At 37.7% G+C, this 288,358-nt stretch overlaps 1 protein-coding gene, 1 non-coding gene and 1 pseudogene across 4 annotated transcripts; 1 reads left to right on the top strand and 2 right to left on the bottom strand.

The window, feature by feature from the left end:
• LOC132345592 (histone-lysine N-methyltransferase SETMAR-like) overlaps positions 1 to 10,008 on the bottom strand; it is an 11,606-nt pseudogene extending 1,598 nt beyond the window's left edge.
• A 67,753-nt stretch (positions 10,009 to 77,761) lies between these two features.
• Positions 77,762 to 77,833, bottom strand: TRNAW-CCA (transfer RNA tryptophan (anticodon CCA)). The gene has a single exon. It is a non-coding gene; the product is annotated as a tRNA-Trp (tRNA).
• A 35,013-nt stretch (positions 77,834 to 112,846) lies between these two features.
• GABRA2 (gamma-aminobutyric acid type A receptor subunit alpha2) lies at positions 112,847 to 260,009 on the top strand. 3 transcript variants are annotated; one of them, XM_024993020.2, is made up of 11 exons: positions 112,847 to 113,072; positions 114,049 to 114,126; positions 116,670 to 116,785; positions 169,209 to 169,276; positions 190,136 to 190,356; positions 192,733 to 192,815; positions 197,399 to 197,542; positions 198,555 to 198,707; positions 238,908 to 239,110; positions 245,548 to 245,727; positions 253,280 to 260,009. In XM_024993020.2, exons 2-11 carry the CDS (start codon positions 114,056 to 114,058, stop codon positions 253,574 to 253,576), a joined length of 1,536 nt encoding a protein of 511 aa, XP_024848788.1. In that variant the 5' UTR covers positions 112,847 to 113,072; positions 114,049 to 114,055; the 3' UTR covers positions 253,577 to 260,009.
• Positions 260,010 to 288,358: the final 28,349 nt, after the last annotated feature.

The raw sequence follows: 288,358 nt of genomic DNA, 5'->3' as shown, positions 1-288,358 counted from the left end.
GCTGCCTAGGTTGGTCCTAACTTTTCTTCCAAGCAGTAAGTGTCTTTTAATTTCATGGCTGCAGTCACCATCTGCAGGGATTTTTGGATCCTCCCAAAAAATAAAGTCTGTCACTGTTTCCATTGTTTCCCCACCTTTTGCCATGAAGTGATGGGACTGGATGCCATGATCTTAGTTTTCTGAATGTTGAGTTTTAAGTCAACGTTTTTACTCTCCTTTTTCACTTTCATCAAGAAGCTCTTTAGTTCTTCTTCACATTCTGCCAAGAGGGTAGTGTCATCTGCATATCTGAGGTTATTGATATTTCTTTCGGCATTCTTGATTCCAGCTTGTGCTTCATCCAGCCCAGTGTTTCTCATGATGTACAATGCACATAAGTTAAATAGGCAGGGTGACAATATACAACCTTGAGATACTCCTTTCCAAATTTGGAACCAGTCTGTTGTTCCATGTCCAGTTCTAACTGTTGCTTCCTGACCTTCTTGTTTCTCAAGAAGCAGGTCAGGTGGTCTGGTATTCCCATCTCTTTCAGAATTTTCCACAGTTTGTGATACACATAGTCAAAGGCTTTGGCATAGTCAAGAAAGAGAAGTAGATGTTTTTCTGGAACTCTCTTGCTTTTTTGATGATCCAGCGGATATTGGCAATTCGATTTCTGGTTCCTCTGCCTTTTCTAAAGCCAGCTTGAACATCTGGAAGTTCATGGTTCATGTATTGCTGAAGGGATTTCTTTGGAAGTAATGATGCTAAAGCTGAAACTCCAGTACTTTGGCCACCTCATGCGAAGAGTTGACTCATTGGAAAAGACTCTGATGCTGGGAGGGATTGGGGGCAAGAGGAGAAGGGGACGACAGAGGATGAGATGGCTGGATGGCATCACTGACTCGATGGACATGAGTCTGAGTGAACTCCAGGAATTGGTGATGGACAGGGAGGCCTGGCGTGCTGCGATTCATGGGGTCACAAAGAGTCGGACACGACTGAGTGATTGATCTGATCTGATCTGAGCTTGGAGAATTATGAGCATTAACATTGCTAGCATGCGAGATGAATGCAATTGCACAGTAGTTTGAATGTTCTTTGACTTTGTCTTTCTTTGGGATTGGAATGAAAACTGACTTTTTCCAGTCCTGTGGCCACTGTTGAGTTTTCCAGATTTGCTGGCATACTGAGTGCAGCACTTTCAAAGCATCATCTTTTAGGATTTGAAATAGCTCCACTGGAATTCCATCACCTCCACTAGATTTGTTCATACTGATGCTTCCTAAGGCCCACTTGACTTCGCATTCAAGATATTTGGCTCTAGGTGAGTGATCACATCATTGTGATTATCTGGGTTGTGAAGATCTTTTTTGTATAGTTCTTCTGTGTTTCTTGCCACCTCTTAATATCTTCTGCTTCTGTTAGATCCATACCATGTCTGTTCTTTATTGTGCCCATCTTTGCATGAAATGGTCCCTTGGTATCTCTAATTTTCTTAAAGAGATCTCTAGTTTTAACCATTCTATTTTTTTCCTCTATGTCTTTGCATTGATCACTGAGGAAGGCTTTCTTATCTCTCCTTTCTAGCCTTTGGAACTCTGCATTCAAATGGGTATATCTTTCCTTTTTTCCTTTACTTTTAGCTTCTCTTCTTTTCACAGCTATTTGTAAGACCTCCTCAGACAACCATTTTGCCTTTTTTACGTTTCTTTTTCTTGGAGATGGTCTTGATCCCTGCCTCCTGTACAATGTTGCAAACCTCCTCCCATAGTTCTTTAGGCACTCTGTCTATCAGATATAATACCTTCAATCTATTTCTCATTTCCAGTGTATAATCATGAGGGATTTGATTTAGGTCATACCTGAATGGATACCCCACGTCCAAGATAAGAGAAAACCAAGTAAGATGGTAGATGTTGCAAGAGGGCATCAGAGGGCAGACACACTGAAACCATAATCACAGAAAACTAGTCAATCTAATCACACTAGGACCACAGCCTTGTCTAACTCAATGAAATTAAGCCATGCCCTGTAGGGCAACCCAAGATGGGCAGGTCATGGTGGAGAGATCTGACAGAATGTGGTCCACTGGAGAAGGGAATGGCAAACCACTTCAGTATTCTTGCCTTGAGAACCCCATGAACAGTATGAAAAGGCAAAATGATAGAATACTGAAATAGGAACTCCCCAGGTCAGAAGGTGCCCAATATGCTACCGGAGATCAGTGGAGAAATAACTCCAGAAAGAATGAAGGGATGGAGCCAAAGCAAAAACAATACCCAGCTGTGGATGTGACTGGAGATAGAAGCTAGGTGTGATGCTGTAAAGAGCAATATTGCATAGGAACCTGGAATGTTAGGTCCATGAATCAAGGCAAATTGGCAGTGGTCAAACAGGAGATGGCAAGAGTGAATGTCAACATTCTAGAATCAGCGAACTAAAATGGGCTGGAATGGGTGAATTTAACTCAGATGACCATTATATCTACTACTGTGGGCAGGAATCCCTTAGAAGAAATACAGTAGCCATCATGGTCAACAAAAGAGTCTGAAATGCAGTACTTGGATGCAGTCTCAAAAATGACAGAATGATCTCTGTTCGTTTCCAAGGCAAACCTTTCAATATCACAGTAATCCAAGTCTATGCCCCAACCAGTAATGCTGAAGAAGCTGAAGTTGAATGGTTCTATGAAAACCTAAAAGACCTTTTAGAACTAACACCCCCAAAATATGTCCTATTCATTATAGGGGACTGGAATGCAAAAGTAGGAAGTCAAGAAACACCTAGAGTAACTGGCAAATTTGGCCTTGGAATACGAAATGAAGCAGGGCAAAAACTAATAGAGTTTTGCAAGAAAATGCACTGGTCATAGCAAACACCCTCTTACAACAACACAAGAGAAGACTCTACATATGGACATCACCAGATGGTCAACACCGAAATCAGATTGATTATATTCTTTGCAGCCAAAGATGGAGAAGCTCTATACAGTCAGCAAAAACAAGACCAGGAGCTGACTGTGGCTCAGACCATGAACTCCTTATTGCCAAATTAAGACTTAAATTGAAGAAAGTAGGGAAAACCAGTAGACCATTCAGGTATGACCTAAATCAAATCCCTTATGATTATACAGTGGAAGTGAGAAATAGATTTATGGGACTAGATCCGATGAATAGAGTGCCTGATGAACTATGGACGGAGGTTCATGACATTGTACAGGAGACAGGGATCAAGACCATCCGCGTGGAAAAGAAATGCAATAAAGCAAAATGGCTGTCTGAGGAGGCCTTACAAATAGCTGTGAAAAGAAGAGAAGTGAAAAGCAAAGGAGAAAAGGAAAAATATAAGCATCTGAATGCAGAGTTCCAAAGAATAACAAGAAGAGATAAGAAAGCCTTCCTCAGCGATCAATGCAAAGAAATAGAGGAAAACAACAGAATGGGAAAGACTAGAGATCTCTTCAAGAAAATTAGAGATACCAAGGGAACATTTCATGCAAATATGGGCTCGATAAAGGACAGAAATGGTATGGACCCAACAGAAGCATAAGATATTAAGAAGAGGTGCAAGAATACACAGAACTGTACAAAAAAGATCTTCATGACCAAGATAATCACGATAGTATAATCACTCACCTAGAGCCAGACATCCTGGAATGTGAAGTCAAGTGGGCCTTAGAAAGCATCACTATGAACAAAGGTAGTGGAGGTGATGGAATTCCATTTGAACTCTTTCAAATCCTGAAAAATGACGCTGTGAAAGTGCTGTACTCAATATGCCAGCAAATTTGGAAAACTCAGCAGTGGCTATGGGACTGGAAAAGGTCAGTTTTCATTCCAATCCCAAAGAAAGGCAATGCCAAAGAGTGCTCAAACTACTTCACAGTTGCACTCATCTCACACACTAGTAAAGTAATGCTCAAAATTCTCCAAGCCAGGCTTCAGCAATACATGAACCGTGAACTTCCAGATGTTCAAGCTGGTTTTAGAAAAGGCAGAGGAACCAGAGATCAAATTGCCAACGTCCACTGGATCATGGAAAAAGCAAGAGAGTTCCAGAAAAACATCTATTTCTGCTTTATTGACTATGCCAAAGCCTTTGACTGTGTGGGTCACAATAAACTGTGGAAAATTCTGAAAGAGATGGGTGTACCAGACCACCTGACCTGCTTCTTGAGAAACCTGTATACAGGTCAGGAAGCAACAGTTAGAACTGGACATGGAACAACAGACTGTTCCCAATAGGAAAAGGAGTTCGTCAAGGCTGTATATTGTCACTCTGCTTATTTAACTTCTATGCAGAGTACATCATGAGAAACGCTGGGCTGGAAGAAGCACAAGCTGAAATCAAGATTGCCGGGAAATATCAATAAACTCAGATATGCAGATGACACCACCCTTATGGCAGAAGGTGAAGAGGAACTAAAAAGCCTCTTGATGAGATTGAAAGAGGAGAGTGAAAAAGTTGGCTTAAAGCTCAACATTCAGAAAATGAAGATCATGGCATCTGGTCCCATCATTTCATAGGAAATAGATGGGGAAACAGTGGAAATAGTATCAAACTTTAGTTTTGGGGGCTCCAAAATCACTGCAGATGGTGACTGCAGCCATGAAATTAAAAGACACCTACTCCTTGGAAGAAAATTTATGACCAACCTAGATAGCATATTGAAAAGCAGAGACATTACTTTGCCAACAAAGGTTCATCTAGTCAAGGCTATGGTTTTTCCAGTGGTCAGGTAAGGATGCGAGAGTTGGACTGTGAAGAAGGCTGAGCACTGAAGAATTGATGCTTTTGAACTGTGGTGTTGGAGAAGACTCTTGAGAGTCCCTTGGACTGCAAGGAGATCCAACCAGTCCATTCTAAAGAAGATCATCCCTGGGTGTTCTTTGGAAGGAATGGTGCTAAAGCTGAAACTCTAGTACTTTGGCCACCTCATGCAAAGTGTTGACTCATTGGAAAAGACTCTGATGCTGAGAGGGATTGGGGGCAGGAGGAGAAGGGGAAGACAGAGGATGAGATGGGTGAATGACATCACTGACTCGATGGACATGAGTTTGCCTGAAGTCTGGGAGATGGTGTTGGACAAGGAGGCCTGGCATGCTGCAATTCATGGGATTGCAAAGAGTTGGACACGACTGAGTGCCTGATCTCATCTGATCTGATCTGATACCTGAATGGTCTAGTGGTTTTTCCCTACTTTCTTCAATATAAGTCTGAATTTTTCAATGAGGAGTTCATGATCTGAGCCACAGTCAGCTCCAGGTCTTGTTTTTGCTGACTGTATAGAGCTTCTCCATATTTGGATGCAAAGAATATAATCAATCTGATTTCTGTATTGCCCATCTGGTGATGTCCATGTGTAGAGTCTTCTCTTGTGTTGTTGGAAGAGTGTGTTTGCTATGACCAGTGCCTTCTCTTGACAAAACTGTGTTAGCCTTTGACCTGCTTCATTTTGTACTCCAAGGCCAAATTTGCCTGTTACTCCAAGTATATCTTACTTCCTACTTTTGCATTCCAGTGCCCTGTAATGAAAAGGACATCTTTTTTGGGTGTTAGTCCTAGAAGGTCTTGTTCAGTTCAGTTCAGTTCAGTTCAGTTCATAATTCTCCAAGCTCAGATCAGATCAGATCAGTCGCTCAGTCATATCCGACTCTTTGCGACCCCATGAATTGCAGCATACCATGCCTCCCTGTCCATCATCAACTCCTGGAGTTCACTCAAACTCACGTCCATCGAGTCGGTGATGCCTTCCAGCCATCTCATCCTCTGTTGTCCCCTTCTCCTCCTGCCTCCAATCCCTCCCAGCATCAGAGTCTTTTCAATGAGTCAACTCTTCTCATGAGGTGGCCAAAGTACTGGAGTTTCAGCTTTAGCATCATTCCTTCCAAAGAACACACAGGACTGCTCTCCTTTAGAATGGATTGGTTGGATCTCCTTGCATTTCAAGGGACTCTCAAGAGAAGGTTTTTTAGATCTTCATAGAACCATTCAGTGTCAGCTTCTTCAGCGTTACTGGTCTGGGCATAAACTTGAATTACAGTGATATTGAATGGTTTGCCCTGGAAACGAACAGAGATCATTCTGTCATTTTTGAGATCGCAACCAAGTACTGCATTTCCGACTCTCTTGTTGACTATGAAGACTACTCCATTTCTTCTAAGGAATTCTTGCTCACGGTAGTAGATATAATGGTCATCTGAGTTAAATTCACCCATTCCAGTCCATTTTAGTTCACTGGTTCTTAAACTGTCAGTGTTCACTCTTGCCATCTTCTATTTGACCACTTCCAATTTGCCTTGATTCGTGGTTATGTATTATACAACTGGACTTATTTAGGAATATATTTCTATGTCATATGGCAAAGTTCAACAATTCAAAAACTAAAATTATGTTTGCACCAAACTAATATAAAGCTCTTATTCTCATCATATTTTATGAATCTTTTCCAGGTGTATATATAATTTTCTTTAAATTTCTAATTCCAGAGTAGTAGCACTCATGCTACATCCCACCCCCATGTCTGTCAAACTTGGAAACAATAGCATTATTATAAATATAATTAAGTATATATCACACTGAAAGTAAGACAAAGGAAATATCAAGAAACTGAAATGAATCCTCCACAAAAGAGTAAAGTACAAGGGAATAGCACCTGTATTTCTTGACTACCATTAGAAAAAGACAACCTCTACAGGTAACTGACATCACCTGGTTCTGCTACAAAAAGGTGCAGTTCAAAATTTTCCGAAGATACTACAAAATGTGTTGCAATAAACTTAATCACCATATATTTAAGAAAATCCAGGTGTATGAAAGAAGAATAAATTAAACAAGTAGAATTTGCACTTGAAGAAACAGAATAGAATAATTAGACCCTGCCTTTACAATTAGTACATTTAATGTTTTAGAGAAGCAACATGAGGACTTATACTCTTGGAAATAAAATAAAGTGTATTAAACATCAAAAAGATGAATTTGCTAAACAGATCAAGTCAATGCATGTAATTTTTAAAATTAATTCTTATTAGTTTTAAAGGAAATATCACAGGAAATGGTGGTCACTGGGCTTCATTCTCTTTCTTTTTATCCTTCTTCTTCTAAATTCCAAGTGTCTTTTTGTTGTTTTGGTTTTCATTATTATTTTTGCCTGAAATTTAAATCCTTTTTATTCATTCATTAGAGAATTCCATAAATTCAGATGATTACCTTGTCTCTGAGAGCTATACAGATATTGGCCCTGTTACTCTGAATTCTGAATGCATAAATAAGCAAAGGCTAAATATAGCAAATTAGACTCAAATGCTTTAGGTTGAACATTCTACTTCCTATGACTATAATACAATTATCTAAATCTTTGATGTGAGCCTCAATTTTAGTAGTCATTAAAGTTCTCCATTTCTTATACTTTGCTTCTGCAGTCCCCTTAAGCAGGTAAGTTACGAGAAAACAGACTCCACTTCAGACTAATTCTCACCTATGGGCTTGGGAAATCTCTATTTTCCTAGCTCAACTGCCCTGCATGCCTTCTTCTGGATAGTATTAACTCATCTTGTGGAATCCATATTCAGTACAGACTTTGGTACCTGGTCCTCTGGATCCTCCATTCCTACTGCATCTCAATGCAAATGATATCTTCTTCAGTATCACTCATCCATTTAATCCTACTCTCATACCATCACCTGTAGGCCTAGCAGTTACCCCAACTCACTCCTTTCCAAAGAAGTATTCATTGACACTTCCCCTTTTCCAGCCCCTACTGTTTGCCTTTCCAGGCTATTCATTTAATCATTTCCACAAAAACATTTTTTTCTTTGACCTTATTGGAAATTTAAACTCTGACTTCTCATTTTTGTAATTAGCCATCATTGCTTCCCTTCTTTACTTCCTTCTGTTTCATTTAGATTCGTTTAGAATGCATATTCCTCTATCTCGTTCATGCTCCTCCAAACCTGAAACTTCCTACATCCTACAACAATTCCAACCATTCTCTGCATCTCCACCTGGGCAAATGAGCATTGCCAAAGGAATTTACACATCGAGATTGAAATGATACTATTGTTGATTTTTTTCACCAATACAAACACTGCTTAAACTTCAAAGAGTAGTCTCCTATTCAGCTAATTGTCTTACACTCCACAATAACAATTTCAGATCTTTCTATTCCACCCAGACTTCCAGTCTCTTTTGCTTCACCACAATCAGCAGAGTTATAGAAGTCTCTTACTTCCTATAGAAAATAAAAGTCAGAATTTTGGAACTCCTTCAACCTCCCACCACTAAACATAAATACCTCCCTGAATCCTCAGCCATCCTCCTTTTTCCCATGTTTAAAATAGAGGAAACATTTTTTCTCAAGAGCAGCCTAGAACTTTCATTTTCTTTATATTTCCTGATTCTTTAACCCACTCCAGTCCAATGTGTTGAATTGAAAGTGATAGAGACACCTGTGTAAAACTATGCTGCCTAAGGAAACCTGTGGGATCCCAATTCACTACTCTAATTTTTCAGCAGTATGAGCCTTTGCTGTATTATATTCTAACATCTCTTTACTACTCAGCCTTGTTGCTTGGCCCGTTTTTCCTTTAAGACCTAAGTATTTCCCTCTTCTTTCCTCAGTCTGCGTGCATGCTAAGTTGCTCCAGTCATGTCTGATTCTTTGTGACGCTATGGACTGTAGCCGTCCAGGCTCCTCTGTCCATAGGTTTCTCCATACAAGAATACTGGAATGGGTTGCCATCTCCTTCTCCAAGGGATCTTCAAGACCCAGGGATCAAACATGCATATCTTGCACCTCCTGTATTGGCAGGCAGATTCTTTACCACTTGCACCACCTAACTGCCTCATGTGACCTGGTATATGTCTAAGACTTCAATCAATATCCACAAAATGAACATTTCATATCTATATCCAGCCAAGACCTTTTTATGAGTTATAGATCCATACAATTATTTGCTTATTTGACATTTACGCTTAGATTTTTCAGAAACACTTCAAGTTTAATATGGTCAAAAGTGAACTCAAAGCTTCTTACTTTCCACATTCTCCTGTTACCTCCAAACAGGTCCTCAAGTCAGAACTGTAGAAGTCTTTATTGATACTGGTTCTTAAAAGAAAATTATCATGTCCAATCTGTTTTACTTCCCTTTTCACTGGAAGTCATAATGTCTCCCCATTTCCACTTTTCTCATGTATCTTCTGAATTATCTCAACAGCCTTTCAACTAGTCTACCTTCATTCACATATTTGTTCAATTAATGAGTTAATAATTGAAAGAATGAATGAGTTCCAATTATCCCTGTTGAAACAGTTTACTCCCTACCTAGAAATTAACTCCTATTCTATGATCTGGGACCAATTTATTTTTTTTTGGATGCTTAACAGATATTATCGCCTTCAGTCCTCCTTTTCCCGATACTATGTATCTCTTGGGACTCCTTCTGGATTGATTCATGAATTTCTCTCTCATAACTTCACACAGTATTACAGTATGAGACATAGGCATTGAAACCTCTATAGTACTAGGATGGGGGCATTCAGTACTTGTCCAGGTCCACCACTCTAAGCTTTAGGATACAGTCCATAGGGTCACAAAGAGTCAGTCTCTACTGAAGCAACTTAGCACACATGCATGCCTTCTTATTTCAGAGAAATGAGTTTCAACACCAAGATTAGAGAATAGGTCCAGTGGAAACTGTTTAAGCAAATAATATCCTCTACACAAGTGTCATTTTCTCATCACTTCCAGGGATTTTCTACATAGGTATATGGAACTGATAACTTACTTGTCTTTTCTAGGGAGATAACTGATACTCTTGGCAGAACATGATTCTGCAATTTGGGGATGTGGGATTTGTGCATCTCTGACAATTTGGAATTTATAAAAAATCTTCTCCTTATCCATGCCTAGCTTCTATAACACTCTGATTTTTTTTCCATCGTGATTGGAGTATGCCGTTCTGAGGCAATTCTTGAAACAAGGGACCTGCTTACCCAGTCCTCCCCGTCTCTGACCAGTGGAGTCATCTCTGAGGCCCACTGTGGTGTTGTGTCTGTGACACCTGCTGGACATTTCGTCCACTAAACTCCTGGCAGGCTGCCTTTATATTCCACTGTCCTGCTTGAGTTGTCTGCCTTTATTTACTGCTGGAAGCTTGTTTCGGACATTTTTTCTGGACCTGGGGATGTTAGCATTATTCGTTTCATACTGAGCCTAGGTGCCAACATGAAGAGCCAATGCATTTTGCCTTTGTTTATTTCAATCTGATTAAAAAGATAGTACTTGCCCAATACAGAAAACTGTAAGATCTAGAAAAGCACTCAATCATAAGTCACACAACATGAATGTACACATAAACTCACAGTCACTTGTTAAAGGACTAGCATTGTATTGAAGTCAAAATATTAAAATCTTGAATTTAGAGAAGATTTTTGAATCACCTGGAGCTTTGCTATGCTTTGAATATACTGACAAGCAGTCTGACACATCTTTATTATAGCTGTATATTGATCAAATGAATACTATGGAAGTAATTAAATCAGCAGAGTGGAAAAAAGGGACTCACTTGGTAAACTAGTTAATAGATGGTTTATAAAATTATCACAAATATTACTCATGTTTTATCTTATTTAAATATTTTTCAACTTTGTGTTCTTTCATTTTTCACTAAATATAAAAAAAAAAAATCTATATCTTACAAAGATGGGCTTAATAGAATACATGTCAGTAGAGTTCAAAGTTTGAGATGCAGGTAAAACAGAATAATAAAATCCAGGTAAAAAAAAAAAAACGGTCCAATATATAATCAGTTCAATTCAGTTCAGTAGCTCAGTCTTGTCTGACTATTTATGAACCATGGACTTCAGTACACTAGGCTTCTTTGTCCATCACCAACTCCCTGAGCCTACTCAAACTCATGTTCACTGAGTCAGTGATACCATCCAACCATCTCATTCTCTGTTGTCCCCTTCTCCTCTTGCCTTCAACCTTTCTCAGCATCAAGGTCTTTTCCAATGAGTCAGTTCTTTACATCAGGTAGCTAAAGTATTGGAGTTTCAGCTTCAGCATCAGTCCTTCTGATGAATATTCAGGACTGATTTCCTTTAGGAATGACAGGTTGGATCTCCTTGCAGTCCAAGGGACTCTCAAGAGTCTTCTCCAACACCACAGTTCAAAACTATCAATTCTTCAGCACTCAACTTTCTTTATAGTCCAACTCTCACATCCATACATGACCACTGGAAAAACCATAGCTTTGACTAGACGGACCTTTGTTGGGAAAGTAATGTCTCTGCTTTTTAATATGCTGTCCAGGTTTGTCATAGCTTTTCTTCAAAGGAGCAAGCGTCTTTTAATTTCATGGCTGCAGTCACCATCTGTAGTGATTTTGTAGCCCCCAAAAATAAAGTCTGTCACTGTTTCGTTTCCCCATCTATTTGCCATGAAGTGATGGGAACAGATGCCATGATCTTAGTTTTCTGAATGTTGAGTTTTAAGCCAACTTTTTCACTCTTATCTTTCACTTTCATCAAGAGGCTCTTTAGTTCTTCTTTGCTTTCTTCCATAAGGGTGGTGTCATCTGCATAACTGAGGTTATTGATATTTTTCCGAGCAATCTTGATTTCAGCCTGGCGTTTCGCATGATGTACTCTGCTGCTGCTAAGCTGCTGCTGCTAAGCTGCTGCTGCTAAGTCACTTCAGTCGTGTCCGATTCTGTGTGACCCCAATAGACGGCAGCCCACCAGGCTCCCCGACCCTGGGATTCTCCAGGCAAGAACACTAGAGTGGGTTGCCATTTCCTTCTCCAGTGCATGAAAGTGAAAAGTGAAAGTGAAGTCACTCAGTCATGGCTGACTCTTAGCGACCCCATGGACTGCAGCCTTCCAGGCTCCTCAGTCCATGGGATTTTCCAGGCAAGAGTACTAGAGTGGGGTGCCATTGCTTTCTCAGAATGTACTCTGAATATAAGTTAAATAAGCAGGGTGACAATATACAGCCTCAGCATACTCCTTTCCTGATTCAGACCAGTCTGTTGTTCGATGTTCAGTTCTAACTATTGCTTCTTGACCTGCATACAGATTTCTCAGGAGGCTGGTCGGGTGGTCTGGTATTCCCATCTCTTGAAGAATTTTCCACAGTTTGTTGTGATCCACACAGTCAAAGGCTTTGGCATAGTCAATAAAGAGAGGTAGATGTTTTTCTGGAACTCTCTTGCTTTTTCAATGATTCAGCAGATGTTTGCAATTTGATCTCTGGTTTCTCTGCCTTTTCTAAATCCAGGTTGAACATCTGGAAGTTCACGGTTCACATACTATTGAAGCCTGGCTTGGAAAGTTTTGAGCATTACATTGCTAGCATGTGACATGAGTGCAATTGCACAGTAGGTTGAACATTCTTTGGCATTGCCTTTCTTTAGGACTGGAATGAAAACTGACCTTTTCCAGTCCTGTGGCCACTGCTGAGCTTTCCAGATTTGCTGGTATATTTACTCCAGTACTTTAACAGCATCATCTTTTAGGATTTGATACAGCTCAACTGAATTCTATCACCTCCACTAGCTTTGTTCGTCCTGATATTTCCTAAGGCCCACTTGACTTCGCATTCCAGATATCTGACTCTAGGTAAGTGATCACACCATCATGATTATCTGGATCATGAAAATCTTTTTTGTACAGGTCTTCTGTGTATTCTTGCTACCTCTTGTTAATATCTTCTGCTTCTGTTAGGTCCATACGATTTCTGTCCTTTATTGAGCCCATCTTTGCATGAAATGTTCCCTTGGTATCTCGAATTTTCTTGAAGAGATCTCTAGTCTTTCCCATTCAATTGTTTTCCTCTATTTCTTTGTATTGATCACTGAGGAAGGCTTTCTTATCTCTCCTTTCTAGTCTTTGGAACTCTGAATTCAAATGGGTATATCTTTCCTTTTCTCCTTTGCCTTTAGCTTCTCTTCTTTTCTCAGCTATTTGTAAGGCTCCCTCAGACTACTATTTTGTCTTTTTGCATTTCTTTTTCTTGGAAATGGTCTTGATAACTGCCTCCTGTAAAATGTTACAAACCTTCAAACATAGTTCCTCAGGCATTCTGTCTGTCATATCTAATCCCTTGAATCTTTTTCTCACTTCCACTGTATAGTCATAAGGGATTTGATTTAGGTCATATCTAAATGGTCTAGTGGTTTTCCCTACTTTCTTCAATTTAAGTATGAATTTGGCAATAAGAAGTTCATGATCTGAACTACAGTTAGGTCCAGGTCTTATTTTTGCTGACTGTATAGCATTTGCCTATATTTGGCTGCAAAGAATATAATCAATCTGATTTCAGTGTTGACCATCTGGTGATGATCACGTGTAGAGTCTTCTCTTGTGTTGTTGGAAGAAGGTGTTTGCTATGACCAGTGCATTCTCTTGGCAAAACTGTGTTAGCCTTTGACCTGCTTCATTTTGTACTCCAAGGCTAGATTTGCCTGTTACTCCAGGTGTTTCTTGACTTCCTACTTTTGCATTCCAGTCCCCTGTAATGAAGAGGACATCTTTGTTGGTTATTAGTTCTAGAATGAAAACCACAATCACAGAATACTAGCCATTATATAATATGCAAATTCAGATGATTCAAAGGTACTATATGTGAATCTAGCCAACATGTTGATATTGTATTTTTATTTAAAATACAAAAAGATGTTTTGAAGTGATTCAATGGGTATGGTATCATTTTAGGAAGAAATTTATGTGAAAATGAAATAGTATTGGAAAATTTGCTTAAGGCCAAAGTTTATTTATTGAAAGAATGTTGATTTTCTTTTCAGTGCTGTCACATTCCTTAACTAACATGGCAGAAAAATTACTGGTTTATTTCCTGCATTTTCTTATAAAGTGGGTAGCCTATCCCTTCTTCAGCACATCTTCCCGACCCAGGAATCAAACCAGGGTTCCTGCATTGAAGGCAGATTCTTACCAATTGAGCTATCAGGGTAGCACTTCTTGTAGAATAGAGAATCCAATTTTTTCCCTACAAGATTAGATCACAAGTAAGTATCAGAGTCTAAGTGATGAAAGAGGTCTGCTTCCTAATAGAAGTAGCACATATTTTATCAATCCCTCTTCTACTGTATTTTTCTTCCAAGATCCAGCTTCCTCATTACATTTTCTGGATCACTTTACTACTTATCTGCCCTGCTAAAAAATGACTCACCTATTTCTCGGGGTAAATTATATTGCCTTTCTTACTTCACTGATGAGAATAACTGAACAGTGAGTAAAATATTGCAAATGGAGCTTTCAATTTGAACACTGGTTTGGAATTATGCCAGGTCTTTCTGAGTGTTAACTGTTCTACTAATGGTTGTTTAATTCTTTAAACTGCGGTTTGAGTTCTAGCTATTTTAGACCCACAGATAGAAAAATTCAGATTTCACAGGAATTTGGAGAACTAATTTTTCATTCTAATATGATGTGCTATATCCTAGAAAAGGAAATAAGTTAATTATCATGTGTGGTTTAATAAAACTCAAAGAAGAGAAAGGGAATGATTAATGATATTTACACAGAAACTTCTTATAATAGTCATTAAAAATGTAGTTTGATCCTTAATTTCTTCAGCAGTTTAATTTGCCTTATCTTGCTTCCAGTCACCAGAAGAGTAATGTCTAATCCACTGCAGTTGTCTTTAGGACCAAGTTTAGTGATGAGAAAGAAACAAGACTTCTGTCATATTTGCTGGGAATCTCAGAACAGCTTCATTTGAATTCAGTCATGGTTCCAAGTTCATTTTATTTATTTAAGACATAGAGTAAAATATAAAATGGGGCATACTTCTCTCTCAATGGAATTTTTAACAGATAGTTTAAATACCACACTAATTTTGTGTTTTCTTTTTACCCTTGGAGGAATGACCTAAGAACAGGGAAGAATCTGTAACTTGATCTCATTAAACCCTGGAAAAGAGCTCACCATTGACCTCAGCTTTTTCCTTCTTCTTCTTTTTTTTTTTTTTTTTTTGGCTCTCTGCTGATACTCTGTGGGATCGGAGTAGAGAGGTGCCAGCACAAAATATGACTTCAGACTTCATTTTCTCTAATGGCTTAATTTCCCTATTTTAAAAAGTAACCAAATTGCTAAAATAAAATTTAAAAAATGTGCTGACCAAGATTTGTAGCATGTTCAGCAAACTTTTAATTGATGTATGATAGCATATTAAAGATGCTGAGTACAAAACCCTGCGTATTTCCTTTTTCATAACAATAATATTAAACTTTAGTCTGACAGAGCATTCACTTTCAAAAGCACTCAGTGTGAACCTCACCTCTTTCCAGCAACTCCACACAGAGAAAGCTGTTTTTCTACTTATCAGCTGATTACCTAACAGGCTACATATTTAAGTAGGGTGACCACGTGGTTTATTGCCCAAATAGAGACACTTTGGAGAGGAAAATGGGATGCTATTAATAATTAAACCAGATATAAATAATGTCTCAAGAAAGGCAAGACTTGAAACGACACTAGAAAGTGGAACAAAGATAGGACAAATAAATGACCGAACTTAGATTTTGGTAAGTGAAACTTGACTTTTAAGATTACCAGAACTCTATAGAGATTAGCAACATAAAGGTCCAATTTTACTATTCAGTACTTTCAACTAATAAAAACTGTATTCTGGTTGTCAAGGAATATACCATACTTTCACTTGACACACAAGTTTTTCCTTGCTCTTTTCCAAATATTTCTTTGTTTTGTTTGTTTTGAATCAGGATTCTGGAGGTACCATTTACATACAGGAAAATATATGCTTTTTAGGTACACAGTTGCATGGATTTTCCCACCAGCATCGTCAAGATATACAACACATCCATCACCCAGAGTTTCTTTATGCCCTTTTGTAATTACTTTCTTTTGCCTAAAGTCAGAGACTGACAACTGCTTAGCTGTATCTTTTCTAAAATGTCATAGAAACAAAATTATATAGTATGCAACTTTTTGAGTCTGGCTTTTTCTGTTTATATAATGCATTTAAGATTTATCTATATTGCATGGATCAGTAGTTTGCTGCTTTTTATTGATTTTTTTTTTTTTTTTTTGCTAAGTGGTACTCCACTGTATGGTCTTCCCTGGTGACTCAGCTGTAAAGTATCTGCCTACCATGCAAGAGGCACAGGAGATGTTGGTTCGATCTTTCATTCGGGAAGATCCTCTGGAGGAGGGCATGGCAACCCACTCCAATATTCTTCCTAGAGAATCCCATGAACAGAGGCTACAGTCCATGGAGTTGCAAAGAGTCAGACCTGACTGAGCTACTGACACTTTCACTTTCATAGACGTGTGGTAGTACTTTATCATGGTTTTACCTTGTTTTCCCTATTGGTACTAATGTTGAGCATCTTTGCATGTGCTCTTCTATCATCTACGTATTTTCTTTTGCAATGTTTCTGTCCAAACTTTTTGACTATTTTCAATTGTGACCTTGTTTTCCTATTGTTGAATTAAGAGAGTCTTCGTGTATTTTGGACACCAATCCTTTATAAGACGTGTTTTGCAAATATTTTCAGCAAATCTGTGGTTTGTCCTTTTATTTTCTTACTAGTGCCTTTTGAAGGGCAAGAAAGTTAGGTTTGATGAATCTAATTTATCCTTTTTTTTTTTTCTTTATGATTCACGCTGTGGTGTCCTATCTGGGAAATCTTTGGTTAACCCAAGATCAAAAACAATTCTCTCATTTCTCAAGAAACTTTAGATTTTATGTTTTACTTTTTTGTCTGCTGTTGCCAAGTCGCTTCAGTCGTGTCCAACTCTGTGCGACCCCATAGACAGCAGCCCACCAGGCTCCCCTGTCCCTGGGATTCTCCAGGCAAGAACACTGGAGTGGGTTGCCATTTCCTTCTCCAGTGCATGAAAGGGAAAAGTGAAAGTGAAGTCGCTCAGTCGTGTCTGACTCTTCGAGACCCCATGATCTGAAGCCTACCAGGCTCCTCCTTCCATGGGATTTTCCAGGCAAGTGTACTGGAGTGGGGTGCCATTGCCTTCTCCCTTTTTTGTCTATTTTCCAGTTTATGTTAATTTTTGTATGAGGTACACAGTATGAGTTGAAGTGAGTTGTTTATTTTGAATGCCCAATTATTCCAGCACCATTTGTTGAAAATACCATCTTTTCTCCATTTGGTTGCCTTGGAATCTTTATTAATTGTCCATGTATGTGAGTATCTATTTTTTGAACCCCTCTGTTCTTTTGATATGAGTCTATGCTTTTGCTACTCTCTTACTTATAGTCTTATCTAGTCTAAAATAATAGCCATCTTCCTCAGTATCACATCTGTTCTGCTACATAGTCGTTTGGTTTTCCTCAGAGTGTATTACAAAATGTCATTATATATATATTTCACCAAGCGATGTGAAATGTGTTTATTTTTAACATGATTTCTGTGTGTCAGAAGAAAAAGAGTAATTTTTTTCACAAATGGAACTGATTACAAAAAACAATGACAAAACAAACTGGTATTTAATGTGAATCTGTGGGAACTGAAATTTCAACTCCAGTCAAAAAGTTTGTTACAATCTCTTTTAGCTTTGCATCTGACCCTTCTGAGCTCTTTTCCTTCAGTCCAACTCCAACTGGACTGGGTGTTGTCAGACAGCATGAATCAAGAAAGCACTCTCAAATGCTGAGATCTTGCCAGACTCCAGTCTATCAAGATACATCTATACCAGTAGAGACAACAGCCACTCATTCTTGACCAGCCATGGGAAGATACTGTGCTGGTTTCAGGAACTCACGACACACTGGGACCCAAGACTTGTGAGTGACAGCATCAAAGACTGAAATGAAATGGGCAAAAGTAGCGACTTCATGATACTGATGCAATCTGTGATGTTTGCTACCTGTTTCATAGCCCTGGTTTGGGCAGCAGACTCAATATATACAACAGACAAACCAACATTAATGAAGGCATGAATACCTTTGAGGAACAATTATGTCTTACTCACAAGAATTGAATTAAAGGTTAGAAGTTTCTTGTGCATATTGATGTACTCTGATGCTGGGACAGATGCTTAAAAGGTATTTCCAGAATGAAAGAAACCAGGTACAATTCTTGGTCAAATTCACAGAATTTAAACCTTATTTTTAAAATGTATAGGAGGTTCTCTGGTGGCTCAGTGGTAAAAAGTCCGTCTGCCAGTGCTGGAGACATGGGTTCCATCCCTGGTTCAATCCCAGGAGGATCCCACATGCCACAGAACAACTAAAGCCCATGAACCACAATTATTGAGCCTGTGCTCTAGAGCGTGGGGACTGCAACTACCAAGCCCACGTACCGCAATTACTGAAGCCCGGCCATCTAGAGCCCGTGCTCCCCAACAAGAGAAGCCACTGCAACTAGAAGCCCGCAAACAGCACCTAGCGAGTGGACCCTGCTTGCTGCAACTAAAAAAAAGGCCCCAACTCCCCACAGATGAAAAGACCCAGTGCAACCAAAAATCAATCAATAATTAAATCATATTAAAAAATTAGTCTGTCTTATAAAATAAAAAAATAAACTGTATAACAGCAATAAACCATCAGCTGGCATATGAATCTAATGAGTCCCTTTTCTATACAATTAATTTCCAACATTTTAAATTTGTTCATTTTGCTCATTATTGATGAAGCTGTGTCGATTTCTTTCTTATATTCATGAAATGTTTTATGCAATATATGATAGAAAGTTTTATATAAAGCAAATTATAGAAATTGATATATATATATATATTATTTATTTGTTTGTTTTTGATCATGCTCTGTGGCATGTGGGATCTTAGTTCCCTGAGAAAGGGTTGAACCTGTGTCCCCTGCAGTGGAAGTATGAAATCTTAACCACTGGGCCACCATAAAAGTTCCAATGACTGATTTCTTACTTTAATATAGCTTTGTCCCAAGTGTTATTAAAAAAGTCACAAAAATAAATATGTTCATGCAAAAATTCTTTTTTGACATGTTATTTTCTTCTTACAAATATTTAAAAGGTAGATAGATTAAAGTTAAATACATTTTAAGGCTGGACATATTTTATCCATACTACTTTCCCAAGCAGCTGTGTTTCTGTTTTTTCATCAACAACGAGTAGGAATACCTATTTCAAGGCTCTGAATAATATCATACTTTAAAAAATCTTAAAGTGATGAGGAAAAGAAATTCCTGATAATTATTTTTACCGATACATTTCATTATCACTGAAGATGAATATTTTTTCATATGCTTATCAGCCTTTTGCAATTTTTCTCTTGTAAATAGTCTATTTATACCCATTGTGCCCCTCCCTATTTTTTCTTTCTACTGAACACTATCTCCTTAAAATGCCCCTGCCTTGGTTTCCATAAAATCACTTTTATTGATTTTTTTCCCCCCCAGTTCTTAGAAACTTACTTGTCAAGCTCTGCAAGATTGGCTTTCCTAGGGGTCAGCAGTGCTTGTGATACTCTGTATGTGTTGGATCTGAGAGAGCATACTTGAATATGAGCCAAAAATTTCTCCCATACTCACCTTCCACATTTCCCTGGAACATGATACCTCTTCAAATTTCAACATCTCAGGAAGAATTCATATTTTAATCATGGGAATGCATTTGAGTTTCAGTAATGACATTAAAAAAGCAAAGCTTTTTGATTTGAGAGAATTGGGATTTTAGAATTGAAAGTGCTTCAAATTCTAAAATTTTACTTGTTTGTCAATCATTACGACTTTAGGAATCAGAGTGCAATGTGCATGCTATGAACTGTGCTGTGCTTAGTCACTCACTCATGTCCAACTCTTTGCGACCTCATGAACTGTAGCCGTCAGGCTCCTCTGTCCATGGGAATTCTACAAGCAAGAATATGGAAGTGGGTTGCCATGCCCTCCTCTAGGAGATCTTCCCAACCCAGGGATTGAATTCAGGTCTCCCACATTGCAGACAGATTCTTTACTGTCTAGCCACTAGGGAAGTCCCTGGAATGAACAGTGAATACCAAAGGGACAAGATAACATTGGCCAGGCTGCCTGAAATGGGAAGCAGAGATATGAAGGACATGGAAAGTTGCTGGTGTATGACTCTCAGAGGGGTCCTGTACCCTTTCTCCCTCTGGTGAAGGCACAATAAAGCTGTAAATAACGTTGAAGAATCTGAGACTGAAGGAAATGTGTTCCTCACTTTCCAAGGTGTGTGTGCATGCTAAGACACTTTAATCATTTACAACTCTTTGTGACACCATGGACTGTAGCCCTCCAGGCTCCTCTGTCCATGGGATTCTCCAGGCAAGAATACTGGAGAGGTTTGCCATGCCCTCCTCCAGGAGATCTTCCCAACCCAAGGATCAAACCTGAGTCTCATGTCTGCTACATTGACAGGTGTATTCTTTACCACTAGTGCCACCTGGGAAGCCCAGGGGTTAGCTGAGAACAAAGGCAAACTTAAAATTCTTGGCTAAATAGTGCATTGTACCAGGAGAGCATCAGTGGTTACCTTAAACCCCACAGAATTCTATTCACTTCAAAATTTTGAAGGGGACAGCAAAAATATCTCTTACTCTGAAATATGGTACAGATATCAGTGGTGGGGGAGAGAGAGATTAAAAGCACATGGTAGACCATCTTGGGCTTCCCATGTGGCTCAGATAGTAAAGAATCTGCCTTTCAATGCAGGAGATATGGATTTGATTCCTTGGGTTGGGAAGATCCCCTGGAGAAGGGCATGGAAATCCACTCCAGTATTCTTGCTTGGATAATCCCATGGACAGAGGAGCCTGGCAGGCTACAGTCCATGGGGTTACAAAGAGTCAGATATGACTGAGCAACTACTAAGCAATAGGCTAGACCATCTTAATGTGGTGTTGTAGCCATCTCTCCTAGATTGCATTTTCTATCATTCCCAATCTGATTTCCTGCCCGTACTTAGATAATAGCCTTAAAATTTTATTTCAATGATTGTTCTTATTTGCAGTACCCTAAGCTCACTGAAACCAGAGCTGAATTTCACTCATTTTTTTAATTCACCATGATTTAGATAGTGTCTATAACATAAGAGTTTCCCCAATGCCTCAGTGTGTAAAGAAACATCCCGCAATGCAGGAGATACAGGAGATGCAAGTTTGATCCCTGAGTCTGGAAAATCCCCTGGAGGAGACAGGGCAACCCACTCAGTATTCTTGCCTGAAAAATCGCATGGACGAGGAGCCTGGGGTGCTACAGTCCAAAGGATGATAAAGAGTTGGACACAACTAAGCGACTGAGCACTAACACACTACAACATAGAAGGCATTTAAAGAGGTAATCTCTTAAGAGATTACCTGAGATTACTCCAGTGCAGTTTTCAGGTAAACTTCTAAGGGGAAGGGACCTCTGAGTTGACTTCTTTCTCCCTCATGAACAGCTTTCAAGGTTCTAACCTGCCTTTGTGGTAGAGACAGATTGGGAGACAAGAAGCAGAGGATGTGTTCACCCATTTTGGCTTCAGCTACTATTTAAAAGTTTTTTTTTTTTTTGATTGAAGAATTGTTGATTTACCTTATTGTATTAGTTCAGATGTTCAACGAAGTGATTCAATTATACATAGAAAAATATATTTAGATTATTTTCCATTATAGGCTATTACAAGATATAAAATATATTTCCCTTTGCTATACAGTATACCCTTGCTTTTTTATTTTATGTATAATTAATGTGCATCTGTTAATTGCAAATTCCTAATTTATCCCTCCCCCTCCTCTTTTCCATTCAGCTACTATTAATAATCCAGTGAGCATCTTAAAACTCTAACCAATCAAATTACCAACTTCTTTCCTGGAAAAGAACTGGAAAAGGAGCAGGTAGACTAGGTCTAATGGGAGAATGTTCAGAAGAATCCTTTCCTCTTTCAATGTTATTACTCATATTTGATAGTTTAGAAGGCAGAAGATAGGATATGGTTATTTTACCAAGATCATAGAGCCATAGAATAGCAAAGTCAAAATGTAGACTCTGGCTTATCTGGTCACAGACAAAATACTCTTTCCCCTACATCAGGGTTTCCTAATAAGTGGAAGAATAGATAATAAGTGTAATGTTATACTGATTCTCTCAGCCCTAGAGTCAGTCGACATGGACTGGGACAACTTGAATTTCTGGTTTACTGCCTGTAATACAAGCAGTCTTACAATATAATCCCAGAATATACAAAGATTATATTCTCCTCTGTGTATTTTGATATGAAACTGACTGAGAAGTGCATTTTAAATGAATTGTTTAAGGGAAGAAGCTGGAGAAGCAAAATCTGGCTGCAAAGTTTATCCTAATAGATAACAAGACAAGAGAAGGGTTGTAGATATAACATAATGAGAGCAGGTGTATATTTCAGAGATACAAAGAAGATGGATGTCAGGTTACCAGATAGCAACAAATATAAATTGAGTGAGCAGAGCACAGTGAGAGGTTGGCTGGATGAGTCTCAAATGAAGAAGTGAGAAGTCTAGGACAAACATTTGCTGAGGGATTAGGTGACAGTGATTATATTGGAGGGACAGGAATAAGATTTTCACCATCCTATAGCTAACATCAGGATCCTTAATTTCTATGTGCATGTGACTGTTCTAAGTATTAAATATTCACATTAAAACTTAATTTGCAGTTAATTTGCCTTGCAGAGTTTTCACCATCTAAGTATACAACGAAAAAACTAACAGGCTTCTTAGTGTTATACATTTCAGACGATGATGTCTCAGCAAATGAAATGTCAATTCATTTAATAATAAGCTACTTTTTCCAAATCAATTTGGGCCTCCGGTTTCCAGTGATAACACAAAGAAGACAATCTGGCTTACAGACCTCTGGGAAATTTTATATATCCCATGAATCCTGGAGCTCCCTGCAAACAGACTGGCCGCAGATTCAGTTCTGACATGGAGAATGAGATTTTCATTATGGTAACAACGAGCTTCAAGCCACCAATACAATACTGTATTCAGGCTCCCAGCAGTTATTCTGCTCCTATTTTTAAAGTAACTCTTATCCCTTGGAAAGTCATAATGCATAGTGGTCTATGCACAGGCTATAAAACCAAACTGCATGGGTCGAATACTGGCTGAATAACCCAGAGCAGATTACTTAATCTTTCTGTGCTTCAGTTTCTCATCTCAAAAGAATAATAACAATACACTCCTCATAGTGCTATTATAAAGATTAAATGCGTTAATGCATGCAATGTGCTGAGAATTGAGCTTGACACATAGTAAACCTTCAACTAATGTTAGCTATTATTAGTATCACTTTTATAAGAAACAGCTAGGGTTCTTAGCCAAAAGGCTGACTTTTAATGTTGAACCCTTGGGAAGTGTTATTTTTTTATTAGCATTTCAGACTCTAAAGTACTAGCAATTAACTTTCAGCCTGCAATCTTTCCAGACTGCTTGGCATCTCATAATATTTAAAGTCCATATGTGTTTTTCCAATGTGTAATATGCACACACCAAAACTCTTCAGTTACAGACCAGCTTGATAAGTTTTTCACTTTTCATATACTTTGCCCACATAAGATGGTAAACTAGAATGTCCCCAGACCATCTCTTAAAATGTAGCAATATCCAGAACATAGTAGGAGGCATCATAAACACATACATGTCTAATAAATAATATTATATATATATATATAATAGGATATATATCTATAAATATACACACACGGCATCATATATGCATATATGTATAATATACAATATTATAAATATAATAGGATATGTATCTGTAAATATATACACACCCATACATATATATAAGGGCTTCTCAGGTGACGCTAGTGGTTAAGACCCTGACTGCCAGGCAGGAGACATAAAAGAAATGAGTTCAGTCCTTCCTTGGCAGGGAAGATCCCCTGAAGGAGGGCACAGCAATCCATTCCCATATTCTTGCCTGGAGAATCTCATGGACAGAGGGGCCTGGCAGGCTACAGTCCATAGTCACAAGAAGTCAAACATGACTGAAGTGACTTAGCGTATATAAATATATAAATCGGACTAAAACTGAGGAATATCTTTAAGATATAACAAAACTAGGAGATATGAGCTTTATGAAGATACCAAATTGGAACAAAAAAGAAGAGGGAGAAAATTTAGATTCACAATCCATCTGTCTTTCAGGGAAGTTCACTCTAAATTCTACTGAATGGTGTGGCAACAACTGTTAATATTAGGTCTTTGCACTATTAATAATTCTTGACATCTATCTCATAGGATTGTGTTAGGAGATATTTTTCTTTGTTATCTAAATGTCAAGTGTTGTTGGTGGTATTCTTGAGGAAGTCATTGATGGCCCCTTGTCCAAAAACATCTCTCCTACCAATAAAACCAGCAATAATTACTTTTAGTTTCATATAAGTGCATAGGGAGACAAAATAACTCTCTTTTCTAACTTTATAAAAGTGCACAGAGAGACAAACAGGCCACAGCAAACTGTGGAAAATTCTTAAAGATAAGGGAATACCAGACTACCTTACCTGTCTCCTGAGAAATCTGTGTGCAAGTCAAGAAGCAGCAGTTAGAACTGGACATGGAACAACTGGCTCATTCCAAATTGGGAAAGGAGTATGTCAAAGATGTGTATTGTCACCCTGTTTATTTAACTTATATGCAGAGTACATCATGTGAAATGCCAGGCTAAATGAATCACAAGCTGGAATCATGACTGCTGGGAGAGATATCAACTACCTCAGATATGCAAATGATATCACTCTAATAACAGAAAGCAAAGAGGAAGAAAACAGCTCCTTGAAGAGGGTGGAACAGAAGAGTGAAAAAGCTGGCTTAAAATTCAATATTCTAAAAGCAAAGATCATGGCATCTGGTCCCACCACTTTGTGGCAAATAGAAGGCGAAAAAGTAAAAGCAGTGACAAATTTTATTTTCTTGGGCTCCAAAATCTCTCTGGGTGGTGACTGCAGCCATGAAATTAGAAGACACTTGCTCCTTGGAAAGAAAGCTATGACAAACCTTCAGAGCATATTATAAAGCAGAGGCATCAGTTCATATAGTTAAAGCTATGGTTTCTCCAGTAGTTTATGTGTGAATGTGAGAGTTGGACCATCAAGGAGGCTGAGCACAGAAGAATTGATGCTTTCGAATTGTGGTGCTGGAGAAGACTCTTGAGAGTCCCTTGGACTGCAAGGTGATCAAACCAGTCAATCTAAAAGGAAATTAATCCTGAATATTCATTGGAAAGGCTGATGATGAAGTTGAAACTCCAATACCAAAGAGCTGACTCATTGGAAAGTATCCTGATGCTGGGAAAGATTGAGAGCAAGTGGAGAAGGGGGTGACAGAGGATGAGATGGTTGGATGCATCACTGACACAATGGACATAAGTTTGAGAAAACTCTGGGAGATAGTGAAGGACAGGGAAGCCTGGTGTGCTGCAGTCCATGGGGCCATGGATTATACAACTTAGCAACTGAACAACAATAGAGCAACAAAAGAACTTCAGGGCATACTTGCTTACTTCATGGCTTTAGCTATGCATGACTTGAATAACAGGAATAAAGCTTTCTTTACTACAAACTCAAAACAGTTGACCTTATCACCTCAAGTATTCTCATGACACCCTTGAAACAATGAAGAGCAGAGTATTTTTTTTTTTCTGATCGACAGTAAGAGGCTTAGATAAAGTTATTACAGTGTCAAAGTCACATCACAGGATGTGGGCCAGGCAAAGTACTAGAACAACTGTCTGTTGGTGTTTTACTGAATTCTCTAAGAACTTCCCTGGGCCAATAATGTTTCCATAATAAATATAGAAACAAAACCTAAACCTGTAAAAGATGCGTGAAATCAAGTAAATATCCAGATGGCCATGGCTGCACTTAAGTAACTGTGAATGTCAACCTATTGGGTGAAACTTCCTGCTGTTTGTTAAATATATGTCTCATAAAGTTGTTATTGAAATCTCTTTTGTGGACCAGCTTATCCTTGTGAAGGGTTAGCTTGAGTCAGATGGTTCTTATTACTATGGTATTATAAATATCTAAATACTTATGGTATTTTTAATAATTTTTCCTAATTGCTATCACATGCAGAATAATGCATTTGTTGGAAATACTCATAAGATTCAATCTCCCTAAATCAGGGAATTTACAAATTGTTTGGAGGGATTAAATTAAATACATATAATAATATCAGAATGTTTAAAACAAATATATAAGATGTATTAGAACTCCATGAATTCTTAAAATGGTCATTTGAATTAGTTATTTCATAGAAGAGAAAGATCAGTGTGTTTTGGAGAAGATGGGAGAACAGTGGACTTGGACACTGCTTTGGAGGAGTCAACCTAGGCTCTGATTAAGAATACACTTCCTGTCCTAGGTAGCTTTCTCAGAAATCCCTGTAACAACTTTAGAGTATGACTGTCAACCCATCACTGCCATGTGCCACCTATCCTTGTTCTTTCCAAATGTGAATAATTAGTAGTATTGTCGTGTCCCTGTACTAGCATTGTCTGTTGAGTATGTGGTGGGCATATAATCTGTCATTTTAGTTTACAAATATATAACTCAAAAGGAGTTATATTTTGACCTGATATAGATATAGAATATTGTAAGATCAGTCTTTGGCCTTGTGTGTCGTGTAGGGGATGAGAGTATTTTTCAGGCAGAAAGGAGGAAAGTAAATATTTGTGACAAAGAGAGTGGACTGTAGTAGACTTCATAAATTTTCAAAATATTAGCTGTTCCTTTTTATGGAAGTGTTATACATCCTAGTTCTGTTGACATCAGGCTTAGCCATGGGATTTTCTGTGCCTCTCCATATGAGGAAAAGATTCACTCCCACCTGACTGATATCAACCTTCACCAAGTGACTTACTTTGTCTAGTGAAATGTTACAATTCTGAGCAAAAGCTCCAATAGCCTCATGTTGATATTTTTGCCCTCCACAAAGTCCCAGGGGCAACTGCTTTATCAACTTGAGTTCCAGAATAGAGATCACATTGAGAGAATCCCAGATATATTGAGATTGACACATTTTGATTGAGAAAAGAAACTTTTTTTTTTTAACTATAAGGAACTAGAATTTGTTCTTACTACAGCATGCCTTAGATAAGGTGATTGATACAGACTGGTAGGATTCTCACTGGTGGAAGGAGAGACACATGCTTAAATAACAATAGCAGACGTGAGTAGAGAAAAGATACAAGATGTTTCTGAGTAGCAATGAAGAGTCAGGCTTGAACAGAATGTAAGTGTTGCAAAGAACTGAATTATGGATATTTGTATATAGTTTTCTTTGGTGATCAGATCAGATCAGATCAGTTGCTCAGTCGTGTCCGACTCTTTGTGACCCCATGAATCACAGCACGCCAGGCCTCCCTGTCCATCACCAACTCCCGGAGTTCACTCAGACTCACGTCCATCGAGTCAGTGATGCCATCCAGCCATCTCATCCTCTGTTGTCCCCTTCTCCTCCTGCCGTCAATCCCTCCCAGCATCAGAGTCTTTTCCAATGAATCAACTCTTCGCATGAGGTGGCCAAAGTACTGGAGTTTCAGCTTTAGCATCATTCCTTCCAAAGAAATCCCAGGGCTGATCTCCTTCAAAATGGACTGGTTGGATCTCCTTGCAGTCCAAGGGACTCTCAAGAGTCTTCTCCAACACCACAGTTCAAAAGCATCAATTCTTTGGTGCTCAGCCTTCTTCAGTCCAAATCTCACATCCATGCATGACCACAGGAAAAATCATAGCCTTGACTAGACGGGCCTTTTTTGGCAAAGTATGTCTCTGCTTTTGAATATGCCTGAAAACTAATAATAGGCTTTTAGACTTGATATAGTAACATTGGTGAATATTTGGGATTTTAGGTATGAAGTCACAAGATGAAAATTCATGTGATGATAACTGATTTGGCTGTTATAGATCAGGAAAATTAATTGAGTGAGGAAGGAACATAAATCCTGGAAAAGCTAAAAAAAATGTGCTCTAATAGTAATTTAACTGTAAGTGAAATGTGGCCCATAACAATGGAGATAAGAAGAAGGTGAAGAACAAAATAATTCTTTACAAGTAATGCTGGGCTGGATGAAGCACAGGCTGGAATCAAGACTGAAGGAAAAAATATCTATAACCTCAGATATGCAGATGATACCACCCTTACGGCAGAAAGCGAAAAGGAACTGAAGAGCCTCTTAATGAAACTGAAAGTGAAAAACCTGACTTAAAACTCAACATTCAAAAAGCTAAGATTGTGGCATCCAGTCCCATCACTTCATGGCAAATAGATGGGGAACAATGGAAACAGTGACAGACTTTATTTTTTTGGGCTCCCAAATCACTGCAGATGGTGACTGCAGCCATGAAATTAAAAGACGCTTACTCCTTGGAAGAAAACCGTGACCAACCTAGACAGCATATTGAAAACCAGAGACATTACTTTCCCGACAAAGGTCTGTCTAGTCGAAGCTATGGTTTTTCCAGTGGTCATGTATGGATGTGAGAATTGGACCATAAAGAAAGCTAAGGGCCGAAGAATTGATGTTTTTGAACTGTGTCGTTGGTGAAGACTCTTGAGGGTCACTTGGACTACAAGGAGATCAAAGCAGTCCATCCTAAAGGAAATCAGTCCTGAATATTCATTGGAAGGACTGATGCTGAAGCTGAAACTCCAATACTGTGGCCACCTGATGCAAAGAACTGACTCGTTGATAAAGACCCTGATGCTGGGAAAGATTGATGGCAGGAGGAGAAGGGGACGACAGAAGATGAGATGGTTGGATGGCATCATCGATTCTATGGACATGAGTTTGAGCAAACCCCAGGAGTTGATGATGGACAAGTAGGCATGGTGTGCTGCAGTCCATGGGGTCACAAAGAGTTGGACAGAACTGAAAAATAAGGAAATCTTGGTCATCGATATAATATAGAGATTAAAAGAGAGGAATGCATCAAAGATGGCTTTGTAATCCCAAATCTAAGGATCAGGGGCAATGGAAACACCATGGACAGAGACAGGTAAATTAAAAGGAAGGGCTAATTTTGAGTGAAAACTTTATGTTTGGAGTAGTTATGTTAGCTTTTTATACTTACATGAGCCATTCAGTGAAAAGTTAGAGCTCTCCTGCCTGGGTCAGAGTTAAGGTCCCATGATAGAAATTTGTGAGTCATCTACACAGGGGTTATCTTTAAAGCCAAGAAAATGAATGAGTCCTAATATCATATAAGAAATGAATTGCCAGTCCAGGTTTGATGCAGGATACAGGAAGCTTGGGGCTGGTGCACTGGGATGACCCAGAGGGATGGTATGGGGAGGGAGGTGGGAGAGGGGTTCAGGATTGGGAACACGTGTACACCTGTGGCAGATGCATGTTGATGTATGGCAAAACCAATACAATATTATAAAGTAAAAAAAAAAAAAAACTAAAAAAAAAAAAGAAAATGAATGAGTCCTTTGAGACAAAATAAACAGTGAAAATTAAGGGAGTTTAAGAAAGAAGCCATGGTTAAGGGGTCAGAAGGATGCAGGCAGTTATAAAACCAAGAAGTTAGATATTCATATACATTAGACTTATGTATTTGCATGCTAAGTTACTTCAGTTGTCTCTGACTCTTTGGGACCCTAAGGACTGTGGCCCACTAGGCTCCTCTGTCCATGGGATTCTCCAGGCAAGAATATTGGAGTGGGTTGCCATGCCCTCCTCCAGGGAATCTTCCCAATTCAAGGATCAAACATGCATCTCTTTTGTCTCCTGGATTAGCAGGCAGGTTCTTTATCACTAGCACCATCTGGGAAACCCTTAGACTTACATATTATCACATTATTGATTACTTTCCAAAGATAGTTCCTGAGCCTCAAACCTTCCCTCTTTCATTTGATAAGTCCTCTAAGCTTCTCTTCATTCCTGAAGACAGTATAATATAGGAGTCAGAGAAATCTAACTCTCCAAGAGATATGCCTCCAATCTGGACTGGCTTCCTGACTTCCTTATTCCTGTCTAAAGTCCACCTATTGTCTTGAACACAGAAAGATTAATAGTTTGTTCACAAGGGATGCTTCAGGCTGCTTTCTGTATTACTTTTGAGAACCATTTCCCTGAGGCAGTAAAGAAACTCCTGTGTAGCCTTTTCATCATTCCACCCAAGATATAAAGTATTATTTTAGCTTTGATATTGAAGATCACTGGGACTGGAACAGCATAATTTATCCCATGTTCCTATGAGTCACATATTTTAACAAAGCCCAACTTGTAATCTTTTGTCACAATGTTGTAAAAGCTTTTCTTCAGTATTGTTCTTGCTTAAGTTATTAGGAATAAATTAAGCTATAATTAAAAATAATATTTTAGCTCCCATTCTTTGAGTAGGCATTTTACAAATTATTTTTTTGTTTACTTCAGTCCAGCACTGCAAAATTACCACCAAACGTTTGGATTTTGGTCAAAACAAGATAAATTATTTATTAGGTAACTGCTGCTGCTGCTAAGTCGCTTCAGTCGTGTCTGATTCTGTGTGACCCCATAGACGGCAACCCATCATGCTCCTCCGTCCCTGGGATTCTCCAGGCAAGAATACTGGAGTAGGTTGCCATTTCCTTCTCCAATGCATGCATGCATGCTAAGTCACTTCAGTCATGTCCGACTCTGCGTGACCCTATGGACAGCAGCCCACCAGGCTCCTCTGTCCACAGGATTCTCTAGACAAGAATACTGGAGAGGGTTGCCATTTCCTTCTCCATTATTAGGTAAAAATATCCTTAAAATGAAATTCATTGTCATTTTTATTATTTTTCTTTTCCCTTCTGCTGCTGCTAAGTTGCTTCAGTCATGTCTGACTCTGTGCGACCCCATAGATGGCAGCCCACCAGGCTCCCCCGTCCCTGGGATTCTCCAGGCAAGAACACTGGAGTGGGTTGCCATTTCCTTCTCCAATGCGTGAAAGTGAAGTTGCTCAGTCGTGTCCGACTCTTAGCGACCCCATGGACTACAGCCCACCAGGCTCCTCCATCCATGGGATTTTCCAGGCAAGAGTACTGGAATGGGGTGCCATTGCCTTCTCTGTTCTTTCCCTAAGACTTACTAAATAATTTAGTTTCAAAAATTGCCATAACTTACATTGGAAAAACAGTCTTTGGGGTTATTTAATTAAGCCTAGATGTTTAGGTTTCATAATTAATAATATATAAAAGTGAACATCTATAAGCAAACGAGTCATAGCACCTTCACAGAAGTCTGCTATGGCCACAGTCTGGTTCTCCAGACTCTAGCTGACTTCCCTGGAGATTGGATATGAAACTCTAGCATCATCCTATTGAAAGAGTTGATTGGAACCCCAAATAGTCCATGCATGCATAGCATAACTCCTGGGAGAATAAAATAATCTAGATAGAGCTGAATTTGAGAAAAGCTTAGAAAATCTGAAATTATCTCAGCCTATTTAGAACCAGTTGTGAAGAGGAGATGTGATGCATGAGGTTCTTAAGTTTCTGGATCTATTCTATCCCCAAATGTTTCCTGTTACTTAGACAGCAAATTCTCACCTACAGAAACTCCTCTTTCAGCTTCAGTTGGATTAACATATCATCTTTTAAATGCAAATATTCTGGGACAATTAAAGTATTATTGCCTTAGTGGGGAAAAATCTTTCCATCAGATTATTTTTTCCCCTAACTTTGAACAAAACTCATCTGAGGACAGTTAAAGATCAGACTTCCGAGGATCTTGAAAGGCGAGCAGCCTTTGTACTAGATGTGTTAGATAACAACCACACTTTGTTTCTTTTAACAAGGGTTAAAAATACTGTTAAAGGAAAGCTAGTCAATAAGATGTCTGGAGTATGAATTAGACCATTACAAAATAATAAACAAGCATGATCTCATACCCAAGAGTCAGTGGATTTCCCTATTCTCTGTCACAAATCTACTATGTTATCATGAACAAATCAACTTATGTTTCTTAGTTTTGGTTTTATCATTTATAAAATGAGAGTATTAAGTCAAATTGTTTTAGGTTTATATATATGTACTGATTTTTTAAGTTGAGTTAGAATTGATGTATAATGTTATATTAGTTTTAGCTGTATGACATCATGATTCCAAAAATGTTTATATTACAAAATGATTTCTCACAATAAGCCTAGTTAACATTCATCAACAAACATAATAGCAATTTTGTTCTTGTAATAAGAACTTTTAACATCTACTCTTTTAGCAACTTTTCAATATACAGTGCAGTTTTATTAACTACAGTCACCCGTACTGCCCACAAAAAGATGTTGCTTCACACCTGTTAGAATGGCTATTATAAAAAAGGCAAGCTATAAGTGTTGTCAAGGATGTGGACTAAAGTTTTATTGCTTTAAGTTTCCTTGAATCTCAGATTATTTAAAAATCAAAATAATCTTCAGAGTAGAATCATAAAACCACAGACACTTAAAGTTAAAAGAGACTTCAGCAGTCGCTTCACCTTCTATCCAATTCTGGAATACTTTACTATCATTGATTAAATGACCTGTAGCTGAAGATTAACCCTGAGAAGAAACTCTCCATCTTATAAAGTAGCTTCTTCTATAAACAGGTGGAAGAGTGCCTTGGTTTATATCTGAGTTTGAATTCCTGCTCACTAGCTGAGTGATCTTGTAAGTTACTTCGTTTCATTATTAGTTACAAAAATTATATTACCACTATGATGTTACTATTATTGAGAGACTCTCTCCTTGACTAAATTTTTGTTAGGCTCCTTTGAGACCTCTTCTCAACTAGGTCTCTGTAATCCCAGTTTTTGCCAATCCCAGGCTTACCAAGAATTCTGCTAAGTCAGTTTAGTGAGAATCTCTCATTCTTAATACCTGATCAGACTCAATGGCTGATCAAATTCCTCATCCCCATCCATAATGTATAATCACTCTGGTCAATATTCAGTAAAAGTTCTGTTAGGTAAGTTTAGTAAGAATCCCTTTATTCCTGATATCTTGCCCCTTCTTAGAAATTTTCTATCTACTGATGTCCATCATTCTACTTATCGGCTATAAATTCTCAGCTTTTTTTGCTGTATTTGGATTTGAGCTCAGTCTCTCTCCCCTACTGGAATAGTCTTGAATAAAATCTTCCCTGCCATTTAAACAAGTGTCAGAATAACATCACTTCTAATTATTAGACATTCTTCTTCATGTGAACTGAGAACTTATATCAATTCCTCCCACTGGGCCTAGCACTTTCCTTTTGGAGACATAAATAACATTTGTATTTCCTCTTTCACTTGGAAATTTTTTAAATACATGAAAAAAGCAATCATATATCTCTTTTTTTTTTCAGGTTAAATATTCCCATTTTCATCAGTATTTCATATTATTATTATTGTGAAAGTGAAAGTCACTCAATCTTGTCCAGCTCTTTGCAACACCATGGAATATAGTCATGGAATTCTCCAGGACAGAGTACTGGAGTGAGTAGCCATTCCCTTCTCCAGGGAATCTTCCCAACTCAGGGACTGAACCCAGGTCTTCTGCATTGCAGGCAGATTCTTTATCAGCTGAGCCACCAGGGACGCTTCTAAGATTATTAGGGAGCCCCTAAAATTATTATTTTAGCCCCTCTCATATGAATGTTTAGATATATTGCCATGACAGTTATAATACTTCGAAAGTAATCATAAAATCGTAGGTCCCAATGACATCACTCTCTTTCTTGGTCTAGGCCATACAATTCTATGGAGTTGACCTAAGATGCTGCCCATAGATACATTAATTTTTGAAAGCTGCATTACTATTTTAACACACAAATACTTATCTGGATTTTCTCTAACCTGAAATTTTTACAGTTGATTCTTCTAAAATTAAGTGCAGGATTTAATAAAAGGATGTGAATACTCAGGATAATCTTCCCCCAAAGTGTCACTTCCAGTTATCTCATGAAATAATGATGGACATGTGTCTTGTGAACTGAAGCTTGAAAAATGATGGACAGTATAAAAGTGAGTACTTTCTAATGGCAGGATAGAAGAAAGAAAGGCATGGAGATAGGAATTAGAAAATGGCATGTGTGTTAGAAGGATGCAAAACACTGAGTAAAGATAAATCAGCTTTTAGCTGAGATGTTACTTCCTTTGAGAAATATTCCTTATATTCTCTCTTTCAATATTGATGGATTTATCTCCAGAGCAGCTTAGACTGCAACTATACTAGTACTAAACTGCATTTTTGACATGTAGTATTTGTAATTTTTTTCTGGAACAAAAAAATGCAATTTATTAGAAGAAATTTTAGAAGCATAGAAAAGCACATTTGGTCTGAATTATCTATAGAATACATATATATATATATATTTATGTCACAGAATTACATGTATATATATATATATATATATCACAATGCACTAAATATAAATATATATAAATAACAAAATTTTTTTTCTCTTTTCCCTGCGAATTCCATTTCCAAGATATAGCCATTGCAATTTATTTGTAAGTGCCCTTCCCTCCTTATGCTTTAAGTTCCTTGAATATGTAAAAGGATATCAGGATTTTAAAACCTTTTTATATCAGGGTTATAAAAACCTGTGATAAAAGATGAAGTCTGGGAAGATAAGATCCTCTCAGTATTAAGCCATACCAGGCAGCACTTCAATATGTGGTCAGTATTGCACGTTATATAAAAATCCACGAGGGTGCAAAGGAGAATTCTACCCATAGTACAATTACCAAATAAGTGGGAATATATTTTGTCTGGATAAATAGCACAAGCAATCCTGATGCCATTTAGACTTTTAAAAATTACTATGGAAAATAAACTTCAGTTGCACCCTGATAGAGAAATTTTGCTTAAAGACAGTGTTGTTAGCCTTTTGTGCATCTCAGCAGCATGCAACAGCACTAAAAATGAAAACTGGATTTAACTATAGCAACAAACATTGTCACATAGAGTAGACAGAACAAAAGTAACCAGGAGAACACACTTCAGAGATGATAAAAGCTCAGTATCTTGGCAACCTTTTGTGTTGGGTTATTTTTAAAAATGAATAATATTGTATTCTGTTTCTAATTTATTCAGCCACTTGCTGAGTGATAACAACATTGTAACTACAGAAACTGTATGTCATCTTGACATTGTGGATATTTCTTAAATACAGTAATATTTGTTTTATTTTTCTTGTTTAGTCTTGCTGCAGTGGAAAGAAATCTTTAAAGCAGCATTTAACTTGATCAGCTCAACTATGCTGTCTACCTGACAAGTTACTATTTTGTCCAGTCAACTTCTTTTTAAAATTTTGAGAATAAATGTCTTAATGTTTCTATTAAAGAAAGATTTGAAAAAAAGATGATTTCATTCTCCCCTTGTCAGCCAGAAATGTCTTTAAAAAACACCCTGGTATTTAATTCATTATTATTAATTTATTAGTCTGTGTCACGGATGTCTCCCTGGGATACTGTGGGGTGTTGGGGCCTTGCAGTTGTGGGGCGCTGCCTTTCTCATTGTGGAGACAGATTTCAATAGGCTGCTGCTGCTGCTGCTAAGTCGCTTAGTCGTGTCCAACTCTCTGCGACCCCAGAGACGGCAGCCCACCAGGCTCCGCCGTCCCTGGGATTCTCCAGGCAAGAACACTGGAGTGGGTTGCCATTTCCTTCCCCAATGCATGAAAGTGAAAAGTGAAAGGGAAGTCGCTCAGTCATGTCCGACTCTTAGCGACCCCATGGACTGCAGCCCACCAGACTTCTCCATCCATGGGATTTTCCAGGCAAGAGTACTGGAGTGGGGTGCCATTGCCTTCTCTGGTTCAATAGGCTAATAGAGTCTTAAAGGTGACTCCGACGATAAAGCATCTGCTTACAATGCGGAAGACCCAGGTTCAATCCCTGGGTCGGGAAGATCTCCTGGAGAAGGAAATGGCAACCCACTCCAGTATTCTTGCCAGAAAATCCCATGGACGGAGGAGCCTGATAGTCTACAGTCCATGGGGTTGCAAAGAGTCGGACACAGCTGAGCGACTTCACTTTACTTCATTAGCCTGTGTGTGTGTGCTAAGCTGCTTCAGTCGTGTCCGACTCTTTGTGATCCTATGGACCATAGGCCCCCTCCACCCCCACCCCCCCCACCCCCCCAGCCTCTCGTCCATAGGATTTTTCAGGCAAGAATACTGGAGTGGGTTGACATTTCCTTCTCTACGGTATCTTCCTGACCTAGGTTTTGAACCCATGGCTCTTATGTCTCTAGTGCTGCTGCTGCTGCTAAGTCGCTCAGTCGTGTCCAACTCTGTGCGACCCCAGAGACAGCAGCCCACCAGGCTCCGCCGTCCTTGGGATTCTCCAGGCAAGAACACTGGAGTGGGTTGCCATTTCCTTCTCCAGTGCATGAAAGTGAAAAGTGAAAGTGAAGTCGCTCAGTCGTGTCTGACTCTTAGCGACCCCATGGACTGCAGCCTACCAGGCTCTTCCGTCCATGGGATTTTCCAGGCAAGAGTACTGGAGTGGGGTGCCATTGCCTTATGTCTCTAGCATCTGTGAAATACACTGAAGGATGGTACTGAGGCATGAGTGAACAGGGTCACTGAAACACATACAATCATGAAAAGCTAAATTCCCTAAGTATTGAATGCCATTTCTGATCTGGGCACTGGATTGGTGGTAACTATGCATGCCCAGATAAGTATAAAAAACCCTGGCAAATAATAATCTTTTATAAGTTTTCATGATTTACATCTTTCAAAATCTTTACAAATATACTATAAAGTGAATAGTTTAATGTTTATTTACATATGATTCACAAGTATCTGGCCTCTCCAAAGCTGTTCAGAAAGAGCACTAATCTTTGCTAAATTCATGCATTTCTGTGCCTCCTCTTCTATCAGGGTGATGAATTGTGGTTGTGCAAAACAGCTCAAAGGCAGATCCAAAACACCCATGAAGCATGCCCTCCCCCCCCGCCCATTCCCCAAACACAACTTATGGGTTGAGTCAGACTCTTAAAATCCTCTCAAATTTGTGAAATTTAGACCTGGCATTTTCACACATGGCTGTGACAAATCTGTGGTGCCCTAATCCTCTGGCTATAGATTCTTATCCTTCTGCAGTCACCATCAAGCATATCATAATTTAATTTCAGCAAATGTGTGCACTATTCACCAGCCTATTTTTCTATGTATTTTTTTCCCCTGATGCTGGGAAAGATTGAAGGCAAAGGGATAAGAGGGAGGCAGAGGATGAGATAATTGGATAGCATCACCAATTCAATGGACATGAACTTGGGTGAACTCCAGGAAATGGTGAGGGACAGGGAGGCCTGGCATGCTGCAGTCCATGGGGTCACAAAGAGTCTTACATGGCTTAGTGATTGAACAACAAAAAGTGTAGTAAATATTCATCAAATCTATAAATTCATGAATAAACAAATGAATGAATAATATTTCACTCTTTATACCACCACCACCACCGCCCCCTCCGACTTGAGAACATTTCCTATGTTTGTTGGCTATTCGCTTTTAATAATGTCCCATATTAAGCCATAGTTCTGACTGGATGTCATCCCATTTCCTTTCTCCTATATAGCTGAGTGACTTCAAATGCCTATCATGTTGCTTTGTCTCCTCTTTTTCTCACATTTCTCATGCTTGGGAGGTGTTTTCTGCATCTTTGTAAAGCATTCCATATCACAATAATTTCTAGTCACTACATAGAAACATTTCTAAAACTCTCCATTACCAATTCAATTTTATTTTATTACGGCCTCCCTTGGTATTCACAGGAGATTGGTTCCAGAATTTCTGAGGGTAACAAAATCCAGGGACACTCAAGTCCTCTATATAAAATAGTGTATAACAGTCAGCCTTCATGTCCACAGCTCCGTAGCTCTGGATTCAACTAACTGCCGATTCTTGTTTGGTTGAATCTGCAAACGCAGAACCACCATGTGGAGGGCTACCATATTTCAGTGCTGTCTTTTTCCCTACTCTCTAAGCCTTTGGATCTAAAAATGCTACCACAAGGGTTTCCCAGGTGGTGCAAGTGGTAAAGAATCCATATCCCGATCCAGGAGATGTAAGAGATGGTTTGATCCCTAGGTTGGGAAGATCCCCTGGAGTAGGAAATAGCAGTCTGCTCTAGTATTCTTGCCTGGAAAATTCCATGGACCAAGGAGCCTGGCAGGCTACATCCATGGGGTCACAAAGAATCAGATACGACTGAACAACTGAGAGTGCACACACACACAACACACACACACGAAAATCTACCACAGTATTTGAGCACGTATCTATTAAGCACTTTATATAATGGCCCCATTAAATTTCCAGTCTAACCTTGGGATCCTGACATATGACTGTTTTACTCTTCTTACAGATGAAAAGAAGACAGAGACTCCACTTGGGTAACTGGCCCAGCCTTGCCGCTGATGATTGTAAAGCCTGGTGTCAAAGGAGCTCTGAGGCTGCCAAAGCTGCTGCCTTCCCACTGTGCTGTGCTTGTGCTTCATCATCTCTCCCCGGTTTCTGCCACCTTAGCCTTCATGTATTTGAAAGACAAAAACGTTGACTGATAAAATGCTTTGACATTGATCATTTCATCTTCTCCTGAGAAATACAGAGCCTCCTGTCAAGCTTTTTTTTTTTTTTTTTTTACCCTTGTTCTACGAGGATGTTAAAATGACTCATCAATGAAGGAATTGCATGCAGTTCATGGGAGCTGTAATGTGCAAATACGATTTGGCACTTGGCAAAGCTTAATTATATGTATCCCGCATCCTAATACTTTTCAAATCCCTTATGTTGATTTTTATCTTCTATGCTATTATTTTCATTGCTTTCATGTCATTTTGCATCTTCCGCCTTTCCAAAGCAAATCAAGCATCATCAGTGAACCAGCCTGCACTTTGATACCTCCAATATTAGCATATCTCTCTTGTCTCATTTTATAGCACTGTGCCTCTTGCTTCAGCTTTCCTGGAGTACCGTTTATATACTTTAAATATTCTTATCTTTGATTTGTCTGCCACTGTCAAGAGGATATCATCTGCATAAGGTACCTAGGCTTATTAACCTAGCATAACATCTCTTTGTTTTAAATCATTTTCCTTTGTCTTCTCTCCAGTTTGTTATTTGTTTTTATTATCTTTTGAGAGGCTCTACAGAGAACATATGTGGGTAGTCTTGCCTCACTCTTCCTGTCACATTAATTTATCCCCCTCCCCCCCACTTCATGGAGCATTAGTGTGTGGATCACATTGATATATAACATTCTCACTTATTCCAGCAGCTTATCTGGCAAATGCTATTTTGGATCCAGATTTAAAGAAAGAATTATAGTTAATCATCAAGGCCATATTTTTAATAAACTCATTAATAATTTTCCCACCTCTCTATTTTTGGCCTGTTTCAGATCGTTTCTGAAATTCACCATCAGCTATTTTTAGATGTCTGGCATATCATTTGCCCTGTGTGTCATGCTTTCTGCTAGGTTTGCCAACCCTTGCAGCAAGATGTCTACATAATTCTTGTGATCAGTGTTCAGTAGGTTAGTAGTCTCTAGATTTTAATGCTTTTCCTCTTTTTCTAATAATTATTATTGGTATTTTCCCTTACTGGCCTTTTCTCTTTTTACTTGTATATCTTTAATACAAAGGCTTTTAGATTTTTTTTTTTTTAGAGGTAAAAAACTCAGTAGAAAACCATCAAATATTAAACCCAAGAGAAGCATCAAATTCTACCTTAATCATTGTACAATTTTTGAGTTGAATTTTTGCTATAGAATAATTTTTAACTTCTTAGTTAATATCTTGATGTTGGCATACATTACTACTCTTTTATGTGACTTATAATTTTTTTTTAAAGGGCATTTCCTTGATTTCTATTTCCTCTTTCTGTATCATCTTATTGTTTATTTTAAATATCTTAAAAACAACCCTAACCTTCTCTTCTTTATATATTCTTTTTTCTATCCTATAGTTTATTCTTGTCTGACATTTTATTTATGCTTTTTACCTTGATGGGATAAACAAATTCTCTCAACTATATTTTGAATTTTGCTGTTTTGGCCTTAATTTAGTCTTTGTTTTATACTCTTGCTCTAGACACCAAATGTTTCTGTAGCCTTATAGAATATAGACTCTCTTCTTTGAAAGCCTCATCTTTATTCAGCCTATTTTAAAAATCATTCTTCACATCACTTTTAACTTTCCAGTCACTCTCTGAGATCTTGAAAGGGAATACGAGCTTTACTCCTTAATCAGTCCTCCTATAAGTTCTTCCTGTTTCAATATCTCACCCTTTTTTTGCCATCCTAAGTCCTTTAGCTCTAAAGTCATCCTATGTATGTTAGTTACTCAATCATGTCTGACTCTTTGTGACCCCATGGACTGTAGCCCACCAGGTTCCTCTGTCCATGGAATTCTCCAGGCAAGAATACTGGAGTGGGTTGCCATTTACTTTTCTAGAGGATCTTCCTGACCCAGGACTTGAATCCGGGTCTCCCACACTGCAGGGAGACTCTTTACTGACTGAGCCTCCAGGAAAGCCCTAAAGTCATCCTACAAAAAACCTTATAGATTCTCTTCAAAGAAAAGATTGTCTGCTATTGGTTATAAGAGAAGGCAGACAAGAAAATTTGCCAGAAGGCAAGGGGCTGAGGCAGAGAAGAAGGTTTCCTATTAAATTTGGCCGAAATGGTTCTCTCTGGCAAAGTAGTAGCCCACTCAAATATGCATGCACTTTATATTATGATCAGGGCTTTGGAAGATGAGTCAGACATCATCTCTTTGGCAAGACCTATGTGTAAAGAATGGAAACTGAAGCTCTAGCCCATCTTCACTGTTTTGTTAAATCATTGGGTTCATCCTCAACACTTCTTCCTCCAGGTCCAGTGACATTTACTTCATTTCTCCAGTGGACCAGACCTTACTCTCCTTCACCTTGGGAAAGAGAGTAAGAGCCTCCTTCCTTCATACTGCTTCCTTTTCCTGCAACATTTTGACCTCCTATCCCAAAATCCAGTTAGCCTGCTTTCTGCATCAGGCTTCAGTTTACATGAGCTCTTTCAGCATGGTGATTCAGGAGACAGAATGGAATCACGCCAGCTGTGACATTTACAAGCTGATGGACTCAGGAGAGTCGTTCAACTGTCCGTGCTGTACTTATTCATCTATAAATCACAAGTATTATTACTACTTGTTTTGTAGCTTTGCGTTTGTTCAAGTGCTCAGAACAATCCTGAGTATAATTCACAGTAAATACTCTTTAAAATTTTCTATAAAGTGTAATGTAATAATAATAATCATTATTCCTATTATAATTTTTATTAGTTACAAACACATTCACAGGATATCTAGCATAAAACTGTCATAGAAATTTTCTCAATCAATGCTTGTTGAATAAATGCTTATTGAATTAATGAAAGAATAAATGATATTGAAAATACACTTGGATGAACAATGTCACAAGAGAATAGATACATACCGAAATATGTAAGAATGGGAACTTCCCAGAGGCTGGATTACTCTCTTTTCTACCATTCTGACTGGCAGATATATTAGAAAGGAACAGACCCTTCCAAATGAAACTTCACCTAAAAATAGCTGGGCACTGATAATTAGCATGCGCTTCAGAGATATCCTTTGTTATCGCACAAAACTTCCTTTCTGGCCTCTTCCCAAATTATGCTTCTGCCAAATTTCTCAGCTTCTGAGATATTTCTGCTTTTCCATGGCATTGTAAGAAATGGGAATTTCTTTCACGTTTTACAAGCTAAATTTCTTCTTACACACAAATCCTATCAATTCTGTCACATCTTCCTTTTTATTGAATTTGCTGCAGTGTTAGCATGGGCATGCAAATAAACACCCTGCAGCCCTGTGCCATTTCAGATCACTTCTAGCTGTTTCTTGTATAGATCACTTGTTGTTGCCCTCAACCCTATCACTTTTATGGGCAGGCAGCCAAAATCCTCTCAATTGGTTTTCTGCAGGAAAAAACAGGGTGTTTGTACATTCTTCACACTTTCTTTTTCCTTTTGAAATATACATACACATTCATATGTCCAATTACATTTCAAAATTGCCATGAAATGAGTCTATATTCCAATATTAATTTTTCACAATCCATCTTTGTATTTCACATTCATTGACTTGATGGCTATTGAAAACTTACAATGTGGTATAAAGAAGGCATAGGCCAGAAACATTTTAAAGAAGTATGAAGTCTTTTTATAATATTAAGTAATTTTATAATATTTTGCAAATAATAATTATAGAAAAAAATAACATTTATTTAGCCTTTCTTGTGTGCCAGATCTTGTTCTGAGCATTTTAAAATATGTAAATAAACTCATTTATTTCTCACAATAAGCCTGTAAATGCTATTAATATCACCAATTTACACATAAGGACACTGGGATCCCAACAATTGCTTGTTATTGAACATGCATTTGTTAAATAAAATGAAAAAATTAAGCACTACATTATTTTGACAGAGAAGGCAATGGCACCCCACTCCAGTACTCTTGCCTGGAAAATCCCATGGATGGAGGAGCCTGGTAGGCTGCAGTCCATGGGGTTGCTAAAAGTCGGACATGACTGAGTGACTTCACTTTAATTTTTCACTTTCATACATTGGAGAAGGAAATGGCAACCCACTCCAGTGTTCTTGCCTGGAGAATCCCAGGGACGAGGGAGCCTGGTGGGCTGCCGTCTATGGGGTCACACAGAGTCAGACACGACTGATGTGACATAGTAGCAGCAGCATATTATTTTGAACCCAATGAGGTAAAAATATTTGATTTTTAATATAGTAGTTTATAAATGTTCCAAGGAATGAAGGAGTGTTATTGATACATGGCAGCCAGAAGTGAGATTGAATTATGGCTAGTTTGGGCATTGACAGGTAGACAAGGTTTGAAAGTGTTATGAGGATAAAAGATGACTAAATAACCAAAATTCACCATGTGGGAATTCTGCATGTGACACTATCCAAATATTTTACACTTATTATGTTCAAATCATGAGATAGTTCTTATTGTAGTCTCTGTTCTATAGAGGAGAACATTGAGGTTCAGATGGGTTCAATATATTGCTAAGGTCCTAGACTAAGTAGTAGAGGAAAATTCAAACCAGATATTCTGACTCTCGAATTCCACTTGACCACTGCAGACAGCTCCCTTCCTGGGGAAGAATATTTCAATTAATTGGGAACCATAGGTAAGACAAGAATGGGCACAACACACACACACACACACACACACACACTCACATTCTGAAACTGAAGGAAGAAATACCACATTCAAATAATTCAGAAACTTGAAAGTACAGACATCAAAACAATAACAGTAACCTCTACAACTTTCCATATTGTTATCAGATACCAAAAACAACAATAACAACAACAAAACAATAAAATTGAGTTTTGAAACATATTTCTAGAGTTCTGTTTTCAGCTAGTGTTTCCAGATTCTTTTGTAGGTCACTGTTGGTAGAAATATATAACTGGTAGTCAGAGAATCGGAGAAGGCAATGGCACCCCACTCCAGTACTTTTGCCTGGAGAATCCCATGGACGGAGGAGTCTGGTGGGTTGCAGTCCACGGGGTCGCTAGAGTCGGACACGACTGAGTGACTTCACTTTCACTTTTCACTTTCAGGCATTGGAGAAGGAAATGGCAACCCACTCCAGTGTTCTTGCCTGGAGAATCCCAGGGACAGGGAAGCCTGGTGGGCTGCCGTCTATGGGGTCGCACAGAGTCGGACACGACTGAAGCGACTTAGCAGCAGCAGCAGCAGTCAGAGAATAAAGGAAGGATTCCAGAGGGTGAAGAGTCAGCAGGTCACCGTCATAATGGCCTCAGTTGAGAGTAGAACTTCAACTGGGAACAAGTCAGGACTTGATTTACCTGGGAGAGCTCTCCTCCTAACATCTCTTTCATTATTACATATCATTGAGATTAAAGTCCCTGAACCAGTCTAAATGAGCTACAGGGTATAGATACTCCAGAACCTCCAAATTCCTATTGTATTTCTACTCAAAACATACCTTTCAGAGACATTTATAGCTCTTTAGAGAATCCTTTGTTTCTTTTATGTGTATAAGCTATTTCTGAGACACTTGGTTCTTTTTTTTCTTTTTGCCCTTAACTCTCACTTTCATATCTACAAAAATAGCTTCCAGATGGATTAAATGCTGTATTAGTTTCCTATTGCTGCTGTAACAAGTTACCACAAACTTAGTGGCTGAAAATAACACAGATTTCTTATCTTGCAGTTTTGGAGATTAGAAGTCTGAAATAGACTTTATAAGATGAAAATTGAGGTGTAAATGGAGCTGTATCCTTTTTTAGGCTCTAGGGGAGAATTTGTTCCTTGCCTTTTCCAACTTCTGCAGTCTGCCAACATTTTCTGACATAGTGATCTCATCACTATGACTTCTGTTTCCATCATTACATCTATTTCTCATACTCTGGGTCTCCTACCTCCCTCTTATGAAGACATTTGTGATTATGTTGGTCCTACCTGGATAATCCAAATGATCTCCTGATCTCAATATTCTTAACTTATTCACATCTGCAAAGTCTCTTTTGCCATCTAAGATAACATGTTTATAAGTTTGTGGATTAAGACATAGGTACATTTTGGATACTATATTCTGCCCCCTACAAATGGTAGGGTTAAAACTACAAAGGAACAAGAAAAAATACTAGCAGATATGAATTTATCTTGAGATGGGAAATAATATCATAAGCATAAGAGTGAGTTAAGAAGTCATAAAAAAGAGAATTACAGACTCAAACCAAGTTTAAAAAATTCTACTTACATGGGGAAAATATGCCACATAAAGTGAAATAACAGTCAAATGAAAATCTAGACTAGTTGCAGCACAGAGATGGCAAAGGGTACATAAAATAACATTATTGATTAAGAAATAACTATCTATCTGTGAGAAACAGATGAATACCTCAGCAGAAGAAGGGGGAAAGCACTGAACAAACTACTGATGAAAAAGGAAAGTCAAGGGACCATTAGAAATGTGGAAAAAACTCAACATTACTAGTTAAGAAGTGCAAACTAGTACAAGAAATATTTCCTTAAATAATCAAGCACGGCTTAAAAAACCCTACTGACCAATGATAATAAAATGGTTGTAGAACATAGAGGGCCAAGAATAGTTTTAAATGTCACCAACTGTATGATGGCCAATTTGTGACTATGTATCAATGGTTCTTAAAATATTCAGCACTTTATCTCAATGACTACATTTCCAGAATTTATAAATAAATAAGAATAAAACATATTTACCTACAAATATTTTTACTATAGGTGAGTTCAGATTGGACAGAAATCAGAAATTAACCTACATCTGAAAAGTAACTAAATAATTTATTATGCATATTATAGTGGACTTGTATAATGAACCATTATATTTCCATACACATGTTGTTTTCAAAGATGATTTTTCAGAGTACTTTATTAAAGGATAAAAGTCAGATGCAGACACCACTATATTAGATTAGGATCTGCTGCAATAATATATCAACACCTCAGAGGCTCAAAGCATAAAGATTCATTTCTCATTCATGCAATATCTGCTCTGCAAGTGGTGACTCAGAGACTCATCTAATTCCATGTGGTGGCCCTGCTAGCTCCATCTGCAGCATCAGGGTTCATAGCCAATTTTCGATATCTCACCCAGTAAACTAATCTTGCCATATGGTTCTGGGTAACCGAACTGTACATGGGACAATAGACTGGCTCAAAATTGGGAAAGGAGTAAGTTAAGGTTGTATATTGCCACCCTGCTTATTTAAGTTATATGCAGACTACATCATGCCAAATGCCTGGCTGGATGAAGCTAAAGGTGGAATTAAGATTGCCGGGAGAAATATCAATAGCCTTATATATGCAGATGACACCACCCTAATGGCAGAAAGGGGAGAAAAGCTAAGAATCTCTTGATGAGGGTGAAAGACGAGAGTGAAAAACTGGCTTAAAACTCAACATTCAAATAACAAAGATCATGGCATCCAATCACATCACTTCATTGCAAGTAGATGGGGAAACAATGGAAACAGTAACAGAATTTATTTTCTTGGGCTAAAAAAATCACTGTGGATTGTGACCAGGGCCATTAAATTAAAAGACACTTGCTCCTTGGAAGAAAAGCTATGACAAACATAGACAATATATTGAAAAGCAGAGACATTACTTTGCCCACAAAGGTCCGTCTAGTCAAAGCTATGATTTTTCCAGTAGTCATGTATGGATGTGAGATTTGGACCATAAAAAAGGCTGAGTGCCAAAGAATTGTTGCTTTTGAACTGTGGTGCTGAAGACTCTTGAGAGTCCCTTGGACAGCAAGGAGATCCAACCAGTCAATCCTAAAGGAAATCAGCCCTGAATATTCATTGGAAGAACTGATGCTGAAGCTGCAATAATTTGGCCACCTGATGTGAAGAGCTGACTCATTAGAAAAGACTCTGATGCTGGGAAAGATTGAAGGCAGGAGGAGAAGGGGATGACAGAGGATAAGATGGTTTGTTGGCATCACTGAGTCTATAGATATGAATTTGAGCAAACTCTGAGGGCTAGTAAAGGACAGGGAAGCCTGTCACGCTATCTTGTAGTTCATGTGGTTGCAGAGTCAGACACAACTGAACAACAATTGCTAAAGTGGTGGGAAATGTATTCCTTTTACCTGCCATAAAATGAGACAAAAATTACTAAGGATCAAAAAGTTCTAAAACAGGTAATATCTTTTGGTCTTATCTTTTTAAATTAATTACTTATGCATATATTAAAAGGATTAAATGCATATTAAAAAACATAGACATTACTTTGCCAACAAAGGTCTGTATAATCAAAGCTATGGTTTATCCAATAGTCATGTACAGATGTGAGATTTGGACCATAAAGAAGGCTGAGCACCAAATGCTTTTGAACTATTATGTTGGAGAAGACTCTTGAGAGTCCCTTGGACTGCAAGGAGATCAAACCAGTCAATGCCAATGGAAATCAATCCTAATATTCATTGGAAGGACTAATGCTGAAGCTGAAGTTCTGATGCTTTGGCCACCTGATGCAAACAGCTGACTCATTAGAAAAACCCTGATGCTGGGAAAGATCAAAAGCAGGAGAAGGGGACGACAGAGGATGAGATGGTTGGATGGTATTGCTGACTCAATGCACATGAGTTTGAGCAAGCTCTGGGAGATGGTGAAGGACTGGCATGCTGCAGTCCATGGGGTTGAAAGAGTCAGACAGGACTGGACATGCATATATGTAGAGAGATGAATAGAGCTATATCTACGTCTACATCTATGTGTCTAAACGAAGGGTTGGCTCAATATGGCTGTCATCAAATCTGTCTGGCTGGCTGTTTTGTACATCTAGCTAGCTGAGACTGCTCTTTGATATGTTTGCATGGTTGTATAATACTTGGTGACACATGAAAATTGTATGAAATTTAATTTGTGTCCATAAATAAAATTGTATCTGAAACACAGTCATGGTCTTTTCTTTGCATTTGTCTCTGGCTGATTTCAGATACAACAGCAGAGCTGAGAAGTCATGACAGGAATCACATAACCTACAAGGCCTAATATATTTACTCATTAAGTATTTATCAAAAGAATTTTTTTCTCTTTAATCTAAATAGCTAGGAAAAGTAAAAAGAAAAAGAAAACCATCATAGTAGAGCCTTAGATTTGAAATCGGAGATCATTTTCAGCTTTTATTTTCCAAAATGTCTAAAATGAATAGATATGATAGCATATTTGTGACAAATTAATAAAAATAAAAATAACTCATATGTAGAATACCTAAGAAAATTCTTACATCATTAGTTCCAGATAACTACTTTCTCTGTGGAGGCTACCAACCTAGCACAGGAGACAAAGGAATCACTGCTAAAGACAGAAAAATAGGGCCCTGGCTTCCTTTCCAACTTTTTTCCCCAGCCCTCTCCCCCTCAGTCTAGTCTGTAGTCAATATGAAAGGGAATATCCCTTTCTCTCAATCCTACAAATAAACCAAGATAATTCTGTCATCGCAGCCTCTACACTTGCTTCTCCTTGGAGAATCCTTCATCCAGATTTTCACATGGCGGACAACTTTGTCATTCAGATCTTAGCACAGATGTCACCTCATGAGAAAGCTCTGCTAAGTCCTCTGTGTGATGTTGTATACTACCACAATCAGTCTCTTACCACACTTCTCTGTCCTATTTCTCTACATACTACTTTCTGCTTTATTTTGTTTATTTATATTTTTATTGTGTGTTACTTCAGTAGAACTGAAAATCCATGAACCCATGCTCCTTATCAGTCTTTTAATGACTGCTGTATCCTACAATATTGGACATAGAATGGTGAAAGATTTGTGTGTATGTATATGTATGTGTGTGTGTGTGTGTACAATGAATGGATAAAAACCATTTCAATTATAATATTAATGTGTAATGTTATATACACACTGACATCTTACACAATCTCAATGAAAAGCAAAATCTTTTTGCTGGGGAAAGTCTCTCTAGCTCAGCAAAATGTCTGACTTTATTTTAGTCATCTAGTGATACTTTAATTTTGAGTTTATGTTTGCCGGTGACAATAAAAAAATTAGTAGTTCTTGCAACTTACATGATTTGTTTTTGATTGAAGGTAAATATACCACACTAAGCAAGTATAGAGAAAATAATTAAGAATTTCTTTGAAAAATAATTTGATTTGTGGGTCCACTTATAATGCTGCTTTTCTGTCAACATTCTGATGATAGAAAGACAAAATGTATGGATATATGCCCAATCAACATCAACCACATACATTCATTAGATATCTGATTTGTGAAAAGATAAGTAAGAAATGTTACTGTTTTCAAGAAATATTTAGAAAATGAAGGAGACATGTAAACACAACTGTTGCAAAGACAATATTTATTGTCAATATATTATACATTTAAAATATTTAAATATACAAATTTATATTATAAGAATAATGTTTCAAATTCTTAACTGATAATGGGAAAAAGTTAAATATTCTTGAAGCGAAACTAAAATTAAAATTTTGTGACTAAACGTTTGCCTATGAAATTCTAAACTTTACTTTTAAAGTGAAGTGAAGTGAAAATCATTCAGTCATGTCTGACTCTTTGTATTGTTTAGTTCATGGGATTCTCTAGGCCAGAACGCTGTAGTGGGTAGCCTTTCCCTTCTCCAGGGGATCTTTCCAACCAAGTTCTCCTGCATTGCAGATGGATTCTTTACCAACTGAGCCACAAGGGAAGCTCAAGAATACTGGAGGGGGCAGCCTATCCCTTCTCCAGGGGATCTTCCCAACCAGGAATCGAGCTGGGGTCTCCTGCATTGCATGCAGATTCTTTACCAACTGAGCTATCAGGGAAGCCCTCTTTACTTTTAGGAAGATGGCAAATAAGATTCCATGACTTAATCAGAGAGTTGGTTTCCTACAATCCATTATTCCTAAAAATAAGACCGGATTTCCTCCCTCAAGTTGTAGTCTTGGGAATATTGTCACTGATTCCTTTGTATTTTTTCTATACTATATTTTCAAATGACATTTAAAAAGATATATTAACCTAGGTACAAACAGAAATTTTTACTAGATTTGAGACATTCAGAAAAATAAAAAAATATGGAAGGAAGCAAACTCCATATTGTGGAAATCAGCTATAGAATTTTGCCCCTTTTTTGAAAGTCTTTCTGCTAAAACTAGCTTTAGGGGATTCCGTTCTCTGAAACTGAAACCTGAACCCCAAGCATTTAGCATTCCAGGAATATGTCTACAGATGTCTCAGTTTTGGACTTCAGTTTGAGAAGCATTGTATTTAATATTAAATGTTGTTCCTTTAGGGTCTCACTTGGTAAATAATATGTGATTGCAAATTTAAATTCCAAAGCAGGACCTGAAATACATTAGTATTCGATTATCAAATGAACTTTCAGATAATTCAGAAGAGGCTCATATTGTTTACTAACAAAATAACATGGGAGTTTTTTTTTAATTAGTACTGTATGAATTTAAAGAAACTCAGGATGCTTCTCTTGATCCAGGATTGATAAATTCTGTTGTAAAGCATATGCTACATAGCTCTTGGCACAGTCATAAGAAAGCACTCAATCAATTGTAATAAACATACTGCTATGGATATACTGTTAAACAACAAATGAAAATAATGTGGAGAACTTTGTAAAGTGGTAAAATGCTTTACACATTGTTGATAATGTCATTTATATATACAGCTTATATTTCCTAGTGCCATGGTGACAATGGCCCAGTGTCACAATATTGTAACTGGGGGACAATGCATCATATATTTTATCTACCAAAGATGTAATAAAACTTACTTAAAGGACCCTCTCTCTACAGAAAAGATTCAAGTTACGTAGCATTAGCGTAAAGAAAACAGGAGTCCAGTAATGAATGCCCGTAGTCATTTTCCCTGTCAAGGCAGCGGACTATGTGTAGAGCACTTTAAATTACTGCTTCTCATATTCTTTACTTCCAGAATCTCAAGCTGCCATTATAACACCTTTCATCAGACTGAACTTGAAATTGAAAATAAATCAATCTTGAAAGTGATTAAAATTACTATTGCCTGGCATGTCTTACTGTGTCATCCCAAAGGACGCCAGAATAAACAGTGGCTAGAGAATCTATTTTTTTCTTTCACTCTGTTGCTGTAAGAAAAAATAATTGTAGAGTCATTTTTTCCTGTGAGCACTAACTCATGAATTATAAATGTTAGTATATGTTTCCCATATTTATTTTATGTATATTTTTCTGTTTAAATGTCCTTTAACTCAACATTATAATTTCCTTTGAGTTCTATTCCTTACACTTCAAAATCATAAAAATATTGTTTAACACGTTATTAGTATACACACAGATGTACAATCATCTTTTTGTCTCCATGGGGAATTGGTTCCAAGACCACCCAAGTATACTAAAATTTGTGAATACTCAAGCCCCGTATATGAAATGGCATAGTATCTGTATACAACCAACTAACAGGCTCCTGTATACTTTGAATCATCTCTAGATTACTTGTAATGCTAACACAATGCAACTGATTTATAAATAGTTTAGGCCATGTGGCAGATTTAAGCTTTGCCTTTCAAAACTTTCTGGAAATTATTTCCTGAATATTTTTGATCTGTGGTGGTTGAATCTTCAGATGTAGAACACTTGATATAGAAAGTTGACTGTGTATATACATATACATATATACATATATGTAATAGATGATCCAACTTTCATGGATAATCTTCTTGATTAATTTACTATTTTTAATTATATTCCACTTTCTTTGAATGTATTAATTCTATTTTTCTTCTGCACAACATGTATATATTCATTCTTAAACTTTTATTTTTGCCCCGACTGACTTTATTCCTTTCTGTTTTTAAAGACAATGAAGAGAGAAAGCTAATATGAGTTTACTAATAAGGGCCTGTTTCTGTTCCTCTCTTGTTCATTACTTTATGTCCAAGTAATCAATGTGCTCTTTTTCTTCTGCCTCCTTTTCTCACATGTTGCACTTTTTCTCGTTTCCTGTGTGCCGTGCAAGTCTCATCCTTGATGCCTCACACCTGCATTAGGGCATTAGCCACCTGCCAGATTCCTGCCACAATTCCTTTCTCCACTCTCCACCTCCGCACTTTGCTCCACCAGGTACCAGACTCTGAAGGATGATTTTTACCATGCTGAAAACTTGTTCAAGAATCTATACTCATTCCTATCACCTTTTGCAAATCCCACCAAACCAATATATATATATATATAAATCATATGAGAAAAAGTTCAATGTCTTAAGTGAAAAAAGGTGAAGACATTTCTTTGCCTCACAACCCCATAGAAACTATAATGTGGTTATGCTATAAATTATCATGAGGGCACAGAGTAGGTAACAGTTCCCGAGTATGGAGGGAAATGGAAATAATAGTGAAGTGAAGTCGCTCAGTCGTGTCCGACTCTTTGTGACCCCCATGGACTGTAGCCTATCAGGCTCCTCCATCCATGGGATTTTCCAGGCAAGAGTGCTGGAATGGATTGCCATTTCCTTCTCCAGGGGATCTTCCCAGGAATTGAACCGGGGTCTCCTGCATTGCAGGCAGACACTTTACTGTCTGAGCCACTAGGGAAGCCCAATGGAAATAATATTAATGCATAATATCTAATAATAAGATAGATGATTTATAGAACATCTAACCTGCAGAAAATCATTTTTAAAAACCTATTGTTAGAGCTTATTAAGCAGTTCACCCAGTTTTCAAATCTCCTCCTCACCTAATGAGTCATAGTATAGGTGGTCTTGTGATATGGTCTACAGCAGCTTGTACATTTCCACTTTAGTGATTGTGTATACTGTGTTCTCAGCAAAGAATATCTCCCTTTTTCCTTTTCACCAAATTTTGCCTATGACCGCTATGATTTAGGTCAAAATCTTCCTTTCCCCAAAATCTTTTTAAAATTATCTCCATTTTAGGTTATTATACGTTTATTTTAGAACCATAATAGGTATGCAATTTAAAAAATTCTTCCATCTAAGAATTCAGTTCAGTTCAGTTCAGTCACTCAGACGTGTCCGACTCTTTGCGATCCCATGAATTGGAGCACACCAGGCCTCCCTGTCTATCACCAACTCCTGGAGTTCACTCAGACTCACATCCATCGAGTGGGTGATGCCATACAACCATCTCATCCTCTGTCGTCCCCTTCTCCTCCTGCCCCCAAACCCTCCCAGCATCAGAGTCTTTTCCAATGAGTCAACTCTTCGCATGAGGTGGCCAAAGTACTGGAGTTTCAGCTTCAGCATCAGTCCTTCCAAAGAACACCCAGGGCTGATCTCCTTCAAAATGGACTGGTTGGATCTCCTTGCAGTCCAAGGGACTCTCAAGAGTCTTCTCCAACACCACAGTTCAAAGCATCGATTTTTTGGTGCTCAGCTTTCTTCACAGTCCAACTTTCACATCCATACATGACCACTGGAGAAACCATAGCCTTGACTAGATGGACAGTTGTTGGCAAAGTAATGTCTCTGCTTTTCAATATGCTATCTAGGTTGGTCATAACTTTCCTTCCAAGGCATAAGCATCTTTTAATTTCATGGCTGCAATCACCATCTGCAATGATTTTGGCCCAAAAAAATTGTCTGACACTGTTTCCACTGTTTCCCCATCTTTTCCCATGAAGCGATGGGACCAGATGCCATGATCATCGTTTTCTGAATGTTGAGCTTTAAGCCAACTTTTTCACTCTCCTCTTTCACTTTCATCAAGAGGCTTTTTATATCCTCCTATATATCAATCTCTTTTTTTAAAATTTTACTCTTCTTTTTGGAGTGTGACATTTCCAATTCTTTTATTTGCTTAGTTCTTTATGTGCTTGGAATAACTTAATAGTTGTAATATCTTTATGTGATATTTTCCTTATGTATCATTTTTCATATCTACAAACATAAAATATCTTTCTGGCTGCTATACTGAGTATGCATGCTGTCAATATCCCTGGATACATTTTAAATGGACAGTAGCAGCATAATGAGTTAACAGCTGATAGTGACAGTATGGCAACAGACAGTTGCCATACTGTAAATGAACATTATTTCTGACAGCTTATGCATGACTCACAGTTATGCATGACTCAAGAAAAAACTTGCAATATTTTACAAAGGAGAGAAGGGACTAAAGGGTTTTTATTAGTGACTTTATAATTTTAATAAGTTAAGGGGGAATATCTGCATTTCAGTTCAGTTCAGTCGCTCAGTTGTGTCCAACTCTTTGCAACCCCATGAATCGAAGCACGCCAGGCCTCCCTGTCCATCAGCAACTCCTGGAGTTCACTCAGACTCACGTCCATTGAGTCAGTGATGCCATCCAGCAATCTCATCCTCTGTCGTCCCCTTCTCCTCCTGCCCCCAATCCCTCCTAGCATCAGAGTCTTTTCCAGTGAGTCAGCTCTTCGCATGAGGTGGCCAAAGTACTGGAGTTTCAGCTTCAGCATCATTCCCTCCAAAGAAATCCCAGGGCTGATCTCCTTCAGAATGGACTGGTTGGATCTCCTTGCAGTCCAAGGGACTCTCGGGAGTCTTCTCCAACACCACAGTTCAAAAGCATCAATTCTTCAGCGCTCAGCCTTCTTCACAGTCCAACTCTCACATCCATACATGACCACAGGAAAAACCATAGTCTTGACTATATGGACCTTTGTTGGCAAAGTAACGTCTCTGCTTTTGAATATGCTATCTAGGTTGGTCATAACTTTCCTTCCAAGGCGTAAGCGTCTTTTAATTTCATGGCTGCAGTCACCATCTGCAGTGATTTTGGAGCCCAGAAAATAAAGTCTGACACTGTTTCCACTGTTTCCCCATCTATTTCCCATGAAGTGGTGGGACCGGATGCCATGATCTTCGTTTTCTGAATGTTGAGCTTTAAGCCAACTTTTTCACTCTCCACTTTCACTTTCATCAAGAGGCTTTTGAATTCCTCTTCACTTTCTGCCATAAGGATGGTGTCATCTGCATTTAGCATATGTATAATGTTAAAAATCAAGAAATCAAACTATTTAAAAATGAAATATACTAAAATGTTAACATTTGTTAATTCTGAGTAATGGAAATGTGAAGGATTATTGTGTCCTTTGTAAGTTTCTATATTTTCATATTTTTTCATAGAAATGGAGGTGGCAATAACCATTCTGCATAATCTACAGATTTTTTTGTGAGATATTAGCAATTTATACCTTGATGTCATTTTATTTGAATCCCATAGATATTTTGAGTCTAAAGTTTCTAAGCAGTTTTCTGTTTATAATTGCCTACCTTAGTGACCTAACTGTACTGATTTGCCTGAGTTATGGTTTTCATTTTAATGAATACATTAGGATTTTGTTATATATATTGTTGTCTCTCAACTTGGGTGATATAGATCTGATCCAGGCGGATAAATCCAACTTTGCACTTACATTTTTTTCATCTTTCTGAATTTCTGCGGGTGAGTCCAATTCTACAGCAGTTTCTCAAAGTGTGGTTACCAGAATCATCTGAGTGAAGGTCCTAAATTTAGGTCTAGTGAATGGGGGTAGTCATTCATGAATTCCAAACATCTGAGCTCCATATTCATGTGTAGAAACATAGTTACTAGACTACTAAGTAAATGCCAACTTCTAAGATGTCTTACTATAGTCGACTACAAAAAGACTCACTATTCTGTGGACAAATTAATGCAGACTTTCCCACATAACTTATTATCAATATCAATTCAATTCAGTTCAGTCACTCAGTCATGTCTGACTCTTTGTAGCACCATGAACCACAGCACACCAGGCCTCCCTGTCCATCACCAACTCCAGGAATTTACCCAAACTCATGGAGAAGGAGATGGCAACCCACTCCAGTATTCTTGCCTGAAGAATTCCATGGACAGAGGAGCCTGGCGGGCTACAGTCCATGGGGTCGCAAAGAGTTGGACACGACTGAGCGACTTCACACATACACACATGTCCATTGAGTCAGTGATGCCATCCAACCATCTCATCCTCTGTCGTACACTTCTCCTCCTGCTCTCAATCTTTCCCAGCATTAGGGTCTTTTCAAATGAGTCAGCTTTTTGCATCAGGGGGCCAAAATATTGGAGTTTCAGCTTCAACAGCAGTCCTTCCAACGAACACCCAGGACTGATCTCCTTTAGAATGGACTGGTTAGATGTCTTTGCAGTCCAAGGGACTGTCAAGAGTCTTCTCCAACACCACAGTTCCAAAACATCAATTCTTCTGCCTTCAGCTTTTTTTTAAGTCCAACTCTCACATCCATACATGACTATTGGAAAAACCGTAGCCTTGACTAGATGGACCTTTGTTGACAAAGTAATGTCTCTGCTTTTTAATATACTGTCTAGGTTGGTCATAGCTTTCCTTCCAAGGAGAAAGCATCTTTTAATTTCATGGCTGCAATCACCATCTGCAGTGATTTTGGAGCCCAAAAAAATAAAGTCTGTCACTGTTTCCGCTGTTTCCCCATCTATTTGCCATGAAGTGATGGGACTGGATGTCATGATCTTAGTTTTCTGAATGTTGAGCATTTTTTTAAATTTTATTTTAATTTTAAAATTTACATAATTGTATTAGTTTTGTCAAATATCAAAATGAATCCACCACAGGTATACATGTGTTCCCCATCCTGAACCCTCCTCCCTCCTCCCTCCCCATACCATCCCTCTGGGTCGTCCCAGTGCTCTAGCCCCAAGCATCCAGTATCGTGCATCGAACCTGGACTGGCATCTCATTTCATACATGATATTTTACATGTTTCAATGCCATTCTCCCAAATCTTCCCACCCTCTCCCTCTCCCACAGAGTCCATAAGACTGTTCTATTCATCAGTGTCTCTTTTGCTGTCTCGTACACAGGGTTATTGTTACCATCTTTCTAAATTCCATATATATGCATTAGTATACTGTATTGGTGTTTTTCCTTCTGGCTTACTTCACTCTGTATAATAGGCTCCAGTTTCATCCACCTCATTAGAACTGATTCAAATGTATTCTTTTTAATGGCTGAGTAATACTCCATTGTGTATATGTACCACTGCTTTCTTATCCATTCATCTGCTGATGGACATCTAGGTTGCTTCTATGTCCTGGCTATTATAAACAGTGCTGCGATGAACATTGGGGTACACGTGTCTCTTTCCCTTCTGGTTTCCTCAGTGTGTATGCCCAGCAGTGGGATTGCTGGATCATAAGGCAGTTCTATTTCCAGTTTTTTAAGGAATCTCCACACTGTTCTCCATAGTGGCTGTACTAGTTTGCATTCCCACCAACAGTGTAAGAGGGTTCCCTTTTCTCCACACCCTCTCCAGCATTTATTATTTGTAGACTTTTGGATCGCAGCCATTCTGACTGGTGTGAAATGGTACCTTATAGTGGTTTTGATTTGCATTTCTCTGATAATGAGTGACGTTGAGCATCTTTTCATGTGTTTGTTAGCCATCTGTATGTCTTCTTTGGAGAAATGTCTATTTAGTTTTTTGGCCCATTTTTTGATTGGGTCATTTATTTTTCTGGAGTTGAGCTTTAAGCCAACTTTTTCACTCTCCTCTTTCACTTTTACCAAGAGACACTTTAGTTCTTCTTCACTTTCTGCCATAAGGGTGGTGTCATCTGCATATCTGAGGTTGTTGATACTACTCCTGGCAATCTTGATTCCAGCTTGTGCTTCCTCCAGCCCAGCGTTTCTCATGATGTACTCTGCATATAAGTTAAATAAGCAGGGTGGCAATATACAGCCTTGACGAACTCCTTTTCCTATTGGGAACCAGTCTGTTGTTCCATGTCCAGTTCTAACTGTTGCTTCCTGACCTGCATACAGGTTTCTCAAGAGGCAGGACAGGTGGTCTGGTATTCCCATCTCTTTCAGAATTTTCCAGAGTTTGTTGTGATCCACAGAGTCAAAGGCTTTGGCATAGTCAATAAAGCAGAAATAGATGTGTTTCTGGAACTCTCTTGCTTTTTCGATGATCCAGTGGATGTTGGCAATTTGATCTCTGGTTCCCCTGCCTTTTCTAAAACAAGCGTGAATATCTGGAAGTTCACAGTTCACATATTGCTGAAGCCTGGCTTGGAGAATTTTGAGCATTACTTTACTAGTGTGTGAGATGAGTGCAATTGTGCGGTAGTTTGAGCATTCTTTGGCATTGCCTTTCTTTGGGAATGGAATGAAAACTGACCTTTTCCAGTCCCATAGCCACTGCTGAGTTTTCCAAATTTGCTGGCATATTGAGTGCAGCACTTTCACAGCATCATCTTTCAGGATTTGAAATAGCTCAACTGGAATTCCATCACCTCCACTAGCTTTGTTCGTAGTGATGCTTTCTAAGGCCCATTTGACTTCACATTCCAGGATGTCTGGCTCTAGGTGAGTGATCACACCATCGTGATTATCTGGGTCATGAAGATCTTTTTTGTAGAGTTCTTCTTTGTATTCTTGCCACCTCTTCTTAATATCTTCTGCTTCTATTAGGTCCCTACCATTTCTGTCCTTTATCGAGCCCATCTTTGCATGAAATGTTCCCTTGGTATCTCTAATTTTCTTGAAGAGATCTCTAGTCTTTCCCATTCTGTTGTTTTTCGCTATTTCTTTGCATTGATCGCTAAAGAAGGCCTTCTTTTCTCTCCTTGCTATTCTTTGGAACAATGTAAAATTCTATATTTTAAAATATATTTTTATAAGAATATTATTCAGGATATGTTCTATGGACAGAGCGATCTGTTTACACTGAAAGTGGATATTTAAGATTTTATTTTGACTGACATGTGAGAACCAGTGAGCATTGCTCATTGTTTTAAGTATCTTGTCCCCTAGATGTTCTGTTCTAAGAGTGCAGCATAAAAGAAGCTATGATGGAAACTGTTCTCAGAGAAGGTCTGCCACCATGCTTCTACACAAGTACTTTTCTGCTGAAGAACATACCTTAAACTATATTTAGTAGAGTAGAAATCTAGAATTTTTTTTTTCTACAAAGGTAATAAATGAGGTAATTTTATCAATAGACAATAGGTCATGGATGCTTGGCTTTACAAATCTTTTCAAAGAGATCCAAAACAGCATCATTATTATATTTTACATAAAATGCATTGATTTTTATTCTAAATAATCTTAACTCAATTCCCACATCATCTGATTTCCATGATATCTTACTTTCTTCATGATAAATAATGGAATGCCACTAGAACATCTGACTTAAGTCCTTACAAGGAAGTATTTCCATCTTAAAGATATTGAGCTTTAAAATATTTCATGTGAGTACAAACGATCTTTTGTGAGGGAATCTATACATTTCACTCTCTAGTTTAAATTTCATGTTAGAAAACATAATTTTTTCCTCAATAAAGTTGATACATGTCATTGTTTAGAGCACACTAAAGTGAGAGTTGCAAGTCTGTCTTCTATATCTGCAGACTGGGGGAAAGTAGATGGTAAGTGCCAATGAGACCAAAATAGCTGTGCAGATTAAAGAAGACCATGATTTAAATGCACAATATTGCTCACCCTTAACACCTTATTCCTTGGAAGAAAGTTATGGCCAAACTAGATAGCATATTCAAAAGCAGACACATTACTTTGCCAACAAATGTCCGTCTAGTCAAGGTTATGGTTTTTCCAGTGGTCACGTATGGATGTGAGAGTTGGACTGTGAAGAAAGCTGAGCACTGAAGAATCGATGCTTTTGAACTGTGGTGTTGGAGAAGACTCTTAAGAGTCCCTTGGACTGCATGGAGATCCAACCAGTCCATTCTGAAGGAGATCAGTCCTGGGATTTCTTTGGAAGGAATGATGCTAAAGCTGAAACACCAGTACTTTGGCCACCTCATGCGAAGAGTTGACTCATTGGAAAAGACTCTGATGCTGGGAGGGATTGGGGGCAGGAGGAGAAGGGGACGACAGAGGATGAGATTGCTGGATGACATCACTGACTCGATGGATGTGAGTCTGAGAGAACTCTGGGAGTTGGTGATGGACAGGGAGGCCTGGCGTGCTGCGAACCATGGGATCGCAAAGAGTCGGACACAACTGAGCGACTGAACTGAACTGAACTGAACAGTAACATGAATAACCAGAAAGAGAGAGAAGAAGAAAGAGAGAATAAATGAGTATATATTCTCCATAAAAACAAGTACAGGCTTTTGTGGGGGTTGGGACACTAACCCTCCAAGCAGTCAAAATCTATGTGTAACTTAATAGCCCACTCTCCACTATTTCTTTCATATCCAAGGATTCAACCAGCCATCAATTGTATAGTACTGTAAAATTTACTATTGAGAATAATTCTCATATAAGTGAACCCATGAATTTCAAACACTTTTTGTTCTAGATTCAACTGTATTTGCTATATTTACTTACATATGAATATATACATATATTTTTTTTGATGCCTGCACACAAGATGAATGTATTTTTGTTGTTGCTTCTTTTCCCTCTCCCCTTCCAATTTCTTAAAACAGGGAGATGAAACAAGTTATAATTCTTAGTCCATGGCACTATTATCACTGGTCAGTGTGAGGTCCTACTTGTTTTATGTTCCCTCTAGCCTTGAACATCATTCATTTCCTTCTCTCCTTTTCCAAAAGTATTTTCTATGATGTATTTAATACATTTTCCTAAATATATCAAATGAGCAAAATCTATTTTCATTTTTTAAAGACCAATTTTATTAAGGAATTAGAGAAGTAAATGGCTATGTCTAAACAGAAAATTTATTTGGCCATGTTGATAAAACTAACCAGTTGTTAACATCCAAATAAGCATTTACCAAGACCTTACTCAAAGAAATACAGGAACCACCATGTGCTGAGAACCTCCCAGACCACGTCTGAGGTACTTTTCAGAAATTTCATCATTTAATTTTCAACATTATTATAATTCACTTTGTCTACAGTATAGAGGTGAGAAAACGGAAGCTCAGGGAGGTTGAGTAACTCATTCTAATTTAAAACAGGAAAAGGATGTGCTAATGGTAAATAATTTTATGATAATAAATCCTTTTGTATGAATAAAATAGTGTCTGTATGCACAAGTAAATGAATTAATATGACACATCATGCCCTTAATAAGCTTATATTTACAATCTGGGGAGTATTTACAATCTGTGGAATGAAGAGCAACTGTGAAACAACAGAGGGATTCAAATCTGACTCATAATAAAAGCTAAACTCATTATTTAGATTAACTTGGCTATGTGAAGGGACTTTCCCAGTGGTTTAGCAGTAAAGAATCCACCTGCAATGCCAGAGCTGCAGGAGACACCAGTTCCATCCCTAGGTCAGCAGATCCCCTGGAGGATAGCATGGTAACCCATTCCAGTGTTCTTGCCTGGAGAATCCCATGGTCAGAGGAACCTGGCAGGCAATAGTCTATAAGGTCGCGAAGAATCAGATAAGACTGAAGCAACTTAGCCTACAGGCACACATGTCTGTATGAAACCAGGAGAAGTAAAAGCAGTGTGAAATATTTTGCAGATCACAAACATACAGACAGCTGTGAATTTGTGAATGAAGGCTACCAGTTTAAGTTAGAAGATTACAGTATTAGAGAAAAGTCATGTTGCTTTCTTGTTTGGTTTTTGCTATATTCAACATGCACAAAGCAAATATCTGCTGATTGAAGCTCACTTATGCCCAAGTCAATACAAAGTATGGCAGAACAGCAAGCGAAGCCTTTCTGGCTCAGGATGCCAATTTCATAATCAATAGCAGTTGCAAAAGCTGCAGTGACTGGCATTGACAATAAAGATGCGCTGAAATGAACCATGGAGCCTGTTTTTATCTTTTGACCCTATTTTCTCTCCCTCACATACCCATGGCCTCCTGAAGTAGGTTCATTCACTATTGCTCTAGCTGAACTTAATCTTTAATAACCATCTAATCTTTAAAAATTTTGATGAAGCTATTTACAAAGACAAAAACCTGTGTACTGGGCTCTGTTATATATAAAATTTATTCCACTTATAAACTTTCTAACAACATACTTCCTACACAGCTTCTGTACATTGCTATGTTTGCATGCTCCTTTGTGTAAAAAATGAAATAATATTGGTTTTGCTACATTATTTTTTTTTTACAAAAAAATTACAGGAAGGGTGAAAGTGAACGTGAAAGTCTCTCAGTTGTGTACAACTCTTTGTGACCCCCTGAACTATACAGTCTAAGCAATTCTCCAGGCCAGAATACTGGAATAAGAGTCTTTCCCTTCTCCAGGGGATCTTCCCAACCCAGAGATCACCCCAGGTCTCCTGCATTGCAGGTGGATTCTTTCCCAGCTGAGCCACAAGGGAAGCCTGAAAATATAGGAGTGGGTAGCCTACCTCTTCTCCAGTAGATCTTCCAGACCCAGGAATTGAACCAGTGTCTCCTGTACTGCAGGTGGTTTATTTACCAACTGAGTATCAGGGAAGCCCAATCACCCTCACCCTCAATGCTGCTGCTGCTGCTGCTAAGTCGCTTCAGTAGTGTCCGACTCTGTGTGACCCCATAGACTGCAGCCTACCAGGCTCCTCCGTCCATGGATTTTCCAGGCAAGAGTACTGGAGTGGGGTGTTTTACTAAATCGAAGCAATCATTTTTAAAGATACTCAGTATTACACTAGTTTAGAGAAGGTATCTAGTATGCAAACCTAGGACTGAATCCTGACTATGTCATTTACTAGCTGTGTAGAATACGTTACATTGTTTATTTGTTTCTTTATCCACAAAAATAATAAAAAGTTCATATGTTTTTCTTTTAGGTTTAAAAGAGATAATGCATGTTAAGTCACTTCCCAAAGTACCTGGCATAAGGAAACTCTTACGAAAACACAAAGGGAAAACAATAGCTGTCAAGCCCATTGCTATTCTTTTTTTTTTTTTTGTCTATTAAACCTAGCTTATTTACAACTAATAATCAAGCACAATTTACAAAGAGATGTTTGAAATTGAAAACATTATTTGGACAATCTAGATCTTTCCATTTAAATATGAAATACAGTGAAATTGAAATAGTGGCAAAAAATGAATCAATTGTCTATTTTAATTTACTGGCTGAGACATGGCCTAACTTAGTTAAAATGTAGTCAGACAGACAGACCAAAGAATGTGCATTTATAGAACAGTTACCACTTTGGTTTTCTATTATTCATTCTCCCTCATTTGTTCTATAGCACTTGACATGTCTTTAATATATTTTAGGTTGGGCATTTTATTAATTAAAATTTCAATTAATCTAAAGTTACTCGGGGAGATTGGAAGCTGCCAAATTTGTTTTTTTTTTTTTTTCCCTTTGAAAACTACATTGTGCAGTAATATTCGTAGCTACACCCACTCTCTAGCAATTTTGAGTTGTGTGGAATGAGTCATACAGACATATGCATGTGTATTTTTATCTGGCTAGAAAATGTCATGCCCATCGAATTCTTGGTCTTCCAACTACATGCATTTCTGGGCTTCAGACTTCTTTCTCACATGCATGGAATGCAAGACAAGAACTGCTCTTCTGTAATGTATGTAAGTTATTTTTCAGTCTCCCAATAGAAGCTGCTTGGTGCTTTGAAAGTATTCTTGTAATTCTGTGCTTAGTCGCTCAGTCTTGTCTGACAATGAATAAAGGAAACCTTATTTAAATAAAGAAGCCCTGAAGGGGGAGCGGCCAAAGTCCTGGCCTTCATAGTAGCTAACAGATATCAGCAAGAAGAGTGATTGCTCCAAGCCAGCAACAAGCTGCCTACTGCCTGCAACCCAAGAACTACCACAACCCTCTGCAGTGTCCTCTCGCTTTATAAAAACAAGACTCTTTTCCTGGTCTCTGGACTTGTCTACAATTCCCCATAGTTTTCTTGTCCCAAATTGCAATTTCTCTGCTAGTCTCCCAAAAACTCATTTTGTGGGTATAATAGCTAGCTCTTTTGCTTTGGTAAAGTCAACAAAACCCATCATTGTGTTTGCAATATTTTAGTAGACTATTTTTATAAAACCTAAAAGAAAAATAATCCTTATTTAGAATATAAAATGTGAGGCTGCAGATTGAGATATTTTGATATTTTTGTTTGATTTCACATCTTATATAAAATAATAAAGCATGTGCAAAGATATCTTATGTTTGGATTTTTCTAAAAGAGTGAGATTTCTAAGAAAGTTGAGCAGAGATTTTGATCAAACTGATCAAAAACATTATTGATTGATAAGAAATTATTTATTTCCAAAATATTTAATGAAATTATCTACTAATTATACATAATAGGTTGACTTGGCTATCATCTTTCATTAAAGCAACTACTTCTAGGCCAATCTTTATTGCTTTTATATTTTGTAAATAATTATATTTTGCTAGCTTTTGTTTAAAGTTCTTTCGATGCTTCCCTCACCTTGATACTTTTTCAAATCTTGCAAATACTTTGGTCTTAGAGTCCACATTAACCATTGAGCTATTTGAAGCAGGATAATCTATCTGATCTTGCTATGCATTCTAATTTCCTTAATCATGCTGATGTAAACCAGAAATAAAGACAGCTTGTTTCTTCAGAGAATATTATCAAAACATTGTAAAAACAGATGCTGTGCCTTCAAGTTTATACGCCTTCCACCCACCCCCTCCTCTACCAAAAGTCAAGCTCATTTGACTCCAGGCCAAAAGTCAAACTTATTTGCATGAAACTCAAATTCCTTTTCAGTCTGGCTACTCCCATGTTTCTAGCCCAGTTCCTACTACCCTTTAGGAAAGATTTCCCCTTTCCTCAGACACTCAACACTTTCCAGCTTTTGCAGGTGCATGGTCCTCTGAGGAAAATAAATGCCATCCATACCAATTGCATAGATTTCAGTTCAGTTCAGTTCAGTCTTTCAATCGTGTCTGACTCTTTGCGACCCCATGAATCGCAGCACGCCAAGCCTCCCTGTCCATCATCAACTCCGGGAGTTCACTCAGACTCACGTCCATCAAGTCGGTGATGCCATCCAGCCATCTCATCCTCTGTTGTCCCCTTCTCCTCCTGCCCCCAAACCCTCCCAGCATCAGAGTCTTTTCCAATGAGTCAACTCTTCACATGAGGTGGCCAAAGTACTGGAGTTTCAGCTTTAGCATCATTCCTTCCAGAGAAATCCCAGGGCTGATCTCCTTCAGAATGGACTGGTTGGATCTCCGTGCAGTCCAAGGGACTCTCAAGAGTCTTCTCCAACACCACAGTTCAAAAGCATCAATTCTTCGGTGCTCAGCCTTCTTCACAGTCCAACTCTCACATCCATACATGACCACAGGAAAAACCATATCCTTGACTAGACCAACCTTTGTTGGCAAAGTAATGTCTCTGCTTTTGAATATAGATTTGGCCATCTCATTTTACTAATGAATATAACAAAGCTACTGCTTACAGATTTGTATGAAGGTGAGAATTTGATGAAACAATATATACAAAGTTTTAGCATCGAGCCTGGCTCACAGTCAGTGCTCAAGAAATATTGCTCATTTCTCTGTCATTATTATTACAAAATCAGATGAATTTGACAGCATATTCCCTATGAATGTCAAGACAAAAGAATAGGAAATCACTGTGAGATTTTTAGCTTGAATGCCGACTCTTAGCGACCCCATGGACTGTAGCCTACCAGACTCCTCTGTCCATGGGATTTTCCCGGCAGGAGTACTGGAGTGGGCTGCCATTGCCTTCTCCAAGAATGCCTGGAGTAAGAATGATATCAACAGAAGTTGTGAAAACAGGAAGCAAAAAAGCTGGAGAGGGGAAGATATTCAATGAATGTTTTTGTTATATCTTTTATTTGAAGAGTTGATGGGATGTCCAGGTAGCACTAACTCAGTAGGCAGAGCTGTGACCCTAGTGCTTAGGAGTAAGCTGCCAACTCACCATGTTGTAAATAGTTAGACTATGATAAGATCTGATCAGATAACTGTACTTTTAATTTTGCTTTTGACTTTTATCCAGTGGATAGTTTTCATCAAACTAATGATCATGATCAGACAGTACTCTAAGTGCATCTTTAATAAAATCTAATCAAAGAGATAAACCATTTCAAAACTAAGACTTTCAGTCTCATGGATACAGGCTCTGAGTCATTTCCTACACTTACATAATCATATTGTATGTTTATTCAGAAGAGAAATGCAAGCGTAACTTTGTGCAGTTTCATCTGTAGAAGAATGGTTCAGTTACCTTAGGAGCACTGAAGATGACTCAGGGAATGTCCCTGTAATCAATTCAAGGAATTTCCCCAATATTGTTGACTACCAGGACTGAACTGTGCTATTTGGCTTTAGCTGGGTCCTCAGTGAAAAGTATGAGCCTCCAAGATCATTCACATCTTGGAGATTTGTCAACACATTCACAATAATGAATATTCTAAAATGTCTTTTCTTCACCTCCCCAATTCCATTCCTTTACCCACATCTTTCAGATTGCCACATTTTCTTTTCTTTTGGAAATGGAGGTATGTTTTTCAACCTTGCCTGTTTTATGTAAGAAAATTTGTGTGATCTCTCTTGTATTCTCCAATCTCTACCTTGCTTTAAGATAACTCACTTTAGGACTTTCTCTTCTGCCCATTTATAAAGGTATGTGTTTTTAAAATATGCCATTCCAGAACAACTCCAAGACCTGGTCCCCTAGTTATCTTTTCATTCTAACATCTTCAATCTCATCTTCTGCTCTTAACATATCTGATCTGTAGTTTCTGAATCATTACACAATGAAATGTTGTATGTCTCATTATAAAAAAATAGTAAATTATTTTCCTCCAAAGATTACAATGCACAAGATAACTCAGTAATGCAGCAACACAAATAAAAAGTTATTCACATTAGCCTTCATCTCTATCCTTAGGGGAAAAAGTATTTCTTCTTTCTCTTAACATCTTTAATTTTCGTTTTTCATATTCTCGTAAAAGTATTGATCATAAGATAAGGATTAAATGAAATATATTTGAATCTGGGTTGCATCAAGATCTTGATTTTTAAAAGAATGTTTATAGCAACTCTGTAAAGAACCTCCAAACTGTCTTCCATAGTGAATGCACTCATTTGCATTCTCATCAAAAGTGTAAGAAGTTTCCCTCTTCTCCATATTCTCTCCAGCATTTGTTATTTGTAGATTTTTTTAAACAATGGCCACTCTTACTGGCATGAGGTCATAGTTCACTGAGGTTCTAGTTTGCATTTCTCTAATAATTAGCAATGTTGAGCATCTTTTCATGTGCCCATTCACCACTTGAATGTTTTAAAAAGGGGGAGGCTTATAAAAATGAAGGCTATACATAAAGGTAATAGCTGATCTTCTATATGAACAAAAAACATTGCAACTCCCATCATCATGGTATTTTCAGACATGCAAAGGGAAGAGAAACAGAATTCACTTTATTGTATTCATTATTCTTGTTGAGGCCTGCCATCTGATTATATCTACCATCTGACTTCACCATTCCATGAACACACTAAGATGGGCCTGGGAACTTGCCTCTTGTCCCTATCTCTTTCATAGATTGAATTTTTACCAATTGTAAAAACAATTTCTTTCCGAGGGGAGGGAAGATGGGGAGATTGCTATTCAATGGGTATAGAGTTTCAATCATACAAGATGGAGAAGCTCTAGAGATCTGCTGTACCACACTGGGCTTATATGTAACACTACTGTATTCAGTTGGAGAAGGCAATGGCACCCCACTCCAGTACTCTTGCCTGGAAAATCCCATGGACGGAGGAGCCTGGTGCTGCAGTCCCTGGGGTCGCTGCAAGTTGGACACGACTGAGTGGCTTCGCTTTCACTTTTCACTTTCATCATTGGAGAAGGAAATGGCAACCCACTCCAGTGTTCTTGCCTGGAGAATCCCAGGGACTGGGGAGCCTGGTGGGCTGCTGTCTATGGGGTTGCACAGAGTCAGACACGACTGAAGTGACTTAGCAGCAGCAACTGTATTCAGTACTTAAAAATGTGTTCAGAAGGTAGATCTCACGTTATGTGTTTTTTGTTATTGTTGTTGTTCAGTCACTAACAGTTGTTATCCATGTCCGTTCTTTGCAACCCCATGGACTGCAGCACTCCCAGCTTCTCTGTCCTTCACTATCTCCAGGAGTTTGTTTAAATTCATTGTTCCTTGAGTCAGTGATGCTATCTAACCATCTCATCCTCTGCTGCCCTATTCTCCTTATGTGTTTTTTACCACACACACATACACACACACACACACAAAAGCTAACTTCTCTGACACATGTGAGCCTTTCAATCTTACACAACTCCCCAATAAAACACAAATGCCCATAGAAGAGCATGCATTCTATCTCCAGGATCTTATACTATGATGCTCAAAGTGCCGTCCAAAGACTGCTTCTGATCTCTGAACTATTTTTACTTATTTCAAATAAGTATAAAAATCAAGAGTAGGCATTTAGATGTTTTTAAAAGAAATACGTTGCCACAGTTAAAAATTTTATTTTACAACAATGTACCTCTGCAACAGATCGAAGGGAAGAAGAAATAAAAAGAGGTCTTTTCTCACAAATAATTTGAGAAGCAATGCCCTACAGTGTTTCTCACTGGAGACTTGTTCCCAAGATCTTGTAATGCTAGACTTGTAGATACAGCTTGATACTTGATATTTTGGAACAAGAAAATAGAAATAATTACTTTCTATAATGGAGAGTATCCTTGTGGAATTCAGTGCCCCAGAAAATACAATAAACTTAAAAACTAAAATAGGTATAAAAGACATGTAAATAATTTTTAAGTGGCTGAAAAGCTATGCTTTATCCATAGATATATTAAAAGATGGCCCAGGATTATCATTAACTTTTATAGTAAATTTTGGGGGGTTAAAGGCTCCTTTGAAAATCTAATGAAAAATACTTTTTCTTCCTGAGAAAAAATTTTAAAAGTTGGATATAAGCAAATATTTACATATAATTTGGGATGTTTGTGGCTTGAGTTGGAGGTAGTCTGATTAAAATAATAGACAGTATGAGAGTAGATCTTAAAATTTCTCATTACAAGAAAAAATTGTAAGTGTGTGTGGAAATGGATGTTAACTAGATTTATTGTGGTGATCATTTAACAAATATACTAATGTAGCATTATGTTGGGAGAAGGCAATGGCACCCCACTCCAGTACTGTTGCCCGGAAAATCCCATGGATGGAGGAGCCTGGTAGGCTGTAGTCCATGGGGTCGCTAAGAGTCGGACATGACTGAGCGACTTCACTTTCACTTTTCACTTCAATGCATTTGAGGAGGAAATGGCAACCCACTCCAGTGTTCTTGCCTGGAGAATCCCATGGATGGAGAAGCCTGGTAGGCTGCAGTCCATGGGGTCTCACAGAGTCGGACACGACTGAAGCGACTTAGCAGCAGCAGCAGCATTATGTTGCACATCTGGAACAAATATGTGTTATTTACACTTCAGTTTTTTTTTTTTTTTTTTTAAGTAATACAGATAGCTTTGGGCATTCAGATTTCTACCCAGTGGGAGTTTGTTTTAAACTTGAACCATAATCACTTTCTTATCGTATGGTGAACACTATGAAGCATGTCTTTTGCTACTGGGACTTGGTGAGACACAGAGGTTGGTGATTGGGAAAGAGGAAACGCAAAGATAAACAGGGGAAAACAACGAGGTCTTGCAAATGGAGGGAAAATGCTACTGCAACAAAAACTCAATGATGAGAAGTTTCCTTGAAAAGAACTGTCCTCTTTCCATAGTGTCTCCTCTTAATGTCTCCCCACACATCAGTAGACTCTCTCTTACATGTTCATACAATAACTTCACTTCGTTAAGCCTCATTTTCATAGGTGAGCCTTATTCATTTTCATGACTCAGCATAATAGTGATGAAAACCATGATGATAATAACAATAATAATGACAATATTTGCTAACATTTATTGAGTATTGGTTTATCAGGTGGCAGTCTTTATAAACGTGCACTTACCAACACACACACGAATGAAATTTACTCTTTCAACAGTCCCATAAATGATGTGCCATTTTATAGATAAAGCCAGTGATGCAGATAGGTTAACTATCTTGCCCAAGATAACACAGCTGTTAAGTGGTAGAAATAGAATAGAGATATCCCCCTTGCTGTGATTTCCAGGATATGTTCATTTCCTTTCCTGTGTGCTTTCAGTGAAGCCTGTGTTGATCTCATCACAAAATTTATGACTTCAGACTACGGTCATTGTAGCTTGTAGTGCCTGGGAGCCTTCTCCAACTAGACCAGGAACTCCAAACAGGGCAGAAGCTATTTTATTTATGTTTTAAGTATCTCTAGTAATAAGCACAGAAGAGACATTCTAATAAGTATTTGTGGATAACAAGTATAAATGAATGAATAAATGCTTGGATGAATAAATGAAATTCCTAATTAAAGATGGTATAATGAAAGGCTGAACAAATCTCATAATTGAAGACTATAAGTAGTAACAAAAATCTTGTTAGGAAGAAGTGACATCCTTGTTTTCCAACATGGCTATTGAAGGTTACTGACTACTCTGGGCAGATCCCACATTCATAAATTAACAGCAACAATGGAATGAGGAGCCATATGCCATTGATCTCCATTTACCTCTTTGTATCAACTGAAAACTCATTGAACATGAAACTCTATCAAAATAATGATAGTTTCCAAAAGAGAAAAAAACATTTAACATCTTGCTATTAATCTCCATTGTATCAAATACCTTGCACCAGGTTTTCTTGAGATTGAATTGTCAATCTCATTCAAGTAAATTTAGCTCTAAGCGACAGTATTGCCTAATGATGTGTGTTATGAGTATAGCTTTTCCTCATAAGAACAGATTTTTTCAATAGCCTATTCACTAACATTCTCTTTCATTCTTTCCTTCCAGTCCTTCAACAAGATGCCAGATTTCTCCTTCAAGAAGAATGTTTTCACCATGGTATTATACTTCCCTCCTCAAAACTACCAGTAATCTTTTTACCTATGGAGTCAAGGTCAGATTTCTTAGCTTGATGTTCAAGACTTCCAGAGTCAGTCAAAATTTGTGTGTCTCTCTTATTTCTGATTCTTCTCTTACATCCTTTTTCTGCTTTATGTTCTATAGAGATACCTTGCTCTCTAGAGAGCAATATGGTTTCCAATTATGGTATCCAATAAGGTACCATGCACAAAAAATATCACTGAAAAATCTTTCCTCTTCTTTCCTGAATCTCCCTATTGTACTTGTCTAATCAGTTCAGTTCAGTCACTCGCTTGTGTCCGACTCTTTGTGACCCCATAGACTGCAGCACACCAGGCCTCCCTGTCTATCACCAACTCCCAGAGTTTACTCAAATTCATGTCCATTGAGTCGGTGATGTTATCCAACCATCTCATCCTCTGTCATCCCCTTCTCCCACCTTTAATCTTTCCCGGCATCAGGGTCTTTTCAAATGAATCAGCTCTTCACATCAGGTGGCCACAGTATTGGGGTCTCAGCTTCAACACCAATCCTTCCAATGAACATTCAGGACTGATCTCCTTCAGAATGGACTGGTTGGATCTCTTTGCAGTCCAAGGGACTCTCAAGAGTCTTCTCCAACACCACAGTTCAAAAGCATCAATTCTTCGGTGCTCAGCTTTCTTTATAGTCCAACTCTCACATCCATACATAACTACTGGAAAAACCACAGCCTTTACTAGACTGACCTTTGTTGGCAAAGTAATGTCTCTGCTTTTTAATATGCTGTCTAGGTTGGTCATAACTTTCCTTCAAGGAGTAAGTGTCTTTTAATTTCAAGGCTGCAGTCACCATCTGCAGTGATTTTGGAGTTCCCCCAAATAAAGTCTGTCACTGTTTCCATTGTTTCCCCATCTATTTGCCATGAAGTGATGGGACTGGATGCCATGATCTTAGTTTTCTGAATGTTGAGCTTTAAGCCAACTTTTTCACTCTCCTCTTTCACTTTCATCAAGAGGCTCTTTAGTTCTTCACTTTCTGCCATAAGGGTGGTGTCATCTGCATATCTGAGGTTATTGATATTTCTCCCAGCAATCTTAATTCCAGCTTCATCCAGCCCAGCGTTTCTCATGATGTACTCTGCATATAAGTTAAATAAGCAGGGTGACAATATACAGCCTTGATGTACTCCTTTTCCTATTTAGAACCAGTCTGTTGTTCCATGTCCAGTTCTACCTGTTGCTTCCTGACCTGTATACAGGTTTCTCAAGAGGCAGGACAGGTGGTCTGGTATTCCCATCTCTTTCAGAATTTTCCACAGTTTATTGTGATCTACACAGTCAAAGGCTTTAACATAGTGCATAAAGCAGGAATAGATGTTTTTTGGAACTTTTGTCTAATAGGCCTTGTCTAATCAATTAATCTTGATTAATCAATTAATCTTGTCTAATAGGCCTAATGTAAACTCCATCAACTCTACTGAGTGCTCCAAATTAGTCTACTTTTCTCTCTTTTCAGTCCGTGGGACTTATTTTTGACATCATCTATTTAGCATTTGGCTTTGTACTATCTCTGACAACCTCTTTTTTTTTTTTTTTTTTTAATCACTCTTGCTTTGTTTTTTTAGCTTGTTGGTCAGCATCGTGAGAGCAGAGACCTCGTTTTAAATTTCTGCTATATTCCATATCATCCCTAGTTTCAATAAGGAGTGTCTAATACCTGTTGAATGTACATACTTATGCTTCTGAGGTGAATATTTGATGAGAGGTACTCAAAGCAGCATACAATTCCTGACAGGCAACGTGCCAGGCTGAGTCACTCAGCAGCTGCAATATATTTGCTGGGTATTTCCTTATCTGCTTGTGAGAATTAGGAATACAGAGCTCTCAATTTGAAGCATAGTGAATAAACTTGGATTTTGTGCCTTGTAATTTAATAATGCATTTTTAGAACTATTGCTGTGCATGATTCTTCTCTTTGATTCTATACAGATAACACGATTTTGGCTGCAAATAACAAAAAAGGCTTCAATAATAAGGAAACAATCATAGCAAAACAAACAAACAAAAAACAAATAAAAAGTTCAGAGATCAAATGCTTTCAGATTTAATTAATTTTATAAATCAAAGATGTTATCTGGGGCAAAATTTCTTGTATCTTTCTGTCTTCATGCCTCCTACTATACTAGTGTAATTCCCCCAGGCTGAGTCTCCTTTTAATTGCAAAATGACTGTTAAAGATTCATCTCTTTGTTGAAGATACCACCTGTGTTTAGTGTGAGAAAAAGAATCATTTCTTCTTCGGTAACTTGGAGTGAAGACGGCTTTTCCAGAAGCCCCTAGTAGATCTCTTCTCCGGTCTTCTTAATTGAAACTAGAATACCTGTCCACCTGTAAAGCAATAAATGGAAGAAAGAGTAATACTACTACACTGATTTTTGGCTCCAAAAGAATTCTGGTCAGTTGAGATGAACAAATGGATATCAGAACAAAACTGAAGCTTGTTGGTAGTTCAAAATGAAAATGTCTACTAGCCAAACAGCCAATTGTTAGCCTTAGATCCAAACACAATATTAGCAATGACCCCTCTCAAAAAGGTAAGCAATGTGCCTCCTTCTCTTATTTGTTTTCAAAAGATCGAATAGGCTAATGCATTTTCTGACTCTGGAGAATTCTATCCAGCTCATCAGTTGTTGGAATCCTCTGCCAGAACATTTTAATAGTCTTAATGACCATAAATTATATATATTGTTTGCATTAAAATATTGACTATGACTAAGCCTTGAGGTTTCTCTAGGGCACCTTTTTAAAGTAATAAAATTTAGACTAGATGCCTTCTTTAGCCAACTTATGAAATAGAGAGATCTTAATGCTCAGTTATCCTCACCTTTTCCTTTTGTTCCTTTTTCTCACCTACCCAGTTGGCCTCAAACCTTCCAGAGGCCCAAAACCATGTCAAAACTTACCCTTACAAGAGTTTTCATGCCAATCAGTTGTACTGGGGGATGAGTTTGAATATGTGTTCATCTACCTGAAATATATGAATGAAAAATTAATTTCTAATAGTAGAAAGAAGGGTTTTTGATTTTACATGTCAAAGTTGTAGTTATCAGCTGAGAGAATGTGTACAAGAACTTTAGAGGTTTTGGGACTTTTCTGGCACACTCAACTACTCAATATAAGATTAAAGCTATTGCAAACATTTTGATTATTCAGGTAAAATGTATGTGTGTGTGTGAGTATGTGTATATATGGGCACCATGTGTGTGTAGGGGGTGGTGGAATGTAGGAAATAGTTCAAAATGCTTGTTTTATATTATAATCCTAGTTAGGTTTATTTATACTGTCTCTATCCATCAGTTTATAGAAGTTTTCCTTCAAATGCATAGACAAAGTAATTAAGGTGAGAATATACTAACAAAAACACAGAATGTTGTTCTAATGCACATGGAAATAATTTTGCTTCTGATAGACTGCGTCTTAAAAGTAGTTTCTCAAAGATTAGAAAAAGTAATGTCAGCAAAATATTTTCACTCATTTTTTCTTTCTTAAAATCTCTTTCAACCTATATCATCTGCTTAATTGATCTGAACACTACACATCCAATACCCAAAGTCACTGTTCAGATGCTTGATGAGTTTTGTGTAAACTTTAAAAAAAATTAACTCAGAATATGTCAGATTTCTTACATGTATTGTGCCTCAATGACTATATTATTCTTTTTTGACATTTCGTTTATATAGACCAACATGAAAACTATTTGTGTCTAATATGTCAAGGGGAAAGAATATTCATTAGAATAAAGTTTTCTTCAGAATAATTTATACTTTCTAAGAATAAATTATTATTCTTCATTAAGTCAATTTTTGAGAAGTTAAAAGACATACTTTATATACAGAGTTTTAGCTAACAGACTAATTTAGCACAAGAATCTTTTCTGACGTCTTCTCCAACTCAGCTGTATCTGGCTCAGTATAAGCCCTTTCCAATTTGGACCTTTATAAAATATTTATAGAGCTATTCTTCTACTATTTTACTTACCAGAGTACATTGTATTTATCTGTATATTTTCTTCATCAACAAACTTTCAGAACTCAGGAAGCATTTCTAAATAATCTCTGAGAGTTCAATATTTAGCTAAGTGTCCAGCTAGACCTGGGTTTGTTTCCTGGGTTGGGAAGATCACTTGGAGGAGGGTATGGCAACCCACTCCAGTATTCTTGCCTAGAGAATCCTCTTGGATAGAAGATCCTGGCGGGCTACAGTCCATGGTGTCCCAAAGAGCTGGACACGATTGAGCAAGAAAGCACACCAGCTCACAGTCAGGACTCAATGCCCATTAGAAATATCTCACTTATTTTTGGCTCCTTAATTTGGACCACTCTGGTTCTTGGTTAGAATTGGAGTTCTCCTGGACCCTCCATGAAAGGGAAACCAATAGGAAGTCAAGGCCATTTTGTTTAGGATTTTTCCTCTTTGTAGTCTAAATTAGGCACTCCAAGTGCTCTACATTCTGCTCTTTCTTATCTCTGGATTCATTCATTCAAAATATATTTATTTGATGTCCACTGTATGCCAGGCATTGCTTCAAAATCTGGGACTCATCTGTGAATGAAACAGATAAAATCCTGCTCTCAAGGAGTTTACACTCAATTTGGACAGAAAAATAATCAAATAAATATGTAATGTAGTGCCAGATAGTGAAAACGGCCATGAAAAAAGTACAAATGGTCAAAGGACAGAAAGTTTCAAGAGATTTCATTTTTAAAGTGGTCATTTTTTAAAAGTGGTGATTGTTGATCAGAGACAGAGGACATCTGGGGAAGGAATGTTCAAGGCAGAGAGCAGCAAATACAAGAGCTGGAGACAGAGCATTTGTGGTGTGCCTGACAAGTAGCAAGAAGAATCTTGTGGCTTTTGCAAAGTAAGCAGAAGGAAGCATGGTGAGAATAATTATGGACATCTGACACTGTAGGATCTTGAAGGCAATAATAAGGGTCCTGGATCTTACTCTGACATATACACACATGTCCATATATTAATATATTAGACATTATTTTATTTTTTTAATTTTTTTTACTTATTATTTTTATTTAAATTTATTTTAATTGGAGGCTAATTACTTTACAATATTGTATTGGTTTTGCCATACATCAACATGAATCTGCCACGGATGTACACGTGCTCCCCATCCTGAACCCCCCTCCCACCTCCTTCCCTGTACCATCCCTCTGGGTCATCCCAGTGCACCAGCCCCAAGCATCCTAATATGGGAAATCATTTATGGTTTTGTAACAGTGGAATGACCAGATACGATTTATTTTTAAAAGAATTACTCTGACTTCTCTGTAAATTGTAAACAGGATGAAGGCAAGAGTAAAAACAGGCTAATTCAAAGGCAAGTCACCTTAATCCAGGCATAGAATGATGGTAGTTTGGACTAGGAGATTAATAGTAGAATGAATGTGGATTGGTTGCTTTCTAGATATATTGTGAAGGTGAGCCAATGGGAAATATGGAGAGGTGAGCTCAAGGCTGAGAAAAAGAGAAAGTAAAGGAGGCTTCATGAGTTTTGGCCTGAACAACTGGTAGAATGTTAATAATATTTAGTGAGATATGTAGCCCTGTGGGACATGCAGGAGAAAGGCAGAGAGGAGCTGGTTTTGAAGTGGACAGAGAATCATGAATTCATTATGGGACTTTAAGTTTATGATAATTATTTGACACTGGAATAAAATGTCCTAGATTTCAGGGATATGGATAAGATTGGTGGTTTAAATTTGAGAGTTATGAGGGCTTGAAGCCATGGCATCACTTCTTCTTGCCTAGGTATTAACTATAGAAAAAGAAGGGGAGACATGAGATGGGAGGTTTTCCAATATTTACAGGTCAGGAAGAGGATGCAGCTGTTGAGGATAATTAGGAGTAAGTGAACTTCCTGATGTTCAAGCTGGTTTTAGAAAAGTCAGAGGAACCAGAGATCAAACTGCTAACATTCGCTGGATCATGGAAAAAGCAAGAGAGTTCCAGAAAAACATCTATTTCTGCTTTATTGACTATGCCAAAGCCTTTGACTGTGTGGATCACAATAAACTGTGGAAAATTCTGAAAGAGATGGGAATACCAGACCACCTGATCTGCCTCTTGAGAAATCTGTATGCAGATCAGGAAGCAACAGTTAGAACTAGACATGGAACAACAAACTGGTTCCAAGTAGGAAAAGGAGTACGTCAAGGCTGTATATTGTCACCCTGTTTATTTAACTTCTATGCAGAGTACATCATGAGAAATGCTGGACTGGAAGAAACACAATCTGGAATCAAGATTGCCAGGAGAAATATCAATAACCTCAGATAGGCAGATGACACCACCCTTATGGTAGAAAGTGAAGAGGAACTCAAAAGCCTCTTGAAAGTGAAAGTGGAGAGTGAAAAAGTTGGCTTAAAGCTTAACATTCAGAAAACGAAGATCATGGCATCCGGTCCCATCACTTCATGGGAAATAGATGGGGAAAGAGTGGAAACAGTGTCAGACTTTATTTTTCTGGGCTCCAAAATCATTGCAGATGGTGACTGCAGCCATGAAATTAAAAGACGCTTACTCCTTGGAGGAAAGTTGTGACCAACCTAGATAACATATTCAAAAGCAGAGACATTACTTTGCCAATAAAGTTTCATCTAGTCAAGGCTATGGTTTTTCCTGTAGTCATGTATGGATGTGAGAGTTAGACTGTGAAGAAGGCTGAGCGATGAAGAATTGATGCTTTTGAACTGTGGTGTTGGATAAGACTCTTGAGAGTGCCTTGGACTGCAAGGAGATCCAACCAGTCCATTCTGAAGGAGATCAGCCCTGGGATTTCTTTGGAAGGAATGATGCTAAAGCTGAAACTCCAGTACTTTGGCCACCTCATGCGAAGAGTTGACTCATTGGAAAAGACTCTGATGCTGGGAGGGATTGGGGGCAGGAGGAGAAGGGGACGACAGAGGATGAGATGGCTGGATGGCATCACTGATTTGATGGACGTGAGTCTGGGTGAACTCTGGGAGTTGGTGATGGACAGGGAGGCCTGGGGTGCTGCGATTCATGGGGTCGCAAAGAGTCGGACACGACTGAGCGATTGATCTGATCTGAATGTCAGATAAGTAGAAAAAGGAAAATAGCAACATCGGGTAATAACCATTTTTGGTTTTGGTTTGAATATTTTCTTCCCATTTTATGTAAACCTCCAAAAAAATGAGATTGATCTGGTTGTCTAAACTATACTTTAGCAGTACTGAAAGTGGAACTCACACATTCAAACTCCACAACCAATAAGGGTGCAGGTGAAGGTGAAGTCCCTCAGTCGTGTCCGACTCTTTGCAACCCCATGGACTGTAACCTACCAAGCTTCTCCGTCCATGGGATTCTCCAGGCAAAAATACTGGAGTGGGTTACCATTTCCCAGGGGATCTTCCCGACCCAGGGATCGAACCAGGGTCTCCTGCATTGGAGGCAGATGCTTTAACCTCTGAGCCACCAGGGAAGCCCCCACAACCTATAAAGTGGTGTCTAAATGGTCCATTGTGAAAAAAGCTGTTTTATGAGTTGTTAACAAACTTACCTACACTTCAGTTCAGTTCAGTTGCTCAGTAGTATCTGACCCTTTGCAACCCCATGAACTGCAGCACGCCAGGCCTCCTTGTCCATCATCACCTCCGGGAGTTTACCCAAACTCATGTCTATCAAATCGGTATTGCCATCCAATCATCTCATTCTCTGCTGTCCGCTTCTCCTCCTGCCCTCAATCTTTCCCAGCATCAGGGTCTTTTCCAATGAGTCAGCTCTTAACATCAGGTGGCCAAAGTATTGGAGTTTCAGCTTCAATATCAGTCCTTCCAATGAACACCCAGGACTGATCTCCTTTAGGATGGACTGGCTGGATGTCTTTGCAGTCCAAGGGACTCTCAAGAGTCTTCTCCAACACCACAGTTTAGAAGCATCAGTTCTTCAGTGCTCAGCTTTCTTTATAGTCCAACTCTTACATCCATACATAACTACTGGAAAAACCATAGCCTTGACTAGATGGACCTTTGCTGGCAAAGTAATGTCTCTGCTTTTTAATACGTGGTCTAGGTTGGTCATAACTTTCCTTAAGGAGTAAGCTTCTTTTAATTTCATGGCTACAATCACCATCTGCAGTGATTTTGGAGCCCAGAAAAATAAATTCTGTCATTGTTTCCACTGTTTCCCCATCTATTTGCCATGAAGTGATGGGATTGGATGCCATGATCTTAGTTTTCTGAATGTTGAGCTTTAACTCAACTTTTTCACTCTCCTCTTTCACTTTCATCAAGAGGCTCTTCAGTTCTTCTACACTTTCTGCCATAAGAGTGGTGTCATCTGCATATCTGAGGTTATTGATATTTCTCCTGGCAATCTTGATTCCAGCTTGTGCTTCCTCCAGCCCAGCGTTTCTCATGATGTACTCTGCATATAAGTTAAATAAGCAGGGTAACAACATACAGCCTTGACGTACTCCTTTTCCTATTTGGAACCAGTTTGTTGTTCCATGTCCAGTTCTAACTGTTGCTTCCTGACCTGCATACAGTTTTCTCAAGAGGCAGGTCAGGTGGTCTGGTATTCCCATCTCTTTCAGAATTTTCCACAGTTTATTGTGATCCACACATTCAAAGGTGTTGGCATAGTCAATAAAGCAGAAACAGATGTTTTTCTGGAACTCTCTTGCTTTTTCAATGATCCAGCAGATGTTGGCAATTTGATCTCTGGTTCCTCTGACTTTTCTAAAACCAGCTTGAACATCTGGAAGTTCATGGTTCATGTATTGTAATTTTAAGCATTACTTTACTTACATTTAGTTTGCCTTAAAACATAGGTATGGAGTTGTATTGTGGATGGCCCAGATGTTTGGAGTGTGCATTAGATTTATTCAAATCCAGTCTCTGAAGAATATTTTATTTATTAAGTTTATTTTTGCTAAAAAGTCTTAAATGCTTTGAAAGTAATTACAGAAAATGCTTTCTTATGTGGCCTCTTAACAATTGGCTTGAATGTTTCTCATTCTTCCCTTAAAATGTATTGACTCATGATCCTAGTCAGCAGTTGCTTCCAGCTATAGTCTTCTCTCAGAGAAGGCGATGGCACCCCACTCCAGTACTTTTGCCTAGAAAATCCCATGGACGGAGGAGCCTGGTAGGCTGCAGTCCATGGGGTCGCTAGAGTAGGACACGACTGAGCGGCTTCACTTTCACTTTTCACGTTCATGCATTGGAGAAGGAAATGGCAACCCACTCCAGTGTCCTTGCCTGGAGAATCCCAGGGATGGGGGAGCCTGGTGGGCTGCCGTCTATGGGGTCGCACAGAGTGGGACATGACTGAAGCGACTTAGCAGCAGCAGCAGCATAGTCTTCTCTCGGAGAAGGCAATGGCACCCCACTCCAGTACTTTTGCCCGGAAAATCCCATGGATGGAGGAGCCTGGTAGGCTGCAGTCCATGGGGTCGCTAAGAGTTGGATACGACTGAGCGACTTCACTTTCACTTTTCACTTTCATGCATTGGAGAAGGAAATGGCAACCCACTCCAGTGTTCTTGCCTAGAGAATCCCAGGGACAGGGAAGCCTGGTGGGCTGCCGTCTATGGGGTTGCACAGAGTTGGACATGACTGAAGCAACTTAGCAGCAGCAGCAGCAGCATAGTCTTCTGTTTGTAATGTCTGTGCCTTTCTACTCTTTTTTGGATTAAGATGCTTCTCAAGATAGCATTTGTTCCCAACCAATTATATATGGCAATTGCATTTATTAGGGTAATAGTTAACTTGAAATATTTGTAAATTGATATAATATTAAAACAGAATATACTGCATTGCTAAGTGTTGATGAATATAGGTTGCTAAAATAATTCTGAGGATTTGATGTTAAAGAGATTAAAACCAAGTCCTCCAAACTGAATTACCCTGCTGAGTTGATGATTATCTCTCTACCCAAAACTTTATTCCTTTTCTTGTCTCATCCCGTTCCCATCAGCATTTAAGAGAATTAAAAGAAAAAAATCAAAGAGGAGACTGAACAGGGCTCACTAGGGTACAAAAACCCTTCTATGTTCCTTGTTTCTTGTTATAGAAAAGGGGTTTAGTCTTCACAACTTTTCCTGAGTTCCAAAGAGCAGATTCAGGCAGTTACTAATTACGAAAGTGAGGGAACAACGAAATAAAGGAAAAACAGTCCAGCAATCAAAATAATGATAGGTTAAATAGTTCAGGGGTAAAGCAGAGTCCTAGTTTCTCCTCAGGGGAGAGGCATAATCTGACACATGTCTTTGAGTTGTCTTGCAGAAACTAAGACTCCTACCTAGTTGGAGGATGGTGACTGCATACTGAACATGAACAGGTAGACTCCAGACTGGTTGGAACCAGAAGGTTGATGATTAAGATCCCAGAACATCACTGTGTTAGTTCACCACCAACCAATCAGAAGAAAGTCTATGAACTGCAACTCTCACTCTAAATGTTGACTTTAAAAATTCTTCTTTGAAAGCCACTGGGGAGTTCAGGTCTTCTGAGCATTAGCTACCCATTCTCCATGCTTGTCACCCTGCAATAAACACTATATATTCCTTCACCACAGACAGTAGATAAGTGTCAGTAGACTGGCTTTGCTGTCTACTCAGGCAAGTAGATCTGAATTCAGTTCACTAATAAGATAGCTAAAATGTAGGGTGAAATTATAAAGATTAATGAAGGATTGGAACCAAGACGTGAATTGTAATAAGTTTTGAATTGAAATTAGTTTACTTGTCTCTTCAAGTTCTCATTATACTGGGAGGAAGGAAAAGAAGGCAGGAAGGAGGGATACAAAATGAAATCCATAAAGAAAGAAAAATAGATAAGTGGAACTAAATGGTATATTGAAGATATGATTCATGTAAGAGAGATAATATAAAACTTTAAATTCAAAGAAAATGCTTCATTGGCCTCTCTATATCAAAATATTGGCAAGTAAAAGCACATGTATTTTTTAAGTTAAAGTATTTAAGAATTGTATGTATCATTTTTATTAGATGCCACTGTAAAACTGACTTTTATATCTACTACTGATTTTCTTATGGGCTTCCCTGGTAGCTCAGCTAGTAAAGAATCCACCTACAAATCAGGAGACTCTGGTGTGATTCCTGGGTTGGAAAGATCCCCTGGAGAAGGGATAAGCTACCCACTCCAGTTTTCTTGGGCTTCCCTGGTGGCTCAGTTTATAAAGAATCTGCCTGCAGTGTGGGAGACCTGGGTTCAATCTCTGAGTTGGGAAGATCCCCTGGAGAAGGGCATGGCAACCAGCTCCAACATTCTTGCCTGGAAAATCCCCATGGACAGAGGAGCCTGGCAGGCTGCAGTCTATGGGGTTGCAAATAGTCGGACATGCAAAGAGTTGGACACAACTGAGCAACTAAGCACAGCACAGCAGTGATTTTAATTATAGTGGTGTTTATGTGAATGTATATATTTGCAGCTTAGAATTACTTTATCTTAAAAGGGCACTGTTGCTACAAAACATCCCAGACAAAAATAATTTATTATGACTTCAAATTTTACAGGAAAGAAATACAAGCTGAATTCATAATTCCTAAAGAAAATTGCTGCACAAATCATAAAACTTTTTGATGCCAAAGTAGCCCCCAGAATCTCTCTCCCCATTCTCTAGTGGGCATAACCAATACAAGGTACTTGCATAAAGGTGACCGTTTCAACATATGCTCACCTAACTCTGCATTTCTGTACAATGAATATGGTATAGTAACGAAGTTTTCTCAATTATTGTCCATGCTAAATTTATCAAGTGACTGATTGGAAAATAAATCTTTTAAAATTTCATATACTTTTTTGATTTTTAAGAGTGGTAATCTGCCTATCTGTTGTGATAGGCCGCTTTTCCCTCAGATTATAATTTCAGGGGAAAAGAGCAATTAATTATTGGCTTTAAATTAAGGGAAAAATATAATTTGAAGTCTTAAATTTATCCAGTCGGTAAATATTTGAATGCTTATTTTGTGCAAGATGGAATGAATAAAGCAATATAGTTTTTTAAAAAAAAAATTTATTATGATGAAACTTTAACAATCAGTTTACCAGTGTCTTTCTGAACTTTTCATCCTATTATTAATAAAGTTTAAAGTTAAAAATATGTATGGCACACTTTAAGAATTTGGCTTTAACAGTATAAAATCAATAATATTTATGTTTCTTATTTTAATTTTGAAAAACGTGATATAAATAATGTAATTTAAAACTCTTATTTAGAAAACAAGTGAAACAGCTAAGTGTTTTAAAAATAGACAGAAGGAGAAAATCAATTCAGAAGAAGAGAAACAGAAAAAACTACAAAGAAAAATAGATGGACCTTGTTTCATTTTCAAATTCTCAAGATAAAATGTATTTGTGTCTAGTTGTGTAGAAAAACATATTTTAATTTGAAAATCTGTGTTAGCCAAGTTTTATGTAGTTTAGTGAAGAGAGAGTAGTTCAGCTCTAATCTGAGCTTTATCTGAGTCCCCTGTAAAGTAGTATTTTTGAATATTTACTCTAAGCCTGATGCTATATTTATCCTATTTAATCCTTCTATCAATCCTTCCTGGGTGTCTCAGTGGTAAAGAATCTGTCTGCCAATGCAGGAGACACAGGAGATGCAAGTTCAATTCCTGGGCTGGAAAGATTCCCTGGAGGAGAAAATGACAACCCATTCCAGAATTCATGGCTGGAGAAGTCCATGGATAGAAGAGCCTGGCAGGCTGCAGTCCCATAGTCACAAACAGTGGACCATGACTGATGTGATTTAACACTCAGGCATCAATCCTTCCAGGTAAATATCTCAAACTATCTCACTTCATCTTTTCATGTCTCAATTTCCTCCTCTGTAAATGGGATAAATTAATCTGTCCTCTACAGAGTGAGTCAAATAAAATGAAAAATGAAAAAAATATGGTACTTTGCAAATGTCAAGTAGTACTTCTTATTATTATCATTTCTCACAGCAAGTTGGAGAACAGTTGAATAAAACTAAGTAGAGGAACTTGTCATAGAGAAGTGGAGTCATGCTCAGCCTTCAGTCCTGTCCAGTGGCTCCAGTCTCTCCTGTCTTATACCCTCTGTGCTACCAGCAAGGGAATCCATCAAGCTGAATGAGCTGCATTTTTCTGCTTCTTACCTTTGGGTCAGAGAATTATCAGATTATCTTTCCAAACAACTTTCTTTTGTAAAGGGGAAGAACTAGAGGCTATGAATACCAATTCATATTTTAACAGGTGCCAGTGACCAGCTATTAGCAAGCATGGCTGTTTTTCCTCCCTCCCAAACTCAGGAGAAATTCCTGATGAAAAGAAATGATCAGATGAACACTGCAGAGAGTCATTTTACTATTAGGTAAAAGATAGGAACACTACTTTGGAAATACATTTGAATATATGCCTGGTTTTATTTAAGTATGGCCTCCATGAGGAGATACTGATAGAATTCCTGAAAACAAACAACAAAAATAAGACAAAACAAAACCCCAAAACTTTTGGATTTCTATAGAAAAATAATCCTGAGTGAGAAATAACAAAAATTTGGTGTCTTTTCAATAATGTTGAATAAATTAATTTTTAAAATTTGTCACTGAACTCAATAGTTCTTGATTATATCAACAGCAAAAAACACCAGGGATTAGAAGTTAAAATGAACGGCTGGATAGGAGTGGCTTAGGGATAATTAAAATTGACATTTTACTGAGCAGCAGTGAAAATGATGGAGTGAGTTTTAGGGCAGCCAGTGTGTACAGCAATACTATGGAAGTGCTTCCTGAGAAGGGACTTAAGATATTTTTCCAGAGCATATCCTTTAGGAAACTCAGTAATGAAGTAAATCTTCTTAACAATTTTTTCCCAAACATAGTGTGCAAGCTTTGACTTGATACCTCAGCAATCAAAGGGGCTAGAGTAAGATAGAGGAAGAGTAAGAAATATTTTAAATAAATAATCTTAAAAAAAGAAAATGTTCAAACTCCTAATCTGTGGTGTCTGTTTTCACAATGTCAACAGATGGTGTTTCTCTTAGTTTCCCACAGTATCCTAAATGAGAAAGTTTCTCAAGATACTCAGCTGGAAAAAAATCAGAACTTTTCAATCTAGAATGCAAGTCAAATTACAGGAGAAAATAAAAACCATACTTAGAGGTGAATTTTTGTTTTATTCCTGGGTTTGATACAACAGCTAATGTATCTTAGAAAAAAATCCAAGTTTCAAATCCTGGTCTTTCTATTACAAAGACTGTGTTTTTTAAATACTATACTGCCTACCAGCCAGATATTAATCTGGGTTGGCTGGGCAATTATTGATGGAAGAGTTTTCCCTCTCTGCAGTCTTCAATTTAGAATCTTGTATTTGTGAAGCTGGTTTGATAACTTAACATGAGAATAACAACTTTAATAATGATAGTAGTAATCAGTTTAGTTTAATCACTCAGCTATGTCCGACTCTTTGGGAACCCATGGACTGCAGCACATCAGGATTCCCTGTCCATCATCAACTCCCAGAGCTTGCTCAAACTCATGTCCATCAAGTTTGTGATGCCATCCAACCATCTCATCCTCTGTCTTCCCCTTCTCTTCCTGCCTTCAATTGTTGCTAGCATCAGGGTCTTTTCCAAGGAGTCAGTTCTTCATATCAGGTGGCCAAAGAATTGGAGTTTCAGCTTCAGCATCAGTCCTAACAATGAATATTCAGGGCTGATTTCCTTTAGGATTGGAGTTGGATCTCCTTGCAGTCCAAGGGACACTCAAGAATCTTCTCCAACATCACAGTTCAAAAGCATCAATCCTTTGGCGCTCAGCTTTCTTTATAGTCCAACTCTCATATCCATACATGACTACTGGAAAAACCATAGCTTTGACTAGATGGACCTTTGTTGGGAAAGTAATGTCTCTGCTTTTTAATATGCTGTCTAGGTTGGTCATAGCTTTCCTCCCAGGGAGCAAGCGTCTTCTAATTTCATGGCTTCAGTCACTGTCTGCAGTGATTTTGGAGCCCACCAAAATAGAGTTTCTCACTGTTTCCATTGTTTCCCCATCTGTTTGCCATGAAATGATGGGACCAGTTGCCATGATCTTACTTTTCTGAATGTTGAGCTTTAAGCCAAATTTTTAATTTTCCTCTTTCATTTGTATAAAGAGGCTTTTTAGTTCTTAGTTTAGTAATAATAGTATCATGCATTTTTCACTCTTTGTAGTTGATCAAGTAATTTCTTATACAGATCATTCTTTGTTATAGGTGGTCAAATGAAACTTAGATAAATATTTTTGTTAAAAATTCTATCAACAAGAAAATAAGGACTCTAACAGGGAGGTCTTTAGGGGAACTAATTGTTAAGGGAGGAGGGATTAGAAGAAGATGGTCAAAAAGTACAAACTTCCAGTTACAAGGTAAGTAAATACCAGGGATGTAATGTACAACATGAAGACTACAGTTAACACCGCTGTATGATACATAAGAAAGTTATTAAGAGAGTAGATCCTTGGAACTCCTCACAAGGAGTTTTTATCTTTCCTTTTTATTTTGTCTATATAAAATAATGGATGTTAACTAAACTTATTGTGGTAATCATGTCACAATATATGCGAATCAACCATCATGCTGCCCACCTTAAACTTATACAGTAATGCATGTTAATTATTTCTCAATAAAACTGGAAACACCTAATTTTTTTTTAAAGAAGTAGAGAGAGAGATGACTTCAGTAGAATTTTTGACACCATGAGTGTTTAAAAAAAAAATTTCAGGATATAATCAAGAAAATGCAAGATAATTAAAACTTTAGAGAAAAAGAAAATACTGTAAAAGAAACAGAATGGAATAAGAATTACCCTACTTGGCTCTCTAGGGCAAAATATTTACCTAGCTATAATCATGCATGCACTATTTATTCATTCAAGTAGAAATAGTGATAAAATTAAATAGGACTGATGAGATAGACAGTAGGGTTGAGTTGTAAGAGACCTATACCCTCAGAGCAGGAAATCTGTAGATAACATTTGAAATAAAGTAACTGGAAAATAAGAATATGTACATTTTGCTGGAATAAGAGGGAAAACTGTTACAGAAAATAGTTAAAGGTTGAAACATTTTTGCCTCTGAGATGGAGCAACTTAGGGGTGAGAAGTAGTGTTTAACTTTCAGTACAGATCTCTTTACCATTGGAGGTTTTAATCAAATGTATATATTACTCTGTGAGGGACAGGAAACAACAATGGTGTTGTTTTAGTCCATGGGATGGCAAAGAGTTGGCCACGACTCAGCGACTGAACAACAGTGGCATATATTACTCTGGTTGGAAGCATCATTTAAGTGACTTTAGGAAATAAAAAATTCACAAAACTGGTTAGAATTATAATTCTAACCAGTGTATATGTATACAGAGAGAGAGAGATCTGGGGTCCACTCCTTATCTCCTGAGATCCAGTTGTGCAGTTAGCTTAGTTTGTGAGTGGTTGGGAGGAAAGCAGAAGCACCTCTTACACAGAAATGTGGGTGGGTAGGGAATAGATGCAGAGAGGCCAGGAGAGATGTAGAGAAAACACTTACCAGCAATTTTAATAGTCCAACTAATAGAGTTTAGTTCAGACTAAATGGTAGAGTTAGTGAGTGTGGGAAGAATTCTAGATATTTGGGGGATAAGAACAGAAGTTTTACAGATACATTGGATGAAAGAGGCGTGGCAACAAGGACTCTGCAGTTTGGATCCAAACTATGTAAAGAATGAACTTATCCATTACACAGCTGGAGAGGACCATGTGAAGAGCATATTTGGGGAATGACGACCAGGAGTTCAGTATTGGACATGATTGACTTGCTGTGCCTACTAAATACCCAAATGGAAATGTCAAGTAAACATAGATATATGAGTCTGGAATTCAGGAACTGTACTAAGATAGAGACACAGACTAGAGGGTCAGTACACAGATGGTATTTAAAGCCATAAATGGGTGAGGTTACCTACAGAGTGAGCATAGAGAGTAAGGAAATACAGTCTGAGGGCAGAGTCTTGGTTAGTCTGAAGTTTGAAGGTAGACAAGATGAGAAACATTCAGCAAAGGAGACAAAGAAGTGATGGCCAGAGAAGTAGGCACTAACTAGACGAAGTACTGTCTAGAGGTCAGGTAAAGAGAGTATCACAAGGAGGTCGTGTGAGCAAGTTTCAAATGCTGTTGAGGCAGGAAGTGAATTCTGAGAGGTAACTGATCCTTACATATACCAATGTGCAGGCCATTGTTTCACTGAGATGTGCTCTTTTTAAAAGGGCTGATACGAGTCCAATATCTATGGCCGATTCATGTTGAGGTTTGACAGAAAACAGCAAAATTATGTAAAGCAATTATCCTTCAAAAAAATCAATTAAGAAAAAAAAAACTGAAAGACAAATAATGGAAAATTTGAGGGTAGAATCTTTTCTGAAGAATATTGCTAAAAGCAATACTTTGGCCACCTGATGCAAAGAACTGATTCATTTGAAAAGACCCCACCCAATGCTGGGAAAGATTGAAGGTGGGAGGAGAAGGAGACGACAGAAGATGAGATGGTGGGATGGCATCACTGACTCAATGGACATGAGTTTGAGTAAACTCTAAAAGTTGGTGATGGACAGGGAGTCCTGGTGTGCTGCAGTCCATGGAGTCACAAAGAATCGGACATGACTGAGTGACTGAATTGAACTGAACTGATTGCTAAAAGAGAAGCAAACTGATTAGGCACCAACTATAGGAGAATATGGGCTTCCCAGGTGGCTCAATAGTAAAGCACCCGCTCGCCAATGCAGGAGACACAGGTTTGATCTTTGGGTCAGGAAGATCCCCTGGAGAAGGAAATGGCAATCATTCTTGTATGCTGGCCTGGAGAGTCCCATGGACAGAGGAGCCTGGCAGGCTATAGTCCATGGGGTCACAAAAGAGTTGGATTTGACTTAGCCACTAAACATCAAGTACATAGTAGAATAGAGAAAGATTCCCTTCTGTATTCAAGAAGAAGAGAGAGAGAAGGATTTGGGTTATTGTCTGCTTATTTTTAATGAAGTATGTTATAGTATGATTGTCTAATGGGAATGAGCCTGTATTCAGGCAAATATTCACACTCTGCAGCGCTTGGGGTAACTAACTGAAGTTGCATCCTTGAGTAGACAGGATGGAACAGAGGCCAGTGTACAGGTAGAAGATGGGAGCATGTAAAAACTCCCTCTTATCTTTTTGCTTCTATTTTCCCTGAAAAGCAACATAACAGCAGAGATGGAGGCAGACAGTGGTTGTGGGTGTCTGAGGAGAGACAAGAGTGTATGAAATATCATGGAGTAGAATGAAAGATGAAAGTTATCTAAAGAAATATAATGAAATTGCCCTGAAACAGAGTACACTTGAGGGTTTTGGGCATGACATTTTGTGTTTCTCTCCAGGCATGTGAAACTGCTCAGTTGCCAGCACTAAATATATTGAGAGTTGCATTCAAACAGGATTGGGTTTTTTTTTTTTTCCAAATTAGTTCAACAAAATAAGAGAAGGGTAAGTGAAGGGATCTAGGTAGGGCAATGGATATAAAGATACATTTTGGGATCTGAGTGAGGTAAGAAAAGTCAAGAGTGTGGTCAATGACCATTGACAGATGAATGGATAAAGATGCTGTGGTACCTATATACAATGGAGTACTACTCAGCCATAAAAATAAATGCATTTGGGTCAGTTCCAATGAGGCAGATGAACTTAGAGTGTATCATCTAGAGTGAAGTAAGTCAGAAAGAGAAAAACAAATGTATATTAATGCATGTACATGGAATCTAGAAATATGGTACTGATGAAGCTATTTACAGGGCAGAATGGAGATGCAGACATAGAGGACAGACATACGGACAAGAGCCGGGGAGAGGAAGGAGAGGGTGAGATGAATGGAGAGAGTAGCATGGAAGCATATATACTACAATACATAAAATAGATAGACAATGGAAATTTGTTGTAGGACTCAGGAACTCAAACTGAGGCTCTGTAACAACCTAGGCGGGTAGCAAAGGGTGGGAGATGGGAGGGATGTTCAAGAGGAAGGTGACATATGTATGCTGCTGCTGCTGCTAAGTCGCTTCAGTCGTGTCCCACTCTGTGTGACCTCAATGGCTAATTTGTGTTGCTGTATGGCAGAAATCAAACCAATATTGAAAAACAATTATCCTTCAATTAAAAATAAGTAAGTTTTAAAAAAGTGTAGTCATTGAAATTGTTCGAGGGTAAATTTGCTGCTTTCAGTCATGTCAGACTCTTTGTGACCCCATGGACTGCAATGTGACAGGCTTCCCTGTCCTTCACAATCTCCCAGAGTTTTCTCAAACCCATGTCCATTGAGTCAATAATGCCATCCAAGTATCTCATCCTCTATTGCCCCCTTCTCCTCCTGTCATTGCCAGCATCAGGGTTTTTCCGAGGAGTCAGTTCTTCGCATCAGGTTTCCAAAGTATTGGAGCTTCAGCTTCAGCATCAGTACTTCCAATGAATATTCAGGGTTGATTTTCTTTAGGATTGACTGGTTCCTTGCTGTTCAGCATAGTCTAAAAGCATCAGTTCTTTGGCACTCAGCCTTCTTTGTGGTCTAACTCTCACTTCCGTACATGACTACTGGAAAAACCATAGCTTTAACTATACAGACCTTTGTTGGCAAAATGATGTCTCTGCTTTTTAATACGGTGCCTAGGTTTGTTATAGCTTTTCTTCCAAGGAGCAAGTATCTTTTAATTTCACGGCTGCAGTCACCATCCACAGTGATTTTTGGAGTCCAAGTAAACAGTCTGTCATGGTTTCCATTGTTTCCCCATCTATTTGCCATGAAGTGTGGGACTGAATGCCATGATCTCAGTTTTCTGAATGTTGAGTTTTAAGCCAGCTTTTTGACTCTCCTCTTTCACCTTCATCAAGAGGCTCTTTACTTCCTATTTGCTTTCTGGGTCACTAGGTCTTCCATATCTCTGGAATGATGGGAATCGAGGTACTAAAAAAAAGGAATGAAAGGGAGGAAATATTAGTAGGAAGAGGGTATAAGAGGCTGCATACTGAAGACAGTAACTTCAAAGAAGCTGGGTTTTTTTGAACAGTAGGAAAGAGAATGGCCTGGATGTTGCAGTGATCATCAAATAGGAGTTCTATCTACCTCCAAGGTGGGATATAATAGAGAAAAATGGCCACAGTTTATAAGGGCTTTAGGCAATTTAGCCTTCTCTGTGGTGGACAGATTTCAGTCTGCCTGACAAGTAAAAGAATGCCAATGTATCCTATAATTTATTTAAAATTTTAAAGAATATGGTATAATAAACATATGTATATGTGCCTGGAAAATCCCATGGACGGAGGAGCCTGGTAGACTGCAGTCCATGGGGTCGCTAAGAGTCAGACACGACTGAGCGACTTCACTTTCACTTTTCACTTTCATGCATTGGAGAAGGAAATGGCAACCCACTCCAGTGTTCTTGCCTGGAGAATCCCAAGGACGGGGGAGCCTGGTGGGCTGCCGTCTCTGGGGTCGCACAGAGTCGGACACGACTGAAGCGACTTAGCATAGCATATGTGTGTATATGTGTTCTTTTCCATGAATAAATATTTCCAATGTTTCATAATCCTTTTCTGTAAAGTGGAAAAAGTGCAGTTTATATAATATGTGTATTTCTATGTATGCATTGTTCTCTTCTTATTCCACAAGGAAGTATTAAAAGGAAAACAGAACAGGTCCCAAGAAATATTAAGTACATTATCTCTTGATTGCAAAACATACTTTTTCTTTGAATTTCCATATTTAACTTAAATCTTCCTTTTGTCACTTGAATATTCACCACTCAGCATTTTGCAAATGACTCCGTAGTAGTTTGTTAGCAATAACTTCTTTTGGCTGCTTTGCCAAGTAGTTGATATCCAGATGCTCGTAAGCACAATAATGTGTTGGCATATTAATTATCTGCCATGTGCAACTATTTATACAACCCTACTACATTAGTAAGATAAGAAAGCGATTTACAATTCCCTTTAAATAGCCTCATGCACCTGCAGGCGGTTTTGGTTCAATAACACAGAAATGAATGATAAAGATAGGTTAGGCATCTTTGTTCTTTATGGCTTTAAGAGTTCAAGTGATTATGAAAAAAAACATTTCCTTTTACTTTTCAGCATTACAAACGCTGTGACGATTTTCTTTTTACATTCCCGATTTAATTTTGGAATGTCATATCTTGCAAGCAAAAAAAATGCAATTCTACAAACTCATAGAATTTACCCTAAGGTTGTTACATTAATACACATTTTTTTAAAGTTTGGAAGAAATGGAAAAGAAGGTAAGTTTGGTGATTTAATAGTGATCAATATGAGGAGGAAGAGTACAAGCGCAGTTTTCTAACTTACTCCGTAGATCTGAGTATAAATCTTGGATCTGTAGGGCCAACTTACTTTTTAGGCACAGTAGATGTGGTGTCTATTTTAATTTTAAACTCTTAAAAACAGAAAAAGCAAAAGCAATTTAATATTAGAATAATGAACATGTAATACTGAATTCATCCTGGATAATTGTCTTTTTATGTATGAAGTTAACAAATATTCCTTTTTAACTTATTACTATCATTTATATTTCATTTTATCTTTTTATTGAAGACAGAGCCCACAAAGGCAAAAATGCTTAGGGCTTATGAAAATCATGATGCAACTCTGGGTGGTCCTGTCACCTTGAAAGAATAACTTAGCCAGGTTGAACCTGATTCTCCTAATCTTTGAAGCAGAGCTAATATCTGAATGGGCTGTTATGAAAAACTGGTGAGATGGTCTATCTGAAGTTCTCTGAATAGTGTCATGTACAGTGCAGAGGTTTGATAAATGTGAGTTATTATTAAGTTTTACTAAAAATGGAGAACTTGGCTGCATTACTGCAGCTAAAATGAATTAAGAATCTCTGTCTCTTTCTTTCTTTAACTTTCTTTTAACACTGGTTGCTACATTGCTCTTCATGAAGTTAATTGAAGATTTGGCAAATTCAGTAAGAACAGTTCTTTACAAAGATAGCTGATAACATTATAAATTAACTGCTTATTTTAATTAGCCAATAAATGGAAATATCTTAGACTATACAGCCATGTATCTGAACTTATGCAGAGCCCATGTACTACATGGACTAAGTATGAACTTACATTATTTTTTAAATTTGAGTGACTAATAAGTGAATTAAAATTACATCTTTAACCAAATTCTTAAGACATGACTATTACTACTTGTTTTAAGTTGAAAAAAGACTTTATAAGCTCTTAGAATGTGTGTTCAGTTGTGTCCAACTCTTTTGTGAACTGTAGCCCATCAGGATCCTCTGTCCATTGGATTTTCCAGGCAAGAATACTGGAGTGGATTGCATTTTCTACTCGAGGGGATCTTCCTGACTCAGGGATTGAACCCACGTCTCTTAGTGTCTCCTGCATTGGCAGGCGGATTCTTTACCACTGCGGAAGCCCTTATAAACTCTTTACTTCTACCATGTCAAATATGATAGAATTCTTAGGTAATTGACTAATGAATATAAAGTCAGTCATAGTAGCTCCTCTTCCATGGCACCCAGGTTATTGCAGGCAGGGTTTCAGCCTGAGGGTTTCAAAAAGAGAAGATGGAGAGTGACAGAAGAGAGGAGACTGGACATTAATTTTCTCCAAATAGACTCTGATGTAAATATTGGTCTGTGAGTAGGGACAGTGCAGACTTCCCAGGGTCAGATTGTACAATGCTGTGCTTGGTTTCCTGTTCTTACAATGTTTTAGCCTTCCCAACCCTGGTTATTAACTCATTAATCATGTCCTCCTGAAAGTAGAGAATCTAATAGAATCTAATGACTTTTTTTGGCTAGTAGCTTAGACTTGCTAACTTTTCATCTTCCTCTTGAACTCTGAGCCATGGCTGTAAATCTGTACTATTTCAGTTCCCGTACTACTCATGATACCATGTGCCATGGTGAGCTTTTTCTGGGGATGGATGCTAAGACTTAAAATATCTCTGTCTTTGACTTGTATACCAACAAGTACAGTCTTCCCTGGTAGCTCAGCTGGTAAAGAATCCACCTGCAATGCAGGACACCCTGGTTTGATACCTGGGATGGGAAGATCCCCTGCAGAAGGGATAGGTTACCCACTCCTGTGTTCATGGGCTTCCCTGGTGGCTCAGATGGTAAAGAATCTGCCTGCAATGCAAGAGACCTGGGTTCGATCCCTGGGTTGGGAAGATTGCCTAGAGGAGGGCATGGCAACCCACTCCAGTATTCTTACCTGGAGAATTCCCACAGACAGAAAAACCTGGCAGGCTGCAGTCCATGGGGCTCCAAAGAGTCAGACATGACTGAACGACTAAACACAATACAGTACAGTACCAACAAGCATATTCAAGAGTTGCTTTCCATATTTTCAATACGTGTTCAAGAAATAAAGCACCTTTTCTTTCCCAAGCTCTCCTGCTGCTGCTGCTAAGTCACTTCTGTCATGCCTGACACTGTGCAACCCCAGAGATGGCAGCCCACCAGGCTCCCCCGTCCCCGGGATTCTTCAGGCAAGAACACTGGAATGGGTTGCCATTTCCTTCTTCAAAGCATGAAAGTGAAAAGTGAAAGTGAAGTTTCTCAGTCGTGTCTGACTCTTAGTGACCCCATGGATGGCAGCCTACCAGGCTCCTCCGTCCATGGGATTTGCCAGGCAAGATTACTGGAGTGGGTTGCTATTGCCTTCTCTACCCAAGCTCTCCTACCTACAGTATGAATTCCTTTTACCAGGGAGGCCTTATACAAGTTCAAGAGCTTAGGCTCAGATGTGAGTAAGCTTTCTGTACCCACTCCAGCCAACTTGTGTCACTGTTGCTTCCTTTAGCATTGCTGCTGCTGCTGCTAAGTCGCTTCAGTCGTGTGCTCCCCCGTCCCTGGGATTCTCAAGGCAAGAACACTGGAGTGGGTCGCCATTTCCTTCTCCAATGCATGAAAGTGAAGAGTGAAAGTGAAGTCACTCAGTCGTGTCCGACTCTTAGCGACCCCATGGAATGCAGCCCCTCAGGCTCCTGCGTCCATGGGATTTTCCAGGCAAGAGTATTGGAGTGGGGTGCCATTGCCTTCTTCATCCTTTAGCACTATGCCAAGTTTAAAGCCCTGGCAACATTTTCTTAAATACCGGCTGCTCACTCCTTGTATTTTTCATCTTCAAGCTCTACAGTTCCTGTGAACAGTTCCAAATTGCTTAGGCATGTCAAAAACAATTTCATCTTTAATGAAGTCAGGTTATTTTGATAAACATCAGTAACTACCCCTGGTTAGAGGCAGCTCCTGTCCTATAACTTTTCCACCAGATGTTAAGCCACAATGAAAGCAAATCTTAAGCCAAAGTCTGCCCAACAGAAGATATTCTTATTATTAATAAGCAGGCATAGTCACAGAACTTCTTTAGCTCAGTTAAGAGATTCTCTCTTTAGCTCTCCACTTCATAGACCAGCATCATCTATGAAAAATGCTGTCTGAATGGCACAGAAGAAGTTCTAATGGCAGGATCTGCAGTTTTCGTAAGTGGATCCAGTGAGAAGATGTCTCCTGGTCAAAGGCCTTAGACATGGCATGCTGGGCCATGGGCATTTGCTGGTACTGAGCATGGCCTTCCTGTGTCTTATTCATGCAAGGACATAAGTTCCTCTTAAACCCCTCTTATCTTTTGATACAGCTCAAATCCCATTGTGATCATCAACAAAAGTTATTTTTTATAACGCTTAGGCAAATTAATTAACCCAAAGGGTTTGATTCATATTGAGACATTTCTTAGGCCAATTAACTCCCTCTAGAGTGTTAGTTAGTTTGACATTCTAGGAATCAGTGAACTAAAATGGCCTGGAATGGGTGAATTTAACTCAGATGACCATTATATCTACTACTGTGGACAAGAATCCCTTAGAAGAAATGGAGTAGCCATCATGGTCAACAAAAGAGTCTGAAATGCAGTACTTGGAATCAGTCTCAAAAATGCCAATGATCTCTGTTCATTTCCAAGACAAACCATTCAATATCACAGTAATCCAAGTCTATGCCCCAACCAATAACGCTGAAGAAGCTGAAGTTGAATGGTTCTATGAAGACCTACAAGACCTTTTAGAACTAACACCCAAAAAATATGTCCTTTTCATTATAGGGGACTGGAATGCAAAAGTAGGAAATCAAGAAACACCTGGAGTAACAGGCAAATTGGCCTTGGAATATGGAATGAAGCAGGGCAAAGGCTAATAGAGTTTTGCCAAGAGAACGCACTGGTCATAGCAAACACCTTCTTCCGACAACACAAGAGAAGACTCTATACATGGACATCACCAGATGGTCAACACCGAAATCAGGTTGATTATATTCTTTGCAGCCAAAGATGGAGAAGCTCTATACAGTCAGCAAAAACAAGACTGGGAGCTGACTGTGGCTCAGATCATGAGCTCCTTATTGCCAAACTCAGACTTAAGTTGAAGAAAGTAGGGAAGACCACCAGACCATTCAGGTATGACCTAAATCAAATCCCTTATGACTATACAGTGGAAGTGAGAAACAGATTTAAGGGACTAGATCTGATAGATAGAGTGCCTGATGAACTATGGACTGAGGTTCGTGACATTGTACAGGAGACAGGGATCAAGACTATCCCCATGGAAAAGAAATGCAAAAAAGCAAAATGGCTGTCTGGGGAGGCCTTACAAATAGCTGTGAAAAGAAGAGAAGCAAAAACCAAAGAAGCAAAGGAAAGATATAAGCATCTGAATGCAGAGTTCCAAAGAATAGCAAGAAGAGATAAGAAAGCCTTCTTCAGTGATCAATGCAAAGAAATAGAGGAAAACAACAGAATGGGAAAGACTAGAGATCTGTTCAAAAATTAGAGATACCAGGGGAACATTTCATGCAAAGATGGGTTTGATAAAGGACAGAAATGGTATAGACCTAACAGAAGCAGAAGATATTAAGAAGAGGTGGCAAGAATACACAGAAGAACACTACGAAAAAGAGTTTCATGACCAAGATAACCAAGATGGTGTGATCATTCACCTAGAGCCAGACATCCTGGAATGTGAAGTCAAGTGGGCCTTAGAAAGCATCACTACAAACAAAGCTAGTGGAGGTGATAGAATTCCAGTTGAGCTATTTCAAATCCTGAAAGATGATGCTGTGAATGTGCTGCACTCAATATGCCAGCAAATTTGGAAAATTCAGCAGTGGCCACAGGACTGGAAAAGGTCAGTTTTCATTCCAATCCCAAAGAAAGGCAATGCCAAAGAATGCTCAAACTACCACACAACTGCACTCATCTCACACTCTAGTAAAGTAATGCTCAAAATTCTCCAAGCCAGGCTTCAGCAGTACGTGAACCATGAACTTCCAGATGTTCAAGCTGGTTTTAGAAAAGGCAGGGGAACCAGAGATCAAATTGCCAACATCCACTGGATCATGGAAAAAGCAAGAGAGTTCCAGAAAAACATCTATTTCTGCTTTATTGACTATGCCAAAGCCTTTGACTGTGTGGATCACAATAAACTGTGGAAAATTCTGAAAGAGATGGGAATATCAAGCCACCTGATCTGCCTCTTGAGAAAGCTATATGCAGGTCAGGAAGCAACAGTTAGAACTGGACATGGAACAACAGACTGGTTACAAATAGGAAAAGGAGTACATCAAGGCTGTATATTGTCACCCTGCTTATTAACTTATATGCAGAGTACATAATGAGAAACACTGGGCTGGAAGAAGCACAAGCTGGAATCAAGATTGCCGGGAGAAATATCAATAACCTCAGATATGCAGATGACACCACCCTTATGGCAGAAAGTGAAGAGGAACTCAAAAGCCTCTTGAGGAAAGTGAAAGTGGAGAGTGAAAAAGTTGGCTTAAAGCTCAACATTCAGAAAATGAAGATCATGGCTTCTGGTCCCATCACTTCATGGCAAATAGATAGGGAAACAGTGGAAACAGTGTCAGACTTTATTTTTCTGGGCTCCAAAATCACTGCAGATGGTGACTGCAGCCATGAAATTAAAAGACACATACTCCTTGGAAGAAAAGTTATGACCAACCTAGATAGCATATTCAAAAGCAGAGACATTAGTTTGCCAACAAAGGTCCGTTTAGTCAAGGCTATGGTTTTTCCAGTGGTCATGTACGGATGTGAGAGTTGGACTATGAAGAAAGCTGAGCGCCAAAGAATTGATGCTTTTGAACTGTAGTGTTGGGGAAGACTCCTGAGAGTCCTTTGAACTGAAAGGAGATCCAACCAGTCCATTCTATAGGAGATCAGCCCTGGGTGTTCTTTGGAAGGAGTGATGCTAAAGCTGAAACTCCAGGACTTTGGCCACCTCATGCTAAGAGTTGACTTATTGGAAAAGACTCTGATGTTGGGAGGGATTGGGGGCAGGAGGAGAAGGGGACGACAGAGGATGAGATGGCTGGATGGCATCACCGACTGGATGGAGATGAATTTGAGTGAACTCCGGGAGATGGTGATGGACAGGGAGGCCTGGCATGCTGCGATTCATGGGGTTGCAAAGAGTCGGACACGACTAAGTGAACTCACCTGAGAGTGTTAGTTAAATTTAACTTGTCCGTACACATATGCCATATCACTGATAGTGAAATATTTAAAGATAATTACAACCAGGACTTCCCTGGTGGCTCAGATGGTAAAGCATCTGCCTACAATGCGGGAGACCTGGGTTCGATCCCTGGGTCGGGATGATCCCCTGGAGAAGGAAATGGCAACCCACTCCAGTACTCTTGCCTGGAAAATCCCATGGATGTAGGAGCCTGGTAGGCTACAGTCCATGGGGTCGCAAATAGTAGGACATGACTGAGTGACGTCACTTTCACAACCAGGTAATTCAATGAACAAACCAGCTTATTGGGTGATGGTAATGAGAGGATTCTTCACTAATCTCCTAGGTCACTTCATAAATATAGTCAATGGAATCTTGAAGCTATTCAGTTTTATAGACCAGACATGGTCCTATGTAGAAGGGGGTGATGACAGGATAGGTTTAGAGGTCATTTAAGGCCCCTTGTTAATACTTGAGTCTATGATTCTCTAAAGTGAGAACACTTCTTTATCCATTAAATTTTGTCAGCCTTCTTTATTTAAGAGGCTGGGTCCTTTATCATTGTTAGATAAAACTGTAAGAAAATGTTAAGAAATAGAATAATGAGGAAATGAGAACAGAGCTGGAAGATTCTAGCAGAATTCTAGCACAGAATTTAAGACTGTGATGGAGGTCCCAAGAAGACTAGGAGAAACAAAGCAGTTACTGATTATTTAAAGAGAGGGGATATTAAAGAGGGAAGCAGAGCAGGAGTTAGGTATTAAGTACCTCCCAGTTACTGAAACCAAGAATTGATTGGAAATTAATCTCAATCAAAGGACTCTGATACTACAACTAATAATATAAAGATAGAATGGAACCTCAACAAGACTGACTTGATACCTTGTACAAATTATTTTCAGAAACCTCAACAGGATTGACTTGATATCTTGTTTGTATAAATTGGTTTCAGAAGACTACATTATTCTAGTTATTTTCAGAGCTTAGGGTGGGATCCATCCTCAGGAGCAGTTAAATAATGGATAAAAAATATTACTGAAACAAAATAGCACCCCAAAGTTTTGTTTATTCATAACTAGTGTTAAGAAGAGTTAAGTCATGGCACTGATATTTTCATGCAGTAAATCACTGTTCCTTCTGTACATTTAAAGGAACTCTCTCTCTTTCCATAGCCACCTTCATGTCTTGTTCAGTTACTCATGCATGTGTGTGTGTGTGTGCTAAGTCACTTCAATCGTGTCTGACTCTTTGAGACCCTATGGACTGTAAGCTTTCATGTTCCTCTGTCCACGGGATTCTTCAGGCAAGAATACTACAGTGGGTTGCCTTGCCCTTCTTCAGGGGATCCTCCCGAACCAGGGATGGAAAATGAATCTATTATCTCCTGCATTGGCAGGTGGCTTCTTTACCACTAGCACCACCCGGGAAGCCCCTTCAAAGACTCATAATTTTTACCAAATAATAGTGGAAAAATCAATACCCAAGAGTTCACAATCATCTGTAGAGAGACCAATACATTAGAATTTGCTTTTGTAGACAATTGCTGGATCAGGCAGGCAATGATACCTGAATAAAGAATCCAATCTGCTCTTGATTAAATTCAATTTCACTCTGTCTCCACTTTCAGGTACTTTGATAAAACCTCAATTGATATAAATTGTCATTATTGTTTAGTTCAGTACATTTTGTGTGTTAAATAGTAGAAATGTTTAGGACAATCCTGGGCCAAAAGACAAACTGTGCTGGCACACCAGGAAATTCCTCTGTTAAATAACAAAAACAGCTAACACCAACATGAGTGTTCATAGAATCATCAGTAAGAAGTTGTTTATCTCCACAAAACACATGTTTTCACCTCTCCAAGTCAACCTACTTCAGTATCTTATAACCAACCAGTCACTGGTATAATCATGCAGAATAGCAATGTTTATTTGACATAGCCTTTTATCCATAAGTCATTTTATCCTTGCTTTCCACAAATTTTTACTGAGAACTCATTACTGTGCTACACAGAGTGGGGCACAGAAATAAATCATTCACTCCAATCCTCAGGGAGTTCACATTCCACTTGGGGAGATAGGTGAACATATTTTTGTGATATAGTGTGATAATGCAAGAAGAGGTCATAAAGGAGCACAGGGGAAGGGCACTCACTTAAATGGAGGATGCACAGCAGACCTCTTATTTTAGGTCTTCAGTGCAGCTCTCCTGTTCTTTCAAGTTTCTTAAGGGTACCCTTGAGGGTGTTCACCTTATTTTTTCCTGGCTTTAATTTTAAATAGAATTTAGGGTAGTGCTTTATATTCTATAAATTGTATATAAAAGTATCTTTCAATTTTTCTTTTGAAAAAAATAAAACTGTTCAATTCACCAAGGCATTTTTTTGATGCTAATTGAAAGTTATGACCAACCTAGATAGCATATTCAAAAGCAGAGACATTACTTTGCTAACAAAGGTCCGCCTAGTCAAGGCTATGGTTTTTCCAGTGGTCATGTATGGATGTGAGAGTTGGACTGTGAAGAAAGCTGAGCGCCGAAGAATTGATGGTTTTGAACTGTGGTGTTGGATAAGACTCTTGAGAGTCCCTTGGACTGCAAGGAGATCCAACCAGTCCATTCTAAACGAGATCAGTCCTGGGCATTCTTTGAAAGGAATAATGCTAAAGCTGAAACTCCAGTACTTGGCCACGTCATGCCAAGAGTTGACTCATTGGAAAAGACTCTGATGCTGGGAGGGATTGGAGGTAGGAGGAGAAGGGGACAACAGAGAATGAGATGCCTGGATGGCATCACTGACTCGATGGACATGAGTTTGAGTGAACTCCGGGAGTCGGTGATGGACAGGGAAGCCTGGCGTGCTGCAATTCATGGGGTCGCAAAGAGTCGGACACGACTGAGAGGCTGAACTGAACTGAACTGAACCATATTCCTATAGGAGCTATAAAAGTACTTCCCAAATAGAAATTGTTTAGGGAAGGGATGTAAAAGCCATAGGGGGTGTCACCCATGGCTCTTCAGTAAAGAAACTGCCAGCAATGCAGGAGTCGCAAGAAACATGGGTTCAATCTCTAGGTTGGGAAGATCCCTTGGAGGAGGGCATGCCAACTCACTCCAGTATTCTTGCCTGAAGAATTCCATGGACAAAAGAGCCTGTAAAGCTACACTCCATACGGTTGCGAAGAGTTGGACATGACTGAAGTGACTTAGGACACAGGCATCTAAGAGGCATCCTGTTCCGGGGCTCAATTTTTCTAAAATGCTGCTCAGATCATAAGTGTAACTCTTTGACTTAAATCAGATATTGGAAAATGGTTTCTCATAAAGAGTGAGACAGAATTCTTTTAAGTTTTGTGGTCCACATAGACTCTGCTGCAACTATTCCATCTGCCACAGTAGCACAAGAGCAGCTCTTAGACAATACCTAAATAAACGGGCATGGCTATGACCCAGTAAACTTTTATATATGAAAACAGGTGGCAGGCCAGATTTCTGCAGCAGCTAATTAATTTACTGATTCTTGAGTCTTAATTGATTAGTTCATGCTAAGTTGCTTCAGTCGTGTCCAACTCTTTGCGACCGTATGGACTGTAGCCTGCTAGGCTCCTCTATTCATGGGATTCTCCAGGCATGATTACTGGAGTGGGTTGTCATTCCCTTCTCCAAACTGATTAGTTCAGATCATGCTATAAACATATGTATATAAAATGTGCAATATTAATTTCATTTTATATTTATATTATGTAAAATGCACTTCTTTGAGCATACACTTGAATTTCCAGGGATATGGGACAGATAAATAAACAGTTCATTTGATTTAAGAGCTTGAGATTTAATATACAAAAAGAAAATTTCCATTTGTAACACAATTCCTAGGGAAACTAGTCTATTAGCAGATAATGAGAATTTTCATGATATATGAATATATAAGAAATGAAAAGCATCTTCTTATCCATCCACTGCAACTACTATGTGGCAAAAATTTTTAGAATACTTATAGATCCCACATCCAGATGGTTCATATGGAGCTGCTAATTAGTCCTGCATTTAAGCTAAATAAGGATAAATCACCGCATTCTGGGCAGACGATACTAAGGTAAGATAAGGTGGGATGATGAATCCTAGAAGTCTAGATCCTAGGTATCCTACATGTGGTCCTATCCTTTGTCATCAGGAGTCCACTGGCTTCCACCACTACCAAATGCTGCTGGATGAACAGAAACAGCTTGCCTTATTTTGAACCAATACATGGTTATCTTTCTTATCATTTCATCTTTCTGGTATACCTTGATTGAATTATCTTCCTCAGCCATCCCCATTCCCTGCTCAGTCTCAACACTAAGTGTCTCCTCTTCTTGTTTTTCATAAATGCAGAGAGGCAGTGACATGATGCTGCACTGTTAGTCTCCTGTAGACTCTTTGTGAATGTGGCAACAATCCAAGTTACTAAACCACAGATTTATATTTATGGGTATGAGATGCTGATTTTGAAAACAACAGTGTACATCCAATCCTGTGTTTGTTACACACGTGTTTATCCCTTTATTTGCTGCACCAACTGTCTCCATCAGGCAGTAAACTAATTGCAGCAGGTACAAGACTAAGTGAAAATAAGCATGGTCTCTGAACTCATGGAACCCACAGCCTGGTTGGTTGATAGATTTTAACCAAATAATCATGCATAATGATATAAAAGACAAATTCTCTAAGAGAAAGCACATATAACTAAGGAAACTAACAGAGAGAAATGGGGAAGCTATGTCAGAAAAAGCTTCTTGAGGAAGTCCTTCCTGTTTATTTATTTATTTTTTTTTAATGAAGGATGAATTGGTGGGTGGAAGGGGTAGGAACTTTTCAGCAGAGGAATTATCTGTCACAACGACCAATGGCAGGAAGAAAAATGGCAGTAGGGAGCCTGGTACCTTCTCAGAATTGAAGAATGCTGAGGTTGATGAAACAGAGGAAACAATGGTTCAAGACCAGGCAGGAGTCAAGGCATCTAGGAGTAACTTTGGCCACAATAAAGATTTTGGTCTTGACCTTATGATATATATGTTACTGTCCTAGTGGCTCAGATGGCAAAGAATCAGCTTGCAAAGCAGGAGACAGAGATTCAGTCTCTGGCTTGGGAAGATCCCCTGGAGAAGGACATGGCAACCCATTCCAGCATTCTTGCCTGGAGAATTCCATGCAAAGAGGCACCTGGTGGGCTACAGTCCATGGGGTTCAAAGAGTTGGGCATGACTGAGTGAATCACACTTTCACTTTCATATGAAATATGTGAAGGATTTTAAGCTAGGCAGTGACATGACCAGATCCAGATTTTGGATAGATCATTCAGACCACTGCACGGAGACCAGGCTGGTGAGGCTCAAAAATGGATGAAGGGAGAAGAGATGAGCTTCAGTGAACAACATATATGAACTCCTTAACAGAGCCTTATATTCCTCTACTAATACTTATTATGCATTTACAGTATGAGAAGCACAGTGAGGGATAAAAAGAGAGACAAATCATAGCTTCTGGTCCTTCAAGAACTTATTCAAGATGAGTTTATTTTCTTCATAAGATTTGCATGTTAAATTGTTGCAGTGGTTTGTACTTGAATGATGTTGATTGACTAGCTAAAAGAAATTTGAACCTAGAAATGTTCGCTCTAGTGAATTCTACAATGACAACAAAAGAATTTGTATTAAGATCAGTGACTAACTTGTCTTTTCTACCTTTTTGGAAATCTCTGGAAATGGCTTTCAAATTGTCTCACTCTATGTAGGCCAGAATCAATTTCTTTTTCTTTTCTTTTCTTTTTTTATGTAGTAGATATACAGAACTAGATTCCTAACATGAATTCCTCACCAGAACCAGTTTTCTTATCTACCTCTTCTCATTCATGTTAACACCCAACTGCTGTTATCCCAGTCACTGTCCTAGTCTGCCTCTTCTTCTAACCCCTTCTCTTTTGTCATTTTTCCATCCCATTTCTGGGACCTGACAAATATTTAGTTTATCAGAGCTTTTGCTGAAACCCACTGAGTTCAGCTTCTGCTGAACACCACGTTCCATTCCCATGAACAGCACTCCTGCCTTCATGCTGCTCTGGGGCAGGACGGAGCGGAGGTTCAGAGGGACTATTTGTCAAGAACCACTTCAGACTTTATTTCACCCCATCTGGGTATTTAGGGGAAGAAAGAAAGCAAAGAACAATTAAAAGATGGAAATAACAAATATGACCAAAAACCAAAGAAATCCACTGGTTCAGACTTTGGCTCAGCAATTATTTATTCAAATTAATTAATTTTGAATTAATAATTAATTATTGATTTCAAGGGTTTAAGAAAGTGTCCCTGACAGAAAATATTTTGTCATTCAATATTGTATATTGAAAAGAAAATACAATAAAATGTCCTTTTCTCTTCATCCTTCGTTGATCAAGAGATGTCAAGTTATTCTGTGGTTAAACACCATAGCAATTTTTAGAGTCTTAAAACACAAATATTTATTTCTAGTTTACTCTGTATGTCAGCTAGGCACTCTGGTCTTTGTTGCCCCCATTAAGGACCCACTGAGTTACCATTTGGAACATCACTGGCAATAGCCAGATAATGGAGGATGAATGAACAGGTTCACCCAGCCTCCATCTGAAAACTGCCCATGTTTTTTTGCTCAACTTTCTTTGTTCAGAGAAAGTTCCACTGTCATGTCTAATTTCAAGAATAAGGACATTCGGTCTGTTCCTACATCGGCGCTGAAAACTGGCACTATTTGCTGGCCAGCACTAATGTCTGCCATAACCCTCTTTTAAAATAGCTCCTCTGAAAATGTAAGGATACATTGCTAACTCCTAACTTCTAATTCAAAAAGGTCTCTCATTTTTCTCTTCCAGCTGAGTAGCATGATAATATTAGAGATCTGTAAGTCATAAAATCAGAATAGAAACTTGTAACCATATTTTAATCTAGGGTTTGACTGGCAGGGTGGCCAGAAGCTTCTGTATTGATTAGTGTCTCTGGCTCTCTGAATGTTACACATATGGGTCTCTTTTAAACAAAAGATCCAACATGTGGCAATTTTTTTATTGCAGGAAAATCAGTAGCCTATTCAAAAAAGAATGTCACTTGACTTTTGTATTCAGTTCCTATAATGACTCACACAATACACTTGAGTGGATTTCATAGTGTGGTTTATAGAGATCTACACACAGAAACACAGATAGAGTTGCCCATACATTTGTAGCAAAGACACTCACATTTCCATTGGATGAAACAGCACTTCCTTGCCTATATGTACTCTTATAAACACACCTTCTCCATATGCTAAGACAAGTATGTGCACAAAAGCAGACTTATGCTATATATAAATATCAAGAAAGAGGGAGGAAAAGGGGACATTAGGGAACTAACAAAAGATGGAAATGCAGGCTGAGCTGGAATAAAAAGGAGGGCATGGTATACTAAAAGGAGGACAGGGAAAAAAAGAACAGAAAAAAAGAGAGATAAAATGAGGGAAACCATGTATTCATGAGAACAAAAATAAGGTGAGGTAAGAGAATGTGGGTATATGAGAAGGGCTCTCATTGAATCTTCTGTGAAGGTGGGAACCTGAATGATAGTGAGAAAGAATGGATGGAAACAAGCAGGGGAAAGCTAAGAATAAAAATATTTAGTAATTCAATGGTGAAGAGTGTCAATACATCTCACTACTAAACACTGAGGCAGTGAACTAAAAGGGCTTTCAGATACACGAGTGATATCAGCAAACACTGCACAGCGTTGTCAGTGATCCAGGTCTTATTCTGTGCCCATGTATTGACTCAGAACATTCACACAGACCCTATGGAATTGGTTCTACAATTACCTTTATTCTACAGGTAAGAAAACTAAAGCACAGTTAGCCTAAGAAATTTATCCACAATAGTACAGTGATTAAGCAGTACAAGTAGGATTTGAACCTAAGTGCTTAGCACCAGAGTCTCAGGCACTTAACCACTACGCTCTTGCATCTCATTTCCTCTGAAAAAGTACTGTGTCTCTTATATACTTATGAAGGCACAGATGCTCATGTATCTTCTCATTTATTCATTATGTTGTTCATTCATTCTCTGATTCATTCTTTCATTTATCCCTCAAGAATTTTCTGAAAGATTATATATGCTTGGTTAAAGATGATAAAGATGAGGCTCACAGGCATGTGACAGAAAAGTTAATAAGTAAGTCCAATGAGGTATTCCAGGTTTCATGTAAAATGCCTGTGTTAAGTTCAGCAGGGCCACAGAAGGATGGTTTGAATAATTGTTTCTGGACAAGTAAGAAATAGTTTTCATTTTTCAGAAATAGTTTTCATGAAGTTCTCACCAGGTAGACTGTGAAGACAGTATTCCAATTGAAGTGGGCAATGACAACCAAAGCATAAAGACACGAAACTACTGGCTGTTGGGAGAAATTGAAACATTTTCCTTTCAAGGGAGCATAGAGAATGGGATGATGGTGAAAAATGAGTGCTAATTATGGATGTGTGTGTGTGTGTTTGTGTGTGCGTGTGCTCATGTGCATGTGTGTGACAAGATGTTGGTGGAAAGACCATAGTTGAAGCTGGAGACATAAACAAGGGTCAGAAGGATCAGTTGTGATGCACAAAAGAGTTTGCACCTTATATTTTTATCAACAAAGGATTTTAAATGATTGAGAGACACTATCAAATGGGTTTTGGAAGGCCTTTCCTTGGCCTATAGAAAACAAACTGTAGAAAACTGAGATTGGAGACTGAGAAAGTGGTTAGTTGGCTACTGTATATTGGAGCTGCAGTTGTAAATGGCCACTGTATTGGCACTGCTCTTGTGAAGTACAGAACTTAGGTGATGGGATTGGTAACGGGTAGAGTGGATCAGATGATGGGGATAGATGGGAGGTATTTTCTCATCAACAGTGAATGCTTGTGTGTGGGGGAGTGTTGAGAAAAAAAGAGTTGAGAATGAATCCCAGTTTTCAGGATTTTGGTAGGAGGCTGGTGGTCAGATAGAGAACATCAGAGAAGAGAGACCTTATGAGAAGAGAAGGTGTTGCACTGTGTACACAGTGATTTACAGTGAGTTGTGAGAGATGGCGAGAACTTGGAGAGTTACCAGTATGTTATGACTACCGAAGTTCATGGCATTTTAAACTCTGCAACCAAGGCTCCCAATCTGTGTTCCAAAGTGCTTAACTCTACAAAAAACTAAGCAATTATTTATTGGGCATTTATGAGCAAGTTGCTCTGGCAAATAAAAGAGATCTCTAGAAAGGAGAAATGGTCTAAATATTACTATTCAAAATTATGTGATATTCGTATTTAATTTGCCATGGTATTATTCACTTTTTCTTAGAAATAACTGGTTTCTATTTTCTCTTTCAGGTCTCTCTGACTGACCATGAAATACTCATAGCCTGATTGTATTACACTTATTTCTTCACGATATGTATATCCTCTCTTCCAGCTTTGATGCTAAAAATAATGATACTGAAATAATCCTTTGTTGAGACCAATCTTATCCTACCTGAGATGTATGTAAATTCAGTCCTGGACTCCTCTATCTACTGATTTTGTTATTGTTACTGGTTTCTTGTGCATCGTTTTGTCTGATGAGGTGTTATATTCATATAAAATAGATTTTTAAATTCTGGATTTAAACTTGATCCTTGGGGCTTCTTAAGTGGCTTGTTTTGTTTCACAAAAGGTACTTAATCATATTCTTAATCATAAGAATCTATTTGTAAACTATTAAAGGAAATAGTCTCCATGTTGCATTTTTTTTCTTATGTTGCCTGTTGCTACGCAGTAAAGTGAAAGTGAAAGTTGCTCAGCTGTGTCCCAGTCTTTGTGGTCCTATGGACTATAAAGTCCATGGAATTCTCCAGGCCAGAATACTGGAGTGGATAGCCTTTCCCTTCTCCAGGGGATCTTCTCAACCCAGGGATTGAACCTCAGTCTTCCACATTGCGGGTACATTCTTTACCAGCTGAGCCACAAGGGAAGCCTAAGAATACTGGAGAGGGTAGCCAGAGGATCTTTTCCAACCCAGGATTTGAACTGGGGTTTCCTGCATTGCAGGTGGATTCTTTACTGAGTAATCTGGGAAGCCCCTACATAATAAAAGTAGTATTATTTTAGAAACATAAAGTTTTTAGAGTACATGTGTAGGCTTTGGTCATTAATTTGTTTCCTGTCAACAGCATACATTATTTCAGGACTTTCCAATTTGATTTAAGCACCCCAGAGGGTAAGGACCATGCTTTAATCATCCTTATATCCTGAGTGGTTCCTAATGGGGTCTTGTACATAGCAGACACTCAGTAAAGCTTGCTAAATGAATATATGGCTGTTATTAACAGATTTACATTACTAAGAAGACACCAGCATATCAACAGTTAAGTATTTTGTTCAAAGTTTCAGTGGTGAGACTATATAAAAGAAACTCAAATTTTGGCTGTTAAGGACCAATGTAGAGGTAATACAGTATAATAATTAAGCATGGAGACTCTGGAAACATTCCTTGGGCTCTACTCCTGGCTTCCCTTCTGGAGTACCCTGAGCTAGCTTACTTTTTCTGTGCCACAAGTTTTGCATCAGTGAAGGGGGAATAATACTTGTGAAGATTAATTAAGTAAATACATGCAAAGTATTTATAATGGGATCTAAGCTTTTGTATTAATGAAGACATTATAGGTTTACTTTTATTTTCATTACAATGATTATTATTTAGGGAACATGCCTCCCAGGCAAAAGCTGCAAATCATGTAGCAGTTTATCCTTCAGTGAACTGCCCAGTATATTTTCCAATGAGGGAGTTTTTGGCTTGCATTACTGGAACATTTCCTTTGTTTTAGGAAGCAGTTGAATACCATGAAAGTTAATTCTATCTATAATTTTACAAAGAGATAGCAAAAGAATTTCCTTGCAAATTACTCTGCATATGTGTCTGATGTCAGTAGTTAGATTTTAATATCATAGAAATCACTAGGATATCTTGAATGCATGATATGTTTGATTTGCAAGTTGGAAGAAAATTTGTAAAATTATTTAATAAACATGGAGTTACTCTGTTTGAAGAATGTAATGTGCTTAGTTTATCTTAGCTAGTATATGTGATATATTTAGCTCTAATGAAATGTGACCTAGATACATTAATGTAACAGAGTAGTCTTGGAATTATTTGTTTAGAAGGCTAGTTACTCCCACTTTCCAGCTGTCTGTTCTTGCAAATTCTTGAAGTCTAGTGGACATGTTAGAACCATCTATATAAATTCAACTTACAGGGAAAATGGAGCTTGACCAAGCCATAATTTTCACTTGAGAATTACCAAATCGGTATTTGAATCATTTTTTTTTTTTTTTGGAATGATAATGTGGTGAATATGTGAGAACAGACAGCACACTTTGAAATCAATAGTAAAGTATTCTGGGGAAAAGTACAGAATAGTATTTAATTCTATGATTATCCTGTGAAAACAGGATAATCTATGCTTTAGTTCCTATCTTTCACAAATACATATTCTCATTTGAATGAATGACTCACATAAGAATGTAAAATTTATATAAATTTATTATATGAAATACATGCTGATATTTTAAAATTTGTAAATATGGTGAGATGCTATTCTTGTTGAAGTACTTCTGGTACTCCTCTTCAAAGTATGTAAAAATCACTAAGATCAAATCATGTGGTCGTGAGACTGAAAGCATTTTGTGGAAATGTATTATATAAATGCTATTCTCATTAAAATCCTTATGCTTATTTTATTAATTCAGGTATCTATCTTTCTACAGATAGATATCTGTATATTTGTATGCACATATGTATGCATCATATATATGCACATGTATTATATATACACATATATATATATACACACACACATTATGGTATAGAATCTAAATATTCATGATGTCCCCTATATATAGATCATGGAGTAGTAGTTCCCTGGAGCAGTAGTGCCAAGTCTCAATATAGCTGAGTCCTAAAAAAGGAAGCTCTACAAAATATCTGCTAAAAAACATGAACAGTTTTGTGAATTTTAAATTTTAAATGAATTTTAAAACTGTACAATATTGTGAGATATCAGGAAACAAATTCAGACACCATGATCTCCCAATTATTCATTTTCCTTTTTCTGTGGAAATCTCCTTAGGGATTGGATTCTTAGGGATGGGAACTCTATAAGAAGTGACCCCCTAAATCCATTTGATGGGAGAGTAATTCAAACACATTCAAACAGAAGGTCTGGCACAGCCTTAGCCTGGGCAGGGATGGATTTACTGGCTACCAATTAGTTGACACTTCTGCAGGGCTGGTTGCCTTAGGACCTGCTCCGCAACGAGTGGGCAGGAAGAGCTTAGTCATGACCTATCCAGGCTGCCTCTTGAATCATGGGCAATGCGCTTCACTCCATCACAGAGAGGAAAGAAAGCTATCAGGCTGGGTTTGTCAGATAATTGTGGAAGCTGGACAATCCTAGAAGAAATTTGGCTGAACTAGTAACACTGTGAAATATCAATGTAGATATAACAATAAAAGTAGAGGTCTGCTGCTTGCAATCAGCTTTTCTGATTTTCAGTTCCTTTAAATCATAGCTATTCGGCTTCAATAAAATTGCAAAGCATTTTGTGGGGAAGAACTAAAAATCATGGTTTTATAATGAATTTTTTGAATCTAGCTTTTCCGGAGTCTCTGTCAAGTAAGTGTAAATCCAATTCTATTGACTGATCTAGCATACGGGTTTTTTTTTTTTTTTTAAAGCAAATGGTGAAAATCATCCTAAACATCTTGAACTCTGTGCATTTCCACATAAATGGGTATTTATGGCAATGAGATTACAAATTTACTAAGGATACCCATGGTAAAGTTTATTTTTTAGAACAAATTTCAATAAACACAAATTTTGAGTTAAAACAATGTTAAAATCCATAATTAATCATTAGCATCCAAGGAAAAGACTATAGTGGTAAGTAGGAAAATAACTTATGAAGATATTTACAAAATTGTATGTCCATGAAAGAGAAATTTTGTAGTGCAGCAATTAAAGTTGGAAAGAAACCATGGGCTGTTCAATTTCCATTATTAAAATATAAACAATTTAGTAGTAATATTAATGGCAAAGTGATAGATTTTAATGAAGATTGACTCATAGAAATGAAAAACAGGAAAATAAAGTAAGAAATGAAGTGTTCAGACCAAGTAGATGTTTAGATTCCCTAGTTGCAAGGTTTTAAATGGCATGCTTTTTATCTTTGTGAATTTCAATTAGACTCTACAATGAGCAAGTCAGGAAGGGAATATTAATGATGGACGAGAAAGCTGGGTGGTGTTCCATTCTTCACAGAGGCAGCTAACTAGAGCAAATGTTTGTTTAGGCTGTAGCTTATTAAATGGTCATTCAGAAAGTGGTGATTAATAGGTTAAAAAGAACAGCTTGAAATATTTACAATGTAAAGGTTTTACTCTCCTCACATAATCTTCAAAGCAAAGCTAAAATTTACTGTAGAAGTGCCTGTTGTTAGGAAAACCGCACCATCTAGGAAATCCACTTGAATTTTGGGTTCATAACTAACTATTGAAGTGTTTGGCATATACGGACTTTGAATGCAAAAGGACAGAAACATATCAACATATTTTTTTTTCTTTTAAAATGTCTAACATTTATAAAAACTTCCCGAAAAGACGAACACCCTCTCTGCTTTGCCTTAGTAGGGTGTATATAATATTCTGTCTTGATGTGCAGTACAAAGAGGAACATGTCTCTTTTGTTGTTCAAGTTGCATCTTTGAATTTGATAGCCTCAGATACTGGAAGGTAAAAAGAAAGGAGGCTCACACAATGCTGAAAGCATACGATGGGACTGAAATTACAGCAGGTCTCTAGCCAGCAAGAACCCTTAAAGGGTTCTTTAAAAACCTTAAAACCCGTCCCCTTTCCCCCACTGCGGAAAGAATTTACAGAAGCAGCAAAAGCACAGCAGGTCGCAGGTCTCTCTCTCTCTCTCTTTTTTTTTTTTTTTGTTGGGGGTGGAGGTGGGTGGGGTGGGAAGTACGCAAACTTCTTTTAGAGTTGTTGATTGAGCTTGATCACCAGGTGGGGAGGACGATTGTGAGAAGATATTGGGGTAAAAGAACCGCTGAGAGTGAGCGAGTTTCTCAATAACGTGTAAATGGACTTGACAGACCAGCTCCAGGGAAATCTCCAGCCCTCAGAGATTTGAAGGGAAATTGGTCCTGATGGCAGGAGCGTGAAGGAATGAGTGGTACATCAAGGGGGCTCGGGAAATCAAAGAAACTTCCTGCTGTCTGATTCCACGCAACCTGCCTTGAACTTGGTCCGGCGTGGATGCGCTGATGGCCAAGTCCAGGCGTGAAGAGTCCCCTCGCCCTACAGCGGGAGCCCGACCTCTCCTAGACAGACACGTCGCTCCAGAGCCAGGGCACGTTGTGGGGCGGGCGGCAGGGCGAGGCCCCGGGGATCTAGGGCCAGCCCAGACACACGGCGACCCTGACGCCGTACCAATACCCGCCGGCAGCCCCCCCTGGAACCTCGGGGCCTCCAGGGAGCCCCGGAGGGCGGCCGCGGGGCGCAGTGTTGGGCGGCGCGTAGACTCCGCTCCTCCAGCGCGGCGTGGGCGCGGGGAGCGGTGCTCCCGGCGCACCCGGGCGCTAGCCGCCTCCTGGGGCTGTGCAGCGGCAGGTGCCCGGCGGGCGGCCGCGGCTTCCTGCTATCTGGGAGAGGGTGCGGGGCGGGGGTCCTTGCTTTCCCGGGAAACTCGTTAGCCCTCCTCCGGGGCCTGGCTCCTCCTCCTCTAGGCGTGGGGCTCGTGCCCGCCGCTGCCTGCGCGCACCGCGCCTCTGCTAGCGTCTCCCCCTACCCCGCCCGCTCCTGCCAACGCTTCCCCCTCCTCCTCTTCCTTCTCCTCCGCCCATCACCGCCACTACGGACGCCTTCGCCTCCTTCTACTCCTCGCGCCGCCGCCGCCGCGCCTCGCGCTCTCCTGCTTCCACCAGCCCATCGCTCCCGGCTCGCCGGGTTGCTGCAGTCAGTGTCTCTCTCAAGTTTCCTGTCTCTTCAAGATCAGAGCAAAAGGAGGAAAACACCAGTTCTGCTTGCCATTTCAGGTAAGGTCGCACACGCGGGTCCCAATAGGGATCTTTGCTTCCCCGTTTACCTTTGGCTTCCCGTGCATGGCTCATCTCCCCTCCCTCCACTCTCCGATGTTCCCTGGAAACCGAAGAGGTTCAGGTCGCCCCCTCCGCCCCAGCATATTTAAAAAATAATGTCGATACTCCTCACGAGAAGCCTATTTGCAACTCTAATAAGATCCGAGCCTCCCAGCTCGTTAGCCTGGCTCTTTTATAGTCTTCAACTTTGCACACCGTGATCGCCGCTGCCCGCCTGCCTCGGTTGGATCTCGGAGCCTCACGCTCCGGCTCGGATTGTGGTCCTCGGCTCCGGAGCAGCTGTCAAACGCGTCGTTTCGCAGCAGTTAATCCGAACCCGGCTGCCTCCAAGATGTGGTCTTGGGCAACTGTGAATGGGCAGGGAGGGAGGTGTTTTTATTCGATTTTTATTTGAAAGGGAGTCAAGTAGTGAAGTCGTGAGAACTGCAGTTCACTGTAATGAAAGAATAATAATCGAAAAAAGTGGGTTGGCTGTCCCTTGCTTTTCTCGTGGTGAATGCGGGGGTGGTCTTGGTTGGGGGATTGTGGCAGGAAGTACCCGTCTCTCCTCCCCCTTTGCACTCTCCTCTCCTACCCATTCTTTTCTCTAGCTCATATGTCAGTGCAGGGTCCCGTGTATTCTTTTTTACGTGTGTGACCACAAAACAGCGTTTGCTGACGATGGGGCTGGGGGAAGTTCCTGGCAGAGCAAAGTCTGATTATTTGGTTATCTTTCTGTCCAGAAAAAAAAAGAAAGGGGTGGGGGGACAAACGTCCTTCAATCATCATCACATCCCATACACACTCCACTGGAATCATCTCTATTGCTTTAACTCCAGTTCCCAGATAAAAGGACATTCTTTTGGGCTATTTGGATGGTATGACTGAATGTAATTTTAAGTGTATTTTGTTTTTCTTCCATGATTATACAAAGAGTGGTGATGAAGACGAAACTGAACAGCTCCAATATGCAGTTGCTGCTTTTTGTTTTCTTGGCGTGGGATCCAGCCAGGTGAGACAGTTATTTACTGTTTTGCCATTTTAAATTCAGGGTAAAGGTGTGTTTCCTGAATGCCATCAATGCAGACAGAGGTGGCTTTTGAGGAGCTGAAGTATTTTGAAAGACCATTTCTAATGAAAAAAGGTAGTACCAGGAAATAGAACTGTAAAGTGGCAAAGACTATTAAAAGTTTGCTGCTTGTTGTTTGCAGCGATAAAATACAAAAGTGAATACAACATTTTCTTTAAAAAAAAAAATCACAGAAGAAAAGAATACTCTTTGGATGGCATATTTTTGCAAATAATTGAAGTGATTGTTATATGTAATAGTAATAACACCACGATTCAATAAAGAGGCCATCAGTTTTCCTTTAAGCCAAACGGAAAAGCACAAACTAAATGATTTGTGGTAACTTAATCTTTTTCTTTCTCTCTTTTCCTTTTTTGCTTAAATGGTCTCGGGTCTTTTAGTCAACATAGAAAACCTAAATGATGTGTGAATCTGAAACCTCTAGGTGGAGGTAGTATACAACTTCACAATCACAAACAATAAAACAAAACCTTGATTTATTAATAACTTTTATGTTACTGATTTAGAAATCTTTTATTCCTGAGATGGTTCTGCCATAAACAGTATTACTTTGAAAATGTAACAAATTCTGTTTTGCCTATATTCTACAAATATAAATTCTAATTTCTGTTGTTTTCAACAACTTCTTCTTAATTGCAGTCTTTTCTGATTTTTATCATCAGTGGGCATCTTCTGTTTAGTGCCTAAATTTAGGATATGGTTTTCAACATACCAGAGTAGTTAATAAAGTCTAAGATTCTTATGAATGTCTATGTAACTATTCCTTTAAAAATCAGTATTTATGATTTTATAATACTTTTATTTCCCTTTTACATTTTAATTTTCCTGTCTCAGTAATTGTTAAAGAATGAAAATATTTTCTAGACTTGAGAAGAAATTTCTTTATGAAGTTGTATTTTTATTTGTAAAATAGCTCCTCATTTAATATCTTAATATTGACTTTCGAAAGAAAATGTGACATTAATTAAAAAACACATTTCAGTGAAAATCTCTAAGTGGAACTTTATGATTATCTTAGTGACTAGTTTTAAAATTAGCTTAAGGCAATATAGAAACTTTTGAGGCTCAACGTATGAAATAATTTTCTTATATAATTTTAAAATGTTTCTTTATACCACAATTTTAATATTTTCTCTGAAGAGAATATTTGTTTGAAGTTGGCTATGAATTTGTTCATGTATTTAGACTATTTTTAGCTACTAGCTGTACAATCATTTAAATGCAAATGAATTCTGTCAATGATATTTTGGACAATGCACCTTGATCAGAATGCAATTACATATATTCTTTGATTTTAAAGGAGTGAACAAACCGTGGTCAGTTAATAATCATTGAAAATCCTCAGAACTTAACCATATTTTTCTTCTACTAATTTTCTGTTCTATATTTGACCAGTAATGCTCATGCCAGTATTTTATTCTATTATATAAATGATTCTTTTTTTGGACCAGTAATTTAAATCTCTGAATCATTCTGAGGGGAAAAAATGGCAGTGAAAAGGGACATTCTGTTTTATACATCCAGTTGCTACTGCACCAAATTGCTGGATGTCACAAAATCAGGTCTCTGGCTTTCTGTTGGAGAAATAATGGAGAAAATCACTGCTTCTAACCGTCTTCCGATGATATTTTAAGACCATTTATTCTTTCTGCAAATTTATATCACTCACACACATACACATACACATGCACGCACACACACATACACACACACGAAGTAGCTGGGCATGTTAATCTTTGGATGACCTCTGTTGCTCGCTCTCCATAGAGGCCAGTCAGTCGGAGGGGTACTCCTCCAAGGCTATCTGCAGCTCTTGTGTGCTCTGCTGATCCTTTCAGAGCCCACCTCCACCTCCTGGCTACACTGGAGCCTGGAACACAGCCAGTGGAGTTTCCCTGATGTCTATATTGCACTTGGCCATTGGGTGGAGGTATACCCAAAGTTAGAAAATCATATTTGATTTAAAAGAGAAAAAGACATGAAAAGAAAAGACATTTCTGAGGAAGATAGAGAAATTTTGTGCTTCCAAGGAGGCGATTTATTTTCCAACTAATATTCAGACCCCTGAAGAGTTATTTCAGGAATCCCTTTGGTTTTTTTACCTTTCTAAACGCAGGATAGCATTGCTAATACTATCTGCATGTGATCATCTCCAGTCATAATGTATCCTAGGGAATGGATTTTAGAAAGAAATGAATAGTTCACCCAGTATGCTGAGTGGTAGGAATCTGAAATAATTTTGATTTCACACTTCTGATAATCTAGTATTTATTACCCATTTACAACAGACTGTTTACCTTCCTCATTGACACACTGATATTTATAGAACTGGAAAAAAAAAAGGAGAAAATGGGTGGCACAAATAGCTTACGGAGCCTTAAAATTCAAATCAAGGAAGAAGAGCATGTTGGCACTTGCAAAAAACATATATGTATATGTATCAGCTTGTAAAATTATCTGTTTAGGTTGGTGCTGGCTAACATCCAAGAAGATGAGGCTAAAAATAACATTACCATCTTTACAAGAATTCTAGACAGACTTCTGGATGGTTACGATAATCGGCTTAGACCAGGACTGGGAGGTAAAAATAGTTTTCCTTTTCTTAAACACAAAATAATGCCTTTCAAAGTTAAAGGTAATATTTATATTTTAATACATTTGATACATGAATGCCACTGCTATGTATTAAAAAACACAGATAATAGAAAATAGGGTATATGAAATAACTATCTCTGATTCCTCTTATACAGACAAAATGTATTTAACATAGCTTTTACAGAATACCTGAAGTCCTATAGAACCGAGACTTTGTGCATGAATAATTTTTAAGTTAGTTTATTGATAACAGCTAAGTTTTTCAAACTTAGAGTATATGGAAGTGTGACATTATTGGATAGATACGCTTGCTCAGTATCTTTGATTTCCTTCACTGGATTTTGCAGATGCCTATTTTCGGATTGGTATAGATGTGTAGAAATGAGAAACATAAAAATGTAAAGGAGTGTCTGGGTTGAATTTTAGCAAATATACTTATTAGGATTCTGTGATGATATTTCTTTACACATGCATATGACTTTTCTAAGGTACAGCTTCGGTTTAGCATTCTTGAAACTTTCAAAGATATTTTGGATCTACTTTAGCTGTAGACCTCAGTTATTGGCCTGTGGCACAGTTTGAAATCAAATTTAAATGTTTTTTCTCAACTCAGAAGAACAAATCCATTTTATTTTTTCTATACAGGTAAAGGAAATTAAGCTTGCTAATATGTTAATTTTTAATTATCCTTTAGCATAGTTGGATGATACTAAGGATATTAGGTGTAAATAGGATAGATGTGTAATTCCTAAAAGAATTCTGGGTTAAAATAGTGTTACTCATCAGTTCTAATATGATATATATGTGTATATGTATATATGTGTACATATATGTACATGTATATATATACACACATATATGTGTGCAGATATATGAATGCACACATTTATCAAGTGTATGTTATACTGATTAGGATATTCAGTTTAATAACTAATTCAAAATTAAGACAAATTAGCTGAATGCTTAGTACTGACCAAAGATTTATATAGTTAGCCTGATTATTACCCATTTGGCAACTTTGCCTTTTTAAATTGCTTGAAGAGATGTGTAGTGACTAAATACCTGGATGTCCATGTCAATATTGTCTTTGAAAAATATAAAAGATGGTTAATTCTATACATATTTGGCAATTGTATAAATCATACAGTCATTGCCCAGGAGTCAGAATAGTTGGAAAAGATTCAAGTTGTTTTAAGTAATATGCCATTTAATTGCTACTAGTTTTGGACTTGAATCCTGAGTGGTACCTTGCATTTTAAGAGGGAAGTGCTGGGAAGGAATAACATCAGAAGTACGGTGTGTTCTGTCTCTCAGAGAGAATTCAATTGTTTAATATACACTTAGTCTATTAAAAGTAAAAACTAATAGAAAAAAGTATTTCCTTAGTAATTAACATGCCTAATGACCATGAATATAAGGCATTACTGTCCATGTTAATATATATAGCAAGGAGCTAATGTCAAATTCATACAATAGACGTGTGCCTAGCATGAGGCTGTCATAGTTTATGATGGTGGTTTGAGAGGTAGATTGCACTAAGGCAGGTATGTTTTCCAAGGTATAGATTTTATTATTTTTAAATAAATCATGTGCTGTCAAAAAAACTTAAAATATTTGAGCTAGATCTTGGATTTTGTCTGTGAGTTTTTAGGAGAAATATTTATACTATCAGTGTGTAGTTGGAACATAAAAACTACCTGTTAAAGGACATGGACATTGCCATTTATCTCTTCATATTTCTTTTTAAATACCTCTTCCATTCTTTTTACTTCCATTAGCAGCATTTGAATAGAAATCCTTGTCACTCTTTCTGTAGGTTAATGCAGTAGACGAAGTGGGTTGTCAGCTTCTTGCCTGGTGACTTCCTTCCCCAGTCCTTCTCTGACATTGGACTTGTGCTAATATTTCACAGTCACATTAGTCTTCTGTTAGTCAATACTTTTCATATATTACCCTCTTGTCTTGCCTACATAGTCACTCAGTCATGCTCAACTCTTTGTGACCCCATGGACTATGGCCCTCCAGGCTCCTCTGTCCATGGAGATTCTCCAGGTAAGAAGACTGGAGTGGGTTGCTATGCCCTCCTCCAGGGGATCTTCCCAACCCAGGGATTGAACCCAGGTCTTCCGCGTTGCAGGAGGATTCTTACTGGGGAAGCCCAAGAATACTTGAGTGGGTAGCCTATCCCTTCTTCAGAGGATCTTCCCAACTCAGGAACTGAACCAGGGTCACCTGCATTGCAGGCGGACTCTTTACCAGCTAGCAACCAGGGAAGCCCCTCTCATCTTGATCAAATGCCTTTTATAGCTCCCCATTGCTTTCTGTAGACAATGATGAAGAGGAAGTGGAAGGAGTATAGTCCTTGAATGCACATTGATCTAGATTAGAATTCCTGCTCCATCTTCACACTTAAAACCATCCTTGGCCTGTTTCCTTCTGTTTACAATGACATGATATATTTACTTTCTGTATTATAGGTTTGTTGAAAGGATTACATAAATAAAAGTGTATACCAAAGCAAATGCCAGGTACTAGCATTTAAACTCAATCAATTCCTTTGCTACTTCCATAGGTTCCTACTTTGACAATCAAAACTTTTACAGTTTACTTCTCTGGCTTCATTTTTACTTTGTCACTCATGCATCCTGCACTTCAAACACATCAATCCATTTCTCTTGATAATCCATTCACATCTTCTCCCTTGGCTGGCTTCCCTGGTAGCTCAGAAGGTAAAGCATCTACCTGCAATGCAGGAGACCCAGGTTCCATCCCTGGGTGGAGAAGATCCCCTGGAAAAGGAAATGGCAACCCACTCCAATATTCTTGCCTGGAGAATTTCATGGACAGAGGAACCTGGCAGGCTACAGTCCATGGGGTTGCAGAGAGTTGGACACAACTGAGCGATTAACACACCCTTGGCGTTTGATCATATTAACTCTTTCTGGGGAATAATTCCTCCGAGGAATCATTCTTCCTCCTCCTTTCTGCTGAACTAAACTTTTCCTGTGATGACCACCTCAACACGGGTCCTTTTGAGTAGCACCCTTGATTGAATTGAAACACCCAGATTCAATTTTCTCTCTGCTGAATTTCTTTAGCAGTCGTTGGCTCTGTATCTCATTTGGTACTTATTATGTGCTATCTTGGATTATTTATTATCTTTTTATGTGTCTCTTGTTACCTTAACAAGATTGTAAACTTATTGAGGCAAGATATTGTATCATAAATCCTCTGCACTCTCAGGAACTAAATATTGATTTGCATATGGTAGACATAAAATAAATGTTGATTGCTTGATTAACTTTTCTGTGACCAGTTAATCATCTGTAAAATGGGATTACTCACATCTGGCTGACCTTTTGAGTTGGGAATGTTGAGGGTATATGTTGAGCATCATGCTGCAGGAAGGTGGTGTGTTTTGGTGAAGAGAACAAACTTTAAACTGCGGAGATTTTAGGTAAATTCTCAGCTCGGGTACCGAGCAGTCCTGTGACCTTTCAGTACTTCATCTCTCTGGGGACACATCTGTTGTCTATAAAATGGGATTACAATGATTATTATTAGGGTTTTTGATGATTATTAATTATAATGATATATGCAAAGGATTTAGCCATGACTGGCCTATAGTAGAGAGTTAATACATAATAACTGGAAGGTTTTCAAAACCTTAGTAAATACAGTGTTGTAAATTTCAGTTATTATTGTGGTTTCCTCTCTGTTCAAAATTCTTAGCCTGAACATCCATATGTTATTTCAAATAAAAAGTTCTGGGAAATTATTTGTATCATTATGTCTCAGAAATTAATAATAAGGAGGGAATGGGTTTGAGTCAATATTTCAAACTGAACATCTCTATATTGATGAGTAATCTGGATAATTAAACTCAATTATTATTATATTTCCTTAGTAATGAAGTGTAAATGAGTATATAGGAAAGAGAAATCAGTTTGGGACTTACATACATGATGAAAGTTGTACAATATATTGAATGATAAAATTTTAAGATATTTAATAATCAATTATGAAGTGAAATGTTAGATGCTCAGTCATGTCTGACTTCTTTTGACTCTATAGACTTCTATAGTCAGGCTTCTCTGTCCATGGAATTTTCCAGGCAAGAATACCGGAGTAGGTTGCCATTTCCTTCTCTAGGGGATCTTCCCGACCTAGGGATCAAACCTGGATCTCTTACATTGCAGGCAGATTTATGCAGGCAGATTAATTAATCTTTTTCTTCTTCCAGTTTTATTTAGGTATAATTTACATCTAGCACTATAAATATTTAAGTTGTACAGAACTATGGTTCCTCTTTAACCTGTAGGTCCAAAGACATTACTCAGCTGCTCAAAATCCTGCAATGGTTTCTACTTCAGTCAAAATAATACACAAATGTCTTTTGATGGCCTCCAAGGCCCTGCATGATCTGTCTTCCTATTTTTTGCCTCTCCTCACACCACTCTCCTTCTTGCTAAGACTACTATAGTCACATTGGCATCTTTTCTGTTCCATGAAGACTCCAGCATATTCCTTGTAGCTTTCCCCCTATTTCCTCTGCCTTGGGTATCACCTTCTCAATAAGGCCTATTCTGACCAATAAAATAAATACTATAACATGTTCATCCTCTAGCAATTCTGATCCTTCTTACTCAGTTTCAGTATTTTTTTTCCCTTTTTAAATTTGGCTCTTATTATTTTTTAATACACAAGATAATTTTTTAATCATTATGTTAATTGCTTATTTTGTGTCTTTTGCCAGAATTCAGGCCAATGAAGGTAGGAGTTTCGACCAGTTTTATTATCTGGTCCTCAAGCATCTATATCAGTGCCTGAAACATAGAAAGTGTGGAATTAAATATTTCTTGAATGAATTTTAATTTTATTCTTTTATTTAGTATACTTTTATGAAAAGAATAAACTATAGAACTTACCTTATCCTTAAAATCATCTGAACAGTTTTATTTCCTTACCTTACTGGTCTTTCATTGTCAGCATCAGCATATTAGGTTGACTTTTTGTTGAATAGAAACAATTACTACACCAGTTATTCCAGCTCTTGCCTTATGTTAGTTATGATTCTGCTTTGAACCACCTGTGTGTCTTTGGATGATTTATTAATCCCATCTGTGACTTCACTAATCCCATCTGTGACTTAATCTACTCATCTGTGAAATTGGAGGAGAGAGTCTACTTGGCCTATGTATGTCACAGGGATAATGGCACGGTTCAACTAAATTAAAAAATTTTAAGAAAATATGATGTGGGGTACAATTGATAGCTATTAGTGTTGTTAGGAATAAGAGAGGAGAGTTCTTCAAGGAGAATGTCATCTTAGAAGGTAGTATCCTTGAAAACAGATGAAGAAAATATTGGTAGGTCTTGGTTGGCTTGAAAGTGAAAGTGAAAGTCATTCTGTTGTGTCCAACTCTTTGCGACTCCATGGACTATACAGTTCATGGAATTCTCTAGTCTAGAATACTGGATTGGGTAGCCTATCCCTTCTCCAGTGGATCTTCCTGTCCCAGGAATTGAACTGGGGTCTCCTGGATTGCAGGTGGATCCTTTACTAACTGAGCTATCAGGGAAGCCCCTTGGTTGGCATACTTTATTGTAAATCTGGAAACATATCTATCAAGACCATATATTCAGACTAGCTAAAACTAACCACTGAATCAGTTTTTCCTTTTATCTTCATTTTACTCATTGGAGCTAACAACTTGGGTACCACCTATGAGTTTTCACATTCCATAAGAGGCTTTCAAATTGGTAGCTGAATCAAAGGAGCAACATTTTTTTTCTTTTTTGGCCATGTTTATAGGGTCACTAAGAAGATGGATGTTTAGACAGGCCTCATATATTTATGACAGCTAACATTGACGGTGCTCAACAGTGACAACTATTAGAAATGACAAAGCTTGGCATCTAAATTATAGATTCAGTCTGGGAAATCTAGATTGAGTACCATGTGCTTAACTGCATTTTGATAAGCTATTTTAAGGAGCTTGTCTAGATAGAATCTCTTCTCTAGTGCTTTGTTTTGTCTTCTAAAAACTTGAAGAAGCTTTATGCTAAGGCCATGAAGAACATGATGTCAGATTATATAGTTAGGATCTGAGTGTCAGGTTCCAACTTCACTCTTGGATATTTTTCCTCCAGCTGTAGAGAGATGGATGTTTCTATGCATTTTACTACTCTCGGATTTATAAAACTAAAACACAAGATATTCAGTGGACAAAAATTAGTACAAAAAAAGTCTGGTCTCTCGCAGAACCTAAGAGAGAGTATGATTTCAACATTGCATAATATTACTTTGTGAAGAAATGGTTTAGGATCAGTACCTCTGAATAGCAACATCTTTGAATTTGAATTCTGTTGCCACACTATATTAACTACAAAACTTTCCACTCAACCTCCCTTTGCTTTGGTTTCTGTATTTGTAAAATGTATCTGACTTATTGGTTTGTTAAGGATTTAATGTAACCTTTTTTGGAGTGTCTGACAGAGTAGGAACTCAATACTTGTAGATATTCCTGTCATTGTTGGTTCTACTTCTAGTATGAATGCAATAGAGGCCATCAATCAGTATTTCCCTTAATTTATAAAAACTGAAACTTATAAAAAAGGATAAATGTGTGGCACATATAACCCAATATTAAAGAAAGGATGTATTTTTTGTGTTTTTTTTTTATGCTGTTAGTTTCATTTTGGAGCATACCTTTGTATTAATATATGTACAGAAACTTGAAAACAAAACCAGTCACAAAAGGAAATATATCATGTTGTCATGACATGTATCAATTAGACATCATCGGTTCATGATAATGAATTTTCCTGTAAGAGCAAAATTATATTTATAAAATGACTTCACTATATGATGCAGATGATGGTTTTAGGGGCATAAAACTGAGAGCATGTCCATGATCCTAGGCTGGGATGTGTCAGGAACTTGAATGGCATAAGCTCTGGGTGTTGCAGCTCAGAGTGCATGCCTGATGTTTAACAGCATCTTAAGGGGTGAGGGATGGTGGAGACATTAGGAGATAGCACACTGAAAATGATCTGGAATTGAAGTGGGGAGGGGACAAACTGGGCAGACAGGAAGGAATTGAGCCTTTGAGAAGTTCTTGTCTCAGGTGGAGGCAGGGCAAGCTTCTTGTATCAGGCCTCTGCTTGAAAGCTATGATATTCAGCATCTCCTCCTCGTTCGGCAGCTGTGATGGGGCTGATGTTCTGGAAGAGGCATGAGTCAGTGGAGCATCCAGCCTCCCCTCTCTCCTGACTCAGCCTTCTGAGGTCCCCCAGAGTTGCTAGAGTAGGATAACCTTCTCAGCCGTAAGATGATTTTAAAGCCTCTTTCACTCTCTGCCACCAGATCTTCTCCACCCACTTAAGTTTGGCTCAGAGTTACAGGAGACATTGTGTTTGATTAATTCAAGAATGATAAAATGAAAATAAATTGGGATGGCTTCACCTAAGTGTGTAAATTTGTAAGTAAAGTGTTAGTTGCTCAGTCATGTCTGACTCTTTGCAACCCCATGGACTGTAGCCCACCAGGCTCCTCTGTCTATGGGATTCTCCAGGCAAGACTACTGGAATGGGTTGCCATGCTTTTCTCCAAGGGATCTTCTCAACCAAGGGATCAAACCCAGGTCTCCCACCCACATTGCAGGCAGATCCTTTACCGTCTGAGCCACCTGGAAAGTGTGTAAGTAGCTTTGGATAAATCTATAAATGATAGAAATCAAGTTATTTTTCATTTCTTCTTTACTGAAAATTATTTTGTGGGAGGCATGAAGCATAGAACACAGAAAGATACCAGCTCCCTGAAGTAGGATGCTGTTTTGTTGTTTTTCATTCGCTAAGTCATATCTAACTTTTTGTGACCCTATGGACAGCATGCCAGTCTACTCTGTCCTTCACTATCTCTGAGAGTTTGCTCAAATTCATGTCCATTAAGTCAGTGATGCTATCTAACCATCTCCTCCTCTGCTGTCCTTTCTCCTGCCTTCAATCTTTCCCAGCATCAGGGTCTTTTCCAGTGAGTCAGCTCTTCACATCAGGTGGCCCAAGTATTGGAGCTTCAGCTTCAGCATCAGTCTCTCCAGAGAATACTCAGGGCTGACTTCCTTTAGGATTGACTGGTTTGATCTCCTTGCTCATCAAGGGACTCTCAGGAGTCTTCTCCAGCACCACAGTTTGCAAGCTTCAGTTCTTCACGATGTTGTTTGGGAGGCTGGAAACTCTGGACATGACTTTCAAAATCAGTTTCTTCAGCTTTGGGTAGGGCCTGTACTCACCCTTCTGCATAGAAATTGTGTATGCTAACTTAAACTAGACACATGGTAATGTAATATGCAGACTTTTGGATTCTTTTTAATATTTTGAAGCAGACTAAGAAACATCTTTGAGTATCTGTACACCCTCACTCTAAAGCTGTGTGTTGCTTGCCCACTCCCTGTCAGGGACTGGGGCTAAGACAGGTTTCTTCAGAAATGGTTAGAATGAGGTTCTGTAGAACTCTTTCTCAGTATTTTGCTCTAACTATATCTGTATCTATCTATATCTATATCTATCTATCTATATATATATATATTGTGATTATTTTATGGGAAAGGTAGACTGAGTGAGTGCATGGCAGTAATGGGTTGCATTAGATTGGATGGTGGCACTTTCTTCCCAAACAGCATCTCCTTCCTACAAAATTCAAGGCAGCATCACTGAAGTGAGTGACCCAGAGACTACTTTCTCCGTTTTACTGAACTAACACTAAAGCCTTGTTTTCACCTTAAATGGTTTTGGTTAATAGCAGCTTCTTTCAGCCACTGCAGCTAGAAAGGCATTGCCCTTAATCATAATTTTGAGGGATTGTTATTTTTGTTCTTTCAGGCACAAGTATGCCTCGCTCAATGTGTTGTTTTCTCACCAGCTTTTACGCTCAGGTGCAATCAGTGTTTTTCACTCTTTCACCCCTTGATGCACATGGATAAATTGGACCATAGGCAGGACTGATCCATTTGTGTTAGTGTTGTTTTTTGATTGATACAGCTCAATCATGTTGTGGAAATCTATATTGGCAGTGGAGGTGGCCAAGTGAACAGCTTGGCTAGTTAGCAGTTCATTATTTCTCAATGTGTTAATGTGAAAAGAGACAAATGAAATTAGTTTGCTCCCTAACGCGTGTGTTGAAGACTTATGACATGCCAGACAATCTGCAGGATATAAAGATGTACAAGGTGTAGTGTTGGTCTCCAGGGGATAAAATCCCTTCAATTTAGTTCAGTCACTCAGTCGTGTCTGACTCGTTGCGACCCCATGGACTGCAGCACTCCAGGCTTCTCTGTCTGTCACCAACTCCCTGAGCTTACTCAAAGTACTGTTCATGGCGTTGGTGATGCCATCCAACCATCTCATCCTCTGTCATCCCCTTCTCTTCCAACCTTCAATCTTCCCCAGCATCAGGTTCTTTTCAAATGAGTCAGTTCTTCGCATCAGGTGGCCAAAATATTGGAGTTTCAGCTTTAGCATCAGTCCTTCCAATGAATATTCAGGACTGATTTCCTTTAGGATGGACATTTGGATCTCCTTGCTGTCCAAGGGATTGTCACGAGTCTTCTCCAACACCACAGTTCAAAAGCATCACTTCTTTGGTGTTCAGCTTTCTTTATAGTCCAACTCTTACATCCATTTATGACTAATGGAAAAACCATAGCCTTGACTAGATGGACCTTTGTTGGCAAAATAATGTCTCTGCTTTTTAATACTCTGTCTAGGTTGGTCATAGCTTTTCTTCCAAGGAGCAAGTCTTTTAATTTCATGGCTGCAGTCACCATCTGCAGTGATTTTGGAGCCCTCCAAAATAAAGTCTGTCACTGTTTCTACTGTTTCCCCATCTATTCCCCATGCCATGAAGTGATGGGACCAGATGCCATGATCTTAGTTTTCTGAATGTTGAGTTTTAAGCCAACTTTTTCACTCTCCTCTTTCACTTTCTTCAAGAGGCTCTTTAGTTCTTCTTCGCTTTCTACCTTAAGTGTGGTGTCATCTGCATATCTGAGGTTATTGCTATTTCTCCCAGCAATCTAGATTCCACCATGTGGTTCATCCAGCCTAGCGTTTCTCATGATGTACTCTGCATATAGGTTAAATAAGCAAGGTAACAATATACAGCCTTGATGTACTCCTTTCCCGATTTGGAACCAGTCTGTTGTTTCATGTCCAGTTCTAATTGTTGCTTCTTGACCTGCATACAGATTTCTCAGGAGGCAGGTCAGGGGGTCTGATATTTCCATCTCTTTAAGAATTTTCCAGTTTGTTGTGATCCACGCAGTCAAAGGCTTTTGGCATGGTCAATAAAGCAGAAGTAGATGGTTGCTTTTTTGATGATCCAGCAGATGTTAGCAAATTGAAATCCCTGGGAGGGCTGATACAGTAGGTACAGTGTGATTCTCAAAATAACTTGAAACAGTAAATACATGTTCCATTATCAGAAAATGCTATTAAAATTTAGAGAAGAAATCACTTCTACTTGTACAACTGGAGTTAGCCAAGTTCTATCTCTGTGGGCATAGTTCATTCATTCCATTGTTTCTTACCAAGGGCCAACAGTTTGCTGGGTCCTGCTGGAAATACTGGAAACGTTCAATACTATGGCAAAGAGGACCAAGTCTTTGCAGAAATATATCACATCTTATTTTGGCTCTTTATGCCTTTTGAGTCTCTTAACGTTGATTTCTTTATTCTTTCCTTTTTAAGAACATTGAATGATCACCCTATGTTTTTCTTTATTGGACTGTAAGTCTTCTCATACAGAGAAGAGAGATTTCTGATGTTTGCTGTCAAGCTAAGAATTGTGATAGCCACAGAAAAGTGTAAGATCTGTGTCTGTAGCAGGGATGCTGAGGGTATTTGTGGCAAGAGTGGCTTTCCTAGAGGTAGAAAGGTAAGTGTTAATTCCAGTCGAAACTTCTGGATATTTCTCAGTTTTCTTTTTAAACTGTTCTGCCTTATCCTAATGTTTTGAGCTGCAAATCAGTTAGCAAGTAGACATGAACTGTGAAATTAAAAAAAAAATGACAGGAGTTGTAATATTATGAGGATTTATTTTATTTTCTTTGAATTTTAATGTTACTGACCCAACATAGAATTCTGGAAACTTGTTTTTAACTTGCGATACCCTCATTCCTCAAGGTACAGATCTTATGATTAGTAGTAAAGTATCATAAGAATAAAATTAATATATAAATCTAAGAGAGTTCATATAGAAGATTATCATATTAAGGTTATCAATTTATAGGATACATAGAGATTCCCTCAAATTCTCCATTGACTTTTGCATTTTAAGTAACTTTTAGGGTAGATTTGATGTCTCTCTATTTGGTGGGCTGCCATCTATGGGGTCGCACAGAGTTGGACACAACTGAAGTGACTTAGCAGCAGCATGTTATTATTATAATTTTTAAACAAATTAGCATATGTAAAAGTATGAATTCATTTCTATCTTAATATGAATTCAGGAATTTCAATTTTTACTTTTTTGCATTCCTTTTTATTTAGATATTTAAAACATGCACATGAAAAACATAAGAAATGGTTTCATGTAAAATTAAAAAATACAGTACTCTGTTATAAGAACTTTCTTTTTGTAATTATCTTTGTTAAGATTCAGGATGGTAGTTCCTTTTTAGGGGAATAAATGCAAAATGTAGCACAAAGATTGTCCTAGTTGTATATGTGGCATTATTCTTTCTGTATAAAAGTATTTCAGTATTCTTAACAGGAAATGTTCAGTCAGGATATTACTGCTGCTAAAGCAAAAGTAAGGTTTTCTTTTTCTGATATAGTGTCCAGAGGAAAAAATATGTCAAAAAGGAAATACTGTTATTTTCAGCTATTTTGTGGAGATGGTTAGTAATTCATAAATTCTGTGAATATTTGAGGAATATGATATAATGAATAGTACAATTGGATCTTGTCTATCGAGTAGAGGAATAGAGTTACACCTCAAATTTAAGGAAAATTGAAGAAAGGAGAAAAATTATAAATACCTCTTAAGTACATTCCCAAACCCATTGTCTAGATGATGTTTTGTAGTGGTACATAAATATTTTACTAAGTACTTGGAGGGAATTTGACTTCCATTAAGAACATAAAAGGATCAGGTGCTTTTAGAATGATATGTGTGTTTGAAAAACTTTCCCGGACAGAAGAGAACTCCAGACTTAAATTGGAGAGTGCTTTGGAGGAGGAAGACAAATGACATGAAATGTTTTACAAAATGATGTGAGGCTTCCATTACTCCTGTTTTCTCATGAGAAGATTTTGGATTTTGAAGCAAAAATGCTGAGTTACTACTAAGGTATTTAGGTTGGAGGGTCCACATTTTTCAATAATATGAAGCTTTTACAAGAGAATTAAGCAAATCAGCCATAGGCAGAGAATTAGGGTAAATGGAACAAATTCAGTTTTGTTAGCATGAGTGCATAGAGGACCTCCCCAGTTTCTCAAAAAAGGAAATAGTGGGCTAAAAGGCCAGCCAGGTTTGCAAGGAAGATTGAAGTTTTGGCTACCAAGAGAAAGGAAGTCTTAATTAAAAGGAAATGGAATTGTAAGGCTGGTGTTCAGGTTGGATAGAGGGGAATATGGGAAGGTAGATTTAATTAGTTATCTAGGGCATGTGAGAGGATAATCACTGAAGCAAAAAATGTGAGGCTGATGATTGTGCTTTGTAGAATAGCAAAGGAATCTTCCAACAGCTACTAGAGAAGGAGAAACTCTAAAATCTTAAGAGAATGAATGGGATGGGTTTAGATGATAAAAATATTGTAATGCAATGGGAATGAGTGTAGAGCTATTTTCAAAGGAGTTGTCATTAGAGCATTAGTTATTAAGAGAACAACATCCCTTGATAACTGAGAACTAAAACTGAGTATCCATTTATCATTTTGATTAGCTTTTGCCTTAGTAATAATTACAGAATTACAAGATCAAAGAGAACTAGCAAGAAAACCATACATTGAATCATATGATCAGTAGTACTACTATTATGGTATGCTGCCATTTAAAATAGAGTAAATACCAAAACTTGACTTGTTATTCTTAAAACATGTAAATCCAAATAATAGTGTCTGAATTCTTAAAGGAGAACAGCAGGCAGGTGAAGTAGTGAGGAGACATCTCTGTAGCAAAATTCTTTCAACTTTCATTCTTTCAAGCTTCCCAGATAATCTGAAGAACTCTTGGGAGTTGTTTTTGGATGCCACCAACCTGAGTCTGACTCAGCCTTAGCAGGGAGGGTCACCAAGGATTTACGTTATTATCTGTGAAATACAGGGGTGATGAGAAGCCCCGTGAGGCTCAGCTGCTGACTCAGGTTGGAGGTATTTGTGTGTAGATGCAGATCTTCTTGTTACACTGATGTGCCTTCTTTTGCCACTCTCCCTTAGCTGCTGCCGCACCCAATCTAGTCTTTGTCATTTCTGGGGACAGCTTCTAGTAAGAGACATTTCACTCTCAGATATCTGACTGCTACCAGTTTTGGGTGCAGCTGCAACTTCTGCTGCTGTTGCTGCTGCCTGGGAACAGCTGGGAAGTTAAGCAAAATCTATCAACAGATAAGGAAAAGTGTTCAGGTGCATGTTTAAGTGAGTGGATATGAAGGTTAGTGGGGCAGAAAGTGACTCTTAATCAAATTCTTTCCCTTTAGGGGATTGTTTTGCAGCTTGTCATTTTTCCAGTTTTCCCCACGTGCTCAGAGAGGGTGGTGTGACACTTTACATACTTCTGTCTGAAGACATCAGCCCAGGATATCATAATCCCAAATGACTTTTCCTAGTGAGAAGGCAATGGCACCCCACTCCAGTACTCTTGCCTGGAAAATCCCATGGACAGAGGAGCCTAGTAGGCTGCAGTCCATGGGGTCGCTAGGAGTTGGAACACGACTGAGCGACTTCACTTTCACTTTTCACTTTCATGCATTGGAGAAGGAAATGGCAACCCACTCCAGTGTTCTTGCCTGGAGAATCCCAGGGACGGGGGAGCCTGGTGGGCTGCCGTCTCTGGGGTCGCACAGAGTCGGACACGACTGAAGCAACTTAGCAGTAGCAGTGTGAATTTAATGCTAATTGGAACAAAAGAAACTTTGCTCCATCACATTGGAATAAAATAATAAAACATACGTGAAAGAAGAATATCATGGTAGTTTTTATCAGTTAAGTTATTCTTTTTATTATTGCTGTTACTGGTTTACTCTGCCAATTAGGACTTCATAAGTTATGTTTCTAAAGGTTGCAATGATAAACCTTACTTTTTATCAGCATATAATCATAGATAAATTCATTCCTTTTAATTAATTCCTATTCATGCCATAAATTCATTCATTCATCAATACAAAATTGCCAATAAATATTGATCCTAGATTGGCCATTAAAGTCTGTGGATATGAGGTATAGTGTTAAATACAATTTCTCTATCCAGTTATCTTCCCTGGTGGCTCAGATGGTAAAGAATCCGCCTGCAATGTGGGAGACCTGGGTTAGATCCCTGGGTTGGGAAAATCCCCTGGAGAAGGGCATGGCAAGCCGCTTCAGTATTCTTGTCTGGAGAATCCCTAAGGACAGAGGTGCTTGGCTGGCTGCAGTCCATAGGATCACAAAGAATCAGACACGAATGAGCGACTAAGCACATCCAGTTATCAGTATAGTCTAATTCTGTCACACTCTATGTAAATAAGAATATATCCCTCTCTCTATATTTAAAATTTAAAACCAATTTGTGATAAAGCCATGATGATATTTGAACTCTGTTCCAAAAAATTTGTTGGATATTGCAGTTAGCTAGGTGTATGGGAAAAGAATCTGTTGACACAGAGCTTGTGAGTTAATTCAGTGTAAATAATAGATTATACAATCTGATTCAAATTATAAAATAATTGATTGTAAAACTAATCTAATTCTGAATACAGTATTGCAGTAAATAATGTTTTGCTATCTTAAGTATGGAAAAATAATAGAGCTTTCTCTTGCAGTTATTTTATATTCTATTTAAGCTGCTTCAGAATCTTTTTGGATAGATGAAATGTATTATTTCCTTTTAAAAATATCATGGTTTGTATTAGAGTGCTCGACAGAAACCAGATTATAACCCAGAGGATCCACGTTTTTAAAGAACTAATGGTATTTTAATTTTAAAGATGAAAAGGGGGGGAAGGGCCTTTGTTTTGATCGAAAGAGGCTGTGAGGGCAAAGAAGTGTACAAGAGCATGAACACACTAGTTTATAGGTGAAAAGCCCTTTATTTTTATAAAAGGCCAGTTATTATCTCTGTGCCTCAGTTTCCAAAACAGGAAGTAAGGGAACTCTTGTTGATAACCTGCAGCGCCCCTTCCTTCTAGAATCTCTCCATCATTCTGTGACTCGTTTCAAGTCAAATAGAGTAGAAAATAAGGTTTTTGGAACAGACATCTGAAGCCAATTTTTTCTTCATTGTAGAGAAATAGAGAGACAGAGTATGGGCCTGAATACAAGCTAGCAGAATAAGGCTGCTAGGCCTCAAAAGTGTGGCCAGCTGAGAACAAGGGCTGCTTGGTCTTTCAACTGCTAGCAATTAGGACTTTGTATAAAACTAGCTACTTCCAGGGCATGAACATACCAACTAAGAGCTTCTCTTAAAGCTGAGCAAGGTTGATTAGGAAGTGATTGGTGCAAGTGAGGTAGTGACAAGTGTGCCAAATTTTGTTTGCCAGTGTTCTAAACGTTGCTGGACACGCCCTCTATATATGATGTAAATGGCCACATCTCTTCAAGCTCACCCTCTTTGTCTACTCTGTTTATCAGTGATCTACTGGCTCTGCAAACTCACTCCTCTTTCCTAATTCTTAGTCTCTCCACCCTTTTCATCTGTTTCAGTCTTTGGTCCCTCTTTTTGAATGTGAGTGCTCTCCAAGAGTCAGCCCTGTTAACTCTTGCTGCTTTTCACTTTATGATTTTCCCACAAGAATTTCATTCAATTCCATAGACACAGATATTAACCTATATGTAGATTCTGTCTCATCCCAATGCTATTTTCTGATGTAAATTTTGCTTGTTATTGCCCAGATGAACTCTCTTTATGATCACTCACTACTTTCAGGATCAAGTTCAGATCATTTAATGTAGCAGTCTTTACAGTCTCTGGCCTCTGTTCACTTTTCTGGTCTCATCACTCACTATTTGATGCCATCTTTCATGAAGTGGCTTAGATTCACTGACCTTGTTTCTGTTTTTATTTTTTAATGCATTTCACTTTCTCTAGCCCAACAAGCTATTGAACCTACTGGGAATGCATTTTCCTTTCTTCATGTTCCAGCTTAGATGTCTTACTTTCTAGTATTGTTATGTGACTGCCATCCCCTCACACACATAAATCTCTGTTGAACTAATCACCCATTACTATACTTGGCATCGTATCAACATACTTTTTGTAACTCTGCATTTGACCTATTAGAATCTAAGTTCTCTAAATAAGAGATTTATGACTCCTTGTCTGTTATTCTAGCCTGGTGCTAGTGTGGGGCTTCTAGAAGGTAGATAGTAATCATAATATTTGTTGAGTAGTTGAACAGACTAGTGATGATCTGTGTCCTTTCATACATTTCTAAAACTTCTGAAAACTAAATTCATAATTTTGCCACCTGAAAATACTTTTTTTCCCCCTGTGGTTCTCTTGCATGGTTATTGGTAATCCACATTTGTCAAGCTATGAAAGCTAAAAATCAGAATGATTTTTCAAGTTCTCTTTACTCTCTTTCAGTCTCTGTCTGCAAATATATAAATACCAACCTGATTGCTTAGCTTGATTTTGTTTTTAAAGAAATAATTAGCTTAAAACCTTTAAAAATCATGACATTTCTAATAAAATCACGGATTTCTTTCTCTTTCAAAATGGCAGATTTGCTGATCCTAGGCCAAAATATCTGATGCCAGAGATAGAAATTGAGTTGTTGACAACAACTGAAACTGAGTAACAACTTCCCCTATTAGAGGAGGTGTGTCTTCTACATTTATTAATAGCCAGAAATCTCATTCAGCTCATGTCACTCAGTCATATTACCTGCCTGGCAAGTAAATGATATGCTGTCTTCTAAAATACTTCAGTGTATAAACCTAGCTTTATCCAATTCTCTATATTGGCAGATTTTACTTTTTAACTAGATTTGATTATGTGATTCTTTTGCTTAACTTTAGGGCTTTAGGACTTCCCTGATAGCTCAGGTAGTAAAGAATCTGCCTGCAATGCAGGAGACCCTGGTTTGATTCCTGGATTGGAAAGATCCGCTGGAGAAGGGATAGACAACCCACTCTAGTATTCTTGGGCTTCCCTTGTGGCTCAGCTGGTAAAGAATCCGCCTTCAATGTGGAAGACCGGAGTTCGATCCCCGGGTTGGGAAGATCCCCTGGAGAAGAGAAGAGCTACCCATTCTAATATTCTGACCTAGAGAATTCCATGGACTACAGTCCATGGGATCCTAAAGAGTTGGACACAACTGAGCCACTTTCACTTTGCTTAACACTCTTCAGTGTCTTTCTGTTTTTCCCCACTTCCCAGAACATAAACTCCAGTATGAATAACATAGCTTCTGGAAACCAGAACAAAAGGACCAAAACTTTAATACTTCTCTTGGGTAGAGCAGGTAAAAGAATGGGTTAGCATCATAACAACTGAAGAACTGAACTGTCACTTTTTTTAAAAAAAGGGTTGAGTTTCATATGATTATTGCTATAGAAGTATTTGTGATTAGAGTTGCTGGATACTCCAGTTATTTTTAACAAGTTGTTGGAAATACCAATTTCTATGGGATGTTTCTTCATTTTAAAGACTGATCAATTTTAATTCTAATTAAAGCAAAACCTTATGCAAGTCAAACAATGCACACTTGAATATTATTATTAATAGTTCTCAGGCCCTGATCCGAAACCAAGATTTCTCATGAAGGTTTTGAAGGACTCAATTTGGAGAATTTGTTAAATGCAAATTTATAAAATCTTAAAAAATTCAGTGAATTTTGGTTTGAGCCCAGACACATCTGAATTTCATCAACAGTTTTTGATTCTGATGCAAGTGGCCCAAATGCTGGACTGAGTTATCTGTCTTTAGGTTTCTAGTCTTCTTGTTTTCTTTCATAGGACTTTACCTGAAAACTTTTAGTTAAAGCGGGAGAATGAATGCGTGTAGTAAGATTGGTCCATCACCAGCATATTCCTTAATAACTTTGAAGAGGGCTTTTGTGTATCACTGTTCTGAGCTGGCTCTCAGTTTACAGTGTCAGAGTTCTTTTGTTTATTAGGTGTATCAATCTGAATTAACCAGCTTATGCTTCAGTAATAACACTCAACTCAAAACATGTTTTGTTTCTTTCTTATTTATCTTGTTCATGACCCAGTGCTGTCCACTGAGGTGGGACAGGTGTGTAGAGATTGGGCTGTCCTACTTCATCCTCCCTTAGGTTCTTAGGCTGAGGGACCTACATCATTTAAAATACTACTTGTCACCATGTCAGGAAAAAGATCAGGAGTAAATTGTCACTTACAGTTTCTGCCTAGATGTGACACAAAATCACATCTCAATTCTTTGCTCAAAAGAAAGCATATAGACATGTTTAACTTCATGGGGTCAGAGATATACAACTCTAACATTTAATTAGAAGCAGAAGAACTGGAGATATTTGGCAGCTTAATGACACTATTCTTAAGGACAAGTGCCCATTTCTTAGATGTCACTCATATTTAGTAGTGACAGATAATATGTACCACTTGGTGATACAGGTCATATTTTATTTTAAGATATAATTCAGGAGCTATGTTTTGTGGTTAACATGCTTAGTGTGTTTATGAGTTAACTGTTATGCTGGTTTGACAGATTGACTTGATATACCTTCAAAACCTTCTTCCCCAACTCCCAAGTATAAAGAGGTTTGCTATTTGGGCTGGAAAGCCAGAGCTTGAATTGCAGGGATTTAAGAGGAGGTCATCTTTGAAGTGTTAGCCTGCAATCTCTGTGCCAGAGAGAGTGGAATTAAATGGATGAGGAGCAGAGGCCTTGTCTTTCTAGTTTGCTACTATGTCCTCAGTGCCTGGCAGAATACCTGGAATTCACTGTCAAGTGACTCTGTCTGTGAATCCAATGCTCATATACATACAAATACATAGACACATCGATACTTTGGGTAGCTCCTTATTTTGGGTTCTGGTATACATTTAGGCATTTAACAATGAGTTTTATCTTTAAATATCAGTAATTTTGACCTCCAGCATTTCTTAAAATGGGTCACTCTTCTCAGAAACAATATTAACTGATATATAGGTTCAGTTGCTATGCTCAACATTAAATTCAATAACGCATAGAATTAGAGTTGTCAGGATGAGCTTGGATTTAATATAGTGAAAGGACTAATTCAGTGGCCTTTGCTGTTGCTGAATTGGGGGACTGTATGTGGGATGATTGTGAACCAAGGTTCTACTGTCTGTAGGGCATTCAGCACTGAATTGTAACCCCAAAATGAGAACACTTGATGAGCCAGTGATAGAAGCAAAAACAAAACTACAAAAATATATTTCATAGGGAAGCGGGGCTCAGGATGGGGAACACATGTACACCCATGGCAGATTCATGTCAATGTATGGCAAAACCACTACAATATTGTAATTAGCCTCCAATTAAAATAAATAAAATTTTTAAAAAATATAAATATATATATATTTCATAAGCCTGAGTAGCATAAATATAAATATTTTTCTGTGTTGAGATTGGGCTTCCCTGGTGCCTCAGATGGTAAAGAATTTGCCCACAATGCAGGAGACCCAGGTGTGTTACCTGGGTCAGGAAGATCCCTTTGAGAAGGGAATGGCAACCCATTCCAAAATTCTTGCCTGGAGAATTCCATGGACAGAGTAACCTTGCAGGCTACAGTCCATGGGGTCACAAAGAGCTGAATACAACTGAGCAACTGACTCTTTATTTGAGATTATGCAAAACCATCATTAGTTTTATATGGATGGTTTAAAATGTTCAGTTGTCTTGCAGAAACTATCTAATAACATAATAACATGATCCTGATTGTGATGAATCAATAATAATAATATCTAACATGAACCAGGTAATATGCTAAGCAGCTTACCTAATACTCATTATTACAGGTAGTAATTTGATGATCTCCACTTTTTTCCTCTCATTATGAAAATGAGAGCCAGAGACCAATTATTTGCCCTTCATCACATAATTATTTTGTGATACAATGTACATTCTGACCAATGAATGTTTCTCCAGAACCTTTATCTGATAAATCAGGAATCAAGAACCCCAAAACCAACAGAGGCAGTGAATTGCAATGAAAACATCTCTGCTCTGGGGGCCCAGTTTAAATGCCTTTGGAAGGTGAGGGATGGCTGGCAATCCCACACGTTTATTTGATTAGGGGAGTTTCATTATCATATTTCTTGGTCAACCTTGACTTTGACATGTACCTTGGATTGGATCTGGGTTCAGATACAACAGGACAGAAAGGACATTGATTATACAATATCTTAGGACATTGGTGAATTGAAGCCAGAAGCTTTGGCTCTCTGATGGGGTTTACCCCTTACTTGATGTGAATCACAGCTTTTGCTTTTAATATGCTAAAGAATAACTAAAGACGGTGACAGAAGAAGACCATGTGGTTTAGATCAATCATTTCGGCATTACTTGATACATAATAAATTGGCACTTAGATTATTTGTGGAATTAATAATGCAGGGAAGCAATCAGTCATATAAATTTCAGCTTTGAAAAACGCGAGAACCCTTTCTCCTAGATGCACTTACCTTTTCATCTTTTGGCCCATGTTAATTTTACCAGGCAGTATAGTGTGTCCCGGGCTTCCCAGGTGGCGCTAGCAATAAAGAACCTGCTTGCCAATGCAGGAGACATAAGAGATGCCAGTTCGATCCGTGGGTTTGGAAGATCCCCTGGACTAGGGCATGGCAACCCACTCCAGTATTACTCTTGCCTGGAGAATCCCGTGAACAGAGGAGCCTGGTGGGCTGTGGTCCATAAGGTCGCAAAGAGTCAGACACAACTAAAGCAACTTATCAAGTCTGATAAGCCTAGGTTTTCATTCTGGTCTGAAAAATCTGATGTTTGTACATACTAGTTACCTTTTCTGAACCTCAGTTTCTGCATAGGTAAAATAGGTATAAAATAACCAACGTTCCTAAGAAGATTAAAAACAAAGGAAATTATGTGTGTAATGTTCCTATAAAAGTATGTGTCATACAGCAGCCAACTTCCCTGCTCCCTTTTGATTTTTGCAAATATGTTATAATGTGGAGATTTGCTTACAGTTTAGGAAATAATGAATTTAAATGGGAGATCCTTTAAAAACAAGAAATGAGTAGTAATTTTTTTCTAACAGAGTTCATGGAATTGGGTGATCTTTAACTACTTACCCTAGGTTAACTATGATTAAACATCTCCTTTTGAGGGGTGCCTTTCCAGCTTGTTCCAAAAGTTTGTCATAATCTGTGAATGGCATGATATTCTTTGTCACACATTGGAATTACATTAAAGCTTGCTTTCAAGATTACATATAAGCAAAAGCGAAGTCACTCAGTCGTGTCTGACTCTTTGCGACCCCATGGACTGTAGCCCACCAGACTCCTCCATCCATGGAATTTTTTAGGCAAGAGTACTGGAGTGGGTTGCCGTTTCCTTCTTCAGGGGATCTTCCTGACCCAGGGATCGAACCTGGATCTCCTGCATTGCAGGCAGACACTTTACCATCTGAGCCACCAGGGAATCCCAAGATTACATATGAAGAAGTATAAAACAAAACAAGGAAATACAGTGTTTCTGAGAAACCACGAGTAGACAAATTAACTATAGTCTACATTCTTGTGACTTTTCTTTGGAAATTCACACTCCCATAAATATGTTGCATCTCCTGGGTGTAGATGTAGTTAAACATTAACGGAATAACAACTTAAGGCATTTCTATTAGGCTTCAAATCATAATTACATATGATTTCTTCAAACCTTAAAAAAGATAACTTTTAAATGATTGAAAGTGTTATACAATAGACAATTTTTAAGACTTGTTAACACAACTACTGTGGAAGATAGAATTCTAAGATAGTCCCCACAATTCCTGCTGCCTGTTTTATAAGTCCTTTGTAATCCTTGGGACTATGAAGGCAACAATCCCATCATTAAGTATTGTTATATGGCATTTTGCTTTAATAAAGGGAAGCTATCTGTGAGGGCCTGACATAATCAAGCAATTCAGTTGCTCAGTCATTTCTGACTCTGCAAACCCATGGACTACAGCACATCAGGCTTCCCTATCTTTCACTATCTCCTGGAGCTTGTTCAAATTCATGTCCAGTGAGTCAGTGATGCTATTTAACAATCTCATCCTTGAATGTAATCATGTGAGCCCTTTAATCTGGTTCCAGAGGTCAGAGATGGTCAGAGACGGAGAAGTTGGAATAATTTAAAATACAAATGGAATTTAATGTGAAGGAGATTCTTCACTGCTGGAAAGGGCCATGCAGCAAGGAATGTTGACAGCCTCTAGGAGATGAGGCATGGCAGCCAGCAGGAAATTGGGACCTTTATTTTACAGCTGCAAGGAACTGAATTTGGTCAAAAGTTTGAATGAGTGTGGAAGCTGATCCTTCCCCAGAGTATCTGGAAGGGAATACCCTAAACAGAGAATCTAACTGTGCCAAGCTAGATTTGCTAAATAGATGTTGCTTCAAGCTCTGAAGTTTGTAATAGTTTGTTGCATGCTGCTGCTGCTGCTGCTAAGTCGCTTCAGTCGTGTCCAACTCTGTGCGACCCATAGACAGTAGCCCACCAGGCTCCCCCGTCCCTGGGATTCTCCAGGCAAGAACACTGGAGTGGGTTGCCGTTTCCTTCTCCAATGCATGAAAGTGAAAAGTGAAAGTGAAGTCGCTCAGTTGTGTCCAACTCTTCGGAACCCCATGGACTGCAGCCTACCAGGCTCCTCCGCTCATGGGATTTTCCAGGCAAGAGTACTGGAGTGGGGTGCCTTTGCCTTCTCCGAGTTTGTTGCATACGTGTGCACTAAATTGCTTCAGTAGTGTCAGACTCTTTGTGACCCTGAAATGTAGCCCACCAGTCTCCTCTGTCCATGGGATTCTCCAGGCAAGAATATTGGAGTAGGTTGCTGTGCTCTCCTACAGGGGATCTTCCCGACCTGGGGATCAAACCACATCTCTTATGTCTCCTGCATTGACACGTGGGTTCTTTACCATTAGCACCACCTGGGAAGCCCTTACACGATATAAAACTAAGGAATACATAATATGGTCCACACATAGCTTGAAGTATGTGTGTGCTTAGTGTCTCAGTCCTGTCCTACCCTTTGTGACCCTTTGAGCCCACAAGGCTCCTCTGTCCATGGGATTCTCCAGGCAAGAATACTGGAGTGGGTTGCCATGCCCTCCTTCAGGGGATAGTCCCAACCCAGGGATGGAACTCAGGTCTCCATCAATGCAGGTGGATTCTTTACCATCTAAGCCACCAGGAAAACTGATAAAACGAATACAATTGCTATTATTCATTTAAAATGTACTGGTTTTTTTTTTTTTTTTCGGTGTTTAGTCTGTGCCAAGCACAGTACACATTCCAGACATCATTTCATTTAATTCTTATAAGAACTTAGTCAGATGAGCATTCTGAGCCCATCTGTAAGAAAAACTGCAGCATGTGCAATTTATGACTTATCCACAGGGTCACAAAATTGTTAGAGTATAACTCAAATTTGAACTTAGATTTCTCTAAGTTTTGGCATCTTGTGTGCTCAGTTATTCTGACTCTTTGTAACAATGGGCTGTAGCCTGCCAGGCTCCACCATCCATGGAATTTTCTAGGCAAGAATACTGTAGCAGTTTGCCATTCCTCATCCAGGGGGTCTTCCTTACCCAGGGATCAAACCTTTGTCTCTTGTGTCTCCTGCATTGGCAGGCAGATTCTTTACCACTGCACCACCTAGGAAACATTTTGCTGCTGCTAAGTCACTTCAGTCGTGTCCGACTCTGTGCGACCCCATAGACGGCAGCCCACCAGGCTCCCCCGTCCCTGGGATTCTCCAGGCAAGAACACTGGAGTGGGTTGCCATTTCCTTCTCCAGTGGATGAAAGTGAAAAGTGAAAGTGAAGTTGCTCAGTCGTGTCCGACTCTGTGCGACCCCATAGACGGCAGCCCACCAGGCTCCTCCATCCATGGGATTTTCCAGGCAAGAGTACTGGAGTGGGTTGCCACTGCCTTCTCCGGGGAAACATCTTACATGTCCCTTAATTGTGTAGGAATGAACATTTCATGGAGCTGATAACAGGCCATCTACAGGATAAGATATGCCATTGATGTGACACTTGATCTACAAAATATTTTATTTATGAGCCCTTGGAAAGAGATAAAGAAATTTCATTTTAGTTTTTATGTGACAAGATTACTGGCTGTGGGTATTGTAGTTTTAAACCATTGTACATGAATGCATTTTTCCTTTACATTTGTCCTGGAAAAGTTGAGTTATTTCCAAGGATGTATTTTATATGTCAGGTATGGGCTCAAAATTGTCATTAATACAAATTAAATTATATATTCTAAAATGAATGACTTTTAAAGTACATTATTGATAGCTTCATAATGTTGTATTTTATTTTTGTCACTCTTGCCTATATTGAATAGATGTCTTTTAAAACCATTTTAGGGTTGTTACTGTTCTTGTATCTTTATTAAATGTCTTTTGAAATATTCTCAGAATATTAACTTTATAGCTGAAAGGCTAAACTATTACACATTGGAAATTCTATATAATAAAGTTAATTTTATTCTTTAAGCCTCCCATTGCTAAATTGTTCCTTAAATTAGTTTTATATCATTATATATTCTCAAGTAGGCCATTATCTTGTCATATTTTTCAGTTAGTGTTAGTGTGTTTCTGCCTCTCTTCTCTCTGATGACCTCTTTTCTTTCTCCTTTAGTGTGTGGAGCTATTTCTTGCTTACATTTTCATTCCTTATAGCGGTCTCATCTTTTTCCAGGTTCATCTGGCCTTGTGTGTAAATGTTTCTAAAGTCTTTTCTTAGTTTAGAGACCTCTGCAGGTATGACCATCTCCTGGCTGTCCACTAATGCTTACTGATTAGCTGTTTCCACTAATTCTTTTTTTTTTTAAATTGAAGCTTGGGGCTTCCCTGGTGGTTCAGACGATAAAGAATCTACCTGCAGTGCAGGAGACACAGGTTCAATTCTCGGATCGGGAAGATCCCCTGGAGAAGGGAATGGCTACCCATTCCAGTATTCTTGCCTGGAGAATTCCATGCACAGAGGAGTTTGGTGGCTACAGTCCATGCAGTTGCAAAGAATCAGACATGAGTGAGCAACTAACATTTTCACTCATTTAACATGTTTAGTTTACAACATTGTGTTAGTTTCAAGTGTACAGCAAATTTATTCAGTTATACATTCAGTTATGTATACATATGTATGCATACATATAGAGAGAGATAATTCTTTTTCAGATTCTTTTCCATTATAGGTTATTACAGGATGCTGAGTATAGTTCCCTGTGCTATATGGTTATTGTTATTTACCTGTTTTATATATATATATATATATATATGTTTACCTGTTTTATATATATATATATAGTAATATATATAGAGAGAACTAATTCTTAATATTCCCCCTGCCACTTATCTTCTCTCTGACTTGTTGAAATACTTTATTCTTTCATTCCCTACATTTGTTATCCATCCCTTATCATCTCTCTTATTTATTGCAGCTTTATTCATTTTCAAAAACATCTGATTTGGGATATGTCTTGTAGGTAATGGAAATATAACTTGTTAGACAAGATGAAGTGAGAGGAGAAAAATAAGGGATTTCTCAAAGGTTTTTGACATAGGCAAATGGGTACAAACTGCTTAATTTTGCTTAAATAGGGAAGACGTGCTTTCTGTACATGTCTTAGCTTCCTGAGTAGATTATTAATTTCTTGAATCATAGGAACTAAGTCATAACTGTTTAATCTGCACATCACTTAATAGAATCCTGCAGAGAGTATCAGTCAGTAAATGCTTCGTAATTGAATAAACCATTTTAACTTTATCATCGTTTATCCTTTTGCAAACCATTGCTTTACTGCATCTAAGTCTGCTAAGACTTTACCTTCTCTTCTTTTAATAATGACTCTGTAAGCAGACAGTTACAATCATTCAAATTTTAGAAACAATTCCAATACTTAGTAGCTTTTTGTGGTTTTGTTACAATGATTTCATCTACATATTTTTAATCTTAGTTCTATTTCCAAACTCTGCTTTTCTAATTGGATGGACTGTAAGTGAACCTGTACCATGCAAAATAGTGTTTTGTTTTTTATCTTAAGCTTCTTTTTTCAAGCTTTAAGGATTGTTGTCTTTATTACTTTTGGAGTTCCTGAATGAATCAAGAGTCCCAAGGAACCAGAAGACATTTTATTTAGTTTCACTGCTCCCAGAACTAGGAGGACAGCAGGGAATCTTCTTTCACCATATTAAGTTCTTCTTTCTGTCCCTCTGTTTTTAGGGATGTGAGTGGAGCTCCCATTGCTCCTATAAATCTAACATGCTCTCATTTATCATTTTATTAATATATTATAATATCAAAATAAAAATCACTATGAAAACAATAGAATTCTGAACAATGACAGAATTTACCAAAACTTTTTAAAAAATTGCTGTTGTTGTTTAGTCGCTAAGCTGTGTCCAACTGTTTGCAATCCCATGGACTGTATGGAAATTCCCAGGCAAGAATACTGGAGTGGGTTGCCATTTCCTTCTCCAGGGGATCTTCCTGACCCAGGAATCCAGTCCACATCTCCTGCATTGAAGATGAATTCTTTACTGCTGAGCTACTTTAAAAATATTGTTGTTCTTGTTGTTCAGTTGCTAAGTCATGTGCAACTCTTTGCAAACCCATGACTGAAGCCTTCCTGGTTTCCCTGCCCTTCACTATCTCCTGGAGTTCGTTCAGATTCATGTCCATTAAGTCGGTGATACTATCTAACCACCTCATCCTCTGCCACCCCCTTCTCCTCTTTCCTTCAATCTTTCCCAGCATCAGGGCCTTTTCCAATGAGTTAGCTCTTTGCATCACGTGGCCAAAGTATTGGAGCTTCAGCATCAGACCTTCCAGTGAAGGACTGATTTCCTTTAGGATTGACTAGTTTGATCTCCTTGCAGTCCAAGGGACTCTCAAGAGCCTTCTCCAGCACCATGATTCGAAAGCATCAGTTCTTCGGCTCTCAGCCTTCTTTATGGTTCAGCTCTCACACCTGTTCATTACTACTGAAAAAACCATAGCTTTGACTGTATGGACCTTTGTCAGCAAAGTGATATCTTTGATTTTTAATACCCTGTCTAGGTTTGTCATAGCTTTTCTTCCAAGGAGCAAGCATCTTTTAATTTCATGGCTGCACTTACTGTCAGCAGTGAATTTGGAGCACAAGATAATAAAATCTGTCACTGCTTCCACTTTTTCCTCTACTTGGTGCTTTAAAAACATATGAGAAACAGGCAATTGTAGATGTGTTGTTTCAGCAACACATTACTGAGTAAAGAAAGATATGACACCTTTCAATCATCTGCTAATATTTGATGGTCCTGACAGTGTGTTTTCTAGGATCCTCCAGTGATTGTCATGAGTATCATGTGTCCACAGTTGATGGTGGGCCCTAAATTTTCAAAGAATGTTAAGTCCCATTAAAATTTAGTTTGAGATTATCTTTTTAAATTTAGAGTGAGTGATTTGCATTAGATTTTACAAGAGAAGTAGAGAGAGTGTGCCAGAAAATGTCAAGTCCCATAAGGATTTTTGTTTTGGAAATATCTATTTAAATTTTCAGAGAGTGACTTTTATTAGATTTTATAACATAAATGGTCAATTTTTGGTCAACTTGTGCAAACCAGTGTTTGATAGACTTTGGGCCAGGAGGAAAATAATTTAGTTAATACCTTTACTACTTATTGTCTTTATGACCTCATGTACACTATAATATTTAAGTTTCTGTTTTGAAGTGAAGACAAAATTGCAGATCATCACATTTGTAAATAACAAGCATGTGTTTTGATAGCTGAATGAATGTATTAAGGTAAGGAGTTATGTTTGATAGTTATCCATTATCTGTGAAACCAATTCATCAGTCCTTATGTAGAGAACATTAATGTGGCCATGAAAAATGGATCTGTCACAGATGGTTCAATAGGATTTCAAATGGACAATTCTAACAAGTAACCAAGCTAGTACATAAGATCCTCATAACTGGCCTGGCATGTAGATGAATGGAATCTGTTAGAAAAGTGTGTAAAGAGTTCCCTTTGAGTTGCATCTAGACCAGTTGCATTGGAAACAGTGATTTTGCATGGGCTAGGGGCAGGAGTGTGCCAATGTAGCCATCTCTATACTAGAACCAACCAAGCAAACATATGTGCCTAGAATTACTAACTAGCTGATATGTGTAGCTGAGAAATGATTAAAATATTCTTAAAGAAATACCAATTCTTTTTTGTCAACACTCTTGCTGACTTCATAGATGTTTTTATTCATCAGTGTCCTACTGCCACATAGAAGACCATGAGAAAATAATGAGTGAACTCTGAGAGTTGGTGATGGACAGGGAGGCCTGGCGTGCTGCAATTCATGGGGTCGCAAAGAGTCGGACACGACTGAGCGACTGAACTGAACTGAACTGAATATTAGACAGAGAGAAAATGAAAGAATTCATAGTCAGATCAAAGTCTTTAAACTTCACATAGCCCTAGTCAACTGAAACTCAACATTTTGGGTAAAAAAGCCTGTGTAAATTGCTTATCTTTAGCTGTTAAGAGTCTATGAAACTAGTAATAAGACCCCTTGGTTCTCCTTATAAAGTCACAGAAAACCTGGACAAAGGAAGTAGATGAATGGAGATGAGAATATTAGTTTTATTTCTGACCAGTCTGGATTAAAAATATGGCTTGCATATGTGGTCATGGTTAGCCTTCCTATACTTTCCCCAAGGCATTTTGGGTTCTGCTGATAGACATACATTCTTCTGGTCACAGTTTCATATGTGTGGAACTCCAATAGTATAATCAAAAAAGGGACATTTTCAACTGTGTCTCTGGATGACAAGCTCATGCCTGATGCCTCTTGCTCCAGAGGAAGCAAGAACACAGGACACAGCTCTCCTAGGGCAGCTGGCTCTTAAACCAAACAATGTGGCAGAGCTGAAAACGTTCAGTTCCTTCTCCCAATCCCACTTGTCACAATTCTCTTTCAGGGAGGCATGACTGTATAGGGAATGGGGCTGGAAGTGTTATTTCATTATTGTTCCCAGGAAACTGTGGGGAACAGGGAAGAATAAGAGTTCTCTCTAATAGTAGATCAAACTTCTACAGAGTGGCAGTTCCTTTTGCCTCTTCAGCATAATAGAGTATGATAATTCTGAAACCATTAAATTTATTCTTCATTGTCCTTTGACAGTTGGGTTTATGTGAGTCTCAGAAGTGATTTTGATGTGCAGACTCTAGACTCCTCAAAGGCATACTTGCTTGGGTAGAGCTGCCATGAACTCTGTGATTGGTTGATAAACATCAAGGAGAGGAGCTGTTAGATGCCAGAAATTTGGGACGCTGAACATCGGTGGCTGCTTGCTGCTCAGCGAGTTTGCCTCCCCACCCGCTGTCACCCAAGGTAATTGCCAAGCCTGTTTGTGCCCAGGCAAAAATGTGAAGAGGCAGAGGCAAGCAGGTTCTTGAGCGATTGATTTCCAGAAAGTCAATAAATCGACAAGCAGATTGACTTTGGCAAATCCACAGAGAAGGACTGGACCAGAGAATAAAATTAGAGGTCTTGGGAGAAGAGATGACAAGTAGAGCAGTAGAAAGCTGATTCTGATTTTCCAAGAGCTCCAGAATTACTAAGGTTTTCCCGAGGCACATAGTAGAGCAGTGATTGAAGAAAGTGATTTTAAGAGTTTAACAGATGAATTTGAAGGAAATGGTGTTGTTTCACGAGGTGTGATGTGGGCGGAAGGACAGAGTGTCGTGATCCAGTTATATGATCTTGGCACCTGACGTGAGGCAAGAGATGTCACATTTCAGCAGGTTCAATGAAGACAGAGATGAGGCCTCTTGACTCTTGGAATAGGTAATACGTACATCGCCATCATGAGAATAACGAATGAGGAATGGAAACATATTTAAGTCCAGTGGTCTGATAAACTGATGAAGTGTATATTTAGAAAGGGCTGAAAGAATTTTACAATTGAATTGCCATTCTAACTAACCTAGTTGATTTCAAAGTAATGCAGAAAAATATAAGTAAATTATAAACAAGGCAGAAAACGTGCTGCCTGTTAAATTGTAATGCATTTTTTTCCAATCATGCTCTGATAGTGCTGAGCCTAACATGGTCCTGATTATTTGAAGGCTCTTGTGCCCAGGATCTTTGGCAATGAGGATTAGGAAGGCTACGTGTTTAAATATGCTATCCTATAGAAGCGCTAAAGTGAACGCTTTGTACACATGAAAAACCCTTCTCTTGTTTTAATTTAATAATAACTTTGATTTAAAGATAAATTTGAGACTCCATTTAACAAAAGTTATTTGTGGTTAAAAGTTCTACTGGGGGGAAAATGGAGCATCGCCTGACCCCAAAGGATGTATTATCTCTTCAATGAGCTCGCAAAGAGAGGGACAACTGCTGTTTAAAGCACCGTTTCGTAAAACAATCTGTTGAAGTATTTTTAAAGCATGATGAATGTTTAATTTAAAAGAAAAATATTGTTCAGGGCATTGAAATGCCAGGACTCAATGGATTGCTATACATTTCTCCATGTTTATACTATAAGAAGCAAACAGTTGCAAATATAAGGATTATTCAGGTTAACAGAATAGTGGCAAAAAAGAAAACAAGAAATTGGGATTGAAGGTATTTAATATAAATTACCAGCACTGATATGACTCACCAGGCAAATGAGAAAGCAAAGTGTTGGCGGGGGTGGAGGGTGCCTTAGAAGGGAGTAGACTAGGATATTTTTATCAGAATGTGCATATTAAGAGTCTACCTAGTTCATAGCTGCCTGCATGGTGTGTATAAAGTGAATTAGTGTGTTTAATTATATACAGACATCCTCAGAAGAAATTTTGGAATCTGAGATGCAAATAGTGCCAGGTCTGACATAGATGGGTCAAGACTAGATGACAGATTCAAATCTGAAATAAGATAATGTGCGCATGAGTATAGGCTGACTCCTAGAGTGAGAGAAATTACAAGATGAGACCAAGTGTTTTGATTCTTGAGATCAAAGCTGAATTCAAGAGGAACCACGGAGAGCAGCTAAAGTTCTACTTGTTGGCTGCTTTGCATTCTTCCAAACAAACAGTTTTGATGATCTTTAAAAGTCATCTAGCTCTCTGGTAGCTCAGTTGGTAAAGAATCTGCCTGCAATTCAGGAGACCCTGGTTCAATTCCTGGATTGGGAAGATCTGCTGGAAAAGGGATAGGCTACCCACTCCAGTATTCTTGGGCTTCCCTTGTGGCTCAGCTGGTAGAGAATCTGCCTGCAATTTGAGAGACCTGGGTTTGATCCCTGGGTTAGGAAGATACCCTGGAGAAGGGAAAGGCTACCCACTCCAGCATTCTGGCCTGGAGAATTCCATGGACTATTGTCCATGGGGTTGCAAAGAGTCAGATATAACTGAGTGACTTTCACTTTCACTTTCAGCTTATTTGAAAATGCTGAATTTACCAAATGATTTGGGTGTTGTGTTAATCAAAGGTCAAGAACAGGCATTAGAGAAATTTAGGAGTACTTCTCAGGGGAGAATTGAGAATCATGATATGATAAAAAAAAGGATAACACATTAAAATTCACACATTAAAATTCACACATTTCCTCTGTTTTTCTTGCTTTTCTTTCTATAGAAAATATGAGCCAGTTTCTTACTTTTGAAAGCTTTTCTAATTTAGGATTAGACTCTGGAATAACATAGTTCGTGACAATTACTTTCAGCCTCCCAGTCCAGAAATCTTATATCCTTTCCTACACATAACAGAATTTTGGGTTACACAGAACTGTGTAGTGAAACAAGAGTTTATTTTCAGCTATCACAGTGGTTAATAGCCTAGGTTTTAGTTGGACATGAGTTTCTATCCTGGCTTTGCTCTTTATCTGTTGTGTAACCTTGGGCAAGTAACATTTTTCCAAATGTCAGCTTCGGTATTTGGAGTAATACTTAGCTCCTAATGTTTTATGAGAGAAGATAAGCTAATACATGCAAAACACATGGCAAAGCCCTGGCATGTAGTATATACTTGGTAAAAGCTGTTTTTCATTCATTCATTCATTTATTCATAAATGTATTTATTTTTAATAAGTCTTCTTGAGTGTGAAGTATGTGTCAGCAATTGTTCTAATCCTGTGGAATATTATGAGTGCCTCTAAGTTTACATCTTTGTGAATAGAGCAGAAATAAATACACATAGTGAAGAATATTATGTAGTATGACAATAAGTGATGAATACTATGGAGAAAATAAAAATAAACAAAGTAGAGCAGGGAAATGAGTAGTGGGAAAAACAAAGATAAGATGAGCATTTTCCAGTTTCTATAAGGTCATTGGGCTTCCCTTAAGCAGTAAAGAATCTGCCTGCTAGGTTGGGGCATGGGTTTGATCCCTGGGTCAGGAAGATCCTCTGGAGAAGAAAATAACAGCCTACTCCAGTATTCTTGCCTGGGAAATCCCATGGACAGAGGAACCAGCCGGGCTACAGTCCATGGGGTTGCAAAAGACTCACACACAACTTAGCGACTAAACAACAGCAAAATAAGGTCATCAATAATGGCCTTACTGAGATGTTGCTGTTTCCAATAGTACTGAAAGAAGGTTGAGGGAGTCACCTATTGGATGTCTGGGAAAAGAACATTCTTCAGTGGGGAGCAGTGTAGTCAGTTCAATGTCTTTAAGGTGGAAGTATGTCTAAAATAAGGAAGCCAAGTTGATAGAAGTTAGGTATGTAATGGAGAGGATGGCTGACATCACTTACATCATTTTGTTGGCCATTATAGGAGTTTTGGATTTTCTCTGAGTGAAGTGGGTCATTGTTTCAGAGTTTGAAATAGTAGTATGGCATGACTCCATTTTCAGACTCACTCTGAGTGATATAATGAAAATAGACTGAGAAGAGAGAGGAAAGCTGGTAGACTATTGTTGTTATCCAGGTGAGGGATGACAATGTCTTGGACAAAGTGGTAGGGGTAGAGATTTTGAAAGGTGGCAGGGTTGAAAATCTATCACAGAACCAAAAGGTTTCCTGATGGATTGGATGTGGGTATGAAAGAGAAAGGCAGCTCAATTCAGTCGTACAGTAGTGTCCAACTATTTCTGACCCCATGCACTGCAGCACACCAGGCCTCCCAGTCCATCACCAACTCCTGGAGTTTACCCAAACTCATGGCCATTGAGTCAATGATGCCATCCAACCATCTCATCCTCTGTCATGCCCTTCTCCTGTCTTCAATCTTTCCCAACATCAGGGCCTTTTCAAATGAATCAGTTCTTCTCATCAGGTGGCCAAAGTATTGGAGTTTCAGCTTCAATATCAGTTCTTCCAGAGAATATTCAGGACTGATTTCTTTAGGATGGACTGGCTGGATCCCCATGCAGTCCAAGCGACTCTCAAGAGTCTTCTCCAACACCACAGTTCAAAAGCATCAATTCTTCAGCACTCAGCTTTCTTTAGAGTTTGACTCTCACATCCATACATGACTACTGGAAAAACCATAGCCTTGAATAGACGGACCTTTGTTGGCAAAGTAACGTCTCTGCTTTTTAATATGCTGTCTATGTTGGTCATAACTTTTCTTTCAAAGAGCAAGAGTCTCTTAATTTCATGGCTGCAGTCACCATCTGCAGTGATTTTGGAGCCTAAAAAAATGAAGTCTGTCATGGTTTCCAATGTTTCCTCATCTATTTGCCATAAAGTGATGGGACTGGATGCCATGATCTTAGTTTTCTGAATGTTGGGTTTTAAGCCAATTTTTTCACTCTCCTCTTTCACTCTCATCAAGAGGCTCTTTAGTTCTTATTTGCTTTCTGCCATAAGGGTGGTGTCATCTGCATATCTGAAGTTATTGATATTTCTTCCAGCAATCTTGATTCCAGCTTGTGCTTCATCCAGCCCAGCATTTCTCATGATGTACTCTGCATATAGGTTAAATAAGCATGCTGACAATATACAGCCTTGACATACTCCTTTCCCGATTTGGAACCAGTCTCTTGTTCCATGTCCAGTTCTAACTGTTGCTTCCTGACCTGCATACAGATTTCTCAAGAGGCAGGTCAGGTGGTCTGGTATTCCAATCTCTTTAAGAATTTTCCACAATTTGTTGTGATCTACACAGTCAAAGGCTTTGGCATAGTCAATAAAGCAGAAATAGATGTTTTTCTGGAACTCTCTTGCTTTTTTGATGATCCGACTGATGTCAGCAATTTGATCTCTGATTCCTCTGCCTTTTCTAAAACCAACTTGATCATCTGGAAGTTTATGGTTCATGTACTGTTGAAGCCTGGCTTGGAGAATTTTGAGCATTACTTTACTAGTGTGTGAGATGAGTGCAACTGTGAGGTAGTTTGAGCATTCGTTGGCATTGCCTTTTTTGGGGATTGGAATGAAAACTGACCTTGTCCAGTCCCAAGGCCACTGCTGAGTTTTCCAAACTTGCTGGCATATTGAGTGCAGCACTTTCTCAGCATCATCGGTAAAATTCCTGGAATTTCATCGCCTCTACTAGCTTTCAAAATGCCTGGAATTCCATTGCCTCTACTAGCTTTCAATAGTGATGCTTTCTGAGGCCCACTTGAGTTCACATTGCAGGATGTCTGGCTCTAGGTGAGTGATCACACCATCACGATTATCTGGGTCATGAAGATCTTTTTTGCATAGTTCCTCTGTGTATGCTTGCCACCTGTTCTTAACATCTTCTACTTCTGTTAGGTGCATACCATTTCTATCCTTTATTGAGCCCATCTTTGCATGAAATTGTCCCTTGGTATCTCTAATTTTCTTGAAGAGATCTCTAGTTTTTCCCATTCTGTTGTTTTCCTCTATTTCTTTGCATTGATCACTGAGGAAGGCTTTCTTATCTCTCCTTGCTATTCTTTGGAACTCTGCATTCAAATGGATATATCTTTCCTTTTCTCCTTTGCTTTTCGCTTTTCTTCTTTTCACAGCTATTTGTAAGGCCTCCTCAGACAGCCACTTTGCTTTTTTGCCTTTCTATTTCTTGGGGATGATCTTGAAACCTGTCTCCTGTGCAAGTCACAGACCTCTGTCCATAGTTCTTCAGGCACTCTGTCTATCAGATCTAATCCCTTGAATCTATTTCTCACTTCCACTCTGTAATCGTAAGGAATTTGATTTAGGTCATACCTGAATGGTCTAGTGGTTTTACCTACTTTCTTCAATTTCAGTCTGAATTTGGCAATAAGGAGTTCATGATCTGATCCACAATCAGTTCCCGGTCTTGTTTTTGCTGACTGTATAGAGCTTATCCACCTTTGGCTGCAAAGAATATAATCTGATTTCGGTATTTACCATCTGGTGATGTTCATGAATAGAGTCTTCTCTTGGGTTGTTGGAAGAGTATGTTTGCTATGACCAATGCGTTCTTTTGGCAAAACTCTATTAGCCTTTGCCCTGTTTCATTCTGTTCTCCAAGGCCAAATTTTCCTGTTACTCCAGGTATTTTTTGACTTTCTACTTTTACATTGCAGTGCCCTATAATGAAAAGGACATCTTTTTTAGGTGTTAGTTCTAAAAGGTATTGTGAACCATTCAACTTCATCTTCTTCAGCATTCCTGGTTGGGGCATAGACTTGGATTACTGTGATATTGAATGGTTTGCCTTGGCAATGAACAAATATCATTCTGTCATTTTTGAGATTACATCCAAGTACTGCATTTCGGACTCCTTTGTTGACTCTGATGGCTATTCCATTTTTTCTCCTAAGGGATTCTTGCCCACAGTAGTAGATATAATGGTCATCTGAGTTAAATTCACCCATTCCAGAAAAAAAAAAGAAAGAAAAAAGTCAAAGATAATTACAAGGTTTTACTCAAAGCATCAGCAAGAATTTCATTAAGTATTAAGATGGTTGGATGGTATGACCAAGTCAATGGACATGAGTTTGAGCAAACTCCAGGATATAGTGAAAGACAAGGAAGCCTAGAGTGCTGAAGTCCATGAGGTTGCAAAGAGTCGCACACAGACACCTTAGTGACTGATTAGCAATGATTATTTTACAATTTGTGGCTTTTTTTTACACTTATAAAAGACATTGAACTCACTTATAAGTGTTTGTAACCTGCACAAAGAATTTGTAAGTCTCCACAGCACTGCAAAAATGACACGTACTCAGTTGGTGCTAAATAAATGGCTTTTGAGCCTTTGAGGGGTAAGGAGACAGCTCTTCTGGTCAGAGAAAACAGTAAGGCATGAAAAGATAATATTACCTTTCAGAGAGTGTCTTCTTTTACTTTACAGCCTGGTCTAGGTCTGGCCTCCCTCTTCACTCCCCATTAAATTATCTGATCCAGGCACTCTGCTCCAGGCATTCACCAAGATCAATATGGTTCACCACAACCTTCTTGATTGCAGAAAATGGTCCCTCTTCTTATGCAGCCTTAGTAATACTCTGGCTTTATTGTTCTCTGGCCATACAGAGACAGGTGCTGTACAGTCAATGGACATGGACGAAATTGCCTCACTAAGTAAGTCTAAAAAGTCTGTCCAAAATTTTCCTTTCCTGGGCTCAGTTCTTCTGAACCCCCAAAGAGGTCTTGGTTCTTCTTTTTATGTGGTGATATATTCTTCAAAACTAAAGAGGACTGCCACGATACTTTCTGGAAATAATATATTTCATTTCTGTATCAGATTTATATTCTTGTGAACATTTACAGATGGGTGTTATAAAACTTTCACACTGAGAAAAGAGGCAAACATTATTATTTCTGGGAGGACCAAAGGAAAAATAAATTACATAGCTTACTTAGTATTTCTGTTTTTTTTTTTTTTTGATCATAATCAGTGAGTCACAAAAATAAGCAAACTACTGAGACCCAACAGTTGTAAATAAAGTTCAGAAACGTAGTGTCAGTTCAGTTCAGTTCAGTCACTCAGTTGTGTCCGACTCTTTGTGACCCCATGAATCGCAGCACGCCAGGCCTCCCTGTCCATCACCAACTCCTGGAGTTCACTCAGTCTTAAGTCCATCGAGTCAGTGATGCCATCCAGCCATCTCATCCTCTGTCGTCCCCTTCTCCTCCTGCCCCCAATCCCTCCCAGCATCAGAGTCTTTTCCAATGAGTCAACTCTTAGCATGAGGTGGCCAAAGTCCTGGAGTTTCAGCTTCAGCATCATTCCCTCCAAAGAAATTCCAGGGCTGATCTCCTTCAGAATGGACTGGTTGGATCTCCTTGCAGTCCAAGGGACTCTCAAGAGTCTTCTCCAACACCACAGTTCAAAAGCATCAATTCTTTGGCGCTCAGCCTTCTTCACAGTCTAACTCTCACATACATACATGACCACAGGAAAAACCATAGCCGTGACTAGACGGACCTTTGTTGGCAAAGTAATGTCTCTGCTTTTGAATATGCTACCTAGGTTGGTCATAACTTTCCTTCCAAGCAGCAAGCGTGTTTTAATTTCATGGCTTCAGTCACTATCTGCAGTGATTTTGGAGCCCAATAAAATAAAGTCTGACACTGTTTCCACTGTTTCCCCATCTATTTCCCATGAAGTGATGGGACCGGATGCCATGATCTTCGTTTTCTGAATGTTGAGCTTTAAGCCAACTTTTTCACTCTCGACTTTCACTTTCATTAAGAGGCTTTTGAGTTCCTCTTCACTTTCTACCATAAGGGTGGTGTCATCTGCATATCTGAGGTTATTGATATTTCTCTGGGCAATCTTGATTCCAGCTTATGTTTCTGCCAGTCCAGCGTTTCTCATGATGTACTCTGCATATATCAGCTCCTTACAAATGGGAGAACTGGGTGAAAGGAGTATCAGGGCACTTTTTAATATGTTGCTTTAGCTATATCTGTCCCTGTAAATATAAACTGGATGTGTTTTTCTTGCATGAGGTATAAAGGTTCATTTATCAATGATTCTCTGCCCTTAGAGCAAAAGGCTGAGACTCCCATGTTGTGAGCTCAATGAAGGGAAACATGGGGTGAATTTTTCTGATCTATGAGCTGGGGTTGTATTCATATCACAGCTGCCTTTTAAAACTGCCTGGAGAGCTGCAGCAACAGTTTAAAAGTCTAGCGGGAATGGCAAGAACAAGAAAGGGTAGACAAGAGTAGGAATCATTTTCTGGTAAAACCCCAAATATATCAAAACCACAAGTTTATATCACAAATACATTTATTGGAAATGGTGCTGGAAACTGAATTTAGGACAGTAGGGGAAATTAACTACTCACAACAGTGTATGAGAGCAGAGAAGGAAAAAAAGATAAAATTTAAATGTAAATCAAAAATGAAATGAAGCAAAGTGAATATTTACATGAAATATTTTATAAAAGAGATATGATCAAACCTGAGAAATTAAAAGTATGTCTGCCCATGCCAAGTCACTTCAGTCATATCCAGCTCTGCGACCCTATGGACAGTAGCCTGCCAGGCTCCTCTGTGCATGGAATTCTCCAGGTGAGAATACTGGAGTGGGTTGCCATTTCCTCCTCCAGGGGATCATTTCAATCCAGGGATCAAACTTCCATTGCAGGCAGATTCTTTACTGCTGAGTCATGGGGAAAGCCCAATCAAAGGTATACTATAGATTAATAAAAAGTAGATTTAATTTTTTATTTCAAATATGGTCTGTAATCACTGTCCTTGAAAGTTCAGTTTTTCATGCATTAGTCTTGCAAATATACATATACATATATATTTCTTTTCAAATATTATGACTTTAAAAATTTTGACTGTAAAAATTTTTCTCATATCTCTACTTCTTTAGTAGTAAATGTCTAAAATAAAAAAATATTTTAATGTTCTGAAAAATATGTAAACATAGTTAGGATTCAGGGAAAGATCTAGAACAAAGTAAAACAATGTATTGATTCAGAAGAGAATTTGCATTAAATTGAGTGCTTTCTGCAGATGTAGGTGTAGCAGTCAAAACAGTTTTGAGAGACCACTAGAGATTTCTATCATCAATGTAATTTCATAGTTATCATTTTTTGTTCAACCTTTCATTTATCTCCTGCAACCAGTGAATCTTTTTTGTTAAGTGCTTTCTGCTACATTTCTGTCCTCACTTTGAAGTCTAAAACCTATGCTGTAGTCTTAGAATTTCTCCTTAATTAGAAGTCAAGATCTCCTATAATTGCATCAAAGTGCCTATCATAAGAGTTAATAATCATTAAATTTATTTATCTATTTACTAGTTTACTTGTAACTGTAAGATCATGAGAAATTAGTTGAAACCATGAGAAATGAGTTGAAATGATAGAAGGGAAAGATTCTGGGTGCAAAATAAAGCAATTTTAAAATTTTTATTTATTTATTTTGAAATTAATTAATTTATTTTAATTGGAGGCCAATTAGTTTACAATATTGTAGTGATTTTTGCCCTATATTGACATGAATCAGCCATGGGTGTACATGTGTTCCCCATCCTGAACCCTCCTCCCACCTCTCTCCCCATCCCATCCCTCTGGGTAATACCAGTGCACCAGCCCTGAGCACCCTGTCTCATGCATGAAACCTGGACTGGTGATCTGTTTCACATATAATATACATGTTTCAATGCTATTCTCTCAGATCATCCCACCCTCGCCTTCTCCCACAGAGTCCAAAAGACTGTTCTGTACATCAGTGTCTCTTTTGCTGTCTCGTATACAGGGTTATCATTACCATCTTTCTAAATTCCATATATATGCATTAGAATACTGTACTGGTGTTTTTCTTTCTGGCTTACTTCACTCTGTATAATAGGTTCCAGTTTCATCCACTTCATTAGAACTGATTCAAATGTATTCTTTTTAATGGATGAGTAATACTCCATTGTGTATATGTGCCACAGCTTTCTTATCCATTCATCTGCTGATGGACATCTAGGTTGCTTCCATGTCCTGGCTATTATAAACAGTGCTGCGATGATCATTGGGGTACACGTGTCTCTTTCAATTCTGGTTTCCTCAGTGTGTATGCCCAGCAGTAGGATTGCTGGGTCATATGGCAGTTCTATTTCCAGTTTTTTAAGAAATCTCCACACTGTTCTCCATAGTGGCTGTACTAGTCTGCATTCCCACCAACAGTGTAAGAGGGTTCCCTTTTCTCCACACCCTCTCCAGCATTTATTGTTTGTAGATTTTTTTGATAGCAGCCATTCTGACCGGCATGAGATGGTACCTCTTTGTGGCTTTGATTTGCATTTCTTTGATAATGAGTGATGTTGAGCATCTTTTCATGTGTTTGTTAGCCATCTGTATGTCTTCTTTGGAGAAATGTCTGTTTAGTTCTTTGGCGCATTTTTTGATTGGGTCATTTATTTTTCTGGAATTCAGCTGCAGGAGTTGCTTGTGTATTTTTGAGATTAATTCTTTGTCAGTTGCTTCATTTGCTATTGTTTTCCCCCATTCTGAAGCCTGTCTTTTCACCTTGCTTATAGTTTCCTTTGTGTGCAAAAGCTTTTAAGTTTAATTAGGTCCCATTTGTTTATTTTTGCTTTTATTTCCAATATTCTGGGAGGTGGGTCATAGAGGATCCTGCTGTGATTTATGTCAGAGAGTGTTTTGCCTGATTTCCTCTAAGAGTTTTATAGTTTCTGGTCTTATGTTTAGATCTTTAATGCATTTTGAGTTTACTTTTGTGTATGGTGTTAAAAAGTGTTCTAGTTTCATTCTTTTACAAGTGGTTGACCAGTTTTCCCAGCACCACTTGTTAAAGAGATTGTCTTTTCTCTGTTGTATATTCTTGCCTCCTTTGTCAAAGATAACGTGTTCATAGGTGTGTGGGTTTATCTCTGGGCTTTCTATTTTGTTCTGTTGATCTATATTTCTGTCTTTGTGCCAGTACCATACTGTCTTGATGACTGTAGCTTTGTAGTATAGCCTGAAGTCAGGCAGGTTGATTCCTCCAGTTCCATTCTTCTTTCTTAAGATTGCTTTGGCTATTTGAGGTTTTTTTAATTTCCATACAGATTGTGAAATTATTTGTTCTAGTTCTCTGAAAAATACCATTGGTAGCTTGATAGGGATTACACTGAATCTATAGATTGCTTTGGGTAGTATACTTTTTCACTATATTGATTCTTCCAATCCATGAACATGGTATATTTCTCCATCTGTTTGTGTCATCTTTTATTTCTCTCATCAGTGTTTTATAGTTTTCTATATATAGGTCTTTTGTTTCTTTAGGTAGATTTATTCCTAAGTATTTTATTCTTTTTGATGCAATGGTGAATGGAATTGTTTCCTTAATTTCTCTTTTTGTTTTCTCATTATTAGTGTGTAGGATGCAAGGGATCTGTGTGTTAATTTTATAGCCTGCAACTTTACTGTATTCATTGATTAACTCTAGTAATTTTCTGCTAGAGTCTTTAGGGTTTTCTGTGTAGAGGATTATGTCATCTGCGAACAGTGAGAGTTTTACTTCTTCTTTTCCAATCTGGATTCCCTTTATATCTTTTTCTTCTCTGATTGTTGTGGGCAAAACTTCCAAAACTATGTTGAATAGTGATGGTGAGAGTGGGCACCCTTGTCTTATTCCTGACTTTAGGGGAAATGCTTTCAATTTTTCACTATTGAGGATAATGTTTGCTATGGGTTTGTCATATACAGCTTTTATTATGTTGAGGTATGTTCCTTCTATTCCTGCTTTCTGGAGGGTTTTTATCATAAATGAATGTTGAATTTTGTAAAAGGCTTTCTCTGTATCTATTGAGATAATCATATGGTTTTTATCTTTCAATTTGTTAATGTGGTGTATTACACTGTTTAATTTGTGGATATTAAAGGATCCTTGCATTCCTGGGATAAAGCCCACTTGGTCATGATGTATGACCTTTTTAATATGTTGTTGGATTCTGTTTGCTAGAATTTTGTTAAGGATTTTTGCATCTATGTTCATCAGTGATATTGGCCTGTAGTTTTCTCTTTTTGTGGCATCTTTGTCTGGGTTTGGTATTAGGGTGATGGTGGCCTCATATAATGAGTTCAGAAGTTTACCTTCCTCTGCAACTTTCTGGAAGAGTTGGAGTAAGATAGGTGTTACCTCTTTAAATTTTTGGTAGAATTCAGCTGTGAAGCATATAACTGTAAGACCATGAGAAATGAGTTGAAACCATGGGGAATGAGTTGAAATGATAGAAGGGAAAGATTCTGAGTGCAAAATAAAGCAATTTAAAATTTTTTAAAAATTTAGAAAGAATCATATACTATAAATAAAAGGATAGCTCATGAAGCCTTCTCCAGCTTCCCAGTTTTGACTCACTGATCTTCATACCTTCAGCCACCTTCTACCTCCTGACACCACAGCTTAGCATATTTGATTATCTTTATTGTTTATACATGCTTCATGGACAATCATCTCTTTACCTGTTTATTTCCTCTCTAAGATCACGATGACTACATATTATGTCCTTTATATGTCTTTTATCTATGTGTTGTTACATAGATATGCAGTGTAACAATCTACTCAATTACCGGACATAACTGAGCGACTGATCTGATCTGATCTGATCTGAAGGAAGAGAAACAGGAAGAAAGGAGTAAAGAAAGAAAATTTATTTATCAATGTCTCAGTATCTTTTTACATGTAGCCCTCTTCAGAAGTTATACTCCAGTAAAAGTTAATTTTAGAAAAGTTACAGATTTAAGATAGAATGATATAAGGCTTTTGATTTAAATATGGGGCAGTTCAACACCAAAATTTATATATTGGTGTGCTTACATACATATACATAAATATATACATATATCACACACTCACATATATACACACACCAACATATTTTGTATATATATATATATATGTAAGTAAGTGTTAGTCGCTCAGTCGTGCCTGACTCTTTGTGAACCCATGGACTGCAGCCCACCAGGCTCCTCTGTCTGTGAGATTTTCCAGGCAAGGATACTGGAGTGGGTCGCCATTTCCTTCTCCAGGTGATTTTCCCAACCCAGGAATTGAACCTGGGTCTCCTGCACTGCAGGCAGATTCTTTACAGACTGAGCTACAAGAGAAGCCATATATATATATATATGCGTGTATATATATGTGTGTGTGTGTGTATATATATATATATATACACATACAAACACACACACATACCCAAATCATGCACACATGTATATATAAATGTAAGTATGTATACATACTAATATGAAACATATATTCTATCATATATATGATACAATAAAAAGTTGAAATGACTTTATATTTTGTAAAAGTAGCACTGACTATTTAACGGGTAGGTTTCCTTATATTTTTTAATACATTATTATATTTCCTCAAATGTGTAACTTGAGACTGGTACATGACAAGTGTGTAATAAATGCATATAAGATGTGAGTCTACTGGCACTACTCAAGATATCAAACAATCTTAAATTAAATTGAAAATTGTTTCATTGGTTTTTGAATGGCATTTTATTATTGGAATGGTTATTAGCATGGAATTTTTAAGTCAGAAAAAAGTGTCTGAGTATAATTCTCTCTCTAAGTAGCTGTTGAATTTAGATGAGGTAAAATGAATATAATTATGCACAGTTCACAGGGTGATCATGAAAATATATATAAAAATTTAACCCAGTCCATGCATATAGTAAATGCTTAATAGGTGATAAGTTCCTTTTATTATCACACAATGGGAATTCAAGTGATAGGACAAGTACTAAAGGGTTGCTATATAAGTTTCTAAAAGTTCCTAATTATATGTTAGGTGTAGAGTAATCATAACATTTTCCAAAGCACACACTGTCAGGAAACAGCATTCCAGTCATGGGTGATGAAGTTAATTACTTTAGGAGATTTCTTTTTTCCTGTTATACTAATGTAGACCAAATTTATTTTTAAGAAGACATTGATACTATCATCAAATTAGAATATCAATAAGCTCCATTTTATAAGTACAGAGTTTCTTTCTGAAGCTGATCCAAGAGATTCACTGTGGCTCAACTGGGTAAAGAATCTGCCTGCAATGTGGGAGACCTGGGTTAGATCCCTGGGTTGGGAAGATCCCCTGGAGAAGGGAAAGGCTATCAGCTCCAGTATTCTGACCTAGAGAATTCCATGGGCTGTATAGTCCATGGGGTCGCAACTGAGTGACTTTCACTTTCACTTTTCAAGAGATTCAGGGAAAGACAGCAAAAGTTTGTAGTACTGCCAACAAGTCTCTTCATGCATTTACCTTTAGGATGTTGTAGATGAAAAATACTGGATTGTTGACTATGAGAACTGAACTCTATTAGAAATGAAAGAAAATGATTTTTATGCTTTTAACATCTAAATTGGAAAACTTGCCTTAATTTTTCTCCATTTATAATTAATTTAATTCTGGAGTCTACCATCATGATAATTTTCCTACGTGTAATTTATCCCAGGTTATCCATAGGTGTAAAGATAATACTTTATCTCATATTTGAGTATGGCAGAATTTATATGGCATTATCCTTGATCATCAAGAGGCTTTTTAGTTCCTCTTCACTTTCTGCCATAATGGTGGTGTCATAGGAACTAAAAAGCCTCTTGATGAAAGTGAAAGTAAAGAGTGAAAAAGTTGGCTTAAAGCTCAACATTCAGAAAATGAAGATCATGGCATCCGGTCCCATCACTTCATGGGAAATAGATGGGGAAACAGTGGAAACAGTATCAGACTTTATTTTTTGGGGCTCCAAAATCACTGCAGATAGTGAATACAGCCATGAAATTAAAAGACACTTACTCCTTGGAAAGAAAGTTATGACCAACCTAGATAGCATATTGAAAAGCAGAGACATTACTTTGCCAACAAAGGTCCATCTAGTCAAGGCTATGGTTTTTCCTGTGGTCATGTATGGATGTGAGAGTTGGACTGTGAAGAGGGCTTAGCACCAAAGAATTGATGCTTTTGAACTGTGGTGTTGGAGAAGACTCTTGAGAGTCCCTTGGACTGCAAGGAGATCCAACCAGTCCATTGTGAAGGAGATCAGCCCTGGGATTTCTTTGGAAGGAATGATGCTAAAGCTGAAAGTCCAGTACTTTGGCCACCTCATGCGAAGAGTTGACTCATTGGAAAAGACTCTGATGCTGGGAGGGATTGGGGGCAGGAGGAGAAGGGGACGACAGAGGATGAGATGGCTGGATGGCATCACTGACTCGATGGACGTGAGTCTGAGTGAACTCCGGGAGTTGGTGATAGACAGGCAGGCCTGGCGTGCTGCGATTCATGGGGTCGCAAAGAGTCGGACACGACTGAGTGACTGAACTGACTGATCCTTGATCATAATCTTCTGTGATTATCATTTTCTGATGCTCTATGTAGGTCCATATTATTTATATAGAACAAACTGTTGGGAGCTGTTGGGTCATTGGTAGAGTGGGAAAACACATAGCAATGTAACAACTCCTCATGAATTAGAAGTTACAATATGATTTGAATGTTTCATTTGAAGACATAAAAGCTTCTGGAACCAACAGAAAGGTTATTAAATACCCCAGGATGGCAAGGACAACTTTATAAAGAAAGTGTTATTCGAGTTTATTTTTTAAGAACAAGGTTTAAATGAGAGGACATTTTATATAGAAGGCTCCCCCAGTGGCTCAGCTATAAAGAACCCACCTGCCAATGCAGGAAACTCAGGAGACATGAGTTCCATCCTTGGGTCAGGAAGATGCCCTAGAGAAGGAAATGGCAACCCACTTCATCATTCTTGCCTGGAAAATCCCATGGACAGAGAAGCCTGACAATCCATCTCAGAGTCACAAATATGTCTGAAATGACTTGGTGACTAAACAACAACAATTTTATATAGTGGAAAAAGCAAGTTATCCCCCCCACCCCCAAAAAACCTGAAAGAAGATGACATGAAATTGAGTATGGTTATGGCTGAGATACACCATGTGGGGCAAGATTGGGTCAATTGGAAAGATGACAAAGATCATGAAAGAGCTGATGTGCTATGCCATGGTTTTCAAACTCGGTCTTTGGGGAAAGGGTAGTCTTTGAGGAAAATTTTGATCAGAGAAGAGACATCACATATTTTTTTACTAGTAGTGTCATGGAGGCTATATAGGAGTTGGTGAGACTAGAAGCAGCAAAGCTTGAAGAGGCCATTCCAAATGTCATTGCCAGTGAGGATGGAGAGGGGAAGAAAAGTCAAGAACTGTAGGATAGAGTCAGCAGGACCTGGTCAGCAATTAAAATGCTGAATATGAGGAAGAAGTTCAGACTGAGACTATAAGTTTGACAATTGGCAAAATGATGGTGTCTTTTACCAAGTCTAGAAACAGAGGAGGCAGAATTTTGAATATTTGAAGTCATGGCCTACATGAGCCTTTGAAATTGTATTTTCAATGTCTGTACTTCTATTACATTTAAATACTTTCTTTCTACACAGTAGTAAAAAGAACTGCAAAATTATTTTGCAGAGTAAATGAAAATATCGCTGTCCACAGCAGTGTTCTGTGAGGATGGTGAAAAGGTCATAAAGGAAAAAATCAACTAGCATACTTTAACTTAAGCACCTTATTTTATAGTAAAGAAAATGAATAGGGAAATTCTTTGAATCCCTTGTATTAGAAATATATATACAATATGTATACATATATATGATTTGTAGTCCTTAATGCATTAAGAATACTCCATTTATGTTGATTTATAAAATAATTCTTTATGTTAAAAAGGTAAAAGTTTATCCTTATTATATGTTGGCTTACATGTGTTCTCAGTCGCTTCAGTCTTGTCTCTTTGCAGTCCCATGGACTGTATCCCGCCAGGCTCCTCTGTCCATGGAATTCTCCAGGCAAGAATACTGGAGTGGGTTGTTAGTCCCGATCTTCCTGACCCAGAGATCAAACTTGCATTTCCTGAAGCTCCTGCAATGCAGGTGGATTCTAAAGAATCCATTGCTGAGTCATTGGGGAGTTCCCATTATATATTGTGCATGAGAATATTTATTTTTATTATGTATTGGGGGAGCAAAATATAAATTTATATCAGCATAGTTTATAAATTCTCATAACTTAGTTGGTAAGCTGGTTTCTATTAGTACTTAGAGAACAATTTAGGATTTTGAGTTGGTGATTAATAATCTCCATGTTTCTAACTAACCCAGGGACACTAGATCTTTAATAACCTGTGCTCAGGCTGCACTTTGACCTCTTAGGGTTCTAGGGCATCTGATGTGCTCTGTATGCCATTCTTAACAACTTGGTATGGGATGGAACACTAGGAGCTCCTCATAAGAGAATCTAACATGTAGTAGCAGAAGTGAGAACTTAGAGAATTCTTCATTTTTTCCCTTGTCAGAGTCCCAACATAACCTTGAGGAACATAAATTGCTCCTGGTACCACTAACCAGCCTCCCTTGGGAAACATTCTCTCCCTTGTCTGTCAGGCAGGGGATGTCTCTGAACTGTACTTAGTAAGCCCTGAGTAGCTATTTGTTAATTGAACCAAACGGTCCGACTAAATCCATGAGAATCAATGTGCATTCATTCTCCTCTTCCTTTTTTTCTTTGGTTTCTTTTACTAGTGCTTTGGGGAGAGAAGAATGTCTTCAGCTTCCTCACAAGAGTAAGCTGAATCATTATATATCGAAGGAAGACATTTCAAAGAGAGAGACAAATCTTCTACCTGACAGTGGTTCTAAGGACCAGAACAGTCCCAAATCCTGTCGAGGATAGATAAACTCTCCAGTGATATCAAAATCAGATTGATTTGAAACCCCTAATCAGTGACTGTCATGATGGGGTATGTTTAGTTTATCCTTTGAGGACTTTGTATCCTGTCCATAAACATATAGGCAACTTGATCTTGTTTAAGTGTGCTAGTGTTAGACTCTCAGTCATGTCTGGCTCTTTGCAATCCCATGGACTGTAGCCCTCCAAGCTTCTTTGTCCTTGGAATTCTCCAGGCAAGAATACTGGAGTGGGTAGCCATACCCTTCTCTAGGGGATCTTTCTGACATGGGGATCGAACCTGGGTCTCCCATATTGCAGTGGATTCTTTACCATCTGAGCCACCAGGGAAGCCTTTGATTCTTGTTTGGGATCCCCAGATGGGCTATACTTTTTAAATCAATGCATTTTCATTAGGAGGAAAAATAAAAGATAAAAGATAAATAAAAATAAAAAATAAAAGATAGATAAACAAACTAGAAGAACAAACAGAATATATAAAAATTCAAAAATTTTAAAGCATCAGGAATCTCATACTGAGAGGAAATTTCATGTATTCAATATATGTTTATGTTTCATGTTTCCAAATCATCACAAGGAATCAAAGACCAAAACTTAAAAATACCATGAAAAGTGATTGTATGAAAACACAGTTCATACTGATTTTATTCTTCTTCTTAACTCTTTCTGATTTTATGGGCACTGTATTTATCAAACATGTGTTGAGTGTCTACTGGGAGGAAGATTTTGGGTAAGGAGCAGCAATTCTTTTGTGGTAGAATGGTAACGAATAATATTATCAGATTCAATGTTTCCAACTTTGAATAGGAACAGTAAGTGCCATGTAAACAAAAATAACTTAGAAAGTATTCGTTGACTTGAACAAACTTGACTGATGACAAATGGCACGTGTAGGTGTTTTGGGAATAATCCCAGGAAGCACAGTGTCTTTGTTGTTGCTGAGAGTAAAGCAAAACACAGCAATGACTAACTTGTCTTAAAACATGTGCGTGACAGTCTATTCGTGCTACACAGTGAGCAAAATTATTAGCATCTTGATCTTTCTGAAGAGATGTCATCTACAGTTTGATTTTACTTTTTGTATTGTGAGCTCACATACTACTTAATATTACCATTAATATCAAAATTACAGGGGTGAAGACAGTAGAGCTTGTTGTTTGGATGATTAGCTCCAATTAATTAATATATTTTAATACAACTAATATCTTTCCCAAGTCCTTAATTATTATTGTCTTTTCTTCTTAGAGTAAGTGAATGATATTTGGTACACAATCATTTGGGAAGTGATATCAACAGACACTAGCTGAAGGACAAAATGTCCAGGGAGGACAGCCAAAGCAGGGTACCATCATGAGCAGGTTACTGCTGAGTACAGTTGGGGTTTCATCCCATGGAGGTCATCTGGGAAATGGTGTAGAGCATGCCTGAGAGTTGTGTCCATTGAGAGAGAGATCAAGTTGAATTATATTTCCTCCAACTCATCAGTCATTTGTTGATGGCTCTTCCCAGGAGCACAGACTTTTCTGCAATTCCTTTCTGCCTTGTGCAGCCAGGGAAAGCCCTCAAGGAGAGAATCACAGAAGCTTGCACCAGAACAGCCCAGCATGGCAAGGAATCATGATTGTCAAGAGAATATGGACAAAGGACTGGCAGCAGATGCTCCATTGGTCTTCTATGGATGTATACTATTGTAAATGTTGTTAATGTAATTATTTAAACTATCAAATTTTTGACTTGGAATCATCATTTATTTTAGTAAAAGTGATGGAAACAATATTTTGCACGTAACTCGGAATTTCTCTCCTCTCCAGGAACTTTCCTGCCTCTAGACCTGAAAACCTACTTCCATTTATTTCAACACTCTTCTCACTTGACATAATTAAGGATAGTCCCTCCTCCTTCCCTCCGTGTATATATTGTGAGCCTTTTTAATGAATGCATTACACGCTTACCCAGGAATATTTCTCTTTTATTGATCTTGTCTCCTAAAAATTCAGCTGCTCCCTTAGTCCCTTCTGTCTGCATTGGCAGATGCTTAACTATCTTCTACCTTAAACCAGCAAGCAAAAAACTGTCTCTCCAGTTCCCCCACCTTCCCCTGTTGCTAGAGTCCCCTTCTCTTTCACAATCAAGCTTCTCAAAGAGTATATAAAATCACTCCAGCCTTTTCCTCTTCTAGAAATCCCCTCTCTCCAAGCTGGTCACTGCACACATTTTTTATTTTACTGATGGCTCCCAAGTCTCTAACTTCAGTTACTGTTCCATACCTCAGATTACTGGATTTCTTAGCAGCAGTGACTGCATAACTCATTTCTTCACAGGGGTGTAAGCTGCCTTTGAAGACTAGTCTCTAGTTTTCGGGACACTTTATTTTCCTCTACTTTTTGCGAATATGCTTAACAGGAGAATATCCCTTGCAATGCATATGTTCTTTATCTATGTTTATGAAGTCTACGAACTTTGAAATCATTTTCTTTAGGGCAACTTTGTATACCTGTGTTCTGTGTCTTGAGGTGTTTCTTTTACTGCTTAGAGCTTTGAAGGTAATTTTATTTTTTTCTCTTTATATTCTTAGTAGGCACCTCATTGCATTCATTAGGATGACCATATTCTACCTTACTTTTTACTTGTCATGTGGTGTGTAAGTGGGTATTCTTTCATATTCTTAGCATGAATATTTTCATGTATTTTTATCATCACTCTTTTCTAACTTAACAACTCCAGACTGAGGAGAATACTTCCATTTGCCTATATTTGGGTAAAGACTACCTTAACATTTTAATTTCTCTCCTCTAGTACATTTTAAGTCAATATCTATAACGACTAAAATTTTATTCAGTTGTTTGAGTAAATGTGAGAGTATGATTGATTTGGTATGAGTAAGAGGAAAAAACATATATAAGTCAGACCCAGGACCAGCTATATAAGTTGTGAGACCCAGTCCAGGATGAAAATGTAGGGTGCTTTATTCAGAATATAATTAAGAATTTCAGGGAAGTGGAAAGAGAACATTAGACCAAGCACAGGACTCTTCTGAGCACAAATTGTATAGCTATGGAACAGACCCTGTACAGATATTTGGGGGCAGGTGACAGCTGAGAATTAACTTTATAGATGAGTTTCAAAACAAAATTTCATGAGTACCATTTTTTGGAATAAAATAGTATATAAAATAACAAAGTTGAATGAATATATTTATCTGGAACACCATACTATGCTTTGGCACAGAGTATTGTGGAGAGTAGAATATGTCATTAATAAGAAAACAGTTTTAAATTAATTCTTGACTGAGATCCAATACTTTGTTTACCTTGAGTGCTCAGGAACAGATTGCATGCGTCCTAAAACCTGACTATGTCTACTCTACAAAGTGTGCGTCGTGGGGCACATTTCCTTAACTATCCATATGTCAGTATTTAAGTGTATTGGGATGATAGCAGAGACTCTATCTCACAGATTTGTCATGCAGTTATTATATGTTAAGACCTTTGAAGAGTAAACGTTCAGGCTACTCTGTTATTTCAAAATTCTTTTGCTTTAGTAGATACTATATCCTAATTGCTGTCTTATGGTTGTGAATTAATGTCCAGTATAATGTTAAAATATTTCATGATATTGTTTGTGTAGAGTTACACATTTGTCACTTAGCAGTTAAGGCATTAAGTTCATGATGGTAGAAATTAATGATGTAATTTTTTTCTTGTAAGAATATTGAAAGGGCTTTATTTTTAATTTTTTACTTTGAGCTTTCCCCCATCGCCATTTGGCTTATTTGAAAATCAGAAATCTAAATCACCTGTTTAGCAGAGCAATCCAGCTAATTATGCTACACTTTATAAGTTACATAACTTCCAAATCTAATTCAATTTAATTTTAGCAGTTCAGGCATTCTTAAATACATTTAAAAGCAATCTTTTTTGGAAGTAATCCTTGTGATTAAGGAATGTTATTTGCTTTTTTGTGTCACTGAATGATAAACCTTTTTATATTAATATGAATTATGTTTGTTTATAGTGATTATCAATGTGTTTGTGCGTTATTGAGAAGATACAGTAGTTTACAGTCTACAAACTAAATCTCTACTATCATGAAATACTATCTGAAATATTTGGTTTAATGATCAATTTTAGGACTGTATCAAACAGTAAGGATAGTAAGTGTATTTTATTTTCCATACTGGTACATTTAAGATAGTTTCTGAGAAACCATTCTGAGCTGAAAACAAAAGGCTGTCATAATTTAATTTAGCATTTAGGACTGTGAGACCCTAGGGAATAATTAAGCCATATAGCTATATTTGTTGGTTGTGAACGTTGAAAAGAAAGCAAACAGCAATATTCCCGATTATCACAGAACTTTCTTACCATGCCATACTCTTGACCACTTCTCTCGCTCTGGTTATCATAATATAATATCTATATTCAATCTCTTTTTCTCATACCAGACAGTATTACCGAAGTCTTCACTAACATCTATGTGACCAGTTTTGGCCCTGTCTCAGATACAGACATGGTAAGTTTTTCATAATATTTTTACTTCATATAATGGGAAGTGTGGGAGATAATTCAAAATAAACACATATTTTTAGTGTTATAGATTACGTATCTGTCTCATGCCTGTTTTGCCTGTTTGCTGTGCATAGTCGCTCAGTCATGTCCGACTCTTTGCAACCCCATGGATTGTAACCTGCCAGGCTCCTCTGTCCATGGGGATTCTCCAGGCAAGAATACTAAAGTGGGTTGCCATGCCCTCCTCCAGGGGATCTTCCGAACCCAGGGCTCTAACCCAGGTCTCCCACATTGCAGGTGGATTCTTTACCATCTGAGCCACCAGGGAAGCCCCATGCCTGTATTAGTTTGCCCAAATACATGGAGAGTTAAGGCTGTTAATCTGCTTGTAGAACGGTGTACCATTGTAACTTAAGTGGTCAGATTAACTCTTTATATTTTATATTATTTTCAAAGCTTTCTACCCAGCTACAGTGTGGCAAACAATTGTTTAAACAAAGTAATGATATTACTGAGAAGCATTTTCTAAGATTAAAACCCCTACTTGACTTCCATATGTCCATACAGTTTCATAGATAACTGCTTCTTACAGGTTGTGGTCATGATCAGTGTTACAAATGGAAACCTTCTACTGCCATTGAATAAGGTAGATTTCTGGTCATACTGGTCATATCAATAAATACAGTACAGGTGGCAGAGGATGAGATGGTTAGATAGCATCACCAACTCAATGGACATGGATCTGAGCAAACTCTGGAAGATAGTGAAGGACAGGGAGGCCTGGTGGGATGCAATCCATGGGGTTGCAAAAAGTCAGACACGACTTAGCATCTGAACAGCAACAAACACTCCTCATTTATAATAGATACATATAAATCAATCTAAGAAAACTAGAATCTTAACGCTTGAATTCTATGGAACTGGTCTTTATTTTTCTTTAAAATGAGATCAGGAGAAGAGGGAGAGTGGTCCGTTGGGTTAGAAATCAGTGCACTAGACCAATCATCACTAAATTCTTGGTTGAGCATAAGAATTTATTAGACTACTTGCAGCATCTTCTACTGCTACCTGTAGTGCTGTACTATAGAAATTTTTTCTTTAAATAATTTTTCATCCACCTTTCTTGCTGTCAGAAAATGAGAATTAGAGGAGATGCCCTTGTCCCAGGCTTTGCCTGGCCATCCTCCATCATGTCATCCTCCCCAGTTTCTTCCTTTTATCTGATATCCCATGGGGAAGGATGATAAGCATGGATGTTTTCCATCTGGATAAATATGGGCTTAAAACTAAAGGGTTTCCTTTCTTGCAGATGCTCATAAACAAGATTGGCCAGGTTTTTTTGAACTATACTATAGTTAATTTACAATATTGTGTTAGTTTCAGGTGTATAGCCTAATGATTCAGTTACTTTGTTTTCAGATTATTTTCCATTATAGGTTATTATAAGATATTGAACATAGTTCCCTGAGCTATACAGTAAATCCTCATTGCTTATCTATGGCATGTATAGTAGTTTTTATCTGTTAATCATATATTCTTCATTTATCCTTCCCCCACCTCTGTTAATCATATATTCCTAAATTATCCTTCCCCCACCTTCCCTTTGGTAACCTAAAGTTTGTTTTCTATGTCTGTGAATCTGTTTCCATTTTGTATATACATGCATTTGTATTATTGCTTAGATTCCACATATAAGTGATATGATATAGTATTTGTCTTTCTATCTGACTGGAGCCTGGTGGGCTACAGTCCCTGGGGTCACGAAGAGTTGGACATGACTGGGTGACTTCATGACTTCACGACGATGACAATCCTGTTGTGTGTGTGTGTGTGTGTGTGACATCTTCTTAAGCCAGTTTTCTATTGACAGACACGTGGGTTGTTTCCACGTCTTGGTTATTCTAAATAGTGCTGATGTGGGGTGCATGTGTCTTTTAAAATTAGAGTATTTGCTTTTTTCCAGATATATTTCCATGAGCGGGATGGCTGAATCATATGGCAACTCGTTTTAGTTTCTTGAGGAACCTCCATACTGTTTTCTGTAGTGACTGCATCACTTTACATTCCTATAATTATACAATTTATTGGGACATACCTACCTTTCCTTTAGGAGTTAGTTATGCCAATTTTATCACAAAAATATGTTTTTCTTCCACCCAGAGTCACTTCTCTGACCTCACAGTCAGAGAACTTGATGAGCTTGAATGGCTGAAGATGTCAAGTACAAGAGGGGTGAAAGTGAAAGTCACTCAGTTGTGTCCAACTCTCTGTGACCCCATGGACTATGCAGTCCATGGAATTCTCCAGGCCAGAATACTGGAGTGGGTAGCTGTTCCCTTTTCCAGGGGATCTTCCCAACCCAGGGATTGAACCCAGGTCTCTGCATTGCAGGTGGATTCTTTACCAGCTGAGCCACAAGGGAAGCCCAAGAATACTGGAGTAGGTAGCCTATCCCTTCTCCAGCAGATCTTCCTGATCCAGGAATTGAACCAGGGTGTCCTGCATTGCAGGCTGATTCTTTACCAACAGAGCTATCAGTTTTGGGGAGGTGATTGATACCAAACACTGTAGATCTTTGAAGTTCTTTCAGATTAATATGTGAAACATTAAGTGCTTTCCCTCCAACTTCAACTTCTACATTAAGTTAAGTGAAGTCTCTCAGTCGTGTCTGACTCTTTGCAACCCCATGCATGGAGTAGCCTGGTTCAGGCTACTCCATCCATGGGATTTTCTAAGCAAGAGTACTGGAGTGGGTTGCCATTTCCTTCTCCAGGGAATCTTCCTGACCCAGGGATCAAACCCAGGTCTCCCGCATTGTAGACAGACACTTTACCATCTGAGCCACCAGGGAAGCCTGTGCAGCTTGTCTTACTAAATGCTCCCATGTATTAGAGACACAGTGAGAATGAATACCTGACCTCTATGTGAAGCCAAGTGCAGAGAATCAGAATTGTGCCAAGCACAGTTGAAAGAGTAGCAAAATATTATATAAATTATGGTTCCTATATGGTTACCTTTGGTGTTTTATTACCAGCTAAAACAGAAAGGCAAATGGTATAGGACCCCAAAATATCAAAGTTTTCAATGTTGTAGATTTTGTGTAGTGAACATTTGTGCTAACAGAACTGTGTTAAAGTTTTTGTTTGTTCATTTTGCAAAGTGAATTATTTTATCTCAAAAAATGTATATATCAAAATATATACTTTTCCTAGACACATAATGTTTGCTACTTGAGGGTTTTAGACAAACAGTCATATATTTTTGGCAAAATGTATGAAGTGACTCTTTTCCAGTGATGATAATGGATTAAGCTAATTCTCCTACTTTTGTTCTGACAATTCTTTGGGATTACCAAAACATTTAGATATCTGGTAGCTTCAACTCAAAGTGGATCAAAGACTTGACTATAATACCTGAAATCATAAAACTCCTAGAAGAAAATATGAGAGAGAAGCCCTTTGACATTGGTCTTGGTGATGATTTTTTTAAACCTGACACAAAAGCAAAAATAAACAAGTAGGACTGACTGTATCAAACCAAAACCTTCTACACAGCAAAATAAATCAATAAGCTGAAAAGGTAATGTACAGAATGGAAGAAAATTTTTGCAAATTATATATCTGATAAGGGGTCAGCATCCCAAATATATAAAGAACTGCTACAACTCAATAGTAAAAAAGCTTTCATATTTGATGGGATACACATTACATTAAATGTGAAAATGCACTCATTTAGTGCAAACTCATTTAGTGCAAACTCTATAGGTTAAATTGAGTTGAGTAGGCATCATTGAGTTGGCAACATTTATAGAACAGTCTATGGACTCTGTGGGAGAGGGAGAGGGTGGGAAGATTCGGGAGAATGGTATTGAAACATGTATAATATCATGTATGAAACGAGTCACCAGTCCAGGTTCGATGCACGATACTGGATGCTTGGGGCTGGTGCACTGGGACGACCCAGAGGGATGGTATGGGAAGGGAGGAGGGAGGAGGGTTCAGGATGGGGAACATATGTATACCTGTGGTGGATTCATTTCGATATTTGGCAAAACTAATACAATATTGTAAAGTTTAAAAATAAAATAAAATTTAAAAAAAATTAAAAAATTAAGAAAAAACATGTTTTGTTTTCTTTATGTATTTTGGATTATGTGTGTATGTATGTGAGCAAGTGCACTTGTATACACTATAAATTACCCTAAAACGAAATATATAAACATCTCTGCACCCTCTTGAGCTGCTCAAGACCCTAGATGTTTTTTCCTAGCATATACTGTCCTCGAATCACCTAGCCTAACATCGTCCTATAGAATTCTCTTTGGTCATGTCAAATTTTCTACTTGAATTCCATCTTTATGTGCCTTGTTTACTCATTCCTACCAACAGTTGGCTTGAGGGCAGTGTAATTAATTGCGAGACCATCAACTGGGCACATATTCTATCGTCAGCATCCAGTTAGAGGAAAGAATCCATAACAGTAATTAGAACAGGGAAAATTTAATGAAATGAATTATTAATTCAGACAAGATGGTTAAATAAAATTGTAAAAGGATACTCTAAGCAATGTAGATTTAGCAAATGCAGAAAGTGCAGCATCTGCTTCTCGGGTAAGCATCATGAACAAGGAAGGAACTCAGGACTAGAAGGGAGTCCTTTCCCCCAAGGCCAAGATTTAGAGCTCACCTGAGAGGACTTTTTGGCTAGAGGAGGATATACCTGCCACTGGTGAAGACACAGCCAGTTTAGAAACGTATGAAGGTACATACTGAAGCTGGTCAGAGGAATATCAGGCCTGCTGGCTGAAAACTCACAGCATGGCAGTCCTTTGAAGCTGAACCAAAGGATAACAATGCAGCTAAACCAGGAAGAGAACCAGGAAAGAAAGCCCTCTTTCTTTGCTAAAAATGTGGCAGTCTCCTCTAATGACAGGCCTAACATTACATGAGCTGATGAAGGAGAAGAGTGTACAGAGTGCTTCTCCCATGTCTCAAAGAAAGGGAAAAGAGGATGAATTTGGAGCTGAAGGGTCATTCACTAATAATAGGTGTATATGTGTGATATGAAGAGGCTTTTGAGGGAGAGTCCAGAGATAGTTTGATCACTGAATAGCTACTGTTTGATTTTTGTCCAAATCTAGAGAAGAAAGTGAAAGTTGCTTAATCTGTATACATGTGTAACACAGACACAGATACTCCCTCATATTGTAAATCTGTTAGAGAAGACAGAGCTTAATTTCCACACCTGTGAAATAGGAATGATTTGGCCTTCATGTTGTTCACATGGAATGGTTTTCAATAGATATTACTCTTGTTGGAAAGCAAGGAAAATAATGAGCAAAAAAGTTTGAATTCATGTTAGCATGGATGGCCAGGTCAGGAAATGAAACTCATGTGTGCTACTCTAAACATAAAGAAATTTATTATGATACAGAGGGGCAGGATACTCATGTTATTACTGCCCATACATAAAACTGGATATGAAGGTATCTAATTTATATCTTACAGAAGCAGTTTTTTAATAGGTAAATAGTAAAGAATAAATTTAATTTCACTTTGGGAGACATAGCTGATACTCTTATTTCCATGCAATGTGCATACTCGGTAGCAGAACCTAAACTCCTAAGTCTGCCTGTGCAGGTCAGTGATGAGATTTGTTGTGACATTAGCCTGAGAGGAAAAAAGCATCCTAGCAAAAAGAACTAAGACCCAAAGGAGCAAGTACACACACACACACACATACACACTGCTGTCTCAGAATCATTAACTAGCATAATTGCCCAAAGAAAGTTGCAGACCTAAATTATAATTAAAGATTCTAATTGCAGTGTTTGCAATTAAGTTGATTTTTTACAAAAATTCAACTTTAAAAAAATCCATGAGTAAGAAGGTAAACTTGGGAATGTACTAGTAGCTAATTGACAGAGTAGGTAATATCTCATAGCACATTTAAGCAATTTATAACTCCTCAGTGTGTGTTTTTTCCCTTTTTATTTGGTCTGCATAGGAGATCTGTTCCCATTCTAGTAAGCGTTTTCACTATGTGAGCATATTCTTCAGACATAGTGGTACAGCCACTAACTATTGCACTGAAACCTAGACTAAGAACCTCAGCCCAAGTGGTTATCTCTTGCACTGATAAGTGTTAGGGTTAGAGCTTAAACAATGGACCCTTTGAAGTCATATCAAGATTTCTGATCTAGAGTTTACCATTAGGTCATTAAAAGGAGGAAGTCAGGTAGGTGATAACCTTGGTTTATTGATCATATAAATCCCCTTGGTAAATAATTGTCTATCTTATGAAAACACAGAGTACATTATCTCTTAGAAACCCTAGAAGTTATTGGGATATTGTGCAGTTCAGTAGTTAATATCATGACCTAAATCAAATCCCTTACGATTATACAGTGGAAGTGACAAATAGATTCAAGGGATTAGATCTGATAGACAGAGTGCCTGAAGAACTATGGACTGAGGTTTGTGACATTGTACAGGAGGCAGAGATCAAGACCATCCCCAAGGAAAAGAAATGAAAAAAGGCAAATAGTTGTCTGAGGAGGCTTTACAAATAGCTGTGAAAAGAAGAGAAGCAAAAGGTAAAGGAGAAAAGGAAAGATATACCCATTTGAATGCAGAGTTCCAAAGAACAGCTAGGAGAGATAAGAAAGCCTTCCTCAGCAATCAATGCAAAGAAATAGAGGAAAACAATAGAATGGGAAACTAGAGATCTCTTCAAGAAAATCAGAGATACCAGGGGGACATTTCATGCAACAATGAGCACAATAAAGGACAGAAATGGTATGGACCTAACAGAAGTAGAAGATATTAAGAAGCGGTGGCAAGAATACACAGAAGAATGGTACAAAAAAGATCTTCACTACCCAGATAATCACATTGGTGTGATCACTCACCTAGAGCCAGACATCCTGGAATGTGAAGTCAAGTGGGTCTTAGGAAGCATCACTATGAACAAAGCTAGTGGAGGTGAAGGATTTCCAGTTGAGCTATTTCAAATCCTAAAAGATGATGTTGTGAAAGTGCTGCACTCAATATGCCAGCAAATTTGGAAAACTCATCAGTGGCCTCAGGACTGGAAAAGGTCAGTTTTCATTTCAATCCCAAAGAAAGACAATGCCAAAGAATGCTCAAACTACTGCACAATTGCACTCGTGTCACACTAGCAACGTAATGCTCAAAATTCTCCAAGCCAGGCTTCAATAATACATGAACCGAGAATTTCCAGATCTTCAAGCTGATTTTAGAAAAGGCAGAGGAACCAGAGATCAAATTGCCAACATCCACTGGATCATGGAAAAAGCAAGAGAGTTCCAGAAAAACATCTATTTCTTCTTTATTGACTATGCCAAAGCCTTTGACTGTGTGGACCATAACAAACTCTGGAAAATTCTGAAAGAGATGGGAATACAAGGCCACCTGACCTGCCTCTTGAGAAATCTGTATACAGCTCAGGAAGCAACAGTTATAACTGTACATGGAACAAGACACTGGTTCCAAATTGGGAAAGGAGTATGTCAAGGCTGTATATTGTCAACCTGCTTATTTAACTTATATGCAGAATATATCATGAGAAATGCTGGACTGGATGAAGCTCAAGCTGGAATTAAGATTGCCAGGAGAAATATCAGTAACCACAGATATGCAGATGACACCACCCTTATGGCAGAAAGTGAAGAAGAACTCTTGATGAAAGGGAAAAGGAGAGTGAAATGTTGGCTTAAAACTCAGCATTCAGAAAACTAAGAACATGGCATCTGGTCCCATCACTTCATGGCAAATAGATGGGGAAACAATGGAAACAGTGGCAGACTTTATTTTTTGGGGTTCCAAAATCACTGCAGATGGTGACTGCAGCCATGAAATTAAGAGATCCTTGCTCTTTGAAAGAAAAGTTATGGCCAACCTAGAAAGCATATTAAGAAACAGACATTACTTTGTCAACATAGGTCTGTCTAGTCAAGGCTATGGTTTTTCCACTTGTCATGTATGGATGTGAGAGTTGGACTATAAAGAAAGCTGAGCACAGAAGAATTGATGCCTTTAAACTGTGGTGTTGCAGAAGACTCTTGAAAGTCCCTTGGACTGCAAGGAGATCCAACCAGTCCATCCTAAAGGAAATCAATCCTGAATATTCATTGGAAGGACTGATTTTGAAGGTGAAACTCCAATACTGTGGCCATCTGATGCGAAGAACTGATTCATTTAAAAAGACCCTCATTCTGGGAAAGACTGAAGGCAGGAGCAGAAGGGGACGACAGAGGATGAGATGGTTGGGTGGCATCATTGACTCAATGGATATGAGTTTGAATAAACTTCGGGAGCTCGTGATGGACAGGGTGGCCTGATTGCTGCAGTCCATGGGGTCACAAAGAGTTGGACACAACTGAGCGACTGAAGTGAACTGAACTGAGTTAACATCATAAGGAGGTTAGAGAATTATTATAGCTTGATATTTGGTTGAAAATTGATCATGAGTTTAACGTGTTGATCCTTATCAGCAATTGACATTTGGAAATGTGTCTAAATAAAGAAAACGACTGAAAATGTGGCAAATACTATAGATCAAAGATAATTTAATAATATGTACTCATTTTAAAGCCAGATGTAGAATTTGACTACTGTAAAGTTATTGATATTTTGGAAGCATGAGAATTAGATTTAGGGAATATTCAGCCCGTGTTTTTCAGCACTTTCCTAGCTAAAGTTTTTAATAATTTTCCTCATAATGAGATTAATAGAAATGTTTTGGGATCAGTTGAAGTATTTATTTTAAAAGTTATTTCCTAGGCTCATTCTAAGATCTGTGGCATCATAATTGCTTGTTGTAGGGCATGACAGTCTGCCTTTTAACAGGTTGAAGTATTCAACTCTATGCTGAGGGAAGCCAAAAACCATCATAGGGTTGAAGGCTTGGGGCATTGGATAGATTATGATACTATTCACTGGGATATGGAACATAGGAAGAAAAGTTTTGTTTGTTTGTGTTTTTGTGTTTGAGGGTGGGGTAATATAGAGGGCATGTGAAGAGTCAGATTTTTTGCAATCTAGTAATTTATATTAGAGGGCAAGAAAAGGATAGAATTGTTTGAAAGCTTCTGTATACCCGGCAAGAAATAATTGCAGACTGGGTCAGGTAGAAAGACTGAAGATAAAAAAAAAAAATGAAAAGATTTAAAGGATGTGATAGTATTGACAAGCTCTGATGACATTTTGGAGGTAGGGGTTGCAGGAGAAATATAGGATGAGTGTTTGGGAGCATTGGATGGATGATGGTACCATTCACTGGGATAGGGAACATAGGAAGAAAAGTTTGTTTGCTTTTGTTCTCGTGTCTGAGGGATGAATATGTTTTGGACATATTAGGTTGGGGTCTTTGTAAGATATTTACCTGGAGCTGTCTAGGAAGCAGGCATAGATCGAGCTCAAGAGAAAGGCTTAGAGTGCAGATGGCTCAGGAGTCATCTGAAAGCTGAAACCGTGGGCATACATGAACTTGTACAAGGAAAGAGATTAGAGTGATATGGTAATCATGCTTTTACAGAAACTCTAGAATAGAGGAGGATTAAAAAGACTGTAGAGGAGACTGAGAAGGAGCAACCAAGGATGTCTGTCAGAATGGAGGAGCATTCCCTTCTTTCAACTAGACTGTGCTTTGATCCTTAATAATCAACATTGGAGAGCACTGCGTTTCCTTCCTTATCAGACGCAATGATGTTCAGTAGTCAGGTATCTGTATCAGTTACAGCCCTCTGTCCAGGTAGGATTCTGTGTCCTGAAGGAGGTATGGTTCATTTGGTAATGGGATGAACCCATAGGTTTTGCTGGGGGCAGGAGGAGAAGGGGACGACAGAGGATGAGATGGCTGGATGGCATCATTGACTCGATGGACGTGAGTCTGGGTGAACTCCGGGAGTTGGTGTTGGACAGGGAGGCCTGGCGTGCTGCAATTCATGGGGTCACAAAGAGTTGGACACGACTGAGCAACTGAACTGAACTGAACTGAAAACCTCATTTAGGGAGTGGGGTAATAGTTACAGAAAAGAATGCAGATAAAGGTGGTTTGACTCCAGCCATCACTTTTCTGCAGCAAGAAGGGTTGTAGGAACTAAGCACATGCAGTCATAGTTCACCTGACTGCCTCTGGGGAGAGCATTCCTTTCTACTCCCCTATGCTTTTGTATAAACTAAATAACAAACAACTGTGGCTTCTGAACATGAAGTGATTTTTAAAATAAAACTTGCAGCCGTTGCATGTTCTTTCCCAAGGTTACAAGGGTGGGGCCTGTCTTTTAGGGAGAACTCTGCAGAATTTATATGCCATGAGGAATAATAGACACCATCACTAGTGTATGCCCCTACATTCTCCAGGAGAAACCGTTACACGTAGATGACTGTCAAACACAGAAGGTTTGAGGTGCCATGGGCACTTTCCCAAGAGTTAACTACAACACCAGGAGAATGTGGTTTTAATGCCAGTGCAAGAGAGCATTCATTACAAAAGTAGGGAGAAAACAACAGTGTCATAAATTATGGTAAAGCCAAGGAAAGGATTTAGCTGTTTCATTAGATTAAGAACAAAGAGATATTTGTTGATCATGGTAAAAGCAACCAGATTGCAGTGGGTTGAGGCATGTGGGAGGTGAGGAAATGGAGAAAGAGTGGAGGCAACATTTTTTAAGCCGCGTGGTTGAGGCGAGGAGGGAAGGCAGAGGGCAATAGCTGTAAGGCATTGACTGTCAGACAGGCTTTTTTTTTAAGTTGCATTGAACTTCTCGCTGTTCTCAGAACCTGCCATTATCTTTAACAACTCAGTGGCCTTGCAAATGTTTTTCCCTCTTCTTGTTATGCCTTCCCTCCTGCTTTGCCAACTGGAGAGTTTTCATTTATTCAAAGCCAAGCTCAAATTTCATCCTCCCTGATGTTTTTCTAGGCTACTCCAAGCAGAGTCAATCCTTCTGATCCCCATGCTCCACAACATGACTTTGACTCCTTTTGATGAACTTCCATGCTGGATTATAAAACTCTGTATGTCTTTTTTCTTTATTGCAGCCTGAGCTACTAGGCATGAGTTGTGTTTGGTCTTTTCAACCAGATTGCTAAGTACACACTCTGTATCTGTCAGTGTCGGGAGCTGAATACTTAAGTATAAGCAGGGCTGCCCTCGTGTTGTTCACAGTGTAGTGGGGGGACAGTTAAGGGAAAAAATCATCAATCTTAAAACAGTGTGGTCATGTTTTTATTGAAGTATTTATGGATTGATATGGTAGTAGTGAGCACATGGGTAGAGGATGTCTATATCTGAGAAGATTTCTAGGGAAAAAAAGATAGCAGAGGAGGACAAAGTTTGGCCAGCTACATAACAGGATGAGTGTTTTAGCACAAAGTGAAAGAGCTAATGAATTTAGTAAACTTTAAAAAGTTCAGTGTGGCTGCAGCCTAGAATGCTCTTTTGGATTTGGGGGACAGGAGACTAGAAAACAACTTAGAACCAAATCATGAAGGCCTTATAGCCAGCTGCCCCAAAACTCCATAAAAACATCTCCAAATCAAACTTGAAACATAGTAGATTTCTGTTACCACAGATCTTATTATCTCATGGCTTTTTCGATATGTGTTGGTATATTTTAATACATAAATATTATATAGAAAAAGAGCTCACTGTGATTAGTTTAATATAGTCACATAGGCATGCATACACATACACATTCATACCACACACTTGGGACTGTAAGGATTAGGGGATTGCACTACCATCTGCCCCTGCCGATGCCTTTCTCCTTTTCTACCGTTTGAGCTGTTATGGCCCAGAATCCTTGTTATTACACTTACTTCCCAGTGATTCCTCTCATTTGTTTATTCATGGACTAATTAGTGTTTACCTTCTATGGTCTGGGCAGTTAGATACTGGTGATGCATTGAAGAAAGTGGTCACTGTCCTTGTTCTCAATGTGGAGTGAACATTGCCAGATTGTAGGGGTTGATAGGGAAGAGACTGCAGGGGAATTCCATGAGTTTGAGTAGTAAGGTGAAGCATGACACATGAGGTCCTGCAGTACCAATATTGCTATAGGCAGAGGGTATGGACAATTGCTAGGCAAGAGACTGCAGAGGTAAGGGAGCGAGAGACCATTGCAGGGCTTGGGAGGCTATAAGAAAGCCTTTGGACTTCATCCCAAGGGCTTTAGAAATTCAAAAGCACACTTTAACAGCACTTCATTCTATGGATCTTCTTTCCCCATATCATGTAATATCTTGGGTGCCTCTTATAGCTTCTGTTCACTTTCAAAATCAAAGAGCTCGGTCCAGTCCAATTTAAATATCAATATTTTATGCCATTTAGAGCTTCTCTCCTCTTCTCAGCCATAGTCACAGGTAAGGGTTGCATAGTGGCTGGTGGGCTGTGATCGACTATTCTTCTCCTCTTTCTGGGTCTTTCTAGAGTTGAGGCAATGAAAAGGGAGATTGTAAAAAGGAAGAAAATATCTTTTTTATTGGTAAACATTTTTCAGGTGTGTTTATACATTTATCAGAATATAATTGCTCCAAATTGTGCTAGTCTCTGAAGTGAATCAGCCATATGCATACATACATCCCCTGCCTCTTGGACTTCCCTCCCACCCTCCCCATCCCACCACTAAAAGGAATGAAATAGGGTCATTTGTTGAGATGTGGATGGACCTAGAGTCGATCGTACAGAGACATAATGTGACTTTTGATTTTGATTCTGATTGCTTTGTTCTTGCTGTTTGTTCCCTGCATGTGTAATTGTATAACTGGATTTGTTTCTAGCCGCATGAAAGCTTTTAAGTTACAAATGGTTGCTCAAACTCCTGCTACTGCTGTAGCTTCCTCCAACTACTATTTGGTGCCCCTGGATAAGATATCCTCAATATGAGGATTAGGAGAATATGTTGCCTCACCAATTTAGGGACAACGCCCCTTGGCTCAAAAGTAGTTATGGAATGAGAACGACGCCCCTTTTCCCTAGACAACATAATTCTCCTAAAAGAAAAGCGGGGAATGAGAGAGTCATTTCCTAGGCAGGTTGATAAGGAGTCTAGGGGTCCCCAAGGAGAGAGGGGTCTGGAATTCTCAAGGAGAAAAAAAGGACAAACTTTTTTTCTTTCTCCACATTCCTTAGGATTATATAACAATAATGTATCCTGCCTAAGGACAGTCTCTGGATTAAACCTTCTGGCTAATTCTGTTATCTTAAAATGTAAATTATGGGAGTAGGTCTGGTGAGGTCTTTACAACCTCCAGACATTCTTTAGATCATTAGAGAGTATATAATTTCATTGCTAACACTAGCAAGTGGGTACTCTTTTTACCCCCTTCTGATGCCTATGTCAGAAGCTTTCTCTATCTCCTTTATACTTTAATAAAACTTTATTACACACACACACAAAAAAAAAAAAAAAGAGAGAGAAAAACAAATATCATGTACTAACACATTTATGTGGAATCTAGAAAAATGGTACTGATGAACCTGTTTCCAAGGCAGGAATAGAGACGTAGACGTGGAGAACAGACATGTGGCCACGAGGGTGGGGAGCAGAGGGTGGGACGAATTGGGAGATTAGGAAATATCTCTTTACTTAACCGTTCTGTAGGTGGTTCTCTCTTGGCAGTCAGTGACATTTGTACGGCTGTTAGATAAACGCAGGACCTCTCATGGGGCATGCATGTGATTTCCTTTCAGTGACCTCTGTTATCCTAAACACCAAAAACACAGCTGGTTTATTCTTTTATAGTTCTCTTGGGGCGTCCTACTTAGTCTCTGCCTCTGGCACTTTACCTTGTGGCCTTTTACGGATGGGTGTCATTCTCTTGTCAGGCCACCCTTTTCTTAAGTTTGGGGAGTTGGGGAAGAAGGCTACTGTGAAGGTGATTTATACCAGGATATACCAGGCTTCCCTGGTGGCTCAGAGGGTAAAGTGTCTGCCTACAATGCAGGAGACCCAGGTTTGATCCCTGGGTCGGGAAGATCCCCTGGAGAAGGAAATGGCAACCCACTCTAGTACTCTTGCCTGGAAAATCCCATGGACGGAGAAGCCTGGTGGGCTACAGTCCATGGGGTCGCAAAGAGTCGGACACGACTGAGCGACTTCACTCACTTCACTATACCAGGCTACCTTCTTTGAAATCCAAACTATTTCTAAGAGCTTTATATGTATTATCCCACTTCATCCTTATAAGAAATAAGTTGTATAATTGCCACCGTTTTACAGATAAATTGGCTGAAATAAAGAGAGATTAAGTAACCTGCTCAAGGTCAAGTACCCTGGTCTAATTGACTTATGAGCCCATGCACCTTACATCTATTTCATGTCACTCAGCTTATTATTGTTGTTATTTTTCCATCTTGTGTTTGAGTCAGTTTTAAATATGGAAAGAAGACTTTGACAATTTCAAACCTCTGATTCTCAACCTGAAACTAAATTCTTCCTTTAACTTTCCATGACACTTGACTGGAGTCTATATTTTAGTCTATAAAGAAGGAAATTTCTGTCCCACCTCCAAGGATTGTTTTTATGTATGGTACAACAAAAAGAACATAGTGTCAGGAAAATTAAGGTTTGAGTTCAAATGTTGGATTTCTTTCTCTTTTTTTAATGATATGACTTCTGAAATATTCCCTACCTGTTAAGTGGAAATACTGCTGCATAGTTAATAAGGCTGTTGGCTTAAAGCTCAACATTCAGAAAACAAAGATCATGGCATCCGGTCCCATCACTTCATGGGAAATAGATGGGGAAACAGTGGAAAGAGTGTCAGACTTTATTTTTCTGGGCTCCAAAATCACTGCAGATGGTGACTGCAGCCATGAAATTAAAAGACTCTTACTCCTTGGAAGGAAAGTTATGACCAACCTAGATAGCATATTTAAAAGCAGAGACATTACTTTGCCAACAAAGGTCCATCTAGTCAAGGCTATGGTTTTTCCTGTGGTCATGTATGGATGTGAGAGTTGGACTGTGAAGAAGGCTGAGCGCCAAAGAATTGATGCTTTTGAACTGTGGTGTTGGAGAAGACTCTTGAGAGTCCCTTGGACTGCAAGGAGATCCAACCAGTCCATTCTGAAGGAGATCAGCCCTGGGATTTCTTTGGAAGGACTGATGCTGAAGCTGACACTCCAGTACTTTGGCCACCTCATGCGAAGAGTTGACTCATTGGAAAAGACTCTGATGCTGGGAGGGATTAGAGGCAGGAGGAGAAGGGGACGACAGAGGATGAGATGGCTGGATGGCATCACTGACTTGATGGACATAGGTCTGAGTGAACTCCGGGAGTTGGTGATGGACAGGGAGGCCTGGCGTGCTGCGATTCATGGGGTCGCAAAGAGTCGGACACGACTGAGCGACTGAACTGAACTGAACTGAATGAATTTTAAACAATACATTGTGTCAAAATGAATTGCAATTGACATATTTTAACTATTAATCATTTTAAGTTCTTTGATTAGATATTTTAAATCATTTGCTGTTAGAATCTGAATCTTTAGTAACAGTTTCTAATTTGTAAACTTGCCAGGCGTCTAGATCCAAAGAGAAAGCCCGGACAGACATCTTGCCCATACAATAGTCCAAAAATGCAGTAGCTGTGCTGATCTGCGGTCTGTTTGTGTGAGCTTCTTTGCATAATAAGGTTTTATGATGGGTACTAATTGGGTTTATTGACACTGCTGATCTGTTCTTAAGCTTCTTACTGTTTGCAATTTTTGCAGGGCTAATACCAGGCTAGATTCTTAATTCCCACCCCTTTGAGTACCAACTGAAAATGTTGGAACTTACCATTCTTGTATAGTCTCAGGGTGTTATTTCTTCAATTGCTGTATACCTGCCTCATAAACTGCATTTTTCTTCATGATAAAGAAACACAGATTGAAACTTTAAGGAGACTATCCTTCAATAGCAAAAGGGTATAATGAAATAAATTTTGGTACTTTAAAATACACTCAGTAAATCAAAGTAAATGAGAAATCACTCCAAGAGCAGTCCTGCAATTTGGTCATGTTTTAGTGCGTAGATAAAATTCTTCAGAAATTGGCTACAAGCACTGGCTTATAATTAATGTAGCCAAGCAGTAAGAAATATGCTGTCTTCACTAAGTTAATGTGTCCTTGAAATCATATTTATCCAATTAACTGTGCAATAGAGAGTGATATCCTTATTTGCAATACATTTGATGGAAATAATACTCAGTGGCAGTAAAGACATTGGGCTGGAAAACGCATCCTTGTCTGAGTTCTGTCCCTTGCATGATTGGAAATAGGGCAGTCACTAAATTTGTTTATAAATCCATCTATAAAACAGAGATGTTTGATTAAATTTCCCTTAAAGAGTTTCTCAAATCTTCAAGTGTATGGAAGCTTCAACTCTTTCGTCTCAACAGTCTCAAGTGTCCTGTACACCAGCCAGAGGATAGCTGCATGCTGATATGTCCTTATGAAACTTTTTAGTTTCTTTTTAAATTTGCTCCTTATTGTTTGTGTTTTCTCTGAGCAATTTTGTAGTTGATTTTGGTGTTATTTCTTTAGAACCTCGGTTCAAGGGACCAAGTCTTGTCTGTATGAAGAAGCTGTACTGTTTGTACTTCTCTGGCAATTTTCTTGCAACACACAAATCAAGTAATTATTTTATTAGTGTATATTCATGACAAACGAGATTTATTTTAAGAAACCTTTCAAGAATATTCTTTGTATATATATTATATTATATATACATTCATTATATATATGTATATATATCAAATTAAAAATGCAAATAATTTTTTTGGAAATCCTGTTGTAACTTAGTGGATATGCAGTACATATTATTCAGTTGAAATGTCTCCTTTCCTTCTATTTTAGTCTTGAAATCAAAACCACAAAAACTAGTGAATCAATTGTACTTATTTGTTTACATATCTATATGCTTTTGTACTAATATATTGAAGTATTCTGAGAAGCACAAAATCAGAAATTGGAATGAGATTAATTTTAAATACATATTATTTTCAGGAATAATCATTATATAACTTTTAAAATAGATTTATTTTTACTCTACCTAATATTTTTATTCCTGAGAATATTTTAACAATTACTATGTTTAAATGTGCTTTATTTTTATATATCTTGCTTAAATAGTTTATACTATAGCAATCATCTGATGCTAAATTCATATCATTTTAATACTTGTCACAATAACTGCTATAGTTACAGAAAGAGACATAAATTCATGTTTAAGAAGTGTATTATTGGTTACTGGTTACTGAACCATCATGCCAATTTTTATAAAACCCATCCACCAATTCTGGATATACATCTTCATATTCTGAGTATTTGGTTTTCAAAACAACTTAGTATTTGCAATGTCCTTACACTATCATTAACCAGGATTTCATGGTACAATATGTGCTTCAGATGAAGCTCATCATTAAATATAGTGGGTTTAAACTCACATTTTAATTACCTTTACTGAAAATTATAAATTTGCTTTTGCATATTTCTCTGTAGAGTTATTAGTTCATCATTTTTATATGACTAATGAAGAACTCATGTTAGTCATAGAAGTGATATCCCTTTTTCTTGTTGTCCACTTGGATTGTATAATTATTAGTGTTTTCTTTAATCCATGGTATCACTTAGCAGTGAGTTTTTAAAGTCAATTTATTTTCACTAGAGTTAGTTTAATCAAAGCTAGATATTATAACTTGAAAATTTACTTGAGTACAAATCACAGTACACTAAATGTAGATGAAATAGGCATCCCTTGACCGTTCCCTGTTGTAGCTTCTTCTCTTCCCATAGGATGACTTACTCACATGACTATCCATTTAGTGGGAGTGGACATAGTGAGAGTACCAGTATCATAATATATATTATTTACTAGCAAAACTTCATTTACTTCTTATATTTAGATAAGGATTCTAAATATGAGAAGAACAAAGTTATAATTGCAGTATATCGTGTTGTAGTAATGGAAAGCTTTATGAAGTAGTAAAGATAAACAGACTTTCTTCTAAATAGATAAACAGTGTTTCATCCAGGTGTTTAGGGGACTGGGAGTGTGGTTGAGTGTTGAGTTCTTGACCCAGGCAGGTGGAGCACTTGCTTTATCTGAGGAATAGCAAGGTTAGGAATTGTTAAAATTGCCTAGTGAAAGTGAAGTCGCTCAGTCACGTCGGACTCTTTGCGACCCCATAGACTGTAGCCTACCAGGCTCCTCCGTCCATGGGATTTTCCAGGCAAGAGTACTGGAGTGGGTTGCCATTTCCTTCTCCAGAGGATCTTCCCGACCCAGGGATCGAACCCGGGTCTCCTGCACTGGGGGCAGACGCTTTACTGTCTGAGCCACCAGGGAAGCCTAGAGTGTAACATGAATGTGCCTGGTTGTGGGGAGGAGGAAATAAATGCACAGTCACTATGCCTAGGATGGCAGAGTATGCTTGGGATGCTTTGAAGGCTCAAAAACAGTGTACTTAAAAATAGTTTAAAATATTTATGGCTGAGTCTCATTGCTGTTCACCTGAAACTATCACGACATTGTTAATGGGCTATACTCAACAAAATAAAAAGGTTAAAAAAAAAAAAAGGAGCTCACCTGAAACTTACTGTTAGGAAACCTTGAGTATCTCCATGTGAGGGGTCTATAGGAAAGGTTTCCTACTATTAGCAAGAATTTCTGAAACAGATAAACATCACATAGTTTTATAGAAATAGAAAATTTGAAGTTTTATAAAAAGTTGTAAAATATATTCATTTACTGAACAGGTAAGTGTCCAATATGCTCACATCAGACATGAATTTGGCAAAACCACATTTGCAAAGAAACATTTACATAAAAACATATCAGATAGGACAAACTTACAGGGTCACATGTATACCTATGGTCAAATCATGTTGATGTATGGCAGGGGCCATCACAATATTGTAAAGTAATTATCCTCCAGTTAAAATAAATAAACAAATTTTAAAAACTCATCTTTTAATCTAGGTTTTTTTTTAATAGAGCTATATTTCTATAAATTACATTTTAAAAAGTGACTGAATCACAGTGAGGGTAGATTAGGTGATGATATTTTCTGCTAAGGTTTAGGACCCAGAGCCCCTCTTTACTTCTGTCCATATATCATTACCTGTGGCTGACTACGGAGAAGGCAAGGGCACCCCACTCCAGTACTCTTGACTGGAAAATCCTATGGACGCAGGAGCCTGGTGCGCTGTAGTCCATGGGGTCGCTAGGAGTCAGACACGACTGATCGACTTCACTTTCACTTTTCACTTTCATGCATTGGAGAAGGAAATGGCAACCTACTCCAGTGTTCTTGCCTGGAGAATCCCAGGGACAGGAAGCCTGGTGGGCTGCGGTCTGTGGGGTCGCACAGAGTCGGACATGACTGACGCGACTTAACAGCAGCAGCAGCAGTGGTTGACTATTTACCTTTATCCATTCAATTTTTGAGGAATTGTTCAGAATCATTTACTTAAGTGAAGAAGTGAAGTGAAGTTGATCAGTCGTGTCCGACTCTTTGCGACCCCATGGACTGTAGCCTCCCACGCTCCTCCGTCCATGGGATTTTCCAGGCAAGAGTACTGGAGTGGGTTGCCATTTCCTTCTCCAGAGGATCTTCCCAACCCAGGGATCGAACCGGGATCTCCTGCATTGTAGGCAGACGCTTTACCATCTGAGTCACCAGGGAAGTTCCTTAAGTGAGGTTTGTACAAATGATTTGATATTGTCATAAGTATGTGACATTTTTAATGTCTTTTTCTAAACAGACAATTTTAGTTGAGTGAAATTGCCAACTGCTAAGGTGTTTATTTTCAAACATGTGATAACTGTGGCTTTGTGCTCAAAGGACACTTTCTGAATTTCCAGTCTCAGAGGCATAACTGAACATTTTAGTTATTTATCATGAAAGTTTTTGCACGAACATACATTGACCAAAATTTTAATATCCAATAAATTGTCAGTATTGATCACAATTGTGAATTGTACATATTTAAAATGTATGCATTCTCTTGTCCTAAGAAGGACAGAGAGAGAATGAGAAAAGGGAGGTGGGGAAGGATAAAGAGAGAGGATGAAAGACAGAGAGAGACAGATTGAATAAATCAACTTAAAGTATTGAAGAATGATAATAGAGGAAGTGATCAATAGTTGGTCTGTATGAATATTTAAAGGTACATTGTAACCTGGGGGTGTTTTTTTGCAAAGCATTAATATTTTTAGTATTCTAATACCTTGTAAAATTATTTTCATTACAACTAATTCATAAAATAAACTTTATTGAAATCATCTCCTAACAATTTCTTGTTAACAATATGATATCTCATCATTTTTTTAGGGTTAAAAAAGCAATAAGATATTTTATAGTTTCTTTGGCAACAGAAAATGTCATTTAGATCTGACAGTGTGTATGTTTAAGAGTTGCTGTTTTGCCCTTCCTTTTTTATTTTGCTACTGAGAATCAGGCTGCCTGCTTATTCATTCTTGAGATAAATGATTAAGTAATTTGGGACAAATCCACCCAGACTCTGCTCAAGCATGCCCCTTGTCCAAGTAGTTTTAAACCATACAATGCAGTAAAACAGTTTGACTGGGACTTTATTCAACTGAATGAGGTCAGAGAAAGTATTTCTCTTTTTCTTTTCATAATGTGTACCTAATTGTGTGAATATACATGCTTTATCCTTTTGTAAATGGCAACAATTATTGATAAATATAAGGAATGATTTTTCAAAATTCACTTCTCAAAATAGTTTTCTCTGTTTTTAAACTATATTATTACTTTTTTCCAATTTTATAGTATCCTTGTATCTAAAATAATTATTATTTTCAAAAATTCTATTTTCTATTTCAGGAATATACAATCGATGTTTTCTTTCGACAAAAATGGAAAGATGAACGATTAAAATTTAAAGGTCCTATGAACATCCTTCGACTCAACAATTTAATGGCCAGCAAAATCTGGACTCCAGATACCTTTTTCCACAATGGGAAGAAATCGGTGGCACACAATATGACAATGCCAAATAAGCTTCTCCGAATCCAGGATGATGGGACCCTGCTGTACACAATGAGGTATACGTGTAGATCTGATATGTTGCCTTTGAATACTGAGGAATCTATGTATTAACCAACCAGCCGAGCTAGGTATCAAGAACTAGCAAGTTGAATGCCTTTATAACAGATTATTGAGATAACCAGAATATGTTTTGTGAATGCTTGAATCTTAAAAAGCAAAGGTAAAGTAGTATTTATGAGTTTGAATATCATTTTAGTGTGTTAAAAGTTAAAAATTGCTTTAGCTGTTAAAAATTTATTTATTTTTTTGTCAATTTACTTTTCATACTACATTGGAGTTAAGTTCAATTTTAACAGTATGGTTTAAAATGTTCTTTATACTAGGATGAAGTTTTATTTTTAATATCTCATGAACTATTCCTTCAAAATTTTAAGTCCTTTTTTTAGCAAATTTCACTTACTATTTTGATCCTCCTTAGGAAATAAAAAATACTTTTATAACTTCAGAGATCCCTTGTAACTCCAAGTTCAGATGATACAATCTTAAAATTATCTAAAGAAATATATAGTTGTTGACTCTAGCAACTATTCCATTTTAACTCTTCTCACAAATTAATCTTTTAAAATGTTATGTAGCAAGGAAAACAATTACAAATCTAATAAAATGATGTATAATCTAAAATGTAAAATTTGATAAAGATTTTGTATAAATAAATAACTTTCATCAGCAATATATAGACAGATGTTTATTCCAGGCACTTGATGTATTATTATTTCATGTGAAATGTTAAGTGGTAAATTTCAGTTGTGAAAGTTATTTAAGAAGGGACAATATGCAGTCCTGATCTTTAAAGAAAAAACTTTTTTTTTTAGTTTTCATTACTAAATGACCGTTGTCTAAAATGCAAGCTAGCTATTCATCCTGCTTCTCTTGTTGAATCTTGTAATACAGATATCATATCCTGCTTGGTTTTACACATTAATCAGTCCTGTGAATAAGAAAAAATTGGAAACTGGGGATTTTGGAAAAAATTGCATAGAATTCTACTTAAATACTCTCTTAAAAGTATATGCTGTGCTGTGCTCAGTCATGTCTGACTTTTTGCAACCCCATGGACTATAGCGCCACGCCCCTCCGCTCCTCCAAGCCCCCTGCTGAGGTTCTTCTGTCCACAAAATTTTCCAGGCAAGAATACCAGAATGGGTTGCCATTTCCTACTCCGGGGGATCTTCCCAACCTAGGGATTGAACTCAACTCGCATCTCCTACATTTCCTGCTTTTACAGGCAGATTCTTTACCACTGAGCCACCTAGGAAGCTCTTAGAAGTATATACATTATAATTAAATTGTTGGTCACATTTGTTTTGGTCATCATAAGAGATTCATCTGTAATTTCAAATTAGTACCTATTTTAACTTTACCTTTGTGCAAAATGGAATAATCGATAATTTTCTTTATAATAAATTTGCTATGATTACTCTTTAATGTGACCTTGAAGATATAAAATATATTTCTTTAACATTTATAATTCAACAATTATGGACTTCTGTCCATTTGATTAACAGTCTAGTCTCAAAAATATATTTCTAAGATGTATATATATATTTATGTATATATATGTATGTATTTACAGATATAAATAAAGACAGATGCATATATATATCCTAGAAATATCTTGCTGAGACTAGCATATATATATAAAATCTATGGGCTTCCTGGGTGGCTCAGATGGTAAAGAATCTGCCTGCAATGCAGGAGATCTGGAGTCTATCTCTGGGTTGGGAAAATCCCCTGTAGGAGGAAATGGTAACCCATTCCAGTATTCTTGTCTGGAGAATTCCATGGACAGAGGAGCCTGGTGGGTTACAGTCCATGGGGTTGCAAAGCATAGGACGCGACTGAGCAACTAACATTTTCACTTTCATATGTATCTATATATAGTATATAATATTTATTTACAATTTATTAATTTTGAAGGGTGCTTCCCCAAGGCATTATTGAATTCTTGTATCAGTTTTGCTGTATGGTTATTGATGGAACATTGGGAGAAAATAGCTTTCTTTTTATGATAGAGATTTTTTTCATTTTTTTCTTTAAGATTTCTGATGTTAATATTGAAGTTAATGGGAAACTAACCTTCAAAAACATGTACATAACTTTTTCTTAACTAACCATAGAGTATGAAATGCTTAAGTAAAATGTATTTTTAATTAGGTTTTGTTACTTGCACTCAGATTTTATTGATGCTAATATCTTCTGAACGATTGCCTAAATGTGAAAGAACAGAAGCATATTTAAATGTGAATTAGCCTAATCGGATGCCATGATGAGGGTCCTACCTCATCATTCATTAATTCTATTGACAACAGTAAGGAGTGATTTATCTTGACTTGCCAATTTACTTAAACAAAGAGTGGAATTTTGACTTTTAGGCTTACAGTTCAAGCTGAATGTCCAATGCACTTGGAGGATTTTCCAATGGATGCCCACTCATGTCCTCTGAAATTTGGCAGCTGTAAGTATGGGGATGGAGGTACATGTTTTGGGTCAATAAAATCAAAGATGGTCAGCATCACAACTTAATTGTGTACTTCCTTCTCATATGATGGGATGCTTAATGCTTTTCTAACAAGATGTAGAAACACAAAATATACTGACTTCCCTCAAGTAATCAATTGGCTAGCCCTCCTGTATTCTCAAATATCATTATATCTTAATTATTATGTTTAATTGTCATTTACCTTACTGCTAGTAAAAAACACCCTATGTTTTTATACATATGAAAAAGTGGGAGCTCCTTGAAGTTCCGGACTATTATCATTTACCTCCTTTTTCAAGTGCAAATGCATTAAAAATGCAACATAAAGTGGGTTTTTTTCCAACTGAGAGTAAAAATGTTAAGGATAGATTCTGTTGTTTAGTGATCAGCCTGACACAAATGGCAGCAGAGAATAGGTGAAAAAAAAGAAAAATGAAGCTGGATGTCTGTAATTATCTTTCTACTTTCTAATAATAGAGGGATTTTTTTTTCTAAAATAAATTTGAAAGAGTCAGTGGAGCAAGATTGCTCCATGTGGGCACTTTCTGTGTACAAAAAGTATTTCAGAAAAGGCACTGTGCATTTGGCTGTTGTTTAGGTCACTGAGGTTGTATCTTATATGTCAACCAGAAGCATTAGCTCTCCCAGAATAATTGAAAAGAGGGGGAAGGTCAAATCATCTCCCTAGGCCCAGAAGGCATTCAGGGCATGTTCAGGATAAATTCATGGACACGGCTAAGCAGCTTCTCTCTTTTGTGAGAGTGTTCCATAGCCTGACCTTTTCAGAAACCGTGCTCTTTCTAGCACCCCATCTTTGTCCATTCCTAGCAGCTTCAGACTTTTCACACTCTTGAACAGAAATGCAGTTCTCTCAGCTGATTAAAAATATGTATGACTAAATAATGTACCTTCTGCTCACAGACTGTATCAAGTGAAGAATAAGGAAGAATGATGGCCAATACGAATGCAAAACCCTCTGAGTATTTTGATGATCATAGTTTTATGGAATGATAAGTTCAATCGTATTTGTTCTGTTCTATATTACAAAAGGTGTCAGTTCCCAATTTTCTTTGAGAATCTCCTCTTTGTATAATTACAAAGCCTTCATTTCCTGTCATGGAAACTATCATTTCAGTACTAGCACTTCTTCGAAAATTATTTAAGATAGTCAGTCATGTTATTCCAAGTAAACATTAAGCTAGAAAACTACATTAGATGCAGCACAGAAAAGCTTATTTGCATTGCATAAATTGTATTAAATAGATAACTGAAAAGCCTTGATACCAAAGTAAGTATTTATTGAAGATGTAGTGATGATCTAAGAAGGAAAGGCATTTTGCAGTGGACAAGTTAGTGCCATTAAGACACTAAACATAAGTGATGTCTCAATTCTGAATATGAAATAGATACACCTGAAAATATTTTAAGTGAAAATTTAAAATGTCTTATAGTGCATCTTCAGACAAATGTAATGTTGTGTGCTTGCGAATATGGTTTTCTGTATCTAGAAGTGTTGCAGGCAACACGTAGAGCTTATTGTTAGGCATTTTTTTGTTGAATTGTACTTACTTAGTTTCCTCTATATTTATTTTCTGACACATAGAGTTAAAAAAAGTTGCATATTATCTTATTTATCCTTGCCAATAGTACATACTTGAGACATAGAGAGTTAATTGTATAGACAGCACTATGGAATATGGACCAACAGGCCAACCCAAAACTTAAAATGTTGGCAAGAAAATTTTTGGCTGAAGGGGTGATGACCTTTCCTTCTAATCATTTACTTCTCACTTGTTTAAAAAAATTTCCTTGACTCCCACAAGTGATGGAATTCCTGGAGTTTTATCATTAATTATCCTCAAATAAAAGAAGCATCTTTTCTACTAACTTACAATTTTGAATTCAGTTTTGTTTTGCTTTTTGCTGTGGCTTCACATCTTTACACAATTCCTTGCTATTTAATTTGATCTAAAACTTCCTGAATGGAAATCTAAAAGTACTCTGGGCATCATCCTAAAATAAATTTTAATTTTTTGGATAAAAATTAATAATTAAAATGATTTTGATATTGTTTTGGTTATCAAATATTAATAATTTGTTAGTATGCCTTTACTCTTTAATTCAGATTAGGACTCAAAATGGGTTATTGATTTAAATTAAGTAAAATTATGTAATGGAACCTAATCTAGACATGCAATTTATAAAGAAATTTGTCTTTTTTTTCCTTTTATACTTCACTGAAAAATCACAACTTATAAAAATCACTAAAAAAATCACAGTCTCTGAGTTTATATGTGTGTTTGTGGACCAGAAAATGCCTCAAGTCTGCATTGCATAACTTTCTGTTCTCTCTTTTCTTGCCAGACCCCAAATCTAAAAAACATATTCCTACCTAACAAATGAAATAATTTCTTTTTATAAAAGATATGGGAAGGATCAGTCATTTTAACATATTCTTGAGCTTCCATCCAGATTTACATCTTTCATAATAGTAAATAACAAAATTAAAATGTTATATGTTTCCTGATTAATCTAGCAAGAATGAAGCGAGAGCGTTTTCCTTATGACAGGTGCAAAAAGCATAGCTATCAGTAAGAAAGAGTCCCTCCCATCAGTCTCTTATTAGTTTCTCTAAAATTTCACCATTTTGCAGAGTTTCATTTTCTTTTATTTATGTTTAAAGATAAACATCAAAATTCAAAAGTGGAATTATTATAATTGCTTAAAATAAAACCTTATATGTATTAAGATCTAGAACTGCTGAGTACTCTGAGGTCTTCTGATATAAAGTGGAGCATATGATGTCTTTTCAGTTTATTAAATTATGTGTCATTTGAAATTTTATTGAAGAGAAGGTCAGTATATGTATTCATGAGGAAAACAAAACAAGCCATTTGATAAACTGAGAATGCATTGCTGGTTATACACATTACTAAGATTACTTAATTATATGTAACAACAAAATCATCAATGATTAATTGAAAGTAATTAATAGAAATTTAGATTTTAGAGTAGCTGAATTCATTCATATGCAAACTATAGGAAGATATTTGCTATTAAATATATGTATATACAAACATAATGATATGATATATATATAAATAATATAAATACACATATTTTTAGAATGCTATTTCAGAAAAATATTTTACAAAATGTAATTTACTTGTGGATGTAGGTGTGTACATGTCTTTCACTGATATTAACCTTTACTAGTGACAGTCAGAAAAGCAGACACATTGTAGTATGTCATTGAAAGATCACACAGTGAATAAGACACAACAATAACTTTATTGTAACTAATGCTTAAGTGGGAATGGATTTGTGGTCACAGACTTTGGTTCCAGGTAAGTACCAGGACCACCCCAGAACAATGGTATTAACCTAGAAAATGTATAGGTGGCAGGTAAATGAGCTTTCTAGTGTCTGGAAGACCTAGAGGCAGACAGCTGGAGGCAGCTGGTTCTTTCTCTCCCTCAATTGAAAATGTGACTGTGATGCTGAGTTTTGCTCAGGGACCAGAAGTAACTAATATTTCTAAATATTCCCATGAGCACTAGTGCATAGCAGTTCTTCGGAAGGTCAGTAGGACAGCCAGAATTGTCTGCTTATTCAACTGTGGAGAAACTCTGCCTGTTCCCCCTCAGGACATATAGGCGCAAGGGAAATATCAGGGCCAGAGAAGTGCTGAGACAAGATACGCTGCTTGCTCTCCAGCTTTATAGTCATCTCACTTCTGCTAAGTCCTGTATCTTTGGCCAAATAAATCAGAAAGTTATATCTGGTCTGTACGTGATCTGTCTCCTCCTGCCAATATACAGCTTAATTAGGATGCTATGCAAGTATAGTCCAGTGAGATCTGTGTGCAATAATTAATTTTAAAATAAATATGTTTTAAAGTGTTTTCAATTTATGAAACTATAGTATTCTGAGTTATTTTACATATTCAGCAAAATTCTCATTCTTCTAATGAAATATATTGTATCATGATAGGTAAGTAATTTAATTCTTAACTAGGTGAAGGTTTTGAAGAGAAGTCTACAAAACTAACTACAAAGATAATACTTTAAATACAATATATATCATTATTGTTCTCACATGGAAATAAGTTACCATTATGTCCAGAGAACAATGTCATTTTGGAATACAATTATTATTTCATGAGCAATGGCTGTTTCTAAATTAACTAGTTAAATGGGACTTGGGTATTTGTAACCTGTTTACTGCAATGCCTTCATCTGTTACTTTGGGAATATGGAAGACATTTTAACCATCTCAGAGCCCAGTTATTTTTGCAGATTCTAAAAAGATATTCGATCTTTGTCTATCAAAGTGGTTGCAGTGAAAATATCCTTATGGTCATGGTTGCCTTTCTTGATCTGCTTCACACCCTTCATATTAAAATTTCAAAGACACTTTTTTACACTAAAAATATGATCTTTAAACATCAGTTTTATAGTAAACAATAATTCTATGAAATATACAACCTTTGATGTTATTATTATTGATGATTCTTACTAAAATGCTTAAAAAGATTTTTTTCCCCTAATTTCCTACAGATGCATATACAACCTCAGAGGTTACTTACATTTGGACATACAATGCGTCTGATTCTGTACAGGTTGCTCCTGATGGCTCTAGGTTAAATCAATATGATCTGCTGGGCCAATCAATTGGGAAGGAGACAATTAAATCTAGTACAGGTCAGTAAAAAATGAGTCTAAAGAAAAGCTAATTCCTAAGAAAGTTAATGGGTTAAAGCCATTGGAAATGTATTAGTTTGCTTAAAACCTTTTTCTCTTGAGGTCTAAGAACTAGTAGCATAGATGGTGCTTGGGAGCTTTTTAGAAATTGAGACTCTCATGCCTGACTCCTATTAAGTCTGGATCTGCTTTTTAACAAGATTTTAAGGAGATTCCAAGATGTGCATTAAAGTTTAAAAAAAAACACTGATCTAACTTGTCTTTTGAGACAAGCCAATTTTACCTTTTCAGTGTTACAATTTCCCTCATTTTCTAATTCTTTTTCCCCTATCCTGCATGAGTTATGACTATTCAATGCTTGATTATAAATAATTACTAGTAGCCTCTGTGGGAAAGCTGAAACCTTCCCTAAGAAAACACAGCTGTATGAACTCATGATCTCACATCTGGCAGATGTAAACCCAGAGAGCAGAATGGAAGGTAGCTATGAGGATCAGACAGAACTGACCCCAGTATATTAGAGAAGACATTAAGATTGGTAAATTCAGAATTGGTGATAGGATTAAAATCTGGGCCAAAAGATCAGTCTTGGAGATGTGGCTAGAGATCAGTACCACAAAGAGCCTAAGTAGGGCTAGACTGGAAAATAGTCAAAGCAGAGGCTTGAGGGTGGTACCAAAGAGGATGAGGAGCTGAGCAACTAAGATAATGTATGTTCAGAGAGCACTTATGAATCCTCTGTCCTTTGGTCAGTAAGCATGACCTAGAGAGAAAAATCAAATACCACACTGTATACAAGCCATGCAAATTCCTTGGTCATATGAAAATTTTCATTTATGTACTCTTGCTATGCTAAATGGCATTTTAATGTTATATATTTTCCATGCTATATATGGGACAAATTCTTTGCATTTTTAAATCAGGGACTTTTTTTCTCTAATCCCTTCCATTTCCAAAATGTTCAAACTATTGACTACTACAGTTTCTTAAGCTGCTTAAATTTTTCTTCTAGGTGAATATACCGTAATGACAGCTCATTTCCACTTGAAAAGAAAAATTGGATATTTTGTGATTCAGACATATCTGCCTTGCATCATGACTGTCATTCTCTCCCAAGTGTCATTCTGGCTTAACAGAGAATCTGTGCCTGCAAGAACAGTGTTTGGTGAGTGACTAACTACATACTGTGCTGTACAGCACATTTTGTTTCATGGCATACTTTCAAAAGCATTCTATCTCTTGATCCTCACCCCAATAGTTTGTCATGCACAGAGCAGGGAGTATTTGGCTTTGCCTTATAGATGAGGAAACTGAGGCTCAGGAAAGTAAAATACAGAGTCAGTGTCCCATTCTTGACAAGGAATATAAACAGTTCTCAAATATGAAATACACTATTTTCGTTCTGTTAAATCATTTTGCTTATCAACACTTCATTTCATGTTAATATAAGAAGAATATTCTTAGAGGTTTTAATATGAAGTTCAACAGTACCATATTTCTAAGCTTTTATATTTACTTTATTTGTTAGTTTTTTTTTGGGGGGGAGGGATTAGTTTTTAGATGAACAAAGATGATCTTAGTACCTTAAATGAGAGAATAAGGGAGGAAGGGGAGGAGAAAGAGAAAGAGATCCTTCATTCTCTATCAGTAGTATGTTTGATAACAAAATTAAGTTTCTTGATTTAAAACATGCAGGGGAGTTTGGTTACTGCTTTTCAGATATATGAATTAAGATGAGCACATTTTGTAACAAAGTAGGCCACTTTGTGTATTTGGTCCACTCATTCATTTAGGAAGGCTTTACTGAGAATCTACTGTGGTGGAGAGCACCAGAATAAGCAGGAAAGTTAATGACAACATAAGATGAAAGCATTATGAAAGAGACACATGCAAGCCATTAAAAATATACAGCAAATGGATGTTCCCTAAGAGGGCTGATTAAGTAACTGAGTTAGCATTCAAACTAAGTCTTGAAGGATAAGTAGGAGATTCCCAGATGAATGAAATGGGACAAAAATCCTAGTCAAAAAAGGATAAAGTGTACAATAATATAGCAGGATGAAAGGGCGTAGTGTATTCAGTGACAGTGAGCTGATTCAGTGTCAGTGGATATGCATACAGATAGAAATGTAGTTTGAGGCCTAGATGAGACATCCTTGTAGGCCATGTTATTATAATGTAACTATCTTATAGACTATAGTGTTTTGAGACCATGGACATGTGTAAAGCTCTTAGAACAATGCCTGGCATTTAATACATGCTATCCAACTGTTAGCTATTCTTATTATCAATGCTGAAAAATCAATTTTAGTCTCAATATTAGAAATGAATAATTTAAAAGATAATTTCATTTATAATGATGTCCTAGGCAACATAATTCTCCTAAAAGAAAAGGGGGGAATGAGAGAGTCAGTTCCTAGGCAGGTTGATAGGGAGTCTAGGGGTCCCCAAGGAGAGAGGGGTCTGGAATTCTCAAGGAGGAAGAAAGGACAAACTTTTTTTCTTTCTCCACATTCCTTAGGATTATATAACAATAATGTATCCTGCCTAAGGACAGTCTTTGGATTCAACCTTCTGTTATCTTAAAATGTTAATTATGGGAGTAGACCTGGTCTTTACAAGGATGTATCTTGCCTGAGGACAGTGTTATCTTAAAATGTAAATTATGGGAGTAGGTCTGATGAGGTCTTTACAACCTCCAGATATTCTTTGGATTATATAACTTCATTGTTAACACTAGCAAGTGGGTATTCTTTTTGCCTCCTTCTGATGCCTGTGTCAGAAGCTTTCTCTATCTCCTTTATACTTTAATAAAACTTTATTACACACACACAAAAAAATAAATAAATAAAATATCTAGAAACAAATGTGACCAAGTAGGTAAACACTTGTCCACTAAGAACTATAAAACTTTGCTGAAATAAATTAAAGAAGACCTAACTAAATGGAAAGATATCTCATGTTTCTTTTTTTGGAAGATAGTACCATTAAGATAGGAATAATCCCCAAAGCAATCTATAGATTTAATACCTAGAAGAAATCCAATGGCTTTTTTGGGCAGAAATGTCAATCTTCAAATTCATGTGAAATTGCAAATGGCTCCAAATAGCCAAAACAGTATCTATAAAGAAAAAAGTTGCTGAACTCTTACTACTCAGCTTCAAAGCCTAGTACAAAGCTACATTAATCAAAACAGTGTGGTAGTGTCATAAGGATGGACATATAGACCGATGGAATAAAACTGAGTCCAGAAACAAACAAACAACTATGGCTAATGAATATTCAGTAGGCGTGCCAAGACCCTTCTGTGTGCAAATAGTATTCTCTTTACCAAATGGTGCTGGGACAGCTGGATGACCACCAGGTGCAAAGGAATGAAGATGGAGTCCTACTTCACTCCTTGACACAACAATTAAACAGGTATAAAGCATTAATGTAAAATGAGAACTGTAAAACTATTAGAAGACAATACAGGGTCTATTAGAAGAAAATGCAGGATAAATCTTTATGAATTTGGATCTAACCATGGATTCTTAGATTTGATAGCAAAAGCATGGGTAACAAAGAAAAACAGATAAATTGAATTTCACTAAGTTGAAAACTTTTGTATCTCAAACATCATCAAAAATGTGAAAAGACAACTTACATTTGGGAGAAAAAATTGAGCTTCATACATCTGATAAGGGTTTAATATCCTGAATAAATAAGGAATTCTTACAACTCAAAAACAAAATGACCAAAACCTTGATTTTAGAAAATGGACAAAAAACTCAAATGGACTTTTTTCTAAACAAAATAAATATACAAATGGCAAACAAACACAAGTAATAATGTACATCATTGTACTTTAAGGAAATGCAAATCAAAGCAACAATAAAATACATTTTATAAAGGCAATGGCACCCCATTCCAGTACTCTTGCCTGGAAAATCCCATGGACGGAGGAGCCTGGTGGGCTACAGTCCATGGGGTCTCGAAGAGTCAGACACAACTGAGCGACTTCACTTTCACTTTTCACTTTCATGCATTGGAGAAGGAAATGGCAACCCACCCCAGTGTTCTTGCCTGGAGAATCCCAGGGATGGAGGAGCCTGGTGGGCTGCCGTCTATGGGGTCGCACAGAGTTGGACACGACTGACGCGACTTAGCAGCAGCAGCAGCATAGCCATAATAATGAGTAAACCAAAAGAAAAAAAGGGACTTAAGTACTTAAATAGAAACTCTCATAAATTGCAGGGGGAGTATATAATGGTATAGCTTCTATGGACAATCGTTTGGCAGTTCCTCAAAAAGTTGAACATAGAATTAACATATGATCCAACAATTTCACCTCTAGGTATTACCTAAGATTAATGAAAGCGTGTTTATACAGAAACTTGTACACAGATGTTTATAGTGATATTATTCCTAATAATCAAAAGATAGAAACAATCCAAATATCCTTTGTAGATGAATGGATAACCAAAATATAGTATATACTTACACTAGAATGTTTTTCACCTATCAGTCAGTCAGTCATTCAGTTCAATTGCTCAGGCATGTCTGACTCTTTGTGATCCCATGGACTGCAGCACACCAGGCCTCCCTGTCTGGCACCAACTCCTGGAGTTTACTCAAACTCATGTCCATTGAGTCGGCGATGCCATCCAACCACCCCATCCTCTGTTATCCCCTTCTCCTCCTGCCTTCAATCTTTCCCAGCATCAGGGTCTTTTCAAATGAGTCAGTTCTTTGCATCAGATGGCCAAAGTATTGGAGCTTCAGCTTCAACATCAGTCCTTCCAATGAAGATTCAGGACTGGTTTCCTTTAGGATGGACTGGTTGGATCTCCTTGCAGTCCAAGGGACTCTCAAGAGTCTTCTCCAATACCACAGTCCAAAAGCATCAATTCTTTGGCACTCAGCTTTCTTTATAGTCTAACTCTCACATCCATACATGACCACTGGAAAAACCATAGCCTTGACTAGATGGACCTTTGCTGACAAAGTAATGTCTGCTTTTTAATATGCTGTCTGTGTTGGTCATAACATTTCTTCCAAGGAGCAAGCGCCTTTTAATTTCATGGCTGCAATCACAATCTGCAGTGATTTTGAAGCCCCCCCAAAAATAAAGTCGGCCACTGTTTCCATTGTTTCCCCATCTATTTGCCATGAAATGATGGTACCAGATGCCATGATCTTAGTTTTCTGAATGTTGAACTTTAAGCCAACATTTTCACTCTCCTCTTTCACTTTCATCAAGAGGCTGTTTAGTTCTTCTTCAATTTCTGCCATAAGGGTGGTGTCATCTGCATATCTGAGGTTATTGATATTTCTCCTGGCATTCTTAATTCCAGCTTTTGCTTCATCCAGCCCAGTATTTCTCATGATATACTCTGCATATAAGTTGAATAAGCAGGGTGACAATATACAGCCTTACATACTTATTTTCCTATTTGGAACCAATCTGTTGTTTCATATCCAGTTCTAACTATTGCTTCCTGACCTGCATACAGATTTCTTAAGAGTAGCATCAAGTGGGATGGTGCCCTATCTCTTGAAGAATTTTCCGCAGTTTGTTGTGGTCCACACAGTCAAAGGCTTTGGCATAGTCAATAAAGCAGAAATAGATGTTTTTCTGGAACTCTCTTCCTTTATCCATGATCCAATGGATGTTGGCAATTTGATTTCTGGTTCCTCTGCCTTTTCTAAAACCAGCTTGAACATCTGGAAGTTCATGGTTCACGTACTGCTGAAGCCTGGCTTGGAGAATTTTGAGCATTACTTTACTAGCGTGTGAGATGAGTGCAATTGTGTGGTAGTTTCAGCATTCCTTGGCATTGCCTTTTTTGGGGATTGGAATGAAAACTGACCTTTTCCAGTCCTGTGGCCACTGCTGAGTTTTGCAAATTGGCTGGCATATTGAGTGCAGCACTTTCACAGCATCATCTTTCAGGATTGAAATAGCTCAACTGGAATTCCATCACCTCCACTAGCTTTGTTTGTAGTAATGCTTCCCAAGGCCCAGTTGACTTCACATTCTAGGATGTCTGGGTCTAGGTGAGTGATCATACCATCGTGATTATCTGGATCATGAAGATCTTTTTTTTTTTTTGTATAGTTCTGTGTATTCTTGCTGCCTCTTCTTAATATCTTCTGCTTCTCTTAGGTCCATACCATTTCTGTCCTTTATTGAGCCCATCTTTGCATGAAATGTTCCCTTGGTATCTCTAATTTTCAACCCCCCCCCTGAATTTCTTTGCACTGATCACTGAGGAAGGCTTTCTTATCTCTCCTTGCTCTTATTTAGAACTCTGCATTCAAATGGTATATCTTCCCTTTTCTCCTTTGCTTTTTTCTTCTCTTCTTTGCACAGCTATTTGTAAGGCCTCCTCAGAGAGCCATTTTGCTTTTTGCATTTCTTTTTTAGGGGGATGGTCTTGATCCCTGTCTCCTTTACAGTGTCAAGAACCTCCATCCATAGTTCATCAGGCACCCTGTCTATCAGATCTAGTCCCCTAAATCTATTTCTCACTTCCACTGTATAATAGTAAGGGATTTGATTTAGGTCATATCTGAATGGTTTAGTGGTTTTCCCTATTTTCTTCAATTTAGATCCGAATTTGTCAATAAGGGTTTCATGATCTGAGCCACAGTCAGCTCCAGGTCTTATTTTTGCTGACTGTATAGAGCTTCTTCACCTTTGGCTGGAAAGAATATAATGAATCTGATATCGGTGTTGGCCATCTGGTGATGTCCATGTGTAGAGTCTTCTCTTCTGTTGTTGGAAGAGGGTGTTTGCTATTACCAGTGCATTCTCTTGGCAAAACTCTATTAGTTTTTGCCCTGCTTTATTCTGTACTCCAAGGCCAAATTTGCCTATTATTCCAGGTGTTTCTTGACTTCCTATTTTTGCATTTCAGTCCCCTATCATGAAAAGGACATCTTTTCTGGTGTTAGTTCTAGAAGGTCTTGTAGGTCTTCATTGATCCCTTCAACTTCAGCTTCTTCAGTATTTAGAAAGGATTAAATATTGATAACGTGCTACAGCATGAATGAATCTCAAACACATTATGTTAAGTGAAAGAGAGTGGATAAAAAGTGTCACATATTGTATTCTTCCTTTCATATGAATTATCTAGTATAGGTAAACCCAAGAAGCAGTTTTGTAGTTGCCAGTAGGTGGATACCGGGTAAAATGGGTTGTATTATGTAGTAAGAACTGGGTGTCCCAGGGTGGTAGAACTGTTTTGAAACTAGATAGAGGTGGTAGTTCAGAACACAGTGAATGCATAAATGCCACTGAATTGTACACTTTAAAATGGTTAATTGTATATTATGTAACTTTCATCTTCATAAAACATTTTGTAAGTCATAGCTTGGAAAAGAAACAGCATTGAATGAACACCTCAAGAATTTCTCAGGATTTAGAAATCTTCTTAGATACCTATTTCAAATTAGCCAATTATTTAAACAAGGACATAAAAATGGATGTGGCCAAAAATATGAGAAAATTTCGATTCAAATGCCTTTAAAAGCAATGTTACATGATTTCAGAGCACAAGTAATGGACAAAATGCATTTTTAGGGAAAATTACATAATAATTAAAAACAGAAAGGAAATGATTAGGACAGAACCAATTTTCCAGGAAGATCTAAATTTATATGTAAATATACAGCATATTAAATGAAATTAAATAATGAAATATTTGTTTAATAAAGATTGTAAAGAAAATAAAATACTGCATTGAGGTGAATAAAGACAGATTTCATAACATAAATCACATAAATGCATATGTTAAAAACATGCAAATAGAAGATTACCTAAGTATAGAAAAGAGACAAATAGATGAATAAATATTTAATTTTTAATCAACAGAATGTGTTAGGATCAAGGCTGTTAGGTTCAACTATAACAAATATGCAAAAGTTTCAAAAGAGTGGTTATAAAAATAACATATAAAGTTAAAAATCCAGGCTATATTTGAATTTGTAAATTTTATATGAATGGTTAACAGTAGACATTTTCGTGTAAATGTAAACTGTTAGGTGGTAAAAGCATTCTTAGTATTATCTCTATGAGTTACTCTGTGTAAAGCTTGTGATAAATATAATTCCATGTGGGTATACATGTATATGTGTGTGTGTGTGTGTGTGTGTGTGTGAGTCACTCAGTTGTGTCCAACTCTTTGCAACCCCATGGACTCCTGCCTGCCAGGTTCCTTTGTCCGTGGAATTCTCCAGGCAAGAATACTGGAGTGGGTTGCCATTCTCTTCTCCAGGAGGTCTTCCCAGGGATTGAATCTGGGGCTCTTGCACTGTGGGCAGATTCTTTACCATAAAGCCTCCAGGGAAGTCCTACATGTATATGTGCATGCAAGTAAACAATAAAAGTCCTGTGTTCTGTCCAGAATAATACTTGAAGCCTGTCAGCCTCCTTATTTTCATTCCATCCTTCACTTCACCCTTCATCTTTCTGCCTCCTTTTGAGTCTTAATATCATCATCTGACGATGCCCAGCAGTTACCTAAGCATCTGCCCTCTCCAAACTTCTCTAAATCCACAGTCAGGCCTACAAGCTGATGGGGTATCATTAAATCATCTGCCCTCCTCCTGCCTCCGGAGCTTTTTTTTGACGGATAAAGTTAAAAAACAAACAAAAGAAACCCACTGTTACACAGTTAAGAAATTAATATGCCCTGGGAGATAAATGTCAAATTTCTCAACATTTGAGTTCTGGCTTCATGCCATGAATAAAATAAAAAAACAGCAAACAAGACAGCAGGTAGAGGAGTTGAGATTAGAATGTGTACGACTTTGATACTAGAATCTTTGCTCCATTATTTTGGGTTTTCTCTCTTTAGTATTTTGGATATTGCATTTATTTTGTGGTTGTATAGACAGCTTGATATTTTTCAAAGCTATTTCTTCAAAGACTCTGCCCATGTATCTTGCAATGATAGGTGATGAAAGTCTCCTTTGACCTTCTCTGAGTGCTCTTGCCCAATTCATTCAATACCAACACTTATTGAGTACTTCTTTATCACATGGTTCTAGATGCTTGGGGTATTCTTGAACAAAAAACAAACAAAACTCCCTTTTATGATGAGACAGTTGCCCTCTGTTGCCACTGGTATGAGAAAGCACTTGGGAAACTTTTCATCTTAAACCTCAGGTTTTATGTTTTCAAGGCTCCGGTGACTAAGCAGTATATCTGCAAGTACAAAACTCATTTTGTATTTGTGTAAACATATAGTTTATTTTGTGAAATGGTGGCTTCTGGTCTTTTCAGTTGCTTAACATCCTTCAAGACTTCCTATAAATAAGAATAATCATAACAAGTTTGCAATTATTATTTGTATATTTGAAGCCAAATCATTTTTCACATTTCTGAGTAAGTTTATCTATGAATATATGACTATACTGTGGCTCAGCTGGTAAAGAATCCACCTGAAATGCAGGAGACCTGGGTGCGATCCCTGGCTTGGAAGATCCCCTGGAGAAGGGAACGGCTACCGACTCAAGGCTTCAGCAATATGTGAACTATGAACTTCCAGATGTTCAAGCTGGTTTTAGAAAAGGCAGAGGAACCAAAGATCAAATCGCCAACATCCGCTGGATCATGGAAAAAGCAAGAGAGTTCCAGAAAAACATCTACTTCTGCTTTATTGACTATGCCAAAGCCTTTGACTGTGTGGATCACAATAAACTGTGGAAAATTCTGAAAGAGATGGGAATACCAGACCACCTGATCTGCCTCTTGAGAAACCTATATGCAGGTCAGGAAGCAACAGTTAGAAATGGACATGGAACAACAGACTGGTTCCAAATAGAAAAAGGAGTACGTTAAGGCTTTATATTGTCACCCTGCTTATTTAACTTCTATGCAGAGTACATCATGAGAAATGCTGGGCTGGAAGAAGCACAAGCTGGAATCAAGATTGCCGGGAGAAATATCAATAACTTCAGATATGCAGATAACACCACCCTTATGGCAGAAAGTGAAGAGGAACTAAAAAGCCTCTTGATGAAAGTGAAAGTGGAGAGTGAAAAAGTTGGCTTAAAGCTCAACATTCAGAAAACGAAGATCATGGCATCTGATCCCATCATCACTTCATGGCTAATAGATGGGGAAACAATGGAAACAGTGTCAGACTTTATTTTTTGGGGCTCCAAAATCACTGCAGATGGTGATTGCAGCCATGAAATTAAAAGACGCTTACTTCTTGGAAGGAAAGTTATGACCAACCTAGATAGCCTATTCAAAAGCAGAGACATTACTTTGCCAACAAAGGTCCATCTAGTCAAGGCTATGGTTTTTCCAGTAGTCATGTATGGATGTGAGGGTTGGACTGTGAAGAAAGCTGAGTGCCGAAGAATTGATGCTTTTGAACTGTGATGTTGGAGAAGACTCTTGAGAGTCCCTTGGACTGCAAGGAGATCCAACCAGTCCATCCTAAAGAGATCAGTCCTGGTTGTTCATTGGAAGGACTGATGCTGAAGCTGAAACTCCAATATTTTGGCCACCTGATGCGAAGGCTGACTCATTGGAAAAGACTCTGATGCTGGGAGGGATTGGGGGCTGGAGGAGAAGGGGACGACAGAGAATGAGATGGCTGGATGGCATTACCGACTCGATGGACGTGAGTTTGGGTAAACTCTGGGAGTTGGTGATGGACAGGGAGGCCTGGCATGCTGAGATTCATGGGGTCGCAAAGAGTCGGACACGACTGAGTGACTGAACTGACTGACTGACCCACTCCAGTATTCTCGCCTGGAGAATTTCATGGTCTATATAGTCCATGGGGTTGCAAAGAGTCAGACAAAACTGAGCGACTTTCACTTTCTTTTTCTTTACTAGGCGTATATAAATGACTTTATATGTAAGAAATATGTCCTGGTATTTTTACCGTAATATCACATTCAATATGGAATAGAGAGTTTTTTTCTATCTAGAACCAAATAACAAACATCTGCTAGGGTGTATGTTTGCTAAAAGTGTACAGGGAGTTCAAATGCTAAAACTGCAGAGTTTATATGTACAAATTTCATTGCATTTGCAAGTGCCTCACCTTCCTCTCTTATATGAATATTGGAATAATTAAACCTCCAAAAGTGATATGTTTGGATTGCTCATGTTTCTGCTTAGATCACACTATTCCATGACTCTGTTTGATTTTATGTCAAAGAATCCAAAATATGTCTTATATGAGAAATTTTTTTTCCATGTGAAAGAAATCCTCAAGTAAATGCTACAAGACTGATATGGTTAACACCAGAGGCATCAGGAAGTCAGTTTATTTCTCTTTTTCCTCTTTCATATCCTTAGCATGGAGTTTTGCTTCTTGAGTCAAAAAGGTTGTTGGTGGTCCAGGTGTCACATTCATATCCAGGAAACAGGAAGATGTAAGCAAAAAGGGCAAGAGACATCTTCTAGCTCTGTGTTTGCCATTAATGAGCTTTCCCATAAGTCCCTTCAAATAATCTCTATTCATATATTTTTAGCCTAACTTGGTCTCATAACCAGAGAGTCTGAGAAATTGTCACCCTGAATAAATTAAGTGTTCTAATATGTATTGACTAAATATAAGATAAGCAGCTAGTGGTTTCTACTACAATAGGAAAAAGAAGTATGTTTCCTATGAAGATCATGAAATGATTGAGAGTACATATTTTGGAACCAGAGCATAGGCTTATTTCATTTTACTGTGCTTTGCTTTATTATACTTTGCAGATGTTGCATTATTTACAAATTTGAAGGTTTATGGCAACCTTGCATGACACAAGTCCCTTGGTGACATCTTTCCAGCAGCATCTGCTCACTTTGTGTCACATTTGGGTAATTTGTACTGTATTTCAAACTTTATTATTATTATTATTGTTATGGTGATCTGTGATCAGTGATCCTAGATGTTACTATTGTAAAAAGATTACAATTCACTGAGGGCTCAGATGATGCTTGCACATTCTAGCAGTAGTATTTTTCACCTGAGACATTGCTCTCCTGGTGGCTCAGTGGTAAAGAATCTGCCTACCAATGCAGGAGACGGGTTCTATCCCTGGGTTGGGAAGATCCCTTGGAGAAGGAAATGGCAACCGACTCCAGTATTCTTGCCTGGAAAATCCCATGGACAGAGGAGACTGGAGGGCTATAGTCCATGGGGTCATGAAAGGTTTGGGCATGACTGAGTGATTAAAAAAAAACAAATACTATTACTCACTTAATAGACTATGCTGTTGCTGCTGTTGCTAAGTCGCGTCAGTCGTGTCTGACTCTGTGCGACCCCATAGACGGCAGCCCACCAGGCTCCCCTGTCCCTGGGATTCTCCAGGCAAGAACACTGGAGTGGGTTGCCATTTCCTTCTCCACTGCATGAAAGTAAAAAGTGAAAAGTGAAAGTGAAAGTGAAGTCATGTCCAACTCTTAGCGACCCCATGGACTTCAGCCTACCAGGCTCCTCTGTCCATGGGATTCTGCAGGCAAGAGTACTATAGTATAGTGTAAATATAACTTTTATAGGCACGGGAAAACCAGAAATTCCATGTGACTTGTTTTATTGTGATACACACTTTTTGTGGTGGTCTTGAACTAAACCTGTAATATCGCCAAGGAATGCTTGTATCTTGGTTCAAAATCTGACAGTACTATTACCAAATTAGGAAAGTTATGGGACGTCTTTTTAACCTCTTTGTACCTTAATTTTGTAGCTCTGTAGAACTAGAATTATAATATCTACCTTGTGAGGTAGTTTTGGGAATTAACACACCCACAAATACATTTATAGACACACAGAACACTTAGAACAATTCTGGCATACAGTAAATTCTATAAACTCATTGCTATTATTGTTACTATTTATTGTCTAATACTTAATTCTCTCCTTCATATCAATAAATATGTAAAGAGTCATCAGCTCTTGCTTCAGCTTAGGCTCAATATCACAAGATGGCATGTTTCAGGATTTACGAACTCTATAATCTTTAGACAGACCTATCTGGGCAATAATCCAGCTTCTTTGACATTCATATCGTCAGTGTTTAGTTGTTTGAAGGGAATTTCAGAATCTTTGAAATTCCTGTATTTAAGTGAAATATGCCAGTGTGTGTTCAGTTTTTTAATCAAATCTCCTTTATTTTGGTATAATGAAATGCAAGTCAAGCTGACTTAAGCCTCTTTGTTAACTTCATTCTTAATTAATCATGAGCTTGTACATATATCCACAGGACATACCATCAAAGATGTGGATCAAGTCCCATAATTGAGTCTTACTGGTTAGTAAGTTACATGGATCACATTCTTATCCCTGATACAATCATCATGGACAGATTCACACCCCTCCTTTACCCTCCCCTTCCCCTGGCATCCACTCGGCTTCCTTCTTATTTCATGAGTATACCAGTCATTCACCTCAAAGGTTTATCTTTTCTCTCTGCTTGAATTTCTCTTTTCCCAGATGGCTAATTCCTTCATCTCATTCAGGCTTTGTCTTAACTGTCATCTTTGTGAAGAGACCTCACTGACAGATAACTTAAAACTATGAACTGTTTCCCAATCCTGACTCTTCTGCTTACACTGGTCCTGTTCTTTTTTTTCTCCATTGCACATATCATCTTCCAGTATCTTATAGAAAAATACATTTTTGTTTGGTTTGTCTCTCCCACAAGAATTTAAATTTCAAGAGGACAGTTATTTTTACCTGTTTTTAAACTGATAGACAATTAAGTAGATTACACTGAGGCAATAAGCAAAGGGAAAATGGTTTAGATAGATAGAATGTTGTTGCTGTTGTTTAGTTGCTCAGTCGTGTTCTATTCTTTACAACCAGACTCCTCCGTCCATGGGATTACCCAGGCTAGAATACTGGAGGGGATTGCCATTTCCTTCTCCAATAGACCTTCCCAATGCAAGGATCGAAGTCTCCTGCATTTGGCAGGCAGATTCTTTACTACTGAGCTACCAAGGAAGCCCAGATATATATAAATACATTTGTGAGTTCAATGAGAGTTAGGTTAGCAAAGCAATATAGACTAAAAGTGTAAGTAGGCTACTTTCCTAATTTTTAAATTAAGGAATCAGAGTGCTGTTTCCAAAAGAAGGTTGCATGGGTTCAGGGAAAAAAATAAACAAGTAAAACTTACCATTACAATAGGTTAGCCAACATTCAATTATCACTATTCAGTGGGCCAAAGCCCCCAGACTTTCAATCTAGGTGTAGTAATCATGTGCCAGAAGCTGAAAGCAAAGGCTTGACCTCTCTTTAGGTATGGTTAAAATCCTATATTACACTAACAATATACATTATAAAACAAAATTTTAAATGTCTAATTATCAGATTATCATCTTGAATTATCAATATATCTGCTTTCTTCATGTCTTTATCAATATCATCCCTAGTTTTTTCCCTCCCTTCCCCCTTGCTTCCCTTCCCTTTGTCCTGTTTACCTCATCATTGTCTAATTCCCCGTAGGTCTCAACATTAGTCCTACTCTGGGGGATTTCTTCCCTCTACCAGCACACCCAACAAACTATTAATATTAGAATCATCTTTTTTGCAGCTGGAATTGGTGAGTGAAAAATGCTTCTTCATTTAATCCAAGAAAGTTATATAGAAAGTGGGTTCTGTGTACTTATATGAAACACATACTATAGGCAATCAAAAAAATGGCAGATAAGAACATTCCACTTCAACTTTTGAGAAACTGGTCACCTACTCGGTAGAAAGTCACTTAATAATGAGTTTGTTGTAGTTTAATAAAGAGATAATCATGATCTGAAGTAATATAATAATCATAAATAAATTTATTAAATAAAACAACTAATAATGTTGAGTGCTTAAATACCTGTTTGAAAGACTATTGCACCAGGAAGAAAGAAAGCTTCTGCCAGGTCCTGATTCCACTTCTGGATTAAACAAGCATGTAACCTCTCTGAAGTCTAGATTTTCTCCATTATAAATAGATGTAAAATTTATGCTGTCTACCTAATTGGGATGTTAACAGGATCCTTAAAACAATATGTAAACAGATTTTATTAAATCTTAAAGTGAACATATACTTTTATTGTTTTATATATAGCAAGCCTGAGTACTTTCTGAAAACCAAGGATACTGTAGAATGTGGTATAAATCCAAGAGGTCTATGGATCAAGGCATGCAGAAATAGAAAAGAGAATTCCATAAGGACTGAGCAATAAATCCAAGCAAAGAGGAAGTTAAACTAATGAAAACAGAGAACAGAATTGTGGTTGCCAGGGGATGGGGGCCTAGGGAGAGGCTGAGAGGAGGGTACAAACTTACTTTCAGTTGCAGGATGGATAAGGTCTGAGGATCTAACGTATAACATGATGACTATAGTTGATAACACTATTGTGTAACTGAAATTTGCTAAGAGAATTGAACCTGTGTCTTCATCAAAAAGAAAGAAAAACAGTAAATATGTGAGATGAGTTTAAGTAACTCCATGGTGGGGATCCTTTCATAATATGTATCATTTCATCACACTGTACACTTTAAATATATTACAATTTTATTTTCCAGTTACACCATAATAAAGCTGAAAAAAAAGTTAAAAAGAGAGAAAAATCAGAAAATCATCTGGATACAGCTTCAGCGTATTTAGGCTAAAGAATTAGGGCGCCTTAGAAGGAGACATGGATAGTTTTAATTGGAAAGCGGGGATCAAGTGGCAGCAGGAGTAGAATGCCTGGGTGGTTGCAGGATATGAAACCGATAAACAGAAAACCGGTGCAGGGTGAATACAGCCTCTGCAAAACCCGTTCCAAATCTCTGTCTTCCACAAGGCATGGGCTGTGGAGTGCTAACAGGCGGCACACCTGGCATCCCAGAATTGACTTTGGCACAAGGTAGCTCATGCTAATCAGCAAGCTGCCAGCCCACCAGCCGCCTTCCTCCCCGCTGTCAGAGATTCATCCAGTCCGCCACTGCCAATTAGGAAAGTGACTGAAGAAAAATACATTAATAAGCCATGGCAAGGAAGCTTAGAAAGCCTTGCTGGTCCTAGACTAGGGCTAGGTTTAGAAGTTGTTTCAGGAAAATAGGTAGCCTGCTTCAGTGTAATGGAGGAGAATAAATTATTATTAAGTGCATAGGAAGGGAATGAAAAGTATATGCTGTTATTTTGTCAGTGAATTTTTTTTTTTTTCAGGACATGCAAATATCACTTCAAGTCAGTTATGACCATTCAAGTTATAAGGACAGATTATCCAATCATATTTCTGACAATGAAATCTATGTGATCATAGTGATGAGAAAAAAAAAAAAATTGTGTTTAGAGCACCTCTATGGGTCATATACTGTGTTAGATACTTCTGATGTAATCAGTATTTAATTATGTAAAAACTATCCCCAGCTAAGAAAGTAATTATCCCCACTTGTCAGACAAGAACTTTGAAACCTGTAAGTATTAAATTACTCCATTATCAGACAGCAGTCAGTAGCAAAGAAAGAATTTGACCTTACAGCTCTCTCACTCAAATGCTCTCACTTTTTCTTTTGTGGTTGTTGATTTGCCAGGTCATGTCTGACTCTTTGAGACCCCATGGACTATAGCATGCTAGGCTTCCCTGTCCTTCACCATCTCCTGGAATGTGCCCAAATTCATGTCCATTGAATCGGTGATGCTATCCAACCATCTCATCCTCTGTTGTCCACTTCTCCTTCTGCCTTCAATCTTTCCCAGCATCAAGGTCTTTTCCAATGAGTCAGCTGTTCAAATCAGGTGGCCAAAGTATTGGAGCTTCAGCTTCAGCATCAGTCCTTCCAAAGAGTATTCAGGGTTGATTTCCCTCAAGATTGACTGGTTTGATCTCTTTCATCAAATTACTTTTTCTTTTTCTTTTCGCTTTCAGAGTTTGAAATCAGAAATCTCCTGGGTGATTGCTTCAAACATGGGTAATTTCTGTTTGAGAATCAGGCTTAATAAACATAGATCAGAGCTTGAGGTGAATGTTCAGATTTGCAAAATAGTTAACTATTGGTAATCTTCCTGGTGGCTCAGACGGTAAAGCGTCTGCCTACAATGCTAGAGATCCAGGTTCAATCCCTGAGTCGGGACGATCCCCTGGAGAAGGAAATGGCAACCCACTCCAGTACTCTTGCCTGGAAAATCCCATGGGGCAGGGATCCTGGTAGGCAACAGTCCATGGGGGTCACAAAGAGTCAGACACCACTGAGCGACTTCACTTTCTTTCTTTCTTTTTAACTATTGGTATTAGCAGCTGGTTATTGAAGTTTTTCAGATTCTTTGATCTATTTCCTGCCCAGAAGTTGTACTATCAGACTATGGTATAGTAACTAATACATTAGTTGTGTATTTCAAAATTCATTCCTGTTCTGGTTTCATAATGCTGGATTTTTAAACAAAATTAACGTAGTTAGTCTAGATCTTTAAAAGTATGCTATTTTGTTTAGTTGCTGAATCATGTTCAACTCTTCCCACCAGGCTCCTCTGTCCATGGATTTCCCAGGCAAGAATACAAAAGTGGATTACCATTTCTTTCTCCAGGGAATCTTCCTGACCCAGGGATCAAACCTATGTTTCCTGCTTGGCAGGCAGATTCTTTGCCACTGAGCCACCTGGGAAGCCCCATTAAACGTGAAAGTGAAAGTGAAGTGGCGTCTGACTCTTTGCAACCCCATGGTCTGTAGCCCACCAGGCTCTTCCATCCATGGAATCCTCCAGGCAAGAGTGCTGGAGTGGCTTGCCATTTCCTTCTCCAAGGGATCTTCCTGACCCAGGGATCGAGACCGGGTCTCCCGCATTGTAGGCAGACACTTTACCATCTGAGCCACCGCTACTTATAAACCTCAGTCACTAGAAATTCCTGTTTAATTTTAATTTGAGGTAGAGAATTTGATTACTGCTTTTGACAGTATTCTGTAAAACCATTTCTTATACTTTGTCTTGGATTTCATCTGTGAAAGCTTGATAACCTTATGGAATATATAAGGGAGATATCAGATGTTTCAAGGGGGGTTGTTATTGTTTTGTTTTTAGTTTTAGTTTTTGTGTTTAGTTATTTTTTCCTTCCCTTGAGCTTTGAAATAACAAAATGGAAAATAATAGATTTTTTTACTATGATTATTTTACTATTTAAACAGGTTTAGGTTATTAAATATTTAGTTTCACTATAGCAAGATTTTGAGTGCATATTTATTCTCAGTTTTTAAACACTCAAAAACTATTTTTTCACATATCTCCTAGTCTTTCAAGGAAATGATTTCTACTTGGGTGACTTTTTTTGATAAAAATTATTTAATGATGCATTATTTATCACAAATAGCATAATATCTCCCTAGTTAAATCACCTCAGGGAGCTATAAGAAATCACCAAAACTATTAAAATTTGAACAGGCACAATGCATTTTATGACAATACAATTACAAGATTGAAATAGTAAAAAGATTTGATAACAGTGGGGAGTTCATACTCAGTGTTTTCTGTGGTCTATTCTTTCATTGCTTTGTTGTCATTATACTGAGTATATTAATTTCTTTTAAACTTATGAAGTCAGAATATTACTATTTTAGGCTAGACTCTTGCACACAGTACCATAGATTGTGGTTAAGAGGCAACAGAAATTTCTTTCTCACAGTTTTGGAGACTGAAAGTTGTATATCAGGATGCCTGCTTGGTGGGGTCTTTGTATCCTCACATAGCAGAAAGAGAGTGAGCTAACTCTCTGACCTCTTCTTATCAGGGCACTAATCTCATTAATGAGGACCTGAACTTCATGACCACATTACCTCTCCAAAGTCCCACCTCCATCACACCAGGGATTAGATTTAAGCATGTGAATTTGGGGGGCAACACAGACTTGCAGTTCATAACAAATACTGTGGTATGTAGTTTTTACAATGGATTGAATTTTCCTGGGTAATGGAACAGAGGTATAGAGATCCCCAGAAAGGTTATATTCAAGCATTGTTAGATCTAGCCTTTCCTTAACCAGAACTTCCAATTCATTTCTGATAACATTTGAGATTAGATATAAACCATGCAAGATTTCTTGGAAGTCATCTCTCAAATATAATAGATTTTGACTGATGGATGGTTCTTGCAAAAGATCGGTCTTAAAGTCGTAATGACACTACTAAATTCTTCTGATAACATTAGGCTAACAAGTCATGCCTAAGTGAAGAATCAAATCACAGCCTTTAAGAAATCTAGGAACACAGTAGTTCAGCCAGATAGATAAAGAGTTTAACAAGTCCAGAAATCCATTCTGAAGAGATTTTGGACATTAGAAGAACAGAGAAGAACCCAGTTCAAGGCTTTCCTTTCTCTTTTCCTGTGAGCCACATTAAATTATTTCTCAAAGTAGGAAATGAATAACTAAAATAAATAGCCCAAGGATTTCTAAGCAATGATTTAAGCAGTTATAATCCCTACATGTCTTTTGATTTTTTTCTTAAACCACCACTAGATGGGACTCTTGCATCCTTGGTCTGGATTCTTAGCTGCTTTATCTACACATGGGGACTTAAAGAACTCAAAAACAACAGGGAAGCTATAAGGCTCTTTATTTGTCAGGTTCCAAATGAGATATTTGCATGTATCATTTAAGGTTCAAGTTGTATCATAGTTCCCATTTTAGAGATAAAGCCACTGAGGCTGAGAGAGAGAAAGTGATAGGGAAAGGGAGAAAGAAGGGAGGATAATTTAACATTTGATGGATGATTTTATATACTGGGCATTTATAATGCACTTTATCCTCTCAATGATCCCCCCAGTCCTGAAAAATAACATTTTCATTTTATGGATGGAGAAGTTGCTGAATCTTAGCCAATTCACATAGCTGCTATGGCTGAAGCAAAATCCTAATCTGTGCCTGATTCTAGTGCACACTGTCTCTGTGCATAGCATAGTCACTTCTCGAGCAGTAGAAACACTTTAATGCTTGATATAGCTTTAAAAAGTGTAAAGCTGTTAGGAGCTGAAGTAGTAAAACACAAGGGTTAGATTCATTATCCTGAAAACTGCATAATATGGACATACAGTTGGCTTTGAAAGAGAAGACCATTTACGGATTAGGCAGTACAATTTAGTGAAGAGTGTGCACTTTTGAGGCAGTCTGCCTGGGTTTGTATCCTACTTCAACCACTTGTTAACAGTGTGATCTTTAGAAAGATATCAGCTTTACTTAGCCTCAGTTTCCTGAACTGTAAATGAGAATGATAATGATATCAAACTCACAGGACTGTTATGAGAATTGAACAAATTAATATATAAAAAGTCCTTTTAATAATGTTTGGCATACAGTAGTTGTTCTGAAGTGATATTTTTTAATCCTATCTGAACTAATGTAAGAATACACAATTTATGCATCAATTAAAGGTCCGTCTAGTCAAGGCTATGATTTTTGCAGTGGTCATGTATGGATGTGAGAGTGGACTGTGAAGAAAGCTGAGCGCCGAATTGATGCTTTTAAACTGTGGTGTTGGAGAAGACTCTTGAGAGTCCCCTGGACTGCAAGGAGATCCAACCAGTCCATTCTGAAGGAGATCAGCCCTGGGATTTCTTTGGAAGGACTGATGCTAGAGCTGAAACTCCAGTTCTTTGGCCACCTCATGCAAAGAGTTGACTCATTGGAAAAGACTCCAATGCTGGGAGGGGTTGGGGGCAGGAGGAGAAGGGGACGACAGAGGATGAGATGGCTGGATGGCATCACTGACTCAATGGGCATGGGTCTGAGTGAACTCCCGGAGTTGGTGATGGACAGGGAAGCCTGGCGTGCTGTGATTCATGGGGTCGCAAAGAGTCGGACACGACTGAGTGACTGAACTGAACTGATACCACTTTTATATTCCATTCATAGGTACAATGTAGTGATGAAACCTCTGTTTCATTCTAAAGCTTATTAGCTTCTTAAACTGTTTGTTCCTTCTTCGAGAATTTGTAAATATGGTCCCCTAATGTTACTGTTCATAGATTTTTAATTATTTCATTTGATGAAACAATGGCATATAAGTATTTACTTTTGTCAGAATCTGAGTTAGGTGATAGCATTTCCAGATGCCTACAAACTTCTCAGAGTATGGAGGAGTTGGAGAGACATATAAATAAATGTGAAGAGAGAGAAGTATTCCAAAATCAATCTTTCTTTGTGCTTTGTGACAGCGCAAAGAAGGAAGCAGTAAAAATTGAGAAAATCAGAGAAGCCCCCAGGAAAGAAGTCAAGTCAAGCTTAAAAAGTAGTATAATGGAAAAGGCAATATTCTAAGCAGAGGGTATGTGATTATAAAAAGCAATACAGAGCATATAAAGAATAAAAGATTATTGCTCAGTGTATTTCAGGCATGAAATTCTTTTGTTTGTAAGAATAGTTAAACAGAGGCCAGTTTATGTACAGCTTATATTCCTAAAAGAAATCAACCTTGAATATTCATTGGAAGGACTTAAGCTGAAGTTTCAATATTTTCACCACCTGATGCAAAGAGCTGAGCCATTGGAAAAGACCCTGACAATGAGAAAGATTGAGGGCAAGAGGAGATGGGGTGACAGAGGATGAGATGGTTGGATGGCATCACTGACTCAGTGGACATGAATTTGAGCAAACTCTGGGAGATAGTGAAGGACGGGGAAGCCTGGTGTGCCGCAGTCCATGAGATCACATAGAGTTGGACACAACTTAGTACCTGAACAATAACAACAAAAGCCAGGGAAACTGCTTGAAATGTATTTTAATGAGAGAGTGAAATGGATGCTTTTGAGTTCAGGCAAGACAATTATGAGAAACACTGTGTAAATAGATTGAAATGGTATGAGTGATAGAGGATGACTGTTTAAGAGACAATTGATATAATCCAAGTGAGAAATAATGAAAGGCTGAATGAACATTGGTGGAGAAGGAGTCATGGATTTGGGAGAAGCTAGGGAGGGAGAATATGTAGGACATAGAGAATCCGATGGGGAGATAAATATAAACATTGCAGAATACTCCCGGATTCTTATTGAGGGCCTAGATAAATGTAACATCATTTTTATGATAAAGAATCATGGGAGATGTGGTAAGTTTTAGCTTATAGATGTAGTTGTGAAGGCTAAAATTTGAGATTTCTATGGAACTTCTCAGTGTGGGGTCACTGTATAAGGTTTCTCTGGCCTCTCTGACTTTAGTCTTATTATTCTTCATTCCGTTCTACACAGTGTAGCAAAAGTAATCTTTCTAAAACTCAATTCTGCTTATATAACCCTCTCCTGCATGAAACTTCTCTATGACTGTACATTATAGTCATTGACTGAAAGCCTTACCATGATTATTTGGCCTCTAGGGGCCTCCCCGGCCTAACCTGTTGTGAGTATACCTTTTTATCCACTGACCTACATCAGACCCAGGAACATGTTTTTTCTTCATTGAACCTATTCCTCAGATTACTCAAATTTCCTTTGCTATATCACTTCCTGCAGGAAGCCTTCTCTGACCCCAAAATCTTCGATAGGTACTTTTTAGGTAGTCTCAGAGCAGCTATACTTTCTCTATCACTTATTACACTATCTGTGCAATTTGCCTGTTAATTATCTGTCTTCCAGTAGATTATATTCTCCATGAGCATATAATTCATGTTTTTTGTATACTCTTGTCTAACAAAGTGGCAGGCATGTGGTATACTGGATAGATTTTTAATTAAAAATTAATGTCATGTAGGAGGCTTAATAAATTGGTATTGAGCTTATTAGAGATATCAGGAAGATGGTCACTGGAGTTCATAAAATACATCCTTAAAGATATTTATCATATGAGAACAGATTAGGAAATCAGAGTAAATTATATTGCCCAGAAAAACAGAAAAGTAAGAGGAGTGGAAGAACAGTTATGTTACCTTGTGAAATCTGAGCATTTGAGTGACAAGTGGTAAAGAGCAGCCTACTGAGAAAACTAAAGAAGAGTGGTCAAAAGACAGAACATGCATGGAAGTACTAGCTCTAGAATCCCTTTTTAGATAGGACCAAACTATTGGGAAGTGAGCTTTGGAACTGTTTCAAAGCTGTATTTACATAGCAAACACAGTGGAATGCTTTCCAGGAGGCCAATGTAACGTAGGTATGTTGAAGTTTTGTTTTAGCAGATAGTTTGGTATCTTAGAAGTTAATATAAAACACTCCTTTCTTCTTTTCCCAGTTTTTCAGACAATTTATATAGTCTGTGCCTGAACCATCATGGACCTCATCTGTCAGAGATGACTAGTTATTTCCTAATGTCTTACAGAACATTCCAAGTCTTGATTCTAGTTGTGTACGTCAAGTTGAGACTACAGTGATTTGCTGTACATTCCCACTCATTTCCATGCCTTCCTTACTGCGGGATGTGGCCATATGACTGAATTCTCAAAGACATATGAGTAAAAGTTAGGTGTTGAACTTGCAATTTGTGCCCTTAAGGTAAATGTATGGGCCTCTCTTGGCCCTCCCCTCTCTTTTGCTGGAATGCAGACCAAGTGCTGGCGAGCCCTCTTCAACCTCAAGGATGTGGATGCTACCATAAAAATGACAGAGAAACAAGAAAGAGGAAGCCTAAGTCTCTGATACCACAGTAGTCTTATTAGCCTTAGATATCTTATACAAAAACTGTTACATGAGAGAGAGGATGGAGGGGTACTTTCATTTTATCTTATCTGCTTTCCTACCTGTTCACTCTGGAGAATAGTCTTTAGTTGGTGCTTACTTTAATACCTTTTCTAAGAATGAACTCTAACTTTATCTTATATACATAATTTTATATATGTATATATACATATATATTATATATATTACATATAACTATATATGTAATATATTCACCATATACTATGTACATACTACTTTATGTATATATATATGTAAAATGAGGTGGCCAAAGTACTGGAGTTTCAGCTTTAGCATCATTCCTTCCAAAGAAATCCCAGGGCTGATCTCCTTCAGAATGGACTTGTTGGATCTCCTTACAGTCCAAGGGACTCTCAAGAGTCTTCTCCAACACCACAGTTCAAAAGCATCAATTCTTCGGCACTCAGCTTTCTTCACAGTCCAACTCTCATAGCCATACATGACCACTGGAAAAACCATATCCTTGAGTAGACGGAAGAGTTGACTCATTGGAAAAGATTCTGATGCTGGGAGGGATTCGGGGCAGAAGGAGAAGGGGACGACAGAGGATGAGATGGCTGGATGGTATCACTGACTCTATGGATGTGAGTCTGAGTGAAATCTGGGAATTGGTGATGGACAGGGAGGCCTGGCGTGCTGTGAGTTGGACACGACTGAGCGACTGAACTGAACTGAACTGATATGTAAAATGTTATGTATATAGTATTTTAATTAGATTTATGGAACACATAAAATATTTATTTAAAACTGTTTCAATGATCATACATCTCTTAATCCCATTTCCCTAGTCATTGAATTCTGGGGAGAAAACAGCTAGTATCAGAATATTTTTGTGTGTTTATGTATTTAACCAAAAACATACACAAACATACCCACTCATTTATATGTGTGTATCCACACAAATAGGTGTATTTGCTTCAAAACTATATTAATTCATTCAATAAGAAAACATGTGCCAGACACTATTCTAGACCTTAGAGACATAGTGAGTCGCTCAGTCATGTCCAACTCTTTGAGACACCATGAACTGTAGCCTGCCAGGCTCCTCTGTCCATGAAATTTAACAGGCCAGAATACTCAAGTGGGTAACCTATCCCTTCTCCAGTGGATCTTCCTGACCCAGGAATTGAACTGGGGTCTCCTGCATTGCAGAGAGATTCTTTACCAGCTGAGGTACCAGGGAAGCCCTTAGAGACATAAAATAAGCAAAAAAGATGTGATTCCTACACTCACATTCTATTTGAGGAGAAATGAAGGTAAATATATATATATATATATATATATATATATATAATGATATGGTCTAGGAATATTCAGGGTGCTTTCTGATAACCTAGAAGGGGCATTGAACACAGACTTGGTATATTCACTGATCCGCATAGCTTGAGGTTCCACCACTGATTCCCCAGAGTTCTTGAATATTCATATCCATATATGTGTGTATACTTACACATTAACATTGATTGCAAATACATTTCCATCTGTATCATGAAAGTTTTTAATATCTTGTTAATTTAGCATGTTTCACAAATGTTAAATTAGAGTCAATAACATTACTGTATGAATATTCTTCTTACTTTCAAACTTCAGTATGATTTTGTTTATGCTTGTAGTAAAAGCATTAAATAATTTGGCCAGATTTTATAACTAATATTTTTGCCAAAAATATGATCAAGCTAGTTAGTGGGGAACAAATATTAGGCAACCTAACTGAATACATCAGGTGCATATAATTAAAAATGGTTTATTTCTTGAATTGTCCTATTTTTAACAAGTCATTTTTAAATGAAGTAGATTCAGTGATATAACAATACTCTGTCATTTTATTATAACTCATTTTCATAGGTTTTCAAAGCTGCCCATCAGATTCAGTTAGCAGGAACACAATGAACTGTTAGAGCATCTGTTTCACATTGAATGGCGCTGGCCAAATGCAAAGATTTATGAATTTGCCTTGTTGACTATCAGTCATCTGCTGATATTAGTTCATTATTTACTTCCAGAAGATTGTCTGTATTATATTGATTCATTACTTTGCTAAACATTACTTAGCTCTTCTGATTAACTGTCAAACTCAACTACCCATAACACAACCAGAAACCCACACAAAAAAACAAAACACAGATATATAACTAATAACATGGGAAATTATAAAAAATCTTGTATTCAGATCAAGGCACTGAGCTTCAGGTTTCATCCCTGACATGTGAAGAGCTTGCAAGTTGTCACTCCCATCTTTACAATTAGAGAAAACTGAACAAATGAAAATTAAGGACTTCTATTACATTCATAGGAGAATTGAGGTGACAGGCAAACTGCCGTCCCAATTTGGGGAGAGGCAGGGACATCCAGAGACACCGCTAAGACTTTGTTTTTACCTGGAAGAGATGCTGCTTAAACAGCATACGCTGGTAGAGGTATTTAAATGCTTATTTTCATAATTGTTAGATACTGAACATGTACTCATGTGAGAGTAAGAAACTAGTGAAGCACAACTTTTGAAGGAGCCCGACATATTCATGGGATTTTACCTCCCGGAATCCCACTAGATTCTCAGGCTAAAGATCTAAGCTATATCCATTCTTAACAATAGCAGAGGAAGGAGGAAGGAGAAGAATCTTTTTGAAGCATACCCAGAGCCTTTTCCATAAACAAAGCCTGTGTCCAGGGAAAGGGACTTGGCCGGAGCCTCATCCCAGCTGACAGAGGCCATTCTTCCCACTCAAGCTGCTCTAGCCTTACTTTCTCACCTAAGGAGATATGAGAAAATGAAATACTATCACCAGAGATCAGAGCATCATGGAAATAGATTGGGATCAGAGCATCACGGAAATAGACTGGGCATGCTGCAGCCACTGCAAGGAGGAAGGAGAAGGGGGAATAAAACCATACCAGAAGAGAAACACTTGTGATGTTACAGTCTGAGACACAGGCTGCCTAAAAGCCTGAAATCAAATCAGATTGTATTAATAGTTCAGTCTCCCTTCCGTACACCTTACTACCACACCAATGAGATGCCTGTAGAATAGCAGCAGCTTATAGCAGAAAAGCTGAAGGCACAGACTCCCTGGGAGAAGTAGTAGCTAGGAAAGTCCAAGGTCAAGAGTGGAAGCCACAAGAAAACAAAAAAGCCTTGAATCCTGTGGCACCTATAATGACAGCAGACATTAGACACAGCTGTCTAGCCAGATTAATTTAAATCCTATCCTGAGGGTCTATTTATGTCAGTCCCTATTACCCAAATTAACATGGTCAGCTTTTAACAAAAAATTATCAGTGATGTATGTCAATTACACTTTACTAATACTTGGGGTAAAAATTAGAAGGCATGCCAAAGGGAAACATTAAAAAAAAAAACACAGTTGGAAGAGAAAAAGCAACGAGAGAGACTCAGACATGATAGGCACGTTGGAATTATAAAATAAGGAATTTAAAGTAACTATGATTAATATGTTAGTACCTCTAATGGAAGAAGTAATCAACCTGCAAGAAGAGATTGGTTAGAAAAGCAGAGAAATGGAAACTCTAAAAATCAAAAGGAATGATAGGAATAAAGAAGACAGTAATAGAAATGAAGAATGACTTTAGTGGACTCATCAACCAACTCTAAGACTGAAGAATGAATTGATTAGCTAGTATGTGATCATTAGAAATTTCAACTTTCAAACTGAAATTCAAGCAAGAAAAAAAACTCAATTGAATAAATAACAACAAAAACAGAACAAAGCATTCAGGAACTGTGCTACCATTTGAATAGGTGGAACAGAGTCATAATTGTAATATCAGAAGAATAAAGTGAGAACAGAAGAAATATTTGACATAATCGTGGCTGAAACTTGCCAAATATTAATGACTAAACCATAGGTCCACAAAACTCAGAGGACATCACAAAGGATAATTATCTACAAAGCAAAACAAAGAAAAACACAGTCATATCATATTAAAACAGCAGTAAACTAAAGGCAAAGAGAAAATGTTTGAAAAAAAAGCTAGAGAAGATAAAAGCAATCATCTTAACTATTGAATGCTTCTTGGGTGGCGCAATGGTAAAGATTCTGCCTGCCAATGCAGAACTAACAAGAGACGTGGGTTCGATCCCTGGGTCAGGAAGATACCCTGGAGGAAGTCATGACAACCCATTCCAGTATTTGTGCCTGGAGAATCCCATGAACAGAGGAGCCTAGTTAACTATGGAAGATAATAGCCAGAGTAATCTTTTAAACAAGAAATACTGACCATGTCACTAACCAGTTTAGCATGAACTCTGTAAAGCTTTAGAAGTGCTCTTGGAAGTCATTTTTATCTTGACAGCATCAAATAGGCCCTGGATGGTCTGGCCTTTGCTTTCCCCTTGACCTCCTCCTCATGAAACCCTCCTCTTCTGTCTTCCCACCTTGCAGGAGTCTCTCCATTCCTCACAATGCCATGTTTCCTCATGTCTCTGGCTGGGCTCCTGTGCATATTCTTTCCTCAGCATTGCCTGATGACCCTTCTAACTTTTCCCCATATTTCTTTGGGGCAGCCTAACCCAACTTCCCCAGAGAAGGCAATGGCACCCCACTCCAGTACTCTTGCCTGGAAAATCCCATAGACGGAGGAGCCTGGTGGGCTGCAGTCCATGGGGTCGCACAGAGTCAGATACGACTGGGCGACTTCACTTTCACTTTTCACTTTCATGCATTGGAGAAGGAAATGGAAACCCACTCCACTGTTCTTGCCTGGAGAATCCCAGGGATGGAGGAGCCTGTTGGGCCGCCTCTATGGGGTCGAACCGAGTCGGACACGACTGAAGCGACTTAGCAGCAGCAACAGCAACAACCCAACTTCCCAATCTAGGTAGGTCATCCAGTTACAGTTCATCATAGACCCAGCTGTGATATTATATTATTTTGTGTTGTTTTGGAAAAAAAAAATATACACAACTAATTTGCTTTGGCTCACATTTCATGCACAGCTCCACAGTACCCAGCATAGAATGGGAACTCAATGCCTGCTTGCTTTATAAAAGAAGGAATAGATTTCTTGCTTTTATCCTAATGAATAAGTGTTATCAGTTACAGATCATTGGGCAAATAGTTTATTTTAAAAAACTATATAATGACCTTCTAGCCTCTGCTATGCACCCTTTTACATTCTGAGGAGAAGATGACAAACAAACTCTAATCTCTGAATTTTAGGGGGGCTATACAGTCATGTAAACCAATAGAAAATTCAAACAGGATGTGATATGATAGAGGCATGCATAGGACCAGGTCATAGTTGCCTTTATGGGTGAAGTCCTACAGAAAGAGCAAGTTGAGCTGTGTGTACTGGTCCAGTGTGCATTCTTTGGGTGCAGGAATCTTTGCTCTTTTGTTTATTGGTGTGTTCTCAGTACTACAAAACTACCTGGCACTAAGTAGGTGCTTAATAATTTATTAAGACATATTAAAAAGCAGAGATATTACTTTGTCAACAAAGGTCTGTCTAGTCAAGGCTATGGTTTTTCCAGTGGTCATGTATGGATGTGAGAGTTAAAGAAAGCTGAGCACCAAAGAATTGATGCTTTTGAACTGTGGTGTTGGAGAAGACTCTTGAGAGTCCCTTGGACTGCAAGAATATCCAACCAGTCCATCTTAAAGGAAATCAGTCCTGGGTGTTCATTGGAAGGACTGATGCTGAAGCTGAAACTCCAGTATTTTGGCCACCTGAGGAGAAGAGCTGACTCACTTGAAAAGACTCTGATGTTGGGAAAGATCGAAGGCAGGAGGAGAAGGGGATGACAGAGGATGAGATGGTTGGATGGCATCACCAACTCAATGGACATGAGTTTGGGTAAACTCTGGGAGTTGGTGATGGACAGGGAGGCCTTGTGTGCTGCGGTTCATGGGGTCACAAAGAATCAGACTGAGTGACTGAACTGAACTGAACTGAATAGGATTTTGGTAATAAAAAAGAGGGATGTGTGAAAGGGAAAAAAAATTCTCAGTAAAAGAAACCGAATGTTGCCCAGACTGACAAATTACCCATGTCACTGCCATTTCAACCTTGAATATGAAAATGGCTTCATTCAGATTGCAGAAGTCTTTCACTAAGAAAGAGACATAAAGATGAAAAGGGTTTGGGGAAAGGGATATGAGTTTTGGATTTATTAAATTCATGATGGGTCAGGTAAACATAGAGAAAAAAATTGTAAATCCCTCATAGTATTATGTACACTATAATTAACCTTTCAAACATGTTCTAGATCATAATCAATAGTTTCCAAGTTGAAAAATTTTTAATTAATAGAGTTTGAGATAATTAGATATTACAACAATGATATGTTATCTGAGTATAATTTCTGCCTCTAATACATAAAAGTTTCAACTTTTTTATTATTCAGATGTAGCGTGTGTGGGTGCTTATTCACTTCAGTCATGTCTGACTGTAACCCTATGGACTATAGACCATCAGGCTTCTCTTTCCATGGGATTCTCCAGGCAATACTAGAGTGGGTTGCCATGCCCTCATCCAAGGTATCTTCTCGACGCAGGGATAGAACCCATGTCTCTTAGTCTCCTGCACTGGCAGGTGGGATTTTACCACTGGCACCACCTGAGAAGCCCATCAGATGTAGTAGTACAGTTATGCATTAAAATTTCAACCTTAAAAATAAAACTGCAATCTTTCATTGTGTGGGGCTTCCCAGGTGGCTCAGTGGTAAAGAATCTGCCTGCCAAGGTAGGAGACACAGGTTTGATCGCTGTGTCAGGAAGATCCCCTGGAGAAGGAAATGGCAACCTTTTCCAGTATTCTTGCCTGGGAAATCCCATGGACAGAGGAGCCTGGTGGGCTACAGTCCATGGGATTGCAAAAGGGTCAGAGACAACTTAGTGACAACACAACAACAAATTTCATAGTGTGCTTCTACTGTATTTGTTAATATTATTATTATCATTTTGGGGGGAAGGAATGATTATTGTTTTGTCTACTGGGCTCAAGGGGAAGGTGGGGTGGAGTGGGGAATCCAACATTTTGTTACCAGAAGTCTGTAGTTTCTGCCATTTCTATCAGCAACCAGCAGGTGGTATCAAACAATTTTAAGTTTCTGTTCTATTGCAGTTTTTGTGCCTATTTGGTTTTTGAGATTTCTCCTTCCTAACTTCCACCCCATACCCTAACCACAAATACTCACTTATAAGAATTTGATGGGTATAAAGGTCTCGAGGATTTTAAAAAATATTTTATTTATTTTTTAATTGGCTGAAAATTCTTTACAATTTGAGGATTTTATTTTTCTGATTTAAATATGTCCTAACTTTCCTTTCAGGTATCTTTTTATAATAAGAGGTGTTGTTTTACATGTGGTAACTCTTTTGATTGCTGTAGCAACAGGATGCATGCTTTCTCAGTCATTCAGTCATGTGTGACTCTGTGACCTTATGGACTGTAACCCCCCAGGCTCCTCTGTCCATAGGATTCTCCAGGCAAGAATACTGAAATGGGTTGCCATTTCCTTCTCCAGGGGAATCTTTCTGACCCAGGGATCAAACCCACATTGGGAAAACACTACCTATCCCTGCTTTACAAATGAGGAAATTTGTGGAACAAAGAAGCTAGGGAACTTCCTTAAGGTCACAGAATTAGAATTCAGGCATCTTGCCGTGGAGTCCACAGTCTCATTCTCTGTGTGAAATCATTTCCCAGATTTGATTTTTTCCTTTCGATGTATAGTCTCACTCAACACATAGCATTTCTTTACTTTGACACCATCTACTTAGCTACTATTGAACCGAGGTTTTTTCACCTTGCTTATAGTTTTCTTTGTTGTGCAGAAGCTTTTATTTTTAATTAGGTCCCATTTGTTTATTTTTGCTTTTATTTCCAATATTCTGGGAGGTGGATCATAGAGGATCCTGCTGTGATTTATGTTGGAGAGTGTTTTGCCTATGTTCTCCTCTAGGAGTTTTATAGTTTCTGGTCTTACATTTAGATCTTTAATCTATTTTGAGTTTATTTTTGTGTATGGTGTTAGAAAGTGTTCTGCTGCTGCTGCTGCTGCTAAGTCACTTCAGTTGTGTCCGACTCTGTGTGACCTCATAGACGGCAGCCCAACAGGCTCCCCCGTCCCTGGGATTCTCCAGGCAAGAACACTGGAGTGGGTTGCCATTTCCTTCTCCAATGCATGAAAGTGAAAAGTGAAAGTGAAGTCGCTCAGTCGTATCCGACTCTTTGCGACCCCATGGACTGCAGCCTACCAGGCTCCTCCGTCCATGGGATTTTCCAGGCAAGAGTACTGGAGTGGGGTGCCATCGCCTTCTCCAAGAAAGTGTTCTAGTTTCATTCTTTTAAAGTGGTTGACCAGTTTTCCCAATACCACTAGTTAAAGAGATTGTCTTTTCTCCATTGTATATTTTTGCCTCCTTTATCAAAGATAAGGTGTCCATAGGTGCGTGGATTTATCTCTGGGCTTTCTATTTTGTTCCATTGATCTATATTTCTGTCTTTGTGCCAGTACCATACTGTCTTGATGACTGTGGCTTTGTAGTAGAGTCTGAAGTCAGACAAGTTGATTCCTCCAGTTTCATTCTAGGAAACTATAAGCAAGGTGAAAAGGCAGCCTTCAGAATGGGAGAAAATAATAACAAATGAAGCAACTGACAAACAACTAATCTCAAAAATATGCAAGCAACTCCTGCAGCTCAATTCCAGAAAAATAAATGACCCAATCAAAAAATGGGCCAAAGAACTAAACAGACTTTTCTCCAAAGAAGACATACAGATGGCTAACAAACACATGAAAAGATGCTCAACATCACTCATTATCAGAGAAATGTAAATCAAAACCACAATGAGGTACCATTTCACGCCAGTCAGAATGGCTGCGATCCAAAAGTCTACAAGCAATAAATGCTGGAGAGGGTGTGGAGAAAAGGGAACCCTCTTACACTGTTGGTGGGAATGCAAACTAGTACAGCCACTATGGAGAACAGTGTGGAGATTCCTTAAAAAACTGGAAATAGAACTGCCTTATGACCCAGCAATCCCACTGCTGTGCATACACACCGAGGAAACCAGAATTGAAAGAGACATGTGTACCCCAATGTTCATCGCAGCACTGTTTATAATAGCCAGAACATGGAAGCAACCTACATGTCCATCAGCAGATGAATGGATAAGAAAGCTGTGGTATATATACACAATGGAGTATTACTCAGCCATTAAAAAGAATACATTTGAATCAGTTCTAATGAGGTGGATGAAACTGGAGCCTATTATACAGAGTGAAGTAAGCCAGAAAGAAAAACACTAATACAGTATACTAACACATATATATGGAATTTAGAAAGATGGTAATGATAACCCTGTATGCGAGACAGCAAAAGAGACAGTGATGTAAAGAACAGTCTTTTGGACTCTGTGGAAGAGGGAGAGGGTGGGATTTGGGAGAATGGCATTGAAACATGTATAATATCATATAAGAAATGAATCGCCAGTCCAGGTTTGATGCAGGATACAGGATGCTTGGGTCTGGTGCACTGGGATGACCCAGAGGGATGGTACGGGGAGGGAGGTGAGAGGGGGGTTCAGGATGGGGAACACGTGTACACCTGTGGCAGATTCATGTTGATGTATGGCAAAACCAATACAATATTGTAAAGTAATTAGCCTCCAATTAAAATAAATAAATTTAAATTAAAAAAAAAAGAACTGAGGTTTTCAGCACATACAAGTTGGAAAAAGAAATTAAGCTACTTGCCTTTTATTTTACTGTAAAAGAAACTTAGGCTTCCCAAAGAAACGTTGAGTTTCAGTGGTCCCTCGGAGGTGATAAGGGAAGACACAATCTGCTACAGTAATGTCGTGGAAACATTCATTTATGGAGGCCTTACCAGGAATGGGAAAATGCCCACTGCTGGGAGATGGGCATGTGGGAGGTTTGTGAACTTTTTAGGGAAGTGCAACTTTTGAATGCCTAGCTTTTCTATCTATAGTGTAATGGGACAGACTAAGCTGAACTAACAGAGAGAAAAGCTGGCTTATGAGAAACTTATCCCTGCAGTATAAAGAAAAATGAAGGAAGGGAGGGAAGGAGGGAAAGCTTATAATCAGTGTTAACAATTTTCATGTCAAGTTTCTACAATCAGATGAAAGAAAATAAAATTTAGATTCAGGGGCAATTTAAATATGGTGAAAAACATTTATATTGAAATTGCTGTAACATTTTATTGGCTTGAGTGACTAGACTCAAATTTAATTTTAAGCTAATGGTATGGACTCAGAATCATAATTAAATTTATGGTTTGCCATAATTTGAATATGCATTTTTTGTAGATTTTTCTTTGTTAGTCCACATTAGTGTATCTGTTATTCCCCAAAATTCACAGTTGAATTAGAAATAATTAAAAGTCATTATCTCTTGTTTAAATTAAAAATTTTGCATTTTGTCTTATCACAGAAGCAAAGAAGGGCCACTTCAGGAAAAAAGTGAATTTCCCTCAATGTTAATTCCCCAAAGTAACTAATATCAATATGATTATCTTAGATAATACCCTTAGAAATTTTGTCCTTTCTTGTTTATCTGATAAAATACCAAAACAATTAAATAATAGAAAAATAACTGAAAGTATTTACAGACAAATATTTTAGCAGCCCCTGTCAGAGGCAATGGATAACTTTTGGATCAAACAATGGGCTAACCAAAAAGATTTAAGAGGAAAACCTGAGGAATGAATTATACATTAAAATAATTAAATAATTAAAAAATAAAATCATAGAAAAAATCTGATTTTTTTTCTATTTCAACTGAACTTGAAATAGAAACAAAGTTTCTAGTTCATCATTCCAAACCACATGCTATCTTATTCCTGAACATGGTAACTTAAGATGAATGTCCTTTTTGATTTTTTTACTTACTAAGTTCATGCAGTATATCTATATTGACACACAAATTCCTGTGCATAAACTTTCATGAAAACTGAATCATGAAACATTTTTAAGAAAAATATATTGTAGATTTTTTTACAGTCAATATTATCCCAACTTTATTGTTGTGGTATTACTGATATAGGTATTAAAAATTTTATTAAACTATTTCCCAATCACTGATTGCTAACATTACCACCTTTTTACTTTTACAAGCAGTGTTCATGATAAGAAGCCTTGTGTATCATTTATCTTTAAATATTTTTCTGCTGTCACTGCAGTAGGGTAGGTTTCTGATAGTATTAATAGCAACAAAAAGAGAATAAAATAAATAACATTTAGTAAATTCCCACAATGTCCCAGAGTTTGTGGTAAATACATACTTAACTTTCACAACATTATTCTTAAGTAGATATAGTCTAAAGATCTGTTTTGAAGTTATGGAACATAAGGAGAACAGTTGAGAGACTTACTCAAGATTACACAGGCAGCAATTATTGGAGCCAGAATTCAAACCCAGCAATCTGACTGTAAGACCTTCTGAGGACAGAACTACACAGATTTCACCCTGCCCCGGCTCAGCTAGAAAAACAATTCCTAGGTCTCAGGGGAGACCCATTCAAATTGTTTGAAGTGATATCAACAAAAATGGTGGAGTAAGAAATACTAAAATCCGACATCTTCATAAAAGCAATGAGAAAATGGTAAAACTGTTAAAATCAACTTTTTCAAAACCTTGGAAATCAGCCAACAGTTTGCAACCCTGAGTACAATTATTCGAGAAAATTTGTAGAATCTTCATAAGAATAGTAATCTCTGTGGTACTGAAACTTACCCTAGTCTCATATCCACTCCCCACCTAAGTGGTAGTCTTAAAAATAAAGCTTGAATTTCTGGTACAGGAGGCGCTCATTTAGAAAGAATTCTCATCACTTCATCTGTATGGTGTTTCCCTGGAAGATCTTCTCAAAAAGCTTCTTTTTATTCACCTGACTCAGAATCCCCTCTAGTGTCAAAATCACTACCTGAGGGATACCACTGAAAGCCTTTACAGACAAATATTTTAGCTGCCTGTGCCAGAAGCAATGGAAAACTTTTGGATCAAACAATGGGCTAACCAAAAAATTTAAGAGGAAAAGCTGGGGAATCAATTGTACATAAGTGATTTGAAACACACTGACGTATTTCTTAGAATCTAGAAGGCCACATGGATACACAGTTATGTGAATACCCAAAAATGACTGAGGAAGCCCAAAGCACTCCCCTCTCATTGACCTCGAGCCTCTATACAAGCAGGAAGTGGATGCTAAGGCAGAGTTGTCAACTGTGTGGCTGAATGTTGAAGACATACCCAACCTGCATACATAATCACCTGACAAAGACAGATAAATTTATGCTTTCAAGGGTTTCAGAAAGTCTGTCCAATCATTAGATGGCCATTAGGCTAAGAAAACAGAGACTTCAGTGGTCCCAAATGGAAAGAGTACAGAATTTACAGAATTAGTTAAGAAAAGTCACTATGCAGAGTTCATAAATACAACATCACAATTGAAAAAGACCCTGGAAAGGGTAAGAATATAATTTTCAGAATTGCCACATCACAGTATTCAAAATGTCCAGTTTACAACAAAAATATAAGGTCTGCAAATTTTAAAAGTATATACCATTTAAAAAAATAAAAAGATTCATTAGAAACTGTACCTAAGGAAGCCCAAGTGTTGCAATAAATAAAGACTTTAAATAAGCTACATTAGATAAAATAGAACAGCTAAAGGAAACCATGTCTAAAGAATGAAAGTGTACTAATGATGCCTCATCAAACATAGAATATCAAATCAATAGAAATTATAAAAAGTAAACAAGTAGAAATTCAGCAATTCTAAAGTACCATAACTGAAAAGAAAAATTTACTAGAGGAGCTTAATAGTAGATTTATGCAATAAGAAGAAAGAATCAGTGAACTCAGAGATAAGTCAGTTAAGATTCTTAAGTATGGGAAACAGGGAGTTAAAAAAAAATGAGGAAAAATAATGAGTGCCTAAGACGGAGGAGTCTGGTAGGCTGCAGTCCATGGGGTCGCTAAGAGTCGGACACGACTGAGCTACTTCACTTTCACTTTTTACTTTCATGCATTGGAGAAGGAAATGGCAACCCACTCCAGTATTCTTGCCTGGAGAATCCCAGGGACAGAGGAGCCTAATGGGCTGCCGTCTATGGGGTTGCACAGAGTCGGACACGACTGAAGCGACTTAGCAGCAGCAGCAGCAGCAGCAAGACAGTTTTGGCATATTATCAAGCATGTCTATATATGTACAGTGGTAGTCACAGAAGGAGAGAAGAGGGATAAAGGGATTAAAATATTTGAAAAACAGTGGTCAAAATTTTTCAGCTTTAATGAAAAACACAAATCAACTCATTCAAGAAGCTCAACAATCCAGACAAATCACAAGAGGAAAAAATTCCCTGCAGATCAATCTCTCTTATGAATATAGATTCAAATGTCCTCAACAGGAAACTAACAAACTGAAACCAGTGACATATAAAAAGGATTGCACACTTGTGACCAAGTGTGATTTACCTCAGGAAAGTAAGGTTGGTTAAACATACAGAAATCAATCAATGTAATAATCCCAAATAGATTTATGGAATATGGAAAAAAATACACCATCATCTCAATAGACTCTGCAAAACATAAAACATCCTTTCATGTTAAAAAAAACGTCAGTGAACTAGCCCTAGAAAAGGACCTCTTTAATCCAATAAAGAGGATATTTAGAGGTGAAAGATTAAAACTTTAGTTCTAACATCAGGAGCAAGACAAGGATGTCTGCATTCACCAATTCTATTCAACATCATACTACAGGCATTAGCCAGGGAAGTTAGGCAAGAAAAACAAATAAAAGGCATCCAATTTGGAAAGGAAGAAATAAAACTCTATATGCAGTTGCATATTCTTATATATAGAAAACTTTTAATAAACCACATAAAAACTATTAGAGATAATGTTGTCAGGAAAATGTCAGGTAGAAGATCAATACACACAAAAAAATCAGCTTTGTTTCTATATACTAGCAATGAATAATCTAAAATGGAAATAAAGGTATTTCTATTTACATAACAGCCCAAAGAAGAAAATATCTATAAATAAATTTAAGTTTAAAGGTGAAAAACTTATAAACTGAAAATTACAAAATGTTGCTGAAAGGAATTGAAGTTCGAAATACACGGAGATGACATATGTATGTCCAATTAGAATGGATAGATATGTCACATTTGGGGATTAGAAGATTTATTATAGTTAATATGGCAATATTTCCCCAAACAAGGAATTTAATGCAATATCTACCAAAACTCCAAGGACATTTTTTGAAAAAATGAGCAAACTGACCATAAAATCATAGGGAAGTATAAGGGACCCTGAATAGCTAAAATAATCTTGAAAAGGAATAAGAAATTTGGAGGACTCATGCTTTCCAATTTCAACACTTACCCTAAAGCTATGTTATGAAAACTGTGAATTTTGTGTAAGGACAGACATGTAGATGAATGGAATAGAATTGAAAGTCCAGTATATATATGGCTGAATCCCTTCACTGTTCACCAGAGACTACCACAACATTGTAAATGGCTATCAGTTCAGTTCAGTCACTCAGTCGTGTCCGACTCTTTTGTGACCCCATGGACTGCACCACCCCAGACTTCCCTGTCCATCGTCAACTCCCGGAGCTTACTCAAACTTATGTCCATTGAGTCAGTAATGCCATCCAACCATCTCATCCTCTATTGTCCCCTTCTCCTCCCGCCTTCAATCTTTCCCAACATTAGGATCTTTCCTAATGTCAGTTCTTTGCATCAGATGGCCAAAGTATTGGAGTTTCAGCTTCAGCATCAGTCCTTCCAGTGAATATTCAGGACTGATTTCCTTTAGAATGGACTGGTAGGATATACCCCAGTATAAAATAAAAAGTTTCAAGTTTGAAAAAAAAGAAGAATTAAAAGTCTGGAAGTAAACCCATCTTTGATCAGTTGATTTCATCAACAGTGGTAAGATCATTTAATGGGGAAAGAAAAGTCTTTTCAACAAGTAGTGTTGGGACCACTGACTATCCATATGCAGAAGAATGGATCTGGACATCTACCATATACAAAAAATCACCTCAAAAAGGACCAAAGACCTAAATATAAGATCTAACACTATAAAACTCACAAGAAAATATAGGCTTAAATCTTTATGACCTCAGATTAGGCAACAATTTCTTAGATGTAGTACACCAGTTTGTAATCCCTAAAGAGAATTTCATTGACCCACATCATCTTCAGTGCCAGGATAATATCAGTCTTTCAAAGTTTTGCTAACATTTTGCTGGTCTATAAGGTACCATTTCATGCCAGTCAGAATGGCTGCAATCCAAAAGTCTACAAGCAATAAATGCTGGAGAGGGTGTGGAGAAAAGGGAACCCTCTTACACTGTTGGTGGGAATGCAAACTAGTACAGCCACTATGGAGAACAGTGTGGAGATTCCTTAAAAAACTGGAAATAGAACTGCCTTATGACCCAGCAATCCCACTGCTGCGCATACACACCGAGGAAACCAGAATTGAAAGAGACATGTGTACCCCAATGTTCATCACAGCACTGTTTATAATAGCCAGGACATGGAAGCAACCTAGATGTCCATCAGCAGATGAATGGATAAGAAAGCAGTGGTACATATACACAATGGAGTATTACTCAGCCATTAAAAAGAATACATTTGAATCAGTTCTAATGAAGTGGATGAAACTGGAGCCTATTATACAGAGTGAAGTAAGCCAGAAAGAAAAACACCAATACAGTATACTAACGCATATATATGGAATTTAGAAAGATGGTAACAATAACCCTGAATATGAGACAGCAAAAGAGACACTGATGTATAAAACAGTCTTTTGGACTCTGTGGGAGAGGGAGAGGGTGGGATGATTTGGGATAATGGCATTGAAATACGTAAAATATCATATATGGAACGAGTTACCAGTCCAGGTTCGATGCATGATACTGGATGCTCAGGACTTGTGCACTGGGATGACCCAGAGGGATGGTATGGGGAGGGAGGAGGAAGGAGGATTCAGGATGGGGAACACATGTAAAAAAAAAAAAAATCTCATTATTGCTTTTTTCCCTTGACTGCTGATGAAGTTAAATTTATTTTCATGTCAGTTGCATTTATATATGTGTGTGTGCATGGGAGGATAGGTTGTTGTTTGTATGTGTGGGTATAACTGTCTTGTATTCTATTTAATTATTGTACTGTACCAAATTCTCAAAAGCAGACACCATCTAAAATCTTTCACAGTTTGTTGCATGTTAACACAATATATTTCTTAAATGTGTTTTATAATATTGACTCAGCAGCAGGTGAGCTAAATTTATTTTTACCTAAATTTATCTTTCTACCTTTCATTCTTACTACTACCATCATATTCCCAAATTCATTCATTCATAATTAAATAGAATTATTGCTATTATGAATTGTTAACTCTATGGTGGGAAAAAATCTGTTTTATTTATCCTAAGGGAAATATAAAAGAATAAAATATAAAATATAAAAGAATTTCATTATATGAATGAACATTTCACCAACATTTTGATTCTTTTAATTTAATATATCCTCTGTGTACATAATTGGGCTTCCCAGGTGGCACTAGTGGTAAAGAACCCTCCTGTCAGTGCAGAAGACGTAAGAGACATGGGTTTGATCTCTGAGTTGGAAAGATGCCCTGGAGAAGGGCATGGCAACCCACTCCAGTATTCTTGCCTGGACAATCCCATGGACGGAGGAGCCTTGCAGGCTACAGTCCATGAGGTCACAAGGAGTCAGACACGAATGAAGAGACTTATCATGCATGCATGCATGTACATAATTAATCCTCTCTTGAATCTCTGATAAAGCAGGTAACTGTAGACATTTTGACTGATGTTGTGACTGTCTTCTGAGTTATTGCTTTCTTTTTACTTAACCATTGTGATTTCCCCGAACGACATTCTTTAAAACAACGGAGGTATAAACTACTCCTTAAAATTAGTGGTTAATATTTTATAAGGTATAGCATTTAGTTGCTTGTTTTATTTTTCTGTAGATTCTGAGAAAGAAAAGTGAAAAGTGAACTCACTCAGTTGTGTCTGACTCTTTGCGACCCCATGGACTGTAGCCTACCAGGCTCCTCCGTCCATGGGATTCTCCAGACAAGAGTACTGGAGTGGGGTGCCATTTCCTTCCCCAGGGGATCTCCCCGACTCAGGGATCAAACCCGGGTCTCCTGCATTTCAGGCAGACGCTTTAACCTCTGAGCCACCAGGGAAGCCAAAGCTTCATTATTAAAGAAATTCCATCCTCACAATACTAGCCAGTCTAGAAAATTTCATACTTAGCCTAGCTATACTTAGAATGAAGAACTTCTTAATCATAGTTCTGTTGTGATCACTAGTGTGGATGACCGGTCCATTGCTTAGAATGAGTCAAATAAATGATGAACAAATTAATGTGAAGCTTTGTGAAGGATTTTTTAAATTAATGTTAATGGGAAATGGGTCAATTTCAAGTACCTGCTTTCCTCATCAGAAATTCTACTTCAGTTTCACCAGTCTTTCTAACCTCAATGGTACTTAAGCAGAAAAGGAGATTCATACAAACAAAAATGAGAAAGCAAAGCATTTCAGAGTCATCACTTCAAAAAAGTGTAATAACCATTTATGATAATTAACTTTGCAGTATTTGCTTTCAGAAGACTTTTGTTTGTTTGCTTTTCTAGTCACTAAAGGTGGCAATGAAAGTACCTTTTGGGAAAAAAAAAATATTTCCAATGCTGTCGTACTGGTATTTGTTGATGTTTTTGCTTCCTATCTTTTTGCAGGAGTAACAACTGTTCTAACAATGACAACTCTAAGCATCAGTGCTCGGAATTCTCTCCCCAAAGTGGCTTATGCAACTGCCATGGACTGGTTTATTGCTGTTTGCTATGCATTTGTGTTCTCTGCCCTAATTGAATTTGCAACTGTTAATTACTTCACCAAAAGAGGATGGGCTTGGGATGGAAAGAGTGTAGTAAATGACAAGGTAAGTGAGAACTTCCTTCTAACTGTGATTAAGCGAATCCCTCAACCCATTTAGCTTGTAACAGATACTGTTCCTCAAATTTGACATTAAGAACATTCAAACATAAAGCTTTCTTTTAAAGTATGCTCTTGCCTGAAATTCTTTAGAAGTGCTGGTATTATTACTTTGTTAAAACCACTTCCTAGCATCAGTTGAGCTCTGACAGTGTGTCAAGCACTTGCTAAGTTTTCTACATATGCTCTCTCATATAATCTTTACTACTTTATAACTAGGATCTCTTTTTAATTCTCTCTCTTTTTTTATGGGACTTCCCTGGTAGCTCAGCCGGTAAAGCGTCTGCCTACAACACGGGAGACCTGAGTTTGATCCCTGGGTTGGGAAGATCCCCTGGAGAAGGAAATGGCAACCCACTCCAGTATTCATGCCTGGAAAATCCCATGGACCAAGGAGCCTGGTGGGCTACAGTCCATTGGGTCTCAAAGAGTCGGACACGACTGAGCGACTTCACTCACTCACTCACTCATTTTTTATGAAGAAGGTATAGTTTAGTGAAGTTACTTACTTGCCCAAGTTCACACAAGTTAATGTTTACTTAAACCCAGATCTGCCTGACCATTAAGTTCATGCCTTTAACCACACCACTTTCCAGTAAAAAGATTCGGAAAAGAAAAGTGGGCATTAATTTTACCAATTATAGAATCTCAGGCCCTATCAGTTGGCTGAGTTACTCCAGAGTTACTCTTCAGAGATGGGGGTATCATCTTTGTTGCTTGGATGTAAAAAAACTCGCGGGATTGTAATCGCTCCCATGTTGTATTGAATAAGTAAGTAGGTAGGAATGCCTAGACATTTTCAGTTGCTCATTTATTCCACAAGAGAAAAAATATTTATCTTTAAGATTAACTTCTTTGGGAATTATTGATGCCTATTTTTCGGTTTCAGGTACTGAAGGAAGTGTGAGTTTTGTGCAGATAAATAGCTATTTCCTTTCTCAATCTGCCTTAAGAGGAGCCTTTGTATATCTGCCTTAAGAGGAGCCTTTGTATACATCACAATGAGATATAAAGTTTCCTCAATAATAATAAAAAGTTCTACTTGGAGGGTTTCTTTTCTACAAAGTATCTACCTGAATACCCTTCCATTAAGTTTGGAACAACATACTTGCTGATTTTCCTTTTCAGTTATTTGAACATAATTTTTTTCTAATTTATATGATTATATTGACATTGATATTATAGTCTTTTCCCTTAACTTTGTAAACTGTAAAATTTTAACAAGTGCTGATTTATTTCATTTTATAAACTATATTTTGTATACTAATAGTCAGTGAGTAAATATTAAAGAAAATCTGATTAATATTCTATGCTTAACTTTTAGGTTATTTCAACATTCCCATCACATTTTACTGTTGATTTATGTTTTCATTCCCCATATAGTATACTGCTTTTTCATTGCTATCTATGCAGTTACTTCTTTTAAGTTATATAAGTTACACATGCACTTTCATACTAACATTTTTTGAAGATAAAATGCTTTGCAAATACATCACAGAAGATAAATAGTGGTTTGTGATGTAAATCTATATAGAAATATATTGATATTTTATTTTTAATGCATTGAGGTGCCAATCAAATTGACACTGTGATTTGGCATATCAAAAAATATGCCTTCTCAACCCCTGAACTTGGAAAATACAAGTACCTATAAATGCAAAAAAAAAAACAAAACAGATTCCTGATAATGCATTTTAAAAGCAATAATCTGACAGAGACAAATACTAGATTTAAGTCTATCCACGTATCAGATCACATATAGTGCAGATAAATCTTGGTTGAAATCATTTATGCGCCAACCTAATTTGCAAGAGAACAATTAACAAAATTTGATATTTCAGTTCTAAGTGTTTCAAGTTCAGTGGTTAAGTTAAAGGGAACATTACATCAGGCTCCTTGCTTGTTAACCACTTTTCCATAGCTGGAGTGCCAAACGCAGTGTCAGGCAATTAGTAGGCACTGCAGAAAGTTTTGTTGAATAAAAGAATAAATTGATTTTTGCTATTAAATCTGGCAGTGTAATAGCAATGACAAGACTTCTTTGCCTGCATGGAAGATCTTTTAATACTTTACAGTGGTAAATTTATCAGGGAGTACTCATCCATTTTCATGATTCAAATACATTTTGAGAGGTTTTTTTTTTTTTGCCTATTGGAAATAACCAGGTTCTTAAAACTAAAAGGATACATAGTGGAATGCCTCAAACTAGCACATCTGCCTTAAAAAAAAAAAAAAAATCATTGCAATTTACTTTGTTTTAGTTTTCCTTAGATTTAATTAAGTGGAAAACAGTTATTTTCCTGAAATACAAAGTTTTTATCCATAGGCCAAAATGGGATCCTTTTAGTTGAACCAGGCTGGAGGAAGTCCTCATTTTTGGAGTTAGTAAGCATGAGTAAATGCGCTTAATGATCTGTCAATCCAAAGCATATATAAAAAGTTATTTAAGGTTTGTTAACTGGCAAGTATTAATTTGTCTCATGAGGATAATCACTTGGAGATTCATATTAATATTGTATGTTTGAAAAAAGAAATATGTATTATCATACAGTTTATATGTAGATTGTGGTCTGATGATCTTTAAGGTTAGTTTTCACAAACAAATAAACTCACTTGCTTCATATTCAAGCTACATTTGAGCCCTCTGTTAGAAGACAAAGCCTATCTTGCTCTGTGATCTTGCACAAGATTGCACACTACTTTTTGCCTCAGGTGTGAAATTAGTTAACAAAACTTTATCTATCTAAAAATTTAGTGCAGGATCAAATAATTCAACTTCACATATTTATGCCTTTTCATATGTGAAAGTATCTATTTATTCAACTTCCCAAATTCTTCTGGAACCTTCTTCAAGACTAATTCTTCTACCTTATCTCTTGATTCCTTTTCCTCTTGTTCCTTTTTCAATACTAAACCATCGATTATTATTTTCTTTTCTTACTTCTTCAAAGCCATCTTCTCTTTTTCAACTGCTTCCTGTAAGTTTCTGATGATGCCTAATATACTTAATCTACCGTAAAGGCAAAAGCAAAACTCTCTCCAGATTCTATCACCCATTCCCCCATCCTCAGATTCCCCATTCTTCTTTTTCCATTCAAGCTTTTTGAAAGCATTGCTTGTAAAGTGTATGTTCTCCCTTTCAGTTTAATTTTCAGCTCACTGTAATCAAGTTATCTTTCTATTTATTGTCCTGTAGCTGAAGGATTCCAGTCTCTACATTTTCAAATCAGATAATTTTTCATTTTTCTTAAGGGATTCCCATTGAACTCATTGAATACTGTTAAACTCCAAGACTCCATTTCAGGTCCAAGTCAGCAACTTTTTCTCTTCTGTCAGGCCTTTAAAACAGGGCTTAGAATATCACCTTCCTTCCTTAAATCTTGACAGCTGCCACTATTCATTCTATTCTTTGAGATTCTTTCCCTAAGTGTGGAGTATGTCCAGTCTACCTAGCATTTGCTCTTGTTTATCCCCAAAGACAGTCATTTAAATGTATTTTTTTGTTCTTGCTATTACTATGTGATTCTTGTTTTAAGGATTTTACTGAAAATATTTGTAGGAATGTTAGCCACACTATGCATTGTCTACTGTTTATTATCTCTAAATAGATAAAACCTACTCATCCTCAGCACAAATACCAGTGTGAAGTGAAGTGAAAATTGTTAGTCGTGTCCAACTCTTTGCAGCCCCATGGACTGTACTGTCCATGGAATTCTCCAGGCCAGAATACTGGAGTGGATAGCCATTCCCTTCCCTAGGGGATCTTCCCAACCCAGGGATCTAACCCGGGTCTCCTGCTTTGCAGGCAGATTCTTTACCAGCTGAGCCACAACAGAAGCTCATGAGAACTGGAATGGATAGCCTATCTCTTCTCCAGGGCATCTTCCTGACTCAGGAATCAAACTGGGGTCTCCTGCACTGCAGGCAGATTCTTTACCAACTGAGCTATCAGGGAAGCCCAGTCCTCAGGAAATTTCTGAATACTTGCTCCCCTGACCCCTGAAAAATTAGATCATTTTATAAGTATGTATAGTATCCTGCTCTTTTGCATTTCATTCTTTATTAGAGCTTACAATTGCATGCTTAAGTCTTAGCTCCTTCACTGTTCATGGTAACAATGACCACATTTATTTTAATAAATCATTTATCTTTGGCCCTTTGTACAGGGCTTACTATACATATTCGTTTTCAATAAATGTGGTATAATTAAGTAAGCATAACCAAAGCATAACCACAGCGCACCCCTTTATCTTACCTTCCACAGTTATTATACCTTTCTTTTAACTTCCAGGTTCATATATCCAACAGGCACCCATGTTCTACATGAACATGATTTGTCAATCTTTGCATATCTATTTTAAAAGATGAAAGAAACAGCAAGCAACCAAAAAATAAAATGTCCTAAGTGCCTATTTTTTCATATGTATCTCAGTTCATGGCAAAACCTAGTTTCACATACCGACAACTTGAAAGCATCCCTTGAGATCTAACCAGCTGTAAATGTCCATTTTCCTATGTGTATGTCCACAGGCCATGTCCTTACCACCTTTCATTATTTTCAGTCTGTTTATTCCTCATTATCTCTAATCATGTCTCCTTTTAATCCATTCTGTACAGTAGTTCCAGTGGTATCTTTCTAAGACAGAAATATGATCATTTATTTTTTAGCTCTTTAATGAATTGCTGAAAGCAATTTTTCAAGCGTCTCAGCTAATATGGCCCAAATATATAGCTTTCTGATACATTTGTTTACGTCATGAATGATAAGAAAGTATTTTGCTGTTTATTGTGCACTTACCACTACGTGCCTGGGAATATCGCTGTGTCAAAATGAGGAATGTAAGATTCATCAAGTAAAGTTACTTGCTCAAGATCACACATCTAATAAATGGTGAATCCAGGATTGAACAGATCTGAAGTCCATGCTCATATTCTTCCTCTAGCCATTAAAAACATCCCCAACTATCCATGCCTCTTCCCATCTCCATGACATTAGATATGTTGATCCCTCTTGCTAAAATGCCCTCTCCTTTCTTTCCTAACTGATGAACTACTTATTCCCTAAGACCTATCCAATTGTACGTAATTGCCACCACCATTATGCTTTTATAGTACTTGCCACAAATTCCTTTTATGTAACCTCATTACATTATACTTTTATTATAAACAAAGCTAACAGTAAGTTATATGGTATAGAGGAGAATGGTTTTATTCTCCTCTTATTCATTATTTCTTTGCTAATACCTAACATAGTGTTTAGCATATAGCTCTTTGAATTAAATTTTAAAATATACCTTTACTCTCTTAAAACTGTGTTTTCTTCTAAATATGAGTCAGTGGTTTTACACTGGCCAAGAAAAACATATTCTTTGGAAATACACTACATATTAAATTACTGAAAACACAGACATAACACCATAATATCCAAATTAACATGAACTGTGCCATTATTTTGGGATTCACTCCATGGTAATCACATTGCATCACATTTTAAGTGTTTTTATTCATCTATTTGTATTTTTTAAGATCCTTCTTTGTTCCAAAAGCATTTCAGACAGTCTATCAAAAGAATGTATGTACTTAAATTATTATAATATTATATAAATAGAAGTAGAAAATCAGGATGAAGGAAAATAGACTGCAAATATGTCCACCATTTGGGCCAGAGTATTAACTGTAGTCCATATCTGTGCTGTGTGCTGTACTTAGTCACTCAGTCGTGTCCCACTCTTTGCAACCCCATGGACTGTAGCCTGCCAGGCTCCTCTGTCCATGGGGATTCTCCAGGCCAGAATACAGGAGTGGGTAAGCCTATCCCTTCTTCACGGGAACTTCTTGACCCAGGAATTGAATCAGGGTCTCCTGCATTGCAGGCAGGTTCTTTACCAGCTGAGCTACCCAGTAAGCCCAGTCCATAGCTAGAATAGCTAAGATTCAAATTCTAAGCTTCTTGGCTGTGAGAATGAACCATAGGGGGAAGCTTATTTCCCTTCAACCAAAAAATGGAAGTATAAATTTCCTCAGGAAAAAAAAATCCTATACTGAATTCTCTTTTTTAATCAATATAATATGGGTTTTATATTAGAAAAGGGCTTCCATTATAGCTCAGTTGTAAATAATCTGCCTGCAATGCAGGAGACCAGGGTTCAATCCTTGGTCAGGAAGATCCCCTGGAGAAGGAAATGGCAACCCACTCCAGTATTCTTGCCTGGAGAATCCCACGGACTGAGGAGCCTGGCAGACTACAGTCCATGGGGTTGCAAGAGTCGGACACGACTTAGCAAATAATCCAACACTATATAGAAAAAGTTGGGTGCTATTGCAATAATGTCAGCATTTTCCCAATAAATGCAGTAATTAATTTCATATTGATGTTTCTTGTAGTCCCCTTCAATAAAAGCTGAAGGCATTACATTAACTTACAACTCAGTGAAGGCAATTCTTCAAGGAGCTAAGCTAATATGGTCCAAGTATATAGCTTTCTTATGGCACCATTTTATCCAAGGAAAGACTTTAGAGTACTTAGAGAAGTGGATGGACTGTATAACCTTCAAACAATCTTCTGTAAGTATCACTTTTCTTAGGATGGTTAGCAGACAATTAACAATACCATTATCTAATTAGGGAGCATGTTGTTTTTTTTACAAATAATGGGCTTTCTAGTAGCCGCAATGACTGTAAAAAAGCAACATTGTATATAGGAAGAGCATAGAGTTGCCACTTTGGAAACAGGGGGTTTTCTCCAAAGACTATTGTATTTAGTGTTATATTTATGAGAGCTCTATTTCCTTATGCTAAGGGACACTCCCTGAGATTCTTTCCAACTCTGAAACGGTGATTGCTATTTTCATTTATATGTAGGTCATTTCAGTACTAAGTGTCTACATTTTAGCTAAAGTGTTTACTCAATTTACTAATGCATCATTTTATCTAATACTCTAAGAAAACCCAGATTGATTTGCCACAATGGTGTAAGACAGTTTGATTTTTATAATTGGGAGTTTCCCAGACTGAACTTAACCTCAGGATATTCTGATTCTTATAAAACATCCTTTAAAAAATAGAAAGTTTAATAGTATGTATTATAATTCCTTCTCATTCCACTTAAGTAACAGCATCAACAGATCTATAGCAGCATAATTTTCTTTTTTCCGTGGATAATGTATAAAAATAAGTCATTTACTGCTTTAGTATATAACCATATTTTCCTGCTTCTCTTTTATATGTCTCAACCGCAAGTAAAACAATTTCCACACATATGTGGAAATTCCAGAGTGTTATTTTTCAATTGAGCTTATTTTATTATTTCCTACTCTTCTACATCTATAGATGGTGCAATTGAGGACTTTAGGGATAATTAGATAATATAATTGTAGAACACACTATTAGAATCCATTTCTGTCAACCTAATAAATACTTATTGTACTCTACAAAATATATGGTTATATGCATTATATATACTTATATATATCATTCCAGTAGATGTCATTCATTATCATGAAGCAAACATTTTTTTAAGCTTGATCTGTGCTAGGAACTTGCTAGAAGCTCTGCATTGCCCAATCTCTGCCTTCAAGGAGCTTATAAGCTTTTACAAGGAGTAAAAGAGGAAAAGAAGTGAAAAAGTTTTGTGTGCCACTACAGAGACAAGCACTGAGGTGTGTGGAAGCACATGCAAGGGGCGCTTGTTCAGTAGGTTATTATGTCCCAATAGACATGATTCTGAGCTGAGTCAGTATAAAACAGATCCTACTAGGGGACTGGTGTGGCTTGATTAGCAGCTGCTAGCTCAATTGTGGTATCATTCACCGGTTAGGAAATACAGTTCAGGGTATCATTCACAGATAGGAGGATGTACAGGATTAGGTTGGGAGTGAAAGTAACCTGATTTCATTTCTGGATATTTTATGTCTTAAGTAAAGTGGCATATATAGGTGGAGAAGTCTAGTGAAATATAATGGGTAAGAATTCTGGTGAGATAATTCAATCATCTCTGTATTGGTGGCAAAATGAATTAAGTCACTTAAAATTAACAGAAATGAGCAGTGCCAAATTGCCTTCATTTCCCTCATCCTGCTTCCATTTGGTTTTATTCTTCAGACTTAACTTTATTTTCTTTACTTATATTTTCAGCCATATCTTGCCTTATTCATCAAAATGTATAGGTGACTTACCTAAGAACCTTAGAGTAGACATATGGAATTAGTAAAATTAGTCTGTAAGCAATTAGATAGTATGAGCTATCAGGGCTCACCTAGTTCTCAAAAGAAACAAAACTTTTTAATCTAGGGACACAAGCTTTAAAAATATATCTCATGGCAGTGAGTATTTTCATATAACAGTAGAATTCATTGCCCTATTTCTTTTCAAGGGTCTCAGGCTTTTAGCATAAGTCAAGGGTTGAAATAAATAAAGTAAAATTGGTGTGTGGGGTCAAAATGACGTGGCCCAAGTAGTTAGCATGCTGATCATCTGGCTTGATCAGAGGTTTGCCTGATATTCAAAGAAGACTTCATAGCATGATGTCTATAAACTTGATTCTTTTAAATAGAAGTTAGAAAATCCCATGGACAGAGAAGCCTGGTGCAGGCTACCATCCACGGGGTCGCAAAGAGTCGGACACGACTGAAGGATTTCACTTTCACTTAGTAATGAAAAGGACAAAGTAATATCTGCTAGTAATGGCCTAGAGTATGGATATTCTTTGATACTATTACTGGCAGATCTGTGTCTTACAAATAACAGTAATAGAACATATTATGTGGACTTAATCTATGTACTCTGCTTTAGAAGATCTTAGAATTAAGTTGGGCTTCAGATGGTACTACTGGTAAAGAACACACCTGCCAATGTAGGGGACATAGAGGCATGGATTTGATCCCTGGGTCAGGAAATTCCCTGAAGGACATGGCAACCCACTCCAGTATTCTTGCCTGGAGAATCCCCGTGGACAAAGGAGCTGGGGGCTACAGTCCATAGTGTTGCAAAGAATTGGATGTGACTGAAGCAACTTATCTTGCATGGAGAATTAAGTTACGAATTAGTAGAAGTCAGCTATGATTTTAACAGTTGTTTTTTTTTTTTTTCCTATACCCATGTTTTAAAATTTAAATCTGTGGGAACAATCTGCTTTAAGACAGATTTGTGGTAATCATTTTCAAATGTAGTCAAGGGAAGTTATTATATCCTTGAAAACAAGATCTTGTAAGAGTCTGATTTAGAAAGGCTTTACAGAGCTGTGGCTAGGAATAGATGTTTAGCCCTGTGAGGTGCCCTGACCTTCATTCAGTAAATTGGTATGAAATTATAGGTGCCAGCTACTGAGTTTCAACTAGAAATAGTACTCATGGCTGTTGTACTTTCCTTGCTACTGGGTTTGAAAACACTCAAGTTTCCAAGTTCCAAGGGAACATTTTGAAGCCAAAACCCATCATCTTTTTGAGCTCTTGAGTCTACCTCTGAAGTTTATACTGATATTCAGAAATTGGAGCTATACTTTGAACAGTGAAGAGAAAGTATGATGAAATTCTGTCCTTTGGAATGATAAGAAAAGTTTTGAACATATGTTAGAATGATTTTTAACACTGCTTATTTTAATGTCCAGTACTGGTTGGGATGAAATAAAGAACATCAACATACAGATATAAAAAACTGATACTAGGCTGATATAGACTAGGACAGCCCGTATGGGTTGTTATAGCTGATGTCCATTCAGACTGGTCAGAGTATCTGTTTTGATTTGTTGATGCTTCTGCTCTAGAGTTTCTTAAATATTTTTAGTGTTTCCTGTGTATTTATGTACAATTGAAGGGAATTCAAGTGGGAGGCAGGAATGGTATTGGTAAGAGTTAGTACAGTTTCTGACATGACTGAGCGACTTCACTTTCACATTTCACTTTCATGCATTGGAGAAGGAAATGGTAACCCACTCCAATATTCTTGCCTGGAATCCCAGGGACGGGGGAGCCTGGTGAGCTGCCATCTAGGGGGTCACACAGAGTCGGACACAACTAAAGCGACTTAGCAGCAACAGCAGTACAGTTTCTATCTATAGATTCCTCTTGCTGCTGCTGCTGCTGCTGCTAAGTCGCTTCAGTTGTGTCTGACTCTGTGTGACCCCATAGACAGCAGCCCACCAGGCTCTGCCATCCCTGGGATTCTCCAGGCAAGAACACTGGAGTGGCTTGCCATTTCCTTCTCCATTGCGTTAAAGTGAAAAGTGAAGTTGCTCAGTCGCAACCGACTCGTGGCGACCCCGTGGACTGTAGCCCACCAGGCTCCTCCATCCATGGGATTTTCTAGGCAAGAGTACTGGAGTGGCTTGCCATTGCCTTCTCCAATAGATTCCTCTTACAACAAAGGATATTTTACATTTTATGTTTTTGTTGTATAAATGACTAACCCTATACCATAACTCCTGACCCAACTTGAACATCTCTCTTCCACAAAATCATCTTTGTTGTTGTTGAGTTGCTAAGTCATGTCATGTTGCTGTCTCATGGACTGTAGCTCACCAGGCTCCACTGGGATTTCCTAGGCAAAAATAGTGGAATGGGTTGCCATTTTCCTCTCCAGAGGATATTCCCAACCCAGGGGTCGAACTCAAGACTCCTGCATTGCAGGCAGATCTTTACCACTGAGCCACCTGGAAAGCCCATAACCAGCACTCCACTCCACTAAATGGTTATGGTTTTCAATGTAATTCAAATGCACATTAGTGAATTTGATCCTCACAACAGTTCAGTATGGCTTTGGTATAATTATCTCTCTTTTAAAACTAGAAGCTGAAGCAAGGAGAGTTTAAAAAACATTCCCAAGGTCCAAATTCTCTATAACTGCAATTAGATGTCATTTTAAGTGATACCGAGGTATAATTGCAATAATATAAACACTATATGTTAGAACTTTATGGGTTAAAGTCTTTTAGAATACTGACCTAGTGATATAAACTCCAGTTGAAATATTTTGAGAAGCACTGCCAGGGCTCACATAGCTTCCCCAAAGATAAAGTCACATATCGGACTGTTGAAAGCAGAGGCTTGGAAGCCACACACATTTAAGTTTGTGTACTTTTTCAGTCACTTGTTAGACAGGAGACCTGGTCCTGTCATAAAGCCTCTTTAGCTTCCATTTCTGATTGTGTAACTTGGAGTTACAATATAGAACTTGTTTCTTAGCCAGTAGTGAATTTTGTCACCAATGACATGTTAGGCTTAACGCTCAACCTGACATATCCTAGTGCTCGTAAGCTGTTAGTTATCTTTACTGCAGGTATATGCTTTCCCATATGCAACATGGGAAAAGCTGTTTTATAACTTTCATAAAGCTACAAATGATAATCTCTCAGCCTTTTTCTTTTATGCTCCTAGCAAGTCTGGGAGAATGCCTTATCAGCAAGGGAGAGAGGTGAGGGAGAAACCAGATGACAGTGAAGAACAGGAAATGCAGGCCTGTTTACAGATCCTCCTGAAATTTCAGGGGCCTTTTTTAATTTCACTTGAACATTTTGAGGATTCTTATTCAAAATATTGATACTCGAAATTCTGTTGTAGGTCAGTTGGTGCTCTAAATCTGTTAATTTACACTATGTGGGGCTTCCCTGATATCTCAGTTGGTAAAGAATCCTCCTGCAATGCAGGAGACCCCAGTTCAATTCTTGGGTCAGGAAGATCCCTTGGAGAAGGGATAGGCTACTCACTCCAGTATTCTTGGGCTTCCCTTTGGTTCAGCTGGTAAAGAATCTGCCTGCAACGCAGGAGGCCTGGGTTCCATCCCTGGGTTGGGAAGATTCCCTGGAGATGGGAAAGGCTAACCACTCCAGTATTCTGGCCTAGAGAATTCCATGGACTGTATTGTCATGGAGTCAGACACGACTGAGTGACTTTCACTTTCTTATTCAAAATATTGATACTCTAAATTCTGTTCTAGTTCAATTGTTCTAGGTCAACTATGTACTATTTTGCTTAATTCATTGCTACCTCAAATTTGTTTGCATTCAGGTAACTAATAGTGTGTTTATATTAGTACAGAACTACAGTTACATAGTTTTTCAGGTTTTATTAAATAGTGTTATGTAATATTGAGTAAATATTTTCAGGTTTCATTAATTTGGCTATATGTTATGTGCCTACCTCATAGAAGGAATCAGGCTAAGGTTATGATGGTGAAAAAGACAGATACAGCACCAACTTTCATTGACCTTAGATTCTAATAAGAAGAGTGTCAATCAGATAATCACACAATTAAAGAAAGAATTTACTCATTTTGAAAAAATGCCATGATGGAAATAAACTGGGTGCTCTGAGAGAGTATCGATGGGGAGCAAGGATGGCCTTAGATAGAGTGGTTAGGGATCCTTTTGGAGGAAATAACATTTAAACCAAGACCATAATATGAGAGGAGACGGATCATAGGGAAAAATGGGATGGAGAAAAGCCATTCCAGGATGAGGAAGTAAAACCACTAGGTGGCGCTTCAGATGTTCTGGGGAGCTCCAGTTCTTTAAGTCTATGTACAGAAAGAATCCAGTGAGAGGCAGGGTGATAGATAAGAAGCGATTCATTAGAATAAGATGTTCATGAGACTTAAAAGTGGGCAGGTGAGAGGGTGCCATACCCCAGGGACTCAGTGGGCTACAGTTTTATAATCAAAGGAAGAGAGGGGAGGGGGTGAAGATCACCTTATTCTTCATTTTTTGAATAAACATGATATTTCCATCATTAGTTCCTCCTCCATGTCGGGAAGGGGAGTTTTCTTGTCCCTACATGGTCAAGCCTGGATTGTCATGGCACAATGGAAATGAGTAAAAAGGTGGCAACACATGCTAAAAATGGTAAATCATCTCAGGTTTTAGTATAATGTTACCCTTTCCTTATATTTTTGTTTTTAGTGTATGGAGAAGAGTGTGTCCCAGGAATCATTAATTTATTAAGCTCACTGGGCAGGATGTGGGTCTCATGCCAAAATTGTTTAATTGTTTGGGGGCATGTCTCATGCTTCTGTTGCTTGGTTTTATTGCTAAGCAAGCCTGGTTGGTTTTGTGGTTAAGCCAACCTGCTTTCTAGAAAGATCCTTAATTTGCAGGGGTCTCATACTTTTTTCTTTACTTACAATTCCTTTAGTGGGATTAACTATTTAATTACTTACTTTATCCCTGTCTTACTAGTAAATAGTAAATCCCTATTACTTACTTTATACTCACTATCAGAGGTAGCATAGCCAAAGGCACCAAGCAAAACGGTCCTCTGAATACAAGTGATTTCTATGAGACTGATGTATAATGAATTAAAAAAAGACACCATGGTAAGAAGTGTTGATTTCATTCTAAGTTCCATGAGATGGTCTCTTAAATGAGACTTAAGCTCAGAAATGACACCATCCATTTTAAGTCTTAAAAAATCCCCATGGGGGCTGTAATTTGACTAATTATCTCCCAACTGGGAAAGCACAAAGGAATGCTGTTTGGTCCTAGCAGGAGAAAACTGTGGCCCAGACCAGAGTGGGTGAGAATTGGACAGGGAAATTTAAGGAGAAACAGGATGTAGATGAGCTAGGCAGAAATCCAAATGTTTGTGTTTCATCTTCCTTTAATGTCTTTAGTATTTATTACACTACCATCTGTATATGGATACAATTTTCTACCATTGAGTAAAAGCATTCCTATATGATTTTGATATGAAGGGAAGATATCCTATTATGAAATTAAAGAAATTAAATTTTCAATGCAAAATTTGAGAGCATTCGCTGCAGATGATCATTCCTCTTGTTAAATTATTTCTATATTTCATTTATTCACTCACTCATTCATTCAATGAATATTTCAGTAAATATAAGAGTCAAAAATGTTGTATCATTTTGTTAAAGTTGTATTTTAAGTGTTCTATGTAAACAACAAGAAATGGTTCTCCAGGAAAATGGTACCATTGATTTACTCTGGGGATTTCCTCACCCTTGTGGTTTTAGGACTTAATTAACTCCATTTATTTCCCTAAATTCCTTCCTTCTAATGTATGATGATGCTTATCAAAATACTTTTCTTCAGGATTTGAAACTGGAGTTTGGAAAATATTAAGAAGTCTTAATCCACATTCTGTTAATTCTTGTGTTTTTTCAATAGAAAAAAGAAAAAGCCTCTGTGATGATACAGAACAACGCTTATGCAGTGGCTGTTGCCAATTATGCCCCGAATCTTTCAAAAGACCCAGTTCTCTCCACCATCTCCAAGAGCGCAACCACTCCAGAACCCAACAAGAAACCGGAAAACAAGCCAGCCGAAGCCAAGAAGACCTTCAATAGCGTTAGCAAAATTGACAGAATGTCTAGAATAGTTTTCCCAGTTTTGTTTGGTACATTTAATTTAGTTTACTGGGCCACATATTTAAACAGAGAACCTGTATTAGGGGTCAGTCCTTGATTCTAGGCACAGGTTGTCTTTGAGATGTATAGCAACATTAAACTTGGTTTGTTTTGCCATGTACAGTCTGACTAATAACTGCTAATTTGTGAACCAACATGTACAGTATGTATATAGCATTATAGCTTATAGACCTCTAATGGAGACACGCATTTGCTAACTCATGGCAGAAGGCACCCCATGCCCAATGAGCCATTGCCTTTTTAAAAGATTTACCCTCGGAATTGGTCTAAAGTAGATTTCAGGTGATCTGACTTATTTTCTCTTATTCTAACAGCAATGAAAATGGAGATCCTATAGCACCCTTTATGTATCCTTTTGATTTAGGTCTTACATAGGAGTATTTTCTACTGTTACCTATAGAGTAAAATAACATTGTCTTTCCAAGATGAATTCCTCTAAATAACAGAACCTCCTATCTGCAACATCAGTTCCCTTCTCGAGTGCTCAGAATCCCTGCTAATATAATTGGAAACTTAGCACACATCTGAAGAAAAACTAGAGATTTGAAATCAGCTTTTAATTACTTTGTTTAGTATCTATTGCCATGTACATACTATGGCATGACAAGTTCAAATAATTATGAATCACCCTGACAAGATGTTCGGTATGCCTAGGATTTAATAACTAGTGGAATGCCATGGTCATCACATGTTTCACATCAGAGTTTATTTGAAAGTAATAATTGAAATCCTCCAGATTATTTTAATCATTGGAAACTACCTTAAATTAAAAAAAAGATGATAAATAGGTCTTAGTATTTGCAGGAATGTGTTGCATTGAAATTGATCAGCTAAATTTTCTTGGTGCTGGAAGCTGGAAAAGACATCCAGTTTGGCTGCTGTGGAGCGACATTCATACTGGATTAGAAAATTGTGCCAAAAACTCCCACCAATGAGAATTCATAGGTGTCACAGAGTATATATGAGCACTTATACGATTCTCTCCTTTCCTGTTTACTGCAAATTCTGCCTTAAGGCTTCTTCTCACCAGGACTCAGAAGCCAACTAATTACAAAGAACAGGGCAGTTAATTGGCACATTTTTTGTCTTGAAAGCAGCTCTTTCAGATAAGAATTAATGTAAATTCTGCTTTTGTAAATTGCAACTTTAAATTTCTCTGACTCAAATTTGCAGCTTTGTATACGAGAAGAGGTTTTGGTAAGAGTTGAACATTTTTAAACTGAAACTTTAAAGCATCACCAACAGATTGTGGATTAGTTCACATGCACAAACAAAACACACACACCCACCATTAGCTCAATTAGGATATGTACACAAATATTTAGCTAAATTAGAAACTACAGTTTTCAATTTTATATAATTACTAATTATTAATGAGCAAAATTCATTTTCCTTTTAGAATTTAAAATACTCTTTATGCCCCTGAAATATGTTACAGAAATTATTGTGTCTCATGTTATCAGACTCAACATTTTGGGCAAACTTAAAATCCTTTTGACTCACATATACATTAGCAGTTATTAGTTGACTTTTACTAATAGATACACCTTTATGATGGTGTTTTTGTAGAGACATAAGTAGTCAAATAGTGGCATTTCTTGCAGTTTTGTACAGTATTTCAGTATAGTGAATAAATAGGTATGTTCATAAAATCAATAAAAGGAGTTATCTTATGGAAACAAGCAAAATCACAGCAAAAACTGCTATTCCTTTGCCTCGTTTATAATTTTTATTTTTTTCATTTTTTTTTGTTTCAGTGTGATTCTGTTACGTGCTTTGCATGATTGTATTAATACCAAGGTCACAAATGCATCTTATTAACAGAATTTGCCATGAAGACAGCCTTGACATTAAAAATTCCCTCACAAAAGGTAATCCATCATCTTTAATAAAATAAACTTGTTACATGAGCCAATAAATGCATTTGTTTAATTCCCTTCCAAAGCACTGTTTTGGTCATCTAAATAGTTTTTTAAAGTGCACTTTATTCATATACTGCAATGGAAGTTATCCTATTTTCTTACACATTTAAATATATCATAGCTCTTCCAGGTGGTTTAGGGAAGGGTGCAGTAGTCTAAGACAGTACACAATGCTTGAAGGCAAGCAATAAAAATGCTTTGTATGGTATGTATTATTAAACATTTTAAAATATTGTTCTTATAAGTTCTACCTTTCCCCCTTAATGTGTGACTATACATTATAAATTTATAAATATGTACATATGTAAAAATATTTGTAAATAGCAGTTTCTGTAGGACAACAGAAAAAACTCATCTATACCTTTGCAAAAGGCTGCTCTTACATTGATGGTACCTGTTTATTAAAATTTATGGTAGATTGACCAGAAAAGTTATCATTACTTTTATTTTTATTTTTAGTTTCAATTGTTAAAATCTTATTTGAGCCTGATAACATCTTGACAGTTGAGATAGTCCAGTCATGTGGATCAGGGTTTTCTATTATTTCTTTAACTTTCTTTTTTTTTTTTTTAAACACACTTCTTAGCCTTTTAAAGTTTAGATAAATTGCAGAAGCTTTAGTCTTGCTGGAGAGAGGGAGGATGCGCCATGGTAAAGGATTTTAAATTATAGAACAAGGATCTTTACAATTATTCTCCCTTCCATGAATCCTTTTAAAAACACAAAATAAAAGTGACATGGATTTATTAAAAATAAGATTCATAACTTCAGAAAACATTTTAAATAAAGTAACAATGGTCTCTTTGGCCTATAATATCATTATTATTTTATGCAGTTGTATATTGACATAAATAATTATGGTATGTACAAAATGTAGATAAATACATGTACATATATAGAGATATAATCTCATTATTGTATAGTTACTGCTCTGATTAAGCTAATATTTGTTCAACAAATATTTTTTACCTCCTACTATTTTCCATTCCATGGGGATGGTGTTAATACCACTCATATCATGTCCACAGAATTTAGTTGAAAATCAAAGTGCATCTCATTCTTGTAAAAGACTTTAAATCAAAGACCAAATATAATATATAAGTTAATTTATCACTGAGAATTGATTAATGAGTTATGAGATCACGAGTGTGCTAAGATGGTGGCTGTTTTGCTATTTTCTTCTATTTCTGTTTATATTTGTTTGAATAGAAAATGGAACTAATATAAAACCATTAAATAATTTTTTTAAACTTCAGTGATTTTTAAAGTGCCAGTCTTAATGTTTAGCAATCTTTTCAGGGATCTATTTCGAATTTATCTCAGGTTTGGATAAGTGATCCCCTAGAGCCACATTGCCAATTTTTTTTAAATAGTTCATTGTTTATTTAAAAAGAGCACAAAAGCTATCATTTCACTTATACTTTTTTGGTATATATACATATATATAAAGTTTTCATGATATGGCTCTTTTCATATTGCTGGTTGAAGGAACTCAACTCTGCCATGATGTCATAGATCCTAAAAGGGCCCCAAAGCTGTATGGAGTCTGTTGATATTGTACTTTGACATGGCCTGTCATCATTCTAATGTGAGGATAAGTGAAGTAGCTCAGGTCCACCTTCTGCAAAGTCATGGTTCTTCAGCATCTATCAAAAAAAATTTTTTTTCAAATGCTTCATACTTATTACACTCAAACAGTGCCTGTGAAATACCAAAATATTTATGACTCGTTTGAAATTTGGGACCTTATTAATAGCTTTATTATATTGGTTTTCCTGTTATTAGTCTTCTGGCATTCCTATATCCATCTGCATATTTTTGAAGCAATTCTCAGATTTTTTTTTTTTTTTTTTTTTTGCCTATAAAAAGAATCAGAATTTCAAATTATGAGTTGATTGATTGCTACCCTGTAATGCACTTATTTTCCTTTTAATTTAGGTCTCTGGCAACCTTGGGTTTACCTCTTCTTAATCCAAAGTATCTAGAAGCATAAAATTAAAACTGGGAAGGGGTATGGTTATTTTTTAACACTTGCGTACTTAGAGACCAGAGACACTGTTTAAAAATCACTCATAACAGTATGGATAAGACAAATAATGATATTTTTCTCTATTGAATTCATGCTTTAAAAATGAAATTCAATATTTAATAAAACTCTTAATATCCATAATCTTGCATTTATATGTAAGATACTAATCTTTTTCATTAATATTTATACACTCATATTTTCATCAAATTCAAAAATGAATTTAAGATCTCAAAAAAAGGGAAAAAAATTCAAAGAGAAAAACCCACTTGAAAAATTTTTATTGCTAGTTAAACCTAATGAGGCACTTTCCCTTTTTAAGTCCTAAAAAAAGTGAGAAGTTATACATACATAAATATATACAGAGATATTTAACAATCATGAGTCTATTAAGGTAAGCATCATGATTAAAATACTAAGATAGATTAAGTTCATGTGAAAGGCATTTTGGAAAGGTAATTAAAGTTTATTTCTTATAAGTTTATATCACTTTCTCAAAAGTTCTTAATTATCCAACATATTTAGATCACAGTTTTCAACCTTATTTAGCTCAAATATTCTATTTTGCCAGTTTATATAAAGAACTTTTTTTAATACTTATATACTCCACTTCAAATCATTTTCTCTATGATGAAGTTAATACATAAATTAAGATTGCCAGTAGGAAATGCCAAGGAATAGGTTTAGGTGCCAGTTTATAGTAATACTCTCAAAGAACCTTTAAAAAGGCCTTAGCTTTGATTAGAAATAGGGGTGTGTGTGGGTGTGTGTATTTTCCAAGTATAAAAGAATTTTTTGAGAAATTTAAACAAATTTATGAAATAGAAACAATTTCTTTTATAATGAATGTACTTCCAAATGTAGCTCTTTTTAAATTGATAATTAATTTAGTTAATAGAATAGTTTTTTTCAATAGATCCAACAAATTTATTCACTGGAATTTAGTCTTGAACCCCACATAGTTAGAAATAGCCTTTCTACAAAGGTGTAAATGTTTTTCTGATGTATTTTTGGTTGGCTCTTTTGAGCCATTAAATTTAAAATAATATAACAATTGTGCTTGTAAGATAAGATAAAAAAATCTTTGAATTTCAAGTTTCTCAATGGGAGTTTGTTAAGGCCTCTATTATATTTAATAGTCTGTTGATCATTTGCAAATAAGTCATCTATATATGTGATTGATTAGTTCTATATCTTTTTTGAATTGTAAAGCAACTAAGAATCCATTTTTTGTGAAAGAAGCTATTCCCTAACACTGGTTGCAATTTAGTTTCTGGCAATATATTACATTTTTCTTTTTTGGTCTATAGGTATAATAATGTATAAAAAAGATTGAAGTTGATTAAGCACACAAAATACTAAGCACTTCCCTCTTTATTTTTCTCGTTTCTTAAAAAAATGACAGTTATTTTAGGGGTTGGAGAAAATTTATTTGCTATATTATTGGTTCTATGACATTCAAAGTCACTGAACTTCAAGGATTATTTATTAATTTCATCAATTTGTTGCAAATTACTATTTATAGAAAGAAGTCTAATCTGACACCATATAAATGTTGGTGTTGACACTGTGTTAAATTAGCTTAGTTGGTATAAAAAAAGTTTTTTATGCTTTGTTTATAAGACTTAGTTTACCACAACATGCTGCCCAAGTAGGCTTATATTATAGGATGAATAAGTGTAACTCCAACAAAATTGATTTGTGAAAACAAGTGGTATTAGGAAAGCAAAACACAGGTGTTAGACACAGAATTACTTTAGGGATGAATGATGACATAAAAATTTGTCCCAATTATTTATTTTTAAATACTCAACACAATAGTTGAAGCCATTGGCTGTGTTTTAAACCCAGCATAATATGTGAAGAACTTTAATGTATGATTGGAAAGACCTAAATGAAACTGAACTTTGAGTTACAATTTTCATGAATTAAACATTACCATCCATGGATAAGTGCTTGATTGTAGATCTTGGACACCTGCTCCACACTTGATTTCAAGTTTATTGGTATCTAATTTTTTAAAGATTCTTTTGAGCAGATAAATATTCAGGTTTTAGGGTGCTCCAAATAGGATTGTGACCTTTCATGAAATATTCCCATTAGAGGTCACATGCATGGAAACAAGAAAGCTTCATATTTGTTGCTAAATCAGAAAAGTAAAAAACAAAATGGAAAGGAATGTTTTCCTCTTGCTACGTATTAATAATACAACTACATGCATAGAGAATGCATGACAAGGTTCCAACACTAAACTTTGAGCATTCAGTAATCTGAGATTTTAAGGTGACAATATGCTTGTATGGTAGGTTTTCTAGTTTGAAAAAAATCATTCTAGAGCTAATAATATTTGTAATTTGTGACCTTGCTGTAACTGGGAAAAGTCACTATTTTTTGTATGTAAAATAATTTGACCTTTATTGAATGTGTCAGTATGCTTGCTGTTTAAAAATTCCTAATTAATCACATGCAGATTAATGCTAAATGTTATCTTTTTTGTACTTATTAAAATTAATTTAAATATATTTGATCTGAAAATTGTGGTTTTTTTGTACTCTAATCATTCATTACATGTTTGCTTACAAGAATTGAATTTACTGTAAATGTGACTTTTTATATTGGGATATAACACTAACATTTTATAGTAGTGATTTTAACGTTATCAGTTTCTTAACCTTCTTTTTAAAATAAAAAGGTTATAGGGTGAGAGAAAAAATCCAAATCTCCTTTGAAATTTTAGGGGGAAGGATCATGAATAGTTAACATTAGTCTGTTTAACACTTTGAAAGTGGTGCAATGGAAAACACAGGTTCGATGCAGGATACTGGATGCTTGGGGCTGGTGCACTGGGACGACCCAGAGGGATGGTATGGGGAGGGAGGAGGGAGGAGGGTTCAGGATGGGGAACACATGTATACCTGTGGTGGATTCATTTTGATATTTGGCAAAACGAATACAATATTGTAAAGTTAAAAAAAAAAAAGTTCACCCAGATAATTAGCTCCCTTCTATCATAAATGTGTCACATTTACATGAAACTTAAATAAAATAAATGATTTTCTTTTATTTAGATAGACTCAAGTTCATCATTCCATTTGTTAACCAGAAATCTTGCAGCTTCCCTGTTCAATCTATTCCCTTAATTTAATGCAATATTATGGAAATTATTTCTTCTTCCAATCATTGTTATTATTGCTAATATCACTGAAATTAAATGCTTTTAAATTTCAGAAAGTTAAAATAACAAGGCAATTTTTATTAGTATGGTAAGTTCTCATACAGTATTTCTCAACCCTAGCCACACTTTAAAATTACCTGAGGACTTTTCAAAAACACTGGTTCTACCCTAGTCAGAGTCTTGAGAGAAGAGGGGTTATGAGAAATTTTCTAAACTCCCCAAATAATTCTACTCTATAGCCATAAATGAATACGTTTTCATTTTATAAACCTATCACGGACTTTTTCTAATCTGTTTCTTTTTTGGAGACTTCTTGCTTTTTCTGTAGCTTTTAGTTTAGTCTATATTAATAAAGAAAAACAAACATAAAATTAATGAACATTACAAGTTAGGTTTTTATATAATATAATGAATTCAAATGAAGCTGTCAAACCTTGTATAATAAAGTATTCATTCTTTTTACTATTTAATCAATTAACTAGTCAGTTCAGTTCAGTCGCTCAGTTGTGCACAACTCTTTGCGACCCCATGGACTGCAGCATGCCAGGTTTCCCTGTCCATCACCAACTCTCAGAGCTTGCTCAAACTCATGTCCATCTAGTTGATGATGCCATCCAGCCATCTCATCCTCTGTTATCCCCTTCTCCTCCTGCCTTCAATCTTTCTCAGCATCGTGGATTTTCCAGTGAGTCAGTTCTTCACATCAGGTAGCCAAAGTAATCAATTAATTAAAATTAGTCTTAATCTTAATTTGTATCCTGTAGACCTGGAATTAGTTATGAACAATGTGAGTATATATGTTAAAAAGATACATTCTAATTGTCATTTTCAGCATATAATTTTAATTAAATGTTTTAAAAATTATTTATCCGAACATTTTTTAAACGTTTTTCCTGAAAAGAAGTATATTCACCTTAAATAATGAGGCGAATATTTAACCTTCAAATTCACATCTCATTTAAATTATAGCCAGTATAAAATCACATTCGTCAACACCACTCACTAGTTTCCCCAATGTCAATTTACTGTCCAAGCTTTGTCAAATTCATGTAGATTAAAACATCCTATGGATGGAAGCATTTATGTCATCTTTGCCCTCAACAATTCAGAAAGTGAAAACAGAGGTTACAAAGGGTTTTCTTAGAAGTTTTCCCTCACCTTTCAACTGTAAAACCAAGGAAACTGCTGACAAAGCAGAAGATTCAAAAACTGGTAGTCCTTGAAGACTGTTGCACTCAGATGGGAAATGTTTTATATTCTTTGGCCAGTACAACTCTTGGAAGTTCTCAGTTACAGATAGAAAACTAGAAAAATTGAAAACCAGATGCAAGCAGTAAAAATAGCACTTGAGAAAATGTTCAATTCTATCCAGTGTTCTGGCTTAAGAAACCAGCGAAATGGGTATTTTTTTAAGTTCTAAGCTTAATTAAAATTTGGAGCTTAATTGCTTAGGGTTATTTACCTGGAAAATTCACTTATGTGAAATACCTTATTCCATAAATGATTGAAATGTTATAACATTTCTTCCATGAATCAATAAAAATCAGTATGGAGAATTCCTAAATCATGTCTTAAGATGTAGTATAATGAAAAAATGTAAACTGATAATTGAAGCATATCAATTTTGAATTGCTCATGCACTTACTGTTCGAAATCTAGTTTTACTTTCTAATTAGAATATACATGGAATGCCAGATAAATAGAACAATGAAAGAGTTTATCAATATTGAAAAGTTGTTATGCCTGTCCCCTAAACCAACTTACAGAAGGATTTCACAATGAGTCTGTATAGGGTCACCCTAAGGCTTATTTCAAAGTCCAATCCATTCCAGACAACTGAATCTGTACCAGAGGAGAAAAATGTTTGTAATTCTTTATTTTTTTTTAACTTATTGGAAAAGTGAAAACAAGTATGTTTTCATCACAAGGTATAGGAGAGGAATATATAATGGGTATCTTTGCCCCCCATTTTTGGAGTAAATATACACAATAAAATTTACTATCTTAGCAGTTTTTAAGTGTACAGTTGAGCAGTATTAAGTACATTTTTATACTGTTGTGCAGTCATCACACCACTATCTCCAGAACGCCTTTCATCTTGCAAAACTGAAACTGTAGCCAGTTAAACTGTAGCTCCTCATGACTCCCTCTCCCAGCCCCTCACAACCATTACTCTTATTATTTTATTTCCCTTTTCCCACCATGCCCGAGCCTCTGATACCCCCATTCTATTTATATTACTGTAAGTTCAGCTTTTAAAAACATTTAATTTTTTTTAGATTCCAAATATAAGTCAAAATCTAACAGATTCAGAAACAGAGGAACTGAGGTTTCAAAGGATGTTCTATGGAGTTAGAAGTTTTACTTTCTCTGTTTCCTATCTTAAATGATCCAGGACTGGAAAGGAACTGATGATTAGCATCAAACAGAAATTATTCAGGCAAATAATATTACAGGACAATTACAAACAATCAACAGATTCAAACCTGTAGGAACAAGGTCAGAACAAGAGGGTGAAGAGATGAACAGAACTGGAGTGGAATTGAAACGTGTTGTAAATGAGGGAAATCAAGTTCCTGTTGACTACCAAGAATGGAACTAGAATATATTCCTATCTGCATTACCCATTATGCTCATAATGCATGCTTCATAACAGTAATATTAGGTGTAATAGTTGAGGGCTTCCCTGGTGGCTCAAATGGTAAAGAATCTGCTTGCAATTCAGGAGACCCAGGTTCAATCCCTGGATCTGAAAGATCCCCTGGAGAAGACAATGGCTACCCACTCTAGCATTCTTGCCTGGAGAATTCTATGGACAGACTAACACTTGCACTTTCATAATAGATGAAATAAAGTTGAAATTGACTAAAGAGAAATAACAATCGAGATTTGATGACTTGGTCTTCCCTGTTTCCAAAAAATAAGATTCGCCATTTACCCTTAATATAAATTTTATAGCTAAATGGGCATTCAGTATATTATTGCTTCTTTATTCAAAGAATTTCACATAAGAAATTTTGATACTAGAATAGTGATCACATCCTACATATCTAATATAAGCTCATTTGATTAGCATATTTCAAAGTAGTACAGTACTAATTTCTGAAATAATGATTTTATAATTTCACTTTCTACTCAAAAGAATGAAGTTTTATTTATACAGGATGTCATTATTAATGACTTGCTATTAAGCATACATTATTACAATTTCTATAATATTGAACTTTAGTACTTTAAATTTGATAGAGTTATAGCTAATTTTGTAATAACAATAGAATTGAAATATGAGGTAACAATTTATTATTTGATTTGAGCAAAGCATAGACAAAGTTTGATAACACTATAAAATTATATCAGGCAAAATTAAGCTCCACATTATTTCTTGCTTGCTTTTCTCAGCTATCATGCTAATAGGCATTGCACTGAAGGGGAGAAGTCCTGTTGCATACCCTCCTCTTTATGTAGTGAAGCTAGTACTATTTCCACACTGTTCCCGCTGACCTGGACTCTGCATGAAAATGCATATCACCTTTGTTGAACACTTCTGCCTGATTTCATGCCCCTGTGCTTATCACTGGGCTCTTATGTTGCTCATGATTACTCAATATGTGTTTTCCCCATTAGTCTATAATATTCTTATCCAGGAGGATTATGCCCATCTTTTTCAAAACTGTCAATTGAAATTCAGTGAGCTTTGTTGAATTTGAGGACTGTTTCTTTTGATAAGTTCTGCAATTTTTTTTTTTCATTATACTCTCTTTAAGCAACAATCTTTCTCCTCTATTCTCCTTCTCCTTTCTTTCTGGAGTGCCCATGGCATGCATGCTCAGTCACTCAGTTGTTTTCAGTTCTTTGTGACCCCATGGACTGTAGTCCACCAGGCTCCTCTGTCCTAGGGATTCTCCAGGCAAGAATACTGGAGTGGGTTGCCATTTATTTCTCTAGGGGATCTTCCTAACTGAGGGATTGGACCCGCATCTCCTGTGCCTCCTACACTGGCAGGAGGTTTCCTTACCACTGTACCACTTGGGAAGACCCAGAGTGCCTATTAGATATATATTATATCATCCTGCTTTATCTTCCATTTTCCTTAAATGCCCTTTTATGGTTTCCATGCTTTTAACTCTCTGTGCTGCATTCTGGATAATTTCTTTGGGGCTAAGGCTAAGTAACATGCCTAAAACCACATTTATAATATTCTGAATTTTAAATTCCATAGTCTTTACATTAAATTACACAGCAATTCTATAATTATCTTGCCTTGAAAAAAATTCATATGAGCATGAATTATTTAGATATTTAGTAAAACTTCACAAATATCACATGTTAATCCACTGGAAAGGTCCAGGATGAAACACCATGCTCTGTGGCAGAGCAGTAGGGAAGGAACCCCAGGAATCTGAATCAAGTGAATGCCTTCAGATGCTGCCCTGAGATTTTGTTTGATTAATTTTCAGCACATAGTCTCAGTCATATAAAAGAGCATGGTGAAGTCAGTGTCACCATTTTAAAACAATGTTCTTGTAACAGCTTTTCCTGTGCTCTATTGCAGACTTCAGTTCTCTGTATACACAATATGTTCAATACATGTTAACAGACTACCTGACTGAAAGAGTCTCTAAAAAAGAAAAGCTAGCATTTGACTTCAGCCAGATTTTACTTGAAAGCTCAGAAGGGAATGGCTTCATCTTGATGATGTGGCAACAACATTCAATCTGCCATCATCGTCTGTGATAGTTGTGCCTTCTTTTATTCAACCGAATAATAGACAGAATCACAGAAAACATCTTAAGATTGCATACATCAAGATGCAGCTGTGGCCATCACATTCATATTTGCTATTAATAATTATTTGGAATTAACTATTCATGGAAAAACTGAAAATGTCTTTATAAGCGTTGTGCCTCTTTCTGAAATAAGAAACTGTTAAAAAAAAAAAAAAAATCCAGTGCCTGAGTAGGATGATAACTCAAAGCAGTCAAATGTAATGGATTTCTTTTGATTTTAGTTTTGAAGGAATTAGAATTACTGCAGATTATTTTAGAAGAAAATGTACAGGAACATGAAAGGTATTTACCTTCTATGAGCTGTGCTCATAATTTATAAGACATTAAAGGTGTCTACATAAAAGATATAAGCAATTATGTAATCAGATTTCAGTTGTAGAAAACAGCCCACTATACCCATTTTAAGCAGGTAATAATTTATTATAGGGTTTTAGAAAGATGCTACAGATTTGTTCAGAAGGTTAATAAAATAGGATATGAGATAAACTTACAGGAAGATTTCCAATATCTTCACTTTAGTATGAAGTCAGCTAGGCTGCTGTCTCTTCTATGATTAAGAAATGACTGATCTAACATTTGTAACACCACAACCATAATCAAGAACACCTCAGTCAGGAAGCTAGTATGATGTTCCTTGGTCCAGAACCACATTGTGCCACATACAGTCTTTAATGGAAAATTGATGCTGTGTCCTGCTTCCTTTTTAATATCTATAAAGTTAGTGATTGGGATGTTTGCTAACATTGCCACAGTAAAATCACCTGCCATTAGCACTCTGTTTACCAGCAGAAACAACTGCAACAACAGAAGCACATTCTTCAGATTGCATCAGTCTTCCAAATCTCACAGAACTGCATCTGATTTGTCAAACTTAAATCAGCCAGAACTTGAGTTATATAATGTTTATCTTTCAAACTTGCAAAATACAATAAGTCTTCGACTGTCAGATTACCTATTTGACTATTCAAATTCCGAAAGTATTCTTCTTTCCATGCTTAAATCTACCACACACACACAAAAAAACACAATAGAAATAAGCTAACATCAAACATAATGGACTTACCTGGTGCTCAAAGGTAAAGAATCTGCCTGCTAAGTAGGAGACATAGGTTCAGTCCCTGGGTTGGGAAGATTCCCTAGAAAAGGAAATGGCAACCCATTCTAGTATTTTGCCTGGGAAATCCCATAGGCAGAGGAGCCGGGTGGTCGAAAAGGGGCACAACTCAGTGACCAAACAATAAATATCACTGAACAGGAAAAATATTTTCAGCACATTTCTAAAAGAAAGAAAAAAAAATTCAGCAGGGATATAAACTTTCTCTGGGAGGTGTTCAGTGTTAATATTCATTTTTTTGCTTGCTGTTTAGTCATTCAGTCATATCTGACTTCTTTGCAACTCCATGGACTGTAGCCCATCAGGCTCCTTTGTCCATGGGATCTTCCAGGCAAGAATACCGGAGTGGGTTGCCATTTCCTTCTCCAGGGAATCTTCCTAACCCAGGGATTGAACCCATGTCTCCGCCTAACAGGCGGATTCTTTACCACTGAGCCACCTGGGAAGCCCCAGTGATGGCTTGTTGTTGTTTAGTTGCTAAGTTGTGTTTGACTCTTTGTGACCCTATGGACTGCTACCCACAAGGCTCCTCTGTCCATTAGATTTCCCAGAAAGAATGGTGGAGTGAGTTGCCATTTTCTTATCCACAATATTCATTAATATCGTCAAAATTCTATATTGACATTCTATAATGACATAAAGCCTATGCCTACAACCATAGGCTATGTGAAGTATGAACCAAAGGAAGAGAAAAAAACAAGAAAGTATATCTTTATGTAACAAATCAAGAAAGAAATTATGAGTAAATATTGTTTTCTAACTGATGATGAAGCTATGGTTCATATTTATAACTTTTCTGTTGCTCTAAACATTTTATGTTTCTTCTGTTCTCAGCTGCACTGGAAGCATTGTTAACCTGTGCCCCTCAGTTTATATAGGTCCCAGTTGGACTGTCCTGACAACTACAAATCACACTTTCTTTCCAAATGGACCAAATGTGTTCTGGGACTATAATTCTTATAGGGAAACCAGACACTAACTTCTTTTCCTCCTTAAAACATGGTGAATTGTACTTTAGAGACCTCCAAGTATTTTAGGAAACACTGCCAGTAGATCATTTAGCCCTCAGACTATAGAGCTCTTTCCAAAATGAGGTTATACTTGATTATTCAAGGGGTTTCCTGAGAGATAACCAGCTCATTATTTATAGGTATCCTGAGGACAGCTTATTCCTATAATGGGAGGCATACAATTAGAAAAGATAGTAGGAAGTTTGTTTCCTGACTTTCTCTGAAATGATCAATGAAACTACCTTGACCCAAAAAGACATTCAGATAATCCTCAATTTTATTGCCCCATTGAGAGCTAAGCCATAGTCTGTGCAATTGTTAATACACTCTGTTCTACATGGACTTCCCTGGTGGCTCAGACGGTAAAGCGTCTGTCTACAGTGTGAGAGAGCTGAGTTCGATCCCTGGGTTGGGAAGATTCCCTGGAGAAGGAAATGGCAACCCACTCCAGTACTCTTGCCTTGAAAATCCCGTGGACTGAGGAGCTTGGTGCAGTCTACTTACTATCCATGGGGTTGGTCACAACTGAGCGACTTCACTTCACTTCTGTTCTATATAGATTAATGGCTCAAGACAAGGGGAGAGGTTAATACAAAAATTTACAGAGAAAGATCCCTAGATTTCTTGGTGGTTTTGGGGATTTGTTTGGTGATTGTGTTTGAGAACCTGGGAGACCACAGTTATGGTCAGGAGTGCAGGTTTTTTCATCCTCTGTCTTGAAATAGGAATTGATGATGGCCCTACTTAAATGTTGTGTTAGACAAACTGAACAGATATAATCCAAGCCTTGCTCAGTTAAATTTATCAATAAAGTGGCATATACTCATGGAAAAATTCACCAGAAGCCAAGATGGTATAGAAATAAAAAGCAGATCTTTTTGAAACAAATCTCCATGGGTCACTCACATTTCACTACATCTTGTCAGCAAAGGCACTGGCTGTCTTTGTCCTAGACTCTTTTCAAATACAATTGTATAACAAACAGCCTTGGAAGATAAAGATAGTAGCACAGTCAAGTTGTTTACAACCCAGTATGATAAAGATAATATGTTTCTCTGAGGCATAAGTCAGGCAGGTTTATTGCCCATTACAAAAGATTCAGGCTCTCTGAGCTTGAAGTTCCTCTCTTATAATGTAACCCACTGTGCAGGTGTTTTTTGAATCTCTTTTTGTTGTTCTATAGAAATTGGGGGCTCAAGAAACACATGCAAACATCATGACATGCTGGCTGTTGCTATTGCTTTGAGTAAAAAACTGTCTCTGGCCCAGGAATCTTATGTTTTCTGCTAGTTTTCAGAAAACTTGGCTGGCTAACTTGTTAGCTTGGATGTAGAATATAATTTTAGACCTCAAATTATTGACAATCAACAACTACCAAAAAGTAATAGTAATGATAATACTTAGAATTAACAAAAAGCACTCCCTTCCAGACATCTTTCTGGGCACTTTATATATATATATGTATATATCTTCATACAAAGTTTTAAGTTAGTACTGTCATAGAGATAAGGAGATTGTGATGCAGATAAATGAAATAACTTACTGCAGACCACACAGCCAGTTTAGGGTAGAACCTGAATTCAAACCTAAGCTATATAGACCTAAATTTATTACTTCAAATAATCTCGTATCAGTTCAGTTCAGTTCAGTCCCTCAGTCGTGTCCGACTCTTTGCGACCCCATGAATCGCAGCACGCCAGGCCTCCCTGTCCATCACCAACTCCAGGAGTTCACCCAGACTCACGTCCATCGAGTCAGTGATGCCATCCAGCCATCTCATCCTCTGTCATCCCCTTCTCCTCCTGCCCCCAATCCCTCCCAGCATCACAGTCTCTTTCAATGAGTCAACTCTTCGCATGAAGTGGCCAAAGTACTGGAGTTTCAGCTTTAGCATCATTCCTTCCAAAGAAATCCCAGGGCTGATCTCCTTCAGAATGGACTGGTTGGATCTCCTGGCAGTCCAAGGGACTCTCAAGAGTCTTCTCCAACACCACAGTTCAAAGGCATCAATTCTTCGGTGCTCAGCCTTCTTCACAGTCCAACTCTCACATCCATACGTGACCACTGGAAAAACCATAGCCTTGACTAGATGGACCTTTGTTGGCAAAGTAATGTCTGTGCTTTTGAATGTGCTATCTAGGTTGGTCATAACTTTCCTTCCAAGGAGTAAGCGTCTTTTAATGTCATGGCTGCAGTCACCATCTGCAGTGATTTTGGAGCCCAGAAAAATAAAGTCTGACACTGTTTCCACTGTTTCCCGATCTATTCCCATGAAGTGATGGGACCAGATGCCATGATCTTCGTTTTCTGAATGTTGAGCTTTAAGCCAACTTTTCACTTTCCACTTTCACTTTCATCAAGAGGCTTTCTATTTCCTCTTCACTTTCTGCCATAAGGGTGGTGTCATCTGCATATCTGAGGTTATTCATATCTCTCCCGGCAATCTTGATTCCAGCTTGTGTTTCTTCCAGTCCAGCGTTTCTCATGATGTACTCTGCATAGAAGTTAAATAAGCAGGGTGACAATATACAGCCTTGACGTACTCCTTTTCCTATTTGGAACCAGTCTGTCGTTCCATGTCCAGTTCTAACTGTTGCTTCCTGACCTGCATACAAGTTTTTCAAGAGGCAGATCAGGTGGTCTGATATTCCCATCTCTTTCAGAATTTTCCATAGTTTATTGTGATCCACACAGTCAAAGGCTTTGGCATAGTCAATAAAGCAGAAATAGATGTTTTTCTGGAACTCTCTTGCTTTTTCCATGATCCAGTGGATGTTGGCAATTTGATATCTGGTTCCTCTGCCTTTTCTAAAACCAGCTTGAACATCAGGAAGTTCACGGTTCACATATTGCTGAAGCCTGGCTTGGAGAATTTTGAGCATTACTTTACTAGCGTGTGAGATGAGTGCAATTGTGCGGTAGTTTGAGCATTCCTTGGCATTGCCTTTCTTTGGGATTGGAATGAAAACTGACCTTTTCCAGTCCTGTGGCCACTGCTGAGTTTTCCAAATTTGCTGGCGTGTTGAGTGCAGCACTTTCACAGCATCATCTTTCAGGATTTGGAATAGCTCCACTGGAATTCCATCACCTCCACTAGCTTTGTTCGTAGTGATGTTTTCTAAGGCCCACTTGACTTCACATTCCAAGATGTCTGGCTCTAGGTCAGTGATCACACCATCATGATTATCTGGGTCGTGAAGATCTTTTTTGTACAGTTCTTCTGTGTATTCTTGCCATCTCTTCTTAATATCTTCTGCTTCTGTTAGGTCCATACCATTTCTGTCCTTTATTGTGCCCATCTTTGCATGAAATGTTCCCTTGGTATTTCTAATTTTCTTGATGAGATCTCTAGTCTTTCCCATTCTGTTGTTTTCCTCTATTTCTTTGCATTGATCACTGAAGAAGGCTTTCTTATCTCTTCTTGCTATTCTAAGTAACCTGTTAACATTGCATGACATACACTACCCATAGCTATCTCATGTTAGTAGGAACACTGCCAGCTTAAAATTAAACCAGGTTACTTAATCAACTATAATTTGTCATTCCCTCAAGAATCTGCTACTTTCAAACCATCTTGCCATCAAGTTGTTTTATCGGTCACTATTAAGATGCAGACCAAAGAAAACAAAAATGGATTTCTTATCACATTGAATTGCATAGAGACTCAATGGTAGACTGTAGAAAGAAGCTCCAGGTTAGTAAATTGTCTCAGAGCTATGCTGCAGTGAACTGAAAGTCGCTCAGTCCTACTCTTTGAGAGCCCATGGACTACATGGTCCATGGAATTCTCCAGGCCAAGGTACTGGAGTGGGTAGCCTTTCCCTTCTCCAAGAGATCTTCCCAACCCAGGGATTGAACCCAGGTCTCCCACATTGCAGGCAGATTCTTTACCAGCTGAGCCACAAGTGAAGCCCAAGGAGCTGTCACCTCATCTATAAGCAGAGGGCGGCAGGTGCGAGAACTAATACCACCACCACAATCAACTATCATAACCAAGTAACTGCCATTATCATTAATTGTCACTATTATTATCATTATCAGGAAAATATTTGTGACACGCTTTCCAGTCCTATGAAGATGGGAGAGTGGAACTACTGCTAATGTCACTGTAGAAAACCCGCAAATCTTCTGGAATGTGCTTCACTGGAATAAACAGCAGAGCAGGAAATGCCTTTCCTTCTTTTGGTTTTCATGTTGCAATTCTTGTGTGAGTTTATCTGCTTGTGGCTGAATCTAAATCAAATCTAGAACTCTAGCTGTTGAGAGTCTGAAAATGATGATCAGAGGATAACAGAGTAGATGTTCCGAACCAATTCCATCAAATTTGATAAAGCATTAAATTCTAATGTAGTATAAATAAAGGCTGCTCCAAATAAAACACAGCATTTTAAAAAATCACAAACCTTTTAAATGCAAACAGATCTCTTTTTTTGACAATTAAAAGCTGGTAAGCATCAGAAAAAAGGTTTTCACTTATATGTCTACTCATTTCCTGTTGCCTTCCTGCTATCCTAATGCAGGTAGGTGAATTTGGTGCTGCCTTTTAAGCTCTTTAGTGTAAATTGATATTAAAAAAAAAAGTGATTTGAGATGATGGGTGCCAATTCTTTAAGGCAGGGACAAGAACTTTTATCTGCCACATTGTGGAAAGATAAGGAAAGGAAAGATGATAACAGGAAGTGGAATCTATTTTGTGAGAAAAAAAATAATGTACTAGATATTAAATACTAGATACTAAAATATAATATGTTAGGAATCAAAGGTATTTCAAATTGGTTTTATTTCATTAGCAGTTGTGTAGATTTAGAATAAAGAGGGGATTGGATACTCTGGGCTAGGGTTTAAATATTTTGTATATATAGACCATGATTGAATTTATATAAAACTCTTGAAATAGTAGAAATATTTGGAGAACTGAGTTGCAAAATACTTTAGAAATGTACTCAGGGCAAATATGGCAAAAAAGAAAACAGACCTCAGAATGATAGCCTTCTTCAAGATCAAAAGACATCAGGAGTGAAATGCTGTGCCTCCTAGATAAATTTCCAGCACTGTTATGTGATGATTTTGTGGGTAGTGAAGAGAGAAATTAAGGGCATGGTACGATCTGTCCCTCAGAAGATGCACTATGAAGTGCTCTCATGAGAATGAAAAGGGAATAATGAATTCATGAGAAGGGAGTAGCTTGTGAACCAAAATATTGATGAATAAAGAACAGACTACTCTTGGGAAAAGAAACAAAGCCAAAGAAGATGTGATTTTTAAACCTCAAGTTCAGTTTCTTACTGATATATAGGAGAGAATGAATGTGAAGCAACTCTTAAATTATAATTATAGGGAAGTCTATAACAATCGCTCTTGCAAACACCTCTAAAAATGACAGTGGGAACGATTTTTAAACAAATAATTTTCAGGTCTATTGAAAAGATAATGAAGTGTGTAGTTCTCTGTTGGCTCACGCTGTCCAGAAAATTATAGGGCAAGCAACACAAAACACTTGGGCTTCATTAAGAGGAGCACAGCATTCTGCCAACTGAAAAACAAGTAGCTGCTGGAATAGAAGGCTCAGAAAGGCATCTACATCTTGCCTATTTGCCATTTAATTTAAATATTGTTGTAAATGTTTAAATTATTCCCTCATCTCATTCTGGGGTAGAAGAAAAAGAGAGTTCTGTTTTTGTAAAAAAAAAAAAAACCCAGCTGTTCATGCAAGTTAAGGATAATGAGATGAATGACTATGCATATTTAAAGCTAATGTACAAAGAGAAGTTATTTGTAGTTTAACAATTGTAGACTAAAAGTCAAGAAAAATGGGATGGGTCTTGCTGAGCTTCTAAGGAAGCAGATCACAGCTGCATTTGCTTTTACTTTTTATGTGATTATAATTATTATTCTTAGGCTATTCTAAGAATTGCATAGTAAATTCACATAGGGCACAATAAGCTTCTTAATTGAAAGACATATTACTAATCAGATGATTGACTTAATATTTTACTTTAGGTCTAGAGTTTTTTTTTTTTTTTTTTTTTTGCATCAAATCAAAAATTTAATAACTCAGTTAGGTATGTACCTCAAATTATTAGATACTGAGAATCCAAGAATTAAAATTTCCCTCTGAGAATTAAACCCTAAAGTCAAAAAAGAAGTCCCAAGTTCATATTTGAGACAAAATATTTTGTCTTTCAGATTGTATGGACAAGGATATAACCTGATTGCAAGTTTTAGCATACCAAAATAACAAATTTCAATCAGAGTGTTGTTGGTTGGCCACTGAAGCCTAACAGAAGTGGACCCTTTAGAAGTAAACATCTACACATCCTTGTTCTACTGCAAAAAAAGAGAAACTTAGCAACTGTATCTGAATATCCTGGTCCCTGAGTATGGACAAAATCATTCCTACTGTCATATGGCTGCAGCAAAGTAAGCCTAATGTAGGTTAATAGTCAACATATCGTATTCCTTTGTTCTGTGTCCTTACTAAATTGTGTATTTTGATACCAGATCCAATGTGTTTGTTAGCTGTGGGGTGGTTTCCTCACACACCCACAAGCAATACTTGGTACACCAGGCAGGTTTCCTAGAATTCAGCAGAATTCTGACACTATTTACCCAGAGTTAGTTTCAGATTTTGCAGGTTAAGTGTTCTGTCCTACAAGACTGCCCCCTCATCCAGTCCCCGTATTTCAGATGCAAATCACAAGCTCTGGTTACTATCTGTACTTCTGATGAAACTGCTATAGATTGTAGCTTTCAATGACCCCCTCTTTGGACTTCAGTGGCCAGTCCAAGTCCATGTTTTACCTATACTTCTGATTAACTAACTATAAATTGGAGGTTCCCATGACCTCCTCCATGGATTCCATTAATTTGCTAGAACAGCTCAAAGAACTCAATAAAAACATTTTACTCACTAGATTATCAGTTTATTATGAAAGCCTATTGTTCAGGAACCCCTAGATGGAAGAGATACACAGAGCAAGGTATGAGGAAAGGGCAGGGTCCTTTCATGCTAGGGTATCACTCTCCCCAAATTTCCATGTGTTCAACACTCCTGAAGCTCTCCAAACTTTCTCCTTTGGAGTTTTCATGGAGGCTACATTACACAGGCTTTACTGACTACAGCTTTGGCCCCTGGCCATCAAATCACTCTCCAGCCCCCTCTCCCCTCTCCGGAGGTCAGGGAGATAAGACCAGAAGTTCCAACTCTCTAATCACATGATTGGTTCCCCTGGCAACCAGCCCTCATACTTAGGTGGGGTCCAAAAGTCACCTTATTAACATAACAAAAGATAAATTTGTGGCTTAAAAATTCGTGGCTCATTTAGGAAACTGCAAGTGTTTTGGGTCAGGAACTATGGGAAAAGACCAAATATATGTGTGAAATATGTTTTGGTCATCTGAAGATCAAATATTTATTTTTCTTATACATCACAATACTGCACTTACACACTGAGCTAAGTCTTCAGTTTTTGGCTTTTCATTTAGGTTTGCCTAAAGTGAGACAAGGTGCTGGATGTTTACACTAGGAATGTTCTTGCATCTATAAATAGTTTTTGTTGTCGTAGATTAGCATCATGGTTGTTCTCATTTTATTAACCACTTTCACATTTAGATTGGATGAGTTTGTCACCAAGAGAATTTTCAGTGATCTGTTGACAGTATCATTGGATACAGGTAAATTACCAAGGTTGCAGATGGAAGTTCAGTTCAGTTCAGTCCAGTCACTCAGTTGTGTCCAACTCTTTACAACCACATGGACTGCAGCATGCCAGGCTTCCCTGTCCATCACCAATTCCCAGAGTTTACTCAAACTCATTTCCATTGAGTCAGTGATGCCATCCAACCATCTCATCATCTGTCATCCCCTTCTCCTCCTGCCTTCAATCTTTCCCAGCATCAGGGTCTTTTCTAATGAATCAGTTCTTCACATCAGATGGCCAAAGTATTGGAGCTTCAGCTTCTGTATCAGCCCTTCCAATGAATATTCAGGACTGAATAACATGTACATATTTAATACCATATACTTCTTGAATTAGGTAACATACAGCACCCAGTATATATTGACTGCTTAATAAATGTTAGAATTATCAGTATTGCTGTATTATATTGTATTGAAGTATTGGTACTGCTATACAATCACCAGGAGGAACTGTTACAAAGGTCTTTTTCTCTTCATCCACACTCAAGTTTTGGGAATTAAATTTTTCAAGATGCAATGTACAGGTGTCATTTCAATTTTCCAGTTTCCAATCAACTTTCTGGGGAGTTCCTATATGGACTAATGATACTAGTACAGACTTTTTATTTCTAATTCAGAGGAATTTATCCTCCCATTATTTAGCTTCTTAGGCTTTTCATTTTCTTTTCCTGTGTCCATAGTTCAATTCTTATCAACAATAGCCCACATTTATTAACCTAGAGTTACCTGAACGGTCACTTCTACAAAGAATTTTCACTGAATCACCTCATTTAATATCATAGAAAACTGAGGCAGGTACTAATATTATTCACAGCAAATAGAAGGGGGAAAGCAGAAGCACTGACAGACTTGGGTTCCAAAATGACTATGAAATTGAAAGACACTTGCTTCTTGGAAGGAGAGCTGTGACAAACCTAGACAGCGCATTCAAAAGTAAAGATGTCACTTTGCCAATAAAGTTCTTTATGGTCAAAACTATGGTTCTTTCAGTAGTCATGTATGGATGTGAGAGGTGAACCATAAAGAAGGCTGAGCACTGAAGAACTGACGTCCTCGAACTGTGATGCTGTTGACTCTTGAGAGTCCCTTGGACAACAAAGAGATCAAACCAGTCAATCCAAAGAAAAATAACCCTGAATATTCATTGGAAGGATTGATGTTGAAGCTGAAGCCCCAATACTTTGGCCACCTGATGCAGAGAGCTGACTCATTGGAAAAGACTCTTGAAGACTGAAGGGAAAGGAGAAGGGAAAGATTGAAGGCAAAGGAGAAGGAGGAGGCATGGGATAAGATGGTTAGAATGCATCAATAATTCAACGGGCATGAATTTGAACAAACTCTGGGAGATAGTGAAGGATGGAGGAGCCTGGATTGCTGCAGTCCATGGGGTCACAAAGAGTTGGACATGACTTAATGACTGAATGACAACATCTAACATTATGCCCATTTCACCAGTAGGAAGTCTGAGGCACAATGCAGTTAAATATGTTCCCAGTGTCAAGAGGTAAAGAAGGGACTTTAGCACCAGCTCTGCAGCCTTATTTCCTGAGGGTGGAGAATCTTGCTTGTACACATGGATTTCTGTCTATGCATAGTCTTTGTGATTGCTTATGAAGTGAATATATAAAATCTACTATATATAAAGGGTATAAGGAAACATGTCTGAGAGAAGGGATAGACAGGAACACTTCAAACTAAAATTCAATCACAACTTATACTAGATACTTATCACCATATATTGTACTAAATTCTTTATTAAATAAGTTTAAGTTTATATGAAATAAAACTTAATAAGTATAAATATAAATAAGTAAATAAAACTTAATAAGTATAAAATATAAATAAGTTTATATGAAATATAATTTTTACTGATTTTCCCAAGTTTCTGAGTAGGGTATAATCTTTGCTGTATCTTCCTCTTTAATAAAAGTTTAACAAAGTGCACATGTTCAATAGGACTAATTTATTTAGCTGTACATTGGAAGCTGTTTTAAAAGTACACTGATGTTATTAAAATTTTTTTCCTGTTACAAACAGCACTTAAGTAGATTCAAGATTTATTTAAAGAGATATACGGTGGTTAACAAAACCTGGGAACAAATGCAAACATGATGATCTAATTTTTGTTTTATATTCATTAATATCATCTTGTATACTGAGAGAAAAATTTTCAGTACACAACAAAAATCATTTTTAATTTACAGATATACAATTGCTTATAAAGGAATGACTAATAAGCTAAGAGTATTTGTGGTTCCCTTGAGGTGTATGATCCACCCATTAGATCTCTCCTTCTCAAGGGATATTTGCATAACTCTGTAGCATTATCATTTCATTAATTTCCAAAGTTCCTGTGATGGATGAAAATCATAAAGTAATGAACTGATCAGTGTTTTTTTTGAAGATTTTGGCAATAATTGCTCTGGCATCTTGAGTTTGGATCTATAAACTTTGAGATGGATTGCACTTTACTTGTAAATCAACCCTAAAATTTCTATCTCTGATGTGTCAGTAATAAATGTCAGGTCATAGTGCTAAATTCACTGAGGAGAAACATTTCAGAAGGCTGTTGGTTCTTTCATAAGGATTTGCATCTTGGTAGTTTCTGGAAGATGTAGTTTGACTAATGTATGTGATCAATCCCCAGTATTTTATATCCAGGCAAGTGTTTTAGAAATATTTTTTTAATAATAGTGGTGGAGTTTAGGGGGGAAATCATATATATTGAATACCTCTATATTTATAGTCAGTGTCTTCGTTTAACAAAATAGATTTGCCTGAGCAACATGTGATTGACTGCAGGGTTTGCCAGTGAATGTAAAGCGACTTTTGTATTCACCCTATTTCTGCCCAATTAGTTTTATTGTTCTGTTTTATTTTGTGTTCTGTTAAAAAGCTATTTCTAAGAGAAAGGCATTTGAAAATTTCTTTGGAAACATATGCATTAATACCTTCAAATGCATGAAAATTCTTATACTCACCACCAAACAAATACAAATACCTGAGTGCAGAGCCACCTACTCAGAAAGATATCTTAGGTACTGATCTACTGACCTTCTGGGAGGCCATGCCCGCACTAGTAGTTAGAGTAAGTATGAATGAAAGTCACTCAATTGTGTCTGACTCTTTGTGACTCCAGGGACTATACAGTCCATGGAATTCTCCAGGCCAGAATACTGGAGTGGGTAGCCTTTCCCTTCTCCAGGGGGTCTTCCTAACCCAGGGATAAAGCCCAGGTCTCCTGCATTGCAGGCAGATTCTTTACCAGCTGAGCCACAAGGGAAGCCTAAGAATATTGGAGTGGGTCAAGGAAATGCTTAGTCACTGTCGTTTCTGTTTTTTTCCCTGCTCTCTTGTTCACATCATCATCAATTCTTGTCAACAACAAAAAAAATATCCTGAGTCCCGCTGAAAAAAAAATTGTTGCTTCTTTGTCTGAAGTGCGCCTCAGACCTTCCCTTTCCTCTACCCCTGATGCTGCTGTCTTCACTTAGGTTTCTGTCTCTTTGCTTTGCCTTCTTGAACAAATTCTGTACCATGTTTCTCTCCATTCCTCTCCACCTGCTATCTCTCCAGCAGAGGATTCTTTCTAAAATACAAATGTAATCGTGTCAGAGTACTGCCTAATAGCTAACACATTTCAAGGAAAAAATTCAAACTAAACATAAAGGTACTTCATAATATGACTGCATCCTGAATTACAGACTGTGTTTTCTTAACCTATTTTTCTTCACTCTTTCTTTTAAGCACCTTATCCTCTATCTGCAGTGGATAATTTCCTGACCTCCAAATGGGTTTATGTATGCCTTCTTTGTGACTTCTTTTTCCCCTGGCAGGTGCCCTATCTTCCATCCATCACTACCTGCTGAAACCCTTTTCAGACTTAAAGATATAGCTTTGCCTGTAGCCTCTTCTGTGAATTATTTTTACATTTCCCGAGTTATTTGTCTTTGAGTCTTTTCAGTCTCATTAACAGTAAATAAGTTATTATATCTAAAAAGCACAGGACAATGCCTATTGATGTGAAGTGTATTCATTTTGTATCTAACTATCTTTTAGGCTCTGTCTAATGTGTCTGAGGCTAAGATCTTACAGATGCCTGTGATTTCTGTAGCTCGTTTTAAATCATGCCTTTAATAAATTCTCGAAGTCCATAATTCTTCAGGATCTATACATTATACAGACGTGAGTTTTTCCTTCTCTTTTTAATGGAAATAACAAAAGGTTAAAGCTTATGTCAGTTTCAAGAATCCTAATTCCACTTGGAATGAAATTAACTCCCACAATCATATATTACAAATTTATGATCTTCCTTTGTCTGCAGACTTTCAACCATCTGGAATTATGCTCATAATAACCTATACAATTTAAATCACTTGGCAATTCTAATGAACCCCACCTGGGAAATAGAGAATAGATATAGATACCGATTAATAGTAGCAATCTCAGCCAAACCTGACCACCTCTGCACATTAAATACCACTCTTTGAAAATGACTTCTGACATATTGGCTATTTGAAAATCTGATGAGCCATTTTGCACGAATAAAAAATCAGGATCACAGATTTTCTTTGTAGTTCTAATATTTTTTCAAGATTGCCTTATAAAAAATAGCCAAATGAAGAATCTAAATGAAATGACTTAAAAATGTTTGAAGAGGCAGAAAATTTCTAAGACTGAACCCAGCAGGATATCTCTGAATAAATCACATATTAGAAATGAAAGGTGAAGAAAAACTGTGGAGAACAGTGTTAAATATTTTACAAACTTTATCAATATTATAGTACACTATCTTAGGAATAACAATTTTATTTTTAATTTTTTAATTAATTTATTTTAATTGGAGGCTAATTACTTTACAGTACTGTGGTAGTTTTTGCCATACATTCAAATGAATCAGCCATGGCTGTACATGTGTTCCCCATCCTGACCCTCCCTCCCACCTCCCTCCCATTCCATCCCTCAGGGTCATCCCAGTGCACCAGTCCTGAGCACCCTGTCTCATGCATCAAACCTGGACTGGTGATCTATTTCACATATGATAATACACATGTTTCAATGCTATTCTCTCAAATCATCCCACCCTTGCCTTCTCTCATAGAGTCCCAAAATCTGTTCTTTATATCTATCTCTCATTTGCTGTTTCTCATATAGGGTCATCATTACCATCTTTCTAAATTCCATATATATGTGTTAATATACTGTATTGCTGTTTTTTATTCTGAAGTACTTCACTCTGTATGATAGGCTCCAGTTTCATCCACCTCATTAGACCTGATTCAAATGAATTCTTTTCAATAGCTGAGTAATATTCCATTGTGTATATGTACCACAGCTTTAACTGTTTTAACTGTTCTAACTGTTACTTCCTGACCTGCATACAGATTTCTCAAGAGGCAGGTCAGATGCTCTGGTATTCCCATCTCTTTCAGAATTTTACACAGTTTATTGTGATCCACACTGTCAAAGGCTTTTGTATAGTCAATAAAGCATAAATAGATGTTTTTCTGGAACTCTCTTGCTTTTTCCATGATCCAGTGGATGTTGGCAATTTGATCTCTGGTTCCTCTGCCTTTTCTAAAACCAGCCTGAACATCAGGAAGTTCACGGTTCACACATTGCTGAAGCCTGGCTTGGAGAATTTTGAGCATTACTTTACTAGCATGTGAGATGAGTGCAATTGTGCGGTAGTTTGAGCATTCCTTGGCATTGCCTTTCTTTGGGATTGGAATGAAAACTGACCTTTTCCAGTCCTGTGGCCACTGCTGAGTTTTCCAAATTGGCTGGCATATTGAGTGCAGCACTTTCACAGCATCATCTTTCAGGATTTGAAATAGTTCAACTGGAATTCCATCACCTCCACTAGCTTTGTTCATAGTGATGCTTTCTAAGGCCCACTTGACTTCACATTCCAAGATGTCTGGCTCTGGGTCAGTGATCACACCATCGTGATTATCCGGGTTGTGAAGATCTTTTTTGTACAGTTCTTCTGTGTATTCTTGCCACCTCTTCTTAATATCTTCTGCTTCTGTTAGGTCCATACCATTTCTGTCTTTTATCAAGCCTATCTTTGCATGAAATATTCCCTTGGTATCTCGAATTTTCTTGAAGAGATCTCTAGTCTTTCCCATTCTGTTGTTTTCCTCTATTTCTTTGCATTGATTGCTGAGGAAGGCTTTCTTATCTCTTCTTGCTATTCTTTGGAACTCTGCATTCAGATGCTTATATCTTTCCTTTTCTCCTTTGCTTTTTGCTTCTCTTCTTTTCACAGCTATTTGTAAGGCCTCCCCAGACAGCCATTTTGCTTTTTTGCATTTCTTTTCCATGGGGATGGTCTTGATCCCTGTCTCCTGTACAATGTCATGAACCTCATTCCATAGTTCATCAGGCACTCTATCTATCACATCTAGGCCCTTAAATCTATTTCTCACTTCCACTGTATAATCATAAGGGATTTGATTTAGGTCATACCTGAATGGTCTAGTGGTTTTCCCTACTTTCTTCAATTTAAGTCTGAATTTGGTAATAAGGAGTTCATGATCTGAGCCACAGCTCCTGGTCTTGTTTGAACTGGACATGGAACAGTCGAGTTAGAACTGGACATGGAACAACAGACTGGTTCCAAATAGGAAAAGGAGTACGTCAAGGCTGTATATTGTCACCCTGCTTATTTAACTTATATGCAGAGTACATCATGAGAAACGCTGGACTGGAAGAAACACATGCTGGAATCAAGATTGCTGGGAGAAATATCAATAACCTCACATATGCAGATGACACCACCCTTATGGCAGAAAGTGAAGAAGAATTAAAAAGCCTCTTGATGAAAGTGAAAGTGGAGAGTGAAAAAGTTGGCTTAAAGCTCAACATTCAGAAATTGAAGATCATGACATCCAGTCCTATCACTTCATGGGAAATAGATGGGGAAACAGTGTCAGACTTTATTTTTGGGGCTCCAAAATCACTGCAGATGGTGACTGCAGCCATGAAATTAAAAGATGCTTACTCCTTGGAAGGAAAGTTATGACCAACCTAGATAGCACATTGAAAAGCAGAGACATTACTTTGCCAACAAAGGTCCATCTAGTCAAGGCTATAGTTTTTCCAGTAGTCATGTATGGATGTGAGAGTTGGACTGTGAAGAAGGCTAAGCACTGAAGAATTGATGCTTTTGAACTGTGGTGTTGGAGAAGACTCTTGAGAGTCCCTTGGACTGCAAGGAGATCCAACCAGTCCATTCCAGAGGAGGTCAGTCCTGGGATTTCTTTGGAAGGAATGATGCTAAAGCTGAAACTCCAGTACTTTTGCCACCTCATGCGAAGAGTTGACTCATTGGAAAAGCCTCTGATGCTGGGAGGGATTGGGGGCAGGAGGAGAAGGGGAATGACAGAGGATGAGATGGCTGGATAGCGTCACTGACTCAATAGACATGAGTCTGAGTGAACTCTGGGAGTTGGTGATGGACAGGGAGGCCTGGCGTGCTGCGATTCATGGGGTCGCAAAGAGTCGGACACGACTGAGTGACTGAACTGAACTGAACTGAACCACAGCTTTCTTATCCATTTGTCTGCCAATGGACATCTGTCAGGGGCTGCGTTAGGCATTTCTGACAAAATGGAGGCACAGCCTCAACCCCCTCTCCTCATCCTGCAGGCACAGTCCCGGGCTGAAGGAGTTAGGTCTCGTGATTCTGACTTGTTCTTTCCTTCCTTTGGTTGAGTTGGCTGGAAAGAATGTTAAGGTGCTTATTGTTCTTGAGAGAAGCATGAGAAAGCACAAAGCCTTTTGCAGTTGTGCCCAGAAAATAATCTATAACCATTGACATTTGTTCAAGGATCTTTACAAAGAATGTTCCAGGATGAGTACGTAGGCCGCAGCTTGAGGCCATGGGAAGGATTGTTATCTGAGACTTGTTTGTGAGGGGAATGTTTATAGAAAAAGAAGTTTGCTGAGCTTAGGGTTTAGGAATAATTAAGAATAGCTAGAAGCCTTTTTAGGAGATAGTTATCTTAAGATGCTAGGGGCAAACAGGATTTAGAAAGATAAGAAATAAACTGAGGAATGTAGCATGAGTTACAATGTAATCACAAGTTAAGTATAGGATACATAAAAGGAAGTAGATAATAGATAGTATGGGGGATTCTGAGAGAATCCCTGAAGCAGGAACTCTGTTTGTAGGGCAACAGTGATTTCTGGAGACAATAATTCTGGGTGGGGGCAACTAAAAATGTCAAACCTCTGACCTAACGCTTTTGTCAAAGTATAAAAGAAAACCTGAAGCTTGAAATAAACATGTAGTCCTGTACCTCGAGTCAGAGGCTACATCATTGTCTGCCAACACCTCTCACCCCTTCAGGCTGATTCCCTGGCTGCTGGAGCTGGACTCCGGCAGACATCCAGGTTGCTTCCATGTCCTGGCTATTGTAAACAGTGCTGCGGTGAATACTGGGGTACATGTGTCTCATTCAATTCTGGTTTCCTCGGTGTATATGCCCAGCAGTGGGATTGCTGGGTCATATGGGAGTTCTATTTCCAGGTTTTTAAGGAATCTCTGTACTGTTTTCCATTTCCATGGCTGTACTAGTTTGCATTCCCACCAACAGTATAAGAGGGTTCCTTTTTCTCCACACCCTCTCCAGCATTTATTCTTTGTTGACTTTTGGATAGCAGCCATAATGACCAGTGTGAGATGGTACCTCATTGTGATTTTGATTTGCATTTCTTTGATAATGAGTGATGTTGAGCATTTATTCATGTATTTGTTAGCCATCTGTATGTCTTCTTTGGAGAAATGTCTGTTTAGTTCTTTGGCTTATTTTTTGATTGGGTCCCTTATTTTTCTGAAATTGAGCTGCAGGAGTGGCTTGTATATTTTTGAGATTAATTCTTTGTCAGTTGCTTCATTTGCTATTATTTTCTCCCATTCTGAAGGCTGTCTTTTCACTTTGCTGATAGTTTCCTTCGTTGTGCAACAGCTTTTAAGCTTAATTAGGTCCCATTTGTTTATTTTTCCTTTTATTTCCATTACTCTGGGACGTGGATCATAGAGGATCCTACTGTGACTTATGTCGTTGAGTGTTTTGCCTATGTTTTCCTCTAGGAGTTTTATAGATTTCATAAAGATTTTGATTTCATTTTAGATTTTTAATCCATTTTGAGTTTATTTTTGTGTATGGTGTTAGAAAGTGTTCTAGTTTCATTCTTTTACAAGTGGTTGACCAGTTTTCCCAGCACTACTTGTTAAAGAGATTGTCTTTTCTCAATTGTATATTTTTGCCTCCATTGTCAAAAATAAGTGTCCATAGGTGTGTGGATTTATCTCTAGGCTTTCTATTTTGTTCAATTGAACTATTTTTCTGTCTTTGTGCCAGTACCATACTGTATTGATGACTGTTGCTTTGTAGTATAGCCTCAAGTGGGGAAAGTTGATTCCTCCAGTTCCATTCTTCTTTCTCAGGATTGCTTTGGCTATTCCAGGTTTTTTGTATTTCCATTCAAATTGTGAAATTATTTGTTCTAGATTATTTATTTGATTTCTCTCCTGTTTCTTGAGGTAGGCTTATATTGCTATGAACCTTCCCCTTAGTACTGCTTTTACGGAATCCCATAGGTTTTGGGTTGTTGTGTTTTCAGTTCCATTCTTTTCCTGCATATTTTGATTTCTTTTTTGACTTCTTCTGTGATTTGTTGGTTATTCAGAAGTTTGTTGTTTCATCTCTTATGTGTTTGTATTTTTTGTAGTTTTTTTTTTTTTTTTCCCCCTGTAGTTGACATCTAATCTTACCACATTGTGATCAGAAAAGACGCTTGAGATGATTTCAATTTTTTTGAATTTACCAAGGTTAGATTTATGGCCCAGGATGTGATCTAGCCTGGAGAAGGTTCTCTGTGCACTTGAGAAAAAGATGAAGTTCATCGTTTTAGGGTGAACTGTTGTATAGATATCAATTAGGTCTAACTGGTCCATTGTATCATTTAAAGTTTGTGTTTCCTTGCTAATTTTCTGTTTAGTTGATCTTTCCATAAGTGTGAGTGGGGTATTAAAGTCTCCCACTATTATTGTGTTACTGTTAATTTCCCCTTTCATACTTGTTAGCATTTGCCTTACATATTGAAGTGCTCCTATGTTGGGTGCATATATATTTATAATTGTTATATCTTCTTCTTGGATTGATCCTTTGATCATTATGTAGTGTCCTTCTTTGTCTCTCTTAATGGCCTTTATTTCAAAGTCTATTTAATCTGATATGAGTATTGCTATTCCTGCTTTCTTTTGGTCTCCATCTGCATGAAATATCTTTTTCCAGCCCTTCACTTTCAGTCAGTATGTGTCCCTAGGTTTGAGGTAGGTCTCTTGTAGACAGAATATATAGGAGTCTTGTTTTTGTATCCATTCAGCCAGTCTTTGTCTTTTGGTTGGGGCATTCAACCCATTTACATTTAAGGTAATTATTGATAAGTATGATTCCATTGACATTTACTTTGTTGTTTTAGGTTCATGTTTATACACCTTTTCTTTGTTTTCTGTCTAGAGAGGATCCTTTAGCATTTGTTGAAGAGCTGGTTTGGTGGTGCTGAATTCTCTCAGCTTTTGCTTGTCTGTAAAGCTTTGGGTTTCTCCTTCATATTTGAATGAGATCCTTGCTGAGTACAGTAATCTGGTTTGTAGGTTTTTCTCTTTCATCACTTTAAGTATGTCCTGCCATTCCCTTCTGGATTGAAGAGTTTCTATTGAAAGATCAGCTGTTATCCTTATGGAGATCCCCTTGTGAGTTATTTGTTATTTTTCCCTTGCTGCTTTTAATATTTGTTCTTTGTGTTTGATCTTCATTAATTTGATTAACATGTGTCTTGGGATGTTTCACCTTGGGTTTATCCTGCTTGGGACTCTCTGGGTTTTTTGGACTTGGGTTGCTATTTCCTTCCCCATTTTAGGGAAGTTTTCAACTATTATCTCCTCAAGTATTTTCTCATGGGCTTTCTTTTTGTCTTCTTCTGGGACTCCTATGATTTGAATGTTGGGGAATTTAACATTATCCCAGAGGTCTCTGAGGTTGTCCTCATTTCTTTTCATTCTTTTTTCTTTTTTCCTCTCTGCTTCATTTATTTCCACCATTCTATCTTCCACCTCACTTATCCTATCTTCTGCCTCAGTTATTCTACTGTTGGTTCCCCCCAGAGTGCTTTTGATCTCAGTTATGGCATTATTCATTATTGATTGACTCTTTTTTATTTCTTCTAGGTCCCTGTTAAACTTTTCTTGTATCTTCTCAATCCTTGTCTCCAGACTATTTATCTGTAACTCCATTTTGTTTTCAATATTTTGGATCATTTTTACTATCATTATTCTGAATTCTTTTTCAGGTAGACTCCTTATCTCCTCCTCTTTTGTTTGGTTTAGTGGGCTTTTATCATGTTCCTTTACCTGCTGAATAGTTCCTTGCCTTTTCATCTTGTTTAGGTTGCTGTGTTTGGGGTGGCCTTTCTGTATGCTGGAAGTTTGTGGTTCCTCTTTATTGTGGAGGTTTCTCCCTGTGGGTGGGGTTAGATGAGTGGCTTGTCAAGGTTTCCTGGTTAGGGAAGCTTGAGTCAGTGTTCCTGGGGGTGGAGCTGGATCTCTTCTCTCTGAAGTGCAACGAAGTGGGTCTTGAGGTGTCTGTGGGTTTGGTGTGACTCTTGGCTGCCTGTATTTTTGTGCTCAGGGTTATGTTCCTGCATTTTTAGAGAATTAGCTTGTTGTGTCTTGCTCTGAAACTTGTTGGCTCTTGGGTGGAGCTTGGTTTCAGTGTAGGCATGGAGGCTTTTGGATGAGCTTTTGTCTATTAATGTTCCCTGGAGTCATGAGTTTTCTGGTGTTCTCAAGTTTTAGATTTAAGCCTCCTGCCTCTGGCTTTCAGTCTTATTCTTACAGTAGCCTCAAGACTTCTACATCCATACAGCACCAATGATAAAACATCTAGGTTAGTGGTGAAAAGATTCTCCACAGTGGGGGACACCCAGAGAGGTTCACAGAGTACATGGAAAACCAGAAGAAGAAGAGGGGAAATCAAAAGGGGAGAGAGCAATCTAGCCAGTAATCAATTCCCTATTTGCTCTCCACAGTCTGGAACACTCATAGAGGTTCACGGAGTTCCATAGAGAAGAGAAGAAGGAGGAAGGGGATAGAGGTGACCAGGAAGAGAGGAGGGGGAGTCAAAAGGAGAGAGACCAGTCTAGCCTATGATGAGTTCCCTAAGTGTTCTCCACAGCCTGGAACACCCAAAGAGATTCACAGAGTTGGGTAGAGAAGAGAAGGGGGGAGGGAGGAGATAGAGGTGACCTGGAGGAGAAAAAGGAGAGTCAACAGGGGGAGAGAGCAATCAAGCCAGTGATCACACTCCTAAGTAAAAATGGGTACTGAAGATTGGTTCTTATTGGTTCAGAATTGATAACAAATACCAAAAAGCAAAGATTAAAAATCTAGAGTAGAGGTTAGACTCTCAAAAATACAATCGCCAGTTATTTAAAAAATATGAAATTTGCTTTAAAAATAGGGTCTTTTTTTGGTAAGGTAATAGGTTTTAAAAATGAAAATTAAAGGAGTAATAAAGAACTTAAAAATTAAAAAAAGAATTAAAAAATGATAATAGTAAAATATATCTAGGAATTTCTCTGGAGCTGTTGAAGGCAGTGTGGGGTCAGTTCAGTTTCAGATAGTTCCTTGTTCCAGCTTATACTTTTTCTCAAGGTCTATAGGTCCCTTGCAATGTATCCAATGCTAACTACAGGGTTTTAATCTAGTGCACCTGTCACTTACAAAGTGGTTCCCTCTTCTTTGTTTATTCTGGCCTCCTCTGTTTGTAAGGCTCTTCAATATTTAACTTCTACCCTGACACAAGGTGGTCATTTATTTAGGCTAACTTGTTCAATTGTGCTGCGGGGAGGGAGAAACACTGCAAACAAATGTCACTGGCATGTGTGGGGAGTGCTTGCAGTGTCTGGACCACACTGGGTTTGCCCTGGCTCCTGGCATGTGTGTTTCCCGGTCTATACTTCTCAGGCTCCAGGTTGCTCTGGAGGGGAAATGTCTAAAACAGGCTCTGGGTT

The sequence above is a fragment of the Bos taurus genome, chromosome 6 (assembly GCF_002263795.3).
Source record: "Bos taurus isolate L1 Dominette 01449 registration number 42190680 breed Hereford chromosome 6, ARS-UCD2.0, whole genome shotgun sequence".
NCBI classification, from domain to species: Eukaryota; Metazoa; Chordata; class Mammalia; order Artiodactyla; family Bovidae; genus Bos; species Bos taurus.
The sequence above is the reverse complement of the archived record's forward strand: the minus strand, read 5'-3'. Positions and strand labels throughout refer to the sequence as shown.

Coding starts and splice junctions, on each gene's coding strand:
- GABRA2 (XM_024993020.2), top strand. CDS start 114,056: ATGAAGACGAAACTGAACAGCTCCAATATGCAGTTGCTGCTTTTTGTT. Junction 114,127..116,669: donor TTGGCGTGGGATCCAGCCAG/GTGAGACAGTTA, acceptor TTATCTGTTTAG/GTTGGTGCTGGCTAACATCC. Junction 198,708..238,907: donor GCCTGCAAGAACAGTGTTTG/GTGAGTGACTAA, acceptor ATCTTTTTGCAG/GAGTAACAACTGTTCTAACA.